The sequence below is a fragment of the Ylistrum balloti genome, unplaced genomic scaffold (assembly GCF_031769215.1).
Source record: "Ylistrum balloti isolate Yb309-2 unplaced genomic scaffold, AGI_CSIRO_Ybal_v1 Utg369800, whole genome shotgun sequence".
Classification (NCBI taxonomy): domain Eukaryota; kingdom Metazoa; phylum Mollusca; class Bivalvia; order Pectinida; family Pectinidae; genus Ylistrum; species Ylistrum balloti.
Genome location: NW_026781978.1, coordinates 1,738,694 through 1,953,428, shown reverse-complemented (window position 1 = coordinate 1,953,428; position 214,735 = coordinate 1,738,694). Strand labels below are relative to the sequence as shown.

Below are 214,735 nucleotides of genomic sequence, written 5' to 3'. Positions count from 1 at the left end.
CATTAGCATATCTCTGAAACATACATTTCTGATGTTACATAAGTTTATCCCTGAAACATACCAGTCTAATGTTACATAAGTTTATCCCTGAAACATACCAGTCTAATGTTACATAAGTTTATCCCTGAAACATACCAGTCTAATGTTACATAAGTTTATCCCTGAAACATACCAGTCTAATGTTACATAAGTTTATCCCTGAAACATACCAGTCTAATGTTACATAAGTTTATCCCTGAAACATACCAGTCTAATGTTACATAAGTTTATCCCTGAAACATACCAGTCTAATGTTACATAAGTTTATCCCTGAAACATACCAGTCTAATGTTACATAAGTTTATCCCTGAAACATACCAGTCTAATGTTACATAAGTTTATCCCTGAAACATACCAGTCTAATGTTACATAAGTTTATCCCTGAAACATACCAGTCTAATGTTACATAAGTTTATCCCTGAAACATACCAGTCTAATGTTACATAAGTTTATCCCTGAAACATACCAGTCTAATGTTACATAAGTTTATCCCTGAAACATACCAGTCTAATGTTACATAAGTTTATCCCTGAAACATACCAGTCTAATGTTACATAAGTTTATCCCTGAAAAATATTTTAATTTTACACTTACCTGGGAAGTAGTCATGACCAGCCGGTCCTATGTATATACACTTAACCGGGAAGTAACCAGGACTAACCTGTCTTATGTATATACACTTACCTGGGAAGAAGTCAGGACTAGCCTGTCTTATGTATATACACTTACCTGGGAAGTAGTCAGGACGAGCCTGTCCTATGTATATACACTTACCTGGGAAGTAACCAGGACTAGCCTGTCCTATGTATACATAAACAATGAGTGTTGTGGTAACTTTGCTAAACTGTAACCCCAATCGTGTGGAAAATATCATGAAAAAGCACACCAAGGTCTGAAAAATAAAACAGGAAGATGGTTCTAATGACATTGCATTGTCCTCCCTTTTCACAAATTCTAGTCAGAAATTGTTTGTTATCTTCCTAATAATGCAGAATATATTTAAATGATATTTGGTAAAAAAAATAACTCATATTTTATTCATTTTTTTCAAAGGACATGCGCACACGACTATAATACATAATGTACAGAAAAAATATCATTCCTTCCAGTTTTCCAAACATGCATAGATATTTAATATTAATTAGCCACATTCATACTAGTTAGCGTGTATATTCCTTGCTTACATAAGTTCATACGCCGAAGAGCATACATGTTTTAATGAAATTAAAGTAAAGTGAATATTCCATAATGTCATGTGTCATGTTATATGAAAGAAAAGCATAGAGACATACGCAGACAGTTACAAGTAGCAGACAGACAGACAAGACAAAACAAAACAAGACATAGAGAGGTAGATATATTGACGAAACACAAGACAGACAATAAAGACATATACAAAGACAAAACAAACACCCTGAGGTATAAAGAGAAATATCAAACATGTGTAAGAGTCATCAGTTAGTGTAAGGTAGAGACAGATAGACAGACTGTCAGAGTTAGGTTGATAACAAATATATTTCTATTCTTATTTAAAAAATTAGAATCTTTTTCCATTTTCCCCATTCTTTGTTAAAATTATCAAGAAAAGTAACACCCTTTTTTATTGCTATATACTTTTGGACATTATGGTGGTCCTTGAAAGAATTTATTAGTGAATATATGTTTAATGTGGTATCAAAACATCTAGTTTTATAAATAAAGTGTTTAATGATGATGCTAATTTCATTATCTATTCTACTAAAATCGTAGCTAATTGGCCAAAATCTAAATATTAAAGATTGTTTATTAATAGTAAAAGGAATTTTAAAAGGCACCTTAAGGTGTCTCAAGACTCTGTAGAAAGTTTTGAACTTTTTAACATTCCCAGAATATATGAGATATGGCCTCGGACTCTAATTTGCAAAATGTGCAAAGAGGGCTTAACACTATGTTTGCCTTGAAAAGCATTGAATTAGTTGTCAGAATATTATGTAAAATCCTATACTGGAAACACTGAAATGTTTAATCTTTTGTTATTTTAAAAGGTAATGAAAAAATATTTCCCCAGTCTGAATTATCAAAGTCAAAATCATTTGCCCATTTTTTTCTCCCAGTTGGAATTTCATCATTCTTTGATAAAATTTTATATAAATGTTTTGTTCCTTGAACTTTATTGAAGAAAGGTTCTATGTTCAAAGGAATGAAGGGGAGTAAAAGATGCGTGTCCTGATCAATAGGTTTGCCAGTGATGTAATTTCACAGAGTTGACAATACCTTGGAATTGAAGAAAATTTGCAAATAAACTGTATTTCTGTGAAAATTCATGATAAAAATAAAAAGTGACAGAATTTGTAGTTTTCAGCAAATCGTTAACTACTCTAATGCCCTTAACGAACCAATTATGGTAAAAAGTAGACTTTCCACCAATAGTTATATTAGGATTATACCAAACAGGTTGTTTTAAACAAAGAGAGCTGTCTGCCCTTTAGAAAGTCAGAGTTCAATAGTCTTTTCCATGCTTTTAAGACATCACACCAAAATAAATGTTTGCACTATCTTTGACACATATGTACATAATTAGTTCCACAATTTATAGTATAGTCAACATTAAAAAAACTCTTAAGTATAACTTGCCACTTTCTAAATTTAAAAAAATCTCTTCATCCATCCTAATTTTAGAGCATCTATTAAAAAATTAATATTTACCATTTTCAAACCCCCTCAAAGTATTCTTTAGTTATAACATTTCTTTTCACTTTGTCCGTTTTACCATTCCATACGAAATTATACAGGATTGTATTTAACTTATTAAGAAGTGAAATGCTTGGGTTAAGTAATGATGTAAATAGGTGATTAAATTGTGATATTAATAATGATTTAATTACATGAATTTTACCAGGACTTGATTAAAGATTTTAGCTTTATTAGTTTTTTGTCAAAATTTAATATTGGAATTTCATGTAAATAAACACCAAACACCAAACCAAAGAGAGTAAATTTGTCCCTACCCCACTGTAAGCCTAATTCAGGAAAAAAAGTGTCATTGCTATATTTTTTGTTCCCTATCCATATAACCTGAGTTTTGTTTGTGTTGATTTTTAATCCAGATATGTGGGCAAAACGATTTAGTTCTAAGATTGATTTACGTAAAGAATGAGTGAGGTGTTGTCTGCATGTTGAGAGAGAAGGATTGGATAGTTATTGATATTTATACCTGTCATGTTATTATTGTTTCTTAACCTAACTGATAATATTTCTGTACATAAGATAAAAATATATGGGACGACCGGGTCCCCTTGACGACAGCCGCACTTCACCCTGAAGAAAGAGATTTCCATCCTGAATTATAGCCGAATTAGCATTATCATGCAGTGTTCTTATCCATTTTTTAATGTTGTTCCCAAAGCCAAAAAAGAAAGAGTTTTGTCTATAAATTTCCATGAAACAGAGTCAAAAGCTTTTTGCAAGTCAACCATGAGGAGCATTCCAGGAATGTTATTTTCTTCTGTATAATTCATGATATCATATATGAGCCTAGTTTTTTCACCAATGTAACGTTCTTCTAAAAATCCAGTTTAATCATGATCTATAAGTTTTCCTAGAACAGTTTTTAACCTACCCGCTATAACCCCAGAAGCAATTTTGTAAACAATATTTAAGATTTTGAATAAAGTGTCTTGGCTTGTCACTTTTTGGAATGCATGTAATAATACCTTGTTGTTGTGAAATAGAGAGTTCATTTTCATAACAGCCAAAAGATCTAATCACGAAAGTACCAAGCTGATTCAAAAAACATTTAAAAAATTCTTTAGAAAATCCGTCTGAGCTAGGACTTTTATTATTTTTCATTTTACTTAAAGTTTTCCCAGCTTCCTCTAACTTAATAATACCTTCTAACTTATCAGACTCAAAACCATTCAATTTGGGAACATGACAATGAGATAAAAAATCATTCAAATTAACATCTTCTATATCACCCGAGTCATCATATAACTTTTCATAAAAATCTTTAACATTGTTTAAAATTTCTTTCTGATAAGATATTTTCTCGTTATTTGGTTTTTGTAACTTCGGAATAATTTTGGAGGTGAAATTTCTATTTTCTAAACCTAAAAAATATATTTTGGGTTTTTCTCCTTCTAGCCATTTTGCCCTTGATCTAATAATATTATCCCTTATATTCTGTAATCTCATTGCTTCAGGTTCTTTTTTCTTATCTTCCAAGTCATTTAAATCAACATTATCCCTATCTTCTAATTCTTTTATAGTTTTCTTAAGGTTTTCTTCCCTGAGATTTTGCTGCTTCTTAACATGACTCGAATATGCTATCGTTTTCCCCCTTATTTCCATTAAAAGAACTGGTCATTAACAGTATATTGTAAGTCAGCGTCCGATATTTCCAAAAGATTATCAAAGTTATAAACGGGTAAACAGTACTGCATTTTAACTTTATTAATATTATTAATAAGAGAATTTATAGTATTGAGATATTCTATATCTTGCAGCAACGAGTTATTGATTTTCCAAAGTCCCCTCCCTCTCTTAAATTTGTTGAATTCTATTTCAATTTTAGGAAAAGAGTGGTCTGGTTTATACCCTGGGTCTATAAAAGAATTCTTCATAGAGGAAAGCAGATCTTCTAAAATAAGGAAAAAATCTAGCCTGGCTTGTTTTACTGGGTTTCTCCTTCTCCGGGTATCTCTTCTACTATTCTCGAAATATATCGATGAGACCATAATTTTCAACAATTTTACATACATTGTCCCTAGCTTTTGGGTTATTTATATTTTTATAGTTACTATCATAATCAACCTTCTGGTTTAAAACTAAATTAAAATCACCACATAATACAATAGAACAATAGTATCGGAAATGATATTATAAAAGTCTGGGTTATCCTGGTTCGGACCATATATAGTTATAAGAGTCAGTCTCGTCCTTTCAATGTTAATCTCCAGAGCTAAAAAATCCTGTGTTATCCTCTTTTCTTTATAAACTTTTAACTCAAAAATTCTTATTTATCAAAATAGCGACCCCCCCCCCTTAGATTTGTAATAATTAAAAAAAACATTCAGTACCCCACCCACTTCAAAAAAGATGTTCTTTCTCCTTCGAAAAATGCGTGTCTTCGAGACAAAAAATATTATACGATTGATTTTTTGAATATGTGAAGAAATTTTTTCTTTGAGTCTATCACCTAAACCCTGACAATTAGCACTCAGAATAGTTGTATCGGTAGTGTTAAAACTGACAAAAAGAAAGACAAAATAAAACCACGCCGCATGGTCTCGTCAGATAATGTAGGAAATGCGATGGAACACATAAATGCGTTTCATCTCATTTATCACATCATCCGTATCGAAACCCAGTGGTAGGGAGGTCAGCTAAAAAATTAACCCCCTAGAAAACGTTTTAAAACAGACCTCAAAGAAAGAGAAATTTTGGTGAAAAAAATTGGAAATCGGTTGAGCGGTTCAAAAGTTACATCAATTCTTGTACCTCGAAAAGCGCCCCTTTTTCTGTTTTCGGCAAATAGTCCCTAAAAGAGGCATGTTTGAGGCCTTATATCTGAAAATGTGGTTATGATATGTATTGTCTGATTGTTGTAGGGTGCCAAGTTCCCCTTCAGCTTCAAAAAGAAACATTTACTTAGTTAAGGTGGGGACAGATAAAAAGAAATGGTGTCTGAACATGAGGAATTATTCGTTTGGATTTAGTTTTTTTTTTTTTGCGAAATGTGTCGGCACCCCCCTTTTCTAGACTACCACGTTTGAAGAACTTTATCTTAAAAAGTGATCACCCGATTTAGCCAAAGCTCTTCGTTTTTACAGAACATAATGCATTTTCTTGAAAAACAATGCTAGTTATGGTTTAAGAACATTATTGTTTTCATATTTTGATATCAAATACCCTGCGTAGCCCCTTTTTGAGACGAAATCGAAAATTTAAAAAAAGTGACTTTTTTGATGCAGAAAGCAACAGCTCCAAAAATATAGCTGCCAAAGAGGTCTGTTTTTAGCCCCGAAAAGACGAAAAATAACATTTTTTCAGCCCAAAAAGATCTTCAAATACTCCCAGGTGGTAATAAAATGAAAACTTATATAAGAATGGGAAGAAAAACACTGTTTTGCAAATTAAGATTTTTTACAGTGTGATCCCCATAACTTTTCAAAAGGGATCACTCAGTTTCAAAAACTAGACTATTTTTCTTAAATTTTAAGACATCAATGGTAAAAAATTGTCCAGTAATAGCCAGCGGATTTAATTGGTCGATCGACAGCTTTTGATTGACAGCGCAGTTTAGCCTTAACAACAACGTGGTCGCTTACGACGTGGACGCTTACATCATTCACAATCAAGTCCCTTACCACACTATGATATTACATTTCCCTCTCTTTAACGAAACAAGAAAGTGCATTAGGACATTTAATGAATTTAACCAAATAATGGTTTTGTCTAATGGTGTTTCTAACACAAATGAAGATCTCTGACTACAGTCCTGTTTACTGAGTATCTCCATTAATTTACGTAATATCAAATAATTTGGACTAGAAATACACTGACTTAATTATAAGAAAATAGAACATAAACAATAAATTTGATATAAGCAGAACCCTGTTCTGCAAGACTGCACGGAGATTATTGTGGCCCAAAACACAGTGCAAGTCTTAACTAAAGACATGTTAACATTTTAACAGTTCTAGATCTGATGTTAGAACGCTAAAGAATTATGAGTCAAATTTCTTTGGTGTTTTCACACGTCTGCCAGATCGAGTTACACGCACTGGAGACTTTACAGCTGGGTTTGGAGTCCCACTATTGCTAGGGTCAATTGTTCTCTGGGTTGATTCTGGTTCAGGTTGATATAGCTCATCATTCATATTCGGCTCGATTTCTACGGGTTCATCCAGTTCCTGATCAAGTTTTGATGGTCTTAGGAATTTTCTGTTTCTACGGTATAGGCGGTTGCCACTAGATACAATGTACGAGCGCGGTTTTGAGTTTCTCAATCACTGCGCCTGGATTCCATCTAGCTGATTTACCAGATTGTGTTGGATTAACGCGTACAGGTTCTCCTACATTAAGAGGAGGCAACTCTTTTACTCCTCTACGATGATCATAGTAAAAATTTTGCTTCTGTTTCTCTTTATCAAAATGTTTCTTAACCAGGTTTGTGTTGTGATTTGGTTTCAGTAAATCTTTGGATGTCGGTAAGATGTTTCTTGGTCGTCTACCCATGAGTAACTGTGATGGAGACATGTTAATGCCTTCAAGTGGTGTGTTACGGTAATCAAGTAGACACATCTGTTTGTCTTCATTTTTACGCCAGAGATGTTTTACTATTTGTATAGCACGCTCTGCTTCATCGTTTGAGCTCTGAAAGTGCGGGCTAGCTGTTTCAGATTCAATTCCTATTGACGCACAGAATTTCTTAAACTCATTAGAAATAAACTGTGGTCCATTGTCTGATCTTAGCTTCACTGAAATACCATGACATGCAAATATTGGTTTTAATGCTTTGATTATTGCTTTGGCATTTTCGGCTTGAAGTGGAGCTACGTCAATGTACTTTGAATAATAGTCTACAACAAGTAGATATTTCTTTGACTTGAAATCAAATAAATCACATCCAACAAAACTATATGGCAGATCAGGGGTTGGAGTTGGTTTTAGTGGTTCCGCTGGCTGTTGGTTTTAGTATTCATTACACAGTGTGCAGTTACTGACCATTGAGTCTATGTCACTGTTCATACATGGCCAATACATAACTTCGCGTGCGCGTTGTTTACATTTTGACATGCCAAGGTGTGATTTGTGAATAAGTTCCAGCATGTTCCCTCGTAGACTAGAGGGTATTACTAGTCTTAGGCCTTTGTAGATTATCCCATCTAGTACAGATAACTGGTCCCTCGAGTCCCAGTAGGGTCTTACTTCTACCGGAGTTTCACTTCGTGTGTCTGGCCACCCATCTATTATGACTTTGTACAGTGCTGATAGTTCAGTTTGAGTTGCACTTTTTATTTCTGCATATTTGTCAATACTGACGGACAGCATGTTTATCATGTCTTCTTGCCTATCAAACTCAGAATGCTGATTTTCTGTCTGAAGGAATGCTCTGAACAGTGCGTCGGACACGTCGGGCATTTCTTTGCCTTTCCGGTATATAACTGTAATGTCACACCATTGTAACCTCATCATCATTTTCTGAATTCGCATAGGTGCGGACAGTAGTGATTTGTTAAACAGTTGTTCTAGTGGTTTGTGGTCATTATAAACCTTGACTTCTTTGCCATATATATATATCGGTGAAACTTCGTTGCACTGAATACGATGGACAACATTTCTTTCTCAATCTGAGCGTAACGTTTCTCAGTTTCTGTGAGCGAACGTGAAGCATATGCAATTGCGTGTTCTCCTTGCATTAATACAGCACCAAGTTCGTCTTTGCTGGCATCACATTCAATGTATACAGGTTTGCTTATATCATAAAATGCTAGAACTGGTGGGTTGGTACACAAACGTTTAAATTCTTTAAAACTTTCCTGCTGTTCATGTTGCCACGCAAACTCTACGTCAGACTTCAAGAGGAGCGTCAATATTGCTTAAATCTGGCAGAAATTTGGCAAGATATTGGACTAAACCTAGGGAGCGGCGTACCCCTTCTTTGTCAGTAGGTGCAGGCATCTCTAGTATGGCCCTGACCTTTCCTGCGTCTGGCTGTAGTCCGTGTTCAGTAATCACGTGACCTATATAGTTCACTTTGGGTTGCCTTATTTTGCACTTCTCGTAGTTTAGTTTCAGGTTGTACTTTGTTGCACGTTCGACAACTTGCCTCAGGATTTTATCATGTTCCTCTAGATCTCTCCCAGCCACAAGTATGTGATCTATGATGGCGAATGCACCTTGGATACCTTCCAACATTTGGTCCATGATACGTTGACAGAATTCTGGAGCTGATTTAATTCCAAATGGGAGTCTGAGCCACCTGTATCTCCCTAATGGTGTATTGAAGATTGTCAAGTATGAAGATTCTTTGTCAAGTTTAATTTGGAGGAATCCTGATTTTGCATCTAGCACAGAGAATACTTTGGCTTCAGAAATGTCTGTAATTACATCATCAATTGCTTTCATTGGATGGTGTTCCCTCTTTATGGCTTGGTTGAGATCTTTCGGATCTATACATATCCTAACTTTGCCTTTCCGTAGCGATACTAACATAGAGTCCTTGTTATGTATCCATTAGCTTCCATCTCCTGTAGCTTCTCTATTGCCTTTGGTTTTATTGCTGCAGCCAATTTACGAGCAGGGTGTACAACGCCTTTAATGTTTTTGTCGATCGGGATGCAATACTCTCCAGGCAGAGTACCAGTGGTTTTGACCAGTTCTGGGAACTCACGAGACAGTTCCTCGTGTGCTTCAATTTCATTGGTAATAGAGTCTACATGTATACGTTGCAGTAATCCTAGGTTTTCAGCTACATCACCACTTATAATGTTTCCTGACTGATATCTACTACCTCAAAGCTTGTAGTTTATTGTTTCCCTTTAAAGGCCATAGGGAGTTTAACAGTTCCCAGTTGAGTAATCCTGTGATTGGTGTAAGACTTTAAAGTTCTTTGTGACTTTTCCATCACAAACCCTGTCTTGAGGCTTTGTAGGTGTGATGCTACTAGAATGCAGCACTTTGCACCTGTATCAATGCGGAATGGGACAAGTTTCCTCTGTACTTCTAGATTTACTAGCCATTTATCATCAATGTTGTTGACAGGCTGAGTCGTACAAGTATACATGTCTATTATCATTGTGTCGCCAGAATCCTCCGATACGTGTATGGCGCTTACATGTCTGAGATTTCTCCTGCACATTTTTGTCCAGTGGTCAGGTTTTTTACAGTATGAGCACTTCGTATCTTTTGCTGGGCATTTACTTTTGTCATGCAATAAACCACATTTGCCACATTCACCATTTTAGAATCTCTGTTGATATTTGCATTTGATTCTCAGTGGCTGTCTTATTTTTCTTTGTGACAGGTTTAATTTTAGGTTTTTGTCTGTGTTTTTGCTGGGTATTCAGACGTAGAACTTCTTCACCTCTCATTAATTTAAGCTGAGACTTTGATAGTTCATACTGGCGACCAATTTCGATAGCTTATCCATTGTGAGTTTTTGTCCCTGATCAAGGAGTCTCTCCTGGACCTTTGTAGATTTCACTCCACTGATTATTAAGTCTATCAAAACATCATCACTGTCTGTGTAATCACAGTCCATGACTAGTAATTTCAGGTCTTTCACAAAGTTATCAAATGTTTCTGTTTCAATTTGTTTACGTTGATACGCTTTGAACCTAGATACTCTTTTATTCTTTTTAGGACTTATGTATTCATCCAACTTTGCGAGTATTATATCAGGGTCATCTTCCTCGCCCTCGCCGAAGTTCAGCGTTTTGTAAACCTCACGCCCATCTTGACCAATCCACATGCCTAACCTTCCAGCTTTATCTTTTTTTCTCTGGTTTAGCTAAAGGACCTTTAAATGTGAATTCTACGTGTTGCTTAAACCGTCTAAATTCTTGATATTCATCACTTGCACCCCAGTTCATTTTGGGTTGATCGAAGACCTGCCGCCATTTTGTTTTACAGCGGGTACGTCCAAAAATATCTATCAGACACCGAAATCTTGTTGTGTGCTAATACCGCCGTTTATGTACGGATAAAACACCACGCCCTCGACGTTTAAAATGTCTTAGAGTCTTAATACGTATACCTGACAGGAAACGTGTTTCTATAGGTCGAATCCAGTCTTTTCTGACACCATGTAACAACAACGTGGTCGCTTACGACGTGGACGCTTACATCATTCACAATCAAGTCGCTTAGTACATTATGATATTACATAGCCAATCAGATCGCGGGTAGTATTGTTTACGTTTCGCTACTCCGACATTCTCCGACAATGGTGAAACGTTGCTGCTGGGGAACTTGCAACACTAATTTCGCTACCCAGAGCGATTAGAGGGAGGTGTTGTGTTCATACCGTTTCCCAAATCTCAGACGAAGCATGAGAAGTGCAAATCTTGGCTCCGATTGTGCGGACGGCCTAAGTATCAACTTAACGAGGAGATCCTGCGGGTGTCCTTCTAGATTAAAGCATATTTAAAAAAAAAATTATGTCTGCTCAAAAGTGCGTAAATATTCACAGACTCGCGTGTACAATATTTCAATGAACATCAGTATTTTTTCACTCAAAATTTTGCTAGCATAATAAGTTTTATAATCCTCTCCCGTGTGCTAATAAGCCGCATGTTAATGTGTGTATCTATAAACAAGCTTGGTTTCGGACTGATCATTTTCGGATACTTATTGACTGAAAGGAAATGAAATTATCTGGACATGTTTCTGCTCTTTTAAAAATGTTTTACTCGGTGAATGGTCTGTGATAATATGAGTGTTTACTGTTATGGTTAAACAGTTGAAATAAAATCTTAAAGTCTTCAAATAAGGTATTAATATTCTTGATGAGAAAAAACATTAACATGATATACATAAAAAAAATCCCAAAAATTTAAGAATTTAATGCCAGTTTAGAAAGTAACCATTATATCAGTGATGTATCTTGTTGGCCATTTGATAAAGACTTTATATGACTGTAAAAGCAAACTTGTTTTTGTTTCTTTTGGGTTTACCACTTCATTCCAACTTGAAACAGGAGTGAGAGGTGAATTTTCACGGGAAAGAAATTGCTGCTGCCGGGATTCAAACCCTTCCGGCCCTCTGCACCCTTCTGGTCGTGGAGCATCTGCTCCACCAACTGAGCTAATCCTGCATGGCGACTGTTTTTATTTTTATTTCATTAATTCTGCTCCATAGAAAACTATCACACCACTTGAACTTTGTTTTGTTTTTGTTTTTTTTTTTATCTTTTTAATTATTAGCAATAATGTAAAGAGGAAAAAAACAAACAGATTCAACATTGTGTGGTGTTTAAAGGGTATCTTCGGCGAAAATTTTTTTTTATATATGAAAATATAGGTTACGGTGACCACTTTACAAGAAATACAAATTTTCAAAGATGAACCATAAAAGCGAAATTGACTGTTAAAATGGCAAAATTATCGATTTCACGGAAACAGTTGAGTAAAAATCTGAAAACCCAATAAGTGACCAGTGACGTCAAAGTATACCAAAAGAGACTGAAATCGACTCGATTTAACATGGCGAGTATAGGGAAATGAAATTACGTGACTACTTAAGTGGACTTTTTTAAGTCATTCAAGGAGGAAAGGGGCTAAAATATATATACATAATTTTAGGTTATTAAATTCCCTAACGACCGATATATTTCTTTATTTAATTATTGCACTGCTACCACATATAAACTTAGTTTAAAAAGTGAAAAAAACGTCTCAGAAATACTCGTCTGAAAAACGGATGGTAGTAATGTGGCGACTTACTGGGTTCTGGCAATATGCGTCGAATGAAAAAGACAGTTTTTACTCCTTCAACAATGGAAAGGGCTGTAATTCATAGATACAAATTTAGTATTTTGAATTCCCTATTGATTGGTGTATATATCGTCTTTGAATAAATGCAGTGATTTGCCATATTAACCTTATTTGAAAAGGAAAACCGCATAAATATTCGACTGAAAACGGGTCGTATATGGTATATATCCCCATTTTTTCCCGCTGACTGGGGAAAACATGACCACTAATTTCAACTGTATCATCGTCTCTTGTTTGGAAGGACGCTCGTTGAAAGTATAATCCAGACACGAAACCGTTCGCTTTTAATTTTTTCTTCAACGATACGTTAGAAGTATAATTAAGTCCGATATCTTCGGGAATGACGTTCAATGTTGACGACATTTTGTTTGTCGGAGATGGTGAGAGTAGCCTCCCTTGATTTTCGGTAGGCGTGGTTATTTTTGCGTTGTTGATCGGCCAATTCTGAACTTGGTAAACTTGTTGACACATAAATCAACATGGCGGCCGAATTTTTGGAAACGACTAAACTTCGGACGCCATGCAATTGTAGGAATTTATATTTTGTTACAAAATAATTACCTAAATAAGAAAAGTCTTGAACTATATTTTGATATATTTTTTATCCCCCAAATACGCTTATTTGATATTTTAATTTTAATTTGAAAAAAATGGGGTTTTTTTGCTTCAACAGAACGTAACAAGCCATTAAATGACTGTCGCCGACTTCCTTACCAGTGGCGCAGTGTTGACTGATAAAAAGCCTGTCCGAAAGAGAGGAGAAAGCAGAACATAGAACAAGTAAACACACAGAGAAAACATAAATATAACCTATACGGTCTTTGCCGTTGACAACTGTCCAACATACGTGCCAATAATACTGAACCGTAGCAAGAAATAGTAACATGATAGGTCAGCTACAACGTAATTTGTAATAAATCGACTCTACACACAAGGTATCAGGAAATAGGAAGTTGTAACTGGAAGCTACACGATAATTATAATATTACGAAGCAGAATCAGGACAGTAATTCCGGATCATATATATAAAAAAACACGGACAGAGGTACTGTGACTACATGTATAAATAGATAAATGCAATATTGGAAAAAGAATCTTATCAAGATAGAATGTTCAATAAGTTGACTGAACATAGAATATCCTAGAAATCGATTTGCATAAATAAAAAATTAGACCTGCAAAGTGACAAGAAGCTTACCTTAATACAGAGAAATCTGGCGTAACCTTCCTTACGACTTACATCCCGTGAAATGGAATCATAATAAAATCCGCACAAATCACACGTATTTGAACTCATATTAATGAAGAAAAATAGAAACATACAAAATGTAACTCAGTAACCGGGCTATACCCCCAGCTTAACTCATTGAAATTATCAAAATGTACAATATACAAGAGTTCCTCGGACTGTATGTGTCGCTTGCATAAAGTGTCACGGTCACCCAGAAATTGAACTGGGTGTGTAACGATCAACCATTAAGTTGTGATACCAAATTCCATTTTGATAACTCAAAGCATAAGCCAACAAGAGATCACAGAGGGATCTTGGCGCCCACCATTTGAGGATCTATTTTCAGTTCTTGAAGATTTGTTTATTTTTTTTGTTTGTTTGTTTGTTTGTTTGTTACAGGTGTTGTAAATGTTCATGAACTGGTCTTCATTGAATGTACTCAATGATGGCACAAGATATTTTTATTAAGCACCTATTAGCAAATATCATTTGAAAAAGATCCCAAAGTATTATTAGATAGCAGTCAGTTACAGGTGGATAATGGACAATATGCTTGTGCTGTATTACTGTCGACATCCAAGATGGCGGCCTGTGGGCCACCTTGATTTTAAATCAGTCCAAAAAAGGTACAATGCACAACTAGGGACCAAGGGAAACCAATATCTATGAAATATCAGAAGGATCCATCCAGTACTTCCTCAGATATAGCAGTAACAAGATTTTACTCTCAAAATCCAAGATGGCTGCCTGTCAGCCATCTTGATTTCGGATCAGTCCAAAAAGGTACAATGCACAACTAGGGACCAAGGAGAACCTGCATATGAAATTTGAGAAAGATCCATCCAGTACTTTCCAAGAAATAGCGGTAACAAACTTTTACTTCCAAAATCCAAGATGGCCACCTGTCGGCCATCTTGAATTTGACTCAGTCCAAAAAAGGTACAATGCACAACTAGGGACCAATGGGAACCTGCATATGAAACTTGAGAAAGATCCATCCAGTACTTTCCAAGAAATAGCGGTAACAAACTTTTACATCCAAAATCAAAGATGGCCACCTGTCGGCCATCTTGAATTCGAATCAGTCCAAAAAAGGTAAAATGCACAACTAGGGATCAAGGGGAACCTGCATATGAAATTTGAGAAAGATCCATCCAGTACTTTTCCAGAAATAGCGGTAACAAGAATTGTTTACGGACGGACGGACGGACGACAGACCACGGAAGCAGGGCGGTTTGAATACCCTACCATCTGATGATGGTGGGCTAAAAAAGTCCGGAAAACAATATTCCCAGGAAATTTTGTAAGTTGAAATTGGCATAACACTGCCAAAAAGGGTCACAGACGGCCGGAAAACGAACTTAATCTGTACCCTTGCAACAAAAAGCCATATGCCGATTTCATTTTGATAACTCAAAGCATTACCGAAAAAAGTCCGGAAAGATTTCGTACGGATGACGACGACGCGTGACAATGGACAAAGTGATCCCTAAGTGTCCGCCAGCTCTGCAGGCGACACAAAAACCTTAGAAAGAACTCAAAAACGTGAAAAATACTATTTCAACTATCATTGCTGCCTGTGCAAATATGAAAAAATAATGCAAACTGAAAGTACAACAGTTGATAATACAGGCCTACTAGAGTGACAAATGCTAATTACTTTGAAGTATAAAAAAAACCTAGCCAATCAAAACTACGGGTGTGTAATTTTGATTGAAGACCTTGGTGATTTCGTCATGTCCTTCCGCTTGTTTTCTGAAAGGTTTCATTTCTTCTAACTGACGTAATCTTTATTCAGTTTTACCAGCCATTTGATCCGGACTATAAGGAGAATTACTGTGGCCTAGTTTTGGCTTGTATGACTGGCAGTCATTGGTAGCTTTAGATCTCGCAATATCCGGCGAGACAAAAGAAACACTTGTTCGAGTTATCTTCCGTACTAAACAAAACAGTCAATATACGAAGTCAAACAGCGACTGGTGACCAGAAATTACCGGTCGTCGGTCGCGGTAAGCAGGGGGTCGCTATATAAGGTGCAAATAAATAATAAATGTCAAGGGCCGGTGTCATATCATATTTGTATCCCCCATCAGAAAAGGATCCGGATCACTTTTCCCTCATCAGAAAAGGACCCGGGGATCGTTTTTCCCCCCATAAGAAAAAGATCCCCCTTATAGTATTTTGATCACCCTTGTGAATTTTATTTTAAACTTCATAGCTTTATAAATATAATGAGATATGATAAGTAACTGTGTCTGGGACTTGGTCACTGAAACCAGGGTTACCTGTTCAGGTGTGATTACATAACACCTGTGGAGCCAAGGCTGAAGAGGTCAAGCTCCAGATTACCTTGTACAGGTAGTGATTGACAGGGGCTTAAATGATGACTGCATGCATAATTACTCTATAATAACCTGTCCCAAATATACCTCCTGGAAAATAAGTTTATGGATTCAATGGAGAATTTTTATATACATGTATGCATGTAGACTTCTGAATATATATATGTGCAAATGGAAAATTAACAGTTGACCTAAAAGGATATATTTTGATGAAAGAGAGATTTTAGGGTCAATAATGATAAACAGAAAGAGACGTACAATAAGAAAGTAGTATTTTTAAATTGAAAAGGAGAAAATTAGTTACAATTAATGTCGAAATTATAAATACAAAGTTTACAAACAATATACAATTCTGAACATATATGCAGAGTGGGAAATTAACACTTAGTGATGCATATATGATTAGTTTACTCTAACATATTTATAAAACTTTGAGGTAAATATATATTTATATCAGAGACATACATATAACACATATAGGTATATGTCTCTGTGTATAACTTCTGAGGTAAAAAGGAAATAATTATTTACCAATAATGTACACCAAGACCCATTTTTATTAATCAAGTCACTTACAGGAAAGAAGATGCAACATACATGCATGGAATAAAAACAAATGATACCAAATAGAGGGTGGGAGGTGTAGGGGGAGAGGAGGGTCATTGTTACAGATATAAAAACAATCAGAGAGATATAAGGGAGTATGATGAGATATTAAGGGGGATCAATATAAAAGATGTGAATATTAGACAAGGTTTTTTTCAATTTAAAATGATGACCTCAGTCAATCTGTAATGGAATTTATCAGTAGGTAACTTTAATTGATCACTCGGTATACCTGCAATGTACATATGGGTGCTCACTCAGGTTTCACCCCTCTACCCTTAATCCTCTTATGTAATTGACTGGTTGGCCAGGTGTAATTAACAACTACACAGCTAACATAACACCTATCATCATATTTTCACTATCACCTTAAATATATGCTTATATGCATTGTAAATATACCTTCTCTTAAGGGGGATCAAAATACTATATGGGGATCATTTTCTGATGGCCAGAAAAATGATCCAGATCCTTTTCTGATGGGGGATCCAAATATGATATGACACCGGTTCAAATATGGTCGTTATGAGCAAGGGGTCATTATATGAAGGCGGTCATTAGTACAGGTTTGACTGTAAATAAAATTACCAATATAAGTAAATCTATATCAGAATGCTAACACATTTTGACAATGCTATACAGTAAATGTACAACATACAAGTACACTTGTAGAAGTAGAAACAATCTACTGCAGTGTTTCTGAATGGATCTTATTTCTGTAGATTTAACAAATGTTTGAAACCAGTGGAATGATTTTTTTGGTTGACCACATGAAAAGGCATAAAATTTCTCCTATGATTCCATTCTTAAGGTATCCAGTTTTCACGATTACATTTCATCCTTGATATTTGCCAAAAATAGAAACTCCTGAAAATAAGTTTTACCATCTATACAAATTTAGAATATTAATACTACAACCGAGTTTGAGGATAAGCAAATTAGTAAGACTGAACAAAATAAATGATGCATGAGTGTTTAGAATGTAAAGTAAAGAAGGATGTAGATATGACAAATGACAGAAATAAATATGTATAGGTGAATGGGTTTTATTAAACATTACCCAGGTATCATAATGCTAATAACAAATCATATAACAAAAATAAATGTTCCTTAAAGTATATTTAGCAATTACTGTAAATGGCAGCGTGGGGTCTACATTTTAAATAGTTTGGCATTATCTCTAACTTCCATAAGAATAAGAGCGTCTGACATTTTCTAAAAAAAATTTTTAATCCACTTATGATACTTGAACAGGTGACAAAATACACATCTAATATATGCTGTCAAATGTACACATTGTCAGAAGTACCTAAAGACTAAATTGTCTTATTATAATTCCATTCATAGTATCTGATTAATTCACATATCATTCTCTCTGAAAGGGGGATAACTGATGTTCAGAATAAAATTTTGATTCTTAGCAACTCCTATAAAGTATAAGTGGCTGTTGGTCATGGTCAGCCGATTTATTACCTTACATGTATGTGGTTGTTTCTACCAGGCACCCACTATCAGTATATGACTGTGCAAGTCTCTAACATAACTTTTATCTTACTAACATAATTGACAAAAAACATTTTTGAAAAGGAGTACATGAAATTCAAATATCTACCTGGATATTTAATAATGTTAATCATGTTAGCAATTTTATGCATGTTGTACCACAAACACAAATGTACAAAAAAGCAAATCAATGAATACTAAATAGTTGCTTTCACTTGTACGAAATATTTTGAACACAAAGACAAACATTCCAAATCATCATTTGTTACAAGCCACCATGTTGGTTGAACATATCTTGTCAATTATGTAAATAAATGAAATGAGTGTCACGAATTGGATGTAACATCACCTGACCTCTTTCCATTCTGCAAATATGCTTCTTCGTAGACTGACACAAAGTACAAAAAGGTGATTATCTTTATACCTTTATCTAAGCGAGAGAGGTGAGAGAGAGAGGAGGAGGATAAAAATCTAAGTACATTTTTACTTAACATAGCATTGCATTATTCCTTCATTCATACAGTGTGGAAACCAGTTAATGATACTCAAGTTATGGTTAACTATAAGAAAATTTCACATCTCTCTGATTGGTAAAATTCCTGAACAAGAAATAAGTTATGATTGAAGATTAACAAACTTCATGGTGCCATACACATTGTGACGTCACAAAACAGTGAAAATATCATGGATTTAGATTTTGTATCACTCTAGTGAAATATGTAGCATTATTCCCATGAATGTCTGTACAAGCATTAAAGATAGAAGATAAACAGAATTCCACATTCATTTCCAATGAGAATTATAAAACTCATCATAAATCTTTCATTTTCCTCATCAGTAGTGATAATATGAAAAAGTTATTATCAGATTTGTTTGATTAATCTCTTACAAATGGTAACATGTGAAAGATTCTCTATTCTCAATAAATGTAGATAAAATTTCTTAATGTACATATTCAAGAAAAATCCCTTTTTTTCTATCATCATGCTTATTCATTAAAATTTCTAAAAATTGTCCAAATTACCTCATTCTTACAGCACATACAACAATCTACACTAATAATTGCCTTGCAAACACATATATCCCTATTATTTTTATGGATCTGTCTCTCCACAAGGCAGATCCTACTTACAGTGACTTCATGAAGCCTTCATATAAATATTTTTTTTAAACATATATCAACATTGTCTGATATAAATATATATCTTATATCTAAAGTTTTAATACATATTGTAACAGATCTAACACTTTCATAGTGAAATGTAAAGAACTATACATACCATAATATAAAAATACAAGCACTTCAAAGTTCAATGAATGAAAACAAAAAAAAAAAGCATGTATTATACTTGAATACATAAGAGAGAACATCAAATGCATTATCCAGAAAATATACACCAACCAGGAAAATGTTGACCAAAAAGCATTTAGCAAGCAGCATGATAATTTGTATAATGGTACATGTAGTTTGACCTTATAACTTTCAAGTTTTTTTGAAAGGACAGCCATCTAGAATAAATGCTTTCACTAAGAAAACATTGTGTCTATATATCATGTCATAGCTTTTTTGAAGTTGGGTTCTGTTGCAGTTAATTTGTGTTCGAGTACTACCTCAGCACAAATCTGACCTACCTGGATATAATAGACCTTATCAGATAAAGTGAGGACTGACCATATGTGTCTTAGTTCTGCAATCAGATATTGGATGATAACCCGAGTTACTGTATTTCTCCTGACAAAAGCCCAATGACCCAACACATCAATTCTCACCAAAATGTCAGTATGTAGACTTATCACAGGATGATCAAATAGCATTTATCTATAATTTTACTGTCACAATAGCAAGTAATGTGTGGGCTTATTAACAGGCATTGACTTACTGAGTAATATATGCAGTACCTCCAGAATCATTAATAACTTAATGCAATCAGATCGAACCAATTTTATGTATTATATAATCTTTACTATGATTTCATAAGCCTTTGATTCAATGGGTTTTCAGGAGATTTCATCCAATCTTTCCGTAACATCTGTTTTAATTGTGAAAGTCTTAAGTTCGGGTTTTCTTTTTTGAGTTGTGGTAAACGTTCATCCTCATATTTCTGGTAGGCAGCTTTAACCCTCTTCTCTGGGTGCATATCAATTTCTGGTTCTTTCACACTGGAAAATATTAGATTATGTTTAAAATTGCTGATGGAAATAAGCTTCTGAACTTCCTCATCAAAATATAGGTCATACTTGCAGAACCAGTTGTGCAGCAAAATGTGAAGTATCATTAGTACCGGATATGATATATCACTCAAAATCTGTATTTTAACAAATCACCTCATTTGTCTTATACTAACAATTGTGCACAATATTTTAGCAATTTCAGATAATCACATTGATGATTCCTTTTAATTCAGTTGAAATGGTCCATTTACATGAGATTGTCCTTCCACCTATGGACATGAACAGAAATGTATAAACTAGGTGTCAAAGGGCCTTACATTTGACAAATGAGAGGGGTTAGTTTTGATACGGAGTGGCGCAAACAAGCCATAGCCATGATTTTGTTTGTTTTTTTATTTTTTAACCATTTTCTGAAAAATAGCATTAATAACCATTTTTATCTCTCCAAATCAAAAATGGTTCTGTGTCAGCCATACTATCTTAAGATAATTTCCAAAATATAATATCCAAAGCATCATAGGTTAAATACAAATGAAATTTCAATAAGTCCCTCTATTCTTTTCTCCAGTATAGTAAAACAAGAATTGGTTAAACACATATGTAAGACTTCAGAAGAATGATGATACAAACAGCAGCCAACCACCTAGTCATGGCTGACTAAGTAACACCACAACAGGAAAAGAAAGCTTTTAACCATCCTCTCTAATGTTATGTGTTCACCTGCTATGATTTTGCTCTAACAATGATAAAATTTTCTCTTGTGTATTACTATCATTACTAACCTGAGTACTGCCAGAGCATCTTCTACACTGCGAGCTTCTCCTTCTGTTGGAATAAGTCTGTTCACATTTTCTTCAATCGGCATCTCCTCTGGCAAGGCATCAGCTTTTTTTGCTGCAGCTATTTCAATAAAACATGAAAAATAAAATGCTTCATCTTATACACAAAAGTTCTGTTACATGTAAACTTGTCTGGTATACCATATTGTTAACAGTGTGCTATGCAATAAAGCTTAGATAAAATGAAATCTGATAATTTAAAATATATCATCATTTAGTGGTTGAAAATGAGGGAATGGCATAAACCCTGGTGTCTGGAATATTGTCATGAGAGAAAAAAACAGCATGTAAAAGTCAGATGAACATACATGTAGACGGATAGACTTGTGGTAAATTGGTTGAGAACCTGGTTCTCTAGATCATAATAACATCCCACATTCATTTGTTTTTATAGACGATTGACACTATACAAATATGATCGATAACGATCCTAAAATATCAAATAATAAATTTCTAAACTGATCAACTGAGAAACATGTTAAACAATTATACCTTCACCTCTTTATATTATTTTCACATAAAAATCTGTAATTTTCCTAAAATAACAAACAACAAAATTCTACACCGATCAATGATGTACATGTATATAATAAACCTACCTTCAGCTGCTTTCCTTTCCTTTGTCATCTGGTTTTCTATCTGAGACCTTGTAACCTTGGCACTACCTCCTGAGCTAGCCTTGGACTTAATACCATCCATTTCCTCATCATGTAACTTCTGTAGCTCTTTTTTCCTTTCCAATTGTTCCATCCTTTTCTTTTCTTTATCATCCTACAGACATCATATTACTGCATTATATACATACAAACTAATACAAAGTATTTCGTACATGTGCAATGTATTTTTATCTTAGTGTTATATTTGGTACCTTTAATCTATCTTTACAATAAAAGAGAAAATGATTTTACATTCCCAACAAAGTTGTCATGTCCAACCCTGATGTATTTTCACCAATAAATGAGTTCAACATATTGAAATTCATGATAAAACATAGCAAAATTAAAGGAAAACACCTCAGATTGGCTTAACATGTATGTCAAGGTACATGTATGACGGTCCGAGGCTTTAATTGCATAAGGAGATTTGTAGAGCAAAGACAATAACATGCATGACATTGGATCTAGAGGTATATGCAGTCATTCATAAAGTTCCTCAATGTCAGACTTCAACGATACATGTAATAGAAATTTTCATAAAAAATCTCTTAAGAAATAGGGTAATAGGATAATCATCTTTTACTGTCAAATAAAAGATGGTCATCTGACAGCCATTTTACTACTCTGGTCAGTCCCAGAATCAATTGGCCACAACCACGGACCAAGGGAAACCTACATTTGCAATCTGAGAAAAATCCATCACACACTTCTGGAGATGTTACAAAAAGATATTTTCTTGTCAAAATCTAAGATGGTCGTTTGTCAGTTATTTTGCTATTTTCAGTCAGTCTCATAATCAAAAGGCCACAACTTGGGACCAAAGGGAACCTACGTATGAAATTTGAGAAAAATCCATCATACACATCGGAGTAATTGCGATAACAATATTTCATTGTCAAAATCAAAGGGGTCTGTCAGTCATTTTGTTTACCGATGAGTTCAATAATCAAGAGAGCACTAGGGACCAAGGGGATCTTTCACTGAAATTTGTGACTGTTCCATGATAGTTGGCTATAAATATCGAAACTTCCGAAAAAATTGACCTCTTTTAGCTAACTAAGCTTTGACTATGTACATAGCTTTCACATATACACGCTATATGTCTATCACTCTAAATTTTTATCTAACCTTCCGTTGCATTTTTTTTGCATTATGCTTGTCGTCATCTCTCCAATATTCATCTTCCAATGCTTTATCCCTTTTTTCTTTCTCTGCATGTACAACAGCTGCTTTCCTTGCTCTTGCTTCAACAGCCTTGGAATTTTCCCCTTTAAATTTCTTCGGCATTTCTGTCAATACTGAAGAAGAGATTAATATTTCAATATGAATGTTATTAGTGTTCAATATACACAACCAATCAAGAAATCATTGAATAACAGTTCATCTAACTGATCCATTTTTCACAGAGATTTCAATTAATAATTAAGATTTATAACAATCCCATGTATTTATATGGTTGTTAATTATATAAACATTACCTAACTGTAAGTCATACAAAGGTCTGAGACACTAACATTTTATATAAGGAAGAATTCTAACTATCAACAGGAACAAAGACAAAAAACATAGCAGATATACATGTAGATAAATCGGAATCATTCCATCTATAGTTTACCTACATAGCCACAGTTGTAGCTATCACCTGACAATCAATTGGTCATTCCAAATTAGAAAACAATATACATGTAACATTATATCCACATTCTGACTAATCCAGATCTAAATTTCACTTGGTAAACTACACAATAAATACCTGGCTTCAAACCTTTACTCTACAATATACTGCAGTTATTACATTTGAATTGTCTCACTGGATTATGACCAGAGTTTTCTCTGTCTCCTATATATATATACACCAGCTGACATTAGATATTTTGATTGACAAGTTGTGAGGTGTATGCCAAGGTCTAGAGTAACTTTTAAACGTACAAGTGCTCTTTGTCAACTTGATTGCAATGGCATCTGTCAAAAGTATCTTGCTGTGGTGTTATAATTATTTTTATTATAACACTCTTAACGGTCCATCAACACATAAAAGGTCATTATGGCCATCAAATGGTAAAACACACAGCAATACAAAAGGAAATAACATTAAACAAATCAAAAGGTGAAAGACAAATACTAAAAATTTTAAATGGGTATATTAACACAAAAGATTACAATGGTAAGTCAGTCTATTATATAGACCAACATCTTTCAGGTAATATAGAATTTTACAACAGTTTCAAAAAGGGTTTTTAGACATGTAATGTTACGATAAAAAACATTCCAGAGTAGATAGGTCAATGCAGTCCAATGAAAAATGTTTAACGGTGAATGGCTCATCACATCCTATGCACCGAGGATTATCTTCGCCTTTCAACATATATGAATGTGTAAGGTATGTATGACCCATCTGAAGACAGGCCAGGACAACTTTGTCTCGGTGGTTGTCTCTATAGCATGCAGACCATTCACCAATATTGTTTTACAGAGTGCATTGCTGTGGTGGACCTTTAACAGTGTTGAAGTATACCAAGAAGAAACATTGGCTACTGCCGATAAGTAAGTGATATATTATTACGGCTAAACAAAGACACATACGCCTATATGTGTGTAAATGCAAACACAGATACTTCAGAATTTGTCATATATATTAATCTAATTCAGGTGAATATGAACAATGGACATATATTGTATCCTGATATGTTTAAAAAGTTACCAGACGTTTACGAGGAAACATTAACCTCTTGTTCAAAGACCTTTTAACCTTTAAGATAGGTCCAGATGGATCCAAACTTAACTAAACCAGAAACATTTAGATCTCCAGTCCCTGTGATCTAGAACTGACAGATGTAATAACAATTATTTTACAGCATAATTCTAAATGAACGTACAAAACCTGTGTTTGAACTGACGCTCCTTAAAGTGACCAAGCAGTCAATTTAGTTGTTATAAATGCCTTTATATACGGGTATACAAACTGAATCCAAAGTTTGTTGTGTTGCTCTAAACTCAGTTTCGTCTACAAATGTTAACTTCCGGTTGTGCAATATTTATTTTTACGAATTTAATCGAATGATTCATTTACTCTTTTCAGTAATTGTGTATTTACCTTCAATCCCTAGACAATAAACTTGATATCATCTGGCATGGAATCATAGAAATAGAACATTTATGGATGAAATTTTTATTCAAAATTATTAAGATTTTATTAAATGCGTTCCGATCTTTATGTTGATGTTGTAAATTTGACACTTCTCAAACCAGTATGGCCGACAATGGACAGCAGCAAAACGAGGAGGAAGTTACAGAATTGAAAAACGACTTACAAAACGCATCTATTGAAGACAAAGACACAAATGAGACAGAGAAAACACCAGAGCGAGAATTAACGCAAACGGATCATCTAAACAAACGTCTTCTTGGTGCTTTTCTCAACCGAATTAACGTCAACCCTTCGTCGATCCCCCAGAATTTCGAGATTCATAACGGAGAAAATAGTAGCTCAGATACGGAGGAAGATAAAGGAGTAGTCTTTCCAGATAATAAATAATTGGAAGCGACGAAATCGTTTATATAGAAGAGGAACCAAATGATATTTTTATATAATACGTTAGAGAGTTTTTTAAAACTATGCAGCAAATCAGGGTGTAGTGATCAGTTAATTGTTTTGTTGGGGATCGGCATAACTGTATTTCAATTGGACTACGGCAACGCCAAGGCAATATAATGTCAGGTGACCGTTTGAAAGCGCTAGTTATTGGGATATCAGGGTAAGATCATAAAGTTGCATTTGAAAGTTATTAACAATTTTGCATATATATATACATGAACTCTTACTTCTTAGAATTGCTTAAACAAATTAACTTTCTTCTTTTTTAATAGCAAATGTATGTATCCAGACTGAAAACCCTTCTATCAATATCAAAAATCAACATTCAATGATGTAATATAAAGCATATAACTCAAAAATAAAAATGGTGTATATAGTTCCAGTACTCATAGATTATATCTTGATATTGCTCATTCAGTGAATATATAAAAGCATTTAAATTCCACGACAGTATTTTTTTATTTACAATTTATCTGAGAAGATGACTCCATATATCAACTGTAGTGGATCATGGCTGGGTCAGTCATCAACAATTATATAGCTGCATTTAATGTTGACACCACATGTCCTTTTGTTTGCATCAAATGTTTATAGATTTTAAGTCTGCAACTTTTCATCATAAATTGATTATTTTGAAGCCTGTGATTAAATCTCCTTTCATCCTGAAGTATTTCAGAGTTGGAAGTTTCAATTTCTGAAGTAGATTGCTGTATGGAAGACCTATGAGCATTTGGATTAGCTTTCTTGCTCACCGTGGGACATTTTCAATTATTTGAATGTCTGTTTGTTTGTATTAGGTTCCATGCACATGCTGCATATTCCAAATATGACATGATTTTGTCACTAATCCTTAAAATAAGTGTTAACAATTGTTTTTTCTGTATATATAATGTGGATCTTCAGATGAAGAGGGGACATGGTAATGTATTTTCTGGCATATATGGTGATGTAAATAAGTAAGATAGAGCCTTGTATACACTTCCTTGGGAGTCCCCACTTTCAATGCTTCATGTAATTTATCAATATCTTTAGATGTTTGTACTAAGGGCGTTTTCTATCCATTTTATTGTAACTTTTCTAATTCTGTATCTGCTAAGTTTATGAATGAGGAAACATTCAGTTCTTTATCAAACATCTAAATTAAGTAGAAAGACATTTACTTCCTCTCCTGCATCCAGTGTTTTTGTCCTTTAATCCTAATATACCTGAAAGTTGTAGATCTTTCAGATAAACAGTCACAGCTGAATCTCTTACTGCTGAATAAATCATTTACCTGCTTGTTGGATCCTTTTCAAGCATATATGCAAACATTAAATAAAAAATGATAAGCATTCAGTAATTTTTCGAAACCCCTGCATTAATAGTATGCAAAATAAGAAAAAAAATGACAAAAATTCCTGCTTTACCATATTTATTTACTTTTAAGTTCAAGATTTACCCTGTGTTTAAACATATATTTCTTGTCATAAGACTCAAGGAAAAATGTTTAGTTTTAATGTGTATTCTAATCTATGACTGACATGCCAAAATAAAAGATCAAGACTTTCTTTTTTTCTTCCAGTATAACTTCCTACATGTTCATGCAGCATTTTTTCCTCTTTTTAGGTTGCCTGAGCCGAAGGCTCATGGTGACCTATTGCCATCATGATTTGTCTGTCGTCGTGCGTCGTTAACTTTTCACATATTCGACTTCTTTTCAAGAACCACAAACTTGGCACAAAGCATCCCCATGGGAAGCCACTTCAAGTTTGCGAAGAAAAAAGGCATGGACCCAATAGGGGCCCCAGGAGGGGGTAAAATTAGGTAAATCTTTAAAAAATCTTCTTCTCATGAACAAACAGTCAGATTAAATTCATATTTAATATTTAGGGTCCTTATAGCAAGGTCTATAAAGTTTGCGAATGAAAAAAGAATCGGGTCAAAAACGACCCCACTAGGGGGCGCTCAAAAAGGTCAGAAATTCAACTTTGACCAATTTCAACCAAATTTGGTAGACAGCATCCCTTAGTGAAGGACATATGAAATCATGTTGAAAAAAGTGATTATGTCTTCTTTGGGGCCCATAAGCGGTGTAAAAGGGGCCATATGTAAAAACCTTCATTGAATGACTACTTCTCAAGAACCAGTGGATGGATTTTGACCAAACTTGGCACAAAGCATCTCCATGGGAAGCCGCTTCAAGTTTGCGAAGAAAAAGTGTATGGCCCCAATAGGGGCCCCAGGAGGGGGGAAAAGGGGAAACTTGATACAAATGCTCTACAGAAGGTCCTGGCAAGTGTTTTAATTTTTTGGGGCGATTCAAAATCCAAGATGGCCACCTTGGCCTCTGTTTGGCTAAGACATTATAGACTTCCTCTCAAGTACCATTGGGTGGGTCATGTTCAAATCTGGTACAGATGTTTTACACTTGGTCCTACACAAGTGTTGTTACATTTTTGCAACATTTTAAAATCCCCAGATTATTGACATATATTCCTCAGGTGACCGTTAAGGCCCCTTGGGCCTCTTGTTTTTTAAGTAATTGTACTTTTTTATAACTTCCTTCACAGAGTATGCATTAATGAATACATTCAGACTGATTTTTGCATGTTCCCTTTTTCTTTGCAGAGCCACTAACAGTGGTAAATCCACTTTGGTTAAACAGCTTGTCTCTGCTTTGCCCAGTTGCTCTGCTATCCACCAAGATGATTATTTTCTGGTTTGTTAAATTTTTAAAAATACTATTGCTATGTTTTGTTTTTCATGATAATACATATTCTATTATTAAAGCTGAGAAAAATGTGTGTCTTACTTGTAAACACATATTGAAAAAAGTGTCAAATTTTCTTTTAAGGAGCCAGGGGATAAACGACTGACTTGGATTCCAGAACTGAATCATGAACATTGGGATGGTATGTGTATAAACTATATACTGATTTGTGAATTTATTTCAAAATCATGAAAGAGTTATCTCCCCTAATTGTATCCCCTATCACATGATTTATTTATTTGTCAATAAAACAAACATACTTACATTGTAAGAACAAAGAAGAGGGGGAAAAGAGAAAAGATCAAACTAACACTGATCCAATAAAGGTAATATGATAGTAGGGATCATTGACATTGTTTACTTTGTCTGCAGAAATGATATTGTGCAATTGCATCCAGGTACTGGTAATCAGGTATGTCTTTTTCAGAAATGAAAGCTATTGAGATGGACAAACTTGTGAGTGATATTCAGCAATGGATGAAGAAAATAAGTTCTCAAAGTGATCACAGCAGTTCTATCCTCCTAGTGGATGGTTTTCTTTTGTACAACTACAGGTAAACATAATGATTATTACAGTTTTAAATGTTACATTTGGAGGGAAAGCCAAATATATTTAGAATGAAGTGTTAGGTGAATGACATCTCAGGGAATAAGTAAACAGTCAAAGGTATGCTTTTGGCGCCCAAGAAAGATTATCAGTGTGAAGCAAAATATTGAGTTCATGTATGTTTCCTTCCATCATATTTGTGATTGGACTTCTAAAATTTACCCTATGTCAAGGGTCAAATGAATGTCCTTATGTTTATAATGTTACTTACTTGTACAAGTGGGATCTCTATGAAAGATTGACTACAGATCCTCAGTAGCTATTGTCATTTATCCTATAGATCACTAATCATACTGTACAGTATCAATGCATGTGTCTACTATATAATCTCTTAGTTATTGATTTCAGGCCACTTAATGCAGTGTTCAGCAAAAGATATTTCCTGGATGTTAACAAAAGTGTGTGCAGGAGCAGAAGAAGGTGCAGTAAATCTTAAATAAAAATCGTTCCGTGTACCATGGCATAGATGTGCTTTTAGTATCTTCAACTATGAACTAAGAAAAAACCATTTTGAATTCATATATGATGAACATTTTTCAAACATTTCAATTCATTTTCATTTTGATGAATGAAACTGTTGTTAAGGAGGCTTAACTCTTTCAAAATTAACCACTAGATTTTCTTGAAACTTTTACATAGCGATTAGGTTATCATGTGAGTGATTTTCTGAAAATTTAAGCATTCCAATGAGCTGTTAAAAATGCTAAAAAAACTGGTATTTCTCCAAATTCAATTTTTTCTTCATTTCTGTTTCTTATGGGGTTCTTGAACATCATAAAGAAACAGTAAACTGAAAAAAGAAATCTATATCTACTTTACAAGTATTTCATAAGTGAAAAAAAGATGCAAAACAATATTTACAAAGTGAGTTATGTTTGTATTTAGTGTACAGATATCAATATTTACACTTAAAATGCTCACATAGCACACCCTACATTGTTCCTGAGGTTTCTGGGGTAGGTTGTCTCCCTTACAATTATCAGAAACCTTTTTGAGTGGGTAGTATCATTACATAACACATAAACTATGTTTATATACAACCCTAATAAATACACTTTTCGACACTTTTATAAAAATATAATGATATATGTACATATATATTTATTAATGAAGTCATTGTATTCAACAGCAATGTCAATACCACCCACTTGGTTTCAAACTTACAACCAACAACAGACTAAGGAATAACTGATGTTGTCCTTTCTCTTAATATAAACTGTAATAACTTCATTTTTTTTTCTTTCTCCAATTCATATTTTAAATCATATTTTGCCTCTGCCAACACAGACAATTCCACAAATGGATATCTGTCTTTCCAGTCCCAGAATCGAGTAGAGGTAGGTTGAGCAATCCCATCTCACTCTCATCACTACAGTCCCTACTGGAGTCTGAGCATGTGTTATCTTGAACATCAGCTAATGTTCGCTTGGAATACAAATGGTCATGACAGCTACTGCTTTCGTTACAATCACTTTCAAAAGGCATTAAGCATTCCCTCTCGTCTCTTCTCACTGTCGTTGACATTGTGATGTACATGTACTTTTCATACTCGATATATACAGAAGAGTTCTCTTTCATTCAGCATGAAATTTACACCCTATTGCAAAATGTCCAGTAAACAAATAAGAAGTTACATCACCACAATACAGTAAACATTACTTGTGTATTACAAAGAGTCAAGTTTCCTTAATCCTTAGTTAACTGAAGTACTTCAAAGTTTAAATACTGTGAAGAATTTTGCAAAAAATATGATAAGATTAGCATACAAATGGTATGTATTTAAATATGAGTGCTTACCAAAGAGTCTTTAAGTTCTGTATCAGTACACTGACATGTAACTGGCTTGGTCTTTCAAAACGACTCTATTATAATTCTTTAATTTTTGAATTCTGAGATTTCTGGTGCCTTTATCTTATTTTTTTCTTTCTTTCTTTTTGATTAACAATCAAAACTATTTCAGACAATGATGAAACTTTGTGTAGATGTTTCATTATGTGTTCCAAATGATAGGCTTTGTTGTATTATATTGAATTTGACTTCTGACTCTAATACAAATGCCCCTTGTTACCTAAAAAAGTTATATATGTATATTTAATGATTGGTGTGTTGTCTTTGTCTGTAGTGAAAGAGATTATGATCCCCCAGATGTTCCTGGCTATTTTGATAAGATTGTATGGCCAGCCTACTTGAATAACTTTGAGGAAATAAAGGACATGACTGGTATCAGTAAGTATTTAACCTAAACAAAGTATATGCTCTTTACTAATGATGGAAATGTGTGTGAAAATTGCTCTCATATGGTTGATTACATAAAAGAGACCCAACCCATCATTCCCTCTTTAGTAGCTTTCATTTAGCATGTGAACCATCTATAGATTGCAATTCTTTTACCTAGTTTAGAATTATCTCCCCCTAGTTTGCAACTTAAGGTCTGGAAAAGCACTCCTCAGAATAGTGATGAGTACAGAAAGACAAGCCTGTATTACATGCTACAAGAAAATTCTGATTTGATGTGGCTGCAGAGAGGTGACCATGGAAAGAACAAAAATTACAACAATTAAAAACCTCAATTTCATTTTTAAGTACCAGGTAAAAATTTCAAGACAGACTCCAGTCGAAAGGTATAGCAAAGGATTTGTTATGCATCTTTGTGTCAATCCTCCAATTTTTTAACTTCTTACAGAAAACTATAGCAGGTGAATACCAATATTTTTCAAGGGCATATCTGGGTTGGAGTTCTACAGATTGTTTCAAATATGAATGACTATGGCATGTTTTCAAGATCACAAGGATCAGTTATATTTAGAAAAGAAAAAAATCTCTAAGAATATGTTTCTCGAATATGTCAATAGATATCGATGATAAGATGTTAGTTTCCTGACATAAATTACCTTGATCCGTTCTCAAGGTCACAGGTGTAGAATGTGTGGTATTAAAGTCACACACATAGAGGATCTTCTTTTCAAGTTTCAGAAGACCCAGGGTACTGATATTTGATCAATAGGTGCTTTGGATGGCATGCTACAGAATTTCTTCAAATAATTGACCTAGAAATGAATTAGCTAGATATCAAACATCTTTCAGGAAAAACCTGCAAATCATCATAACGAATCAGTTTTTATTATATGATGTACACACATACAATATGTCATTTCTGATTTGAACATTTATTATTACAGGCGTTCTTGGCATCTTATAATTATTTCATTCTTGTACTTTTGTTTGCAGCTTTAGTTTTGTTTTGGGATACAACTGTATAAAGGGAGATAATTCAAGAATTTTATTTTGATAAGATGATTTCTGATGTAAAAAAAGATGTGCTTTGTAAACATTTCCTCAAAATCCTAATACAAATTTCTGACATTAAAAAGTCCAATATGATATTTGATTTATTAATGATAAAAACCAAAGTGAGAATTCAATGCCTGCTTGTCATATTGTTAATACAATTAATTAACAATTTAGGTGTTTAGATAATGAAGATATCATTCCCTTTAAAATAGGAGACAGTATATCACTGCTTCTTCATTGACGTTCGGTTAATTTCAAATGCATAGCCTTCACTAAAGATATTGTAGTATTTCTGCAGTGTTAATCTAAAGATCTTTGTTGACTACCAAACCATTACTTTTGTTTCAGCATTCCTGGATGGAACAATCAAGCAAGAAGACATTTTTCAAATTGTTTTAAAAGATATTTTGTCAATTATTCCATCAAATCATTGATAGGGTAATGGGGAAACAATGATAAAATATGTATACTTGTATGTAATCACAATTTACAATTATGCTAACTGATGCTTATGCAGATGTGACATACACATACATGTAATGCAGCTGTCTCGTTACATTGATGAATAAAGAATAATTTTGTACTTCATGATTACAATTTTATTGTTCTTTTTTAAGGAAAAATGTAAGAAAATATTGATTCAAAGAAACGTTTCTTATGACTCAATGTTCCAAGGCCCAATATTTTGGAATTTACCATGATGGCTTCTGTCAAGTCCCAACCAGTAAGGAGGCTACAAGGCATGATATACAGTAATTTAGTCATTAAAATGTAAGATGCTGTTATATGTTAAGATATAATCAGTTTGAAATAGTAATAACAATATAAAATGTGTCTTAGAGACTGATCTTTTGTAAAACTGACTGTAAAAGAAGACATTAAATTAAAGTTTTCAAATTTTTTTCAATACTGATGAATCAGCTCATTCAAAGCCCAAACTAACCAGAAGTCATTATCACTCACTCATGTGATTTCCATTGATACCTGAAATGTATTGCTGACATGATTACAGGTCACAATTAAACTGTATACATATCTGTTAAATGACATTTCATATGTTAGTGGAAGTCCCATGAGCGAATGTCAATTATTGATGTCCATTACCTAAAAAAATGTCACTAAAACATATCATATTGTCAGTTTTATTTTCAAGCTGATCATATTTTTTTTACACATTTTCATAAAATAAAAGTATTACATTAACTACAAGTAAATTATGAACAAAGAGATTTACAGGTGATCATTAAAAAGATATGAAGAAAAACATTTGCTTCATCATGACATTGGAAATGCCCTCTATATCAATCTAGGGTAACTGAAGGTCAAGTTTTTGTAGCAATGTAACCACTAAAATCAAACAGATATACCTAAAACCCCTGTACTGTAGGTTATCAGTACTTAAAACTCCTGCATTGTAGGTTATCAGTACCTAAGACTCCTGTATTGTAGGTTATCAGTACCTAAGACTCCTGTATTGTAGGTTATCAGTACTTAAAACTCCTGTATTGTAGGTTATCAGTACCTAAGACTCCTGTATTGTAGGTTATCAGTACTTAAAACTCCTGTATTGTAGGTTATCAGTACCTAAGACTCCTGTATTGTAGGTTATCAGTACTTAAAACTCCTGTATTGTAGGTTATCAGTACCTAAGACTCCTGTATTGTAGGTTATCAGTACCTAAGACTACTGTATTGTAGGTTATCAGTACTTAAAACTCCTGTATTGTAGGTTATCAGTACTTAAAACTACTGTATTGTAGGTTATCAGTACCTAAGACTCCTGTATTGTAGGTTATCAGTACTTAAAACCCCTGTATTGTAGGTTATCGGTACCTAAGACTCCTGTATTGTAGGTTATCAGTACCTAAGACTACTGTATTGTAAGTTATCAGTACCTAAAACTACTGTATTGTAGGTTATCAGGACCTAAAACGCCTGTATTGTAGGTTATCGGTACCTAAGACTCCTGTATTGTGGGTTATCAGTACCTAAGACTCCTGTATTTTGGGTTATCGGTACCTAAGACTCCTGTATTGTAGTTTATCAGTACCTAAGACTCCTGTATTGTAGGTTATCAGTACCTAAAACACCTCTATTGTAGGCTATCAGTACCTAAGACTCCTGTATTGTAGGCTATCAGTACCTAAAACTCCTCTCAGTTTTCACAATCGTCAAGTCTTGTCTCATACCTTATATAATATAATATATTATAATATGATATGATATAATATAATATAATATAAATTATTAAATGAACAGTGAGAGGTGGGGTCATGGGGTTTACTTAGTTTTATATGTTCTTTCTGTTTATTTAGTACTAAATCGATCAAAATAAGACGAATTGAGGTCTCAGAGGATCCAAATAATGACATCCTTAGTTTCCCTGCTTGAATAGTCTTTGTCTGGCTAGTATTGGTTCAATATATTGAGATATTTTTGACAAAGGAGATCACAATCGTAAAGTGGATTATTTCGTCAGAAAAGGATTCCCACACGGTGTCGCTCAAGTCTTCCTCACTTGTCAACATCGGCAGAAGATTAAGAAATCGATTCTGCTATAACAGCATGAGGATGGCCCTTGAGTTAAACACATATTAACACGATGGATGTAATCCTCACTTGAACTCTAGCAAATGCAGAACTGAAATCTTGATTGACAAAACCCCTGTTTTAATCTTGACGGGTATAAAACTAGTACTTTGTTTTCATAACAGGCATATGCAATTCGTTTCTTAAGACGGCACACTGCTGTTTACTTCGTAAATGAAAAAAAGAACAAACTTGTAGAAAAAGATATTTTTGCTTCTATAGACAACAGATTTCATTAAGAAAGCCGTTATGTATACAATATTCTTTGTCCTTGCCGTCTACTTTGCCGTATTCCCAGGAGACCATGGTCATTACAGTGGTGATAAGTATGATCTGACGGGATATCAGGGACTTTTCTTATCTAAAGATGACATAAAGGGGTTAAAAGAGGACATGGGCTCCCTCATGCTGGCAACAATTAAAGACAAGGATCGTACCTTTCGTTTCAATCCCGGAAACAGACAGGAGAAACCTTCCAGGAACAGGAAGGAGAAAGCAGAACAAGAATGTCCAGAACGATCGAAAAGGCGAACATGTCCTTCCTGTTGTCAAACGTGAGTACATGATAGTTTTTGTTAACAAAATAGCTGTGGACAGGGTGCTTAAAAGTGCTTGATAACGCCGTGCAGTGTCACATACCAGTATAATGCAGTATCATTTGTCACTAGATGAAAACTTAATAATAACTAAATAATTTCGATGTTTGGTCATCCCTGATATTGCTTTTCATTTTAATGGTTAGTTAGTTTGGGAAGATGGAAAAGATAACACCGACATGTTCACGGAATCATAATTCAAACACCAATTCAATGACAGGGACAAATAGAATACAAGAAAATAATATATAAAGACAAGGAGAATAAGGCCACGTGGTTTGGAAGAGTAAGCGTCTTCTGCTTTATCGACACCCACAATACAAATATTGGACAATGGAAGTTTATGTAAGTAGTATCATGGTCCCAAATGAGAATAAGGTAAACAACAACAGGACCACCAGGTACATCAATGAGTATCAAACATATCAAGTTTCATTCTCGATGAGACCATCATCATAATTTCTTCTCTTTATCTTTTTCATAGACAATGGGTAGCAGACCGCGTGTGGAAGGTGGATTACAACAACACAGTTTACAACGTGGTGCAGACAAGGAACAATTACCAGATCATCTTCCAGGGCGTCTGTTCGTAAGTGGTTAATCAACGTTTTACTTGCAAAAATGCTTCTAAAACAAGTGTTTCTTTTTTCTGCTTATAAAAAAAATTCACCACTATTTAATTTACTCACATTTACTTTCACAAAACTTTATATCAGCTTATAAGTACATTTACAAATGTAAATAATAAAATATGTAATCACATGACAGTCTAACATATTGCTTTGGAATTGATTTGATATCAATTTTCTACTTGCGGTCGAATCTTCATAAAATCGAAACTGTATACTGCACGTCGCAAACACTTCCAAACCTAAAATATATACATAAAGAATCATTTTTGTTGCTGCAAATAATGTTTTCGGGCAAACTTTTCTTTTTTTCATTTTGCACATTGCCATCATATTGATTTACAAGAAAGGGTGTGTAGTTAGGCACCATGAATGACAACCAAGCATGACTATTATAATGTCACTATTGTAACGTAGGATGGAATCAATCGCCAATTTCATAATTGCCACATATAAAACCTATAATTTCAGTGGGTAAATGATACCGACAAATGGTTCGATTTCACTGATTCCTATATATTATGAAATAACCAATGCAAAACACCAAAATCACAATTATAAAACAGGTATAACTTACATGTAAAGAGGAATATTTCAAGTTAACTTAAATCGTGTCCATCACTCCAACTATTGTCTCTGCATTGACAGTGCAATAAGTATTATCTCCATTTGGTATACTATACCAATGCACGACATTTGAAACATTTTAATGGCAGTCCGGTTGATTCTATAGATCAAATATGTGATTTATAATGGCGTTCAATCAAAGCTAACCGTCATACAAGTGTACAATTTATATGCCATTTTTCTCCAGTTAGAAATCTAAAATGGTAATCTTATAGAATCAAATGAAAGCTCCCAAGTACTTCCAAAAAAACTTTAGGTAAGGCAAAAAACTGATAAAACCCTGTGTCTTTTTCTAGGTCCAAAAATAAATAAATAATTACAAATTTTGTAATATCTCTAGATTTTCACTACAATGTCGAACCATTAATTTTTTTAGGAAGACTTGTTTTTGCATAAAGGCATAAGGGCAAGTATATCAAACTATATAACTGATCTTGACTGTAAATTTTGTAAATGCTATAAATAGTGGGCAATGGATAATTCGGTCGATTATGTCGGAAATAAAAACGTTTGATGTGAACTGGCAAAGGACAAAATGATTTCATGTATCAAGTACTGTTAGTGTAGGAGTTTGGTTAATATATTTGTAAAACTCCTATTTTGATATTTGTATGCAAGTCTAAACAACGCCATTCTAAGAAATCCTTAAAACAGATAAACCATTGAAATGCTTTTGGGATAGATATGTTTTGTGACCAACTAATATGTATGAAATATTCTTTCCAAAACATCTTTCCATGTTTTTTATGGAGCTAGTAGTGTATGCATGAATTATCTTTATTATCACGCTTTTTGACAGATGCAGCAACTGCGGGCCTGTAATAATCTGTGGCGAAGAGAATTCGTTCTTCACGCCAATCATGGTGGAAGACGGTGAACGTCCAAAGAATGGCTCTCTTCCAGCCGTCCGCTTTCTACCCTTGCGGATATCTCGCTTCTGTCAGTGTTCCAAGGGAGCATGGATCGTGTAAATGTCGCTATGTCTTTCGAACAGGATCAAGTAAGCGTTGATATCACATATCCAGAAGAAACCAGTTGTTTGTGTTGTTATCGAGGGTAATACGTCGTAGGATACCTTGTGCTTGATTGAACATACATATGCAGTATATATAGTAGTTTTTTCTATTACCTTTTTTCCTCATAAAGTCTAGTGATGAATGTATGCAAGGATATATAAAAATGTCTGGTTCACTCTAGTTCTCACTTGCATTTGTTTCCACGTTTTTTTAGTTCCGTATAAGGCAATACCAAAATATTATCCACAATTTAGTTTTTTTCTATAAATATACAATTTTCTAATTTTCTTGTCGTAAGTTTGGCCTAATTTGCTCAGACGTTTCCATAGATTACAACTGTTGGTGAATATTTTTTTGGTCAAAATGATAATTTATAACATTTTTTTATTCTAAAAATTCAAACAAGACTTATGTGTGTCCCGTATTATGCTATTCATTGTTTTTACATTGATTAAAATATGGTTTGTAATAATCAATAATGTTTAATTTTTTATTTCAAGAATGTAATTTGCTAATTGTTTGCGCACAATTTATTGACGAATATGGTATATTCATCAAAATTTCATTTCATACCCGAACATAAAATATCGCATAACCACAAAATTTGCAATAAATGTGTTTTATATATAACAATATATTCAATTATGCAAAGGTTATATTTTACATGAGCTAAACGAGATATCTAGAAGTACATAATTACATGTACAGTTATTCAATTTTGCCAAGGCATGATAATATGAAATTTCCATTACGACAAAATATTTGGCAAACTATTTTTCAATTAACAACTAGTTACTTTTCATTATATCTAAATGTATAATTCCTCATTAGAGATACGAAGGTATCAAATATTTCATTGTATTTTATCTGTATGTCCATCATATCTGTTCATATTCAGCATTGTAATTCAGCTATCATATTAATATATATATATTTATAACACACGAAATAGTATGCACAAGTACATGTATCAAAGACCTTTTGTTTCACACAACTGTCATGTTGAAAGAAATCAGTACACGCTTTTATTAAGATCCAAAATCCAGGCAAATCTAGTTGTAGTACTTTTGTTCATGTAAAGCTTTGGTTTCTAGTGTCTAGTTTCCTCATGACAACTATTTTGTCTGAAGCAGTGAAATGTGATCTGAGGCAAAATACTTCAAAAGATTTATTTTTGAGAAAATTTATCTTGGAAATAATATTTACTTAGACCTTTGGTCAGCCCAACAAGATTTGAACCATCGGAGAAAATCAGGAATTTGATACAAACAAACATACCGAAATGAATGCTGATTCGGACATTTTTGGCAGCAACTCATTACCAAGGCAAAGATGCAGTTCCTTTTGGCAGTCGTTGCAATCATTCATACAGTCAGTTAATATGCACTATATACATAAAACGTTGACGTCTGATCTTGAACAAAATCTGGCAGTCTATAATATGCATTGTAATCACGATGTCTAAGTATGAAAATTGAACACGCACATGCTTTGATTAAGGAAGTCAAATAAACCTGATATTTCGATGGAATGGCACAGTCAGGATTAATTTTCATGGAAGATATGATAAGTTAATGGTACACCGACGGTGATCAGTTATAGCCCTTCCATGCATAAGAACTGACAACGCCCATAGAAGAGTTCATTGATTTCATCACCCTACGGTCACTATCCGGAACATGGGTCCCTGCTGGCACGGTGCTTAGCCTTGCAAACTGAAAAAAGTGTGACAGTGGGTAACCATAATACTCGTCAATACATACTATAGAGACTACATTATTATTGTAATACACATCAATTTCAAATATTTTATTTAAAAACATAAAGAATATACCAAACAAAATATCAGCTCATTCAGAACACATTATTCAGTCCTTCAAATACCTGCAGTGGTTACAAAGGAAAACATACTATGTGAAGACTTATATGCAAAATTATGAATTATATATATATATATAAAGATTTTTAAAGAGGCCCTTTATTCATGATAGACTCTACATCATAAAAACAAAAACAAAAAAAACAAAATTGCAAACCAACGACAGGAGTGTCACTTACAATTTCATCTGCTTCCTCAGGAGGAAGTTTAGGACCTGGTCTCTCGTAAACCCTCTCTTTTACAGCTTGAACTTTGTACAACCGCTCTACCGTCTGATCTATTTCGTAACCTGTCATCTTTTGGTGTCCCATCTCAAATTCAGGCTTAATTATCGTACCCCATGGCATCTTTGGACGAGGGGTCCGCACAGAAGAACGTATGACTGACATGTTACTTTCCTATTCTGAAAGAATGCAGATAAATGCAACAGTAATAATCATTTCATTCAGAAAATAAAATCTGTAACAACGGTAAGATGTTTTATATTTTGGCCAAGACAAAAGAGGCTGGATTTAATGGAGCTGTTATAACGAGTCCCATTTTGTCTTTGTAATGAATGTCTCGATGTTCTATTTTGAACTGAAAAGGCGCGTGCCAAGTCTGTAAACCTACCGGGATCAGTACGTGGTTAGGTTTGAATTACATGTGGTGTTATACTATAGCGCTGATTGTTACTAATCCGTTTGTAATTAATTGTCTGCTATTTCCTATTTAAGCAGGCTGGTGATTGTTATCAGCATGTATCCAAACGCATATCTGAATTCCTCAATTAGTCGTCTGTTACTTATGTATGTCAGGCGATTAAGGCACGTGCCTTCAATCCAGGCATTTATTTTATCTTTGTATTTGTAATTTTATGTTTTAAAATACAAGATCCTTACGTATTTGAAATAGAAACGAGAAATTAAAAAACGATGCCTCGTAAAATTGAATTTTGATAGTTATTGTTAAAGACAGAGTATATATATTCTAAAACATTAAAAAAATAGTAGATATTCTAGAGTCAAGAAAATGAGTATCCATTACTCTGTAGGTGTATAGGGACTTTGGATACAGCACAGATAGTATGGTGACCTGAAGCAGATAACAATCACCAGCGCTAACATAATAGTATTGTAGAATAATTTGTGAAGACAATCTCGACCGTTATTCTTAACGAATATCTAATACAATGAAAACCATATCACAAATTCATTCACATGAAAATATTGTCAGCTATATAATGAGGCAAAAAAATGTGAGAAACTATCGATGATTGAAAAATTCAACAGGCTGAGGCCTAGTATACATTTTAAGGGAACTGAGTAGTTTATATTCAATCATATCCAATATAAAAATATATTTCTGTAGTTTGATAGTCCAAACATATTCATTCCGGCCAGATAACACCATGTTTCATATGTACAGTTCACAACATTGTGCTGGACATATATCACCCTCGTCCCAGGTGAAAATCGTACTTTAAACGATGTTGCAATTTTCACCTGGGGCCGAGGATGGACGTATATCTACATTATATATTAACAAAATAAATATCATTGTATTTTAATTTATTTAATTACTGAAACTTATGAATCCCACCTTCTAGAACTCTCACTACAACATTATTTTCTCCCATTGAAAGTCTATGATTATGATACAGGTATTCGTATATATATTGTAAATGCATTTGATTGATAGTCTAGTTATATATTACATAATCTAAGTGGACACCGTATATCTTACCTGTACTGTGCGTGTAATGAATGTTGATATATCCTTCAGGAGAATTCTCTAATCAGCACTTGCGTTTCTCTGTCTACATCATTACATGTTCATTACAGTGCTGACGATGACCACGACTAAAGATCTATATCCTGTCCCTCGGATACGTCCAATACCTGTAATGCGATTTTCGTGTTTTGTTTTGATTAGCGACAAAGTAGGATCAGACTGACGTATTACCGATCAATAGATCGATCACCGTCAACGATACACGCTCTCCGATGTATACCAATACTACTTCATAACCGAAGATAAGATTTAAATAGGCATGATACATATCATATTGCTATTAAGTTAAAAAGTTTGTTAGTGCTACTGTCCTAATCTTTATCGTTTTGGGTATTTTTACCTTTACACCTTTAATTTAGTTACCTTTAGTGACCTTAATCTTAGATGATAACGACTGTTGAATCTAGACCTCAATTCATGAAATCTTTGGCAGTTGCCCGAGTCGTAAAGGTTAATAACTAAAAGCGATTAGGATCAAAGGTATTAAGCTGGATTACCCATTTAGTGTGTATGGGTTTGTACAGAGAACAAAAATTAAATCTTAAGTAAAACAAACAGGCTAGGAAGGAAACGCGAGATGCAGCATGGAGCATTGAAAATGTGAAGCTTTACATATTAATTAAAAAATAAACTGTCCATTCTAGTGGCTGACTTAAGCACATCAATATACATGTGTATGTATATCTGCACATGGATATTCTGCAGTGTAACGGTAGTATAAAAAGAAAACCCAGGTGTACTAAGACGAGCTAATGCTGTATTGTTTACACGTTTAAAGGTCCCTCACTAATCAAAATAGCAGATTTTTTATATAGATTACATACCAATACAGTATTTGATGTCATTAACATGCATCACTATTGATATGAATAATTTGTTGCTAATCACATAAAAAATCGTCATGAAAGAACAACGTCAATTAAGTCATCATTTTCATGCGACTTGCATTTAAAAATCCACCTACATAAGTTCATGTCACTGCAATACCCATCCAAACATTATCAATATCAGTCTCTACCTCGAATGCCTTCATTTCATGGTCGTATCATTCTATGTACTTTAAGAACTGCTTTTTTACAATAATATATGTATTTTATTGGAGGGGTTCACGACGTTAAGTGTCATCCTACAGGCTTTTCACAGTTCAATATACAACCACAAAACAAATTGTAGTAAGAAAAGGAGAGTATTTGTAAACCTTATTGAACACCATCGATATTGTACATTTAAATCTCCGTGAGAATGTGGACTACCTGTGTTATATATCCGTTGGGACACTAAATACAAAACGTCAGGCTAACAAAAAGGTAGACAGCCATCCGAATTGAAATTTAGATAATACATTGAAACTAGGTTACACATTCACGACTAAACATACTAGCTCTCAGTGTACATGCCGTTTATTTATCATGTCTGGTTTAAATATAGAGAAGCCATGAAAAGTCAACAATATATCTCCTAGTAATCACAATTTTGTTGTTGAATGATATAATATCCAATGCTGACAATCTTATCTGATAAAAAATACTTAACCGAGGAATTTTCTACAGTAATGATGGTGATATTTACTATGTAGCTATTGTGTCACTATGTTATATAGTTTCTAGGCAACTCCAAAAACAATAGATAATATTACCTTCAGAAAGTCGTATATATCTAAACGTCATCATAGAACGAATGGTTTGTGCAGATCAATGACTAAATTCTATAACCCAGCTTACTGAAGCTATCGACCAGCCCAGTACGTCCGCATGAGCAGCAGAGATTTTCAAGATAATAACAGGATAGACCATTAAAAATCATACTATTTACCCTTCATGTATTTTTTAAAGATCGACATCGGAAATGAAGCACGTTTTGACTCCAACCGATAAACTGGTTAACATATAACTAACGTCCTGTGTGCATAGAACTAAATACTCAGGTCACCAATACGATCAAGCGACCCTGAAGCTGATGACAATGTAGTTATATAACTGTTAGTTTACCCGTTTACAGCAATGGAGAATGTTAGGGAAAGAACATGATGGTGTGGAATCGGTTACCATTGCCATTAAATGGAAGCATCATTAAAAGGTTATTTGGTTCTTACAATTAGAATTATCTTTATTTACCATTATACAGTTTCTATAACTACATCAATATACTCCATTTACATTGTTCAAATAACATGTACTTGAGAATATAGATAAATTGAAATGAATATTCGTTCATGTAAATTTAATACATTTATCAAATAATGTTAGTGTCATACTATTACTTTTTATTATGCACAGTCTTATTTCACGTTAATTATACATTGTAACAAGCTATCAAACCATAAATCACGATCGGCAAAAACAGATGTGGTATATTACATAAACAAGCCAACAGAAGTTTCATAGAGACACTGCTACACAAGTAAATTATCATGGTACTTACAATAAAATACCTTTACGACATTATCGTCATTACATCATTGTACTTACCAATAATCCAATTATGTACTATCCAGCATTTCCTGATACAAATTACCCAGGGATTATACAATAACGCTATTTCTCATATTCACTCCAACAATCTAACCACGTTGGCAGTGTAATTTATCTACCTATCTCATCTTGGAAAGATTTAACAATAGTCTCGATGTGGTGTTCAACAAGTTATCGCCTTGTATTTATAAAACACCTTCAACGGACGACTTGCTCTGTATATACGGCTATCTAGACCAACAGAGGGGTAACGAACGCCTCGTGATCAATTAAACTCTAAATTAGTCTGAGACACAAAATACTTACCTCCCCGGAGTCTCGAGTTTTTATACAAACTAAGAGCTACCTGGTGCTGGGTAACAAAGAAATGCCAAGTACAGATATACATGAGATTTAAACGTGAACACTTCAGATAAATGGAACTCTATATTTAAACTGTCACTCCAAAGAAAGATATCAACTACCAGCTTGTGTAAATTGCTTGTGTTAACACACTGTCACTTAAAGTAAATACTCCTGGAGATTAACTCATTTATGAAATAACGTTATTTGCTTTAAATTGTGAACGCATGATGATAAAAGAGACTATATAGTCCGTAGTAGTCTTCCACACACACACATATATATGAGTGACAGCTGATAGGTATATTACATAATCAGTAATTTCATACCGAACATGAGAGCTACATACGATGTATTCAAAACGAGTTAAAATGAGGAAAAAGCCACATGGACGAATTCTCTGCATAACAAGCGGATTATGCGATAAGTAAATCCTAAATCCCCTGTGAAACAGAAACGCTTCCTTGCAAAATTCTTTCCCCACATTGATCTTGCAGACAACTTAAGCCAAAAAACATAGTCATCATTTTATTGTACGTAAAAATAATCAAAACCTGTATATTGGTAGAACTAGAACAATCGATTCGGCTTTTAGTACTGAAAAGTTAATTTCTATCCTTTAATTATTGACGATGACGAATTCAATATATTTATCTTTAGCATCAACATTGAAAACTGTATTTTTGCTGAGAAGTTTGAGAGAAAACAGCAGTCATCAAACTTTACGTCAAAGGGGTACAAAAACATCATATCAGCATAAAGCGGGCGTGGTTTACCAAATTCCGTTCAACAGATGTAATAAGTTACATCGGTGAAACTGGATAAAGATTTGGGACACACTCAAGGAACATCAGAAAGACAACGTTACAATAGAAAACACAGTAAACACTAGAAATATCCGAAAGGCATCAGATACAATAAATCAACTTTCCGAGACCTAAGATTTACAACCACATCAGGGACTGGAACTACTTGAAGGAAATGGATGAGAGAATCCCTTGAGGAATATCAAAACGAACAGAGAAGAAGGGGGAATCAACTAAGTGATTTTTATTACCACATTTTAACAGCCAAAAGGGATGGAATGGATAAGACCTCATCCGTCCCTCAGACTGGGTGCAGTATAAGAGTGTTATAGGGACAAAAGTGCATCCTGACAATGTAACACTCACTAAGTCGCTAAGTAGTGAAGTGTAATCAATACTTGGCCATTTATACTCTTTGCTTGATTAGGAAAGCGTGAGCTTCCAATTTAAAAAAAATGTGCTAAAAATAAGTATCTTCCTTAATATATATCGCATTATGGCTCTCACATCGGACATTTGATAATGACGTGTAATATCATATTTTTCCTGTCAAGAGACAAAATCACTTGACGCTTTCCTACAACTATAAGAAAATAAAAGTATTCATAAACCGTCTCTTTACGAATGTCAGATAGTGTTGTTAACATTAAACCAACCTATTCATATATTGTATAAAGAGCCATATTGCCACACCTGTGATTATAAATGTTATTCCCATGAAATCATGTTTACGATATTGTTTGTTCCTACATGCATTCCTTCTCAAAAACGTGTCATAACGTATGTTCATAACAAGTCATTACTATTATCAAAAAACAATGGTGATTAAACTGTAGAGTTGTCATTGTCTACTGGAAATCCGTTACAATGTAAAAAGTCAGCACGTTTTCTTGGCGAATGAGAGGAAATTAATTTTGCCGTGTAAGAAAATGCAAATTTAAACATTTTTAAAGAAAATTTTAAAAATGAATTAGATGTTTTGTTCTTGAGGGGTAAATCATTTATTACAAGTAATATTGGACAGTGTTTTAGGACCGACACTGGGCATGGCATGCGCCAGTGATCGACATGTAAATAAAAAGATAGTGATTGTTGTACAAGAAAGTGAACACCTAGATGCTTAAATGGAATTTCCAGAACAAAGGACAAAGTGTGTGAACAGTGATCACGGATACTGTACACCGCCACTGCGGCAGTTAGTTACCGAGGTACCCATTATAGACGGGAAGAAGGTTCAACCTAAAAAGGAAATGTTTACCTATCCATTTTTCAGTTATAACTTCGCCAATCTGGTTCACCAAACACTCATTGAAAAGATAATCATCCCACTAAAGGTAATGTAAGATATGATCTGAGGCCCACAGAATTAAAAAGAAATAATATATATATATATATATATATATATATATATATATATGTGCGTGTGTGTTCAGATTTCCCCTCACGGAAACACTTGTCATTATAATATATACATATCGTGCCAATCCCCTGTGATTGTTAACTGAATCGATGAACTCCGTGAGGTCTTCTTCTACTGACTTGTATCATTGATTAAAGTAGTTCAAATCAAACTGGGTTAACATCTGGTATCTCCTGAAACAACCGATCCCTAAAACGGCGTATCGGATTGACTGTCGTTTGGCCTTCCGAAAATGGATCAAGTTTCTATTTTCAAATGAGTTCCTACCTTGTCTGCAACACGATGATAGAAGATGCAGAGTCTGGAAGCAATGAGGGAGCGTTTTTTTCAAACTCCCGAGTTCCAGAACGGGATCGCAGTGTATTGATTTAAAGCTATATTTGTGAAAGGAGTCGTACCAGATTAGTGATAAATGTCAAAGTAACCGATATTTGATATCGCGACGAAATTCCAAGACCAGTGGCGCCATCGTTCTTAAGATGCATTTGTGTGTGGTCATTTGCAAAATATCGGACGACGCTGTCAGCGTCCTGAAAACCGTATGAAAAATAACCGTGTCAAGGTTTCTTATCCTCGATAAATAAATATGCAACATGATTATACTTCAAAAGATCATCACATAGATTAGATTATCGTTGCCGGTCTTTCACACGTGACGCTGAAGCCCGTTATATACACAAAAACTTGTATCAGAATTAGATAAGTTGTATAATAATTTGACGGTACTCAAGATTTGAACAGAAAAGCAGGATAAAGATTTCTGAAAGGCGACCTCAAAGATCTCAACAACCAACAATCTTTTCTTGGCAATCTAACATCCACCGGCACTGTCTGATATTCGCTTATGTCGGCCAAGAATATAGAACAATATTGTATACAGCTTGCTAGTGACTTGTCCCAGCTGGTTCGGTTAACAACGGTTGGACTGATTAGACATAAAATATTACATTGGACATTTTCATTTCCAGGATGAACTGACCTCCACTAGAATTTTCTCTCAAAACACCGACTTCAGAGTTTGTCCAATCTAATTAACATAAGATATCTCACTTAGTTTGGTACCTTATTAGTGTTTTAGAGAAGAAAGAAATAAAATGGGACATCTGCTTTCAATTAGCACTTCAGCACTCAATATTCCCATGCAAGTATTTATAGAACACTGGTATTGCACATCCCTTGTTCCCTTACAATTTGCTTAACTTAATTTTATACATATACCCCAATCAACTTAGTCCTTTAGTTTTGTGAAAGTTCTACATCAATCTCAGAAACACAGAATGTAATTTTGTATATATAAGAACTTGCAGCTAGAATACTAGAATATAACAGCTTTTTGCATGATAAATTGATAAAAGAACAAGACAAAAATGGAAATGTTCCTGATTTGTATTATACATTATACTTATAACTTAACACTAAGAAGTTAAGCATATATTCTCTAAGTTATCAACACAAGGTTTCATCGAAACTCTGAATAGTGATCATGTAATTCAACTATCCATACCCTGTTACAATTTCACAACATTGTGATTTTAATCAAATGTTTTAACACAATCTGTACCAATGTAAATAAAACATGAATAGCCAAGATCTCCCGTTAATGATAAAACAGATCATCACAAAACTACTTGAATATTGACTGTAATCATTGAAGCAGAAGACAGTACCTTCTGACTTGGTTAGAAGTTGTACTAATGTATTATTCAGTATAAAGGGACTAGGAAAATATTTCCAAACCGATTGATTAATTCTACTTGAAATACATGTATCCTAAACATCCATGATCATAACACAAATATGAATTGGAAGATCTATTTCAAATACATATATATTTATGATGCATGTGATACAAAGTCTTTTTTATCTGCAGTCAGTTGCAGTGTCATTCAAAATAAAATGCAGATATCGCAACAATTTATTTTATGTTAAAACAAAGGGGTTCATACATAAAAGCTTGCCAATATCAAAGTGAAGTTCACATGCAACACCTAAAATCAAAACAAAGGGAAGTAATCCATATTAATTACGGTTTTTAACAAATAAAGCTGCAATGCTGTCACACAAAAAATCTTCAAGCAAAAATCTGTTGTGAAAAGAGTAGCTGTAAAATAACAGTTTTTGATCAGGACAGAATTTTTCTATGCTTTTATTAAATTAGTTAGAATCATGAAATAGACACAAACATCATAGTATTGTAAAAAGGTATATTTGTGTATTTTCCAAAAAAATTATTTCATGGAGATATATATGTATATGGCTAACTAAATCTACTTATACTATTTCAACAGTTAATGGACATATGAATTCAAAAGTACCAACAAAATCAGGGAAAATAAATTCCCCCACAATTTTACAGTATCGCACAAAATTACATTACTCCTCTCACTCCACTCCTGGAAAGAAGTTGTACACAAATTAAGTTGGGAACAGGCTAAATTATTTTAACTTGGTTTTAGTGGTGACTTCTGACATGGTTTACACAATTGTAAAATGTCAAGTTTTGAACAAAAGAAACTGCTTGAGCAATGACAGGGAGAATGGAAGTATAATTTGATATAAGACTGTTCTTAATTCATACTACCCTATTATCTGAGAGACAGAACTATATCTGTGTATAGTATATATGGCATCTTTGACTATGTAAAGATAACAAACCCAATGTGAGTTTAATTCTTTAGAATATACTTTCAACAACTTTTAATTCTTGTAACTTTTTGATCTTACTTTAGCGGGTAACTCTTTACAATTGTATATTATGTGATAAGAACAATCAACTTCATGAACCGTAATTTACACTTAAGCTTTCCAATTTTCGATGTAGATTTGTTCTGAAGACGGTTGGCCTAGCCAACTGAAACATGTCAACCAATAAAATCTAAATTGACGGATTTCCTGGCGTTGATGCTCCATCCTTCAAATATACATTTTGTACATAAATGTATTTGTATTCCATTTTGATGTTAACCAGACTGTTACAAGTATTGGTGATGATATTGCGGCCATTCTTACTTGAAAAAAATAACAATTCATCCCATTTTGATTTTATCTTATCATGAACTTGAAAAAAGAGGTATTCATTTTAATTCATCAAATATTTCAATTAGCGGAGAGAAGATGGACATACAAATGTAGAAGTTATCAAATCCCAACTTTAGAAATGAGAGTCTTTGATAAATTGCTATTTTAGTAGTCAGCGGTTATCAGGTGCTTACAATACAGGGGACAAGTCTCCCACTGTGTAAAACTCTGATACTATTTAAGTAATTCTATCCTTGTATAATTTAAGAAATATAAACCATACAAATTAATAATTTTCGTAAAAAAAACAGAAAATGTATCCTAGTGTCCATAATATAAAATCATACATTGGCTATATTTTCAATCAAGTTCTATTTCAGATTTAAGTTGAGTTGATAGATTCTATCCTGATAAAATAACTTTACCAGTATGCCATTCAAGATGCAATTATTATCATATATCATATTATTACATACTAAATGCAAATGATAAACATGAAAACCATAAAAAATGAATGAATACTTAACATAAGTAATTGATGAATATTTTCCAACACCTGTATACATATAATGATCCTGTATCATGACACTACTGTGTACGTCTTATTGACTGTATCTTTTTAAGGAATATATATGCAGGGCTCTCGATCTGCCAGATTTGGGGTCGATATTCGGCTTCATTCCCAATGCAAAATAGTATCTTTTTTTCCCAATTTAGACCCCAATTCTAAGGGCCCCTGGTCCCAGTCCCAAAATGGGGTGTGAGAGTCCTGATACGTATTGAAAAACAGGAGAATCTTATTAATATTACTACATTTTTGTTTAATGAAGAGGCTGAAGTTTTAAGAAATCTATTGGTTTTGTTGTAGTAACTTGTCACAGAAATTGTATCGTTAACAGAGTATAACTTGAATTACAAGATACAGGAAATCTATTGGTTTTGTTGTAGTAACTTGTCACAGAAATTGTATCGTTAACAGAGTATAACTTGAATTACAAGATACAGGTATCGTTAACAAAGTATAACTTGAATTACAAGATACAGGTATCGTTAACAAAGTATAACTTGAATTACAAGATACAGGTATCGTTAACAAAGTATAACTTGAATTACAAGATACAGGTAATGTAAATATAAAATATGCGTAACATGAACTACCATCCCATGTGTAAAAAATTCCAACTAAGTTTGAATTATTTCTATCTGAAATCAAACAATTTACACTCAAATGTTTAAGTTTCCTGTATATAAGGTAAATCACCCCTTCCCTAGGGGTTAATAAAGTGAGACAATGGGGTCACCAAAATCATAATTTGAATACAACACCCATAATCCTACTGCAGTTGAGTCCTGAGAAGATTTTTGATATTTGGCATTAAGTCAATCTGACCTATTGGGCCCCGCCATTAATATTGGTTCACCTTTGACCATAGGAAGTTTTCAGCAAAATTTCATCAAAATTGGTTCAAAGATTTAAACCAGCAGAAGACAAAAACGTCTATTGGTAATATACAAACGATGAAGTATGCATCGCAACACAACTCTCTAAAGTGCCAAGTGACTTAAAGCATTATTAACATCGTTGACTCAGGATGACCCAACCATCAAGCCTTATAGTATTGTCAACTTGATTGCTATTGCAAGGCTCACGGTAAACAACTAAAACTAATACAAATTGCATAGGGATTAACTAAATATCTAGAATACCTGCTTTTAGCATATCAGAATTAGTTCTTGCTTGAACAAACACTAAGCTGAACACATGACTGACTTTGACTCACTTTGATGATCAATCAAGTGCCTTTAACTCATTAGAATCAGTGAAGCAATTTGATAAATCCGTGTTAATGAAGTTCTCCAGTAAATAAGGAAAGAATGGAAACACAAATTTGTATGGCCAATTAAAACAATTTACACAACAATATTATCACTAGCAGTATTATAATAACTAGTGAGTGGCATTCCAATGCTCAATCCATGATAACACTTTTTCTAAATTATCTTCCAGCTCTTCTGGTGTGTTGCTAAAGAGTTCATGTACAATTTCTTCTTTGTAGGAGTCTCGAGCTTCCTCTAAAATTGTTTGGAATATTTCACACTGCACATTGTCTTCCAGTTTCTTTCCAGTATAGCCCCTACATTGTGAAAGAGAATAAAACAGTAACAGGATTCAATTTTTGAAATTTAGGAGACAACTATATTATTTCAAATTGGTCATAATCAATATCTATAAAACTAAATAAGAAGCAAGGTGCTCTGAACCTCAAGTTGTGCTCCTGCAGGTACATATTAAAATCAGATATCCACTTTTGTAACAATATATTAAACAGATTACCTAAAGTCTTGAAAGGGAGCTAAGGCTTATCACGAGTAAAGTAAATTAAACTGATATCTTAAACCCTCATCAATATCCATTGACTAATTTTACCAGCAATAGAGTTGATCTTGAAATTAACAACTGTTTTGACAACTTATAAAAGATATATGTGAGAGAGGCTTTTCAGGGCTGTGATCTTTCCTCTCACATATCCATAGTATTGAGTAATTCCAGGCTAATACATGTGTAAAACTTAAATATGGACTCATTTGTATTAATATAGAACACCTTTATTTTTTAATAAAAAACAGTTCCACAAACTTTGTCTCAGACAGCAGACTTAAATCCATTGTGTAATTTACCATTGTTTTCATTTGGAAACTTTTAAAACAGCTTGTTATTGTTTTTCACCACATATAACACAGCTAAGGGTCACAGCAGACTAGAAGTGTTGTTACCTTTGCTGTTATATGTGATGAATAAATTCATAACACTGATATGGTGAAGCAAACACATAAAGCGTGCTTAGGTCTGCATTGTTTACTTCTGTGAATGTATTTTCACGGTGTCCTCCAACAGTGAAGCAGGACATTCCTTCCCAAGGCTACATTTTTCAACTAATGAATTTGAATAATATAAAAAGCACTTGAAGTAATGTTTTACCATTGCGACAACATATTTTTAATGAAACAACATATTAGAATGTGGTCAAAATGTGGCTAATTGGATATATTTTTCTGGTGAAGATGTTCTTAAATCAATTGAAATCCAGAAATGTGTTGCTTTTTCAAGCTCATTTATGTAGATTGGCAAAAAAAAGGGATTTACCTATAGAACAGGATGTTATATTCAAAGAAACCAGAATTTCTGTCATTGGAACTTATAAGTGTGTGTTGTATATGGGATTAATACTCTTTTGGGTTGCAATATGTCTCTTTCACCACCAACCCATAGAATTAATAAAATAGTACTAAATGTTTAATGAGCCAAGTGTATTTCAATTAATATTAGGAAGTAGCTCCATTATCTTCAGAACAGTGAAAGTGTTTTGTAAAACAGATGAATAATCTTTTACACTAGAGAGCACAACATGAATACTGGAAGTATGTCCATTTTCTTGGGAATTTCGGAAATTGTCATCTTGTAAATAATGTGAAAGTCTTTATATACATGTATGATTGTCTTAATGCTCTTTGTATCATCTGCCACACTACATACTTTGCTGTTCTTGGAATAAACTGGGTTTAACTTACTGATAAATAATGTTTCCATTTTGACCATGTTAAGTTTAAATATACCTGCTATCTTGAAACGGGTGTGTCTACTAATATCCCTTTTTTTTTTTACATTTTTCTATAAGGATATGAATAGAGAGACCAAATGCTTGAGTTATTTTTAGCTGTCTTATAAGTGACTGTCCAATAAGTCTAATAAGACAGCCAGTTAACATATAGAACAGTTACAGGTAACAAGCTAGATTATAGTACAAAAAGAACAATGGATGGCATAACAACCATGTTTTAATTTTAGGGTTGTAGACCATAGAAGATCAATTTACTTATATTTTTTTCATAGTGATTCAAATAAAAATGGATGTATACATACCTGCTTTCCAATCGGTCATAGAGGATGGAGTTGTCTGTCCTTAGTACAAAGACTATGTCAAACCATCTTTCAGGGAAGAACTCGCAGCTGTGATAGTCAACAATGTTCCCCCCTTGCCCCATTTTCTCCTCTAATTCATCAATCACCTGGATATCAAACATACATATAATGTCATGGCAGTAATATTTCAATGGTTAAATATACACCTTGTCCATTATTTCATCACACAATAGTCATTTTTAGTACACATTTAATAAGATATATAATGGACGCAGGCTATAAGCCTCTATATCCATATCAATAAAAAGTGACATAAAATGGCAATGTATCGAATATTAGAATTAATTAAAAATTTATTTCTTCAAGTTTGCAATGCTAATCAAGTCTTATTTCGAACTGCTTTACGTTTACAGTAGCTACAATATGACATCTGTTGATATTAAATTAACTGCCACCTTTCAAACACATGAAAACTGATACATCTAAATTTACACAGCTGGTTACCTTAAAAATAATTTTAAATTAAATAAATAAGTGAAATTTGTAAACTTCAGGAAACAATGTTTCTGTCAACAAAGAAAGCCAAAGTTAGCTTGGCCTACATTACGTCCTTTTTCTGGCATTGCATACTGTATCTTAAACATGAACTTTTATGTACTGATACATATATACATGTAGCTGCTAGACTACAATTTGGAGTGACAAAATATCTACAACACTATGAAATGCCTTGCGTCTTCAATTCATTTGACAAAGAGACACATAAAACAATATGGACTTTATAGAAAATGTCAGATAATTCACCAATTTATACTACACAGTGAATAACAAAACACACATACTCTGTCCTCATCAATCATTTGACAATTGTATATGTGGTCCCATCCCTCGTACAGGTCCCCTTGTTTGGCTACATCTCCAACATTTACATAGTTCAGTGCTGCCCTCTGACATAATTCAGCAGCAAGTGTTGATTTTCCTGTACCTGGAGTACCTGCAATTAACAGAGAAATCATCTGAAAAATACACACAAAACACAAAGCAATATTAGTATACCATAGCTAAGAACCGGGAGAGATTTGTGATTATTTCAGGAGTTTTGGACTCCAGTAAGGGAGGTTTGCATGTAACATGTTGATCAAAATTTTCAAAATGAAAATCAGTTTGAAAGTAATACTATAACATGGTCCAAATGCAAAATTTGTAATATTTCAAGAAAACACAGGTTTTTTTATCCTTATAAATAAAAAAACCATGAGTTTACATCACCAATTTTTTTCTATGCAAAAAAAGAGTCTGCAGAACACAACACAAAGGCAGTTATGGTTTTCAGCTAAACAGGTTGGATAATAAATTTTCTTTGTCTTTTTGAAAAACCTTGTAATGAATTTGGAGACTTGCATTAATTCACACACATTGGGATTCTTTAGCAAATGATATTAATCCAATAATTTTCTGAGGATTTCTAAGTTCAGATATGTTGTTGGTGTCACAACACATCTTCATTATGAGTTTTTTCTTTTCCAAACACCATACTTTACTTTGATTTTACTTTATCAGTGCCCTGGTTTTAGAGCATATGTGGAATTATATATTAAATTTAGAAGGAAGAAAACATCTGTATGGTTGATTAGTACATTCATGTTCCACAACACCTGTGATTTCAAAGAACAAATGTCTGGCCATAGAAGAAATTCAGACATAGTTCACAGTAGATAGCGTCTAGAGTTACAGATATCAAATTGATCAAGAAGGTACAGGGGAGGGTTACAAAGCTGATCTCTTGACTTAAGAACTTATCATACAAGGATTGGAATGCCTGAAGAGATTAAATCTGCAAACGCTTCATCATTACTGAATTCGGGAGATATCAAAAATGTTTTTAAAATAGTGAAACATAGTTATGATTACAGAGTGGTAGAAGACTTTTTTTTCAAATGGACACCTCAAGTCGAAAAAAGGTGTCAAAAGAAAATATTTTCAAAATATATATTGTTGATGTGGATATGGAGGCTTTCTGTCTGTACCCATTAATTTTCCTAATAAATCCTAATAATAAAAAAGTAATAGGAGATTTGTATGTTACAAGTGCCGTGGTCAACAAATCCCGGACAGACGTGAACAAATCCAACTAGTCTAAAATTATACAATAACATTGACATGCATGCTACTCTTATACATATAAAAAAAATCTGCGACACAGCTCCTGTCAAACTTTCCTTACTGTGTTGAATTACGGTCTTAGATATACCCGAGTCCGTCAGTAACATTGTACCAGCAGGTCTGTGGTATCCGAGTCTGTCAGTAACATTGTACCGGCAGGTCTGGGGTATCCTAGTCCATCAGTATCATTGCACCAGCAGGTCTGTGGTATCCCGAGTCCATCAGTAACATTGTACCAGCAGGTCTGTGGTATCCCGAGTCCATCAGTAACATTGTACCGGCAGGTCTGTGGTATCCGAGTCGTCAGTAACATTGTACCAGCAGGTCTGTGGTATCCCGAGTCCATCAATATCATTGTACCAGCAGGTCTGGGGTATCCGAGTCCGTCAGTAACATTGTACCGGCAGGTCTGTGGTATCCCGAGTCCATCAATATCATTGTACCAGCAGGTCTGTGGTATCCGATTCCATCAGTAACATTGTACCAGCAGATCTGTGGTATCCGAGTCGTCAGTAACATTTTACCAGCAGGTCTGTGGTATCCGAGTCGTCAGTAACATTGTACCAGCAGGTCTGTGGTATCCGAGACGTCAGTAACATTGTACCAGCAGGTCTGTGGTATCCGAGACGTCAGTAACATTGAACCAGCAGGTCTGTGGTATCCCGAGTCCGTCAGTAACATTGTACCAGCAGGTCTGGGGTATCCGAGTCCATCAGTATCATTGCACCAGCAGGTCTGTGGTATCCGAGTCGTCAGTAACATTGTATCAACACGACTGTGGTATCCCGAGTCCGTCAGTAACATTGTAACAGCAGGTCTGTGGTATCCGAGTCGTCAGTAACATTGTACCATCAAGTCTGGGGTATCCGAGTCCATCAATATCATTGTACCAGCAGGTCTGTGGTATCCGAGTCTTCAGTAACATTGTACCAACACGTCTGTGGTATCCCGAGTCCGTCAGTAACATTGTACCAGCAGGTCTGTGGTATCCGAGTCTTCAGTAACATTGTACCAACACGTCTGTGGTATCCCGAGTCCGTCAGTAACATTGTAACAGCAGGTCTGTGGTATCCGAGTAGTAAGTAACATTGTACCAGCAGGTCTGTGGTATCCCGAGTCCATCAGTAACATTGTAACAGCAGGTCTGTGGTATCCGAGTCGTCAGTAACATTGTACCAGCAGGTCTGTGGTATCCCAAGTCCATCAGTAACATTGTAACAGCAGGTCTGTGGTATCCGAGTCGTCAGTAACATTGTACCAGCAGGTCTGGGGTATCCGAGTCCATCAATATCATTGTACCAGCAGGTCTGTGGTATCCGAGTCGTCAGTAACATTGTAATTACAGGTCTGTGGTATCCGAGTCCATCAATATCATTGTACCAGCAGGTCTGTGGTATCAGAGTCCGCCAGTAACATTGTACCAGCAGGTCTGGGGTATCCGAGTCCGTCAGTAACATTGTAACGGCCGGTCTGGGGTTTCCGAGTCCATCAATATCATTGTACCAGCAGGTCTGTGGTATCCGAGTCCGTCAGTAACATTGTACCAGCAGGTCTGTGGTATCCGAGTCCGTCAGTATCATTGTACCAGCAGGTCTGTGGTATCCGAGTCCGTCAGAAACATTGTACCGGCAGGTCTGTGGTATCCGAGTCGTCAGTAACATTGTACCAGCAGGTCTGTGGTATCCGAGTCCATCAATATCATTGTACCGGCAGGTCTGGGGTATCTGAGTCCATCAATATCATTGTACCAGCAGGTCTGTGGTATCAGAGTCCGTCAGTAACATTGTACCGGCAGGTCTGGGGTATCCGAGTCCATCAATATCATTGTACCAGCAGGTCTGTGGTATCCGAGTCGTCAGTAACATTGTACCAGCAGGTCTGGGGTATCCGAGTCCGTCAGTAACATTGTACCGGCAGGTTTGGGGTATCCGAGTCCGTCAGTAACATTGTACCAACACGTCTGTGGTATCCCGAGTCCGTCAATATCATTGTACCGGCAGGTCTGTGGTATCCGAGTCCATCAATATCATTGTACCGGCAGGTCTGGGGTATCTGAGTCCATCAATATCATTGTACCAGCAGGTCTGTGGTATCAGAGTCCGTCAGTAACATTGTACCGGCAGGTCTGGGGTATCCGAGTCCATCAATATCATTGTACCAGCAGGTCTGTGGTATCCGAGTCGTCAGTAACATTGTACCAGCAGGTCTGGGGTATCCGAGTCCGTCAGTAACATTGTACCAACACGTCTGTGGTATCCCGAGTCCGTCAATATCATTGTACCAGCAGGTCTGTGGTATCCGAGTCGTCAGTAACATTGTACCAACACGTCTGTGGTATCCCGAGTCCGTCAGTATCATTGTAACAGCAGGTCTGTGGTATCCGAGTCCGTCAGTAACATTGTACCAGCAGGTCTGTGGTCGAGGAACAAATCTACCAGTGCGAGTAAACGTGTACACACTTTATGCTGAATATAAACTAGTAATTACATATACTTTCGATTAATTCATTGCCTTAGTAAATATAACAACTGTTTGAACAATAACGTTAACATTAACAACAAAAGATACACAACCTGTTATCAATATGTTTGGACCATGTGCTCGTGCCGCCATGTTGTTTGTATGGCAAATGGACATGCTCAGTGACGATTATTTCCCGGAAGTTTCAAACCGAAACCGGAAGTAAACACATTACCAGGTTTTGGTGTACGTATACGTTACTTAAATCAACGTCACAATATCTGGTAATATGACATAAGGAGGACAACATAACAAGCTTAAGAAGTGTAACCATGACGTCAGGGACGATTCTCAGACAGAGGATAGCAGACGATCGATTTGCAACTGATCTTGTTTTGAGCTTCTTCGTTGCAGCTTTAAAAAGTTACAAATTTGATTCTTTGGTGAAACCATTTCCTCCTCACTTCTGTAAAGAAGATGGAGAGAAGGATATGAAATCACTGGTAATTTTTTCATTATGTCAATTAGTATGTTGATTATGATTGTTTATGTATGACACATGAACCAATATACTAGAATAGATTGATAAAACTTTCAGCAATAGGTTGTTTCCAAAAATAAAGACAAATGCTTACTGGATGTCAAGAGTAGTTATCAACAATTGGGAATGGTTTGCATTGTTTAGAGGAGTATTGGTAAGTTTCAAGTAACAGGATATCTGTCAAAGACCTATGGACATCATAGTCATTTCAAACACTTCTTCAATCTTGGTAGCTGTCAATACTGTGGCCAAGACAGAAAATTACATGTAACTAATAGACAGTAAGAATCCTCATCTTTGTAGCTATTGTCTAAGGATTTTCACTATTTATACCTTATCTGTAGAAAGTTATAACCCTTTCAACAACAACAGTTTGTTTACTAGCAAAGAAAACTTTTCCAAAAGTCAGGGACATACAATATTTTGTATGTCAACATTGAAGGTATTGAAATTTCTACAAAAATACATTTATCTAATGTCATCCAGGCTTCATTTGTTACATTTATACATGTGTCAAATGAGAACGCATTGCTCAGTTGCTCAGATGAATGGTAAGCTTAGGGATATATTTTCCACCGCCAGTTAAGTCAATCACTTCCACTTGAGGCTGTTTGCCCTGTTGTCATATTTTTAAGATTATGTATCACTCCCACCTGTAAAATTGAAGTATGATAGATAAAAAAAAATGCTAAACAATCTTGAGTTTACAATTTCAATAGCAAAATATGTGTATACTACATTGTATATGGTTGTATAAATCCAAGTTTGATTTAGAAGCCTGTTACTTGATCTAGAGTATATCTGCAACAGTTAATTTACAGAATCTGACTTGGGTAACTTTCAATTAAAGCGAATCAAACAATAACCTAGAATGGACAATCTTGTACATAACACATCTGATTGTGCCCTGAAATATATGGTAAATTTTACTTAGAAATCCAGGACTTAAATACATTCCAAGGTTATGCTGTCATTGTTAATCCATCCTTGCATGAACATATACATTATAAATATAATATTCCTCATTCTTCTTAAGCAAAGGATATTCAGCCTTATACTGTACTTGCTTAAATATATTACATATAGCCTGCCTTATTTGCTATTTACTTTAACTAAAATAGCTGAAAATGGCCCATTGCTCTCAGCTCCCAACATTGTCCCTTCATTTACAGTGTATATTCATTAAGAGATTATGCCATGTATACACAGTACATATTCAGATCCAAATTTCCTAATTTAAAATGCAACTTCTTTTATTTTAGGAAAAGACAGTTGAAGAAATGCCTATGTTGAGACATCTAGCTTCCAATGGAATTTGTACCAAAGAAAGTGCTCTAGATCTAATGCAGTGGGTTCTCGACAGAGGTTCATTTTCCATGAAGACAATGAAGTCGTCCCAGGTATTGGTAATTTAGGGAATATTGATGATTTTGTCAAATCACTATAATAATTCATATCTATATCAAATATATGTAATTCTGTACATAACATAGCACTGTACATGGGTAGTCATATAAATAATAATAAAAAATATAGGCAATAATCTAACACATTATGTATAACATATTTATCTGTCATTGATTCTTTTTTTGTCCTATAATAACCTTACCCCTTTTGTCAGAGAATTTATGATATAATGTGTCATTTTATTCCAATGGTTTGATATTAGAGGAAATAAGGTACATTGCCAATACTTGTTTCCAGTATAAGATAATGAATTTTTATTGGAACTGCACAAACAATGTACTCTTTTGAGTACTTGTTAAGACTACAGGTACCCAATTAGTTTCTCGAAAATTTAGATAAGATCTTGCAGATTTTTTGGAAGAAGTTCATATTCTTACTGAAACCAAGGAAAGATTTGACGAAATTGTAACAGGTGTAATTATTTGTACATATCATAGCATCTACAATATATTAAGGATTTTGCGAAATGTATTATTAAGACTTAAAACTATCTATAATCTCAAACAGTTTGAAGAGATAAAGAAGCAGACAGGAGACACTGTGCAAACCACCGACCCTGATTTTGTGTTTGAAGTTATACCTAGTGAAGCTGATGAAGCCAAATTTGAGGAAAATCGTCGACAGAGAAAAACAATGTTTGCTTACCATGGCAGTCGACTGGAAAACTTCCATTCTATCTTACATAATGGTTTGGCATCACATATGAACAAAGTAAGTGACTAAAACAATCAAATGACTATATACAATAAAAACATCACATATTTATTTAAAACACATCAGAATATTTACCTAGATTTTAGAATTATCTCTCCTCCCCCACATTTTGAGATGCATAGCTTTCCCCAATACATAAATGATGGAGACAACTTTTGATTTTCAACATTAAAAGAAATAGCCTCTCAATCATGGCAAGGTGCATTGATATATTTCAGATTTCTGTATTTGGCGAAGGTACATACCTGTCAAGCGAGCTGTCAGTTTCCCTTCTCTACAGCCCGACTGGCCTTGGTTGGGACAAGAGTTGTTTAGGCCATAAGCTTAGCTGTGTGGCTGTTTGTGAGGTCATTGATGATGAGTCTGTGAAGTGTCAAGTTAAAGAGGGTAAGATTAGTGAAATCATTGGATTTCTTTCAAAGGTCTGATTTAAACAATATACAAGAATTGTGTGTGTGTGTGTGTGTGCGTGCGTGCGTGTGTGCGCGTGCGTGCACGTGCGCGTGCCTGCATGTGTGTGTGTGTGTGTGAAGAGGAAATGTTGGTTTTATACATAAAGTTGTGATATCACTGTGTCACTATAGAATTGAATAGAATTGTGATAAACAGATACCAGGTACATGAAATTCAAAGAAAAAAATTTTGCCTTTAGAATAATTTCTGCATCTTTTTAACTTCAAACTTCATGTTTGATACTCTTGGGTGACATCTTGATTTTTTCTTTGAATCAACATCTTGATAAAGAATCAGCAAATTTTCATGGTTAGTAATTTTTTCATTGGTCATAGAATCATGATCAGACTCAACATAGCATTGTAATTGATGGCAGTGTATTCAAATGTTACCCATTAACGTCATCTATGAAATTATTACTGGTTATTTAAAATGATTTTAATTACTTTGATATATTTTAGGTGATATTTTTACATTTTAATGGCTTGAAGTTATAGTAGTGAATGCTTGGAATCATGCTCCCTGTGGCATACATCAAGTCTGTTGAATTTATAAGTGGACAAAATTGGGAAGAAAGAAATATTTGTACACCTTATAATGGATGGTGACTATGTTTGATGTTTAAACTATGATTGTCTCCCTTCATCAACTTGATTTAGATGGTATCGATGGAAAAACAAACAAGAAACGAGCACATGCAGCCAACAGTGAAGGAGGAGATGTTCCAGAAAAGTACTATGTTGTACAAAACAATGACATGCTTCGTATCAAGTATCTGCTTGTCTATGTGGAAAAAACATCACAACTGACAAGGTACAGTCTAGTAATGAATATTTTCAGAAAAGGTTGAAGAATTAAAAGAAAAAAATGTTTATCTATTTTATTGTTTTGGATTAGTTAAATTGTCACATTATTATGGCAGAAATATACTGTTAGGTAAAAAATTATTCACCTTCTAAACTTATTATCAGACATTACTTGCAAGTTTATAGAGGTGAATTAAAAAGATTAGATATGAACTGTGTGAACCTATCAGTTCATTGTAAAAATGTTGTGTGCATGCTAAGATATTTCACAAATATTTCAATAGTTTTGATCTATAGGGTATGTAAATTTACATCCTGCATGTGCATGTATAGCACAACAACATTAGACTTAACAATCCATGAGATATTGTTGACCATTGGTGAAATGTTTTAATACAAACATCTTACTTAGTAGACACAAACCCATTTGGCTAATGTTTTTTCATATCTTCTAAGCACTAGACAATAATAATTAAACAATTTATCAAAATACAATTTTTTCATATGATGAATGAAGGGTGAAAAGCAACAAACACTCTTTTTAACACAGCAACAAAATAAGGTATATTTGATTTAGCAATAATATACATTACCTTTCACATTTTCTAACCTGTGTTCAGATCCGTTTGGTTATGAAAAGGTCAGGGGCCTCTTGCCCATTTCCAGCTTTTTATGCTTCTGCCATCACATGATCAAGGGCTTAGATTGTTATCCCTCGGCCAGCATTCTGTCATTCCATCAATACTGTTCATTCATGCTTCATCAGATACAGATATAGAACTGTTATTTCATTTCACCTATGTAGTTGTATGATGATGATATTCAAGTCAAGTTATGGTCAATTTATTTTTATATAGTTATGGCCTTTTAAATTTAGAATTTTGATTAGAAAAATCTATCTAAACAATGAGACTAAAAACCTTGCCAAACTCCACTGGGAATTAAAAAGAAAAGTCTGAAGGAAGGACTTTGAATTTAATTTCATGAGTCAGAAGTATACCTTTTAACACATCAGTAAGACTGAAAAGTTAAAAACTCTTCCTTGGTCACTAGCAGGTGTAATTTTGTTACTCCAAAACATTCAATTTTGCTTCCTTCAGTTGACTGTATCTTTTTATTACAGGACAAGTACATCACAAAGATGGCACAATAGCTGGTTATACCAACATCGGTTTGTTTTGATGATTGTGTTGTACATGTTGTTGTTAGCCCTTGTGGCTCTGTACAACTCCAGGACGTTCCAGTATCATCTAAAAAAATTCTGGAAATACAGGTAGTCCAATCTATATAGCACATTGATCGGCAGACTAAAGGTTTGATTCTTTTTAATGTTTATCATACCACTGAGTTTGTTGCTTAGGAAACATTTGGGTTCATAAAATGTTTTGTTGATTGCTTATCAAGTTATATTTACATTTATTTAATATATATGGTTGATAAAAGTACAAGATATACACAAAAATATTAACATTTCTGTAACTATACACCGGTGTAATAAATTATATCCTGTTGTTTATAAAATGTTTATAAATTCAATTGTGTTGATCCAATCTGTTGACAGATTTATTTTGTTTCTTTTTTTTTTTTTTTGTGTTTTGAAAGTTAATTAAAATTTACTGATTCATTCATTTCATGATTGTTTTTTTTAGCCCACCATCATCAGATGGTGGGGTATTCAAATCGTCTTGCCGTCCGTGGTCCGTCGTCCGTCAGTCCGTAAACAATTCTTGTTACCGCTATTTCTGGAAAAGTACCGGATGGATCTTTCTCAAATTTCATATGCAGGTTCCCCTTGGTCCCTAGTTGTGCATTGTACCTTTTTTGCACTGATTCGAATTCAAGATGGCCGACAGGTGGCCATCTTGGATTTTGGAAGTAAAAGTTTGTTACCGCTATTTATTGGAAAGTACTGGATGGATCTTTCTCAAATTTCATATGCAGGTTCCCCTTGGTCCCTAGTTGTGCATTGTACCTTTTATGGACTGATTCAAATTCAAGATGGCCGACAGACAGCCATCTTGGATTTTGGATGTAAAAGTTTGTTACCGCTATTTCTGAGAAAGTACCGGATGGATCTTTCTCAAATTTCATATGCAGTTTCCCTTTGGTCCCTAGTTGTGCATTGTACCTTTTTTGGACTGATTCGAATTCAAGATGGCTGACAGACAGCCATCTTGGATTTTGGATGTAAAAGTTTGTTACTGCTATTTCTTGGAAAGTACTGGATGGACCTGTCTTAAATTTAATATCCTGTTTCCCCTTGGTCCCTAGTCGTGCATTGTACCTTTTTTGGACTGATTCGAATTCAAGATGGCCGACAGACAGCCATCTTGGATTTTGGAAGTAAAAGTTTGTTACCGCTATTTCTTGACAAGTACTGGATGGATCTTTCTCAAATTTCATATACAGTTTCCCCTTGGTCCCTAGTTGTGCATTGTACCTTTTTTGGACTGATTCGAATTCAAGATGGCCGACAGACAGCCATCTTGGATTTTGGAAGTAAAAGTTTGTTACTGCTATTTCTTGGAAAGTACTGGATGGATCTTTCTCAAATTTCATATGCATGGTTCCAAGTTGTGCATTATACCTTTTTGGACTGAAAATCAAGATGGCTGACAGGCAGCCATCTTGGATTTTGGATTTTGTTACCGCTATTTCTGAGTTTGGTCCCTAGTTGTGCATTGTACCTTTTTTGGACTGCTATTTCTGGCCGACAGACAGCCATCTTGGATTTTGGATGTAAAAGTTTGTTACAGCTATTTCTTGGAAAGTACTGGATGGATCTTTCTCAAATTTCATATGCACCCTTTTTCCAAGTTGTGCATTATACCTTTTTGTCTTAAAAAGTTTGTTAATAAATTTCATATGCAGTTTCCCTTTGGTCCCTAGTTGTGCATTGTACCTTTTTTGGACTGATTCAAATTCAAGATGGCCGACAGACAGCCATCTTGGATTTTGGATGTAAAAGTTTGTTACCGCTATTTCTTGGAAAGTACTGGATGGATCTTTCTCAAATTCCATATGCAGTTTCCCCTTGGTCCCTAGTTGTGCATTGTACCTTTCTTGGACTGATTCGAATTCAAGATGGCTGACAGACAGCCATCTTGGATTTTGGATGTAAAAGTTTGTTACCGCTATTTCTGAGAAAGTACCGGATGGATCTTTCTCAAATTTCATATGCAGTTTCCCTTTGGTCCCTAGTTGTGCATTGAACCTTTTTTGAACTGAAATTTCATCTTGGATTTTGGATGTAAAAGTTTGTTACATTTCTTGGAAAGTACTGGATGGATCTTTCTCAAATTCCGTATGCAGTTTCCCCTTGGTCCCTAGTTGTGCATTGTACCTTTTTTGGACTGATTCGAATTCAAGATGGCCGACAGACAGCCATCTTGGATTTTCGAAGTAAAAGTTTGTTACTGCTATTTCTTGGAAAGTACTGGATGGATCTTTCTCAAATTTCATGTACAGTTTCCCCTTGGTCCCTAGTTGTGCATTGTACCTTTTTTGGACTGATTCGAATTCAAGATGGCCGACAGACAGCCATCTTGGATTTTGGAAGTAAAAGTTTGTTACTGCTATTTCTTGGAAAGTACTGGATGGATCTTTCTCAAATTTCATATGCAGGTTCCCTTTGGTTCCAAGTTGTGCATTATACCTTTTTGGACTGATCCGAAATCAAGATGGCTGACAGGCAGCCATCTTGGATTTTGAGAGTAAAATCTTGTTACTGCTATATCTGAGGAAGTACTGGATGGATCCTTTTGATATTTCATAGATATTGGTTTCCCTTGTTCCTTAGTTGTGCATTGTACCTTTTTTGGACTGATTTGAAATCAAGGTGGCCCACAGGCAGCCATCTTGGATGTTGACAGTAATACAGCACAAGCATATTGTCCATTATCCACCTGTAACTGACTGCTATCTAATAATACTTTGGGATCTTTTTCAAATGATATTTGCTAATAGGTGCTTAATAAAAATATCTTGTGCCATCATTGAGTACATTCAATGAAGACCAGTTCATGAACATTTACAACACCTGTAACAAACAAAAAAAAATAAGCAAATCTTCAAGAACTGAAAACAGATCCTCAAATGGTGGGCGCCAAGATCCCTCTGGGATCTCTTGTATTTTTGAAATTGGCCAGAAAGATATATTTAAATTCAAGGTAACTGTTAGATAAATCATGTTATATGTTGATTCAACTCACACTATCAAGCTCAGTTTAAGTAACATGTCTTTCCTTCCATCAATTTTATACTTTAGTGTAAGAAAAAGCACACTTATCATGCTCACATTAAATAACATTTTGTAACTAATGTCAATTCTTGACCTTTAGTGTAGGAAAGCACAGTTGAACTTAAAGCCAATCAATACTCTAATCATAATATGTTGAATCATATTCGGACTTGATAATCCAAAGTATTGTCTGATCTCTAACAAAACGATCTTATCTCAGTGTCAAAACAAGACAGTGTATGTATATATTCAACATTGTCTTTCAGCATATCATCTAACTTTTCCTACCTATTTTGATTTACATTACAATAAGTGATATAATAGATTGCTTAATAACATCATCTCCGCGATATAGATAACAATATTGTGTTCTATTTTCACATCCTGTCTTCTGTAACATCTAATATACTTATCAGATTGAGAGTTAAAGTTACGGCCATATGTCATTATCGCCGTACCATATTTGGTTGCTGTCTGTATATTTTATATGTATTGCATATATGTACCTATTTTTTCTTTAAGAAATCAGGTCTTGTGTTGATATACGTTGTATCTGTTTTTATTATCTACAAAAGAAATCCACTGATCTTGATTAGCTTTGTGTTATATCCAGTTTTGCTCTTCTCAAATCTTACTGAACTTTTCAACTGAAAAATGGATCAACTTATAAAATTGATATTTGCCTTCATGGTAGTTTGTTGAAAATGTTTTGTCATATGTATTCATTAATATCTGTAAAGTGGAATTCATCTGGTACTATTTGTTGGAAGAGAGTGAAAAATACCTCAGTACCTTTTGTACCAAACTTCTATGCAATATTGATTTATGTTGATTTTAAATGTTTGATATTTACTATGCAAAAATTTCAGTATTAGTGAAAGGATGGCTATCATTTAATGTTTTGACACAATTTTTTTTCTCTCAAAAATTCGGTACCCTATTGTGCATGTCTTATGAAATATGACTGTTTTATTATATATTTGATCTTCTTTATAGTTATTGACATCATGACCAGTTAATAAAGCTTTTCGTCATAGATAATAGATGTTAATACCAACTCATTTTTTACAGTTTGCTATTTTAATTACTATGTTTATTCGAGATTCTTCATGTTTTTGATGGTAAACGCATATATCAATTTATGTTAAAGTCAAAATTTTAATATGATGTCACATCATTTGTGTTGCCAATGATACTTGGAGTATGACAAAACAGCCTTTCCAAAGCTAAAAAAAAGTAACAATTCTTGGTGCCAAGGGTTGATATAATAGCATTGTTTCGTAGTATGGTAGTATTCTTATCAGGAGATCAGAAACTAGAAAATAAATAGATAAATAACTTCTTGTTTTTCACATTTTTGGCCAGGTTGCAAACAGTGCAAATCAGGGTTATAGTATTGTGAATGTTGGGCGGGTGGGGAAAAGGGTTACCAGTGTTGTAGAATCAAGTACTCCTAGAGTTTTTGACGTCGAAGCTTGAAACTTTGTAGGATGTTTATATATATGTTGATGATGTGCACCTCCTATTATGGATTCATTACGGGCATTTTTTTTATTTTCCGGGCATTGGAACTTAGGCACTTTCCGCAGTTTGGCAGGGAAAAGCCAAGATTGCAGCCTTTGCCCCTCATTGGTTGAGATGTTGTTTTGTGCTTGATAGCCTCTCATTGGCCGAAACGTTGTTTTTAGCACCATATAGAAACTGCACTCATCCTGCAACCTGGCCAATTGTGGCTTTGTCCCATTTTATTGAATGTGTTTTCATTACAACTGATGATGATTTATCTTTTATAAACTGGATTAATGTTTTTGTTTTGAAAACAAGAGTACAATTTTACACAGAGGTGCATATTAATAATTTATTAGTGCTTTGAGAGAGCCTTGTTTCAAAACCAGAGACAATGTATGTAATTTACAGTAGAAAACATTTCTGTCTATACTACCTACAGAGGCAAACTTTTTGGGATACGTCTCGTATCTTTGTTTATATTACAGGTAACAACATGTCAGTGCTTTGCTTTTTAGAACACATGATAAGGTCACTGTTCATGGCCATTTCATAATTCCACTATTCTATTTTTCATCAGAAACCTGGCCCCGGTTGCTCAAAGTTTAGTCAAAGTTATCCAGTAGGTAATAAAAACAGAATTGCTTTCACTGATCAAACAAGAGTTTTAAAAGCAAAAGAAACATTGATGATATATCGATTTGACCTGTATCAACAAGTCTACATTCATGAAATAATAAATAGTGTTGGGAGGTTTTTTTTAACATTTTCACTCACCAGTGTTTATATCTTAAGTCTTTGAACAACCGGTACCAGGCTGAATGTAATTTCATGTCACCAAAGAGTTATCCTTATAACTGATACACAACTGTAATTTTATAAAGTCGGATCGTATAAATCTGTTTCAAAATATGAAATCCATTTCATGTAAGGAAAACGTTATATTTAGCAATTACTAAATAGGTAACCACTTATATACATGTATTAACATTTATATTTTGGGGATAATGCATGATGATATGATCTCTAAGCTGTTTATTGTTTTGAAATGCTAGCTTTCCTCCCATTCACATGAGATTACTAGTTTATACATAGTAGAGGTGTCAACTAATTCAGTAGTCCAGGATAGGTCTACTTTTTCTTAATGGTGGTCAAAACCTTTTATGGTAGAGAGTTCCACCGTTCAGTGTTGCAACTGCAGCAAAAAGAGTTTTTTTATTTCATTGGTGACAATAACAAATGTCAATGGTCCGATCGTCCAGACTGATCAGTTAACTTGAAAAATATGTTTATATATGACTTCAAAGTATTTTTGACTCAGATAGTTGAAATACAGAATTTGAGAAAAGGCATACATGTATTCCATCGTAATACGTTTCTTCAATGTACACCTGTATATTAAAGAGTAATATTCGTCTACATTTATTTTCAGTCATTGATAGATGGTAACCATAGATATGCTGTCATGACTTGACAATATCATTACAACTATCAAAGATCAATTAAGAAATTATTATTATTTATTTTCTGGACATCATTAAACAAATATTTGAGTAGTTTTGTTGTTTATGATTTATTTCTACGGGTCATGATGACAACGTGCACAACAGATATGTACCACAAGTAGCTGTGTGTTATTTGTTTATTGTAAATTAGGAATATCTGACGTGAAACACTTTCTAATTGATGACTTGAAATCACAGGAAAACATGGCAACATTATGTAATACTCCGTCATTACTTTATCTTTCACTGTAGACAGCGAACCAACAACACGATAAAATCTACTCATTTCAGTCTTTAGAAAATTATTTGCATTTGCAGTATTTTGATTCCGACTCGGAACAGCTACTGTAAGTTCAGTGGCAATGTCAATAAATGCTCTGTTGAATCCACGTAATATGGTACATAATGTAAGTGACGGTCCCGTGGCTTATAACGGGATGGATACGGTAATATGAAAACTGGGGTCGTGAGATCCGTCTAGATGATCTATGCTAGCAACTGTAGTGTGTACATGTATATATATCATGTATAATAATAGAAGAAGGAAGTTATGACATGCTAATGGCAGTCATGCATGCTTCGGTAATTTTATAACATTGGAGTAACTGAATTAACTTTAGCGTATGGAAAAAAATCACTCATTCAACTATCCGGTAGTTTATTACGAATGAACTGAAGTATTTGTCGATACAATGATATAGTCAAACTAGAATGTTATTCCTGCTTAATTTAGCGTAGATTAATTCTATAGGCCGATTGCATTGTATTTCAGGTTTGTCCTGTATAACCATGTCGCCAGTTGATTACGTTACCAGTTCAAACGCACATTTCACGGAGTATTGATGATGGGGCGTTGCACAAACAACCTGAAAACTGTTACTGTCGTTCTTAGTATGGACGACAAAAATAATCAAACATGGATCTGTTTCTTGGGCAGTCATATCCCAACTTTCACGTTAGGGTTTGGTTGGTCAGCACCGGTTAAACAGAATTATTTTTGTTATCAACCCAAACTTTAGGGATAACTTAATATGTCGGATATCTTAAATATGAGGTATTGCTGACTCCCTCCACAACAGACTAATGTAAGATTCTATTGATCTTGAACAGGTAAAACAGGAAAAAATGATGGAAGAAATTCTTGTCTCATAGACATATTCCAGTTGTATAATGTGTGTCTAGAGAAAGTGGTGTGTTAGCAATAACACTCTCTTTCAACTGCATGCACACAGTAGTATTTTTGTTTTTCCTATGCGACAGTTACTACTGTTTTGTTTTTGTCACCAGTACGTGGCTGAATCGATGGGACTAACAGGTGCCCTTTACAATAAGAACCGGCAGTGTTATCTAAATACATTGTACCATTGACCTATAGGTTATCTTTACGTCTAATTTTCTATTGTCGCTAGATCTATGATCAGAGTATTATGAAAATGTTCCTGTATTATAATCGACTGTCGAATTTTCTAGCACTTCATGTAGTTTTTTCTTGTGTTTGTTTTGCGTGGTGTATAGATGAATCTGTAAACACGAATGATGATGCTGTAAACTTGACGACCACGACAAAAAGCTCGATGCATGAGCTGTCGGCGATGAAAGTACAGGAGTTTATGATGACCCAAGAGCAAACAAACTCTCGATTTTCAGAGGCCATGGAACAACTTAACGAATACCAAAACATCGCCAGATCCTGTGAAATTGAGATGGCACGACTACGAAATACTATCGACAGACAAAGTAAAGAGATTGACAGGATGAAAATGAATATTGGTATTTCTGATATCGATATATTTCAGCGAAAAGAATATTTGGATCAGGGACAAGACTTACCTGTTTTCTCCAGGTCAAGCACACGTACGTTTTGACAGCACACTATATAAATCTATATTTACAGTAAGTACTATAAAGGCTATTTTTGAGACGTTCCATTGTTCATAAGTTTTGAGGGTACACTATAATTCTTCTCGTAATTTCCATGAAAATGTTTCCGATTCAATATTTTAGCAAACATAAAGCTTTTGCAGTATAAGACATGTAGCATGCTGGTTATGAACAGGTAATTTTGGTTTTTAAAATAAGTCGATATCCACTTATGACAAGGCTATTTCTAAATGCAGCCTTATGATATACCGAAACCTGCATGCGTTCGCACGGACTCGTGCACTCCACGGGGTCACATTCCCTGATAACTGGCGTATCAGCCCGTTAATACCTCAACGATTTTCTGCTGAATAAAAGCAGAGTAAAGGCAAAATTCATGGTGGATTCTACCGCAGATATGTGGATACATATGTCATATATACACTAAAATTGATTCGTTTTGTAGGTGTTAAGTATGTCGGCTGATATGGGTCATTTTAGCTCACGTGCCCTTTAAGTGACGAGGCCTCTCGTAGCGCGGCATATGTCGTCTGGCGTCAACGTTTCACTTTAAACGACTTAATTTTAGTAACCGGGAGCACGTAACATGTTTGGACGGAAAGCTACTAAGTTTGTTCTAATGAATGACCTTGGGCCACAGGTCACAGGGGTCAGATATGTTGAAGTCTTCAAACAACTTCTCAGTAAGCAATAGTCTTAGGGTAATTATGTATATATTGGGCCCGTAGCGTGCTAGGCTGAAGGGCCGTCATGTCTGTCCAATTAACATAGTAGTAGCATGTTTGGAGAATTTTATTTCTAGTTTGCAAAACAAATGAGCGATTCAACCCCATTAGTCGTCTATTTTTATTTTGGCTTTATCCTTACCGAGAAAACGATTTCCTATTTGGGGAAAAGGTAAATTGAAAAAAAAACAGCCGTTACCAGCCGACACAGTACATTTAAAGAAATCGAATTGCGTTTTTCATATATTCTATCGAAAAGTTCAGTTTGACCCTAATCAACCACAAAAGTTATTAATGGTAAACCGACTATTTTTTGCATCGCCCCAAACTTCAGGAATTGCTTAATATGTCGGATTTTTTTTATATATATATTGCAGGCATAGTCCACACCAGGCAAACAATTTTACAAAAAAAAACTCTTCTCGTAAGGACTTCAGTATACATATAATATATCTAATGTTACTTTTGTTATTGACTCTATAAGATTTGTAATGCACATTATCATTAAACATCAATAATGTTATTCTCACTTGTGCACGAAGTAAATGAACAAATAACTTCCGCGAAAGATCATGCATCACACATTGGATCTGAATCTCACGCCTTGAAAATAAAGTCAAACTTAAAATATCATCTATTAAACGGTAACACTGTATACTCTTTGAGACATTGCTTCTTGAATGAGCTGTCATCTACTTATTACAGGGATACAAGCAGCACAAGTAGCATTCTACGTACAACTGAAGTCCAACATAGAAAACATTGGAAACCACCAAACGATCAAATTCGATCATGTCCGAACCAACATCGGAAATGGCTACAATTATTTTACCGGGATCTTTACAATTCCTACACCAGGCACGTATGTTTTCTTCTGGACAACGGTCAGCTTCAACAACACTAGTGTACACACAGAGTTAACTGTTAATGGTAATCTGTATGGTATGGCGTTGTCGGATTCTGGAAGTCACTCTGAGTTCTCGTCCGCATCCAATGTAGTTGTGACGTCAGCGCTTCCTGGGGAAACTGTCTGGGTACGAACAGGTGCACAGCATTCTTCCGGCATTTTGGGTGGAGACCTCTCTACATTTTCTGGATGGCTTTTGTTTTAATTTGCAACAGGCTGTGAATCATCCCAGTCGAAACTTTACTGCTCATCAGTTTCGGTTTCAGATACATATATTTGAAAGTACATCAAGTATAGGTGTGCTATCGTTTCTAGAGTATGCTTTGAAAGTTATACCAATTTACCGTTTAATGCGTTGGTGTTCATCTCTGTTCATTTACAGTGACTTTGACCATAGTTCGGAAACATTGTATTTCCATTTGCTAAATGAAGTAAGGTGTTTTGATGCAAATTAGTGTACTTGGTGATTTCGCTATTATTAACCATGGTCACTTTTTGATAACGTTGCATTATTCAGATTTTCCTGGATGAAAGACGCCGTGAGAGAGCACTGATATTGCGCGGTCACTTGATTTGATTCTTATCGTAATCAGTTGATATATTTTGATTTTGGATTACGTTTTTTTTTTTATTTGTTTTCTACATCATTTTGGACTGCGTTGGTGGCTCGTTTAATAGGCTTTTATTTAGAGTGATTTGTTTTTGTCTTGCTTTTTATATTACGGATTTCGGCTCTTAACTCCTTTCAAAGTTTTTGACTTCGGATTACGTTTCTGGCTCGTTTAATAGGCTTTGAGTCTTGGTTACGTTTATTGCCTATTTTATATCTTTCGAGCATGGATTACGTTTTTTGGTGCAATTGATACATTTTGGGCGTGAATTACGGTTTTTTTTTATTATTCATTCATTTCTATTTTTCTTATGAATGTTTTTGGTTTGTTTTGCATTTTTAAGTTGGTTTAACGATATTTTACTCGTGTTATTGTTTTTGACTTTGGAGAAGTTTTTTTTTACTTAGTTTATAGTTTTGGGTAGAGTTAACGAATTTTGACTTTTTTTTATTATTTTGACTTATATATTATGAGTTAGGTTAAAGTTTTCTGACGTTTTTCGAGTCAGACCATGTATTTATGGAGCAATTTCGATCCAACATTTAACCAAATTACGTTACATTTATGACAAATAGTAAATCTGTTTTTAAGCTTGGGCATGAATTGTTCAAAGAATAATGCGGCTAATATATATTTTCAAGTTATACCATTCGCTGACATTTACTTACAGATATGATCAACATTTGTATCCATTTTCACAGTGACATTTGAGACATCCTGTTTATTATCCCTATTATCAGCCGTCTGGGGCACGCATGAATACCTCCCTGTGTGTCATTTCGTATGTAAATATAGGAGGACCGCTAAATAGGATACTACTGCAAATTGATCTATCTGATATGCATTATTGATTGACCATGCAACCAGTCCATTACATTCATTATTGTACAGTACATCCGTATACTATACAAATAGATTTTATCAAGAACATATTCCTTGATATTGGAAGTAAAATGATACAATAATCCGTCGGTTTTTAGGAACAAATATAAAAGCAAACGTAAAAAATATCTGTGTGCCAATCGAAAACACACTGACTGAATATACCGTGTTGATTGGTATGGCAAGTTACATATGGCCAATGTACATTACAAATTTAACTTGTGTAAATTGTAATGAACAATTGGACAGCTTTTTGACATGACTATGAAATATTTCTTAAGATTCTTGGTTATAGTATTTGTGTTTCAATAACATATTTATATTCTGGGCTTAATTATCCTAAGAGGAACGACATACAAAACTAACTAACCACAGTATCTACAAACATTGATGTTTGCATAGTTTTACTTATCACCTCTCACCCTAACACACACGCCCTCACACACCTTCACATCCTAACACACACTCTCTCTCTTACACACACACCCTCACACCCACACACACACCCTCACACACACACCCTCGCACACACACACACCCTCACACACACTCTAACACACACCCTCACACACACACCCTCAAACACACACAATCACACATCCTCGCACACACACATCCTCACACCCTTACACACACCCTCAGACACATACCCACACACACACCATCACACATGAACACCCTAAAACATGCTATTTCAGATCTACATCCTTATTAACATTTATTGCAAACGAAGACGTACGGAACATTTAGAAAGGATTAGAATTTGATTTTTAAAAAAGGTGAGAAAAGGGAAATCACACACGAACATCCTAAAAACATGCGACTTCATATCTACATCCTCATTAAGATTTATCTGTAACCAAGACGAAAATTGTATTATGCGACGCTGTGTAATTCTCTTGTTTCCTCATCTGATTTTAACGATAAAAGATAATCAATTATCATACTGTATGTATTTATGTATCTTACTTTTAAGTCGTCACCATTTGTGTAGATTTAGCATACTCACAACTACCTTGGAACAAACATCATAATGAATGAACATTTTCAACGATCTTGTACCGCACACTGTATAATTCAATTTAATAACATAACGTTCAGGCCTATGAAAGATGATTGTTTCATTGACAAAAACTTAAACAAACGATAGAAGTAATGCAGCTATCCAGTTTTAACAAAACTACAAAGTAATGATTACTATGTCAAAGCATTACTTCTGTAAGATGGAATACCGAACATTGACAAAATCCGTCTCTGTTCAGAGTAAATTATATATACCAGAGTAGCTGGTCTAGACTGAGGTGTTCTTGATAAAACATGATTGTTATTAATCTAGTTAGAACACATTGTCATACTTGTGTCATTTATGACACAATATACGGTCGTTACATCTAAGAGAAAGCACATATTCCAGAATCCTTGGAGACTGAGGTCGCTATGACAAATTCCCACGGGGGCGTCTTTGATCGTGGAACGGCTGTATAGAAATGTTTACGATTGCGGTCACCCTTGCATGTTTTCAGAAATATATACTTCTTGATATCGACCTGTGCGTCAAAAATCTGCAGTCACGTCAATGACGCGGAAAGCAGTCATGCCAAATTCAATCTAAGGTGGCAAAGTAATTGTCACTTTAAGAAACGGTTTCTATGAGTGGAATAAAGTTTGATGTGTATTATGCATATAAATATGTCTGGTGTTTCAGTTAGTGTCATCCTTGTTCTCATTTCGGAATGTGACATTGCCTATTTGAATTGATACACATGGCGAGTGTTTTCGATGAGCATTTACCCTTCCCGATTAACTTTTTAAAGAGATCCTTTCTGATACAACTTTGGCAATCTGATCATTTTCATGAAAGTACGTTAGGTGACTAGTACATTCTAACTCTGGTGATATACAAAGTATTCTGGTCTTGCGTTATGGAGAGATATGAGAAGGCAATAAGACTAGTGAAGAAACCTGAGCATAAACAAGATAGAATTATGCTGAATGAGATGACAATAGCTATGAAAATAAGTTTTACTTTTTAATGGCTATCAACATTTTTTCAGGTAGTATCGATTTCATACGTATCATATTGTTGTCGCTTTTCTCTGAAGTAAATCAGAATTATTAAAGCGCGAACTTTAATTGTCAATTTTAAGCCCATTTGAAAATTTTCTTCCCTTTTTATAGATTTTTTTATCTCTTCAGGTATTTTGTGTACAGTTTATATAGATTTAAATTTCTAATTTGTTACTAATTTAGACGCGGAAATATACTTTTGAATAAACACAGGAGACTATTTACCAAACGAAGCTATTCTACTAATGATATGCTAACAAATTATTCTGCCTTCACCGATTTAGTTCTGAATAATTTCCAATAATCCTACGTGTAAACATGAGAATGAAGAATATACATGTCATACGGTGGTCCATCCTCTATCGATTGTCACCAGTGTAAAACACGCTACGGTCGCTGCCTCTTGTGTATGGCTACTGGGCTCGTCTATCTGTAGCTATCAAACTATGTAACATGTGTTCGGTAAGATACCTTGTGAATTGTGATACCTTAATGAATTTTAGTGTGTAATTCGACTGTTAATTAATAGTCACCATTAGAGTGGAGGTTTACATAGATTTTGTTTTCTAAAACTCTGAGTCAGAACGTGGACTTCATCTTTGGAATTAAATACCAACAGAAAGGCACCAGCAAGACACATTTGAATGCCATATAACGTTTTTCATCAACTCAGGTGATCACATTTCATGAAAAATTAAAGTGTAACGAAACGTATGGGTTATATTACCTCCGGGAGACATGTCTCTTGATTCGTATGATAATACATACAGCATAGAGGAGTGAGCTCATTCAAGCGACAATTGCGACAGATTAAAGTTGGCCACTATTGTCTTACAGGTTTTCTATTTGGAAAGAAATCAATGGAACTGTTAGGATTGAAGTTTCTATCATCATGACAAATTGATAATTGTGAGAACTGACTTCAACCTCATCAACTTTTATAGACGACATAAAATGTGAAAAGTGTTTCAACATGCCTAAATTGAAGAGCTTCTATATAACTTTTACTAACACCAATGGAGTTTGTTTTGCTGGAAGAGAGCTCGGAGGAGCCGTAGTATTGGACTTGGCAAGCAGATACAAGATGAAAGGTTAGTGATTTTAACATCTGACGATAAGTTAGAAAGAAAAGATAAATGTGTCATTTATCATTTTAACTTATTTATTGACGATACACTTCATAAAATGCTAGTAACATGTATGCTACGTTCGCATAATGGCATGATTCAGAGTATACACATATATTCGTTGTTGTTCTGAAATTATCTGATTTATTAAAATTACGCAATATATTGAATTATGGGGTTAATGGATCTGTTTAGCTAGATGTTGACTTTTCTTTCGATAACTTTGGATTTTCATCACTCTCCTGTTCAGCTTCAAAATTCGCTTAACAACAATGACGAGTCTTGGATGGAAGAAAAAGCTGTATGATGTAGTTTAAAACGTGTGCTTTAGTATTCGCAGTCTTAATGTTCAACCGCATGTAATTTCGTGTCTATGATTCCCAACACTATATGTTTACACATAATGTGTTTCATTGTATGTGTAGGTGCGTGCATGTGTTGAGTTAGCAATGAAAATATTGTAATCACTTTAAGCTGTAGTAAGGGATTAATAATTTTAGTTATGTTTATTATATTCGGTCAACAAATGTTGCTAGACAGAAAGTAGCGATTGTTGGTTTAACTGACAGAGTATTTGTATACGCACAAACAGTTCATAATCCCAATCAATATTAATCATCCAGGTTCACAGTTTATAATCACATTCATTTTGTCATGCAGATACTGACTTTATTCTACCACAATGTCACAGTGTTCTCAAAAATATATTTTTAACTCCAGAAGCATCATTCTGAAATAATTACTGTTTTGTTTGTATGTTCTGTTAAAATTATGACATCGTTCAAGCCGAGTACTGACATGTCTACTGTGCAAGACGTTAACAACACGAATCATTGTATGAGCTAACATTTCGTGAACATAATTTTCTTTTATCATTTTTCTGTTGAATGTTATTTCGTCGAATGGAGTCTCAAGTTTTTTGCTTGAAACAAAAGTCTGAAGCAAAATTCATATTTCAAATTCTAGATCGATCAAACGAAGTCGGTGATACCAGCCCTGTAAGTTGAGCTAAACATAGTAATGCCATTTTAGAAAATTAACCGCTTAGTATATAACAAAGAATCCCACAAGCGTACTTTACTAACACTTCTCATATCTAACTACGTGTATTGTAATACGAAAAGAAATCATTGAACCGGATAGTAATGATAACTTAGGGATAGAGTCATTAAACAACTAATTAACGCAATGACCGGTCATGGCCCTTGTTTAACGGATAACTAACTACCATAGAAAATCATTACCAAAAATAAGGGGAAAAACTTGAATTGAAAGGAATTTCCTTACCTTTTGCAATAACCTCGGGGTTATTTCAAAGTAAGGACAATTCCTGAATTTAATGAAGATCCATGAAACTGGGGTCAGGATTGGTTTAGATTGGTTTTATACAATATCATATTAACATTCTTTTTTTTTAGTTCAGTCTAGATTTTTTATTGTCCGTAACGAATTTTATAATCGAATTTTTTATTGAAACTTGTTTTAGCAATTCAGCTTGAAGATAAGATACAAGAACGATCTTGCATAATATCCTAAATTATTATGTTATATACAACAGAAAACTCGTTCTGCAGCTTGAAATACCAGACTTTGACAATAGTTTTCGACCTGAGACAAACATTTGGTTGTTTGATATCTTTAGAGACAGCTTATTACCTTTTACTGGAGATAAAAGATGCATGATATTCTGTTTGATAATTATCAAGTAAATACCAACATCTTAACAAAATTGTAGTTCAAACTCAAAATTGATACAAAGAGGCCAACGCTTTAAGAAAGAAAAAATTACCAGGAAGCCCTTAAAAAGGGGTAAAGATAGGAAGACTTTGCCTTCCAGACGACATCAGTAAGTTCTCGAATGACAACGAGCTTCACGTCAATGAAATCTCAAGGCATGCCACGAACATTGAACATAACCAAAGTCATATCGAACAAGGAGATATAACATTCATTAAGAAGATCATGGGTTTCCCAATAATGTTCTTGTTCATACTCCTTTTTAATCTATCAGCTGGAGATACTTTTCACCGAAACTTTTAAATCTTACGTTCTGCATAGATACAATGACGTGGTCATTTGGATTTGACACTCCGAAACACCGTTTTCAAATAATACCGAGATATATCGATCTCTTCAATAAATGTGCTTTACAATATCCAATACCTTCATACGAAAAAAAATACGTTGTCTGCATCAATATAAATATGGTTTACGGGGTAAGACCTTTCACCGCTTGATATGCACTTCTTGGCAAATGGAATCTTTATATTATTTTCCCCGTTTGCGCTTTTCATGAATCTTCTTCATTTACCCGATTCACAACCGTTGTCAATTGTCATGGACTTAATAACATTACAACTTCATTTCAAATTGATGAAGTTAATTGCTACACACTTAGAATCCATTCCACTTAACGCTCACTAGTTCTTAATGTTTAATTATGTCATGTAGAATACGTGTTCGCTAGATACGTTGTGGTCTCTAAGAGACCTTAAAAGAACTCTTTTGTCCAATTACGTGTAATTAATTCCTATGAAATCGCTGGAGTAGCAATGATTGTTTGTTCATCAATGATGATGTGTACAATATGTTGAATTAACTTCCGGAAACTCCTTAACACTGCATTAAGAAACGGCCAATGACTATCGATACCATCGATTGCCAACATACTATTATCAATGCCTCACCGATATTTCCATGTCTGTGAATCAAGGAAAATACTACAAAACACAAAACAGCGTCATAATAACAGGAATATTACGAAATCATCCTAGGTGTGTGTAAGGGCAGCAAGTAGAACTACTGGGGCAAATAACACAAAACATTTCATTGACATATATTAATTTCAATTCATAAAAAAAACGATTGTATTGAAAACAATCAGAAAATACTGACATGTTATCAAATTCTGATTATGATATGAAATTTTTGGATCGAAATATGAAGAAAAGAAAGATTCACATAGAAGTCTTTGAAAACAAAAAGAAAGATTTACAAGGAGATCTTTGCAAACATGCACGAGAAGGATACCACAAGGTTTTCTTGAAGAGGTTATCTCTTTAATTGGATGGTGATTTTCTTTGAAATAAGTGTTGACGTTCCTCGCAGCTCATCTTATACGCGAACAATAAGTAACTACCACTTTAGTGTTTAGTGATTTTTAAGCCATGGATTATCTATGACACGACCAAACACTAGATGATTCATTTTATTAGTGATATTGATAATTATCACACGGCCAATATTCTTCTAGCTTTCAGAGCCTAGATTTGTATCATGGTACTCGTTCAGCTAACAACTCGTATGTAAATACATATTTCAGAAGATCGCCATCAACGTATCTGACTATATTAACCAGCTGTTCATTTCATTCTAATGCATCTAGATGAAAACATTAAAGTGTGAAGGTGAACTACAATTGTACATTTAAGTTTCTTTTCAAGTAAATATGATGCAAATGCAATCGCTTTTTTGCTTGGTTTTTACCTCATTCTCCGTAAACAGCCAAAGCCATAATTGAGGCGGTCTATCCTTGTAATTGCTATTTGGTAGTTGTCTCACTGAACAACATACAGAGAACCATCGCTTGTCATCGAGAGCAACCGGGATAGGTTATCTTGTCCATTGGCACAAACAATATAATACCTTAGAATCTTCAACCATTATGTGTAGTGCTGATAGATACTTTCTTTATTTAGTTGCTTCAACTTTGCATATACATATGTACCTTATATATGTCCTTAAATTGTGATTCTGGTATAAATATTGTGACTTCTTGTTCAATTTGCGATAACTTAAAGGTGCATTGTTCAAGAACTCTCTGTATGCATTTTACCGATCATAAACATATCGATAAAAGTCGGTTCATTTTTCTGGAAATGAGGAAGTGACAAACATGTAACATGAAATCACCCATAAATAATATAATAGTGTTATTATCTACTTTCCATGTTGCTATTTTCACTACGTACAAGTATCCTATTGACACAATTGCTTTCGGGTGTCACTATCGATTGAAAGAATTTATTCAACATGTCAACATATAGTTCATATCGCCGACAGATGGTTAATAAGTATTATCTCCAATATATGTAACGGGGCTGATGTTGTCTACTGTATCACCTAGTATTATCTTCAACATAAGTAATGGTGGTGATCTTGTCTACTATATCACCTAGTATTATCTCCAACATAAGTAATGGGGGTGATGTTGTCTACTGTGTCACTTAGTATTATCTCCAACATAAGTAATGGGGCTGATGTTGTGTTCTGTATCACCTAGTATTATCTCAAACATAAGTAATGGGGCTGATGTTGTGTTCTGTATCACCTAATATTATCTCAAACATAAGTAATGGGGCTGATGTTGTCTACTGTATCACCTAGTATTATCTCCAACATAAGTAATGGGGGTGATGTTGTCTACTGTATCACCTAGTATTATCTCCAACATAAGTAATGGGGGTGATGTTGTCTACTGTATCACCTAGTATTATCTCCAACATAAGTAATGGGGGTGATGTTGTGTTCTGTATCACCTAGTATTATCTCAAACATAAGTAATGGGGTTGATGTTGTGTACTGTATCACCTAGTATTATCTCCAACATAAGTAATGGGGCTGATGTTGTGTTCTGTATCACCTAGTATTATCTCAAACATAAGTAATGGGGTTGATGTTGTGTACTGTATCACCTAGTATTACCTCCAACATAAGTAATGGGGCTTATGTTGTCTACTGTATCACCTAGTATTATCTCCAACATAAGTAATGGGGCTTATGTTGTCTACTGTGTCACTTAGTATTATCTCCAACATAAGTAATGGGGGTGATGTTGTGTACTGTATCACCTAGTATTATCTCCAACATAAGTAATGGGGCTGATGTTGTGTTCTGTATCACCTAGTATTATCTCCAACATAAGTAATGGTGGTGATGTTGTGTACTGTATCACCTAGTATTATCTCCAACATAAGTAATGGGGCTGATGTTGTCTATTGTGTCACCTAGTATTATCTCCAACATAAGTAATGGGGCTTATGTTGTCTATTGTATCACCTAGTATTATCTCCAACATAAGTAATGGGGGTGATGTTGTCTACTGTATCACCTAGTATTATCTCCAACATAAGTAATGGGGCTGATGTTGTCTATTGTGTCACTTAGTATTATCTCCAACATAAGTAATGGGGCTGATGTTGTCTATTGTAACACCTAGTAGTATCTCCAACATAAGTAATGGGGCTTATGTTGTCTACTGTATCACCTAGTATTATCTCCAACATAAGTAATGGGGGTGATGTTGTCTACTGTGTCGCTTAGTATTATCTCCAACATAAGTAATGGGGGTGATGTTGTGTTCTGTATCACCTAGTATTATCTCAAACATAAGTAATGGGGGTGATGTTGTGTTCTGTATCACCTAGTATTATCTCAAACATAAGTAATGGGGGTGATGTTGTCTACTGTATCACCTAGTATTATCTCAAACATAAGTAATGGGGGTGATGTTGTCTACTGTGTCACTTAGTATTATCTCCAACATAAGTAATGGGGGTGATGTTGTGTTCTGTATCACCTAGTATTATCTCAAACATAAGTAATGGGGGTGATGTTGTCTACTGTATCACCTAGTATTATTTCAAACATAAGTAATGGGGCTGATGTTGTCTACTGTATCAACTACTATGTGATTATTTTAATTCAGCAGATACATGCTAAATCAATACTTCAGCACAATATTCCAATATGCCGGGTGAATGTTTTCCTGTGTATAGGGGCCTAGTAATCAGGTATCGACAGAAGTCTTTCTTACTATTGTATTTGAGATGAAACCGTAGATTGAGTAATTTCAATTAGTTTTATCTATTGCATTATACGTCTTCTCTTTCGTGACACAACGCCACAGTTAGAAGGCTTTGGGCTACTTACTTCAAATATCATTGATGTCTCAATGTCAATGTTTATTGTATATGTGAGAGTGACAGCGTGCACAAATATAAAACCGTCGTCTGTGACAAATTACTATGCAAACTAAAATATACTGGGACAAGGTACGACTTATCTGTCAAAAAGTGAAAACAAGTGATCAATGAATTAATTATAGTTCCAATCAACGCCTTACACATCTCCATTAAGGAGAAAGGTGTAATTTGATAATTAAGAGAATAAGGTATTTTGTTTCTAAGATGAAGTTAACATGCATGTGCTTGGTATTAATGCAATTGCTTTACAACAAGTCCTTAATTGACATGGTAATCACAAACAGACTTAATGAACATCATTCTAGATGCTTACTTGTGAAATATAGCTTTTGTCAATATCAGAACGGTATCACCATCTAATTTGCAAAATGGTTGCTTGTGATCATGGTGCCAATATTAGTTAGCATCGTTTTAACTGGTCTTTCTACAAATACATTTGACTCTCTCTCTCTCTCTCTCTCTCTCTCTCTCTCTCTCTCTCTCTCTCTCTCTCTCTCTCTCTCTCTCTCTCTCTATTGATATCATAAGTTGATAGAATCTGTTACTGGAGGCTGTGAGGCTATTCCAAAGGGAGATCATGACCTTGTAGCTCGAGCATATTTTGACAAGGTTGACTGGGGAAAAGTTAATAAAAAATTAAATATTGACTAGAAGCAATTAGTCTCTGAAAACGTATCTGGGCAAATTCATATTATCGTTCCACTTTTATTGAATTTCTATTGTAAAATGTATTTTGTTACAGCAAAAGTCATGGGCTTCCATTCTTTCGGTGTACAATACTACGATATGATGTCGATACGATAATGAAATTTATGCCATGTCAATTTGATATAAATTTTTAATTTTTCTATTTATTATTTTACATGTACATTACAAACCGACCGTTTTCTTTCCAATTGGAGAGTTGACAATTCCTCTATTAGTTTTTTAGGCAAAGTTCATATTTTGAAAATAACAGATATTTAAGACAGTTATTTAAACTAAAGAAAACAAATTATGAAAAAGAGAGTTTTAAGTAGCTATCCTGATAACAAAGACTTTTATTTCAGACAGAGTGCAAGTGTTCAACTGTATAGCTACAATGTCAATTAAATCTAGATCAAGTCTTAGTAATGTCTCACAACCTTATGAGCGATGTTAGTAGGAACAAAATTAAAATATGTCACAAAAGACAAAATAAATAATAGTTTATAATTATAACCAAAATGTGTATTATGTTCTTCGTCAGTATGTATCCATTGAGTTCTGTCTCCTTATCTGTCAGCAGTACATTTTTATTTCGGAAATCATAATATTGAGAATTTGAGGTGGGAACGCCTTGTATCTGCTGACTTCCACATTGACCATGATGTGAGAGGTACGCTGCTTTCTATCTAATGCATTTCCGTATATTGCCCCGATGTAGCTGTTCTTTTTCTGGGTTTTTAAACATTCTAATGTTTAACCATTAATGTGTATAAAAGAGGTGTCAATAAAGTTGTAAACCAAACTGGAATCTGATAAAATGACGACAAAGAATGTACTAACGGAAAGAACTACAAGGAGATCAGAGAAAAGATACAATAAGAACTAATTAAACCAGATTATACCTAAAGGTAAACATGGTCTGCTTCATAGCAAACACCCAAAGTAATTGTATGTCGATCAAAGAAATGGCAGGTTCTCAAAAGGAAGACAACCTAATCTGCTCTGTATTGACATTTTTATAAACATAAAGGAATATATCATTGTTGTCTTTTAGACATTTACAATCAACTCGCTAACTCTAACCGAGCTACAGACCAGGATGTGATGTCAGCTTCTATACATAAACTTTGCATGTAAGCATCTATTATTACACAACACCCTACCTGATGAACATTTTCATTTACATATTCATGTAGTTGCCTCTTTTCAAAATAACGAAATTATCGACATTACCGTATTGTAATTGTGATCACAGCGTGTAATGTTTCCAATCGGACCATGGGTGGTTAAATAATATATCCTTCCAAACACATTGGTCTCTTTATGTTTTTATGATGTCATTAGCAAATGGCATTTTTGATTGACAATTCTCTTAGAATTGTTATAATTAATCAGGTTTTGACTGTTGCTTGGAAGCAATTTAATTTTTTTTTTAAACAAATGTAAAGTACATGGCTTAGTCACTACTTACTAATGCAAACGAACCTATATGCAAAACACATATACAGGAGCCCATTCACTTAATGTTCAGTGTCAATGTTGACAAAGACTCAGATATTTAGATAGTTGATATCGTTGAACCTGATTGCTGCTCAGTGATTGACTGTGTTGTCAAACTATCACAATCCAAACAATTCATGGTCAAATATCCTACACTCTAAATATCGTCTTAAGGACAGGAAAGATATCTAATGCTTTTCCTTAGCTAAATCCGTATATCTTTATGATAAAATAAACTGCTATCATTTCAGTGTAAAGTGGTACTTTCACATCTACAGACATACATCTGAATATGATTTATTTGACAATTTTCAGTTGATATCAGTGGAATATTGCTTATGGAAGGTAGAGGTACAACGAACACCCTTGTAAAAACAACTATGATAAAGTAAAAAAAAATTCCATTCTTCAGGTTTAATACATAATTATGGCTAATGGCAACACCTGCAATGTAATTCTAGGTCAAATGAAAAATGGTAACGTTAAAAGAAATGAAACCACACGTTCACAATGATCAACATATCGAACCATTCACCATACAAGTATTGATTGAAAAGGTTATTTATTCAAAACCTAGATTATTTGTATTCTTCGCAATTATATCATAATTGTTTCCCGCCAATGGACTATAAATCCCGGGATGGGTGGTTCGATGGTGCAGTGGTAACAGGTGTGAGGGTTACCTGACCGACCGCGTGGGGTTCCCCTGGGTATGCCGGTTAGATCTCTACCGTGCTTACATCCGGGCCCATCCGGATGATAAGTTTAGCGTTGTCTGTTATGTAAAGCCTACACTGAACCGATCGAGATAAAGAGAGGTTCTCTCTAGTCGAGCGTTATATTACGTTATGTAGATTCAAATTGGACGAAAAGTCTTTGTTACATAATATGTGCCAGCGCGAGTCGTGTAAAGATGATTTTTTTTATTACAAACGGAATTAATTCAAAATTCATTGATGAAAGAAAAAAGTTTTAACTACATTACAACATGAGAAGTACAAGATAAAAATGCATGCATATGAGTACATATAAACATTTACAAGATTAGTACAACACAAAAAATATAACATAGAATGCAGAGCCATACAACCGTCGAAGAAGACAGCAGTACTAGGTCAATATAGGTACATCTTCAATATAATTTACAGTGAATTAACAGTAAACATGATAGCGTCCATTTCACGTTATGAAGATGACTGGTTTACATGTATTTGTTTGAAGATCTTAATGCTTTTGAATTTTACTTTGTTATCTATTTTTGTACCATTTGGTTTTAATTTGTATCAACAATAAAATTATTTCATAAACAACATGTAACTATCTATATATCTTGCAGATTCTTACCAAATATTATTTTAAACTGAACAAAATGAAAAGTCATGAGACGTGTTTTGTGTTATTGCAAAGTGTGGTTATAAGGAATGCAATTAAGTAACAGTTCCTTTAGAAGTATAACTTTAAAAAAAGATAGCTATGAATAATTTTTTAAGATAATTTTTTTTTTCACATTTGCCTGGCAAACTCTTCAAAGAGCATTATCAACACAACATCCATAAATTTGTCTGCGTTGATTGACTTTTGGAATCGTGATACTGTTATCCTTACATCCACGATGCTTTGAAACACCATGAAGACATCAACAAGTGTCTTATCTGTGCTTATGATACATCAATGTTACCTTGTATCCACGGTGCATACAACATCAAAGGGGCGGTAGAGAATTAAATCACTTGTAATATCACGCACGCGTTGGAATCAATAAACCATTTTCCATGACAAATATATTGCAGTTATTATGTCCCCTTTCAATTTAAACTTATTCAAGATGAATTTGCTCTTTTGTCACAATTGATGTTCCTCTTATAACTGTAATTTTTATTGCATTTTTAAAGACTTTTTTGTAGTATGGTATGTAAACATATAGATGGTTACAGAGCCACAACTTAGCGTTCAACTGCAGGTAAGGGTAATCACTTTGGGGGTTACATATACCTCGAAATTATCAGCAACGTTCCAATGAGTCTGATAAAAGATTTTGGACTGCAATGATAAAACAAATCGAATATGACAACACAATGTGTATATGATGTTTATTAGTACAACAAACAGTGTCACCCCATTACTGCAATGGTGATGCAATTTATTACACCGAAATAATCGATGTTACCGCATTTCAATTTGCATTTAAATGTGACTGAGATTTAAGGCGTTTCATTCCAGCACTCCGATTACGTTTCCGTGGCTACGCCTTAGTTCACTGGACAGAACATCACTCAAGTGGTCAAGGCAAGAGTAAGCGGACAGTGACCAAACACTACACGGGCGAGGAGCTATATTTTGACCATACGGTTGTGCTGTTTGGTAAATTTATGTTATTTTTGTACTTGTCATTTTCTAATGAAATGGATTTGGATTCTTCACGTTAATGTAATTTAATTTATACTTCATATTCTGACTATAAGTTATCTTAACAACACATTAGCTTTCCCAAACAAGTTTTGAGTCTCCAATAACACAAGTTCAAATCATTGCGTTCAAAACAACCTATTTTCAGAGGATTACGATTATTTTAATCTTATATTTAAATTTCGATATTTAAGAAAATGTTGTGGTCTTTTTCAGAAAAAAAAAATGGGTCATTATCCTAAATTTCCTATGAGAACGACCACCATCAACTTATTTTAATTCGCAATACAATATATACATATTTAGATATGGAGATTATGGAGAATAAGCAATCAATTATATATATATATATCTGAGCGTAAAATCAGAAACGGAATATGTAATGGCCTCACCAATCGATATTGAATACCACGTGATACCACTTATCACCGTATACATGCATCGGTCTATTAGGTATACATATCAATGAATAGTAATAGAAATGAAATTCATTAAGATGAGAGATCATTACCATTTGATGAGTGTTTTCAATGAAATCGCCATATTTTAGATAACCAGTTCAATTTAATGTTTCAGTTGTATGTTAAAAGTATAAACACATGAAATGCGTCCTACCGCCAATCGATAGTGTGTACTTTGCCAGGGCTATTGTTGGGAATCAATTATCATATTAACGTTTTTCAGAGTCAGCTTATATTGTGAATCGTCAATCAAATATTCGTTATCTTCAATGAAAGTGACAAATTATGTGTTTACCTTCAGTTTCACGGTTAGTGACACGAACAATGGAGATTCGAACATAGAGATTTTTTTAATTGAGTTTATGCTCCCGACTCGAACTAATATCGAAGTCAGGTGTAAATAATTCCGTCAACGGTATTTTGTCATGTCATTTCATACTTCTATTTACTCTTTTTTTCATCCCGGAGAATCACTTTAATGTCAGCAATTTTAATAGCGTATTTTCCAGTCGTATATCTATAGTTTATTTAAAAACTAAGGCAATGATCAGTCTATATATGTAATTAACATCATTCCAAACATGCTTTGGTGACAATGTAACTCCGATTGTTACATACTTTGCTGACACTGTCACTCGGATTGTTACATACGTGTTGTGGCAATGTCACTCGGATTGTTACATACGTGTTGTGGCAATGTAACACCGATTGTTACATACGTTTGGTGACACTGTAACTCGGATTGTTAGGTACGTGTTGTGACACTGTAACTCGGATTGTTACATGCGTGTTGTGAAAATGTAACTCGGATTGTTACATACGTTTGGTGACACTGTAACTCGGATTGTTGCATACATGTTGTGACACTGTAACACCGATTGTTACATACGTTTGGTGACACTGTAACTCGGATTGTTAGGTACGTGTTGTGACACTGTAACTCGGATTGTTACATACGTTTGGTGACACTCTAACTCGGATTGTTACATACGTTTGGTGACGCCGTAACTTGGATTGTTACATACGTTTGGTGACACTGTAACTTGGATTGTTACATACGTGTGGTGACAATGTAACTTGGATTGTTACATACGTGTTGTGATAATGTAACTCGGATTGTTACATACTTGTTGTGGCAATGTAACTCCGATTATTACATACGTTTGGTGACACTGTAACGTGGATTGTTACATGCGTTTTGTTACAATGTAACTCCGATTGTTACATAGGTTTGGTGAAACTGTAACTCGGATTGTTACATACGAGTTGTGACACTGTAACTCTGATTGTTACATACGTTTGGTGACACTGTAACTCCGATTGTTACATACGTGTTGTGACAATGTAACTCGGATTGTAACATACGTGCTGTGGCAATGTAACTCTGATTGTTACATACGTTTGGTGACACTGTAACGTGGATTGTTACATACGTTTGGTGACACTGTAACTCAGTTTGTTGCATACGTGTTGTGACACTGTAACTCGGTTTGTTACATGCGTTAAGTTACAATGTAACTCCGATTGTTACATACGTTTGGTGACACTGTAACTCCGATTGTTACATACGTTTGGTGACACTGTAACTCGGATTGTTACATACGAGTAACTCGGTTGTTGTGGCAACTCTGATTGTTACATACGTTTGGTGACACTGTAACTCCGATTGTTACATACGTTTGGTGACACTGTAACTCAGTTTGTTGCATACGTGTTGTGACACTGTAACTCGGTTTGTTACATGCGTTAAGTTACAATGTAACTCCGATTGCTACATACGTTTGGTGACACTGTAACTCCGATTGGTACATACGTTTGGTGAAACTGTAACTCGGATTGTTACATACGTGTTGTGACACTGTAACTCTGATTGTTACATACGTTTGGTGACACTGTAACTCGGATTGTAACATACGTGTTGTGGCAATGTAACTCGGATTGTTTCATACGTTTGGTGACACTCTAACTCGGATTGTTACATACGTTTGGTGACAATGTAACTCGGATTGTTACATACGTTTGGTGACGCCGTACCTCGGATTGTTACATACGTTTGGTGACACTGTAACTCGGATTGTTAGGTACGTGTTGTGACAATGTAACTCGGATTGTAACATACGTGTTGTGACAATGTAACTCGGATTGTTACATACGTGTTGTGATAATGTAACTCGGATTGTTACATACGTGTTGTGATAATGTAACTCGGATTGTTACATACGTCTGGTGACACTGTGTAACTCGGATTGTTACATACGTTAGGTGACGATGTAACTCCGATTGTAACATACGTGTTGTGGCAATGTAACTCCGATTATTACATATGTTTGGTGACACTGTAACGTGGATTGTTACATGCGTTTTGTTACAATGTAACTCCGATTGTTACATACGTTTGGTGAAACTGTAACTCGGATTGTTACATACGTGTTGTGACACTGTAACTCTGATTGTTATATATGTTTGGTGACACTGTAACTCGGATTGTTGCATACGTGTTGTGACACTGTAACTCGGATTGTTACATGCGTTTGGTGACACTGTAACTCTGATTGTTATATATGTTTGGTGACACTGTAACTCGGATTGTTGCATACGTGTTGTGACACTGTAACTCGGATTGTTACATGCGTTTAGTTACAATGTAACTCCGATTGGTACATACGTTTGGTGAAACTGTAACTCGGATTGTTACATACGAGTTGTGACACTGTAACTCTGATTGTTACATACGTTTGGTGACACTGTAACTCCGATTGTTGCATACGTGTTGTGACAATGTAACTCAGATTGTAACATACGTGTTGTGGCAATGTAACTCTGATTGTTACATACGTTTGGTGACACTGTAACTCCGATTGTTACATACGTTTGGTGACACTGTAACTCAGATTGTTGCATACGTGTTGTGACACTGTTACTCGGTTTGTTACATGCGTTTAGTTACAATGTAACTCCGATTGTTACATACGTTTGGTGACACTGTAACTCGGATTGTTACATACGTGTTGTGACAATGCAACTCTGATTGTTGCATACGTGTTGTGGCAATGTAACTCCGATTGGTACATACGTTTGGTGACACTGTAACTCCGATTGTTACATACGTTTGTTGACACTGTAACTCGGATTGTTACATGCGTTTGGTGACACTGTAACTCGGATTGTTACATACGTTTGGTGACACTGTAACTCCGATTGTTAGGTACGTGTTGTGACAATGTAACTCGGATTGTTACATGCGTTTGGTGACACTGTAACTCGGATTGTTACATACGTTTGGTGACACTGTAACTCCGATTGTTAGGTACGTGTTGTGGCAATGTAGCTCCGATTGTTACATGCGTTTGGTGACACTGTAACTCGGATTGTTACATACGTTTGGTGACACTGTAACTCGGATTGTTACATGCGTTTGGTGACACTGTAACTCGGATTGTTACATACGTTTGGTGACACTGTAACTCGGATTGTTACATACGTTTGGTGACATGATATAAACGGTTACTCATTTATACCGCCATTTCGTGATCGAGTCCATCATACATTTCAGTCTATCCTATAGCATGTCTGTGCTGGTTTGACGGATAATCGGTAGCACTTTCGTAACTGCTCGTTAACTCTCTGCTCAAGTTATGAATATTCATTTACCTTTCCTTTCACACACTTAACATTTTTTTCATATCAAACCGTTGTCACCGCGCGGCCATGTCATTGATTCTAGGTTCCTGTTAAGTTTGTCAATATCAATCTATGTTATCTACTAATCTGCATATGTTTGACAAAGATGAACACGTGTTATTCCCTAACGGACTGTGGTATATAACAACCTGTCATTGTAACAGTAACTATGCATTAAGTTAATTGTGTTTGTAAAAGACTTCTTATATTATTGTTAAAGCTATGTTTCTATCTCAATATCAAGTGTATGTTTATATATGTAGCTAGCATGTGGATTAATATTGCATTGTTTCATAGCATTGATATCGGAATATATGATTAAGATCAACTTCAAAACAAGTAATTTCAACATAGAGTCAGATACCTCTTACAACGATTCTATTTAATGTACACATTAGGTATATTCAGGAACATGGTGCCAACAAAAATAACAAAGAAATAACAACTTGTTAACAGAATAATCATTCAAACACAGCATAAATCAAAAGAAATATTAACATGAAGACTCTTCAAAAAAATACAAAGATAAGAGTGTTCCGGAAGAGTTAGCATCTTCTGCTTCTTCGACGAAGCCCGACATGTAAATCTTGGTCAATCCATGAAAGTAATGTCATACTTCCAAATGAAAACACGTTAAACAACAACGGAATCAACAGACAAACCAACGATCTTCAAACAATTCCTGCATCATGACGTACAAAGACATAGAATATTTTTAAATGAGATAATTATGACGACAACAAAACTTTCCCATAATAATCATCTTCAACCTGCGTCACTCGAAACCTATGTTGTCAGTGTCCATTGACGACATCTTGATCGAAAATTGTGATATTTAGAACAAGCCCTAGAATATCAGATCGATGCCACGATGTCTTTTACACGTATAGGTTGGGAATACATACATGTACCAATCTATAAATGGGAAAAAATCACCATAGTATCACATAGCTTGGCTTAGCGACGAAGGTGATATCATTAAATACTTTAAAATCTTCATAAATAATAATGATAATAATAACAATAATAATTGGCTTTATCTATTCTTGATAGCATATTGAACAATATGCTCGACTTACATATAGTCATGAAGACGTTATGAATATGTTACAAAAACTGAGATTAATAAACAGTAGCATCTCATGAAAATTGCTGCTTCCGAAAATCAACTGTCAGATGTCAGTGATCAAGGTTTTAAAGAAATTCAGCTCTAACCTGATACTTTTGCGCTGTAGTAGAGCAGGAGGTGTACCATCCGTTAGTGCTTCACAAAGCTAGGATTTACTACAGGCCTAAACAAAAACTTGAAAATAACATTTGTCTAAAAACAATGTGAGAAACATCAATCGATCAACAAGACCTGAATTTAGAGATGATAACCCGACATAGCCGAATAAAACGCACACATGTGACGACACGGCACCGACAACCCTTACAGCTCGGTGCCAAACGAGACAAATTATTCCCGTTTTACTTAAAAAAAAACCGCGGGAATATTTGATTTGCATTAGTTTTCCGCATGCATCAATGCATTGACTATGAATGACAAAAAGTTGACAATTCCTTTTTCCGAAAATCTTTCCATGAAAAGTTTTATTGTACGATTGATGACATGTCATAAATTTTGATTCTGAATTGAGTTATTTGGGTCACTTTGAATACAGAAGATATGTCCATTTAATATACTAGTACTTCTGTTATCTGTGACGCATATTAGAAAAAACAAATCAATCAAACTCCCCTACATAGTCCTTATATGTCAGAATGTATTGAGCGCCATTCATGAAATTCTGTTTTGATTCATACCTAAGTTCCGAACAATACTGGAATGAAGCGTATCTCTCTATCACTGTTGAATGCTGGATTGATGGTTTTAAAGATGATGATGACGACGATGATGGTGCTTTTTCTCCCTTGAATCTTCCTGTTACTTGACGTTGTCCAATCGACTTAGGTCAATTCTCTTGCGACATGAAAGGGTGCGCCCCTCATGTGGCGGAGTCGTCTGGGGGTTGATTTGTTTATAACTTGAAGACGACTCCATCGCCTAATGGTTCCTCACTTGCTATTAATGTTGAATGAGATGTCAGTTTGTATTTTCAGCATCCACTAATGATCAGTGTGAGACAATTGATGTTGGACAGCACAAATTTCCCTTTGAGTTCCATGTACCTTCTACATGTCCCACGTCGTATGAGGGCACATGGGGTCGCATCCGGTATGAAGCTGTGGCTACTATTGAAAAGATGTTTGGTGTTGGCCATTCAACGATTAGTGGTTTCACTGTACTCAGCCACTTTGATTTAAATGAAGATCCTCGGGCACGGGTAAGATTTTTTTTACAGCCCAGTCCTCTAAATGTGTACCTTTCCTTGTCTTATTTCTCAACTTCACACATCAACGTAAAGAACGATATACATTCATTATCTTCGTGGACATTTATTCTAAATACGGTTTTAATGCGAGTACAATTTGGAATTTTTTGTCATTTTAAATCATATTTGAGATAAAGGATCACCTACTGCCATAAGTCAACCGAAAGGAAAACTTAGTCTAAGCCTTGTAATTTACTGTAGAAAGTTTGGATAGTTTACTTTCCTTTTTGTTTAATTTTTTATGAACCTGTTTCATGTTTGCACTTCATTAAATTTCTTATCTAAAGTACGTGTAAAGGTAAACCATAGCGTGATTTCTTTGTTATTTTCACAGTCGCAATTAATCATCAAATTATTCCAGTAATAGTAGGAGTTTATTATATTGAAAAGAAAAATCAAAGAAAAGTGCCCATAATCTTGTGTCCACATTCTTAGAACTCCAGATATAGTTATTCATTTTACAGATGTTCAATATTCAAACTGGCTTGTTGATCGCAACAGGTAGTACTCGCTAGTATAAACATCCGGTCGTATGGAAAGTTCAATTTGTCACGCTATTTTCTCATAAAATTGGCATATTGGATTAATCAACTAGCATAAATCAATGTATATGTTTATTGAACACTACTGTAATCCAATCTACTGAAGGATGTTATACGCCTTGATGGTAATCGTTATATATATATACATTCGAGACAATTTACATTTCTGGAGATAATTCCCATAAATCCATGACTAATGTATGGTGTTGGGAAAATATTGATATGTTACCGAGGCAGTTTTGTTGCAAGTAACTGCTAAGAGACATGTATACAGAATGGTTTCTTTTCATACAACCACATACAATGCCTTTCAATTTACAAACAATTTTGTACAATGAAACAAGATACACTTGGCATTTACTGAATAGACTATGAAATCAGAGTTCAAGAACGGAATAGAGTATTATTGTAATAAAAAGAAACGTTTTACATGTTTTATGTAAGTAGTTTTCTTCGTGTATCCAATCAGGAGAGTACCACGGCAGAGAATGAGATGTCCCTTTGTTGTCTGTGCTGCAAGTCTGGCCCAATCACAGCATCTCTTTTCCTGGACTGTGTTGGATTCGTTCCAGGGGAGCGTATACCGATCCGAGCTGAAATACTTAACCAAAGTAATAGAAAAATTGCGGGCATGACCGCGTCGCTGCAAATGGTACTTGTCATTTAGTCTCTTATACTATGAGAGCAATAATATAATGTATACAGAACGAAATAAAAACATCATCGTGTCTTTATTCCTTCATAGTCATTTTTGCTAAATTTTGTGGAACATAACAATCGATCTCTCTAGGACAAAACTTTTAATCATAGTAATGTTGGGAATTATAAGTTAATGAATGAATTCTTTTTAGAAGTACATTTGTTGTGTCCGAAGGAGGGATATTAATAGCCTTAACTTAAGCAAGAGAGGGAACATTAGACATATGTATATCTTTAAACCGTTAATTTGAGCTGTTTTATCTGTAAGATAGTGTTTGCCTTTGTTTCAACTTTGTTGCCACTGACAACGAAAATAAAACCGAAAACGCTATACTATATTGAAAACTATTTTTGTCAGATTGACTTTAATTGCAACATCGACAGCTTTCCATCAAACTGTATGCTCATTTCAATTTCCTAATTATGAATTTTCCATTTCTAGATAGCAATATGCCTGCATCCCCAACATATGTTATTTACATGTCACAATTGATTCAATATCCAACGGCCTTTTCCCATTATCATGATTTTCAAGGAACAAGTCATCAACTAACCGCCAAAATCGCCACACAGTGTGTCAAAAGATGCATGTTAATGAAAATTATGGGGAAGTTTTTTGGTCCCAATTGTGATCTCATTGAGAAATATTCAATTTCTTTGTGTGATATGAAGTTTAACGTGCATGATGCGCGTTAGTTTGCCTGTTGGCTCCATTGTTGCATACCTTGTTCTCATTTGAGGACATGACGTTGCATACTTGAATCGATCAAGATTAAGATATCTTCTTGTCTTATTCTTCTTGTACATTTGCAGGAGTCTCTGCGTATGGAATTATAGATAATTATTATGTTGACATGTTTGTATTTTTTTATGTTTTTTGCACGGATTACCATCTAAATATGGGAATAAATAAATAAACAACGACATTGTCGATATAATCAGGTACTATCGTTTTCATTTCAGTCTTCAGACGATTAAAAAAGTAACAAAATCGATCATTCTCGTTATATTTTGCTCAGATTGTCAAGTATTATGCCGTAAAGAAGGTTAGAACGCATACAAACATTATCGCCTCGGTCACCAAGTCTGATTTCACCTCGGCAAAATCAAAACTGGTCACATGGTCTGGTGACAAACTTGTCGTGCCTGCTGTTCCGCCTTCCTTCGTATCTGGCTGCCACATAGTCGACATCAGCTATGTCTTAGAGGTAGGTTTACTCCGTAAAAACCACGTCTAACATCGGTTGTCAAAGGTGAATAAAATATTGTTTAATCTTTAAGACGCAACAAAACGACGAAAGTAACTTCAGTAATGACAATGTGTAGAAATCTTAATCTGAACCAAATCGCTATTTGTTGTTATTTATGATACATTTTGCGAATATAACATTCTCACGGTTATTGTGCAACATATATGATATGTTTCCATGAATATGCGTTCTCCCTCTCTCTTGCAGTATAAAACTGCAACACGCGTTTTTTCAGTGAAGGATTTTATTTGCAAAGAAATGATTTTCCTCGGTTATTGAAAATCAATTTTGAAATGTTATCCTTTATATGAAGTGAAGTACCCATAAATCAATTAAATAGATGGTCTATTATGAAAGATTGGGGAGTTTGTCAATATCGTGTTAACATTAATTCATGTTGATACATAAAATCACATCAAATTTCTCACTATGTCAGCTGATTGTAAACCCTGCCGGCCCTTCCTTCAATCTACCTGTTAGGATGGAGGTTATCGTTGGGACCAAACCTCTCAAGGAATCCTGGAATACTCAAGGAAAGTCCAATGACAGACTCAATCGAACTCCCGACCAAATAGAGACAGACGATGCAAAATATTTGGAAAATAATGGAGCGCATCCTACAGGGAAACACACCAATGCTGACCAGGTCAACACCAGAGAGATAAAGGATGAGATGGGCTCTACAAGCAATGAACGTATGTATGGATATGGGAGACCATAACTCGCATAGTGATAAAAATATGTCGATACCATCAGTTGATTTTTGTTTAACTAAATATTCAACTAGTTAAAACATGTTGTGAATTATGGTCGTTTAAGTTTAAGACCAAATTAATGTCAATTATGATCTGTTATTAATTTTTTCCAAAATTGTCTCCCTTTATGATTCACCATAGGCTGATCCTACAAAAAAAAACAAGCTGTATAAAATTTCTACTATTAATTCCAGCAGAGATGGTATTTGGGGAGTGTATCCTCGGATCCGCAGACCTCGTGGATAATGACGAATTTGAAGAGATTCCAGGACCCGTTAATTTCACGCCAATGTATCCCTACTACAGCCTTACAAACAATCAATCGTCCTTTGATAGAAGTCCAAACAAACATTGATATGACATTATTTTGATCTTTATCTCTGTTGAGTCAACTGTGATCCACCTTACATTTAGTTATGCGTAACAGCAGTGACATCTTTATGGACATTTTTCCATACTTGACCAAGCCATTAAAACAATATTTGATATATGACTTCACACAACTTCATGGATATTTTTTTCCATATTTCACCAAGCCATTAAAAAGACATTTAATACATAGCTTCAGACCATTTTTTTTTCACGGAAGAATTGACATTATTGATTCGATGTCTAGAGTGATAACTTCATCAAGCATATATATTTTACAACACGTGTTAATACATATGCATGCTTTGTTTTACGTCTATTGCTTTCATTTAAATAAAGGATTAACTAGTATGGCTATTTCTAACTTGAAATGTGTATGCTGATTACACCTGCATTAAATATTATTGAAAACATGTAGATATTTCCGCATCGCCTCCTCTGGTTCAATAAGATGTGATATTTATTTCAGCTGTCGGGGATCATCAAACGATGAACTGTTGTAGTGAATACCATAGTTTATAGCCAACAACAATTATGCATCGAATCATCACTATTTACAAATCGCACATCAACAAGTAATAAAATCTACCTTACTTCGGCGATTGGAATAAATTCATGAATAATGCATACAGATGTAGACCATGGTCGATAGGATATATTTCCAAGCTCAGTGAAACGTCATGGTGTGTGAACAGTGTATATTACCACACCGCTATTTAATACAGGTTATAGAGAAACTCAATTGAAATGTCCCCGTCGAAAGGATTTGCTAAATGTACCTTATATTATTTCTCAAAACATATGTCGGATAAAGAAATTATCCTGAACATGAACAATGAAGAGATTAATATGTTGCTATCTTAATATCTTCTTTCTCTTCAATCAATTTCACCAAAATCAGAGATACAAAAACAATAACTAGTCATACATAACCAGAAATACGCAACAAAAGAGAACCATGTTGACATTTTTTTCATCTTTTTTTCAAACCAAAACAAATCAGAACCATGTTCACAAGTATAGTTTTAGCAAACAAGTTGTATGTGTAGCATGCATCCGATGTGGTAGGTACAGAAACGATAAGTGCCAATATCTATGGCAAACCATCCACAGCAATGTTTTATTTCTGTCTTTTTATCCCCAATGAATATGTATTGATCAGTAGAAACCAGGTTAATGCACTAGTATTTTGCTGATTTGTCTCCCCTGACACTGAAAATTTGTGAAAAATAATTGGATGTGTAATTATTCAATGTGAATTGCTACTAAAATGATACAGCCGTTGACACATTTCCTGTGGCATTTTACATCATACTATTGCCTTCGAATGGCCGACATTTGTCTGATTTAAAATAAGCTGCCAATCGTGGCCGAGAACACATTCTATCCTTGAAACTTTTCAGGGTCGGTATGTAGTCAGCATCGTTCCAAGCGTCCGGAAACTGCGACTCTGTAGCCCTCAAAACGTGCATTAAACCCAGATCCACATACGTCAACTTGTTTCCAAACATGAACCTATTTAGTAGAAATGTATACAATAAATCATAAATCCATCACGGATCCATAGCATTATCGATCATAAAACAAAGCTGATAAATGATAAAATACTGGAAACCAAAAACTAAAGTAATGTTTTCAACGGCATCCTATATAAGGTATCATATTTGTTCCAATTTTGAATGTGACGTTGGAAAATATTAATTGATTAAAATTGTGTTGTTCATGTTTTTTTTTTTTTTTTTAACTTTGTCAGAAGTTTATGTTGCAATGAAAGAAAAAAGCGATCAGAAAATGATCCATAGATAATAGTCGTTCATCAAGGTTATTTCAACAATTGTAGTTCTGACGACATACCAGCAGGTGTAACCTGATACTGATATACTGATATTTATCAAAAGCATATTACCATGAACAGGACATAGATGAAGTATTTGGACACTCAAGAGATCAGTTTGGAGATATTTTATTGGCACGTTTAACTTTTGTATTATGGTCAGTCATAATAAACACCTCATGTTATACAACTGATCTTGACAACATCTGTCTGTTTAGATACTATAGGAAATTCACCATAAACAGTGAAAAACATAGATCATTTATAATTATAATAACCTAACATCAGGATAATAAGGAAAAAAACTGTTCCTAACAAGGTAGAAAGTTTCAACTGAATTCCACTACAGAATAATCTACCGAATGTGACCTTAAATGACAGCAACATGCGGGAATTGTTCAGTTTTAGATGAAACGCTATTCTACAATGTTTTAACTGCATCTACGCATTTCTCATTTAAAAGATAAACAATAATACACAGAATAAATTATATTCAATAACATTGCATATACATGTCAAATAAGATATTTCCGATGGTAAACAAGTTTGATGTTTATATAAATATCTTTCTTTAAAATTTATGCAAGCTATATCATCACGTTTACGGTCACAGATATACTTACCCCGTCCCGCCGTTGTTTGCCAGTAGCACTTTCTCGAAATATTTGAGCCACATTGGCATTCGTTCTGTGACAAACCGTTCTATGTACGGTTTTGTTTCTTCTATCTGATTAAAGTAGGTCATTATATGGTTGACACCATGGAAACTCAATCTTCCTGTTGGTAATATAAACGTAATCACATGAACAATATGTCGTGGTGTTGATCAAAGCACATTTCCTCTATAAATATCATTATTTTTCACAATCATAAACCATGGACCATACCACCTTAATTTGAATTTCAGTTTCAAAAGTATTATATATAACCAGATCCACGTGACCATTTTGAATCGATTAGATAGTCGGACCTTTGCCGCATCACATCTCTGTTGTCATATATTTGGCTTTAGGATAAGTCAGTTTTTTCAGAAGATTTGTTTTCACTCTTTTCATTGGGGTAAGTCTGCAACATGTATTTTAAACTAATGAAAAACAACAATTTTAACAATTAGATATTTCATCATATTTCACTGAAAAATTGTAATAAAACGACGTACCTTCTGCTATGTAGTCGTGGATTGTTGCGTTGAGTTGATCAGCATGCCATTCGTCATCTTCGTTGTCAGGATAAAGCCCAAACTTTTTCCCCAGATATTTACATATAGTTGGGGTTTGGGAAAGATGAAAATCTCCTGTAACATTTTGAAGAAGAAAACTGAGTGCTTATGATAGACTGATAATTGGTTTATAGTTAACCTTTTCAGTTATTGATCAGGGCTACAGTGCTTAGTGAAGGAGATGCAGTCGTGACAAAGATACTATACCGAATATTAGAATGTTTGTAAGGTTGTTACATCAACCAGACGCATGACAATTTACCGTTGCAAAGAACAGGCGGAAACTTGACGGGAAATCCTTCCATCTTCCCTTCTTTCACCTTTTCAGTGATTACTTTCGAATCATCGGTGTCCTTAAATTCAATCCCGGCCTCTACAAATATTACACGGATGAATTCACCTCTCCCAGCTAGAGGCCAGTACATCAATTCCCAATTATCAGCCATGTTGAAAGACGAATCTGAATTACATTAGAACAGTATAATTCATGTATGTCATGAAAAATATCAGAGATGGTATCAAAGCTTGATTAAAATAGTAACACTGCACTTTATCTAATGTTTCCTTTACGGAGATTACCAGACACATGTTCCTTAAGTAAGCCTTAATTTGCAACATATTCTAAAACGGTTGCAGCATGAACAGTCCCAAGAGATACGATATAAACTTATAGAGTAACAGAATTTATAAAATGTTTCTTCATAACAGAATTTTCAACTGAATGGTGTTGTTTTAAGAGATTTTCTTCACGTTTATACATTCCAACATAGACTTGTACTCTTCTTCCTATACAACCAACCCTAAGCAAGTTATATCCATCCGAACCAGGTCTAATGTTCTGAAATTTGACCTTACACTGGCTGCTCAAATGAATACACACTATGTATCTGCAAACGCCTTCTCGATGTGCTTAATACGAATATGTATACTTATGAATTTCAAGATGTGCATGGACATATCAATATTAAAATAGCAAAACTTATCATTCATGGATCGATGTCGGATTTATCCTGTCTTACCTGCCTAAGTCCTTACACCTTCTCGTGCTGTAAATACAAACGCTGGGGTATCGCTATACTGGTATATATGTACTACCTACCTCACATGCGTGTACCTCAAGATACACAGTGCTGTTCTAAAAATAGAAGCACTTCGGCGTCCAAGCATTAATGCATACATATAACTACGGAGGTAATTTTTGAGAACATTGTAATGAACTGATATTATAATCACAGTGACATAACATTTGATAACAGTCAAGGTTTAACCTCTGATTGACTTGCATGATGGTTCACTATCAGTCTATTAAATGGCTACAACCCAATGTCTGATTCAGATGGTGTAACCATACTATAATGTTTAGTTACCATCAATACATAATCTTGATTAGTTCTGAAATACTGATAAAGGACTTTTTTTTTCTTTTTTTTTCTTTTTGTGACCTTTTCTCTCCCATTCAGCGGATAAAGGAGGGTTGTGGTGAACACGTTTCGTTGAAAAAAGATGCCGTATGTTAACACCGCTCCTTATTACTGTATATATAGTATGTCCTACACTCAGCAATATTCTTAAAATCATATTATTTAATATTACTGAGACTATCGATCTCAGTCAACTAAAATGTTTGATAAGATAACTCATGCTAGTCGGAACGATGTGTTCAAACAAAATAATCTGCGGTAACCACGTATGGTAGGACATTCTTACGTTTCTATGTCGTTAGGATGTGGAACAACTTATGAAATGAAATTTACAGTTAAGGGTATTTCTTGGGACAATCTGTCCTGTTATCAGTTCGCAAGGACACATATTTCCATAAGTTCATGGTATGTCCTCAATAAACATTACTATTAACTTGTGTCTTCTGTACAGTTGGTAGATTTCATGACAAACTGTTAACTAGAGTGTGTTACCTCTTTTAAGCTCTATTAACATTGTTATAAGAAACAATTAGATCTTGTGATGACAGACATTCGCATCGAAATTTCTCGATTTCCCTTTACGACGGCTGTCAATAAACAGACATTTTATCGTACTACTGAAAATACTAGTAAAACTGATACATTACGAAATATCGCTTCCATTTTCCGAACTATGTACATATGCATTATCATCTGTTGAAATGGAGTGAAGAAACCAGGAGAAGTCGGACAAGGTCCAAAATGGCACCTCGTCCATAACATTGCCAAGGCTTCAGAACACCTAGTATTAAGTGATAACAAAGAGAAGTGTACGATACCATGTTGGTGGAATAATGCGATGCCACGTATCACTGTACAGGATGTCTGATTGTGGGTAGAACGGGAGCAGACTGTATACCGCAGCAGAATTTAAACTTCATCTGGTTTCGTTCAAGAGAAAGGATTAATTGGAAGTAGTATAAAAATCATTAATGTCGACAGAAATAAAAGAATTTTTACAAACAGCATTATAAAAATAAAATCAAGTTTTCAATGACAAAAGTACGTCAAGCCAGTATCAGTTTAGGCATTCGTCTTATTAGATATGTAAAACAGACGGCAAGGACACTCCATTTATCAAGTGTCTTTGTAACCATATCTTGTAACAAAATGATTGGACATGACAGACCGACATATAAAGAATGTCACATGATATCTCAACAAAGATATATAATCACTGACAATGATTTTCTTTCTCAAATCCACAATGTCTCACCGATTGTCTGAAGAATATTTACATATCAAACCGTCTCTAAGGAAAATGGTTGATGTCTTGGCCATAGTTTGTTAAATATTTGCGTGCTATTGAAATAACGTCCTGTTTTATGTGACATAAAAATCATACGTAAAAGTTTCAAATTTTACTCATTTTGATAGTCAACAAATTATGTACTACCTGTTTTAGTCTAAATGTTAGGGAATCATATCTAAACGTATTGCTAAAACTACAATTTTGTTAAAGGATGCGCTTGTCATGTGCATCAGTACTGATAACAGTTCCGTCTGTGCTCCGATAATTCTTTCAATAAAAATCATCATTCAATGGTATAATCCAACTGTTGATATACGCACTCTCCAAAGTCGGTTTTAGTATAGGAGTGTCTCCACGAAATGTTAGTTATTTTAAATTGGGAGAGTACAGCCATGATAATAGAGGGGAGTGGGGAGCAAAAAAAATCCCCAAGCCTGTAAGACACGGAAAACCCAGAAAACCATTTCCTAGGATCACTAATAGTGGCATTGAGAAATATATTGTCAAACAATCTCTTTGTATATTATCAGTATAAGATGTTGCCGGCTAATGACACATTTCTCACGAAAGCCAGTAACATGACAAAATCCTCTCGGAGCAAAGAAAGCACTTCGGGTTGGAATACATCTACACCCATGAGTCTACTTCAATACCAGTTTATGATATGATATTAAACTGAAACACAACGGACTTATAAATGATAAGATTTCATGTATCATTATCCGTGGAAACACCACTGTATATATGTGTGTCTATTGACTACAGGTAGCGACTTGCATGGATCGAATTAAATTTAAAAATGAGATGATATCAGTCGAAATATGTAGAGTGAATTTCGTCAGATATATGAGAATTCAACACATCTCAATTACTTCATGAGAGACCTTTCCGATATGAATTATCTCCCCTATCTGTGTTCTAGCAAAGTACGGATTATCTCCCTTCTTCTAGATATTGGCTTTAAATCATCAACTGTTTTGATAAATCTCCTTCCGTTGTTATATTATTTCAGTTAAAGAACAATAACATCCATAAGCGTTTCTTTCTCCGAGGTGATCATTTTGTTTTCAACAGTTGTAAAGGCTGTAGTGTTTAGGAATAAGCACGCGAACCAATCTATCGATCAATAATATTTCGTTTCTCACATATTAAGATATGATGAATTAATCAATTACTACTAAGTGACAAAAATGTGTCAAACAGACACCGACACACGAAACACGTTTAGTGTATAGTGAATAACGTTTCTTTAAAAAATGATGTTTAAACAGAGGAGATGGATATCAAGCATGTAATAGATTATAATCATCCAGCACCTTAATAAACCGTGTATAACTTCAAAATTTTAAACATGAAAAGATCGGAGTAAAACAGCTCTGTCATAATGAAAGAGATTCATAAAACATCCCAATCACAAGAAATCATTTCTTACTGATAGGGTCATTTCAAATGATCGTTTGAACGATATCATTACATTTCTATGGTAAATGGTTGATAACTTGGTTAGCCTAAGACACGATAAAATACTTGAAATTTCTTTGTGATATATGACGACCAGTTATTTTTAAAATGGCGAAAATATATTTTTTACCACACGGTTGACTTTGTCAGTCACATACACTGAAAAATGAGTGGGATTTTTCGCTATTAAGGAATGTGTCTTGTGCACCGTTAGTGATGGTAGTTCTGCCATGGTTTCAGAAATTCTGTCTGATAATAACGAATATGTTTTATTATTTGTGTACATGAGGTTTGTAGACACTCAGTATTCAATGTTACAACTTAACCATTGATTTGCCCCCATACCCGGTTTTGCATATATATATATATATATGTATATGTAAAACAAAACCTAGTGAGACAATACATTAATTAGATATTGAAAAGGGGATTTATTATTCCGTAACAAATGATTATATTTCTTGGGATCAATGCATACTTGGGTCTTCTAAGGGGGACTCAACTTGATTTCTTTTGTTATAGCTTGAAAAAAAATCCCTAATTAAATAATGTTTCGAAACCTTAGAAAAGCTATACTGATTTTAGTGTAGATGATTGCCAATCGGCTTATGTAGAAGTTGAGGTCAAAAGCTACCAAACAATTGCGGTGATCTGCGCGAGGCGTGTGCCATTGGTGGCAAGCAGAGCGTTCCTACCCGCCTTTGTGTGATTGTGTTGCCCTTGTGTGTGAGTTCTACACATACCCGTACGTCAGACTTTACCGTCCCCAATACACAACCGTTACAGTGAGGAGTATAACCGTGAGCAGCCATGCCTGAGCGGATCCACCGACTCCAGTCATAGATAACGACACACAAGTCTAATGTCGGAACCATTCCCAACCTAAACGGGACTCTTTCTGGAAGTTATTTTACAAAATGGAAGAATGGATAGTGTCCTTTCAGAATCTACAGCAGTACTTTTATTTACCTGGCGATAGACAGGTAGTTTTAATTACAGGTAAGTTATATATTATACAACTCTGTCCTTTAAATTGTATATTTTAAAGAATGGACTTGACTTGACAGGTAGGGGTTGTGTGTGTATTTAGCGATAGAGAGCTACCCGATAACTTTACCGATAGTTAGATAGCGTCCAAATAGACTTTGAATCGACCGCTGTCAGATGATAACCTCAAACACTTTATATAAAATGGTTTTAAACTGTATGTGCTTATTCTAGATTGATGTTCACATTTCTTTAAAAAGGACCAACCTACACTGTAACTTAAAAACGTACATTCCTGATAATTGACTTGTGGATTTTTCTTGATCAAATATGAATCATATAGGTCAAGGTACATTTTTTAATAGAGTATAATACAAAATAATACTAAGATATGTATTTCCTACTTCCAAAATGGAGTTTACTTTCACCGTACAAGCGAGGTTATTCTTTTTCAGTTCACTGTCGTAATTAATTGAATTAAGGGCTCTTATGAATGACAGCACAGTAGGTGGAGTCAATTTAAATAAAACGGATGTAATCCAAACGTACATATATATAATAAACGTCTAGGTTTAAATCTATTTGAACAGTATCATATACCCTGACATTCCTGTTCAAACAAGACTGTCCGTGGCAGAGAATGCGAGACTTAGTCAACTAAACGTGTTTGGACACTGGGTTTTAACTGAATAAAATAGGCAAAAAGAACAATAGTTATTCAGAGGTACACCTACCTCAAGTCTGTTAACTTCGATTAAATTAAAGTAGCTACCTTACCTACAAACTAACCATGACGTGTGGTTGCGAGTAGCGAACATTTAAACTGATAAAGTCACTAATATATTTCAATGATAAACCACGTGAAAATGATATAAATCAGCTAACGAATAGCATATGACAATAAATTTGTGTATCACCTCGGGTAAACATTCTGTAGAGTCAGTGGAATAGAAAGTCATTACAATATACCCAAATAACCCAGGGGCTATGTAATACCTCTGATACAAAGTCAGGAGGTGGGCTTATTCAAGGGCATCAAAACAGTATCTGCTACTGAACTGCAATTGAGATAAGGGTGGGCTTATTAACGGGCAGTGGTTTGCATGCATTGCAGTGGTTTACATATTAGGAAAAATAACTCAATGATTAGGTTTTCGCCGAACAAACAGATTTGGAAAAAAAAATGTTCTGCCAGGTTGCAAAGACAATGTGTAGTAACGAGTAGTAATTGCTTGTCGGTCATTTTAATTTTGGTATAATTTCATCTTGACTTCAGTCCTTCCTCAGTTTACTTATTTTTCATTCTATTTCAATCGCCCTGGTGTTATAGAAAATCTCAAATCACATTTTTTGACCAGAGTAAAGAGCTGTGTGTTGAAACTATTGAGCAATGGATCAAACTTTTGACATAACCAACATAGAAAATGAAATGAATACCGTGACGGGAACACATTAATATAGTGTAAATTTCTAGTAATATATTATAAAAGCCGTTAAGAAGTACTTCTGGTACACAACTCACATTTATATGGAGTAATGTGACTAAATATGCGTTGACTAACATTGATACTACTAATACATGGTCCCTATGTAACAGAATGAGTTGTTCAATCTATAGGTAGGGTGGTTTCAATGGTGATAAGTCACTGCAATTTGTACTCAAATAGTACTTTTATAAAGAATGATTCAAATCGATAAATCCCAAATCAACATTCTTTTATGTATTTTCAGTAAAAGGACGATAACAATAACATTGTCACTTTATTTACATCAGTACCACCCGATATTGACACCTTACATACATCAGTAACATCTAACATTGACACCTTATCTACATCAGTAATACCTGACGTTGACACATTATCTATATCAGTAACATCTAACATTGACACCTTATCTACATCAGTCACACTTGACATCGGCACATTATCTACATCAGTAACATCTGACATTGACACATTATCTACATCAGTAACATCTAACATTGACACCTTATCTACATCAGTAATACCTGACATTGACACCTTATCTACATAACTAACATCTAATATTGACACCTTATCTACATCAGTAGCACCTGACGTTGACACCTTATCTACATCAGTAACACCTGACATTGACACCTTATCTACATAAGTAACACCTGACATTGACATATTATCTACATCAGTAACATCTGACATTGACACATTATCTACATCAGTAACATCTGACATTGACACCTTATCTACATAAGTAACATCTAACATTGACACCTTATCTACATCAGTAATACCTGACGTTGACACATTATCTATATCAGTAACATCTAACATTGACACCTTATCTACATCAGTCACACTTGACATCGGCACATTATCTACATCAGTAACATCTGACATTGACACATTATCTACATCAGTAACATCTAACATTGACACCTTATCTACATCAGTAATACCTGACATTGACACCTTATCTACATAACTAACATCTAATATTGACACCTTATCTACATCAGTAGCACCTGACGTTGACACCTTATCTACATCAGTAACACCTGACATTGACACCTTATCTACATAAGTAACACCTGACATTGACATATTATCTACATCAGTAACATCTGACATTGACACATTATCTACATCAGTAACATCTGACATTGACACCTTATCTACATAAGTAACATCTAACATTGACATCTTATCTACATCAGTAACATCTGACATTGACACATTATCTACATCAGTAACACCTGACATTGACACCTTATCTACATAAGTAACACCTGGCATTGACATGTTATCTACATCAGTTACACCTGACATTGACACCTTATCTACATCAGTAACACCTGACGTTCACACATTATCTACATCAGTAATATCTGACATTGACACCTTATCTACATCAGAAACACTTGACATCGGCACATTATCTTAATCAGTAACACCTGACATCGACACCTTATCTACATCAGTAACACCTGACGTTGACACCTTATCTACATCAGTAATACCTGACGTTGACACATTATCTACATCAGTAACATCTGACATTGACACCTTATCTACATCATTAGCACCTGACGTTGACACCTTATCTACATCAGTAATACCTGACGTTGACACATTATCTACATCAGTAACATCTGACATTGACACCTTATCTACATCATTAGCACCTGACGTTGACACCTTATCTACATCAGTAATACCTGACGTTGACACATTATCTACATCAGTAATACCTAACATTGACACCTTATCTACATCATTATCACCTGACGTTGACACCTTATCTACATCAGTAATACCTGACGTTGACACATTATCTACATCAGTAACATCTGACATTGACACCTTATCTACATCGGTAGCACATGACGTTGACACCTTATCTACATCAGTAATACGTAATACCTGACGACGTTGACACATTATCTACATCAGTAACATCTGACATTGACACCTTATCTACATCATTAGCACCTGACGTTGACACCTTATCTACATCAGTAATACCTGACGTTGACACATTAACTACATCAGTAATACCTAACATTGACACCTTATCTACATCATTAGCACCTGACGTTGACACCTTATCTACATCCGTAATACCTGACGTTGACACATTATCTACATCAGTAACATCTGACATTGACACCTTATCTACATCGGTAGCACATGACGTTGACACCTTATCTACATCCGTAATACCTGACGTTGACACATTATCTACATCAGTAACATCTGACATTGACACCTTATCTACATCAGTAGCACCTGACGTTGGCAGAGATGTAACTTCATATAGTTCTTGATCCATTAAGAACAGAAACCAGGAAAACAAGAACGTGTAGCTGGCAGACATCTTAGATAAACCGTCTTTGTTATCGAGCAGTTCAGTCTTTCAATTCGAACACCTCTTAAATGAAACTTGCTGCTCTTTTGTCCCTGTTGATTGTATAATTAATATTTTTGAATTAAATAGATTTGATTTTATCATTTTCATACATAAAGAGGTAACAGATCATAACATCACAACAAAACATGATGTTGTCATTTTCTTGTCTCCACACGTCATCCATTAGGTCGGAAATAATCTCTGTTTCTGGAAACGAAAAGTATTAGTAGTGAACTATTCTCGATTTCTTTTGATGAACATCGCTTCAAACATATCTCTCCTTTTTTATGACTTGTGTAATTACTAAGATTGCTGTCACTATCCTGCAAGTCAACGCTCAATCTTGCACTGGAAGTCTCTCTACTCTTTTCAAAATATAATTACTACTAGATTGTGTACGAATCACACGCTTTTTTTCGAAATATATCAATATGAAATCACTATACTGGTAATAAAAAGTCTGAAATCTGCCATTTTGCACCATTGCTTTGTCCAATAAGTATGTGAAGGTTGTCAAACCTGTAGTGTTTGCCTCGTGGTGTATACCCAATCTGTAGACAGAATATATACCAAGTATCACAGTTTAAAATCGAATACCAAAAGAAGAAATCCTCTTTTAACAACAAGGAGATTTTCTGAAAAAATTATTTGTCTATATACCTGCATATTGTTGTCCATACATTCTTTTGGCTTTTATTTCAAACTTCCCTTTGTGTGTTGATGCTATAGAATCTATTGTACTTTAGTCATTACCGATTCTCTTATACCAAGGAAAACCGCCTGTAGTTGGTAACTCCAATTATAGGAAACGTGACACTCGACCATACTGATAACACAACATATAGTATATACCAGTTAGATTTGTACTCATTGTACTAATTAATGGACCGAGTCATATTTAAATGATATTTTAATTATATGTTTTACACGATATATATTATAAATTACATCTGTACACAATATCCAGCCATTGAGTCCTGACTGATATCAGATATATCAAGTTACGAAAAATATTGACGGGTACATAGACTTTACCACCGATATCACTAATTATCATACTGTTATGTTTTTTGTGTTAGTCAAGGGCTTAAGCTTTTTTAGTTTTATTTATTAATTTTAAATTTAAGCAAGAATTTTGCAAATTTCACAGAAAACATAAAAAAATTCATGGTTTTCTCCACTAACGTTTTGTATTTCATAAGTAATGTTTTTTTTTTCTTGAGGGGGTGGGGAGGGGGGGGGGTTCGAAAATACTGTAAAACTACTAATTTTCGTGTGTGTTTTATTTTTCGTTGATTTCTTGGGTACACTTAATCAGCGAATTCATATGTCCACGAACTGTCATGATTAGTATAAGTACAAGTATAAGTATAAATACCACGAAAATTGAACCCAACGAAAATATATCATTTTACAATGTTTAGAAATGAACCCCTTGCAGATAACAACGTTTGAAGTGGTACACTAATATAAAAACATAAATATCACTAGGATATCATATCTTGTTTTGGTCATCAATTGACAAACAATTATTATTCTTATGTCTTGTACAATAAATAAGCAGTGCTGGACAAAACATAGCATACTACTGATGGAATACCACACCCTGATTCTTTACTGACAGTGTCATACATACGTAATTCATAGAAATGCAACAAAGAAGAAAACACCAACATTTCAACAGAATCTTAGTCGAAGATCACATTCAATAAAACTAGGGTTAACACATGAAAAAAAGAAAGATTGATTTTGAGAACTCTGAAAAAGCGCAGCTTGAGTTGTAAATCAGATTTACAATAAGAAAGAAATATAAACACCATATATATCAGAAATATAAGAAATGTTACTTGTAGAACGTATGATACTTACAAACATTAAAACTGTTTTCATTATAAATATCAATTCTATAAAAAAATATAAAAAAAAAAAAAAGCTGTATTTCAATTTCCTTTAAAAATGCTACAAACCTGTAAACCGTTTTAGTTACTTAAGCATCATGCAACAACAATAAACAAAGGAACGCAAACTTGTAAACAGACATGTAATTTAGTTGAAATAATAACCTGATTTTATTTCGTACAACGTTTTGTGGATTACAGTCGAAATATCAATAATCGTAAGATATTGGTAACAATAGCAGCTTCGTGTCATCAAACAGTTTCAAAATGTATACAGTGTAATTGTCAGTAAAATGTGTTACATTTTGTGATCTGTGTAGTTAGATATTAAGATATTAAGTTTATCTTTGATGCTTACTCCATTATTTTGTATTGAAAGAAAAGAGAGGAGTGCTTAATTATAAGAACTCGTTTTAATCAATTTTATGTACAACTGAGAAGACTATGTATTACAATTAAGAGAAATACATTTTTCGGCCTCTAATCAGATTTCTTATCTATTAAAAGCGTGACGTAAATTCTGTCTTCGTGAAATAGAAATAGAGCATAACTAACAAAGGTTTAATTTCTAATACGTAATGTATAGGTCATAAGAATATCGTTTGGAAGTACAGTTTTTAAGCTATCGTATCTGCGTGAAACAAGACGTAAACACGTGATGTGGGGCTAGTGTTCCGCCCCATCTTAATTTTGACGTCTCTTTTGAACACTTTTCCTCAGTTGCCTTCAAGGTTGAACATTTAGGCTCTTAGCATCACTGACGAGTCCTAGGAGGACAACACATCTGTATGATGTAACATCACTGACGAGTCCTAGAAGTAAAAAAAACACCTGTATGGTGTCATTGTTTGGCTCAAAATTTATATCAAATGGTGTTATTAATTTGTGTGTCTTTTGTGCAATCTCCAATTGAAATAGATTTTTTCTTCATAGGTCACCTACTTTTTACTGGTACAGTGTTATCAAACTTACTAGAGTTTGATAGATTAGTCACATATGTAAAAAGCATGAAAATACTGACATGTTGGGAAAACCATAATGATACACAAATTAATGAATCAAATGTGTACTCTGAACAAAAGAAAGATTTACAGGGAGACTCCTGAAAATGTACATGGAGAATGAGAAGAGTAGTCGTTTTCTTCTTCATCGAAGACACCTGTCATGTAAATATTTGTGGATATAAGTAATTCATGTCACGTTCCCATCAGCCTACACCTCCGAAATCACCGTGTTGTGAGCTTGTCTGTCAGTTGTCAACACCTTGAACAAAAATCACGATACTAGGAACTAGACATAAAATATCGAATCGTCTGCGACATGTAGACACTAATATATCTATCAATATTTTAGTTATTAAATAGCTGGCGCCCCATGTTGCTTACTAGAATTTTTACCTGTTTATTATATCTGTATACCAGTGCTGTATTGAGTTTTCCTATGAATGCCAAACAGAATGAAAACATTTGAAAGCGCTTTACTTAGAGGATCGAAAATCCAGTTACATTGTATATTAATACGTAATTATAGCTGTAATAGCATTCCTGTCATGGCAAAACTGTATTTAATTCTAGACAAAGGGAATGAATACCTCTCATTAACAAAAGACGTGTACTCATGATATTTGCTCAAACAATCCTCAAAATATTTTTATCAGAAGATCTGTCAATATTGTCGACAGTAGCTGATTCATGTTAAATTCTAAGGATGCTTCTTGTAAATCTGTTTGTTTCAAAGTAAACCCGAGCGATAAACAAGGAATATAGATTAGTTTATCACCATATATAACCCACTGTACTAAGTACAATTTCTTTATGTTGGAAGACGCTCGAATGGGTCGCCGTATCGATAGCCAGGGTCTATTTATATCTCTAGTACTGGTAACCGTATCTAAGATTGACTGTATATAAAACATGAATGCACTGTAGATCCCTATATCTACCCTGGTACCGGAGACACAATACGTACACAACAAAACACAATGGCTCCAACGGGTAAACTACAAAGCTACCATAATCCGTCCATAGGCTCTTCAAACGATTTACAACGGGAATAATCCCGACCAGTGAAAAAAAAGTTAGCTAAGTACAAACCGATTTTATTGTTGTTAAATAGTGTTTACATGTTTCTCGTAATGTTATACCAGTAGGAAAAACAAATCTAATGAAACGGGGGGTTATTTTAGTATCTAATCCATTTTAAAACAAATTGTAACAAAGCATTTCATAATGTGGTAGACCTTGATTTAATCACACGTATAAGAAGTCAGTTCATAATTTTCGGTTTACAAGTGTATGAATGGCTTACATTTGAAAACAATTTGAACGTAAATAACAAACATGTCAAAGGTATCAAGGGCATTTTAAATGTACTTCAAAGTCATATTTTATTGATTATACTCAATAGAATAGAATTCCCCCGATCTTCAGAAATACAATTCAAGCATCTATTAACGGAGCGGTACTGCGTCGTATTGCGGTGAGAATATATTATGGCATGACTGTATTTGTTTTAAATGTTTCAATGAGATATATGGAAGCAATACTTGGACACTCACAAATACTTCATTGGTAGACGAAAGGAATGCAAGTATATGCTTTATGTGCATAGTTAAGTAATACTAATTCAACATTGTTGCAAATACATATGTCTGAATACATATCTCTTTAATTTCAGACTTATAATACAAGGGGGAAATCTTGGAAATGAAAATTAAGCATTTGCTCTATGAAATCGTTGTATTGTAATGTATATATATTGTTATACCATAAGTATAGCATAAATAAAAACAAGCCTGTGAAACCTGGCGATATTTCCTCTAGTCCCAAATGAATCTCCGCCGTGTATCCTGTATAACGCTTCAATTATCGGGAAGGTAGCATGCAAAATAACGTTTCCAGGGCCGTAAATAAGAAATCAATGGTTTGTGTCAATATAACCCATACTCCGTTTGTGTGGCATCTGTCATCATACGGTCCTCACTTTATTTCAATATGCAGTTGTATTTCAATAATGCTACTTGATGAATGACCGTAATATAGCGGTGAAGAATTGTTCAGTGGTCCTTCCTCGCCGGCTCTCACAAACGTTCCTGGCTTTGTACTGGGATATTCAAGTGCTTGTCGGGAAAATCAATCATACCTTTATTTCCAGTTAAGTCAATAAAGAGAAAGACATAACATCGTTTGTATAGGTCATGAATCCGAACATAAGACGGCTTCTATGAGTAAGCTCTCATCACGGCTGACAGGAGACATTCTGACCCGAAACCGAATAAAAATGATGAGCATGCTTTGTTGTAAAAACATGAACTCACATATTCATACAACCATAGCTTATTTATTTTTTTATCTTCTATTTATTAGGATGATGATCCTGACAGCGACACCGTTCCCATAATAAGACACACGGGACATGCTTTTACTGGTGTGTGCTAGTTAGTCACCTATACATTAGCATTTACTTCTGTACGATAACAAATCTTCAAGATGGCGACGATAGACAAGAAGAAGACTTTCGACTTTCGAATGTCGAAAAAAGTGGCAGAATTGACTCAGGTGGTTCATATGCTTTTTACAAGAAACCATGAGAAAGAAGTTGAAATTGAAGCGATTAAAGACGCTTATGAGTTTGAACTATCACTGGTGATGGAGGATGCCGAGGGTAGAATAGCGTCGTTGGAGCAGAAACGTAAGGATCTAGAGGCATTGCTAGATAAAGAACGTTTAGCCGGGAAAGAACGGGTAAAAGAGGCTATACAAGAACAAGCTGACGCAAGAGAAGAGCACTGGAAACAACAAATTGAAGTTTTAGAAAAGCAGTTGTCAGAGGAAAAATCAGACAGTCAAAATTTACGAGATTTATTGATCAATGCTCAGAAAGACATCGAAAAATTAAGAGAAGGTGTTGCGGAGCAACTGAAGATTAAAAATGAGGAGATTCAAAGCAAAAACAGAGAACTTGAGAGGTTACGGCGGTTATTAGCCGAACTAGAGAAAAGTTCATCCGACAAAGAAGTCCAATACCAGGAGGCAATAAAAGAGTTGGAAAGGACCAATGAGAAACTGGAGCGAGAACTAGCTCAGCTCCAGGCTCTTCTAGAGGAAACGCATAGAAATAAGATTCAGTTGGAGGCGAAAAATGTGAAATTAGAGACAGATTTGAAAAATCTGAAGAAAGATTTCGGTAGGAAAGTAGCAGAAGTTGTAGCAACACAACAAAGGCAGCAAAACCAACAACAGAACCATGTACCTCCTCCACGGAGTGCTACCAATTTCACCGTAAGTACCCCTTGTTACTTACATTGTAATGATATTTATATATGTGTTAATTATATCGTGTTTAGATCATAAATATCAGAATGTACGTTTAAATATATCAACATTGGTTACTAATATACATACAATATAGATATTCAGATATGTGTCATTCCATATTTAAAAAAAAATACATATGAATTTGACTTTGATTCGTTCATTGTTTGTTGTTAAGCATTGATGCTAGTTTAACTAGAACAAACCCATCTGATTTTTTTTTTTTTTTTTTTTTTTTAGAAAACCGCTTAAAACGTATACTTCAAGTAACAAGTAAATCTACAACAGATATAGATGTATTTTTAAAATTTACCTCCGGGCACTGTAGTGTTAAATATGGCAACTGAATAATTGCCATAAGAAAATATATCATAACATAATCATTCTGTTCAATATTTGGTCTAAGGATAACACATAAAATGTTCCTTGTTAATAATTTATTGCACATTAGGATCAAATGAATTGATATTATTAAGAACTATATCCTATAATCGCTGACCTGAAGTACACAAGACAAATAAAGCAGGTGAATCGTTAACATTTTGGCACAGTAAACTGATAATAATGTGCCATTTATGAGCACGGCACTGCGAATCGTTTAATAAATATACGACACCCTCGTGCTTTAGTCAATAGCCCCAGTAATGGTACTTTCATGTCTAAACTCAAATATTAGCTGTTGTAGTAAACATCCCATACTGGTATTGACAAACATTGTTCATTTACCATTAAACGTGTATCGGAAATCGATGTTCTTATAACGGTATTCTTACATTTGAAATAGAAACGGTTAGCAACATGCAATATAGATCTGTAATATAAACATTTTCGTTTTTGAGCTGTTCAAATACAAAATCTATTAATTGACACTTAAGCTGTGAAAAGTAACCGACAATAATCAATATTTTATGATGAATTGGACACTGTATTGGTCAGTATATACAGGTACCACGATTTTCTATACCTACATATTGTGACGTAAGATATACTATATTTCCCGAAAATGAATAACTTACAGTATCGCATAATTCTATATACAAAGTGTCTGATGATAGAATTGATCATCCGGGCAATGTGACTGTCTTAATACCATTTTTATCTATGCAGAAAGACTGATGGTATAAATATATTGATCTAAACAGAGTGACTGATTGTAAAACATATTTATCTATACAGAGAGACCGATGGTATAACATATTTATCTATAGAGAGACTGATGGTATAACATATTTATCTATACAGAGAGACTGATTGTAAAACATATTTATCTGTACAGAATGACTGATGGTATAACATATTTATCTGTACAGAATGACTGAAGGTATAATATATTTATCTATACAGAGAGACTGATGGTATGACATATTTATCTATACAGAGAGACTGATGGTATAACATATTTATCTATACAGAGAGACTGATGGTATAATATATTTATCTATACAGAAAGACTGATGGTATAACATATTTATCTATACAGAGAGACCGGTGGTATAACATATTTATCTATACAGAGAGACTGATGGTATAACATATTTATCTATACAGAGAGACTGATGGTATAACATATTTATCTATACAGAGAGACTGATGGTATAACATATTTATCTATACAGAATGACTGATGGTATAACATATTTATCTATACAGAGAGACCGGTGGTATAACATATTTATCTATACAGAGAGACTGATGGTATAACATATTTATCTATACAGAGAGACCGGTGGTATAACATATTTATCTATACAGAGAGACTGATGGTATAACATATTTATCTATACAGAGAGACTGATGGTATAACATATTTATCTATACAGAGAGACTGATGGTATAACATATTTATCTATACAGAGAGACTGATGGTATAACATATTTATCTATACAGAGAGACTGATGGTATAACATATTTATCTATACAGAGAGACTGATGGTATAACATACAGTGTATTAGCTGACTAGTTTTTAACATATTTCTCTTTATAAGATCATGTATTATGTAACATGATTTTCTGTTAAAGAAGGGTTTTTGTACGAAATCAAATTAGTAACAGGGTGATTCATTTTAACATCATTCTCTACATAAGATGACGTATTGTGTATAATAACTATCTATACAGATATTTACATGAGTGTTTATATGTCTTCATCGTAGCACCTTGTTGACCCGAGATATGTTACTTAACATTGTAGCTTTACGTAAATCATTCAGATGATTATAACAATAGTTCTATAGTTTCTTCCTCCAAATAGATATACAAGAATGAAGCTTTTAAAATCTTATGAAATACACACGTTGTATTTAGTACGGTATGACAGAATTCTCTACGCAGAATGTTTTTTGTAATACTTACTGTATGACAGGATTCTCTACACAGGTTGTTTTTTGTAATACTTACGGTATGACAGAATTCTCTACGCAGGGATGTTTTTGTAATACTTTCTGTATGACAGGATTCTCTACACAGGATGTTTTTTGTAATACTTACGGTATGACAGGATTCTCTACACAGGGTGTTTTTATAATAGTTACGGTATGACAGGATTCTCTACACAGGATGTTTTTTGTAACACTTATTGTATGACAGGATTCTCTACACAGAGATGTTTTTGTAATACTTACGGTATGACAGAATTCTCTACACAGAGATGTTTTTGTAATACTTACGGTATGACAGGATTCTCTGCACAGAAAGTTTTTTGTAATACTTACGGTATGACAGGATTCTCTACACAGGATGTCTTTTGTAATACTTACGGTATGACAGGATTCTCTACACATGATGTTTTTTTGTAATACATACGGTATGACAGGATTCTCTACACAGGGATGTTTTAGTAATACTTACGGTATGACAGGATTCTCTACGCAGGGATGTTTTTGTAATACTTACTGTATGACAGGATTCTCTACACAGGATGTTTTTTGTAATACTTACGGTATGACAGGATTCTCTACACAGGATGTTTTTTGTAATACTTACGGTATGACAGGATTCTCTACACAGGGATGTTTTTTGTAATACATACGGTATGACAGGATTCTCTACACAGGGATGTTTTTGTAATACTTACGGTATGACAGGATTCTCTACACAGGGATGTTTTTGTAATACTTACTGTATGACAGGATTCTCTACACAGGATGTTTTTTGTAATACTTACTGTATGACAGGATTCTCTACACAGAATGTTTTTTGTAATACTTACTGTATGACAGGATTCTCTACATAGGATGTTTTTTGTAATACTTACGGTATGACAGGATTCTCTACACAGGTTGTTTTTTGTAATACTTACGGAATGACAGGATTCTCTGCACAGAATGTTTATTGTAATACTTACGGTATGACAGGATTCTCTGCACAGAAAGTTTTTTGTAATACTTACGGTATGACAGGATTCTCTACACAGGATGTCTTTTGTAATACTTACGGTATGACAGGATTCTCTACACAGGATGTTTTTTGTAACACTTATTGTATGACAGGATTCTCTACACAGAGATGTTTTTGTAATACTTACGGTATGACAGAATTCTCTACACAGTTTTTTTGTAATACTTACGGTATGACAGGATTCTCTGCACAGAAAGTTTTTTGTAATACTTACGGTATGACAGGATTCTCTACACAGGATGTTTTTTGTAATACTTACGGTATGACAGGATTCTCTACACAGATGTTTTTTTACACAGGATGTTTTTTGTATACTTACGGTATGACAGGATTCTCTACACAGGATGTTTTTTGTAATACTTACGGTATGACAGGATTCTCTACACAGGATGTTTTTTGTAATACTTACGGTATGACAGGATTCTCTACACATGATGTTTTTTGTAATACATACGGTATGACAGGATTCTCTACACAGGGATGTTTTTGTAATACTTACGGTATGACAGGATTCTCTACACAGGGATGTTTTTGTAATACTTACTGTATGACAGGATTCTCTACACAGGGATGTTTTTGTAATACTTACTGTATGACAGGATTCTCTACACAGGATGTTTTTTGTAATACTTACTGTATGACAGGATTCTCTACACAGGATGTTTTTTGTAATACTTACTGTGTTTTTTGTAATACTTACGGTACAGGATTCTCTACATAGTGTTTTTTGTAATACTTACGATGACAGGATTCTCTACACAGGTTGTTTTTTGTAATACTTCTCTACACGGTATGACAGGATTCTCTACACAGGATGTTTTTGTAATACTTACGGAATGACAGGATTCTCTGCACAGAATGTTTATTGTAATACTTACGGTATGATAGGATTCTCTACAGAGGATGTTTTTATAATAGTTACGGTATGACAGGATTCTCTACACAGGATGTTTTTATAATAGTTACGGTATGACAGGATTCTCTACACAGGATGCTTTTTGTAATACTTCTCTACACAGGTATGACAGGATTCTCTACACAGGATGTTTTTAATAATGACAGGATTTCTACACAGTGTTTTTGAATACACGGATTCTCTACACAGGATGTTTTTATAATAGTTACGGTATGACAGGATTCTCTACACAGGATGTTTTTATAATAGTTACGGTATGACAGGATTCTCTACACAGGATGTTTTTATAATACTTACGGTATGACAGGATTCTCTACACAGAATGTTTTTATAATATTTACGGTATGACAGGATTCTCTACACAGGATGTTTTTATAATAGTTACGGTATGACAGGATTCTCTACACAGGATGTTTTTATAATAGTTACGGTATGACAGGATTCTCTACACAGGATGTTTTTATAATAGTTACGGTATGACAGGATTCTCTACACAGGATGTTTTTTGTAATACTTACGGTATGACAGGATTCTCTACACAGAATGTTTTTATAATATTTACGGTATGACAGGATTCTCTACACTAAATGTTTTTATAATAGTTACGGTATGACAGGATACTCTACACAGGATGTTTTTATAATAGTTACGGTATGACAGGATTCTCTACACAGGATGTTTTTATAATAGTTACAGTATGACAGGATTCTCTACACATGATGTTTTTATAATAGTTACAGTATGACAGGATTCTCTACACAGAATGTTTTTATAATAGTTACGGTATGACAGGATACTCTACACAGGATGTTTTTATAATAGTTACGGTATGACAGGATTCTCTACACAGAATGTTTTTATAATAGTTACGGTATGACAGGATACTCTACACAGGATGTTTTTATAATGTATATGGTTTAATTACGGTATGGTATCATTCTCTACACATGTTGGTTTTGTGTCAATTACGGTATGACAGCATTCTCTACACGAGATGTTTTTGTGTTAATTACGATATGACATCATTCTCTAAACGAGATGTTTTTGTATTAATTACGGTATGACATCGTTCTCTACATGAGATGTTTTTTGTTGAATAAGGTATGTTTTTGCGATGATTCTGCTGAAACCAGATCACTCATACATAATGTGTACAAAGTTATTCTAATCTACTTTACAATGTTTCTCTACTATCGGGAGATTAACACTCGGGATTTGTGTAGAGAATATCATTTCACCTATCATATTATGATTTCAGCAAGACAGAAATTGCTCAAAACCTCAACAGGTAAATCTTCTGATAACCAGAATGAATATAGAACCATTGAAGGATGATGTAAAACAAGTTAGTCTATATTTATACAGTCATTTATTTGCATGTTTTTTTTTTTATTTTATTTTCTTATTACTTGTATATTCTAATGGAATGAGAGCATGTTTATGCACACAAATCATGGTGAAGGCTAATAATGAAGGCCTGGTTTTAATTCAATACAATACCACCATAAAATTTATAAAATGCGCCTATCTACACATGAGCATGCATACCTGCCTTTTAAGCTTTATCTATCCTGCCACCTACATCCTAGGTAAATGTGAATCCATAACAATTAAAATCCGTATGACCCAACCGATAACTCATTAATAACCTCAAACTGTACTTTGGAGCTCATTAATTACATGGGTAACCCAGACTGTCATCACATGTACTGGATAATAGTTGTATCGTTCACACAAATGCTAAAATTTATGTTAAATTTCCATACAAATTGGTAGAATTTTGGGTGAATACATGCTATATTTCCAAACAAAATGGTAGAATTCGGGGTGAAGCCATTTTATATGTCCATACAAATGGCAGAATTTTGGGTGACAACAATCCCTATGTCCATACAAAATGGTAGAATTCGGGGTGAAGCCATTTTATATGTCCATACAAATGGCAGAATTTTGGGTGACAACAATCCCTATGTCCATACAAAATGGTAGAATTCGGGGTGAAGCCATTTTATATGTCCATACAAATGGCAGAATTTTGGGTGACAACAATCCCTATGTCCATACAAAATGGTAGAATTCGGGATGGAATTCATGTTATATGTCCATACAAAATGATAGAATTCGGGGTGAAAACATTTTATATGTTCATACAAATGGTAGAATTCGGGATGAAATTAATGCTATTCATATTCTTCACATAAGTGATACGCTGTCCTTAGTAGTCGTGGGTTCATGTTACAAAATGGAAGGAGACCTAGTGAAATCACAGTCCATAGGAACAGTAGGATTTCATACTAATTGTAATATCATCATGAAATCTAAAATGACATTTATTGACGACAAAACACTCAAGTTATGGCAATTTCACGTTTTCATATCAAAATACAAATACAATTCTGAGAGCCTAGCTTTATTTGGTCTATTTGTGATGTCTGTGGTATAGATACATGTACAGGAGTATCACTTGGTGTCTTAATTAGTAACAGGATCTAACTTATCACATCAGTGTATTAAACATCCATCAATACCTATTTCCTTGTGTTATGTATATTTTACAACTTGTAAATATTTTACGGTATTTTTGTTGCACATCTTTCCTAAAATGTTGACTTGTGAAGTACTCCTGAGCCGGGTATAGTTCATCAAAGCTTCCCTATCATATATACTATTGACCGTAGACGGAACTATTCAGGTTAAGACTTCTTTGTTGTTGGTATTAATGCTAAATATATTTCTGCATGGCGGGATATTTCAGAAAATACAGATGCCCGCAACACCCAAAGATAAGATGAAGCAACAGGTAACTTTGTAGTGACCTATCACTACGAGACAGCTGACCACGTGTGTTGTTATCACTATCACATGGACTTGGTTGCTATGTATTATACTCCTCTTTATTTCGTTCTGATAATATATACATATATCGCTTTACGTAGAATTCTTTAGATTTTATCGCTCAGATTATAGCAACTGCTTATAAAGAAATTAAAGATGACGTCTGATATATGTTATCGTTGGCAGAGTTAGATTACTATAACTGATTGGATTTTCCAAATCTGTCGATTCGTTAATGTTTTAATATCCATCTCTTGTTCCTCTTGTTCCTAAATTAACAGTCACGTTCACCTCCTGATATACAGTGATAATTAAGTGGATTGGCACAAGAGTTCATCAAATCTACTGACAACTCATTTTAAAATTATGAATGTGATTTATTTAAATAATGTGAAAACAATAAATGAATCAAGATTAATATAAATTATTTTGCCTCGACATAAAACAAAATCACCTGCTTGTAATGATATCATGACACTATAATCACCATCATTGCTAGAGCATGCTGTATTGCTAGATTATTTGTGTTATATATATGATATTTATCATTTAATAAAATTCTTAAACGAATAAAAGAAATTTTATGGCCAGCATTAACATGTGAGCGTTAACCATTCATTTTACATATGTAATTAGAATAAAGACCACTTTCTCTGTGCTTAAATCTTATTTTGCAACGATAATGTTACAAATTAATTTATACCGGATTTCATTAAATCGCTTTCATCCCTTTTCATGCTACTGGTACCTCTGTTTCCTATATAATAATATATGATACAAACATCACTTCTAAAGATAAATAATCCTATTGATTTGTTGTAAGTATCATCAGTCTCTTTTGCTATTCATATATGTACTACTTTATAAAGGAGCATAAATCATTTATTATAAAGGTTGATTATTACGAAGGCATATCATATGAAACAATATCTGTATTTATTTGTATCGTTAAGCATGTACACGTGTATGGTTATGTATATTTATGTATATTTCTGATAATGAAACATTAGTATATCACTGTAAATGTTGCTTTTTCAAGTGTTTCCACATCTCTCTATTTTCTATGACAAAATAAGATTACGAAAACTGTCTTTTAAATATTAAGAAAGCACATTGTGACCCGTTCCATAATTTCCACATAAACACAACGACGTTTGTCCAACAAAAATGTTACTAGTGTGTGAAATAGAGACATTTACAGTATTTTATATGTATTACAATGAAATGGTCCGTCTTATGATTTATTTTCTATAATCAACTTGAAAACACATTTATTGATTACAGGATTATAACGATGAAGTAGAGAAACTCCGAAAGGAAGTTCAAAGATACCGAATGGAACTTTCAAACCGTGATGGCAACTTCAATCGGATGTTCAGCAATAGTCAGCCAATGGTTGTAGACCCTAGAGCAGGGAAAATTGGGGTTAGTCAAAATCAGATCCTGTCTGGAAATTCCGCCACGTACACCGAGACGATAGGACTTCCGGTCAGGGAAAAGTCATTCTCGTATGCATTTGTACAATCAATTGATGACGTAAGTGATTAAAAGGCTGAGTAGACGTGGTTTGACATCGAATAACAAAATGGCTTTGGTGTATTTTGGTTTGTCCTGTATTGTTCATTGACCATGCATGCTAAATGTCATACTCCATAACGTGTGTTGCTTGCATCATATCATACAAACTAAAATTACAAAAAATATTTTTCAAAACGTAATTATGATTCTAAATGCATTTGTATACAACCGTATCAAAGATTGAGAGACATGACTTACATATGGTAATTTTTATTTATTTATTTAACGGGGTTTACGTCCTCTTTTACGACCTTTCGGTCTTTCAGCGGACGAACATGGTAAGTGAATAAACACCATACTATTACAGATTATTATATTGCGGTAGCCCGCCACAAATAAAGAACATGGTTTATCACCACACAAGTGTAATGACAATTTTTATATTAGACTTTCAATGCAATTACAAAAAATCTTGGACATTTGCCATAAATACCCACAATTCGCAGTGGTAAAATTGTTTTGTATCTGAATTACGTTTTGAAAATGATGCTATAATATAGATGCATCATACAATCACCAAGCCAAGAGTCATGTTCATACCGCCAAGCTTTTGTCTTTATTTCGCTTACTCAACAATTTAATCCTGGATTGATGTTTGTGCTTTGTATATCATAACGATACTCAAATAACTTATAATGATGTGTATAGTGACCATGACCTGTAACTGATAAATACTCACTATGATATCACTCGTTTTCTGCATAATCGATATAGCATATAAAATTCATGTATACATCATATTATAATAATCAATAATAATTTCATATTGTATGGAATTTCTCTTAATTGGAACAGCTCATAAAAATCGACATATTTGGTCCTATTTTATAATTCTCCATATCTTTTATATGCAGAAGCAAAGGCCGGCGAGCTCCCGTGTTTCCTCGGCTACAGCGAGACTCCCTTCACTGACCCAGGAGCAAAGGTCAAGGTTGACCAAGCTGATGAAACCACGCCCTCTTCCCAAAGAGATGCTCTACGGCAAATGACATGAGGAGAAGCCAGGCTCAGGCGCAATGTAAACAAGAAAATGGAAGAAAACAAGTGCCAATATATTCAAACTAGACGGTCGAAAAAAAAACTTGTTAACTTTTCTGTGTGACATGTATTTCTTTTATTTTTGTTTTCTGTTCGACTGAACTGTTTGAATGATAATGGTTGAAATGATGAACAAATGTATTGCTTCAGAATTGAGTTGGTATGCTCATGGTTATTCTTGCCTAGGTGGAGAAAATATTGCCTAAGGTTCTTTGAAATTGGTTAGTGTTCGTAGTTAAAACAATACTACCAGTTTAATGAACAGCAGCAGCATTTGGTACCACGAGTCGCTACTCGGTGAGAGCAAGGTGTGGCAAATTGTTGTCGAGTCTGGCTTCGTTTCCTTATATTCTAGTGTGTCATATATGTTTTATGGACGTTTGTAAGCGAAAGGAATCGAGTTTTTAGCAATGGAAGGATGCAATGATATATTAGGTATCAATATATAGACCAGATAGTCATTTCTTGCTGAGTCGCGAAATCTACTTGAGATACAAGCATAACATTTCCATATTAAATGTATGCCATATAAAGTCAATCTGATGTGCTTGAATGTTATACACGGAAGTAATCAATTATATTTTATAAAAAAAAAATATAAACATCTCGCACTGACTGACAAGTCGTAGGATACGCATATTTTTATGAAGTTTCATTTATAATAGAAGTGAAGTATCCACGAACACGGCGTATGTTATAATTGTCCTCTTCATCTATTATTTATTTATTATTGATTTACCACGTGTTTACCGTAAACAGAAAAATGAGAATAAATGTTAGTATTAATTAAATTGTAGGACGTGATTGAAAGTAGTAAATGGGTACGGGAACATTCAGTAATTAATATTCATATTACCTAATAAAACTTAATATGTGTGAAGTTTTATTGTAAATTAATCACATGCTGTATGTAAAATGCCAAATAATTATAAATCGATTTCTTCGCGGTTTCTCGTAAGTATTCCGTTGATCTGATAAGATTTGTACCTTGTATGTCAATTCTTTACATGCATTCATTTTGCGTCTTTGTTTTAGTTATGGAGAATAAAATCACCGCGAAGATTTTATCATATGCAGCATAATGTTGATATATCCGATCTTCAGTATGGCGTTTTGTTACCATTACGATACATGAACGGGCGAGTGTTGGTACACTGCATTCGATGTACTGTGGTTTTTAAGTGCCCACATTCATTTCCAAATTACAAAGAAATTACATACACTGTTTATCATGTGCCAAACAATGTGAATATGTGATTGACAAAAAACTTAATAAATATGGAAACCCAAAACTGCGTTCATTATAATAATAATGATAATAATATTTATTTTCAGAGGATAAATACATATTAAGCCAAAGACTTATCTAACACATGGTCCTCTTGTTAGTAAAAGTACATATCAATGGGTTAGTAAAAACAACATGTATGAGTAAACAATAAACTTCATCTGTCGGATACCTGATAAAAATTACATGATTACATACATTATTGAAAAGTATACAGTGTACAAATAGACTTGGTTGCTCTAAAAAGTAAAAAGCAGCAGTATCTTGCAAAATTGTCAACAAATCAAATAAACGTTTGACTAGTAGTCTTTTAAAAGTAGTAAATCAATTGATCCCCTTCAGTTCGTGAGGTAAAATATTCCAATCTTCGATACTCGATATTAAAAAATGGTTTGAGTAAAAAACAGTTCTGTGTTTTGGAACTAAAAAGTTGTTATCACAGGCATATCTTCTAGTTCTATTGTGACTATTTCTAACTAATGAGACATTGCTAGATAAGTAGTCTGGGACATCTTCATGTAAACATTTAAAAATCATATATAATCTTCTAAACTTCAAGTATCTATCAATAGGTATCCACTGTAAAACTTCAAACATGTCTTTGGAAGGGGTATGAAATGGTACATCGAGAATCATTCTGGCAGCTTGTTTCTGACTTTTCAAAAGCTTGCCCATTAAATTTCCTGAACAACCTGACCACACAGTGCTGCAATACACAAAATGTGGAAAAATACTTGCCTGAAAAAAAATTCAGTTTTCCTTCCATGGGTAAATATGGACTTATACGACGCAACAAGCCCAGCTTTTGCCTTAATTTGCCCAATATTGACGAAATGTAATCTGACCATGTCAAGGAATTATCGATGATGACATCGGAGAGATCAAAATTTGGATAGCCCGTTCCCGCTAGTGAACATTTGGTGATTCAATACCATGAGGATAGGTATCAAGATAATGTTCTGATAGCAGTGGATTTCTCATGTATCTCTTTATTCGTGTGAATAGACTGCTTATCGATCCCCTCTCCACATAGTTTTCGCTTTTACATTCTATTACATGGATGCCATCTTTTTTTCTATTCTTTTTAATACCCCCACGAAACGCGTTTTTCGGGGGATATTAATTTGGTCTCCGTCCGCCCGTCCGTACGGATTTTTCTGGGCTATAACTTCAAAACCGTTCAACTCAACTTTAAAAAACTTGCTATATGTATTAAGTTAGTGCCCTAGTTGTGCCTTTTGCTATTGAAGACATCTCATTTACCATATTTTTGTATTACTATGGAAAAAGCCAAAAACACAAAACTAGTGCTTACTTTACTTTCTGGGTTAAAACTTCGAAACCATTCCACTCAACACAATAAAACGTTCTGTATATATTAGGTTAGTGACCTACTTGACTGTGCCTTTTGCTATTGACAACATTTCATTATTTATATATTTCTGTTACCATGGAAACACAGTAGGAAAAACAGTGTGAACTTTCCTTTCTGGGCTACAACTTCGAAACCATTCCACTCAACTCCAAAAACCTTTCTGTATATATTAGTCTCCTAGTTGTGCCTTTTCTTACTAAGGACTTTTTATTTTTTATCCTTTTTCTGTTACCATCGAATTTTTCGATTTCTTGTGGCCTCTTGTATTACCCAATGCACATATTTGGATCTCACACCAACAGCTGAATGCGGAGGGTAATACCACGCTTTGTGGCTTGTTGTTCTTATTATGATTTCATATGTTAAAGGAAACATAAAAAAAGACTGTACAATTTGCTATTTTCAAGGGATTTTATTTTGTAGGGTAAAAAAAAACAGCAAAACAGAAACCTTGAAAATAAAATCGATAGAGAAAATCAAAACTCTAGTTTGTCATGACTGCTGTAAAAACTGTAAAACATCAAAAATTACAAACATCGAGAAAAGACATTAAAATGACTGAAATATATCTAAATGCAGGTTTGTGCTGCTCTTCGTCAGAAATTCATTTTTTTTTCTTCTTGGTAAAGAAATAGTAGCAATTCTTACCTTGGTCTACAATGGCCAAATTACGGAGCATGATTTACCATTTATCTCACATCATCTGGATATACGATTTAAATCTCGCATGTGCTAAATGACATCCATCGTATAAACTGATCGGAATAAGAAATGAAGGACACGACAGACTCTTCTACATCAGCAACTTATCTGGATATTTTCATACATCAAAACCGACACAGACAGCTTTCCACCAATCTGTATGTAAAATATGATGGTTTAACTTTCCCCGTTATAAGTTTTCCAACTCTGGATATCACCGTCCCAGCATTCCCAACTTATGTTTTCATGTCGCAGTTGCCTTGATATTCAAGAGGCTGTATCACTGTGATACCATTGTGAAACAGACAACTTCCTTGTGCAATACGAGGTCGAACGTGTTTGATACACCATGTTGTTGTTTACCTCGTTCTCATTTGAGCACGAACATTACATTGTATCTTCGTGGATTGGCCAAGATTAGCATGATAGGTGTCGTCGATAAACAGAAGATGCTTACTCTTCCGGAACACCTAGACTTATTCCCCTAGTACTTTTCAGTAATCTCAATATACATCTTTCTTTTGTTGATATTTTCCTTTTCCACATTTGTTGTCAAGGTCCTTTAGAATACCACATGCGTTGTCTAGGTCCTCCAGAATACCACATGCGTCGTCAAGGTTCTTCGGAATACCACATTTGTTGTCAAGGTCATTTAGAATACCACATTTATTGACAAGGTCCTTCAGAATACCACATTTATTGACAAGGTCCTTCAGAATACCACATGCGTTGTCAAGGTCCTCCGGAATACCACATTTATTGACAAGGTCCTTCGGAATACCACAAGCGTTGTCAAGGTCCTCCGGAATACCACATTTGTTTTCAAGGTTCTTTAGAATACCACAAGCGTTGTCAAGGTCCTTTAGAATACCACAAGCGTTGACAAGGTCCTCCGGAATACCACATTTGTTGTCAAGGTCCTTTAGAATACCACAAGCGTTGTCAAGGTCCTTTAGAATACCACATTTGTTGTCAAGGTCCTTCAGAATACCACATGCGTTGTCAAGGTCCTTCAGAATACCACATGCGTTCTCAAGGTCCTCCGGAATACCGCATTTATTGACAAGGTCCTTCAGAATACCACAAGCGTTATCAAGGTCCTCCGAAATACCACAAGCTTTGTCAAGGTCCTCCGGAATACCACATTTGCTGTCACGGTGTACCAAAGCGTTGTCAAGGTCCTCCGGAATACCACAAGCGTTGTCAAGGTCCTTCGGAATACCACATGCATTGTCAATGTCTATCAGTATACCACATGCGTTGTCAATGTCCTTCGGAATACCACATTTATCGACAAGGTCCTTAAGAACACCATATGTATTGACAAGGTTCATCAATATACCACATGCGTTGTCAAGGTCCTTCGGAATACTACATTTGTTGTCAAGGTCTTTTAGAATACCACATTTGTTGTCAAGGTCCTTTAGAATACCACATGCGTTGTCTAGGTCCTCCAGAATACCACATGCGTCGTCAAGGTCCTTCGGAATACCACATTTGTTGTCAAAGTCATTTAGAATACCACATTTATTGACAAGGTCCTTCAGAATACCACATTTATTGACAAGGTCCTTCAGAATACCACATGCGTTGTCAAGGTCCTCCGGAATATCACATTTATTGACAAGGTCCTTCGGAATACCACAAGCGTTGTCAAGGTCCTTTAGAATACCACAAGCGTTGTAAAGGTCCTTTAGAATACCACAAGCGTTGACAAGGTCCTTCAGAATACCACAAGCGTTGTCAAGGTCCTCCGGAATACCAAAGTTAATTGCAATGTACTTAGCAAAACAACAAGAGTTGACAAGGTCGTCCGGAATACCACATTTGTTGTCAAGGTCCTGTAGAATACCACAATGGTTGTCAAGGTCCTTTAGAATACCACATGCGTTGTCAAGGTCCTTCAGAATACCACATTTGTTGTCAAGGTCCTCCGGAATACCACATTTATTGACAAGGTCCTCCGGAATACCAAAAGCTTTGTCAAGGTCCTCCGGAATACCACATTTGTTGTCAAGGTCCTTTAGAATACCACAAGCGTTGTCAAGGTCCTTTAGAATACCACAAGCGTTGTCAAGGTCCTTTAGAATACCACAAGCGTTGTCAAGGTCCTTTAGAATACCACAAGCGTTGACAAGGTCGTCCGGAATACCACATTTGTTGTCAAGGTCCTTTAGAATACCACATTTGTTGTGAAGGTCCTTTAGAATACCACATTTGTTGTCAAGGTCCTTTAGAATACCACATGCGTTGTCAAGGTCCTTCAGAATACCACATTTGTTGTCAAGGTCCTCCGGAATACCACATTTATTGACAAGGTCCTCCGGAATACCAAAAGCTTTGTCAAGGTCCTCCGTACCACAGGTCCTCCGGAATACCACAAGCGTTGTCAAGGTCCTTCGGAATACCACATGTGTCGTCAAGGTTCTTCGGAATACCACATTTGTTGTCAAGGTCATTTAGAATACCACATTTATTGACAAGGTCCTTCAGAATACCACATTTATTGACAAGGTCCTTCAATACCACATGCGTTGTCAAAGGTCCTTTAGAATACCACAAGCGTTGTCAAGGTCCTTTAGAATACCACAAGCGTTGCCAAGGTCCTTTAGAATACCACAAGCGTTGTAAAGGTCCTTTAGAATACCACAAGCGTTGACAAGGTCCTTCAGAATACCACATTTGTTGTCAAGGTCCTCCGGAATACCGCATTTATTGACAAGGTCCTTCGGAATACCACAAGCGTTATCAAGGTCCTCCGGAATACCAAAAGCTTTGTCAAGGTCCTCCGGAATACCACATTTGCTGTCACGGTCCTTCGGAATACCACAAGCGTTGTCAAGGTCCTCCGGAATACCACAAGCGTTGTCAAGGTCCTTCGGAATACCACATTTGTTTTCAATGTCTATCAGTATACCACATGCGTTGTCAATGTCCTTCGGAATACCACATTTGTTGTCAAGGTCCTTCGGAATACCACAAGCGTTGTCAAGGTCCTTCGGAATACCACATTTGTTGTCAAGGTCCTTCGGAATACCACAAGCGTTGTCAAGGTCCTCCGAAATACCACAAGCGTTGTCAGGGTCCTCTGGAATACCACATGTGTTGTCCAGGTCCTTCGGAATACCACATGTGTTGTCCAGGTCCTTCGGAATACCACATTTGTTGTCCAGGTCTATCGGAATACCACATGTGTTGTCAAGGTCCTTCGGAATACCACATTTGTTGTCCAGGTCCTTCGGAATACCACATTTGTTGTTAATGTTCTTAAGAAAACCACATTAATTGTCTGGATCCGTCACAAAAACTTGTGATTCAGAATTCGGCATCACCCCACTTAGCCAACCTTTTAAAATTACAATACAGAAATGTCCAGATTTTTGTTTAGTGAGACTAGTGTATACACTATAACAAGTTATATAAACATTATCTAGTTGAGAACAGGTGACTTCAGGTAAATCTCAGGTCAATTATACAGCCATATATATTTTATTATTATATTCCACAAAAATACAACACATTTTTTCTATTTCTAATTCCCCTTTCATTCATGACATTCCCTATTCCTGTACAAACTAGATTTAGCATTCCGAAATGTTGGACTTTGTTTTGTCATGTCTTTAACAGTCTCATCAAATTCATTGACATACAAGGAGCTTAATTCGTCATATATGGCTGAAACTGGCGTAATTTCTTCTCTGATTTCTCTCGTTTTAACGCTAACCATCACTACCTCTTCCGATAGACCAAGGGAATCCGGAAGGCGGTTATGATTTCCACCATAAACTTTTATGTGATTATCATGTCTTGTAATTGTAACTTGTCAGTCAATTTTCACACATCTCATATATACATTTTTTATTTTCTTTTGCTTGTCGAACATTTGAATCCATATTGGAGTAAATTAAACCCTCCTCATCCATTTGCCATAAAATTAACATCTAACTGTGTGTTAGCCATGTTAGCTTTCAGACTAAATTGAAAAACTATGTGGAGTTATGTGAACACTCTTCAGTTTGAACACAGGATATTGGTCATACCTATGACAAAGTCATTCAGGTGTGACTATACCAACTCAGCTGTGAAACTGTATGAATCTGAAAAAGTTGGCTTGGTGCTGGATGGCTAATTAGCAGGGTTGAATCTTCTAAGACTGTCATCATCATTCAGAATACTGTATCTGAGGCCAGGGTCCTTCAGAATACGACATAGACTCTCACTGTCATTCGTAATACTTTATAGGTCAGAGTTCTTCTGGATACTATATCAACTGTCAAAATCATACAGAATACCAAACCGATGGTCAGGGTTATTCATGAATGACACACCCACACAGAGTGTCACTGGCATACAGAATATCATACCGATGGTCAGGGTTATTCAGAATGACAAACCCACAAAGCCTGTCACTGCACACAGAATATCATACCGATGGTCAGGGTTATTCATGAATGACAAACCCACACAGAGTGTCACTGCACATTGAATATCATACCGATGGTCAGGGTTATTCATGAATGACACACCCACACAGAGTGTCACTGGCATACAGAATACCAAACCGATGGTCAGGGTTATTCAGAATGACAAACCCACAAAGCCTGTCACTGCACACAGAATATCATACCGATGGTCAGGGTTATTCATGAATGACAAACCCACACAGAGTGTCACTGCACATTGAATATCATACCGATGGTCAGGGTTATTCATGAATGACACACCCACACAGAGTGTCACTGGCATACAGAATACCAAACCGATGGTCAGGGTTATTCGTGAATGACACACCCACACAGAGTGTCACTGGCATACAGAATATCATACCGATGGTCAGGGTTATTCAGAATGACAAACCCACACAGACTGTCACCGACACACAGAATATTATACCGAGGGTCAGGGTTATTCAGAATGACAAACCCACACAGACTGTCACCGACACACAGAATATCATACTGATGGTCAGGGTTATTCAGAATGACAAACCCACAAAGCTTGTCACTGCACACAGAATATCATACCGATGGTCAGGGTTATTCAGAATGACAAACCCATACAGACTGTCACTGACACAGAATATCATACCGATGGTCAGGGTTATTCAGAATGACAAACCCACACAGACAGTCACTGACACAGAATATCATACCGATGGTCAGGGTTATTCAGAATGACAAACCCACACAGACTGTCACTGACACAGAATATCATACCGATGGTCAGGGTTATTCAGAATGACAAACCCACACAGACTGTCACTGACACAGAATATCATACCGATGGTCAGGGTTATTCAGAATGACAAACCCACACAGACTGTCACTGACACAGAATATCATACCGATGGTCAGGGTTATTCAGAAAGCCATACTGATTGCATTGTATCAAATTAAGCACAACTCGATACTATGTAAATTGAGATACATATCTTTTATTTTGAGGATTTTTAAGACACATCGGATAATATCAACAACTCCTAATGTCAACGTTTTGTTTTTTCAAAACACAAATATAAGACAAAATTTAACTTTAAGTACATAACCAGCCGTACGCAGTACAGCAGGTGTAACATCACGTAATAGGAACACCAACAGTAATGAAACCAGAAGGATTCGGATATGTTGCTGCTATGTAGTTACTGCGACAAAGTTACAATTTGAAATTTTGTTAATACATGCCTTGCATCGAAACGACGACAACCAGGTTAGTATGTTTACTGCTTATGATGCATCTTTAAGCAAAATGTATGGATAAAAGATGAATAAATAGCATGTGTTTTAAGAACATGAACTTCACATTTCAGTAATCAACAGTAGGTTGATAGCATAACTAGCAGCTATGTCCCTGTAATAATTTTGAAAAACTCACTAGCACTAAACACCCAGGTCTTATAGTGCAGGCAAGTTACAAAAACTACAGAAGCTTCTCAATTCAAGTCAATTAAATAAAGTGGACGTTTGTTTTGAAATTTAAAAGAAATACTTTTTGATCAATTTTATTAATCCAATTTAAATAATATCGACATCAGCAACGAAAATAATTTTCTCCTACACAAATTTTGATTTAAACAATAATCTTTACACCTTGAATTTGATTTTACTTATTTAACCAAATTGCTACTGATCTTGTACCTTTATTGCTATCATCATTAAGACCCTTCTGACTTTAACAAACAATTGACTATCCAAATCTAGCATAGAACGAACAAGTACAGTAACACACATATATATACTGCTAAGAGATTCAAACATATATGAATACTTGTATTTTACAAACGTCTATTCATTTATTGTTTAGGACTTGTATCTGAAGTACTGCGTTCCATCATGATAAAATTATTCTTGTAACAAACCTAGATATCTATATAATATCTATACTTAATTATTAACTTATCCTAATTGGGAAACAAAGTCTTGACATAACACTGGAAGCCTGGCAAGAATAATGCTAATCAAAAATATTCAAACAACATTATATTGTTTAAACACTGTCTAGTAAAAATATTATTTTTGGAATGTACAGCTATCTTTCTGAAACAATATCAGTTTGGATCTAGTTCTATACACAGTTCTCTACAATGCTGACAAATCTTTACTTAAATGTTTCTATTAACAAAATGTATGGAGAAAAATGTCTCTTTTACATGAAATTAATCTTAAATGTTTACCTAGAGGTCAAAATCAGAGTACTCTAGAATAACACTATAATGTACAAAATAAAACTTAACTTTTCATATTAATATAGTTTTAGTAACACAGTAGAAGTCTTTGAGACTTTGTGAAATCGACATTATTGCTCAAGAATATCTAAAACAACAATAAAGGTTATAGTAGCATCAACATCATGTCTATTTTTTCTGACCACTCCTAGTCTGTCCCTGAGTTTATAATTTTGTTTGTGTGCCATGTTTGTATGATTCATCAAATCAACTGTAAAATTTGTGTTCAGAGACCTATACAACATTTGCATGTTGATACAATACTTCCGTTAAACTGGAAATCATGGCTTCATCAAAGAATACCTTATCACAATCCAGCGACATACTCAGTAATATTTTACCAAGGAGTAGTGTTACTTTTCATGTAGTCAACCTACTTGTCATCTTCATTAGAAGGTGACTGTGTTAGTTGTGTAATTCTATATCGCTTGATTGCCAATTATCATTTAAATGGTTAATAGTGTTTTTTTAATGGCACAGAAGGTGTTTCGTAAGTTTGATCTTGGTTCAAGTCATTTTATTTGTTTTACGACAACAAAATATGTTTTTAAATCATTCTCATTGTAATATGGTGGCAAGTTCACAATATCAATGAAGACAGCCATTTCTGAAACATTCATTTCAGTTTTGGTCATACTCATAATTATAATATAACAGCATTTGAAATCTTTTTAAAAAGAAGTTGACCGAATCAGGTTTCTTTTGCTTGTCATAGAAATGGGTAGCTTAATGGGCGTGTGATGCCAATAATCTATCACCACTCCTAATCTACAACAATGCCTTCCTGTCAATATTTAAGAAGATATTTTAGGTATTACCAGTCAGTTGATATTTATACCATACAACTCATGACAGTGACAAAGAATCTGATTATCTCTGCAACATCAAAGATGATATATTAACATTTATTAATAAAGCATTGTACAAACTGTATGATGTTCAATGCTTTGTATAGGGATGGAGTAATGTTTCAAGAATACTATTTATAGAAAAAAAATGTACAGCTTAAGTTTCATGTTTCATCATTGATAATCAAATGTCATATATATGTACATATAGCCCCTTAGATGAAGAACACTTTTCAAGCATAACAAAAACCCTGGTGTTCCACATCAATATTAATTTAACAGTGAATTCTTGAAGAAATAAATAATTTTGATAGTAATCTAGTGATTGCTGTTAGTAAGGTACACTTAGGATCACTTTTGGGGTCAACTGTCATTCATTTATCTAGAAGATGTTTTGACCGATATGTGACATCTTTTACTAACTAAACTCCTGTGTGCGTGGGCTGATACTTGTCTACATGAATACAGACACATACAGCAACACATTCCATTTTGTTAAGCCCTATCTATACATAATTCCTCCAACACTAATGATCACTGATGGTTCTGTCATGAAGTGTGTATACATGTACAACAATCCTTCTCAAAAGATATACAATGACAATGTTAAAAACTCAATAAAAAATGTTACAAGTTCTCAATAATACTTTGAGATCAAAATGTGATTTCATATTCCTATCATTCTGTCATGACAATAACACAAAAGTTTTGTTTTCAATGACGATTTTTTGTACAATAGTAAAATATCAAATGTCAAAGCTTAGTTTTTATAAATAGGAGATTCAATGAAAATGTTCAGATTCTTATCAATGTAATGGAATTCAAATAACAGACATTAATATATAACATAGATATGATACAAGTAATGAGAAATCACAGGTGGAACATGTTTCTTCTGTAAAGGTTTGACACAAAATGTATACCCCACAGGTAGATTTTTGTGTACTTTCGCTTTCTATTTATACAATAGTTATTCAACTTACTTGAGTTTTGTCTAAATGGAAAAGCACAAGAAACAATTAAATATTACACAAAACACATTCCCAAATATTATATTATAAATGTATCACAAACTAAAAAAAAAAAATGAAACAAAACAAAATAAAACCATATGTATAACTATTTACATCATACCAGCTGAGGGAAAACTTACTACACAAAATATATATAGTCTGAATATTAATTGAAATCATATAGAATATGATTATAATGATTCCTAACTTCATCAATCATCTAAAAAATGATTTATCTGTACCTTTGTATCACAATCCCTGATGAGTTCGTTACACAAACCCATCCGTCAATGCAAGGTACAGTGCAAGTTATTAGAGCGACAGAAATGTCCCATAACAGCTAAGGCCCTGTGGAGGAATGTTTTTAATTGACGTTATAAACTTGACATTCTCCAGGGTATTACAGTCCATGTCTGCAGTATTAAGCCAAAAATGAAATATGATCTCGGTTTTATTACAGAATACATTTATAAACAATACAAAACAAAAAAAATATAGAAAACTCCAATATGGAGACGTACAGTTATATCAATCACCTAACAGAAATTTAGATGCAAAATGAGTTTCTATTAGTAAATCAAAAACAATGTGACTGGCTTTACACTGATGCACTGAACACTGCCTGTTTATCACCACTTCCAGCGTTACTGACCCTATCACAAAATCTCTTTGGTTAAAATCACATTTCATAGAGCATCACATTTCCAACTTCAACAACACCTACAACCCTGCGCACGCAGCAATATCATTACAGTTTCTGTATGACAAATCATAAAGCATATTTCTTACTGTAGTTCCCCTTGCTTATCTTTATTCAGTTAGTCTGTCAGTAAGCACACTTCTTTTAAATGGAACGATCTCCACTCACCTTACCGAAAAACGTAAAACGTAATCGCACTAAATCCTTGTACTACTTACATAAAAATATATCACAACAAACCAATATCACATCAATTTAATCTTGACCTCAATTTACTGTTACACAGCATCATCCAACACAATTTCAGAATCCTTCACCAATCCAAAACTTACCTGTATATCTTTTATTAAAGGAAAGTAAAATGAGACATGAACTGACTGTAAGTAAAAATCTAAGTAACCTGATTCAATAAAACTGTCAGAATTCAGATAACCATATTTAATCAAATAAGTGTATTTTTTGTCTATGGAAAAAAAAATCTATAACAGAGAATACTGTTTACATTTAATGTGATGAGACATGAAACACAGCTTAAAGAAAGGTGAGAAAATACTTCTATGGAAGGTAATGAGTTAAATTGCTGAATACTGTCATGACAGTGAAAAAATAACTTTTTCATAGTGTTTTACTATTAAAGTTCAATCATACTCTTCCCAAAGGCAGATATGCTTATTAGGTTAAATACAGAAACTTGGATTCTTATAAACAAAATTGAATCAGCACAAGTCAGCATACTCCTGTTTATTGTTCCTAATTACTGGTAATAACCCTTACTTTCTCTTCTCTACTCTCTTACACTATAGTCTATATATCAGCACCATCAGCATACAGTGACATCACAAAATCATAACAAGTTCTGTACATCTTATAACAAATAGTAATCTTCCTGTTTGATTTAAATGAGACATTTCAAAATAAAATATGATCACAAAGAAATCTCACCAAGGCCTTTGGCTGTGTGAGCTAAACAAACACTGACTGTCAAAAATAGGACAAAAAAATCAATTAACTGTAAGTATAAGAATGCATATATTCACACCACAGCTTCTTGGTGTAAATTCTGATGTAAGTTTCATTTAAAAATAACTGTAAATGACAAACAGAAAGAAAAAAAAAGATCAATGCTTTGTATATTTTTTCAAACAGAATGAAAAAATAAACTGCAGTCTTAAAGCTGGGGCCCACATATTAATCTTTTCAACTTAATTTGATAATTCCATTAAAAACATATCAGTGCAGTAAACTTAGTCAACAGAGAAATTCTGCCATTAATTTGCCTTTCAAAAACAATTTTTTTATACACTTCAGTATTGAAATAGAGGCTTCACTTTTCTATAAATAAAGTATCGCCATACTTATAATGAATCTATATATGGCTTCATTTATTTTGTCGTATATTTCACCATAGCTATCATTAACTGGTACACACATACTTGTGCCACCAGTCTTAAAAAATATAGCACTTCATAGGAAAATCACAGTAATGTATCACATGACAATTTCCTTACTTATATTTATTGAAGTTAACACACCAACTCCATCAAGGCTATTGATGGGTCTCAACTGCACATTTCCTATTTAATAATTGATGTATTTAAAAACTATATGTTAATCTAATTAGAAAACTGCTACCATTTTTATTCTGTTACCCACCTATCTTCAAAAGTAGTTAACCATCATATTACAGTTCCTTTTTGCCTTGGTTTTAATGCTCTCTTTGCGGAGAGGAAATTGTGCAACATATCATTTATTTTTTTAAAGCAAAATCTGTGACCTCTAAAATCATCATCCGTTCACAAATTGTTCAACACCATGTAAATCAAGCACACTTTAGTTATCTCCCTTTCTGATCTCACACATTCCCAGTGGTAGTGTGATCAACAATTATCACCACAAACAGAAAAGAAATTTACTTTTTGGTCAATAAGAAGTTAAATAGTACATCAATTGAAACAGTGATATGATGGTAAACAAAGTTAAGTTATACTCTAGATTTTTCATTCGGTTTGAAAACTTAGTAAAATTTAAAACAGAACAAACTTGTAAAAATATCTTACAACATATACATAGTAAATTTTAAACTCTTTTAGCACATCATATTTTTCTGGGACAATATTGATCAACATTGGCTAAAATGTCATGAACATTAAATCTGTACACCTACTACAACATTGCTGCTTGCACATAAATATAAAATTAATGTACTTACATTGAACTTTAAACTTTCCAGGTAATATTCTTCAGAGGTGGATTTCTATAATTAATATATATTAACCCTGATTTATTAAACATGTATGTAACATGTACTAACAAAATACAGGCAGATATGCTGCAGGTATAAGAGTTATCACATACAAATACATTTCCTACTATTACAATAGGAAACAGCTTTTTGGCATCTTTGTCAGCCTAGGGTTTCAATCTGCCTACACAGAGTAACTACATGTAGGAAGATTGTAGTCACAGCCAGTGAAGATGATGCAAACATAGAAAAATATCTCTTTAATTCAATCCCTCTACCAAAACAATGATAAAATCCAGATTTAAAAAATGTAGTAACAATACATTCGCTCCTTTATATTACACAGTAAAAAAGGGGCAATATTTTGTACAATGTCAAGTGGGATTGATATAAAACCTCAGTAACACATATATCAACAGACCAATGTATTATGTACTCTTTCTAACCAAACAATTGTTGATTAACTTTTAAATCACCAGTGATGATCTCCTGAAAGTACAAAGTATATCAATGATTCACAGTAAATACTGAGTAGGTGTTAATACTTCAGAGCTTATACTTTGTAATTTTCTGATTACAAAAGATTTAATGGGATAATATTTTTGAATGGATTACATCTTCAAACTGTAGCTATAACTACTAGGTGTGTACAATCACTCATACTTTTCCGTGTATAATATATTCATCATGATAACCTTTGATAATCAAATTAATTAGGTATATCACTTAGTTCCCCCTTTTAATGATCTTGAAAGTAGTTACATAATGAACTAAACTTCTCTTAAATATTGCCATCTATACAGAGTTTTACAGCATACATATCAAAATACAATGATAGCTGATCAAAAAATAAATAATTGTGAACTATCAGCTTTATTCATCAAGAAAGTGGGAAAAGTCATACTCTAGTTATGATATATTATCTATACATTTTACATCTGTATTGCTCAACACTAACAATAAATACAGTTAAGTAAAATCTGACACACCACCATTTTTCTGACTGATATGAAACCTAATCCAAGCAGAGGTGATGAGCAAGATCATTTATGAAAGCATAATATCCATGATACTGTGATACAATGCTGGGAGTTTTCTCAAAATAGAATATGTGTCTATTAGATATGAATACCTCTGCTCATATGTGAATTAGAACCACTGTTTGACATGACTTTTGCATACAGCACATTTCAGTTTGATCAAAAGTCTTGATTTAAGGATCAGATCACTGAACCGGCTGATGATCATTTCTAAATAATAATTATGACCTTGAACTAAGCTGTGGAAAAAATAGGGAACCATCGAAGGTGTTGTTGGAGTTAACCTTTGTCCAAAATTTTACCACACAGAATGCACAGGTACAAGATGAGACAAGATGACCACAGGAAACACTATATGCCCCTTGTGCCTAGACCATACAATTCTAGCTTCTATAAAGTGATGACATAAACTACACCATACAGAAACTAAAAATCATATTGATATTGGTATAGTAAATATGTATAATGCTTTTTGCATGTTCCTAAAAATCATTTTGAATGATTTCTGATATGGCACAGTATTCCATTTATCATTCTGACAATGACTAATTTGGAAAATAAATGTGAAGTTGTGGCAATTATTGTTTAAACAACAAACAAATATGCCATATATAGACACTACTTATTCTGTCATCTGTAAGCTTACTGTCGAAATTTTATTAACCACGACTTGATGAAAAATGAAGACAGATTGTCAACATCTTAAAGTTGACATGGCCATATATCAATCAGATTGAAACACTGTGTCGTACAAATATGTGATTTTGATTCTGCATCTCAAACCATGCTGGGACTGGAAGTTGAGGGATCACCACTCTCACTGCTTGCTGATTCAGGCTTCATTGGCTGTCGCATACGTTTCAACATCCCTGGCTCAAACTGCGGGTGGCGACGGGCATGTTTATTCAGGTGGTCACTCCTCATAAACCTCTTTTCACAGAGGGGACACTGGAATTTTTTCTCACCTATATAAAATAAATTCTTGAATGAAATTGTGATATTCATACCCAATTCACTTCTACTCCCCTCATTTTCCAAAAGAGGCAATAATGTCAAAGGAATCAGTAAAAAATAGCTTTTTTTATTTAATTTTTTTTCCTCCCACTTTTATTTTGTTGAAATCCATTGCTTAAATCAAACTCTTAAGGTAATATGTTAGGACTGTTACTTAAAAATTTATAGAGACAAATTCTTAAAATCAATCATATGGTTTAAAGCATCAAATTAGTTTATTCACTTTGTCATATAATTATTTCAAACCAGTCAAAGATAGAAGAGTTTTGAAAATCACAGGTGTATTAAAGTAAAAACTAACATGATCACTACAGTCATTGCAATTTTTTTTAATCTTAATATAACCAAAATAAGTTAATTAATTAATTTTTACGACAATACATCATCAATAACTGATGTTTGTCACTGATCATAGTTATAATCAGTAATAATGATCAAGGAATCTTTAAATCATTTTCAATATTTGTCAAGCTAAAAATACATTCTCTACTTGTCCAATGCCTCACCAGTGTGTGTCCTTATATGTCGAGCCAATTCATCAGACCTTGCAAATCTCTTCTCACAGGCTGGCCAGCTACATGGGAAAGGGCGCTCTCCTGTACAACAACAATTATAAAAACATCAAAGTTTGTCTGCTACGCACATCACATATAAGGGGAGGGAACTCCTGGAAGGGCATTGGATTTCATCTGGAAAAATTCTTTTGTAATTGAAATATATGTCTTTATCATCATATATTCATGATTATGATAAAGTAACTTAAATGCCCATATTTTAGTATTTCAAATGTTCTGTTATTGAAAAAAAATAAAAACGTTGAATTTCAAAAGTCTGTACTCTGACATTTTTTTTTCAAAATCCCAACCCAACTGAATCTAATAGTAGTGATCCCCAAGGCAATAAATCAGAGAAATGAAGTCAAATTACATTCAGATGTATAAACTTTTCCACAACAGCTTTGTCTTTGCATCACAACCTATCTTTCTGGGAAAGGCAATAGACAAGCTTATAAAACCAAAGCCAGTAAAATTATGTACTTCACTCGTCAACCACAAATCTATGTAACAGCATCTGATTCGGTGTTCAAATTCTCAGCCTCTCATTCTCAGTGAAATTGTTAAATAATATGGCTGATTACCTAATTATTTTTTTAATTTAGCCGATAAAAAGTTTCATGTCACATATTTCTGATTGACATGGAACATTTTCCATGTTGAAAGCTCTTATTAGTGCACTTCTAAGGTCAATTTGACAAATGGTGCGGAAGGAAAATTAGTCTGAACCAAAATAATGACCATTTTCCTGATTTTTGTCAAAGTGCAATGTCTCTTTCCAATGTCTCTTCAAAGCAAAGCTGTTTTAGGAGAGTGCAACTTGTCATGATGATTCAATAACTCCACAAAGTCAAACTTTGTAGTAGAAAAATTAGGAAAGTTTCACACTACCAACCAATAAAGTTTCAAAGAGATTGGTCAGGAAATGAAAAGAAAAAAAAACTGAGAGTTTTTTCAGGGTTATTGACAATTTGTGAAATATTCATATACATGCAGATCCAAGGATTTATCTAGACATTTTCTTTTCCAACAAGAAAAGGGTATAGTTTTCTTCGAGTGGTATGTTTTCTCCTCTAAACAAAAAAAAATAGTAATGGAAAAATACCATGAAGAAAATATTGAAAACATGAGGAAATCTTCCCTAAAACAGAGTATCATATTTTCACTTCAATCATTTCAAAATCAAATTATTATGAAAAAATTATCAATCTAACCTCACCATCTTCATCTATTATTTGTGTAATTTTCATGTTTATCACATATTTATTTCCATCCCTCTTTCGAATTATGACAAAAAGAGCTGTCCAAACTTTCTCCATTTGTCCACAATGGATAGAATTTCCTTATTTTTTAGATTAACCCATGCAGATCTTTAAGTATTTATACCGAGCATTTCTGTCAAAATTTGTCAAACATACAAAAATGTGTTCAATTTGTAATTCAAAGTTTTAAATTTTCAAAATAATATCTAAATTTAACAAAGCTGTTAATAAGTTCATCTAAACTGAAAAAGTATAACATTAATAATACTTCATATATATTATCAATTGATATTGGTAATTAAATGATACACATTACATCTAGTTCCTGGTCCACGAAATATTTACATATTAAAGAATAAAATGAATACTTTATCTGTTTTCAATAGTTAACATTACCCTAAGGCTAACTAAAGTCGGTGATGGAAAACTAGTACACCTGTCCATTCATTCTTAATGTATGTATGTAAATCAGCGAAATTGATATGTCTATACCACTACAAAATCTACATCAATCAGAATAATTTAAATACAGGTGACGGGGTAAATTATGAGCTCTGATTGGCTAGCGATTCCAGATGACACACGCACATTGTCACTACAGATGTCATGCTCCAGTGCTGCTTAGTAAAAATTACTTATCACTTACTTTAGTAGTCTATCTATATTTCCTTTTATCTGTAGTCACATTTAGCGCGGTAAAATAAAGTAAATACAATCGTGCCTTGATCGTTTTTAGGAATGCCCTGTTTTTACAACTGGCACAGTAGATATACACGATAACAAAAAACTTGCATATACAAAGAGATAAAAAAATCTTAATAAAATCTATCTCTTTATCGCATGGAAATAAAAACTTCAAATAACTCTTCTGAAAGTTACTTTCAAATTAGACAGACCATAATAAAAAGAGAAAAACAAAGACTTGAATCTGTAAATAACTTTTGTAGTACTAAGAACTGAATTCTGAAATAAAAATCTGAGAACTAGAAACTGGTCTCTGTATACAAGAGTGTAATAGTAACCAATAATAATACAAGTCTTTGTTAATTTCTAGTTTTCTACATAGGACATTTTGAGTTAGCTACAAATCAAACAATTTATATCTTGATTAAATGAGTGCCCAAAAGAATTCAATTCCACAAATTCTACTTCATATTGTATTACAATAAGTAAACATATATATTGGAAATCGACCAAAGCAATTACTGAAAAGGCAGGCCTGTGATATAAAACAAACTGTATCCATGTTGTAGAGCTATAAATAAACACAATGATATTGCAATGGATGACAAGTTTACAAATTTACTTCATAATCTTAAATTAACTGTATATAAAATATTCATTATTTTCACAACAAAATAGTTATTGGTCATAACATGTCAAATGCTGTAAACATTGCTGATGAAAACATTGGTTTTCTTTCCTCGGATCACCACGCCCATTCGTTCAATACCATGTGGTCGTCTTGATCAAACAAAGAAACACTTATTCTTAATCTATTGTGTTTACCTGTATGGGTCCGAAGATGCGCCTTGAGATGTGAACTCTTCCCATAAACCTTGCCACATCCTTTAAAAGAACATTTATGTACTTTTTTGGCTCCACCAGAACGTCCTTTATTGTAACTGTGATCTTCAGTATTGCAGTCAGTGGGCGTGGTACCATGCTTCGAGCGCTTTCGTTTTCGTGGTGTATTTGTGTCCAAGAAATTCTCGTCATTTGGCACTGATCTGTAATTAAAGCTCTTTAACTCACTGCTGATATAATCGTGATCTATAGGTTCTTGTTTGAATTTACTTAAATCCGTCAATATTCGAGCCAACATGACCAAAGAATTCGAGTCTGTTGTAGTTACGTCGTTGGCTTCTAAAGAGGCCATTTTACAATCAGCTGGTTCCGCAGCAACAACACATGGATTAGACATCGCCACTAAACACTGTGCAGCAAGATCTGTATCAAAATCTCTTCTTGTCACTTCCTGTAAAGCCATAGTTTATCATGTAACAGTGAAATCCCGCAAATTATACACAGAAATTTTGATGAATATGGAACACGATTTCCGGATGTTTATATTCTTCTTTGTTGTGTTTCACAACCAGACGAAACAAAACGTGCTACTGTGTGACATCAGCGACAGATGAACACGTCATGAATTGAATGGTAAACCTGGTCTTACTTCAGAAATACTCATCGAAGTTGTCGTCTGCCTCGATTGTCACTCGAGAGCTCGATAGGAATCATCGAAGTGCGTTTCAATGGTATGCGTGTTCTGACCGCGTGCAGTGGGCGTAACCTCTCGCATAGGAACTGACGTCACGGTTAGTATGGAAGGTCACAAAAAGCCCGCGAAAACCGATTTATGAGAAGAACAGGTATAATCTATATTCAGATACTAGCGGACACTAATGAGTTTGATTTTTCAGTTAATTTTGTAAATTAATGGAGAAGAAACCATTTAACAACGCCCAAGTGCTTATTTTCCTTCTTTATTTTTTGCGCGTTTGAAATTAAGAATCGCTTGGTACATAAAACCACCGTCTTAGAATAAATTTATTCGAAGTCCCTGCTAAAATCCTCACAGAAAGCAGGTTAATTTGACAAATTACGCTTCATTTTGTGATGTATACATTGGCAGCTGAGTATTTAGGTAAAGGCAGCTACGCGAAAAAGACCAAGACGAAGCAGTAACTTTAGTTTCATCAGGGACGTATAATACGTCCCTGGTTTCATCAAGAAACAAGAATATTTAATGTATATATATATATAAGTCGCATATTTGAAACCATTAACACCTGATCTGTATAGCGATTGTAGCGAAAAAGTTTTAAAAACATCGAAGCCATTGAAAACAGTATTTGTAAGTTAACTTATTGCTGTCCACGAAATTTGAGAGAAACTGGGTATATGAAAGGGCCTGTAAAACCAATTAAAACTAGAAATGGTATGACATGCAAATATACTTTATTTCTAGTGAAGTGCTTCCGTTACGGGGTAAAATTATTTACCTACCATATTGTTAGCCCCAGATTTTAACCTCCCAATAGATTTTGTTCCCTGCTTTGTTGTACAATACAAATGTAAGAAAAAGAAAATATTAATAAATACCAACATGCCAACATAATCGAAATCCAAACTCCAAATCAGTAAAACTAAGGCAAAATATGAACAAAAGAATGATTCACACAGACTACTGAAAAAGTACTGGACGAAGAAGACCAGGTATTCTGGTAGAGTAAGCATCTTCTGCTCCACCAACAACACCCACAATGTAAACCTTGGTCAGTCCAATTAAGTAATGTCACATTCTCAAATGAGAACAAGGTATACAATAATGGAACCAACAGACCAACTAACAAGCATCAAACATGCCCAGATTCTTATTGCACATAGAAATAGAATATTTCTCAATGAGGTCACTGACAACCTGAACACTTCCCCATAATGTTCGTCAACCTGCATCTTCTCAAAATCTGTGTTATGAGTTTGTCAGTTGTCAACTTCTAGCAACAAATTCATGATAGTGTTAACCAGAAATAGAAAATTCAAAATAGAGAAATTAAAATAATCACAGTTATCTTACAACTTGGTGGAAAGCTGTTCCTGTTGGTTTCGTTGTAAGAAAAGATTGAGATAAGCAGTTGATGTAGAAGAGTCTGTATTGTGCCTTTGGTTTCCATTTCATATGGGTATATACGATGGACGTAGTCCATAAATTTCTGAGATTTTTGACGAACACATTACAATTTCACTGTTGAATGTCAAGTTAAAGAGAAACAGACTGGTCTGTGCTGATGTAGCATACAACGGTAGTCACCAGTTACTACAGGGAGACACCTGCCTAGGAAAGAACCCTGACTGGTTCAATAAACTAATCAAAACAAAGAAAATGGAAATAAGAGTCCTATTTCATTACCTGGAGGTATCCCAAATCTCTATATACATACATCAAGTAAAGGGTTAAAAAGAAGCTAATGTAACAGTATCACATGTTTGAAGTTCTTAAATCATTGTTATTAGGCTTCGATTTGACTAGCATTTGAAGTACATCACAATTATTCACACAATACCACACTTTCATGAAGATATATTGTGTCTCATTCTGTCAGTGTTTCCTGGCATCATTAACAGAATATCCGTTTGAATTTTGTTGCCAAAATATTCTAACTGGTATAATATTCATCAACCTGAGAAATTCAGTTGCCTTTTATTTTCTCTTGTATATATAAGTTTCTTTCTCATACAGCTGTACTGATTTTTCGCTATGTCCCTTCAAGTTTCTTTCCTGCAATGCATGTAGCATATGTGGCTTTCGAAGAAAACTGACCTCTGATGGTATATATATATATATAAGGGATCTTAAAATTTCAGGGGAAAAAAAATATCAAATTTAGTACTTGCACTTGAACATTTAGATATTCTCATCATGGGGATTTACCACCTACAGTCACATGTGTAATTGAAAAAAGAAGTTAGATTACTGTTTAAGTTTATATAAAGGACATTAAGATACAGTATATGAAAGTTTTGAACATTCCTTCTGAGGCTGATCTGTACCTGTCTAATATTTGTATATGACATGTCTTTAACTCAGGGTATTTCCATTTGATGATACATTCACTGATTTTGGAAGGGTATGAGGTTTGGGTAAAGGGTCCACTGCCGGTCAAAAAGGATAGATGGGAACCTCAGGCAGGTTGGTCACTAGGGGATGGATACTGAAAAGTATGCCAGGGATCACTCAGTAGTATCACTAAAACATTGTGGATAGAAGTGGCCCTGACAAGCCATAACTGGTGACTCTGGTCGGCAAATTCATAATAAAAGTATTCCTCTTACTTAACCTTGTGAAGCTGGTCGATGTTGAGTACACTTCCACCCACGATGTTTCACTGATATTAAGTAAGAGAGGATTTTAATTCAAATGTTTTCATAAAATCTAATTACTGAAATGAAATGAAGAACATTCCTTCTTTGCTGGAGACATTTGGAAATTATCTACCAATATCTCAAGAAATGTAGGAACCTACTACAGTACTTTTATTGTGCACATACAGTACATGTACCTTATTTCAAATTAGTTCGAAATATGTAATCAAAATATTCCCTTAATAATATAACCAAGGTGTAATAAGCAGTCTACTGGTTTCTTTTTTTTAAATGAAAACTGATCAATGTAATAAAACAAAGCAAACATACAAAAACAGACTTTAATGCATGACAGAAGGAATTCAAAAAGATTATTGAAATATATCACTCAAAATTTACAAAATATATCCAACAGATGATTTAAAATCAATAAATAAAATATTACTATATATACATACTACTTTTTCAAAATATAAGAAATTATATCCTCCTGAATATGATCATTGCCATGGGAGAACTAATTGGTATTTTCCTTTATTCTATTACAATTCTAACTTACAAGTATCCAAGTCTTGTAACTGAACAAGTCATATTCATGCATATCGCTTTAAAGGTTGAAAGTGTCCACGATAATTATGCAGGTAGAGTAGAGAATGTCGGAACAGATATCTGCTGAGGGATGTTCTACATTCAAATTCTAAGCAGTTTACTTCCTTATACTATAACATCTATTGCTCTCTTCTTCTCCAACCTTACAAGGGACTTCTAATTAGGTTTGAAAACAACCTTTACATTGTGAATATACATTTAAACCACAACAGTCAGACAAAAGGTCTTCTTGCCAGTTACAGCTGATGTATCTATCAACTGAAACAAATTTGCTTGTGGAATTTATGTACCAGTGAAATCCCTTGACTAATGTCCTCTTTTTGTATATTATGATTCTATGTTTACCCCCACCTCTTCCTCCTCATTATTTCCCCCTTATTTTTGCATGAAAATTATCAATCCTTCACAAAAGACTATTAAATGTATCAAAGCTTTAAAATTTGAAACTTGTACAAGAACCAACTAATGAATTCTATCGGTCTTTTTGGTCTTTAAGATTATTGGTAGTAGACACTACTGGACTTTTAGTCCCTGAAGTTGGGCATAATCTTCATGCCATGTTTTGTTCATTTGAATTGTGACATGGTTCAAAATACATACAAACGTATGTGACCTTTGGAAATTATCGGGTACCAGTATATATACAAATTATGAACTTGTGCACCTCCCGGTCTAGATTTTGATATTTTTTTGAGTCACCTTTGATTTTCTTCAGTCACTTTCCAGGTTTCAAAATCAAGGAGTTTAACAACAGCTGTGTGATGCAGTTTAATTCATTATTTGACTCAACTGTATCTAATTCTCAACTGATATTAAAAGGTGCTATGTGTGTCTTTTGTACAATATTTGACAGTCAAATTTGAAATGAATCACACAGCATTGATTGATCCTATTATCATTTATATGTATAATTAATCAAGGGTTAATATATTTTTGGACTGGCAATGACTAAACTAAATAACAAGCAAATTCATGGAATTTACATCCCACACTTTCCAACCATATTGACAAATGAAATCAAAAGATACCACATTAGTATGCATAATTATTAACAGATGACACTGATAGTCAAACTCAGTCTTAATGACCCCAAGATCCATCTGCTGACCAAGTTTCAAACAAACCCAAATTTATATCCCCCGTTTTGTTGAAAGTGGGGGATAATCATTTTATCACAGAACACAACTGATATTAGACAAATCCTATATAAACATTACCTAGATTACACCATGGTGGTGCCATTACCAGCAGAAAATAGAACTACCTCTTTTATTTTTCTTAAGCATAGAAAATAGCTGCTTTACTACATTAAAAAACTCAACCTAGTAACTATGATAAACAACACTTCTGATATTAATGCAAGAATATATTTCTCTGCTATTTATATCACAAGATAATCCACATCATGATGACAAGGACACTCATACTGCCGTCAATTTCATACTGCTGTGCACGAAAGTGCATACAACCACTAGGTGTCAACTATCCAATGAGATGCATAGATTTTACAGCAAGTGAAACACATATCAATGCACATTGTTTACTACATACAAATGAATAAAAACCACATTATATTGTCACAAATATACATTATACTAATACAGACAAGATTGATTAGTGACTAACCGAACCTTTCACCACTTGGAAATAAGATCTGGCAATCTCACCCTGAGGGGAAAGATTCCTAGAATGCCAAACAGGAATCATTTAAGCATGAGTACTTTTTACTGCCTTCCTGTATGAGGCTTTCATCATGGTTCCTGTTTGAAAAATATATGGATCATCAGATGCTAGGGTTTCATTTTTTTCAAAGTAGAAAATGTAACTACATTATACATATACATGACATTAAAATATACTTTCTGCATTTTAGTTATCAGTAGTTGTTGGAGTAAATCAGCTGATACTGAATGCTACCATAAATAAATGTCTTGTCCATACCACATTTACTAACATATTGCAGCCCTCCTTCATAAACATGTATACCTGGTAAGTCAACACAAGGCAGAACAAGAATAAAATTATGTTTTAAAAAAAAACTACAAATAAAAAAAAATCAGTTCTTGTACCTTAAAGCAAACATAAGTTTAAGTGAACATATCAAATATTTCTTACATTCCTTGAACACGTAACCAGAATAAAGGAAAGTCTTTATCTGTTTCGCAGATTTTAGATCCACAAATGGTACGCATACAATAAATTGATATATTGTTTTTACAGTAATATACCATACTGGCTTAAGTTAAATACCTAACTGACTGATCACATGCTGATAAAGGGATTGTTACATTTTTATATGTGTCATTGTCAACTGTAAATCAATGGACAAATGCCAGTAGTCTCCCTTGTTACAATCTTTTGCACAGGCAAATGCTGGACACCCACAAAAAAAATTCCGACAGCATATTTTTTAAAAAATCAGTGAACGAAAATTCTGCTTTGAGACAACATCAAGGGTATAAAGCCTATCTGTAAACTGGCAAAGACTGATAACAAAAAAGGTTACAATGAATAACAAAATGAACAGTCCCATAACAGATGTATATTTTGACAGTTTTCAGTTTAGATTTGTATCAATAACCTATTAAAGACAATACCGGTATTAAAATCTAAATTGATCACAAAAATATGTACACTCCATGCATCCTTTTACTTTCTATCTTGCTACTCCAGGTATATCTTCACTTCAAAGGGAAATGTATCAAAGTCGCTGTTTGTCTGTCGGAACAGCTGGGTATGTTGCCAGGCAACGTCGCCCTTCCCACCACTGAGGTTTGCTGTCAAGGTCATGTTGTCCACACCATTGAGATCACTCACTAATTTCAGATTGTCTGTACCTGTTGGAAATACAAAAATGAGAAAATGAGACATACCTTGCTAGTACTTTTTAAAATCATGAACATTTTCTATATAAGAAAAACTTGATTAACAAATCAAGTGATCATTATTGTTATATATGCTATCATTAACCTAAAGCAGACTATAATGGTCTACAATTATGGCAGTGAGCACAGCTGTAAAAACCTGTGTGCTCAGTGACCCACTCGACTGTAGAACTTCAAGGAAGGCCCATTTCACTAAATTGTAATTCCCATGTACATAATTAAGATTGAATTCTTTTTTAACTAAATACTGTGCATACATGACATTCTTTAATATGATCATTATTTTTCTACTTATATATATATCGAGACAACTTAAGCTTGGCTCATATTTTGAAGTAAAGAACAATTTAGCATTATCACTTCTACCAATAAGAGGCTACACTACAGATGACATCAACACATAAAAGTTCAGAATTTTCTTTCATCATACTTTTCCAGCTGCAAAAGATTTATGTACAGAACTTTCCTGAAATGGCCATAAAACCAAGTTGACTTGGAAGCTAGAGATATATACGAAAGAGATCAGCATTTATTAGTCGACATAATTTGACATACCAGGTATGTTGTCTCAAGAAACATTTTTCTTTGATATTTCACCTACTGACTCAAATTATCTGTTTACTTTAATAAGGTATGAAACATCACCCAAACTCTGCCTACGACATTTTCTTTTTTTTTTTTTTATTCTAATCAACATTGTAAGGTCTCTAATTATTTTGTTATGATAAAACACTTTGCATAAACCTTTGATTCAATCACCTTCAGCTTAAGTAATGTTTCATTAGCTCGACAATGTTGTGAGGGAAAAAAAAACAAAAAAAAACTTGAAAGTTTTAATTCTTGCCGTTTGATTTTGGCTGACACTGCTTCATAACGTAGTAATAGATTCTTTACCAAAAAATGTGTTTGTTAAATTTTATCATTAGTAATGACAACCTTCAGTGCAATGTCACAGAGACCTTTTAACTGTATGCTGAGCATTGCCTGCTAGTGATGTATACACTTGATAATGTATTTATATATTTCAGGTTTCAACATGTTAAACTGCCTCAAAAGCTATTGGTGAGAGATAAATGTGAAGAAAATTTTGCATATATAACCTTTAGGTCAAGGTCAGAGTAACCTAAATCAATGTTTTGCACACTGTCTGTAGGTTATGCATTTTCAGTTTTCCCCATTAAGTTCCATGTCTACATACTGCCAAACTTATATTAACTGAACTTCAATGATTCAAATTTCTTGATGTATCAAATTTTTGTCCTCATTCTAAATTTTATTCCTATATAAAGCTACTAACTTACCCCTTTATGAATCAAACTTTTCAATATATCAAAGTGCTTTCATGGACAGTTATAATCAGCTATGATGCAGTAGTCATTGACACCTCATGATTCAAATTTTAAAAATACCAGTACTGTTCCTTACACATTGTTACAATAATGACTGGACACTAATTAAAATTAAAATGTATACTAACAGTCTATAACATTTAATCAACAACAATTATTGGACATTGTTTGATGTTCACACTGCATTGTGATAGTAGCATATATTGATACATGTATATAATTTACAGAACTGTGAAAACATACAGAATAAATCCTGAACTTATGACCACCACCTGAAGCTGACGTTCATTTCATTTATAACTGATGCGTAAAAACATATACTGCAGGCATATGTACCTATTGAGAAAAAATAAACGTTTACACATTATCCATTTCTTCATCATTTCTTTAAAAAGTTATGTTTTTGTTTCCAATATGAACAAATGTTTCATTAATAAAAAAATCCTCTCTGTATCTAAACTTTATTTTGGTAACTGTTGTATTTGTTAAGGTAGAAACATTGCGCCAAAAAAAATGGGTTTGAACATGATAATGTCAATATAAACAAATGATTCAAAGTCTTAATGTCCCTTGAACTTCAAAACATTGAAGTTTGACTGTACATGGTACATGTACCTTTCATGGTTCAAAAGTTATGACCTGGACAAGAACATCCAGCATACATAATGCCCTTGAGAGAATGATTTTGACTCCTCAAAACCAGATCTGACTCTTCAGATGGAAGGGATGCCGTGTCTATTTCAACTTTTTGATCCTTAAGATTGTGACTTGGCATTTAAAATTGTCAAATAACAAGGGTGAACTGAAAACCTTAAAAAGTTTACACTCCTTTGACCTTGAGGTGAAAGTCACAGTGACATAATTTCAATGGCTACACATTGCCTTAGGATAATGCATTTGTGTTTTAAATTTTGTAAAGTATATAGTTTGTCATTGACTTAGTGATCATCGTAACCAAGAAAAGTTGAAAAATTATTACAAGAATGATAACTAACACACTATTGCAATAGTGTTAAAATCTTACCTTTCAGTATTGCACACTGATTGTCACTACAGAGTCTCCAAGACACAACACCATTCTCATAAGTTGCACTCTTGACACATACTTCAACATTGCTGATCTTTAACCCTGTTTCTATTTGGAGAAAAGGGCAAAATAGCAATCAAGTGTTAAACTATATGTATGATGAAAGTATTAAGATGTTACTATAATAATCAAATGAAGAAAAGCTATAGATTCAAACATTGAAACTTCATTTACTGTACTAGAGATTGCTTCACACCCAATCTCTACATAGACCATCCCATCTCTACATAGACCACCTCATCTCTACATAGGCCATCCCATCACTGAATAGACCATCCCATATCTAAATAGACCACCCCATCTCTACATAGACCACCCTACATAGACCACCCCATCTTTACATAGACCACCCCATCTCTAAACAGACCACCCCATCTCTACATAGACCACCCCATCTCTAAACAGACCACCCCATCTCTACATAGACCACCCCATCTTTAAATCGACCACCCCATTTCTTCATAGACCATCCCATCTCTACATAGACCACCTGTTCTCTACATAGACCATCCAATCTTTACATAGACCACCCCATCTCTATATAGACCACCCCATCTCTACATAGACCACCACCCCATCTCTAAATCGACCACCCCATCTCTACATAGACCACCCAATCTTTACATAGACCACCCTATCTCTACATAGACCATCCCATCTCTACATAGACCACCCCATCTCTAAATTGACCAATCATTCTATACTAGTTAAAGAAAATATATTTTCTATCATGTCCTTTGCCTTGGTTCATGCAAACATCACCAGTAAAAAAATAAAAAATTAATCTTACTGAAACGAACTAAATATTTGAGAGTGGCACCTCATCTACACAACAAGCTACTTGGTATCAATTGAAACAATTATTCTTCTAAATTGAATTACCAATTTTGTAACCGAACTGATAACTAAAATATTACCTCAATCAATTAACCTTTACTGTGAATTCATAAAATACAATTACCTGGGTATTTGTTAATGCAATGTTAATTCTCATCATGAAGGTTTTTATTGATTGCATTGTAGTTAAAAACACATGAACATTGCCTGGGTACTGTAGTATGTACAGATATAGCAACACAACATTGATGGAAGAAAGAACACATGAACATTGCCTAGGTACTGTAGTATGTACAGCAACACAACATTGATGGAAGAAAGAATATGACTTGTCATTAGCTAGTTCCTTCATTGGAGAAATCAACATACACCATATACAAGCTGCTAGTTTATTTTAACAAATAAACATGTTTTTTTTCTTGAAATTTCAAAACAAAATTCACAAGCAAGAACTGTAATGGTATAAATTATAAACTGTTATATTTATATATCATACAGAGTTATCTATCCCTGTCTATTGTTATTTTTATACTTTTAATAAAAAACAGAATGGCCACATTTATCTGATTACAACCAGTGCAATTTTGAGAACGTGTCAAAGTGCATAATTGAATAACTTTTTTAATACTCATTTACCATTAGGTTATGGATTTTTATATTATCAATTAAAAATAACAAGAATATTTTCATGTTTGCTTTTGAAATTAGAGTATTAAGAAAGAGAAGTGTGACCATACCTTTGAAATCAAACTTCCAAGACAGGGCGGCTACAGGTGATTCCTCTGTTCGTGCTAAGTACACCATTTTCCAGTCATGTTCTTCCTTTCGGAAAATGTTCGAACATTTGGACAAACAGGAGACAAACCCAGATGTTTTCTTATTTCCGTCAGTGACTCTAGTATACTCATCTTTGGCACAGTTATACCTGTCAAAATCACATAACGCATAAACGCAATCCATTGTCCTGGATTAATGACCTTTGCAAATTAGTAGTATTGTACAATAAATTACTAGTGTACCAAAGTCCATCGAAGTCTGAAATTATTAAGAATGTGCAAAAATCAATGAGCATGTGCAAAACTTGATTTTTCAGCATCAATGCATATTAAAGAGTTTTTGCTTCGTTATAAGTTAACATTTATTATAATATCATTGAACCTTGATTTTGATATCCTTCTAGCTTCTAAATAGGTATATATGAAGATGGTCAATATACATATTATCGTAGTATATGTTAAAATATTATTGATATGCTTTATTTGAAATAAATCTTCAAAAATAAAGAAAGATTACACGATAAAAAAAAATACTAAAGGTTAGAATTTTGCATTTTAATAGATCAATGTATTAAATCTATATATGCTCCAACAAAAACACATTGTATGCTATATTATTTGTTACCCACCTTACATGTAATAACTTCTTCTGTTTTTCATTGTCTGTAAGGGTAAAGACAAATGGACCAGTGACAGCCTGAGATGAGCTTCCAGTTTCGCCACGAGCTTGTCTCCATGCTAGTGACCCTGTGGTCCGTCCTGACAGGTTATTCTTGTCATTTTTCTTCTGTGTGATAAATTCAACCACCTCTGCTACATACCTTAGCTCCATTTCCTTACGTCTCGCTTCTGAAACCACTTTGTTTTTTTCATTCCATAACCGGAAACAAACCTGTCCCAACCAGTTTTCTCGGACTTCCCGTCTTCGATCCATCATTTCTTTGAAATTAGAACTGTACCTCCAGCTAACATCTTGCACTTCATCCTTGGAGAATGCTAAAACATAGGTCAGTTTCTTTCCCCATCCAACTTCATACAGTAGAGGTTTATCACAAACATTCTCACAAGGGTCACAGTGAAGCCATCGTTTCTGACTAGTTGAGTACACTTCTGTCCATACATGGTCAGTCCAGTCCAGGACATATCTGGCCTCGAAACCCGCTGCCCTACAACACAGTGTAAAACAGTTAGCCCACTCCCCACATCGGCCCCTCTTTGTGTCCAAAAGTCTACCTGGGTCGTTGTAGCGGGGAAAACGCACAAATCTATTACATCTGTCACATCTGTAGTTTTCTACACGTGAAGCTCCCCAGCCCAAGTCCTCCTGACTTGGTTCTGCCATGCCTACACTCCGTGTCTTTCCCTGGCAATTGTCACAGTCTGGAGCATCCACCCACTTGAAGAATGAACTTTTAAACCAGGAAAGGAGAGATAAAAGAAAACAGTCCTGAAGGCCCACTCCAGAGGCTTCCTTATCAGCTGCCTGCAAAGCACTGAATTTTTGTTTTGCCTCCTTGTTCAATTCTTCCATTGGAATAATGGACCTTGCTTTCATCTGAAAGTCTCTCCTTTCATAGCTTAGCACATGAACCAGATTTGAATCAATCTTCATGAAAAATTGCCTTTCTGCTTGCTGTAATGAAACAGTTGTAAAATTAGTCATTTGGATAATAAAATGTGACATTTTATTTCAATTTATGATTGATTTTTAATAAATGTATTGATGTAGGTTTGTTATTACCACATATAAATAGTCACGTGTCATTATCTGCTATTGATATATTAATATATATATATTGCACAAGAATGTTTATATAGGCTGTATACATGGACATGTAAATGTTTATCTGCTTGCTTGTACATTGATTAATGATAGACAAAGGTACATGTGTAATCTAATGGCTACTGGTTAATAATACATATACTTGAAACCGCATTTGTAGCTCTACCATGGTATACTACCTGCATAGCCTGACGTGACCTTTGGGCGACTTGTCTGACTGAACTAGGTGTAACTGTAGGCTGCTGAGGTGTGGACTGTCCTGCTGATGGCCCACCAGTAGAAGACCTGACAAGCTTTATGGCAGTGTAGAGCTCATTCCTTACTTGTATCAGAGTGAGAGTTGGGGGAATGTTGGTAGGAAATGTCAAAAATTCACCATCCTGTGATAGAATAAGATAAATCAATTATTTTGTAAGTAACAAAATGCTAAACAGTTAGTAATATGCTCTCAAATGCAAATGTCTTATCAATTACAAATTCAAAGTACATTCTTCGCTTTTTTTTTTTTTTTTTATTTGTCATGTGTGTATTGGCTTCTTTTAGAATTAATCGGCTAATTTCTTGGAATTATCACGACCGTATAATGCAGAGAATATCACTTTGCAATGCTTTAACTAATGTTGAGTTAACTACCCCTGCTGTGTCTATAAGAAAAACATTTTTCTTCATTCTGACTATCTATATCTACCAAGACTAATATAAAGCCTGCATCCATTTTACCATTTAATCGTGATATACAGATACATACAAAAAGCCCATCATATCTATATCTAAAGTATATATTTTCTTTTAGATTTCTTCAAGACTTGGGGAACACAATCGGAACGGTTTTATAATGTCAAAATTCGTGTTGTAACAGAATGGAATAAACGTCTTTACAAATACGCATGATAACGCCTCATAACGATTAGTAACATATACAACAATTTTTTCCCAATTTTGTACCTCAATAAATCCCATCTCGAACAAACACTCCAGTGCCCCAGACACTGGCAATAATTTGTTTTCTACCGTAGGATTCGAAAGTCTTATTTTTCTATATTTGGAATCATTTGGATGGTTGATGATATTATCGGCGAACTTAAGGAGGATCTCTGATGCCGTGAGAAACTCTTCTTTTCCATTATCGTCGATAAGTTGTTTGACTGTACTGTGTATCTGTGCCATCGTGGAAGCGGAAGTTTTCGCAACTCTAAACATAAAGTCAATCAGACGCTTGATTGAAGAGTATTTTAAGCGTGTGCAAGTCATAAGAGTCTGGTTGAGTGAGACTACCAAAACCATGGGATTCGACGCACAAATGTGAATATTTTTCCCAAAACAGTGCACGAACTTTAATTCCCGATGTAAACAGCGTTTTCATTATACTTATGTAAAACTTAATTGTCGTTAATAATAATAATAATAATATTTATTCCGATAAATACATGGCAAACAATATTACATTAAAGAGATATTCTATAAAATCACACCAATTTTAAGAAACTATTGTAACCCTGGTAAAATACTAGCCGCAATATACCATTCGGCTGGAGAGAACTTCTCTTTAGCTCGATTTGGTTGAGCGTCAGACTAGTAAGCCAGGGGTCCCAGGTTCGATTCCTAGCAGATGATTCTAAAAAATTGTGTCACAGAAGATAAAACTAAATTAAAATTTGATTGTGCATGATAAAATTCGACTAGTATAATACGCCCATAAAGTCAATTACTGACTTAATTCCAGTGGGGTCCTTTTTAAAATGCCGGTATATTTTTTAATTAATCAAAAATAAATTCAATGAAAGACTAAAAAAGAACTGAGACAATTAAACAATTAAAGCTAAATCTTTCGAGAATCCGTATCAAATCATCACATTAAATTTATAGCAAAATCTATATGATTTCATTATTTAATTAATTAAATTAAGATAAGTTTATTCCTGGTTCAGGACTATTTCATAGTCCTCTATACCAGACTCGTTAATACAAAATAATACATCAAAAATACATACATGTATATATCCGGTACTTGACTTGATGTCTAATTTTGAATTATTGCCTTATAGTTAAATAAAAGTTCTTGGTTTTTCCAGTGCTTATTTGTTCTTAAAGGAATTTACATTTACAGCAGATACAACGTTTTCTGGTAGTCCATTCCAAATTTTGACGGTTCGGTTTGAAAAATAATTTTTTCTGAACATAGTTATGCATCGTTTAGGAAGTATTTTCTTTGAGTGACTTCTATTGCTGTGGCGATCTGCAGCATCTCTCCATAATGTGATGGCATTAAAACATTCATTATGATATATCTGAATTGTTATTTTATAGAGTTCTATCATGTCTCCCCTTAATCTCCTAAATGCGAGTGTTGGAAGCTTCAGCTTCTTCAACCTTTCACTATAGGTCAGGTCTTTCATTCCTGGAAGACACTTGGTTGCTGTTCTCTGAACTCCCTCAATCTTGTCAATATGTTTTTGGAGATGTGGGGCCCAGACAGAACTGGCAGTCTAGCTGTGATCTCACAAAGCATTTATATATAGGAATAAAACAGGAATGTCCTTCTGAGAAGTGCAAACATTGAGTTTGCTTTTTTTTTACTTTTTCTAATATTTGTTCATCAAATGATAATTCAGCATCTATTACAACTCCTATGTCCTTTTCTTGTTTTGATTTTTTAAGTTGTTTTCCGCTAAAATGATATGTTGGTTCTATTTCATTTTGACCTCTACTTCTTTCCTTGCCAATTCGCATATGTTTACACTTATCTGGGTGCATCTTAAGTAGCCATGTATTACTCCACTCACACATTATATCAAGATCCTGTTGAAGTTCTATACTATCCTGCTTGTTTTTGATTATTTTTAATATTTTTGTGTCGTCTGCAAATAGGCACATATCTGACTGGACCGTTCCTGGTAGATCGTTCACAAATATAACAAACATCAATGGTCCTAGCACGGAGCCTTGAGGGATTCCTGATGTAACTTAAGCCCACTCTGAATCTGCACCATTATCTGAAACCCTTTGCTGTCGTCCAATGAGGAATGCTGATATCCAAGAGTTAATTTGATTGGAGAAATTGTAAGCTTTTAATTTACTTAGGAGTCTGGTGTGAGGAACTGTACCGAAAGCTTTCTGGTAGTCCATGTAGATATAGCAAATCCTCGTTTTCTTCTGTAGATTGAGTTTTACATTACATGGTATTTCAAAAACTAGAACACAATGGTCACTCTTACCTAGCGCACTTTGATACTCAATTTCTGATAACGAGGTTTCATTCCTTGATATAACAAGATCAAGAACATGCAGGTTATCTTTTCCTCGCCATCTTGCTGGCTCCTGCACATGTTGGAAGAGGAAGTTGTCTTGTAATTTTTGTACAAATTTATACTCCTGCGATTCGATGCTTTCTCCTGTGTTCCACGACTCCATGAATAGTTAAAATCTCCCATTATCAATATTTTTTCATAACGTTTCTGGAACGATTCTTCAATAAGATCTTGTAACTTATTATCATTTTCAGCAGTTCCAGAATCGGATCTATAACTAAGGCCTACTAGGATCTTTGTATGGTTGTTTATACTTATTTCAACAAAAAAGGTTTTCTTGAAATGATGTTTGCATTTTCACTTCGTCCACTCTTAGTTTCGGGTTGACAAGAAGCAGTAGTTCCCTACCCTCTGTATTATCAATGTTTTTACTTAAAAGTGTATAGTTTGAGTTCCCGTCTATCGTATATTCTGATGCTTTTATATCTTGAAATCTAGATTTAGCTTTTACCTCCGTTATTCCTATTATGTCTGGTTTTACATCATTTACTTTTATGTTTAGCTCTGACGTTTTGTTTTTTAGCTGATCGGCGTTTGTGTACATACATTTTAAATTCTTTATAACAGTTTGTTCTTTTCGTTTTTCCCGGTTGTGTGCTATAATCCTCTGGTTTGTTAATCGGTATTGTCTCTTGAGACCCGTACCTTCATGACCTTTCTGGCCCAGGATGGGCCTCGGACTTTGTACGTGAATTCCCCCGATTGATTCTGCTCTCGTTTCCCGTTTTGCCTGTTCCCATAACTGTTTCTCACGTTCCCTTTCTGCCTTTGTAAGGTCATTACTTATGTTTACATTGGTGAAATTTTCCTCTCCTTGTAAGTTCTTTATATTTTAAAATATTGCTTTTTTGGTTTCGATGTTGCCCAATGTTACCAACACAGGTCTGCCCTTTCGTTGCTCATTTCCTATTTCTTTGTTGAATTTACCAAGACGTGAACACTTAATGACGTCCTTCTCCGCATTACTGGTGTTGCATTTACTAAGAATGGTGTTAACATTTTTGATGTCATGCGCTATCCTATCATTCCTGTTAGATGAATCAAGTTCCGGAATGCCGTATATAACAAGGTTACATTCCTTAGCTTTTCTTTCGTTGATCTCGGACATAATGTTTATTATGTTCGAATTTGGTTGTGATTTTGCCGTCCCCGCTTCATGTGGCTTTGGCCATTCTAGATTCCTCTGTTCCGAGTCTCTCACCTCTTTTAGGATGGACCGTACGGCATCCTCATCACATTTTGTTTTCATCGTGCTTTCTAGGGCCGATATCCTACTCTCGTATTTCTCCATAATTTCTTTACACCTTTCCTCGATTTTTATATCTGTGATGATGTTTTTCTGGACAATTTCCCTACAAGCAATACAAAACCACATGTAGTCTGATTCTTGAAGAATCCTGTATTTTTCGTTTGACTTCCCTAGGCATCCAATGCAATTAAATAGCTTAATTAATTAAAATTAGAGAACATGACTAGAATAATCTTTAGCTACTATTAATTCAGACAATGGTATATAAACAAAAAACACTGGTTTATTCTGAAAAATATGAGATTAAGCAAATAAAACAAAAAGACCTACCACCTTCCGGAACTGGCCAAGACTAGAGTATTACAAGGAGATAAATTGAGTATCTAAAAGTAGACAAAATCGGAATTTTCTTCAGCTTTTGCTTTAATCATCAAATAATTCTTAACCTTGACTTTGAACTGCTGTTTTCATTTTGTCCCTTTGATGTTATCTGGGAGAGAATTCCAGTCTTTGGCGGCCGAATAATAAAAAGTAGAGGATTCCATGTTTTTAACATCCTTTTCTGAAAAATTCATGTTACTTGGCCTGGTGCCGAAATGTTTCGTGTTTTTAGTAAAAAATTCCCTCATATATTTTGGACATTTGTTGTCGAAAATATCAAAACAACGGTTCAAACGAAGTTGAGTCACTCTTTGTCTCACATTAAGCAAGTCAAGTTTTTCAAGCTGTTTGAAGGAAACAGTAGCTTTAGAGTCAAGATTAAGAACGAAACGTACCATTTTGTTTTGTATAGTTTGAAGTTTTCCCTTAAGTTTTTTGGACAATCCTTCATACCAAGATGAACAGACGTAGTCAACGTGGCATTGAATTAAAGCAGAACATAAAGTTTTACGAGATTTTTGAGAGAGACAGCCACTGTTGCGATACAGAAATTTTAATCTTTGATTGACTTTAGATACAATATTGGAGACAATTTCTTCTCCAGAGAGGAATTTATCGATTTCAACCCCGAGGTATTTTACAGACGATTGTGAGCCAATTTCGTGTCCAAAACAAGACATTTTGAAATTTTCTTTTGGGGCCAAAGAAAATACTTTCAGTCTTGCCAAGATGAAGAGATAGTTTGTTGTCAACTAGCCAATCGTGACATGATTCCAAAACAGCAGATAATTTTAAGTAAACAATAGTTAATTTTTTATGAGAGAAAATGATTGCACTGCCATCCGCATATAGAAGGAGTTTACATGAGTTGTCAAAACTAAGGGCCGGTTTCCAAAACGGCCCCTTCTCTGATTCAAATTTCCTGTTGGTGGTGCATTGCCCATGCCGTTGTGGTCACAAATCTATAAAGTATAAAGATTTAGGTCACTTGGTTTGTTTTTTTATGGCTCCTCAAAGTTGTACCTTTCAGAAGCTGTCTAAGTGTTGATAAAATGTGCATGTTATGTAAAATATTAATGAAAATCTAATCAAATGATAGTCACCGTAAAGAATACATTCATGGCATAATTGTGACAAAAAATCATGTTTCCATCGCGCCATTTGGCTGTTTTATGGAAGAAACAATCTCAAAAATGCCATTTTCGATGATAACATTTTAGACACAAAAACTGTGTTTTTTAGAGAATACACCCTTTTATGGGCGTTGGATGCAAACCAATTTTTATCCTATTAAATAGTACGTAATATGCTATTGATGAGAGGGAAAATCATCAAAATGTAAGTGGTGGAACATTTTCAAATGTTGGGTTGAATTAGCCTATGGTTGAATTGCCGATTTTCGACTTTCTTTAGATAATTAACAAAAAAACGAGAGTATTTGCTCGGTATGTTAAGAATATGTATACAGATATGAAAAAACATGAGAGAAACACTTTTTCATAAAAAAATGTTTTATGAGTAAACACGATGTTTTGAAAATGTTTATCAAAAGAAATTTATACTATGTTGCGAATTACCATTTCGAGATAACCTTCTTTTATTTACGAACTTATGTCTTTGATGCTTAAATTGACAACTTTATAAAAATAAATTTTCACTGAAATTATGAAATCTGGGTGTCGGAAAGGTGTAAAATTATTTTTCGGAAAAAGAAAAAAAAACAGTAGTTGAGCTAGATAAGAAATTATACGGGGGCAGGCTCCTATGGAGAATTAACATTACTGGAAACAGGCCCTTTCATATCGTTTACGTAAACTAGAAACAAAAGTGGGCCTAAAATACTGCCTTGGGGGACCCCGCATTGGATATTTTCCCATGAGGAGTCTACCCTATTCAAATGAACTAATTTTGATCTATTTTGTAGATAAGGCTGAAACCAACTGTAGGATTCAACACCTATAATCTTCAACTTTTCACACAGAATCGAGTGGTTCACTGTAAAAGCCTTTTGGAGATCTAACAATACCATACCTGTATACAACCCTTTTGCTGTTTGAGATTTTATATAATCAGTAGGATGAATTAAACAAGAATCAGTAGAGTGTGATTTTCTAAAACCTGATTGGAATTCATACAATAAATTATTTGAAACAAGAAAACTTTCTAGTTGGCTGTATACAGCTTTTTCCAGAATTTTAGAAACCATACTAAGAGTACTGACAGGTCGGTAATTTTCCGCCTGTAGACGATCTTTCTTTTTGAACAGAGGAATGACTTTTGCTAACTTAAGATCGTCTGGAAAAGTCCCTTCAGAAATGGACAATTGGTGAGAAAAGTAATTGGAATCACGGTTATAGCTGCAGAATCCTTAAAAAATTTTGCAGGAATTTGGTCAAGACCAGTACTTTTGCTGACATTAATTTACACAAACTCCTCTGTGACATGGTGAAGGGGAAACCTGACATAGTTAGGATTTCTCACATTATAAAATTGATGGAAAAGTTTTGAAGTATAATGAAAAATGTTTTTACATGTAGGTACTTTCTCCACAAGTTTTGAAGCAATGGTAGTAAAATACCTGTTGAAATGATTTGCTATGGTGAGATTATCATGACAAGTTTCACCATCTATTTTAAGAACAGACTTCGTGTTAGATTTGATATTTTTTCATACCCCAGACATTTAAACTACTTCGAATTTTTTTGATTATTTTTGTTTTCTTCAATTTTACTTTCAAAGAAATTGCTTTTGGATTGCTTCACAAGTTTCTGAACCTTGTTCCTTAATTGACAAAATTCTTTATAATTTTCTGACCTTTTATGTCTTTTGAAAGAAGATAATTTTGAATCTCTTTTTGCAATAAGATCAAATATTTCTGGAGTGATCAAAGGTTCAGTGCGTTGTTTAATTATAATTTCTTTTTTTTGGAGCCACTTTATCTAAAACGTCCATGAACAGATCTCTAAAACATTAAAGGCCTGATTTATGTCTGGTGCAAAGAAACAGCTCTTCCACTTTGCACCAGACAGTAATGATAGAAATGTTTCCTTGCAATAATTTTGATACAACGAACAGTGACATGGGTATGAGAATTAAATACATGTTTTATGCTGTTTCGGGTACAAAATGTGAGAAAATGGTCACTAAGACCAATGTTCAAAACTCCTGACTGAGTATTTTTTTTCAGTGTTATTACATAGTATGTGGACAATTAGAGATCTGGATGTGTCAGTCACTCTGGTGGCTTCCTTGATAATTTGAGTAAGGCTAAATAACTTCATTAAACTTACATAGGATTTTGCATTTCAGTACTTTGAATAAGAAAACAAATGTTAAAATCTCCAAGTATTATCAATTCACAGTTGGATTTCAAATGAAATAGAGTTCTTTCAAGATTATTAATGAAGTTCGACTGTTTTGGTGGCCTGTAACAGGCACCAACAATGATGGGCTTGGATTTTGGAAGAAACAGTTCCAGAAATAAAGTTTCGTTCAACGTGGAACAGTCGTCGTCGAGCTGTAGAAGGTTTGCTGTAAGATCACTCCTGATGTAGGAACACACACCACCTCCTGAGCGACTTCTGTCTTTCCTTAGAACTGAGTAACTATGAAGTTTTATCTCTGACACTGTAATTGAGTTATCTAGCCATGTCTCTGTTACAGCAATTATAGCTGCTCTGGATTTGTCAGCTATTATCTGCAGTTCATGTGCCTTTTTTAGAAGTGATCTGGCATTTAAGTGGATAAAATGCAATCCCTTTTTCTTAAAGCTCCAAATTGGCCAGAGTCAAAAGTAGACTGTGTATGTGTAGTGGAAGAAGGGAGGTAACTCTCTTCACTCGTTATACAGTGATGAGTGTTTGAACCTGGCGATTTACCAAATAATGAGTCGGAGAAGTTATGGAGAGCACAAGTAAGACATTCCCATTCAGCATCACTTGAGGATAGGTTGTTATATGTAGTTGTATTCATGCGGATACACTTGGCGTGATACCACCGATCACAGCTATCACAGGCGATGGCTTTTTGGTTGGACCTAACAGCCTTCGTACACTGACCACATGGATATTTGGTCGGTCCGGGATTTAGAGCTACATCTCCACACAGTAGAATTTTAACTTTTATTGCATTGAGTGGTTTGTTAGATAATTTCTGTTGATATAAGTTCAGGTTTGGGTATAACGGAATGTTGACAGTTTCACTGTTGTTGTTAGAAAAAATTACCGGCTCCTTATTGTAAAGCCTTTTCAGTGCAAAGTCATATGCCAGCAAATAATTTGGGTCGGTACAGGCGTAGAAACCAAGGTTTTCGATTCTGACATCATTATGAAGTGGCACAGATGTGTTTCTTTGGTAAAAAAATGTTTCACTATCTAACGCTAAGGTAAGTCACGTTTCAACTAGGAACTATTTGGTGATGTCTTCTTTGCTGCTTATCATCTCTATTAAAATTGAAAAGAAGAAGAAGGGAAAAAAATGAAATTTAAAAAAAAACATTGGACATCCTGCAACAACACAAACATTCTATCATGTTTTGAAAAAATGAAAAATATTGAAATTAACATTTTTGATAGATAAGTGACAGTGAATAATGAGAAAGTTAGTGAACTTCTATAAGATAAAGAAAAATATTCAAGATTATGTCGGCCATTTCTATAAACGAACGTATTGTTTAAGTGTATTATTTCCTATTTTGACGTCAAGGTTAGGTGCTGAAGTGACAGAACACGTGCATTCACAGATTGCATCGTAACGTAAGAAAGCAGACCAAAGATACTGCAATGTGCTTAGAACCGGAATGGCTTCAAGGAATTGATCTTGTGTCATAAAAGTATGTTTTTGTTTCTATTTGAAATGTAATTTACGAAACTCTTCGCGAAATCATCATCTCTCAAAAATTCTTTAATTCGTCTCAAAAATCACATGCCAAATGGAAATTTATGTTAAGTCTTTTCGTGGATATATGATGTACCAACTGCTAACCGGTCTTCAGACGGTATCTGTCAGTATGAATGCAATCTGAGTGTTTGTGTAACCAAATTATAAAGAGTTTTCCTCCAATGTATCTGTGTTTACTGTAATTATGACCTTCCAGAAAATCATAATCATTTCAGAATGCATTTTTGTAACTCTGAAGTACGACTTCGTATGTTTTATCCGAAATTACAGTTAATATACCAACCGTAGGTATAGGTAAGTCAACATGGCGCAAAAATGACGTCATTAATTGCAAGTTATATCTCACTTGTGATCTAGAATGTATCATAACTCCCATAAGTACAATACCGTTGAACAATGAACAGGAAGTCATGATACAATATATTGTGATACACAAAACTTTATTTGAAACTTAAGCTGTTCTATTGAAAAACTGACATTTATTCAAAGGCCATGCAGTATAACATAAGTACATCAACTTTATTTATGATATTTATTGGTTATTCGTGTCTCGTCTCATCTTTAGAAGTGGTCTCACCGACGAATGTCAGTGTTCTGGCGACGTGTCTTAATTATCAAGGCCTTAATCGTTATCCTATACGCTGGATAGAATATAAGGCTTCAAAACCAGGCACCACGTTATCCTATACCGCTGGATAGAATATAAGGCTTCAAAACCAGGACACCACGGTAACAGGAGCGGGGAAATGCATGGCTACACAAGGGTTCGAACCCAGGTCTTTCCGGACTCTGATTTGATTTAATAATTATTTTATTACAGAAAGTTCGTACAACAGGACTGGGCACAAGTTTTACCAACTTATAAACTCCATTACATAACTTATACACAAATACTTAAACAACAAGCAATGTAACGATATATATATATATATATAATGATTTTTGATCGAAACAAAAGGGAAGGACTGAAGAGAAGGAAGGAAGGTAGGTAAAGAGGGGAAAAGGGAGTATATAGTACAAAGGAGGAAAGGTGGGGAATGGAGATAACTAGCTACATCGCTCAGATGCATCAATAAATTTTTGAACAGCTCTAGCTAAAATCGAGTTTTCAGCTGAACTTAGCATTACGTTTAAAAGAACGTTTATCGAAATGTCACTCGGATACCACGACAGTTGCTCTATTTCTCAAACGACAATGAAGAATATTTAGCTGACGAGGGCCACATGATAAAAAGCACGATTTAAGCTTGTTGATGCTTCTTGTACATAGTTTGGTTTTAAACAAATTCAGTGAACCAACAGTTTTCATCTAACTATTCCAGAGTTCAGTTGTAGAAGGGAAAATGAGTTACACATAGATTGAAGACGGTAAGTTGGCTGTCGTAACTGATCTGCGTTTCTTAAGTTATACCTAGCGAAATTGCCAATATCGATTCAGGAGGAAATTACTGAGGAAAGATGGCACAGTCCCGTTAATTATAGTATAAAAATGGACAACTTTCGGTGTTGGCGTCTTAATTTAAGTTCTTCCCAACCCGTTTATCCTAATAGTAAGTCAGATCTAGTATATATGGCTAAATCAGTCACAATTCGGGCTGCCTCTAGTTGGATTTTTTTCGATATTTCATGACATAATAACTCCACAATTATCCCATACTTCGAAAGCGTATTCTAATAATGGCCTTATGTTAATTATAACCTACGTGAAGTTGCTATATATTTAGAGACCCTTCTAATAATTTCTTCTACATGTTTATTCCATGTTCCGTCACTACTCAGTTCGACTCCTAGATGTTAGTGTTGTTAAAAATGAAGCGTGGTTGGTGTTCAAGTTGTGTGTTTGTTATTATCATTATTTCTGTTTTGTGTGGATAAAAAGACATCAGCCAATTTTTTTGACCATTTTTCTAATTTTCTCAGATCACTATTAATTGCTAATTCTATGTCAGCTATATTTCGAGAAAAGTAGGAGAGTGACGTGTCGTCAGCAAACAAGCGTGATGAAGATGTAAGTTCTGTATAGATATCATTAATATAAATTAGGAAAAAGTAGGTCCCTAGTACGGACCCTTGTGGAACTCCAGCAGAAGTAGTCTTCACAGAAGAGCAACACTCATTGATAAAGACAGATTGTGTTCTGTTGGAAAGATAACTATTAATCTCCATTTTCCATGTGATGGTACTACTCTTCTTATCCAGCCTAGCTCAAGAGAATCTATAAAAGTATGAACATCTATCATATTTAAACCTCCATGTATACTCGGCGTCAATGAAAACGCAACACCTTTAAATTACTGTCAAAAGTTACCAGTTATAGTTTTGAATACAATATTTAATAAAATACCTAAAAGTTGATTATGTCCATAACAAAATTCACTCAATGCAATCAGCACTACATCATGGGAATACTTTGATTTCCGGTCACTAATGTCCATACCCCCAAAATCAAAATTACCACGTTCAATATCTAATGTGGCCACCATTTGCAGCGTCACAAGCGCGGCATCTTCGAGGCATTGACCGAATAAGGCGTTGAATTTTGATTTGAGGAATGTTCCTCCACTCTTCCTGAAGAGCGATTTCAAGCTGCCGACGCGTCTGGGGCTGTTGTGGTTGCTCTCTCACAGCCCTACCAAATTGGTCCCAAAGATGCTAGATTGGACTAAGATCCGGGGAAAACGCTGGCCACGGAAGGGTTGCGATGTTCTGATGTTGAAGGTAGTATGTAGTGATACGAGCGGTATGTGGTCGTGTAATAAGGCTATGTTTGGGTGTCCAGCAAAGAATGGAACAACAGCAGGAGTTAAGACCTCGTTGATGTAGCGCTGTGCTGTTAGATTGCCGTCAATAATTACTAGAGGGGTACGGTATGCAAAAGAGATACCTCCCAACACCATCACACTGCCCCCGCCCCACCTATCCGTTTCCGTTACACAGCAGTCCAAAAACCTTTCACCTCGACGTCGCCACACTCGAATTCTACCGTCATTTCCTCTGAGGCGGAATCTCGATTCGTCGGTGAACAGGACGCCAGCCCACCGACGTTGGGTCCATCCTCGGCGCTGTCTTGTCCAATTTAGACGATTTTGACGGCGAATTTGAGTCCTCTAAATGGACGGCGCGACGCCAAACGGCTGTGCGAAGGCGACGGCGCACAGTACTAGCTGACTAACGTCTGCCATGATTTCCTATCGTCTGTCTATCCATTCTTGTCGCAGTTTGAAAACGATCTCGCATTTGACTTAGTCGAATGTAACGGTCCTGGTTTGGCGTCGTCACTCTCTTTCGCCCCGGACGAGGTCGATCTCTTACGGATCCGGTTTGTCGCACTCGTTCTGCCAGTCGATTGATTGTGGAAGCAGAACAACCCATTCTCCTGACAACTTCCCTCTGAGAAAGCCCTCCTGCCAGCATACCCCGAGCTTCGTGTCTTTCATTGTCTGTCAGTCGAGGTATTTGTAGCAAATAATGATGACAATTTTAAAAATTGATAACGGGAAAATGCCTGCCTGAACTACAGTGTTCACTAGTAGTGACTGAACAAGTATATAACGCACTTTAGAGCGACGACGTGCAAACTCATGCTTTTACGACAATGCCCTGTGGTACGACAAGGAGTTGATATTACTCGAACATTATTTCGTTAGTTTTGTAGTGAATTGTGTTGTGGCTAAATACAGCAGAATAAGAATCTAATCCTTGTTGTGAAGAATATATTATGTCCAGAATTTTAGTGTTGCGTTCTCATTGGCGCCGAGTATATATAACTTTGAATCATAACATCTTTCTTAATCTTATGAAATTTAATATTTCATTAAAAAATCATATAAAATTGTATTCAACTGATTAATATATTTTTCTGAAGGCTTTGGTTATGAGATAAACATATAGTTATGTTGTGAAATAACAATGATTTAATAACATATATTATGCCTGTTGGAGTTAGATTCCGTCTATTCCAAATACTGATAAGGGCTTTAAGTTTTGCAATTTTTGCTTGATCAAAATTCATTTTCAGAATTTCAGAAATCCACAATGAAATCTATCCAAAAAAAAGTGAACTTTTCTCTTCCCATTGTAAATTCAATTATGACAGGTAAGTCTGGTCACTAAACTTTCTACAGCCTACTTGTGTTTTGCTGGTGTTGATGTTTAAACGCGAAATGTTTGCATACTTGTTTAACTCTACAGTTGTCTCCCTGAGAGATATCTCTGACCCATCTAGAACTAACCCAGTTTCATCAGCATACTGAACATTTAAAATTGGTGTATTTTCAACATTTATACCTTAAATATGACAATTGTCATCAGGACATTCATTATTATTCATGTCTTTGAGAGTTTTCCCTGCTACATCAAATGTTATGCTTCCCTCGATGTTTTCAGATTCAGTATCACTTAATTTCTATTTTCTAAACTAAAAAAGGATGATGTTGGTTTTCCCCCTTCTTCTATCCATTTCGCTTTGACTCTGATCATGCTTTCCCTAGTTTTTTTTTCAAACGGATTGCCTCATGGTCATTTTTTACCCTATCTAGTTGCTCCTGATCTGTATTAGTTTCATCCTCCAAAGATTCTGTTAATTTCTTAAGTTCTTCCTCTCTAAGATTATTTTACTTTTTCTTATATGATGTATATGAAACAGATTTACCCCTTATTTCCATTAACAAAGTTTCTAGGAACAACTGATCGTTTATTACAAATTTTATATCACTATCAGAAATAAGGTTAAGAGTATCAGGATTATAAACTGGTAAACAATACCGTAATTGTATATTTTATATGCATTTTTTAACCATATAAAGAGTCGAACAGTAATGAGTTGTTCAGTTTCCAAAGGCCCTTCCCCTTCTTAAGTTCCTTCATCGTTAAAGATATTACTGGAGCAGAGTGATTCGATCTATAACCTGGCTCGATTCTAGATTTGCTGATTTGCCTAGTATCAGGATGCTATCCCTTAATATAGCAAGAATTTTTTCTAATACTTTATCTCGATCTAACAGTGTGATACGGGATTCCATACCAGGTTAAAATAACCACAAATTATTACCTTATCATTCCCACACATCTGTTACTAGAATGAAATTTTTTAGGTTGTCTTGGTTTGGGCCGTACAAAGAAACAAGAGTTGTCCTTGAACGTTCAATATCAATGTCTAGTGCAAGAAAATTACCATAAATGCCCCTTTTCTCCCTATGCACTATACCCTCAAACCTATCATTTAAAAGAATTGCAATACCCCATGCATTGGACTTGAAACATCTAAAATAAAAGTGTAGTCCAACTCGTTACATATTATCCTTGCCTGCTCAGGCGTACAATGGATATCATACAAATTATAAATGCTGTATTTGTTCTCTCTTGACAGAACAAATAATAGAATATTGATATCAGTAGTCATGCGTGTGAAACGTTGACTGAAGTACGTACCTGAGGTAAACTTATACGTAACAAGGTTAAAACCAGGGGCGTAGCTAGTACAGCAGAAATGTATAAGCCCAGGCGAGGGGTCTGGGGCCGCCTCGGCCCCCAGCGGGTCGAGGGCAGGGTCCTGGTCGGGGAGATCAGGGGGGCGAAGCCCCCCAACGGAAAATGAATTTCATGATTTCAAAGATGTTTTGAATCGTTTTCTGAGACAGTTTTTTTTATTCATTTAACAACAAGCTTCAACCCCTGACTAAATAAAAGGCTTTATTTTGTTTGAAAAACTTGTCGATCGACGTCTGTAATACAGAAGCCTTCTTCATTTTGAAAATTTGATTATAATCGGAAACGTTGAAATGATAGTAAGAAGTAGAATAGTATGACGTGTATAAAGTTCCGGAAATCAATGCACTAGGCCTAGTTATTTAACAATTTTCTATTTATAAATAAATATCTATTTTTTTAATTTTTCAAAAATATTAAATATTTCCTTTCAACCTTAGTTTTGTAATTTTGTCCGACATACTCTATGCACGGATTTTTTTATGTGTAAGCCCGGGCTTTTTCTTTGTATGGAAGCTACGCCCCAGAAAACCATCCGACATACCTTCGGACATACGCCCACAGTTTAAAGTCTCGCTCCCCCGATTGGAAGCCGTAAAAAGTCGACAACTTACTTTCGTAACAACGTTAACTGACCTAATGGAGGCATGGTCCATCTCCTAAGTACATAATATTTAAATTCACAGCCGCAAGTATTTTGTATTTTGCCAATGAAATGAAAAGTTGTAATTTTTTTCATTATACCGAATTATTTATAGTACCTACGTCATGTTTGAGTAAGTAATTTAAGTGCATTATCACAATACATAGGATCTATTAATAACACAAATCATAATACAATTCTCGGAAGTAAGGTATCTGTAGTGGTAATCTGATATTGGTCGTTAGTAACATGAATGTTTACAACAGGCAGCGTTGCTTTATGTCTAGAGGGTATAAGTAAGGGTTAATTGTACTATGTCAGACTCAAGCTCTGAAGATTCTGAGGACAGTGACATCGGATATTCCTTCGATATTTCACAAACACTCAGGTATAATATAAGTTTATATAATGTAGTTGTAGTTAAACGAAAAGTTATGATACAATTGTAACGGTTTATGATTTTGAATAAAAGTTTGAAACTGACGAGTTTGGTGTAATTTCACGTCCAGTTTGAGAGAAATATGATCATACGTTCACATTTAGTGTAGAATCACTCAAAGCTAAACAAATATTCAAGGTATGCAAAAACAGTTCTAAAACTCACTCAATTATCTTTTTCCAGTCAAACATAAAAAAGACATTCGCAGACAAATCGCACCAAAGTTTGATAAAAGAATGAACTGAAATAATAATGTGGTTATAACTTCAGAAGAAAGAGGACAGAATGGTAAGGACGATGATGGTGAATCACAGATACAGAGGATTGCTTCGCTCCAAGACCTTGCAGCAACAGAAACCGCAAAACACTGGGGTTGTGCAGAACTTGACAGTCACAGATTTGCAGAACTTGATAGTTTATCCTTGGATGATCATCTCCTCATTAAGGTATTCACGTGACCAGTTTTAATTAAGACCTGCAAGCATTAAGTGACTAAATTAGTCACATAATACATCTACAGTATTGCGAAGGATATCATTAAACTGATAACAAAAGGAACAATAGTAACAAATAGTACGACAAAGAAACTAACCATAACCATAAGATCGAAAGAATTCATAAAACGCCAAAACGAAAGGAAAGAAAATAACAGAAACTAAGATGACAATTAAACCAACAAAAAGAGAAATGCTGAAGGTGTTATTTTAAATGAGAAATGCTGAATGTGAAGTACATATTTATGAAGTAGGCTGTAGTGATTTGACATACTAAATTTGTAATTTTGAATGAGAAATGCTGAATGTGTTATTTTAATGAGAAATGCTGAATGTGAAGTACATATTTATGAAGTAGGCTGTAGTGATTTGACACGCTGAAGGTGTTATTTTAAATGAGAAATGCTGATTGTGAAGTACATATTTATGAAGTAGGCTGTAGTGATTTGACATGCTGAATTTGTTATTTTGAATGAGAAATGCTGATTGTGAAGTACATATTTATGAAGTAGGCTGTAGTGATTTGACACGCTGAAGGTGTTATTTTGAATGAGAAATGCTGAATGTGAAGTACATATTTATGAAGTAGGCTGTAGTGATTTGACACGCTGAAGGTGTTATTTTAAATGAGAAATGCTGATTGTGAAGTACATATTTATGAAGTAGGCTGTAGTGATTTGACATGCTGAATTTGTTATTTTGAATGAGAAATGCTGATTGTGAAGTACATATTTATGAAGTAGGCTGTAGTGATTTGACACGCTGAAGGTGTTATTTTGAATGAGAAATGCTGAATGTGAAGTACATATTTATGAACTAGACTCTAGTGATTTGACATGCTGAATGCCCTAAAACTGCTATAGGCGAGGACAGTTTTGAGTCAAAACTGATTTCGGACACATTGAACAAGTTATTCTTTAGGGTCAATACTTAGATATTGAAAGTGTAATGTGGTCTATCTTCGCATTTTGTTCAATATACTATTTTTTTCTCTAATCCTTAATATGTTCGGTGTTTTTTGTAGATTTGTGAGAAATCCTTTCCTGTGGATGAAACTAATTGTTGTGCAACCATTGATCCTAAATCACATAAGCGTAACTTGCATTATGCAAAGGTTCTGGTAGAGACATGTGCTATAACAGAATGTAGACAAATAGGTAAGTTACAGTATTATTTGTTGATGTGGCGAAAAGTAATATTGAGAGAGCACCAATGAAATCATTATATAAACACAACAGAAGATTTGCTGATTCTAACGTGGATGCACATACAAAACTAGCTGATGTATGAATGCAATATGAATTTACATTTTACATTTTGTCAAAGTGAATAGAACTATTTTCTCTCAAACAAACTTATTTCAATTATAAACTGCCCTTTAACTTCAGAGTATGAACATGTCTGCAATCTATAACACTTATTGATCTTGCATCATTTAAGAGGTTCCAACTTTTAGACAAGATCTTTTTTGAATTTCAGTTTTCATTTTTCAGATATTGTATTCTTTATGAAACACATTTTCAGGGTTGTTATTGGCGGCGCAAATAGAACTGACAGACAGCCCTGAGAAAAGGAAAAAAGAAAAAGTCAGTGTTTGTGTTAGGTTTGACAAACAAAAATTTACACATGTTTCCTGTTCGAAGTGCACAAAGGATACCTGGTGTAAACATATACTGGCAGTCGTCATGTACAGAATAAAGTTCCCCAACAAGGTCAGAACTGTAAGAAAATCATGGTCAGCACTAAGATGACTTCATTTCAGGTTTGATAAAAGTCCTTTTAAATGAATAATTTTACACTTGAGCATCCTATCTCGGGAACACATTGTTCAAAAGTCATGAATATGTTTTGAAAAATAATACCAAAAAGCAATTTTTATAAAAGTTATTTTCATCCTTGGACAGCGCTCAGAATTGGCCATTCTCTCAAAGTTACGATTAAGAAAATCTCGATCCCATTTTTTGTAACTGCTGGGTACTGGCAATAAAGACACCAAAACAAACCTAAAATTGACCGAAATACATTGCTTAAAAATCTCTTGGTCATCAATCTATAACTCGCATAAACCGTGTCCAGTCATACCGACGTCGGGTCATCGGTGAAGTTTTTTTTTTTTTTTTTTTGTTTGTTTGTTCCTTGCTCTTTTGGAGGTGAAATATGTCGTAGCAAAAATAAATCAAGGCTTTTTTGCTGCTATTTAGTTTATTCCCCTGTCAGTCATGTTCGATGCAAATTATAAAAAGAAAAACCCCTTCAACGACGTGGTCGTGTTGAGTATACAATATATAAACGTCTACCGTAGGGAATCTGATAGTTTTATTGAAAAGCTCACTCACTCTCGCACGATATTCTCACTTCTCATACAACATACCTGGGCATATAAACAGGTAACTGCCAGTTATGGACAGACAAGGACACTACCGAACAGGTAACACAACCATAGAAGGACATACATATCGACGTACCGACAGTGACGAACTCAAGTTATACAGGACATTTACAATAGACAGTACAAGTTCACGTGTACTTTACAGCACATGACCGTCGTAGTGTATACACATTATGTAATTAGTTAACTATACAATTACCTAGTTGTATTACAATTGTACCCTGTGACAAATATGTCACTTGGTGATATATAATTTTAGATTACACGTGAAAATGAAATAACTGTATGTAAAATATTTAACTCGTATAGCTCATATTATAGTTTGATCTGAAGGTTTCGTGGAACATATTTACATGTAGTCAGCTATTTCAAATGCTTAATAGTATATCTTACCTGACCAAATTACATGGCGGATGTCGTCAATGAAGTAGAAGACACTTCCGGAGCACATTGTATTTTTTGAAGTGTCTTAGTATTTTGCTCTGATTTCATTGATTGTGGGGATGAATTATTTTTTTCTTTATTTGTTGTGAAGTTTTCGTTGAACATAAGTGTTACGTACATCTGTATGTTACCTGGGTATTGTGGGTTTGTATGGGTCACGCGGTAAGCGACACAGCAAGTTTCGCTTGTCCAGGTGAGCAGTACGGCCGTTGTGTTATGTTGCCTACTTGCCGATTTCATGGTGACATTGGCGTCATTTATGGCATGAAAAGAAGCCCAGATATCTGACTGGGGTAAGTATTCCTTCTGTACTTAGTACTATGCGGTTTTCTGTGGTAATTTATTGCCATATTTTCCATGTCTCAATCACAGGTCAGGCCATCTATTATCGGTGCGTGTTCGTTCATGCATAGTTATCAGGATTGTCAAATGCAGGTTCATTTTCTGTATATAACGTTAAATTTGATCTTTTTGTAGCTGAAGTTCTTATTGTACATTTATATTTGCTATTATATTAATGAGTTAGTTATTCTATAACTGCTAACTATCCATATAAATGCTGTGACGTTCGAGTGAAATATGTATGGAAGCCGTGAGCAGTTGTTGTGTACGCGTGAATTGGCGAGGGATCGTGTAGGTAAAAATTCTATAGAAGGATGGAGAGGCCATATCTATTTTGTGTAGCGATATTGTACTTATGTTTACTTTTGATATAGAATCTCATCACGCACCGTAGAATGTAGTTCTTGTGCATTGTCATACATATAATTCATAGAATGTTAGTAGCGAATAATGGGTTATCACTTAATTGTAATTTGTGGGGAAACTTTATAAGTTAGTTATGGTAACTGTAACCAGAATGAATGGATGAGTGATTAGTGTTCGTTTCGTTTATATTTAAAGCTTCACATGGCGGGTACAACACAGCAAAGGATACAGAAAGTCCGCATTATTTGAGCGTCAAGTCTTCTTCATGTGTCAGCTGCAGGAGGGATTTTCTCCAGAACAGGCTGGCATGTAACTCCTCAGGAGACTGCCTATTAGTGTTGATAGCCCAGCCACCAGCTCCACAGAGGAGAGAGATGCGCGTTACGAGTGCATCACTAGCAAACCGTCAGTGAGCTAGGAACTGAGAGTCGTTCCGCTATTATCGGACCAAGGAGTCGGTTTGTTTTAGTTACTTGCATCTGCAAATTGACACACTGTGACTGTGTATTTGTGAAACATTTCTGTCAATGAAGTGACTGTAGCTATCTTAACATGTTGCCAAGGTGTATGAATGGAGTATGATTGTGAGTGCGAGTATGTTGATAGGTTTCCGGGGCTATTAATAACACAAATCATAATACAATTCTCGGAAGTAAGGTATCTGTAGTGGTAATCTGATATTGGTCGTTAGTAACATGAATGTTTACAACAGGCAGCGTTGCTTTATGTCTAGAGGGTATAAGTAAGGGTTAATTGTACTATGTCAGACTCAAGCTCTGAAGATTCTGAGGACAGTGACATCGGATATTCCTTCGATATTTCACAAACACTCAGGTATAATATAAGTTTATATAATGTAGTTGTAGTTAAACGAAAAGTTGTGATACAATTGTAACGGTTTATGATTTTGAATAAAAGTTTGAAACTGACGAGTTTGGTGTAATTTCACGTCCAATTTGAGAGAAATATGATCATACGTTCACATTTTGTGTAGAATCACTCAAAGCTAAACAAATATTCAAGGTATGCAAAAACAGTTCTAAAACTCACTCAATTATCTTTTTCCAGTCAAACATAAAAAAGACATTCGCAGACAAATCGCACCAAAGTTTGATAAAAGAATGAACTGAAATAATAATGTGGTTATAACTTCAGAAGAAAGAGGACAGAATGGTAAGGACGATGATGGTGAATCACAGATACAGAGGATTGCTTCGCTCCAAGACCTTGCAGCAACAGAAACCGCAAAACACTGGGGTTGTGCAGAACTTGACAGTCACAGATTTGCAGAACTTGATAGTTTATCCTTGGATGATCATCTCCTCATTAAGGTATTCACGTGACCAGTTTTAATTAAGACCTGCAAGCATTAAGTGACTAAATCAGTCACATAATACATCTACAGTATTGCGAAGGATATCATTAATCTGATAACAAAAGGAACAATAGTAACAAATAGTACGACAAAGAAACTAACCATAACCATAAGATCGAAAGAATTCATAAAAAGCCAAAACGAAAGGAAAGAAAATAACAGAAACTAAGATGACAATTAAACCAACAAAAAGAGAAATGCTGAAGGTGTTATTTTAAATGAGAAATGCTGAATGTGAAGTACATATTTATGAAGTAGGCTGTAGTGATTTGACATACTAAATTTGTAATTTTGAATGAGAAATGCTGAATGTGTTATTTTAATGAGAAATGCTGAATGTGAAGTACATATTTATGAAGTAGGCTGTAGTGATTTGACACGCTGAAGGTGTTATTTTAAATGAGAAATGCTGATTGTGAAGTACATATTTATGAAGTAGGCTGTAGTGATTTGACATGCTGAATTTGTTATTTTGAATGAGAAATGCTGATTGTGAAGTACATATTTATGAAGTAGGCTGTAGTGATTTGACACGCTGAATGTGTTATTTTGAATGAGAAATGCTGAATGTGAAGTACATATTTATGAACTAGACTCTAGTGATTTGACATGCTGAATGCCCTAAAACTGCTATAGGCGAGGACAGTTTTGAGTCAAAACTGATTTCGGACACATTGAACAAGTTATTCTTTAGGGTCAATACTTAGATATTGAAAGTGTAATGTGGTCTATCTTCGCATTTTGTTCAATATACTATTTTTTTCTCTAATCCTTAATATGTTCGGTGTTTTTTGTAGATTTGTGAGAAATCCTTTCCTGTGGATGAAACTAATTGTTGTGCAACCATTGATCCTAAATCACATAAGCGTAACTTGCATTATGCAAAGGTTCTGGTAGAGACATGTGCTATAACAGAATGTAGACAAATAGGTAAGTTACAGTATTATTTGTTGATGTGGCGAAAAGTAATATTGAGAGAGCACCAATGAAATCATTATATAAACACAACAGAAGATTTGCTGATTCTAACGTGGATGCACATACAAAACTAGCTGATGTATGAATGCAATATGAATTTACATTTTACATTTTGTCAAAGTGAATAGAACTATTTTCTCTCAAACAAACTTATTTCAATTATAAACTGCCCTTTAACTTCAGAGTATGAACATGTCTGCAATCTATAACACTTATTGATCTTGCATCATTTAAGAGGTTCCAACTTTTAGACAAGATCTTTTTTGAATTTCAGTTTTCATTTTTCAGATATTGTATTCTTTATGAAACACATTTTCAGGGTTGTTATTGGCGGCGCAAATAGAACTGACAGACAGCCCTGAGAAAAGGAAAAAAGAAAAAGTCAGTGTTTGTGTTAGGTTTGACAAACAAAAATTTACACATGTTTCCTGTTCGAAGTGCACAAAGGATACCTGGTGTAAACATATACTGGCAGTCGTCATGTACAGAATAAAGTTTCCCAACAAGGTCAGAACTGTAAGAAAATCATGGTCAGCACTAAGATGACTTCATTTCAGGTTTGATAAAAGTCCTTTTAAATGAATAATTTTACACTTGAGCATCCTATCTCGGGAACACATTGTTCAAAAGTCATGAATATGTTTTGAAAAATAATACCAAAAAGCAATTTTTATAAAAGTTATTTTCATCCTTGGACAGCGCTCAGAATTGGCCATTCTCTCAAAGTTACGATTAAGAAAATCTCGATCCCATTTTCTGTAACTGCTGGGTACTGGCAATAAAGACACCAAAACAAACCTAAAATTGACCGAAATACATTGTTTAAAAATCTCTTGGTCATCAATCTATAACTCGCATAAACCGTGTCCAGTCATACCGACGTCGGGTCATCGGTGAAGTTTTTTTTTTTTTGTTTTTTTGTTTGTTCCTTGCTCTTTTGGAGGTGAAATATGTCGTAGCAAAAATAAATCAAGGCTTTTTTGCTGCTATTTAGTTTATTCCCCTGTCAGTCATGTTCGATGCAAATTATAAAAAGAAAAACCCCTTCAACGACGTGGTCGTGTTGAGTATACAATATATAAACGTCTACCGTAGGGAATCTGATAGTTTTATTGAAAAGCTCACTCACTCTCGCACGATATTCTCACTTCTCATACAACATACCTGGGCATATAAACAGGTAACTGCCAGTTATGGACAGACAAGGACACTACCGAACAGGTAACACAACCATAGAAGGACATACATATCGACGTACCGACAGTGACGAACTCAAGTTATACAGGACATTTACAATAGACAGTACAAGTTCACGTGTACTTTACAGCACATGACCGTCGTAGTGTATACACATTATGTAATTAGTTAACTATACAATTACCTAGTTGTATTACAATTGTACCCTGTGACAAATATGTCACTTGGTGATATATAATTTTAGATTACACGTGAAAATGAAATAACTGTATGTAAAATATTTAACTCGTATAGCTCATATTATAGTTTGATCTGAAGGTTTCGTGGAACATATTTACATGTAGTCAGCTATTTCAAATGCTTAATAGTATATCTTACCTGACCAAATTACATGGCGGATGTCGTCAATGAAGTAGAAGACACTTCCGGAGCACATTGTATTTTTTGAAGTGTCTTAGTATTTTGCTCTGATTTCATTGATTGTGGGGATGAATTATTTTTTTCTTTATTTGTTGTGAAGTTTTCGTTGAACATAAGTGTTACGTACATCTGTATGTTACCTGGGTATTGTGAGTTTGTATGGGTCACGCGGTAAGCGACACAGCAAGTTTCGCTTGTCCAGGTGAGCAGTACGGCCGTTGTGTTATGATGCCTACTTGCCGATTTCATGGTGACATTGGCGTCATTTATGGCATGAAAAGAAGCCCAGATATCTGACTGGGGTAAGTATTCCTTCTGTACTTAGTACTATGCGGTTTTCTGTGGTAATTTATTGCCATATTTTCCATGTCTCAATCACAGGTCAGGCCATCTATTATCGGTGCGTGTTCGTTCATGCATAGTTATCAGGATTGTCAAATGCAGGTTCATTTTCTGTATATAACGTTGAATTTGATCTTTTTGTAGCTGAAGTTCTTATTGTACATTTATATTTGCTATTATATTAATGAGTTAGTTATTCTATAACTGCTAACTATCCATATAAATGCTGTGACGTTCGAGTGAAATATGAATGGAAGCCGTGAGCAGTTGTTGTGTACGCGTGAATTGGCGAGGGATCGTGTAGGTAAAAATTCTATAGAAGGACGGAGAGGCCATATCTATTTTGTGTAGCGATATTGTACTTATGTTTACTTTTGATATAGAATCTCATCACGCACCGTAGAATGTAGTTCTTGTGCATTGTCATACATATAATTCATAGAATGTTAGTAGCGAATAATGGGTTATCACTTAATTGTAATTTGTGGGGAAACTTTATAAGTTAGTTATGGTAACTGTAACCAGAATGAATGGATGAGTGATTAGTGTTCGTTTCGTTTATCTTTAAAGCTTCACATGGCGGGTACAACACAGCAAAGGATACAGAAAGTCCGCATTATTTGAGCGTCAAGTCTTCTTCATGTGTCAGCTGCAGGAGGGATTTTCTCCAGAACAGGCTGGCATGTAACTCCTCAGGAGACTGCCTATTAGTGTTGATAGCCCAGCCACCAGCTCCACAGAGGAGAGAGATGCGCGTTACGAGTGCATCACTAGCAAACCGTCAGTGAGCTAGGAACTGAGAGTCGTTCCGCTATTATAGGACCAAGGAGTCGGTTTGTTTTAGTTACTTGCATCTGCAAATTGACACACTGTGACTGTGTATTTGTGAAACATTTCTGTCAGTGAAGTGACTGTAGCTATCTTAACATGTTGCCAAGGTGTATGAATGGAGTATGATTGTGAGTGCGAGTATGTTGATAGGTTTCCGGGGCTATTAATAACACAAATCATAATACAATTCTCGGAAGTAAGGTATCTGTAGTGGTAATCTGATATTGGTCGTTAGTAACATGAATGTTTACAACAGGCAGCGTTGCTTTATGTCTAGAGGGTATAAGTAAGGGTTAATTGTACTATGTCAGACTCAAGCTCTGAAGATTCTGAGGACAGTGACATCGGATATTCCTTCGATATTTCACAACACTCAGGTATAATATAAGTTTATATAATGTAGTTGTAGTTAAACGAAAAGTTGTGATACAATTGTAACGGTTTATGATTTTGAATAAAAGTTTGAAACTGACGAGTTTGGTGTAATTTCACGTCCAATTTGAGAGAAATATGATCATACGTTCACATTTTGTGTAGAATCACTCAAAGCTAAACAAATATTCAAGGTATGCAAAAACAGTTCTAAAACTCACTCAATTATCTTTTTCCAGTCAAACATAAAAAAGACATTCGCAGACAAATCGCACCAAAGTTTGATAAAAGAATGAACTGAAATAATAATGTGGTTATAACTTCAGAAGAAAGAGGACAGAATGGTAAGGACGATGATGGTGAATCACAGATACAGAGGATTGCTTCGCTCCAAGACCTTGCAGCAACAGAAACCGCAAAACACTGGGGTTGTGCAGAACTTGACAGTCACAGATTTGCAGAACTTGATAGTTTATCCTTGGATGATCATCTCCTCATTAAGGTATTCACGTGACCAGTTTTAATTAAGACCTGCAAGCATTAAGTGACTAAATTAGTCACATAATACATCTACAGTATTGCGAAGGATATCATTAATCTGATAACAAAAGGAACAATAGTAACAAATAGTACGACAAAGAAACTAACCATAACCATAAGATCGAAAGAATTCATAAAACGCCAAAACGAAAGGAAAGAAAATAACAGAAACTAAGATGACAATGAAAACCAACAAAAAGAGAAATGCTGAAGGTGTTATTTTAAATGAGAAATGCTGAATGTGAAGTACATATTTATGAAGTAGGCTGTAGTGATTTGACATACTAAATTTGTAATTTTGAATGAGAAATGCTGAATGTGTTATTTTAATGAGAAATGCTGAATGTGAAGTACATATTTATGAAGTAGGCTGTAGTGATTTGACACGCTGAAGGTGTTATTTTAAATGAGAAATGCTGATTGTGAAGTACATATTTATGAAGTAGGCTGTAGTGATTTGACATGCTGAATTTGTTATTTTGAATGAGAAATGCTGATTGTGAAGTACATATTTATGAAGTAGGCTGTAGTGATTTGACACGCTGAAGGTGTTATTTTGAATGAGAAATGCTGAATGTGAAGTACATATTTATGAACTAGACTCTAGTGATTTGACATGCTGAATGCCCTAAAACTGCTATAGCCGAGGACAGTTTTGAGTCAAAACTGATTTCGGACACATTGAACAAGTTATTCTTTAGGGTCAATACTTAGATATTGAAAGTGTAATGTGGTCTATCTTCGCATTTTGTTCAATATACTATTTTTTTCTCTAATCCTTAATATGTTCGGTGTTTTTTGTAGATTTGTGAGAAATCCTTTCCTGTGGATGAAACTAATTGTTGTGCAACCATTGATCCTAAATCACATAAGCGTAACTTGCATTATGCAAAAGTTCTGGTAGAGACATGTGCTATAACAGAATGTAGACAAATAGGTAAGTTACAGTATTATTTGTTGATGTGGCGAAAAGTAATATTGAGAGAGCACCAATGAAATCATTATATAAACACAACAGAAGATTTGCTGATTCTAACGTGGATGCACATACAAAACTAGCTGATGTATGAATGCAATATGAATTTACATTTTACATTTTGTCAAAGTGAATAGAACTATTTTCTCTCAAACAAACTTATTTCAATTATAAACTGCCCTTTAACTTCAGAGTATGAACATGTCTGCAATCTAAAGCACTTATTGATCTTGCATCATTTAAGAGGTTCCAACTTTTAGACAAGATCTTTTTTGAATTTCAGTTTTCATTTTTCAGATATTGTATTCTTTATGAAACACATTTTCAGGGTTGTTATTGGCGGCGCAAATAGAACTGACAGACAGCCCTGAGAAAAGGAAAAAAGAAAAAGTCAGTGTTTGTGTTAGGTTTGACAAACAAAAATTTACACATGTTTCCTGTTCGAAGTGCACAAAGGATACCTGGTGTAAACATATACTGGCAGTCGTCATGTACAGAATAAAGTTTCCCAACAAGGTCAGAACTGTAAGAAAATCATGGTCAGCACTAAGATGACTTCATTTCAGGTTTGATAAAAGTCCTTTTAAATGAATAATTTTACACTTGAGCGTCCTATCTCGGGAACACATTGTTCAAAAGTCATGAATATGTTTTGAAAAATAATACCAAAAAGCAATTTTTATAAAAGTTATTTTCATCCTTGGACAGCGCTCAGAATTGGCCATTCTCTCAAAGTTACGATTAAGAAAATCTCGATCCCATTTTCTGTAACTGCTGGGTACTGGCAATAAAGACACCAAAACAAACCTAAAATTGACCGAAATACATTGTTTAAAAATCTCTTGGTCATCAATCTATAACTCGCATAAACCGTGTCCAGTCATACCGACGTCGGGTCATCGGTGAAGTTTTTTTTTTTTTTTTTTGTTTGTTTGTTCCTTGCTCTTTTGGAGGTGAAATATGTCGTAGCAAAAATAAATCAAGGCTTTTTTGCTGCTATTTAGTTTATTCCCCTGTCAGTCATGTTCGATGCAAATTATAAAAAGAAAAACCCCTTCAACGACGTGGTCGTGTTGAGTATACAATATATAAACGTCTACCGTAGGGAATCTGATAGTTTTATTGAAAAGCTCACTCACTCTCGCACGATATTCTCACTTCTCATACAACATACCTGGGCATATAAACAGGTAACTGCCAGTTATGGACAGACAAGGACACTACCGAACAGGTAACACAACCATAGAAGGACATACATATCGACGTACCGACAGTGACGAACTCAAGTTATACAGGATATTTACAATAGACAGTACAAGTTCACGTGTACTTTACAGCACATGACCGTCGTAGTGTATACACATTATGTAATTAGTTAACTATACAATTACCTAGTTGTATTACAATTGTACCCTGTGACAAATATGTCACTTGGTGATATATAATTTTAGATTACACGTGAAAATGAAATAACTGTATGTAAAATATTTAACTCGTATAGCTCATATTATAGTTTGATCTGAAGGTTTCGTGGAACATATTTACATGTAGTCAGCTATTTCAAATGCTTAATAGTATATCTTACCTGACCAAATTACATGGCGGATGTCGTCAATGAAGTAGAAGACACTTCCGGAGCACATTGTATTTTTTGAAGTGTCTTAGTATTTTGCTCTGATTTCATTGATTGTGGGGATGAATTATTTTTTTCTTTATTTGTTGTGAAGTTTTCGTTGAACATAAGTGTTACGTACATCTGTATGTTACCTGGGTATTGTGGGTTTGTATGGGTCACGCGGTAAGCGACACAGCAAGTTTCGCTTGTCCAGGTGAGCAGTACGGCCGTTGTGTTATGTTGCCTACTTGCCGATTTCATGGTGACATTGGCGTCATTTATGGCATGAAAAGAAGCCCAGATATCTGACTGGGGTAAGTATTCCTTCTGTACTTAGTACTATGCGGTTTTCTGTGGTAATTTATTGCCATATTTTCCATGTCTCAATCACAGGTCAGGCCATCTATTATCGGTGCGTGTTCGTTCATGCATAGTTATCAGGATTGTCAAATGCAGGTTCATTTTCTGTATATAACGTTGAATTTGATCTTTTTGTAGCTGAAGTTCTTATTGTACATTTATATTTGCTATTATATTAATGAGTTAGTTATTCTATAACTGCTAACTATCCATATAAATGCTGTGACGTTCGAGTGAAATATGTATGGAAGCCGTGAGCAGTTGTTGTGTACGCGTGAATTGGCGAGGGATCGTGTAGGTAAAAATTCTATAGAAGGACGGAGAGGCCATATCTATTTTGTGTAGCGATATTGTACTTATGTTTACTTTTGATATAGAATCTCATCACGCACCGTAGAATGTAGTTCTTGTGCATTGTCATACATATAATTCATAGAATGTTAGTAGCGAATAATGGGTTATCACTTAATTGTAATTTGTGGGGAAACTTTATAAGTTAGTTATGGTAACTGTAACCAGAATGAATGGATGAGTGATTAGTGTTCGTTTCGTTTATCTTTAAAGCTTCACATGGCGGGTACAACACAGCAAAGGATACAGAAAGTCCGCATTATTTGAGCGTCAAGTCTTCTTCATGTGTCAGCTGCAGGAGGGATTTTCTCCAGAACAGGCTGGCATGTAACTCCTCAGGAGACTGCCTATTAGTGTTGATAGCCCAGCCACCAGCTCCACAGAGGAGAGAGATGCGCGTTACGAGTGCATCACTAGCAAACCGTCAGTGAGCTAGGAACTGAGAGTCGTTCCGCTATTATAGGACCAAGGAGTCGGTTTGTTTGAGTTACTTGCATCTGCAAATTGACACACTGTGACTGTGTATTTGTGAAACATTTCTGTCAGTGAAGTGACTGTAGCTATCTTAACATGTTGCCAAGGTGTATGAATGGAGTATGATTGTGAGTGCGAGTATGTTGATAGGTTTCCGGGGCTATTAATAACACAAATCATAATACAATTCTCGGAAGTAAGGTATCTGTAGTGGTAATCTGATATTGGTCGTTAGTAACATGAATGTTTACAACAGGCAGCGTTGCTTTATGTCTAGAGGGTATAAGTAAGGGTTAATTGTACTATGTCAGACTCAAGCTCTGAAGATTCTGAGGACAGTGACATCGGATATTCCTTCGATATTTCACAACACTCAGGTATAATATAAGTTTATATAATGTAGTTGTAGTTAAACGAAAAGTTGTGATACAATTGTAACGGTTTATGATTTTGAATAAAAGTTTGAAACTGACGAGTTTGGTGTAATTTCACGTCCAATTTGAGAGAAATATGATCATACGTTCACATTTTGTGTAGAATCACTCAAAGCTAAACAAATATTCAAGGTATGCAAAAACAGTTCTAAAACTCACTCAATTATCTTTTTCCAGTCAAACATAAAAAAGACATTCGCAGACAAATCGCACCAAAGTTTGATAAAAGAATGAACTGAAATAATAATGTGGTTATAACTTCAGAAGAAAGAGGACAGAATGGTAAGGACGATGATGGTGAATCACAGATACAGAGGATTGCTTCGCTCCAAGACCTTGCAGCAACAGAAACCGCAAAACACTGGGGTTGTGCAGAACTTGACAGTCACAGATTTGCAGAACTTGATAGTTTATCCTTGGATGATCATCTCCTCATTAAGGTATTCACGTGACCAGTTTTAATTAAGACCTGCAAGCATTAAGTGACTAAATTAGTCACATAATACATCTACAGTATTGCGAAGGATATCATTAATCTGATAACAAAAGGAACAATAGTAACAAATAGTACGACAAAGAAACTAACCATAACCATAAGATCGAAAGAATTCATAAAACGCCAAAATGAAAGGAAAGAAAATAACAGAAACTAAGATGACAATGAAAACCAACAAAAAGAGAAATGCTGAAGGTGTTATTTTAAATGAGAAATGCTGAATGTGAAGTACATATTTATGAAGTAGGCTGTAGTGATTTGACATACTAAATTTGTAATTTTGAATGAGAAATGCTGAATGTGTTATTTTAATGAGAAATGCTGAATGTGAAGTACATATTTATGAAGTAGGCTGTAGTGATTTGACACGCTGAAGGTGTTATTTTAAATGAGAAATGCTGATTGTGAAGTACATATTTATGAAGTAGGCTGTAGTGATTTGACATGCTGAATTTGTTATTTTGAATGAGAAATGCTGATTGTGAAGTACATATTTATGAAGTAGGCTGTAGTGATTTGACACGCTGAAGGTGTTATTTTGAATGAGAAATGCTGAATGTGAAGTACATATTTATGAACTAGACTCTAGTGATTTGACATGCTGAATGCCCTAAAACTGCTATAGGCGAGGACAGTTTTGAGTCAAAACTGATTTCGGACACATTGAACAAGTTATTCTTTAGGGTCAATACTTAGATATTGAAAGTGTAATGTGGTCTATCTTCGCATTTTGTTCAATATACTATTTTTTTCTCTAATCCTTAATATGTTCGGTGTTTTTTGTAGATTTGTGAGAAATCCTTTCCTGTGGATGAAACTGATTGTTGTGCAACCATTGATCCTAAATCACATAAGCGTAACTTGCATTATGCAAAAGTTCTGGTAGAGACATGTGCTATAACAGAATGTAGACAAATAGGTAAGTTACAGTATTATTTGTTGATGTGGCGAAAAGTAATATTGAGAGAGCACCAATGAAATCATTATATAAACACAACAGAAGATTTGCTGATTCTAACGTGGATGCACATACAAAACTAGCTGATGTATGAATGCAATATGAATTTACATTTTACATTTTGTCAAAGTGAATAGAACTATTTTCTCTCAAACAAACTTATTTCAATTATAAACTGCCCTTTAACTTCAGAGTATGAACATGTCTGCAATCTAAAGCACTTATTGATCTTGCATCATTTAAGAGGTTCCAACTTTTAGACAAGATCTTTTTTGAATTTCAGTTTTCATTTTTCAGATATTGTATTCTTTATGAAACACATTTTCAGGGTTGTTATTGGCGGCGCAAATAGAACTGACAGACAGCCCTGAGAAAAGGAAAAAAGAAAAAGTCAGTGTTTGTGTTAGGTTTGACAAACAAAAATTTACACATGTTTCCTGTTCGAAGTGCACAAAGGATACCTGGTGTAAACATATACTGGCAGTCGTCATGTACAGAATAAAGTTTCCCAACAAGGTCAGAACTGTAAGAAAATCATGGTCAGCACTAAGATGACTTCATTTCAGGTTTGATAAAAGTCCTTTTAAATGAATAATTTTACACTTGAGCATCCTATCTCGGGAACCCATTGTTCAAAAGTCATGAATATGTTTTGAAAAATAATACCAAAAAGCAATTTTTATAAAAGTTATTTTCATCCTTGGACAGCGCTCAGAATTGGCCATTCTCTCAAAGTTACGATTAAGAAAATCTCGATCCCATTTTCTGTAACTGCTGGGTACTGGCAATAAAGACACCAAAACAAACCTAAAATTGACCGAAATACATTGTTTAAAAATCTCTTGGTCATCAATCTATAACTCGCATAAACCGTGTCCAGTCATACCGACGTCGGGTCATCGGTGAAGTTTTTTTTTTTTTTTTTGTTTGTTCCTTGCTCTTTTGGAGGTGAAATATGTCGTAGCAAAAATAAATCAAGGCTTTTTTGCTGCTATTTAGTTTATTCCCCTGTCAGTCATGTTCGATGCAAATTATAAAAAGAAAAACCCCTTCAACGACGTGGTCGTGTTGAGTATACAATATATAAACGTCTACCGTAGGGAATCTGATAGTTTTATTGAAAAGCTCACTCACTCTCGCACGATATTCTCACTTCTCATACAACATACCTGGGCATATAAACAGGTAACTGCCAGTTATGGACAGACAAGGACACTACCGAACAGGTAACACAACCATAGAAGGACATACATATCGACGTACCGACAGTGACGAACTCAAGTTATACAAGATATTTACAATAGACAGTACAAGTTCACGTGTACTTTACAGCACATGACCGTCGTAGTGTATACACATTATGTAATTAGTTAACTATACAATTACCTAGTTGTATTACAATTGTACCCTGTGACAAATATGTCACTTGGTGATATATAATTTTAGATTACACGTGAAAATGAAATAACTGTATGTAAAATATTTAACTCGTATAGCTCATATTATAGTTTGATCTGAAGGTTTCGTGGAACATATTTACATGTAGTCAGCTATTTCAAATGCTTAATAGTATATCTTACCTGACCAAATTACATGGCGGATGTCGTCAATGAAGTAGAAGACACTTCCGGAGCACATTGTATTTTTTGAAGTGTCTTAGTATTTTGCTCTGATTTCATTGATTGTGGGGATGAATTATTTTTTTCTTTATTTGTTGTGAAGTTTTCGTTGAACATAAGTGTTACGTACATCTGTATGTTACCTGGGTATTGTGGGTTTGTATGGGTCACGCGGTAAGCGACACAGCAAGTTTCGCTTGTCCAGGTGAGCAGTACGGCCGTTGTGTTATGATGCCTACTTGCCGATTTCATGGTGACATTGGCGTCATTTATGGCATGAAAAGAAGCCCAGATATCTGACTGGGGTAAGTATTCCTTCTGTACTTAGTACTATGCGGTTTTCTGTGGTAATTTATTGCCATATTTTCCATGTCTCAATCACAGGTCAGGCCATCTATTATCGGTGCGTGTTCGTTCATGCATAGTTATCAGGATTGTCAAATGCAGGTTCATTTTCTGTATATAACGTTGAATTTGATCTTTTTGTAGCTGAAGTTCTTATTGTACATTTATATTTGCTATTATATTAATGAGTTAGTTATTCTATAACTGCTAACTATCCATATAAATGCTGTGACGTTCGAGTGAAATATGTATGGAAGCCGTGAGCAGTTGTTGTGTACGCGTGAATTGGCGAGGGATCGTGTAGGTAAAAATTCTATAGAAGGACGGAGAGGCCATATCTATTTTGTGTAGCGATATTGTACTTATGTTTACTTTTGATATAGAATCTCATCACGCACCGTAGAATGTAGTTCTTGTGCATTGTCATACATATAATTCATAGAATGTTAGTAGCGAATAATGGGTTATCACTTAATTGTAATTTGTGGGGAAACTTTATAAGTTAGTTATGGTAACTGTAACCAGAATGAATGGATGAGTGATTAGTGTTCGTTTCGTTTATCTTTAAAGCTTCACATGGCGGGTACAACACAGCAAAGGATACAGAAAGTCCGCATTATTTGAGCGTCAAGTCTTCTTCATGTGTCAGCTGCAGGAGGGATTTTCTCCAGAACAGGCTGGCATGTAACTCCTCAGGAGACTGCCTATTAGTGTTGATAGCCCAGCCACCAGCTCCACAGAGGAGAGAGATGCGCGTTACGAGTGCATCACTAGCAAACCGTCAGTGAGCTAGGAACTGAGAGTCGTTCCGCTATTATAGGACCAAGGAGTCGGTTTGTTTGAGTTACTTGCATCTGCAAATTGACACACTGTGACTGTGTATTTGTGAAACATTTCTGTCAGTGAAGTGACTGTAGCTATCTTAACATGTTGCCAAGGTGTATGAATGGAGTATGATTGTGAGTGCGAGTATGTTGATAGGTTTCCGGGGCTATTAATAACACAAATCATAATACAATTCTCGGAAGTAAGGTATCTGTAGTGGTAATCTGATATTGGTCGTTAGTAACATGAATGTTTACAACAGGCAGCGTTGCTTTATGTCTAGAGGGTATAAGTAAGGGTTAATTGTACTATGTCAGACTCAAGCTCTGAAGATTCTGAGGACAGTGACATCGGATATTCCTTCGATATTTCACAACACTCAGGTATAATATAAGTTTATATAATGTAGTTGTAGTTAAACGAAAAGTTGTGATACAATTGTAACGGTTTATGATTTTGAATAAAAGTTTGAAACTGACGAGTTTGGTGTAATTTCACGTCCAATTTGAGAGAAATATGATCATACGTTCACATTTTGTGTAGAATCACTCAAAGCTAAACAAATATTCAAGGTATGCAAAAACAGTTCTAAAACTCACTCAATTATCTTTTTCCAGTCAAACATAAAAAAGACATTCGCAGACAAATCGCACCAAAGTTTGATAAAAGAATGAACTGAAATAATAATGTGGTTATAACTTCAGAAGAAAGAGGACAGAATGGTAAGGACGATGATGGTGAATCACAGATACAGAGGATTGCTTCGCTCCAAGACCTTGCAGCAACAGAAACCGCAAAACACTGGGGTTGTGCAGAACTTGACAGTCACAGATTTGCAGAACTTGATAGTTTATCCTTGGATGATCATCTCCTCATTAAGGTATTCACGTGACCAGTTTTAATTAAGACCTGCAAGCATTAAGTGACTAAATTAGTCACATAATACATCTACAGTATTGCGAAGGATATCATTAATCTGATAACAAAAGGAACAATAGTAACAAATAGTACGACAAAGAAACTAACCATAACCATAAGATCGAAAGAATTCATAAAACGCCAAAACGAAAGGAAAGAAAATAACAGAAACTAAGATGACAATTAAACCAACAAAAAGAGAAATGCTGAAGGTGTTATTTTAAATGAGAAATGCTGAATGTGAAGTACATATTTATGAAGTAGGCTGTAGTGATTTGACATACTAAATTTGTAATTTTGAATGAGAAATGCTGAATGTGTTATTTTAATGAGAAATGCTGAATGTGAAGTACATATTTATGAAGTAGGCTGTAGTGATTTGACACGCTGAAGGTGTTATTTTAAATGAGAAATGCTGATTGTGAAGTACATATTTATGAAGTAGGCTGTAGTGATTTGACATGCTGAATTTGTTATTTTGAATGAGAAATGCTGATTGTGAAGTACATATTTATGAAGTAGGCTGTAGTGATTTGACACGCTGAAGGTGTTATTTTGAATGAGAAATGCTGAATGTGAAGTACATATTTATGAACTAGACTCTAGTGATTTGACATGCTGAATGCCCTAAAACTGCTATAGGCGAGGACAGTTTTGAGTCAAAACTGATTTCGGACACATTGAACAAGTTATTCTTTAGGGTCAATACTTAGATATTGAAAGTGTAATGTGGTCTATCTTCGCATTTTGTTCAATATACTATTTTTTTCTCTAATCCTTAATATGTTCGGTGTTTTTTGTAGATTTGTGAGAAATCCTTTCCTGTGGATGAAACTAATTGTTGTGCAACCATTGATCCTAAATCACATAAGCGTAACTTGCATTATGCAAAAGTTCTGGTAGAGACATGTGCTATAACAGAATGTAGACAAATAGGTAAGTTACAGTATTATTTGTTGATGTGGCGAAAAGTAATATTGAGAGAGCACCAATGAAATCATTATATAAACACAACAGAAGATTTGCTGATTCTAACGTGGATGCACATACAAAACTAGCTGATGTATGAATGCAATATGAATTTACATTTTACATTTTGTCAAAGTGAATAGAACTATTTTCTCTCAAACAAACTTATTTCAATTATAAACTGCCCTTTAACTTCAGAGTATGAACATGTCTGCAATCTAAAGCACTTATTGATCTTGCATCATTTAAGAGGTTCCAACTTTTAGACAAGATCTTTTTTGAATTTCAGTTTTCATTTTTCAGATATTGTATTCTTTATGAAACACATTTTCAGGGTTGTTATTGGCGGCGCAAATAGAACTGACAGACAGCCCTGAGAAAAGGAAAAAAGAAAAAGTCAGTGTTTGTGTTAGGTTTGACAAACAAAAATTTACACATGTTTCCTGTTCGAAGTGCACAAAGGATACCTGGTGTAAACATATACTGGCAGTCGTCATGTACAGAATAAAGTTCCCCAACAAGGTCAGAACTGTAAGAAAATCATGGTCAGCACTAAGATGACTTCATTTCAGGTTTGATAAAAGTCCTTTTAAATGAATAATTTTACACTTGAGCATCCTATCTCGGGAACCCATTGTTCAAAAGTCATGAATATGTTTTGAAAAATAATACCAAAAAGCAATTTTTATAAAAGTTATTTTCATCCTTGGACAGCGCTCAGAATTGGCCATTCTCTCAAAGTTACGATTAAGAAAATCTCGATCCCATTTTTTGTAACTGCTGGGTACTGGCAATAAAGACACCAAAACAAACCTAAAATTGACCGAAATACATTGCTTAAAAATCTCTTGGTCATCAATCTATAACTCGCATAAACCGTGTCCAGTCATACCGACGTCGGGTCATCGGTGAAGTTTTTTTTTTTTTTTTTTTTTTTGTTCCTTGCTCTTTTGGAGGTGAAATATGTCGTAGCAAAAATAAATCAAGGCTTTTTTGCTGCTATTTAGTTTATTCCCCTGTCAGTCATGTTCGATGCAAATTATAAAAAGAAAAACCCCTTCAACGACGTGGTCGTGTTGAGTATACAATATATAAACGTCTACCGTAGGGAATCTGATAGTTTTATTGAAAAGCTCACTCACTCTCGCACGATATTCTCACTTCTCATACAACATACCTGGGCATATAAACAGGTAACTGCCAGTTATGGACAGACAAGGACACTACCGAACAGGTAACACAACCATAGAAGGACATACATATCGACGTACCGACAGTGACGAACTCAAGTTATACAGGACATTTACAATAGACAGTACAAGTTCACGTGTACTTTACAGCACATGACCGTCGTAGTGTATACACATTATGTAATTAGTTAACTATACAATTACCTAGTTGTATTACAATTGTACCCTGTGACAAATATGTCACTTGGTGATATATAATTTTAGATTACACGTGAAAATGAAATAACTGTATGTAAAATATTTAACTCGTATAGCTCATATTATAGTTTGATCTGAAGGTTTCGTGGAACATATTTACATGTAGTCAGCTATTTCAAATGCTTAATAGTATATCTTACCTGACCAAATTACATGGCGGATGTCGTCAATGAAGTAGAAGACACTTCCGGAGCACATTGTATTTTTTGAAGTGTCTTAGTATTTTGCTCTGATTTCATTGATTGTGGGGATGAATTATTTTTTTCTTTATTTGTTGTGAAGTTTTCGTTGAACATAAGTGTTACGTACATCTGTATGTTACCTGGGTATTGTGGGTTTGTATGGGTCACGCGGTAAGCGACACAGCAAGTTTCGCTTGTCCAGGTGAGCAGTACGGCCGTTGTGTTATGTTGCCTACTTGCCGATTTCATGGTGACATTGGCGTCATTTATGGCATGAAAAGAAGCCCAGATATCTGACTGGGGTAAGTATTCCTTCTGTACTTAGTACTATGCGGTTTTCTGTGGTAATTTATTGCCATATTTTCCATGTCTCAATCACAGGTCAGGCCATCTATTATCGGTGCGTGTTCGTTCATGCATAGTTATCAGGATTGCCAAATGCAGGTTCATTTTCTGTATATAACGTTGAATTTGATCTTTTTGTAGTTGACGTTCTTATTGTACATTTATATTTGCTATTATATTAATGAGTTAGTTGTTCTATAACTGCTAACTATCCATATAAATGCTGTGACGTTCGAGTGAAATATGTATGGAAGCCGTGAGCAGTTGTTGTGTACGCGTGAATTGGCGAGGGATCGTGTAGGTAAAAATTCTATAGAAGGACGGAGAGGCCATATCTATTTTGTGTAGCGATATTGTACTTATGTTTACTTTTGATATAGAATCTCATCACGCACCGTAGAATGTAGTTCTTGTGCATTGTCATACATATAATCCATAGAATGTTAGTAGCGAATAATGGGTTATCACTTAATTGTAATTTGTGGGGAAACTTTATAAGTTAGTTATGGTAACTGTAACCAGAATGAATGGATGAGTGATTAGTGTTCGTTTCGTTTATCTTTAAAGCTTCACATGGCGGGTACAACACAGCAAAGGATACAGAAGGTCAGCATTATTTGAGCGTCAGGTCTTCCGCATGCATCAGCTGCAGGAGGGATTTTCTGCAGAACAGGCTGGCATGTAACTCCTCAGGAGACTGCCTATTAGTGTTGATAGCCCAGCCACCAGCTCCACAGAGGAGAGAGATGCGCGTTACGAGTGCATCACTAGCAAACCGTCAGTGAGCTAGGAACTGAGAGTCGTTCCGCTATTATCGGACCAAGGAGTCGGTTTGTTTGAGTTACTTGCATCTGCAAATTGACACACTGTGACTGTGTATTTGTGAAACATTTCTGTCAGTGAAGTGACTGTAGCTATCTTAACATGTTGCCAAGGTGTATGAATGGAGTATGATTGTGAGTGCGAGTATGTTGATAGGTTTCCGGGGTTTTTTTCTTTGTAAATAAACTGTAGTATATGTTCATGGTGTTATATCTCTGTGTTGATTTCCTTATATGCTGGACAGAGGCTCGTCATACATTACAAGAAGTACCCTATAGGTAATCCCTGAACTTTTTTTCTCATTTGTTGATTTATTATTGTCATTATAACGACTGCGTATCTTATATTTTCGTAGGTATCTGTATGTCTACCATTGAGAGAAACCCTATCGAGCATGTCTCGTTATAACCTACAGAAGCTGGTGCAATTTACCGTCCATAAAAACGTCTCCCAAATGATTTTGCCATTATTCCAAACAATAGGTAATACATTTATTCTTTAGTTTAAAACATGTAAAAATATTTTGTTTTAAAACCAGATCTTAGACCTTGATCAACGATCAACACAAAAAGAAAACAACATAATCTCGGAACATTTACGTTGACAACACAAACAAGAAATTCGCTGCATTTTTCATGAGTAACTAAAACGTAGATTTAGTTGATCATCTGTTTGTCTATGGCGCTGTCGTTTTTGAATGATGGACTGTGGATTTCATTAAAGGCACTCTTAATTCTTTTGACACTTATTGAAATTTTGTATACTTTCTTGTTCTTTTAAACTTTTCCAAATCAGAAATCACCACAGGGTTACATTGTGAGGTTACGGCTATATACATTATTGTAATGAAGTCTTATTTTTTAAATGGCAATTGCATTAATAATCCCTATTTGTATGTCTTGAGCGCAATTTTTTCACTGGATATTTTAGCATTATTTTTAATTTTATTAAGGGAAATTGTTGAGACTAACAATGTACCAGATATGGTACAGTAAATTCTCAGTGTATTATAAAGTATATTTTTGCTATTTTGATAATTCCATTCAGACCATTTTCGTTACCATTAAAGATGATATTGTAATAGATCGATACAATGTATTACCAATGCTCAGACAGAAAGAACGACTTACAAAAACTAAAATGGCAATTTGCATTCTGCCAGGTCAGCTGTAATTATTTTTTATTAAAGGGGATTTGCGCGACCCTAATTCGGACACCAGCATGGCACAAGGTGCCCCCGACCCTACGTTTGACAATAGTGATGATGATGCAGGAAAACGGCTGTGGGAAAAGTCACTGAAAAGATTAGTGTCAGATTTCAAACGCTATTCTAGGTAACACTTTTTCGAATGAAAAACATTGGTTTCATCAAATCATTGGTAGATGCACAATTTTGAAAACGCTTTGTCATACACGTTACAGCTGTAGTTTTAGTATTATGTAGACCCTTTTGAAGATTAACTTGAATGCATAATGCTTTAATTCAGTTTAACAACAAAAAATGTTTGTGGTTTTCTTAAACAGATTATTCGATGAAATGTTATACTGGTAGCTAAGAAATGTACAAAAGAGACGCAATTAAGTACAAGTTTACAGTAGAACAAAACCATGAATGAAACTGCATCATACTATATCATACTAGTTACAATCAAAGCGACATAGTCGTCAGTAATTTCCTTTTTAATTTCATGGCAAATCATGCACAATCATTAAAGGAACCTATGGATGTGCGAGGCACCTCATAAATACACCTCGATTATAGCCAAACTTTTCCATCAAGGAGAGCACGACAAAGCAGGCCAAGTTTTATCAGTTTTAGCCGCTGTTACAGTCGAGATCGCAGGTTTGTGGCATATTTCTAGTCTTTCTGACACCGTAAATGGTTTTCCATTTCATCTTATTTAGTGCGAAATATTGCGCCGTGTCTGTAGCATTTCCTTTGATGATCTTATATCATGACAAAAGTTATAAGCTGATATATTGACACCTTTTCTTATTTAGAATGTAATATTTCATACGTCTTTACAGAGAAAGATGAAACCATGGCCAGAGTACAAGATTTATGGCTATCTTCTTTTATCCTGTCATTTGATGGAAATTGGAGAGAACGCCTTATAGATGCTCTTAGAGAAATGGACAGGTAGTTGAATTACATTATAATTGTTATATTCGAAGAACTTGGTGGGAAAAACGAAAACCTATGATGAATATATCTTCCCGATGAGACCGACGGTTCGCCTCTCTTTGCTGACTGAAGATATACAGAAAACACAATAACTTTAGGATATTTATTCACTTGTGTGCCTTCTGAAAAAATCTTTTCATTATGAATTCAAAACTAGATACAGAGGAGCCAAATAGCAAATTCAAACTGCATTATACAGCTGTTTCGTCCTTTTATGATTTATTATTGGTGCTTAGGACCTAAATTTGGAAACCTAGGAGCCGACTAAAGAAAATGAATTATTTAAGAAGTGTGAAAATCTAGGTCATTCAATGATTTCAGTATATCTGATAATGTCACATGGGAACGTACGTGGCCGAATCTATGAAAGAGGTACAAAAGACGTTGTTAATTCCGTAATGTTTCACTTTTAGATACATGTACAACAAGGCATTTATTGACAGTTCTTTGATATACCTCAAGAAGCGATATATTCTTTATATTTGAAATATGCCATTTGATATCGAATCAAATGGACCATTTCAAATATCAGGAATACCTTGTGAGGTGTCGACAGCTGAAGGACAAAATACACAAGATAGAAATAAATATTCATCAAAAAGAGATTTTGTGCAATCCTTTTTCTTCCAATGTAGGCAAGATTAACGAAACTATGTACCAATTAAAATCTACACTGTAGACCTAAAGGCTTAACAGAAGTCAAACTTATGAATTTATTAAAGTCAATTTTATAATTTGCAGAAGCTACAACGAGACTAGAGACTACCATACGACGGATCCGTTTACTTTTATGAATTTACCAGAGCAAGTTGATGAATCAGAAACAACTGACTCCGAAGGCTTGGAAAGGAATTTCTTCTTTCCTAACAGTATACGTGCTGGGAGGTTTCCAGCTATAAATCCGAACAGATTAGCTGAAGGCAACTTCACATCACAAATCTGGTATATATTTGTTGACACTATTTCAAGTTTTTGTAATTTTGCGTTTTGTTTTCCTCATTATTTTGCACGAAAACATACGTGAATGACAGTTTATTTCAATGTGAAATGTAAGGTGAGATACTCAGCATGAGAATAATGAAAAAATACATTTCATAACGGTTTACTTCCTTAGTTGCCTCCTAGGCTTCAAAATGTAGGTCCTTGGCACCGCCAACGAGTACTAGAATGACGAAACTGGTGCATGGTGCAGTTTAATTAATTGAATCAAACTAAGTAATCTAAAAGTGCTATTCACGTGTGTGTCATTTGTACAATGTTTAAGCTAGCAGGCGGAAGCTACTGCTGGTGGACATTCAAGTCCCCGAGGTTCGCCGTAACTTGCATGCCACATTTTAATTTATTCGAATGGTGGCACGGTTTAGAATATACACAAGCACCTGACGCTGTTCTAAAGTTTCAGTTATATGGAGATTACGAAATTTATTTAATTATGGGACTGTTGCACCTACTCGTCTTTTTTCAACTTTTTTTTTAAAAAATCACTTTCGATTTTCGTCATTGGAATCCTTGGCTTCAAAATATCAGTCCTTATCATCACTGACGTGTCCTAGAAGGACAAAGCAGACGTATGAGGCAATTAGATTCATTATTTGGCTCTACTATATCTAATAAATTATTTAAAGGTGCTATTCAAGTGTGTGTCTTTTGTACAATTTTCTCTTATTTAAATAAAACTAAAGACGATAATGTAAATGCTGTTTTGTTCTTTACCATTTATTGATGCTTTTGAAATTAATGTTTCATTACAGCGATGAACCTCTCCAAGTAATGCTGTTTCGATTATATTTTCAACAAATCATGCCAAACATGTGCGATCTCACTAAGTACAAAGTCCTCCTTCTGCGTAAATGTATACAGGTGACGGAGAAAAAGGTGGGGAAGCCTCGAAATATAGTTTAAAAAACTATGCAATCGAAATATGAAGGGTAAAATAAACGGCTAAGGTTGAATACTCTGTATATTGATATGTCTTATGTACGTTGAGAAAAGTGAAAATTTTAAATATATATATATTTATTCATAAACCCATATAATTTGAAAGTTGTGTGTACGATGCACCGATACGCCGTCATTAGCCATGTGTTACGCACATGTGACTTTCTACTCTGTGTATGTATTGGCCGATTTCGTCAAAAAACGTGCCGATGTTTTGACAAAACGTAATTTCGAGACAACAAACCCAACCGGAATTTTAACTCAATGACATTTGTCATCCGAACAAAAACTACAAAGATATAAAGGAAAATTCGGGACAAGAAAATTATTTCGACTCAAATGGAATTTCCCTTTATTTTAATTTCACGTTATAGTCACTACTCAGAAATTTGAAATCTTGAATTCAGTGTTATGCTAATCTTAAGCTCAAGTTAAAATAATCAACAAAACATACATTCATGTATATAAATACATTACTATTTCTTTAAGTCAGTTGATATTTAGAGTTACAATAAGTCTGTAATGGACAATGAATTTGTTTTGTTTTTAGTTGTCCGATAGAGACGATTTAAGGTTGTCACCAGAAGAGGAAGGTAGAGTACTATTATCATTATTACAAAATAACAAATATTCGATTCGATATGATAACTACAAAGGTATTACGATATACATCGAATAATTTCTGATATCTAGAGCTAAAACATTATACATAATTCCATAGGTGTCTTGGATGAAAAAATGGAAGCTGGTTCTTTACCAGAAGAGGAAGGTAGAGTACGTTGATAAGTTATTACAAAATAACAAATATTCGATATCATAACTGCAACTGTATTATGATATACATCGAATAATTTCTGATATCTAGAGCTAAAACATTATACATAATTCCATAGGTGTCTTGGATGAAAAAATGGAAGCTGGTCCTTCACAACCCAAAATCAGGGGAGAGGAAGATATCCTATATGAACGCAAGAAAACCTCATCAGACATCTCATTGGTATGTTACTGTTAATGACTATATTACGTCTACTATTCTCCTTAGTCATTACTACAATCTCGAAATGTTTTATTTATTATTACATAATTACATTCATCACCTTTTATTTATTTTCTATATCATTTATTAAATTAATTAAACGAAATTTAAGTCAACATGTGCTAAATACATTAACAATTAGAATAAAGCAAATTATTTCATTTACTCTTTTATTCTCTATGTCACAGAATCAACTTCTTGAAGTACTTCTGTACCTTTGTCAGGAGATATACATTGAAAGACAAAGTCCCAATGATATAATTATGGTAAAAGCAGTGTTATTACTGGAGATAATGGAAATAATAGATAATAGATAATGATAGATTTCAAGAAAATGATTTTTATCTGTAGTTATGTTCTGAAATAAAACTGAAAATATCTTCAAATTAAGCAATTATCTCTCACCATGCTGCAATCATTCTTCCATTTTGTAATATCCTATGCGGAATGCATTTTTTGAGGAATAATTCTAGCGTATATCGTACTAGTTCTAGCGTACATGGTATATTCGACATATATCAATTTTTTTCAATTTTATGTTATAGTCACTACTCAGAAATTTGAAATCTTAAATTCAGTGTTATGCTAATCTTAAACTCAAGTTAGAATTAATCAGCAAAACTTACATGCATGTATATATATTCATAACTGCTTCTATAAGTCAGTTGCTATTGAGAGTTACAATAAGTCTATAATGGACAATAAATTTGTTTTGTTTTTAGTTGTCCGATAGAGACGATTTAAGGTTGTCACCAGAAGAGGAAGGTAGAGTACTATTTTCATTATTACAAAATAACAAATATTCGATTCGATATGATAACTACAAAGGTATTACGATATACATCGAATAATTTCTGATATCTAGAGCTAAAACATTATACATAATTCCATAGGTGTCTTGGATGAAAAAATGGAAGCTGGTTCTTTACCAGAAGAGGAAGGTAGAGTACGTTGATAAGTTATTACAAAATAACAAATATTCGATATCATAACTGCAACTGTATTATGATATACATCGAATAATTTCTGATATCTAGAGCTAAAACATTATACATAATTCCATAGGTGTCTTGGATGAAAAAATGGAAGCTGGTTCTTTACCAGAAGAGGAAGGTAGAGTACGTTGATAAGTTATTACAAAATAACAAATATTCGATATCATAACTGCAACTGTATTATGATATACATCGAATAATTTCTGATATCTAGAGCTAAAACATTATACATAATTCCATAGGTGTGTCGGATGAAAAAATGGAAGCTGGTCCTTCACAACCCAAAATCAGGGGAGAGGAAGATATCCTATATGAACGCAAGAAAACCTCATCAGACATCTCATTGGTATGTTACTGTTAATGACTATATTACGTCTACTTTTCTCCTAAGTCAATACTACAATCTCTAAATGTTTTATTTATTATTACATAATTACATTCATCACCTTTTCTTTATTTTCTATATCATTTATAAAATTAATTAAACGAAATTTAAGTCAACATGTGCTAAATACATTAACAATTAGAATAAAGCAAATTATTTCATTTACTCTTTTATTCTCTATGTCACAGAATCAACTTCTTGGAGTACTTCTGTACCTTTGTCAGGAGATATACATTGAAAGACAAAGTCCCAATGATATAATTATGGTAAAAGCAGTGTTATTACTGGAGATAATAGAAAGAAGGAAATCGTATTTATTTCCCTGGAAATTGGAACTTCAGTTTTATCACATGTGGAACACTTTCAAAAGAGAAATTGAAAAGAGTGTACAAGACAAAACCTTCGTTAAACTGTACTCGACAGTCTTCCTTAAATATTGGAATGACTCCAGCACATTCTACGGAGAGCGCAACAAGGGATTGCTTAAACTGCTGACTTCATCTGAAGACTTACCGCTTGACTGGCGGATGCAGTTATGTGGACATTTAGTGTGCTCTACCCTTAAGTGCCAATCTAACATGGACTCCTCCGGTACTTTTCTACTTCACGAAAGTAGACCTTTATTTTATATTATCCTTTTTCCTCTGTTGTTCATCAAAAACTGAAAAGAAAACATGAATATATCAATATGTTAACAAAATCTTCATTCAACCTCAAAAATCAATGACACGAAGGTAAAAATATGGACGAAAGAAAGATTTCTAAGGGGACTCTTACACCATATCACATCATATGCGACAAAAATTCACAATTCGATAAAGCCAACCTTTAAATAACTGTGTACCTATTTGAATTTATTTTTCATGTTACCGAAAACGTATTTCTTTGTTCGTATATTTCCGGAGAAATTGGATTGTCTCCCTTTAAGCACTATCTGCAAAGATCTTGCTTAAATACGAAACAGTTCACTCTAAAGAGAAGTCCAATTCAAATTTTAAAAAGTGGTCGTGCAGGACACTCGTGAAAAAACAGCCAAGCATGAAAAATGTATTTATCTTCTATGTATTGAGTTTGTGATGTAGTTACAGTGTATATTAGTGCGCTAAGAAAGGGAAGTATATGATATTGAATAACTTACCTTACAGAGACTGACGTTGACGTCGATGCAATCGCACAAGGGGCTACACTTGTTGTACAGGTATTCCTTCAAGATCCTGGCACTGTATGCAACGAAATGGTAACAAAGGTAATTAGAAGATCAATCCTGCATAAAAGAAATATGGCGTCATGTACTTTCTCAGTAAAATACAGTTTGTTCTCCCTTTTAGATACTGCAGGCATGCCTTCTTCGTACCGATGGAGTAACAAGTCAGCGGGTGTTTGGTATATTCAAAGAAAACATGTCTCGTCTTCAGGACCCCAAACACACGGAACTCATGTTGCGACTTCTTGCTTCGTTCGAAACATCTAGAGAAGGAGGTGATCCTCGATGAAATTCTTATATATTTGATGTTCAGTTCGCAGTCGAAACATTTCAGAACGGGGAAATCCTCTCCAACATTTTTAACATGTGTCATCAGGAAATCCTCCTAAACACAATATGCGACTCTTTAAAGGCGCCTTTACATAATGGTGTGATTGAAGCTTTGATTAAATACCTCTGTGCTGCATGCCACCATGATCTCGGAAGACGGGACCAAGACGAATGCGGGCATATGAATCGGTCTACCACAACCCCGATCACTTCTGGCGTTTTGTTTCACGCAGCAAACATTGCAGAGGAGGACAACAATGGAATGGAACTCAATATTTTATAGGGACATAAACTGCTCTCACGGACATTTGATAGGTATCGAAATCCGACCAATACTGACTAACTTCATGGTCGTCGTTTCATATGGAGTGATATAATAGCAGATGTCTTCAACTGGTTCTTCCATAAAATCAGAGAGGTCGGAACAGAAGAGCGTGCAATCGGAGATCAGTTTCAAATGTTTATGCTGTTCGAGGTTGCTATTACCTTCCTCACATGTAAGCAGAACACCATTGGGAGAGGGTTCAAAATGGTCGCAGTGCCAGTGTTTGTTTATTGTATGACGGTGGGAGGGACCTAAAACTATGTAGGTAGCTTAAATGGGATGTGAGATCTGAATCCAGATGCAAGTCATTTGTGTGTGGATATTCAATATGTACACAACTAAACAGTTAGTGGATTCAATTCACCAAGAAAGCAATGCTCATATTGACGTTATAATTGAATTATTTTGTTATCTATTAATACAGACATGTTCACTATCAATCATTCCATAAACTTTTGCTTTGTAATTCATCAATCATACAAATTTCTTTTCGGATTCATCAGTGTACTTCTGGGTAATTCATATACAATGTACTCATTTCTAGTTACGTGTATGTTAATCCGAATGCAGATTAATTTTATATATATTTTCATAATTATAACCCAGTTGTTTCCACCCAAAAGAAGCCAGGGTATAGATTGGTGTCTACTATATATATCTTTCCGGTTACAATTGTACATTTCCACAATTTATTTTCATCATCCCATTTCTTAGGGTTCACAATTTATTTGCTAAACTTAGAGTAACTTATTTTCTTCGTTGTCGTAATAGGATGTGTATATATAGCTGCAACAACAGAAGAAAGGTATAGGTTTGTAATCGATTTCAGTTGGTAGGTCATTTGTTTGCTGGTATTAAATAGTACAGATTTGATAAGTAAGATCCCTTACGGTCCTTTCTGATCTAATTTAGTACGGAGGAGATTTAGTGTGTTGATGGTGAGGTATTTGTCATCTTTACTACATTGTGTGTGGTTAGGATAATTTTCTGTAGCACTGATGACATGTGTTCTTGATTATCATTTTCTCTAGTTATGGCTTCAGTTGATTTGATTACTTTTACTTGCAGTTTATGTATCTTCTTTCATCTGATTAAATGATCAATTTACAGTCATTGATATTATGTATTACGTGTAGCTTTATTGTGACTAATGAAAGATGTGAATGTATGATATTATGCATTATGTGTAGCATTTTTTTGACTTAGGAAACATCTGATTGTGTGCCTTAATTATTTTCTTAATACCATTTTAATGCTTATTTAAACCCATGCATCTTAGCCAATATCAGATACTTTAATTAGTAAGTGTATCTGTTAGGAATCAAGAAAGGGTTTGTTATTCATTAATGTAATGTCCAATGAACAACTAGTTTCTGATGAATTTGCAGAACTGCTGAAATGTGACCTGACCTAAATCCGTTTAACGTTGATCGATGATCACCGGAACATGCTACTATGGGGTATCATAGTATTGAACATATCTCAATATATTGATAGGTTCCCAAGATGCTGTACATTGATTCTGAATGCACTATATGCAAAACACCCCACCCAGCATGATTGGACACGTTGCAAGTTTCTGGGTTGTCGATTAGCGCTACGCGTATTATTTCTAACAATTTCCAATCTACATCGTACATTCAATGATTACATGGGTTTCTAGATACAGGTCTGGTTCTAAAATGTCTTTATACGACTTCTAGTAGTTCGTTGCTGTTATTTGCCTTGTGGTACCATGGTTGTTCGGTAAGTTCTCATTTGACATTACCCACTAGTGATCAAGAATCTAGTAGGTGTGGCTAATGAAAAAATCAGATGCTTTCCATTTAAGAACCGATTGCCTCACTTCCCTTCATTTTTACAAGGGTCGAGTAAAGCTTTTTTTAAATACATATTTCATCGATTTTGTGTTTGAATATATAAGACAGTGGTATTTGTTTACCATATTACAAATATAAATAATCCTAACAATTCGGTAAAACAATTTATGCTGAATGATGAATCATACAAGCTGTTTATCCCGCGAGGACATTTTTTGTACCGCTACTCTACACCATTACAATCCAAGCTAAGAGAGGACGTCAAAAGACGAAGTAAGCTCTCTATAGCGATTCATATGATATTTCTGTGTCCATTTTTTTAAATAGAGAGTTTGCAAGTTGATAGTAAAACCTGTTTAGTACTTCTGTGTATTAGAAGATTGATGGAAATTAAACAGATGTCACAAGTTGATAGTCAAAAAAGTTTTATATCTCCCTGCAGTTGTTGAGAGTGATACAGGTAGCCCACACCTGCCCAAGGTTTTAGATGTCATGTTTACATTGGCTAGTGGAATTCAGGTCAAGTTTTTTTTGGAGAATAACACCGTGGCATTGTTCAGAGCCTGGGCATGTACATTCGTACGTTGAATGTGTTGAATTATAGTGGTAATGCACGTCCCCATCTAGATTTTGACATTTTTTTTTAACATCACTGACGAGTCCTAGAAAAACAAAACAGTTGTATGGTGTAATATCACTGACGAGTCCTAGAAAAACAAAACGGTTGTATGGTGTTTCATTTTCTTGTTTCCTACTATATCCAACTCTAGATTTGGTAAGAGTTCCTTTTGAACCCCCCCACCCCCACCCAAAGTGGCTACCAATGGGTTATTATACCTGGTAAATATAATACAAGTGTCTGAAAGGGTTGATTTTAAGACCATGCCCCAATTTTGCTTGGTACCCCTTAAAATAAACCCTTTTAGATACTTATTATAGTTCAAAAGGAACTCTTTCCCTAAATTTGTATTTAACAGTGTTGTTCACTTGTGTCTTGTACAATCTTCAACATACCTGCTTGTTGTAAACACAAAATTCAAAACTTGTGATTGTTGTTACTTAGTTTTATTACAATAATCAAATACTTGTGCCCTAATCTGTTTTTAACACATGAATACTTGGAAGTTCACTTCATTTAGTCTACTGGCTAAATAAAGAAAAGTGGTCAAGTGACTGAACGTTTACTGTCAGGTTTAGATCAATAATGTGCTAAGTAATAGCATTACTATCACTGACTTTATAGAAAATGAAATATATTTACAATGAACATGTATAAGGCATGTGTTTTGTAGGCATTTGGCCCTATATAGGTACAACTACACACCGAGGTAAATCATGCTACATATAAAAAGCATGGTAATACAAGAAAATGAATGGAAAACCATTCTATCTATAAGCTTACATGTACCAATTACTGAAAATACAGCCGTCCTAACCTGTTATGCAACACCTAAACATGAAAAACAAGATCAAATCACTCGCTTCCATTTTTCACTATTTTTTTTTTTACTAATTCTGATGAGTACTTTTAAGCAGAAGACGATAGCAGGTACCCAACTTTTTTTAAAAACTTGTACTTATTTTGACAAGTACTCATACACAGAAGACAGGGGCAAGTCCCTCGTTTCTATGGAAGGTAACTTGCACTAGTTTTGAGAAGTACTGCCATATGACATCTACACTGATGAAAGGATTGGATCCCTTTCTGTAATAATTCATTACATGAAGGTAGTGAGTGACCAAATGCTTTGTTTTACCTGTACTAATTTATGACTAATATGTAGAGTCCTAGTCCCATTTTTACCTGTACCAGTCCATGTTAAGTAAAACTAACATGCACAGGTAAAAGTGGGACTGTACAATGACAGGACTGAGTTTCTCACTTTACCAGTTAGAATTCAAAATGATACCTGCTTGAAAGATAGAAGTAGAGCACCTCATATATAAACCTGTACTGATTTATGACATATACATCAATGTTACTAAAAACTATGGCCATATTAGAATTTAGGATGCTATATACAGTGATATGTAGTAGGGCCAGACTAATACTTACCTACATAGCATAATTAAGGTCCAAGATTGATTACAATTTTTAAATGAATTTGCTTAAAGAGCCATAAGCTAGTGAAGGTGATTTTGATCAGGCGCTTAATGCTGTTGATCAGAACATGAATATCAATATTTTGTATACTTACATGAATGCATCACTAAACGGATTCTTGATTTGTCAACCAATAAACAGATTTGAAAGTTTTATGACAGCACTTTTAAGATACAACCATATTTAATAACCTGGAAATTATCTTCAGCTGTACAGTTTTTTTAATTGTACATCACAACCAGTGTCCATATTGGCTTGGGTCTAGAAAGCTTTTGGATATATCTTTATCATTTTGTAACAAATTATTATCAGAACTGATATCTATAGTACCTTAAACTACAGGTGACCAACAAATACATATTTTCTGTATTTTATTTACAGTACATAGAACTATGGGTAACCAAGAGGTACATATTACCTGTATTGTATCTACAGCACTAGAACTATGGGTAAACAAGAGGTACATATTACCTGTATTGTATCTACAGCACTAGAACTATGGGTAACCAAGAGGTACATATTACCTGTATTGTATCCACAGCACTAGAACTATGGGTAACCAAGAGGTAAGCACCACCTGTATTGTATCTACAGCACTAGAACTATGGGTAACCAAGAGGTAAGCATCACCTGTATTGTATCTACAGCACTAGAACTATGGGTAACCAAGAGGTACATATTACCTCTATTGTATCTACAGCACTAGAACTATAGGTAACCAAGAGGTAAGCATCACCTGTATTGTATCCACAGCACTAGAACTATGGGTAACCAAGAGGTAAGCATCACCTGTATTGTATCTACAGCACTAGAACTATAGGTAACCAAGAGGTAAGCATCACCTGTATTGTATCTACAGCACTAGAACTATGGATAAACAAGAGGTACATATTACCTGTATTGTATCCACAACACTAGAACTATGGGTAAACAAGAGGTTAGCATCACCTGTATAAGATCCACAGGTAAACTTCATCAAAACAGGTTCAATTTTATGTGATTTTTCAACTACAGTATCTTACATAGAACACACATACATGTACAGGTTAAGTACATGTATAATATGATGACTACTTAAACATGAACCTTGTAATCACAGGAAATAATTGGTCACATTATCAATAGTAAAGATATTCCAGCACTTTTGTGACATGAAAAAGACACTGTAGTAAGTTATAAATGTGTATAAACAACTAGCACAAATATACATAATAACTTATACACAGATCTCGTTTCCATTTATCTCTCATAACACTGCATAAATATATTGCTAACAGTATACGTTTTCCTCACACATCACAATGCATGCATTAGAATTGTATAGACCAAACCAAACAAGGTACCCCAACCTTTATGGACAAATCAAGGTCTTTACAACACAGGGTAACTGATGTTCAGTTCAAAGACAATACATTAAATGAAACAATTACCATGTGAAATTAGCATTGTGTTACAAATTAAATACTGGCAAATGATGACACCCACATTGATTAAAGCTACAGATATTTGACAAATTTGACTTGCAGTATGTTTTTACTTTGCCAAATGTTGAATATTCTACCCCAGTTTCCACCCCTGTTAAATTTGAACTTCGAGAAAAAGCTTGATTTTTTTTGTTGACATTTGTGAAAAGTTTGATTGAGCTTTCTATCAGTTTACTTTCATTTAAAAATCTCATTCATCATGGAGCGCATAGTTCTGGTGTTTTGTATGATAAATTTCAAAAGGAACAGGCAAATATTAAGGTGTAAAGGCACTTTGATCAGTACAATCAGAGGTAGAAAAACAAACCTATTAATCCATACATGGAGTATATTGCCCAAATTACATTGTTATGAATATCAATAAATTGCAAAAAGAAAAATCTTTTGATTCAATTCTTAATAGTATGAACATGGAGATAATACAATTAATGTGCATCACAAATTATTTTTAGACATTATTTGTGGGTTTTCGTTATTTTTTTTTTTATAGAGTTGTCCCCCTTTAAATACTCTGATTGTAAAGGATATATAAATCTTAAACAGAGGTTCACAATCAATGACATTTGATTTGTAAATTAATCTATACATTATTTTGTAAGATTAGGGTACCATCAAGACCGATTATTTATCATCTCTGTAACCATACTCATGGTTCATTATAGGCATAAGTTCATTGCTGCATTTGTGCACTAAATAAATAGAATCACACTATATGCTGTATATCAAATACAGCCCCATAACAGCAGTTCAAAATTTGAATATTCGAAACAGCAATGATTTTAAAAGCTAAATGTAATAAACATAGGGATCATACTGCAGGACCTTTCAATTATAAATCATATGAAGGCATAGATCAAGGCACAATGTAAATTTCACAGCATCAAAATAAATGATGAATTGACAAAGTTGTGCTAGAAAAACTGCAATAATTTGCTTTATTTTCTAAGAAAGGGAGTATATTCTAGTTAACAAAAAAGGCTGAAAATTTTTTTTTTTTTTTTTTTTTTTTTTAAAAAAATGAAATACTTTTTAAATATATATTGATAACCAAATATAAACATTAATGAAATGAAGATCCAAATTTATTTTAATATTGAAATGCAATATCGAAAATTCCTTCCCTAGCATGTAAGCACCCTGTCTACAATTCACTTGACATGCCCACTTTTCTTTACTTTGCTTACATGTCCCCTTCTCTTTGTTCATAGATATCAAGGTGCTGAATGTCTGTATTAACAACAGACCTTTGAACAGGATCCAAGACAGCTAGTGTCCAAGCTCTTGGCTTATCATCACTGTTTCTCTAGGAGTCTGGTTGAAAGTATAGACATATAAATACTTATTACCTCAGCCTGTCATCATCACCATCTCTCCAGAACCTGAAGCATAGCCAGATGAAGTTTTTGCTGTTATGTTCCAATTCTGTTACCGACCTTCAATTTCAAGAAAATTTGCAGTTTCAAATTGTCTCAAAATCAGGTAAGACACAGACAGATTTCCTAGCCCAGCTTCATGTCAGCTGTTGGGTCTGACAGGTAGAGACTAGTGTTATCAATTTTTTTCAGAAAGTTTCCTGCTCCATTCAAAGGCTTCTTTCGATCGAGAGGCTACCATATTACTCACCTAAATGTAAACAGAGTCCTGCCAAAGGATACTATTTTATCCTCTATTGTAGTACTTACAGTTTACCACTGCGTTGCACAGTAGAATTTTTCTTCTAGAGGTGTCTTTAGATCTTCCAGTTCATTAAACAATCCATAATGTGAACTTTACACCAGGGAAAGTTTTTAACTCAATCAGCTGTAATCTTCATCATCATGATACAACAATTCTGGAGTTCAAAAGATCTGAGTCTAGATTAAATATTCATTATCTTTTCAATCATTTTAATGTTTAGGATTAGATATCGGCTAGGTTTTTGTAATGTCACATACCAGCAGTGGGTAACTAAGTTAAGATTTGGGTATTTGGACTTATGTTATACCACAAGTAGCGGGTAAACCAAGTTGAGATTGGTTATCAGCAGTGGGTAGCCAGACTGATGTTTGTCATCAAGAAGATTGGATTGCCAGGTTAATGTCATACTATGACCAATGAGTAAAATATTGTTAATGTCTGTCAATACCAAGGGATCACACAGTTTAAGTTATATAATAACCATTGGGTAATAATTTTTCTGTTTGTCACCAGCAGTGGGTAACCAGGTTAAATTTATATTATTACCACTGGGTAATCATATTTCTGTTTGTCACCAGCAGTGAATAACCTGGCTAAATTTATATAATTACCACTGGGTAATCATACA

General features: G+C 34.6%; 13 protein-coding genes across 15 annotated transcripts; 6 read left to right on the top strand and 7 right to left on the bottom strand.

Annotated features, from left to right (window-relative positions):
• Window positions 1-17,727: 17,727 nt before the first annotated feature.
• On the bottom strand, window positions 17,728-24,856 carry LOC132544479 (coiled-coil domain-containing protein 124-like). Of its 2 annotated transcripts, none has more exons than XM_060208076.1 (5): window positions 24,744-24,856; window positions 22,996-23,165; window positions 21,811-21,982; window positions 21,155-21,272; window positions 17,728-20,360 (listed from the first exon to the last, which is right to left on the bottom strand). In XM_060208076.1, the coding sequence occupies exons 2-5, from the start codon at window positions 23,152-23,154 to the stop codon at window positions 20,165-20,167; spliced, it is 645 nt and encodes a 214-aa protein (XP_060064059.1). In that variant the 5' UTR covers window positions 23,155-23,165; window positions 24,744-24,856; the 3' UTR covers window positions 17,728-20,164. The 2 variants fall into 2 exon arrangements, with proteins under 2 accessions (XP_060064059.1, XP_060064060.1); XM_060208077.1 differs by having other exon boundaries at window positions 24,749-24,856.
• Window positions 24,857-25,643: 787 nt separating this feature from the next.
• On the top strand, window positions 25,644-32,697 carry LOC132544487 (nicotinamide riboside kinase 1-like). The gene is made up of 6 exons (XM_060208091.1): window positions 25,644-28,160; window positions 28,296-28,353; window positions 28,639-28,765; window positions 29,167-29,238; window positions 30,941-31,044; window positions 32,458-32,697. Exons 1-6 carry the CDS (start codon window positions 28,023-28,025, stop codon window positions 32,541-32,543), a joined length of 585 nt encoding a protein of 194 aa, XP_060064074.1. The 5' UTR covers window positions 25,644-28,022; the 3' UTR covers window positions 32,544-32,697.
• A 2,249-nt stretch (window positions 32,698-34,946) lies between these two features.
• Window positions 34,947-37,558, top strand: LOC132544480 (uncharacterized). The gene is made up of 3 exons (XM_060208078.1): window positions 34,947-35,251; window positions 35,778-35,882; window positions 37,349-37,558. The coding sequence occupies exons 1-3, from the start codon at window positions 34,947-34,949 to the stop codon at window positions 37,518-37,520; spliced, it is 582 nt and encodes a 193-aa protein (XP_060064061.1). The 3' UTR covers window positions 37,521-37,558.
• A 1,599-nt stretch (window positions 37,559-39,157) lies between these two features.
• On the bottom strand, window positions 39,158-39,833 carry LOC132544474 (uncharacterized). Its single transcript, XM_060208072.1, has 2 exons — window positions 39,624-39,833; window positions 39,158-39,280 (listed from the first exon to the last, which is right to left on the bottom strand). The coding sequence occupies exons 1-2, from the start codon at window positions 39,831-39,833 to the stop codon at window positions 39,158-39,160; spliced, it is 333 nt and encodes a 110-aa protein (XP_060064055.1).
• A 10,383-nt stretch (window positions 39,834-50,216) lies between these two features.
• Window positions 50,217-57,972, bottom strand: LOC132544483 (adenylate kinase isoenzyme 6-like). The gene is made up of 4 exons (XM_060208083.1): window positions 57,933-57,972; window positions 54,039-54,190; window positions 53,197-53,342; window positions 50,217-51,409 (listed from the first exon to the last, which is right to left on the bottom strand). Exons 1-4 carry the CDS (start codon window positions 57,970-57,972, stop codon window positions 51,223-51,225), a joined length of 525 nt encoding a protein of 174 aa, XP_060064066.1. The 3' UTR covers window positions 50,217-51,222.
• A 97-nt stretch (window positions 57,973-58,069) lies between these two features.
• LOC132544482 (protein mono-ADP-ribosyltransferase PARP16-like) lies at window positions 58,070-63,230 on the top strand. The gene is made up of 6 exons (XM_060208082.1): window positions 58,070-58,322; window positions 59,623-59,760; window positions 60,335-60,538; window positions 60,760-60,928; window positions 61,654-61,807; window positions 62,924-63,230. Exons 1-6 carry the CDS (start codon window positions 58,152-58,154, stop codon window positions 63,075-63,077), a joined length of 990 nt encoding a protein of 329 aa, XP_060064065.1. The 5' UTR covers window positions 58,070-58,151; the 3' UTR covers window positions 63,078-63,230.
• A 7,395-nt stretch (window positions 63,231-70,625) lies between these two features.
• On the top strand, window positions 70,626-72,769 carry LOC132544508 (C1q-related factor-like). The gene is made up of 2 exons (XM_060208112.1): window positions 70,626-70,905; window positions 72,363-72,769. The coding sequence occupies exons 1-2, from the start codon at window positions 70,626-70,628 to the stop codon at window positions 72,767-72,769; spliced, it is 687 nt and encodes a 228-aa protein (XP_060064095.1).
• Window positions 72,770-76,783: 4,014 nt separating this feature from the next.
• LOC132544523 (arrestin domain-containing protein 3-like) lies at window positions 76,784-98,172 on the top strand. 2 transcript variants are annotated; one of them, XM_060208133.1, is made up of 7 exons: window positions 76,784-77,215; window positions 87,643-87,783; window positions 94,074-94,297; window positions 95,357-95,539; window positions 96,606-96,794; window positions 97,273-97,531; window positions 97,789-98,172. In XM_060208133.1, the coding sequence occupies exons 1-7, from the start codon at window positions 77,098-77,100 to the stop codon at window positions 97,944-97,946; spliced, it is 1,272 nt and encodes a 423-aa protein (XP_060064116.1). In that variant the 5' UTR covers window positions 76,784-77,097; the 3' UTR covers window positions 97,947-98,172. The 2 variants fall into 2 exon arrangements, with proteins under 2 accessions (XP_060064116.1, XP_060064115.1); XM_060208132.1 differs by having other exon boundaries at window positions 97,786-98,172.
• A 1,092-nt stretch (window positions 98,173-99,264) lies between these two features.
• Window positions 99,265-101,459, bottom strand: LOC132544530 (glutathione S-transferase-like). Its single transcript, XM_060208139.1, has 4 exons — window positions 101,276-101,459; window positions 100,954-101,088; window positions 100,418-100,571; window positions 99,265-99,475 (listed from the first exon to the last, which is right to left on the bottom strand). Exons 1-4 carry the CDS (start codon window positions 101,457-101,459, stop codon window positions 99,265-99,267), a joined length of 684 nt encoding a protein of 227 aa, XP_060064122.1.
• Window positions 101,460-115,409: 13,950 nt separating this feature from the next.
• On the top strand, window positions 115,410-126,045 carry LOC132544532 (protein FAM184A-like). The gene is made up of 4 exons (XM_060208141.1): window positions 115,410-116,242; window positions 121,848-121,934; window positions 124,709-124,960; window positions 125,857-126,045. Exons 1-4 carry the CDS (start codon window positions 115,451-115,453, stop codon window positions 125,989-125,991), a joined length of 1,266 nt encoding a protein of 421 aa, XP_060064124.1. The 5' UTR covers window positions 115,410-115,450; the 3' UTR covers window positions 125,992-126,045.
• Window positions 126,046-129,908: 3,863 nt separating this feature from the next.
• LOC132544507 (uncharacterized) lies at window positions 129,909-131,864 on the bottom strand. The gene has a single exon (XM_060208110.1). The coding sequence runs from the start codon at window positions 131,862-131,864 to the stop codon at window positions 129,909-129,911; it is 1,956 nt and encodes a 651-aa protein (XP_060064093.1).
• Window positions 131,865-142,689: 10,825 nt separating this feature from the next.
• LOC132544520 (Krueppel-like factor 9) lies at window positions 142,690-146,907 on the bottom strand. The gene is made up of 3 exons (XM_060208130.1): window positions 146,309-146,907; window positions 143,490-143,579; window positions 142,690-142,934 (listed from the first exon to the last, which is right to left on the bottom strand). Exons 1-3 carry the CDS (start codon window positions 146,787-146,789, stop codon window positions 142,747-142,749), a joined length of 759 nt encoding a protein of 252 aa, XP_060064113.1. The 5' UTR covers window positions 146,790-146,907; the 3' UTR covers window positions 142,690-142,746.
• A 3,085-nt stretch (window positions 146,908-149,992) lies between these two features.
• LOC132544509 (peptide-N(4)-(N-acetyl-beta-glucosaminyl)asparagine amidase-like) lies at window positions 149,993-160,159 on the bottom strand. Its single transcript, XM_060208113.1, has 6 exons — window positions 159,937-160,159; window positions 159,171-159,371; window positions 157,838-158,841; window positions 157,170-157,357; window positions 155,533-155,643; window positions 149,993-153,111 (listed from the first exon to the last, which is right to left on the bottom strand). Exons 1-6 carry the CDS (start codon window positions 160,156-160,158, stop codon window positions 152,939-152,941), a joined length of 1,899 nt encoding a protein of 632 aa, XP_060064096.1. The 5' UTR covers window position 160,159; the 3' UTR covers window positions 149,993-152,938.
• Between the last annotated feature and the right edge of the window lie 54,576 nt (window positions 160,160-214,735).

Excerpts from the sequence above, each read along its gene's own strand:
- LOC132544507 (XM_060208110.1), bottom strand. The coding sequence starts at position 131,864 with ATGACCTTGACAACAAATGTGGTATTCCGAAGAACCTTGACGACACAT.
- LOC132544482 (XM_060208082.1), top strand. The coding sequence starts at position 58,152 with ATGACGTCAGGGACGATTCTCAGACAGAGGATAGCAGACGATCGATTT. Across the intron at positions 58,323-59,622 it reads AGAAGGATATGAAATCACTG|GAAAAGACAGTTGAAGAAAT; the intron begins GTAATTTTTTCA and ends CTTTTATTTTAG. Across the intron at positions 60,929-61,653 it reads GAAGTGTCAAGTTAAAGAGG|ATGGTATCGATGGAAAAACA; the intron begins GTAAGATTAGTG and ends AACTTGATTTAG.
- LOC132544480 (XM_060208078.1), top strand. The coding sequence starts at position 34,947 with ATGTATACAATATTCTTTGTCCTTGCCGTCTACTTTGCCGTATTCCCA. Across the intron at positions 35,252-35,777 it reads TGTCCTTCCTGTTGTCAAAC|ACAATGGGTAGCAGACCGCG; the intron begins GTGAGTACATGA and ends TCTTTTTCATAG. Across the intron at positions 35,883-37,348 it reads ATCTTCCAGGGCGTCTGTTC|ATGCAGCAACTGCGGGCCTG; the intron begins GTAAGTGGTTAA and ends GCTTTTTGACAG.
- LOC132544479 (XM_060208076.1), bottom strand. The coding sequence starts at position 23,154 with ATGCCGAAGAAATTTAAAGGGGAAAATTCCAAGGCTGTTGAAGCAAGA. Across the intron at positions 21,983-22,995 it reads CAAAAAAAATGCAACGGAAG|GATGATAAAGAAAAGAAAAG; the intron begins GTTAGATAAAAA and ends TGATGTCTGTAG. Across the intron at positions 20,361-21,154 it reads GATGCTCTGGCAGTACTCAG|TGTGAAAGAACCAGAAATTG; the intron begins GTTAGTAATGAT and ends AATATTTTCCAG.
- LOC132544520 (XM_060208130.1), bottom strand. The coding sequence starts at position 146,789 with ATGGCTTTACAGGAAGTGACAAGAAGAGATTTTGATACAGATCTTGCT. Across the intron at positions 143,580-146,308 it reads GCATCTTCGGACCCATACAG|GAGAGCGCCCTTTCCCATGT; the intron begins GTAAACACAATA and ends GTTGTTGTACAG. Across the intron at positions 142,935-143,489 it reads ACATATAAGGACACACACTG|GTGAGAAAAAATTCCAGTGT; the intron begins GTGAGGCATTGG and ends TATTTTATATAG.
- LOC132544483 (XM_060208083.1), bottom strand. The coding sequence starts at position 57,972 with ATGGCGGCACGAGCACATGGTCCAAACATATTGATAACAG. Across the intron at positions 54,191-57,932 it reads TCCAAACATATTGATAACAG|GTACTCCAGGTACAGGAAAA; the intron begins GTTGTGTATCTT and ends TGTTAATTGCAG. Across the intron at positions 51,410-53,196 it reads TATGACCGATTGGAAAGCAG|GGGCTATACTGGAAAGAAAC; the intron begins GTATGTATACAT and ends TTCACAATGTAG.
- LOC132544508 (XM_060208112.1), top strand. The coding sequence starts at position 70,626 with ATGCATGAGCTGTCGGCGATGAAAGTACAGGAGTTTATGATGACCCAA. Across the intron at positions 70,906-72,362 it reads TTTCTCCAGGTCAAGCACAC|GGATACAAGCAGCACAAGTA; the intron begins GTACGTTTTGAC and ends TACTTATTACAG.
- LOC132544487 (XM_060208091.1), top strand. The coding sequence starts at position 28,023 with ATGAATACATTCAGACTGATTTTTGCATGTTCCCTTTTTCTTTGCAGA. Across the intron at positions 29,239-30,940 it reads GTGTGCAGGAGCAGAAGAAG|TGAAAGAGATTATGATCCCC; the intron begins GTGCAGTAAATC and ends CTTTGTCTGTAG. Across the intron at positions 31,045-32,457 it reads AAAGGACATGACTGGTATCA|CATTCCTGGATGGAACAATC; the intron begins GTAAGTATTTAA and ends CTTTTGTTTCAG.
- LOC132544532 (XM_060208141.1), top strand. The coding sequence starts at position 115,451 with ATGGCGACGATAGACAAGAAGAAGACTTTCGACTTTCGAATGTCGAAA. Across the intron at positions 116,243-121,847 it reads GGAGTGCTACCAATTTCACC|CAAGACAGAAATTGCTCAAA; the intron begins GTAAGTACCCCT and ends TTATGATTTCAG. Across the intron at positions 124,961-125,856 it reads TTGTACAATCAATTGATGAC|AAGCAAAGGCCGGCGAGCTC; the intron begins GTAAGTGATTAA and ends TTTTATATGCAG.
- LOC132544530 (XM_060208139.1), bottom strand. The coding sequence starts at position 101,459 with ATGGCTGATAATTGGGAATTGATGTACTGGCCTCTAGCTGGGAGAGGT. Across the intron at positions 100,572-100,953 it reads CCACGACTACATAGCAGAAG|GAAGATTGAGTTTCCATGGT; the intron begins GTACGTCGTTTT and ends TATTACCAACAG. Across the intron at positions 99,476-100,417 it reads GCAAACAACGGCGGGACGGG|GTTCATGTTTGGAAACAAGT; the intron begins GTAAGTATATCT and ends TCTACTAAATAG.
- LOC132544474 (XM_060208072.1), bottom strand. The coding sequence starts at position 39,833 with ATGTCAGTCATACGTTCTTCTGTGCGGACCCCTCGTCCAAAGATGCCA. Across the intron at positions 39,281-39,623 it reads CTGAGGAAGCAGATGAAATT|TTTGCAAGGCTAAGCACCGT; the intron begins GTAAGTGACACT and ends CACTTTTTTCAG.
- LOC132544523 (XM_060208132.1), top strand. The coding sequence starts at position 77,098 with ATGCCTAAATTGAAGAGCTTCTATATAACTTTTACTAACACCAATGGA. Across the intron at positions 77,216-87,642 it reads AAGCAGATACAAGATGAAAG|CACTCCGATTACGTTTCCGT; the intron begins GTTAGTGATTTT and ends GTTTCATTCCAG. Across the intron at positions 97,532-97,785 it reads GGGCTCTACAAGCAATGAAC|CAGAGATGGTATTTGGGGAG; the intron begins GTATGTATGGAT and ends TATTAATTCCAG.
- LOC132544509 (XM_060208113.1), bottom strand. The coding sequence starts at position 160,158 with ATGGCACAGATACACAGTACAGTCAAACAACTTATCGACGATAATGGA. Across the intron at positions 158,842-159,170 it reads GGTCACGTCAGGCTATGCAG|CAAGCAGAAAGGCAATTTTT; the intron begins GTAGTATACCAT and ends GTTTCATTACAG. Across the intron at positions 155,644-157,169 it reads TTGGAAGTTTGATTTCAAAG|AAACAGGGTTAAAGATCAGC; the intron begins GTATGGTCACAC and ends TTCTCCAAATAG.